This window comes from Tyto alba, unplaced genomic scaffold (genome assembly GCF_018691265.1).
Source record: "Tyto alba isolate M040663 unplaced genomic scaffold, T.alba_DEE_v4.0 Super-Scaffold_38, whole genome shotgun sequence".
Classification (NCBI taxonomy): domain Eukaryota; kingdom Metazoa; phylum Chordata; class Aves; order Strigiformes; family Tytonidae; genus Tyto; species Tyto alba.
In genome coordinates this window covers 15,384,429-15,656,706 of record NW_024881313.1, presented here as the reverse complement: position 1 = coordinate 15,656,706, position 272,278 = coordinate 15,384,429, and the positions used below count along the sequence as shown (strand labels likewise).

Below are 272,278 nucleotides of genomic sequence, written 5' to 3'. Positions count from 1 at the left end.
TTAAAAAGGTGGTTCAAAAAAGTGTAGCTCATTTTGAAAGTGTAGACTTCTGTGACAGTGTATCTGCCCTGATGTCAGATCCTGAACAAGAGCTCTTGGAAGAAATAGAAACGTGTTGGAGAAGATCAGTGTAGACTCTTTTTCAATTTTCTTCTCATGGATGAAATAAGAAATTTAAATATCTTTACCATAGCTTTGGTGAGCTGAACACAGGGTTAATTTCTCCCAAACTACTTAGGTTGCTGTAATTTGCTTATCAAAAGGTAGCTACATAAGCACTGATTGGAATGTAGGGTCAAGGAAGGAGGCTGGCAACTGTATGAATCAGTCGGGCATAATTTTTTATAGCATATCTATAGTTTGACTTGTTATTTTTAAGTAAGCCCCTAAATAAATGTGTAAAATGCAGTGTTAAACCTGTGTAACAACTGATTGATCTTCATTCATATATGCCTTGAAAATGGTATTTTCCAGAGGAACCTCCCCTTGCTGCCCAGGATTGACGCTAAGGGAGAAGCTAAATAGTTTAATGGCCTACATATGCTCTCAGATACACGATTTAACTTTCACGTTGCCCTGTGTGGAATCAGGAGTTGGACTCAATGACACTCATGGGCCCCCTCCAACTCAGGATATTCTATGTGATCTGATCCTGAGTGAGTAAAGAAGTCAAGTTTTGACAAAATGTTGAATGATTTAACTTGTTAAGGGTCTCTTAGGTAGTTTCCATCCTCGGGTATGAGAATTCTTTACAAACCAATGATTTTTTGAGCATCTCTGTACATCTTCATTCTCCTGTGGAATAAGAAGCCTCTTACACTGCTTTTTTTCTGCAATAGAGAGTATGGCTTAAATATTCTTTATATTTTAGAGGAATGTTTTGGAATACTTTAATAATAGAAGATGATTTCCTTCAGTGTCCAAGGAGAATGACCAGCACTGCAGAGGTAAGCAATGGATCTGTCAGCTCCTCTTTAGCCTAATGAAGAATTTAAATCCTGTTCCCCAGACAATCAATATTCTGATGTTTGCTAAACTCAGCTGGAGTACAGATGACCAGTTTTCAAATCTCTGGTTAGGCAAAGCCTATCCCTGCCCTGATCAGCATATAACTGGCTCTTCTACAGTCTGCTTCTCTCAGTTGCATCTAATGGTGATGCTGTTCTCCAAAGAAGCAGCTACTGGAATAAAAATAGGGGGAAGCCAACTAATTAGTTGCTGTGACCCTAGTGTAAGATTCAAGTCCCTGCTCTAGTGTAGGTTTAATTATTCAAAGTAGAATGTCATTGATGGGAAAGACCATCTTGGATCAGCAGTGCTTCGGCTGGTGGGATAGTGCACAGAGCAGCCCCTGGAGGTCCCTGATCTGGGATCAGGAGCCCCTGAATGCTCCATGATTTCAGATGAGTAGCCAGATTTCTAGGTAACTGACTGTTCTGGATTCCATTGTTCCAGCATGGGAGAGAGTCTTCCCATGTGTAGAATAGAAGCTTGGCTTGCTTGTGATCTGCAACAGGAAAAACTGGGGCCTGGCCAGATCTGCTTATCAAAGCCTGGATGTGGGGTGTAGATCATAACTTGTGAACACTGCTGAAAGAACAGCCTTCCTACTTTTGTCCCTTCCCCTTAGGGGAGAAAAAGGGATGAGTGATCAATGGCTGTCTCAAAGTTGTCTGTGAAAGGTCTGCATCATCTTTTAATTTTCACAGATACGAATGACAAAGGCATGTCCCATGATACTGAATGCAAAGCTGTGGATGGGGGTTGTGCTTTTGACTTGTCCTCGTGCCATATAACACATAAAATTATAAAGATGCCCTCCTCTTACTATTAAATTTATATATTTTGGGTCTTTCCCCTTTAAGACCTTGCTCATGGTTAGTGTTTATGAAATTTCTGTATTGCAAGATGTACTTCGATAATTCAAACTTTTTTTTTTAACATGGGCTTTGTTCAGACAAAACAAACAAACAAACAAAAAAAAAACTCAAAAACCCACGCACAAGAAAACGCTCCACTCTGATTAAATTGATAGATAGTGCTGTCTCTTACCGAAATCCTCAAAAGGCCAAATGTCAGCGGGTACCTGCTATGTTATAAATGAAGCAAACAGGGATGGACAAAAAAAATGCAGATTTACTGTGTGTGGGTGATGGTATCTATTTTATTTATAACCACTTCTTAAAACAGTGTAGCATAAAGACTAAACATCGCACCAGACACTAGGGTTATGGTGCAAGTATGGAAATAATGCAATTAGCAAACAGCAAAGTTTCCGTGCTTGCTGGCTATTTAAGGATATTTGTGAGTGTGGTGTTTTTGAAGCACCAGAGCTGGTTTTCATCACAGTGGGGACTTGGTTTTTAAGGATCTCCTGTTCTTCCGTGAGATCCTGAAGTGTGATGTGAAGCAGCATCTTTAAACTATACTAAAGACCTCACGAATCTGTGTTGTGGTGGGGTTTTATTGTTTTTGGTTTGTTGTTTTGTTTTTTTTCTAACAGGCATTAAATCAATAACATGGCATATGGTAAATTACATGCCTGAGAAACTAATGAGGAGATGAGTAACCTCTTCTTTTTTGTGGTGGATCCATTGCTTAGTTCGGTGGAGTATTCTGTCCAGTTCCAGAGAGTTTACATGTATAAGATCAACTAAAAATATTTGAATGTGAACTAAACTCAAACCTACTTGGCTGTCCTGCTAAAGGAAGTCCCCTCAGCTCTGCTAGATGGGTCTGAAACTCTTGATCTGGATACATATGTAAAAGTAAAACAACTTTCAGAGCAGAGATGTGCAGACCTATGTTTTACGTTTATAGATTATCTTGCATAGATTTCAATATTGCCAGATTTAAAACTGGTAAGCAACTGTCTAAACGTGTTGATCTTTGAAAAACAAAACACATGAGCAAGCTGAAGATCTAGGAGAAGAGATGCAGTGAAGCTCCTCTTCACAAAGCACAAAATTAATGGGTGATCAGATGTGGAAAATGACTTACAGGTATTATTGAAGATCTTTTTTACAAGTAAATCCAAGGTTCATACTTGTGTGTATTTCCTGCACTATATCTCTAGTAACTTTTATTCATCAGTACCACTACTCATAAATAAAAAGTCAACCCATTCACTGTATTTCAGCAAAAAATAAAATAGAAATGTCACCTTAAAATAAAAAGGGTCCTTAAACAGGAAAGAAATTTTCCTGTGGCTGCTGTCTGAGAGCTGCAGGGATGTCATGTAGAATATGCACCGTAAAATTGTTCCTTTTGAAATTCATCCGTATGTTACAGTGTAAATATATAAACACACAGAGAGCTTTGTGTGCAATGTAATTCAACACGGAACCGTAAAAATAATAACAAAATTCAACAACAAGCAGCACATTATTGGTGTCTCTGCCATCACTTACATCAATAGCTGACCCTGAAGCCTGGGTAGGTGGTGCAGAGGTGTTTCCTTATGTGAGTAACTGGCGTCCATTGAGGGCAAGGTCATAATCTAGGTCTGACTCCAGAGTTTTGAGTACACCTGAGTTACCATACTGCTTCCTCTGCTGCTGACTTTGTCTGCCACGGACATGTGCTGTGTCAGAAGCATCATGCGGGGAGCCTGCTGAAGAGGAGCTCCAACCCAGCCCAAAACACTGTGAGCATGAGATTGGACGCTGTTGGTGGAGCACGATGCTCTTGCCCTTCAGAAGAGATCGTGGATACCCATGCTTGCTGTCCTGCCTGCCTGGGGGGGTACCTGCTCCAAATGCACGTAACTTGTGAGTTGGTAGATGGACAGAATCGGGCTGAAAGATGGTGGTATGTCAGTGTGGTGAACACACAGCTTGCTCTGGGACAGCTCACTGTTCTCTTGAAACTGGAAACCTCAATAAATGCAGGAATTGTCATTGCCTGATGCAGTTATTAGCACAGTATTAAGCACCTGTGAGTTTTCAGGACCATTTCTTGAAGTATAGGAAAATGTCATAGATGTAAATGAGTTTGACCAGGGGCTGCTTCCTGGCCCTGAGGTGCCAGCATCTGTCTCCAGAGCAGTTAGAATATTTAAAGCAGCCAAATGCTCTAACCAGCTAAGCATTCACGGGCAGTTTATAATGTGCTACATTTCAACTAGACAGAATTGTTGCTGTGAATAGTAATGCCTCATAGCTGTAATGCCATTAGCCCTTCCTTCCCCCCTTGCACACACAGCCCAGCATTGTGCTGGTGTCTCTGCTGTTCAACAGGTCACTTCCTCCTCAGAGTTTCCTGAGCCTTTATGCTGAGGTCTGTTTACTTTTAGTGAAGTGTTTAGTGCTGCTTTCTATTGTTCAGAATCTCTGTGGTGAGATGCAGGGGTCCAGGTGATGCACATGTGTTTTTGCCTGTATGCACTAAGAGAGCTCTTGCTGTTCATGGCTACCCTGGCTGGAGGAGAAGGAGCTCCCCAGGGGTGGCGTGTTTGATAACACTTTAAAGATGCTGGATACTGCAACAGCCAGGTCATGGACCCATCCTGAGCTTTGATTTAGGTTCTGCTCTCTCTTAGTGCCTGGTGCAGGGAAGTTTATTTTATTTTCCTATACTTTACTTCCTTACCTGTAAAAGAAATTGTTATCTACCATGTTTTATAAAATGCTATCAAGCTGTGGCTCTGTAGGCATGAGCTGTAATTTTAACAGCCATCGGTGACTTAACCCCAGGGAAGCTGAAACATGAACTCTTTGTGGAGAAGGCGGCACATAAGGAATCTTTCTTTTCTGTGTCTCAGGCTTTTTAGGTGCTGTTTCCTTTGCATTAGGACAGAAGCCAGCTGTGGACAAAATTAAAGGGAGATTTATCTTTTTTTTTTAAATGAAAGTATGAAAGGATATTAAAAATACATACACACACATGCATCCTGATGGCTCTCCTTCTATACACCATCAATAAAAGCTCATGCCCTCTGTGTGAATCTTGGGAGTAGTTAGCTACTAAGGAGATAATTACCCTGGAGATACCATAAGGATGCAGCCTGAGAGAGAGGGGCTTCCAAAGAGTCACAAGCTGTAAGGAGGCAAGACACTTGCAAATAAGATCTCATCTTTATTGTGATGTTCAGTGTGATTCCTAGGTAAAGGAACATGTATTTTTGGGAGCTTATCAAGGCATACTTCATTTAGAGTTCAAGCCTTTAGCCTCCCCTTCTGCATAAGAGGCCTCCATTGCATCAGTTCCTCTCCCTTTTCATTCATGTGTACCCGGAGCCTGTATTTTCCTCCCTACACATCCAGACACCTCGACTCATGCAGAGGCCCTTTCCAGAGGAGGTTGATCTGGGGAAAGACTTCCTGGAGGCTCCCACAGCAGCGCTGCTGGCAAAGCTGTTCCTGAGAGAGGGGCCAAGGCTGCCACAGAGGCACCAGGATCCATGTGGGACATCTGAGGGCAGTCATAGTTATCTGTTGGCTTTATGAACCAAACATTTACTCTTCTGCCAGCAGAACTTCTTATCTTGTGGAAAGAAGCACGGGAAACTCAGGATCACCTTGACTTTCTCTTCCTTGAAGCACAAGTTATTTTTCTTAAGGCACTGAACTATGACATAAATGCCAGATTTAATACAGGAAGGAGCTAGACCAAGAGGGATAAGGACAGTATAGATGAGATTTAAGATCTTGTTTGCTCATAAAACCTAGAACATTTTGAGCATTTATTTTCTTTACAAATAACTTTTTTTTTTTTTTTGTAAACCCAAATCTGAGACTGTTCCAAGTAAAAAGTTCAGGTAAAGTTATCAGGGAAGATTTATTTCCAATGCCAATCCATGCTTTTTAAATTATATTCAGTAATGGGAAATGATGGGATATATATCTAGCATTTTGTTTGGTTGTTTTTTTGTTTTTTTTTTTTTTTTTTTGCATTAAGTTGTTTGATTAGCTTCAGTTGCCTGGGTAAGTGTTCAGACTCTAAGCTGGTAGGCTCTGTTTAAGATTCTGAGTGATTAGTTCCCAAAATGTTTGTGCTCTTATCTCATGTCTTTAGGTTGAGACTTATTTCTGTATTAAATTTCAGTTTTCTGCATTTGAAAGGAGTGAATGATATGAATAATTAAACCACAGTTATTAACCTCTAATGAATGGTCAATAAGGCTGGGAATTGGAATGAGTGATATCTGTGGGGAAAGTTCTGAAGCCTCATTTTTGTAGGAAAGAGAAAAAAAATCTTGAAGTAAATTAAGTAAAATTTTCTCCTGGATCACAGCCTGAAAAATACAAGTACAATCTTCTCTGGGTTTATCTGATACTTCAGGATAAATGTTTCTGCTCTCACTATTTCATGAGATCAGTGAAGGATCCTGGGCCAACCATATCCTGGGCTACATCAAGAGAAGTGTGGTCAGCAGGTCAAGGGAGGGGATTCTCCCCCTCTATTCCACTCTCATGAGCCCCCACCTGCAGTGCTGTGTCCAGCTCTGGGGCCCCCAAAATGAGAAGGACACAGACCTGCTGGAGTGGGTCCAGAGGAGGGCCATGAAGATGATCAGGGGGCTGAAGCACCTCTCGCTTATGAGGACAGGCTGAGAGAGTTGAGGTTGTTCAGCCTGGAGAAGAGAAGGCTCTGGGGAGACCTTATAGCAGCCTTCCAGTATTTAAAAGGGGCTACAGAAAAGATGAGGAGGGACTCTTTATCAGGGAGTGTAGGGATAGGATGAGGGGTAATGGCTTTAAACTGAAAGAGGGTAGATTTATATTAGATAGAAGGAAGAAATTCTTTCATGTGATGTTGGTGAGGCACTGGCACAGGTTGCTCAGAGAAGCTGTGGCTGCCCCCTCCCTGGTAGGGTTCCAGGCCAGGTTGGACGGGGCTTTGAGCAACCTGGTCTAGTGGAAAGTGTCCCTGCCCGGGGCAGGGGGGTTGGAAGTAGATGATCTTTAAGGTCCCTTCCAACCCAAACCATTCTATGATTCTGTGATTCTACACTGTACTATAACTTGCTTTCCTGAAAACGGGCTAGCATCCATAATTGTTCTGTTTACAAACAATTTTTTAGGAAAAGTAAATAAAAAAAAATGCAGAATACTTGGCTTCTTTAAATATTTTTTTTAATATATTTATCTTGCTTTACTTTTACATTATGGAGCAGTACAGAGATTAAAGCATTAGTTGCTTCTATGTAAAGTTGACAGGTTAATTTTTGGCATTTTCTTTCTTTTGTAATCTACAGAACACTGCATAAAGAAAAAGACCATGCTAATGATCAGTGACAGCTTGTGGAGGGAACCCTCTTCATTGGCATTACTTCCAGCTTACATGAGCACTGCAGCAGCACTTAGGTGCTCCAGTCATGGACCACATCCTCACAGTGCTGAATATTCAGTAAAAAATATGGAATAAATGGCTTCTGTTGCCTCGGTAGGGCTTGACTCTAAGAATAATATAGGTGGTGGGCTGAATTTGGCTAATCTCTGTTGGCTTGTAAATAATCACAACATGGAGAGAGCAAGGTCTCATTTCCACCTCCCGTCCCCCTTTTCAGGGTGACTCAGGAGCACGATGCAGGGAGCAGCATCTCTCCCCTTTACTGCATGAGTCTGAAGAGACTAAACTCTGAGCCTGCCCCGTCCTTCTGCCGAGACAGTCAGCTTTAGCACTAGTGTCAGTGAGGGTGGAAACATCAGCCTCTGGAGTGGAAAGCAGAATCCAGCTCTGTGACTGCTGAGGTGATGAGTTGTGCCTCCGTGGGATCTTTTTCAGCTTCTGCATTGTGCCACCCATTGTGGCTGTGGTGGGCTTCCAAGAAGAGGGCTTGAAGTGATGGGGGCTGCCAGCCAGGGGGGGATTGCAGGACACTGGGCAAAAGAGCAGGCTGGGTGACAAAGACCCAGGGACTGGTGACCAGAGGAGACCTGGCTGCCAAGAGAAAGGCATCTTCTGGTTTGCTTTACTGCCTTTCCCGTGCTGTCGAAGCAGGGGAGCAGCATGAGTGACCACACAGAGGGCTGCTGCTCTCTCCTAGAGTCAGAGGCTCTCTGCCACACTGCCCTGGGGGGACATCCCTGCTAATGAAATCACCAGCCAGTCTCTGCTGCCTGGATTTTGTATTAGCAGAGTTTAAATTAGGTCATCACTCTGAAGCGACAACCTCTATTTGCCAGTAACAGATGAGGAGATGCAAGTATAATCAAAGGAGCAAATTAATCCAATCTGATTCATCTAATCTTGGTTCAAATTAAATGTTCCAAGAAGGCCATGGGGACTTGCTCTTCAGCATGTGCTGAAACTTGGGCTCTGGCTGCAGAAGTGTTTCAACACCAGCCTTGGAACAAGGCTAACCAAGGGTATCAGCAGGGTCTAGGATGCCGAGTAGCTGGGCCACAGGCCAAGCAGGATCACCACCTTTGCAGGGACAGTATTTCCAATATATTCCTGGGCTGGAGAGGGGAAAAGGATTGGGGAACAAGTGGTAAAAATCCCACTACAAAATGGAAAACTTTTCATATTGACTTAACGGTTTTGTGGTGATGAGGCTCAGGTCTAGTGCAGTGAGGGACCAGAGGAGGTGAATACGATTTCTGTGTTTGACAGGACCTCACATGATCTACCCCAATATATGGAGAGGAGGAGGCCAAGTGAGCAAGTGGGTTCTCTCTCATCTGCCACAGAGAGCAAATAATAGCTCTTTTGGTTCCTCTCCTCCACTCTGTTAGATCAGCCTAATACCTAGTTTTTGGTATTCATCTTGAATCATTATTTCATATTCAAACCTATATAAATGGAAATGAAGAATACATTGAACATTTTCTTCTGGAAGGTACAGAAAACACTGTGTTTATATAAGCAGTTATTCTTCACTGTGCATTATATACCCGCCTGGCCATCAGTGAAAAATTATTTGCAGAATGGTTGTATGTCTATTGTCTGTTGTTTAGAATGCCTATTTTTGTGAAAATGATGCTAGTCCAAATAATTAAGTGTAATGGAGAGGAAGTATAGAGCTGCTACAAAGTGCTATGGAAAGGCTGAATTTTCTCTGGAAGAAGACTTAAGATTTCATTACTGCCATTGCAGTCTCTAAGAGCAAGGTAACCTGAAAAGGAAGGGGACTACTTTGACAAATCACTTTTATTTTGCTTCCTACAATAACTCATGGACAAAAGACAGATTGCTTTTCCTATGCATTGTGTCAGATAATTCTCTCTTCTGGCTCAGCCACCCTCCCCAACCTTAACTTGACTGAAATGGCAATGTGATTGTTCATGTATACATTCCGCTATCTTTATAAATGTGTGCCTCAAGGTTTACTGCAGCACTCTAGTCTGTATCTTCCCTATAAAATGTAAAGGTCCCAAACAGTTCTGTGTGTACAGGAGGAAAGGTGGGATCGGGCAGGTGCCACTGCCCTTGTGACCAGCAGCCATCAGGCCACTGCCAGTGTCCCCTGATGACTTGATCTTGTGCTTTTAACTGGAGGAGGTGAGGAAGAAACATGAGCAAGGTCTAACATGTCTGGAAATGGGACTTTTTTCTGAACATCGGGGCATTTAGTCCAATACAAAAATGCACAACGCTGGCCAGCACCTAAAACCAGTCAGCCAAGATAAGATCCCCTTTATGAGGGATAGGATGACCCACAAATGGGGAGAAGATCAGAGGAAACGGTGAGGGTCCCTCTTTCCTGAAATCTTGCAAACAGTGTCATCAATTTTTCTTAGAGTTTTCTTGTAACATTAACCATCTGTTGTGATATGATATAGCTTCAGTGTCACTGTGCTGTTTTGGGTCAGAAATTAACATGATGGAAACTTTCACAGTTTCTCAAATTTAACTGCGAAGGTATGAAGAAATAAATCCTAAAATACAGAGGAGACCATCACAACTGAGATAAGAGGACTGAAGTAGTGAAACTCCAGGACTGCTTCTCCAGAACTCCAGCGAAGTGCAGAAGGAGTGGGAAGGTGGCAGAGCCCAGCTTCAGCCAACACAAAGGCAGTGAGGAAAAAACTGAGTTTGCAGGGAAGAATTTGGAGGAAAAAGCACCGAGTAAAATATTGACTTCTCATGTTCTGTCAAAATATGCCTTGAAATAGTAAATCCAGTGACTGAATTCCCATTGCATACAAAAGACTTTGAAACAAACCTTTTGAGACAAAAACCATTGGTAAGGTAAAAAAGAAATGTTTTCCTCCACAGAAAGTCAAATGTTCTTTTTATTCCATAGAGACATGCATGTATTCAGGGCCAGTGTTATATTTGAACTCTGTCAGAAAGACATTGTTTCTCCATCCTAATCCATTTGCAAATTAAGTCAGTGAAGTACCAATTAACCTCAGGTCATTAATTTTAAATACACTATCAATTTTCTTCTTTTTTTCTTTGCTTTTTCTTTTTTTTTTTTTTTTTTTTTTTTTTTTAACTTGTGTAATGGCCTGTAGGAAGTAAAAAAAAAAAAAATATTGCTTGGGTACCTGGTCTTCAATAAATCTTTTCTTAATGCACCAATATCAGGGCTCAGAATACCATTGTCCTTGGTCTCTTGAGCTGCTGAAGACATTTTTATGCCTTTAGATAATGAGGTTGACCTAACTGTTCTACCTATTTTAAGACATACTTACCAATACTTTTAATAGTGCTATAAGAATTGCTGAGTATTATGGGAAACTACACAAGTCTTCAATTAGACAGGAGCTCAATTTATTACCTCGAGGAGACTTGCTAGCTGCTCAGTTCAGTTGCATACATGACTTATGCCTTGAGGAGCTTCACTATGTAGCTCCTGAGGACAGTCAAACATAGCCTCTTAATGACCTAAGAGCTGCCCTGGAATGGATTCTTCTACTTGTGAAAGAAGAATAATAACCTATTGCCAGCTGATTTTACTCATATTCTTATCATGTATATGAAACCCCAAGTGTTTAAATCTTAAAAATTGACCACTCCAAAAATAGGAAGAAATTTAAAAACCTAAAGCCCCTGCAAAAGAGATAAAATCCACAGTTTAATTCTGAAATTTTATTGGCATGCAATTTAGTAGAATAAATCATCAAGAAAATTGCATCTAATTTCACCAAACAATGTTATGGGAATCAAAACTTATTATATCTAGATAGGTGAAGGTTAAAGTCATTAAATGTTTGAACGTAGAGAAAAAAAATGAATCAATAGTGTTTTCTCTCAAATCAGGCAGGGTCAGTGACTTGTTGAAATATGGCAGTGAAACAGTGCAGAAGAGGTACCTGGACATAAATTGACCAGATGTATCTCATCTGCCCCTCAGGTTACATTCATCATGAACAAACACAGTATGTTCTAGTGAGAATATTGCAGCTCAGTGAATTTCAATACCTGTTTCATTTCAGTTCCTGGCTCCTAACAGTCCCATGCATTGGGATCCCAGTTTAGACCAGGAGCTGCGTGGAGGCACGGGGCTGCAGTGTGTGCACTGATGTCTCTTGTGCGGCCAGAGGACACAGGGAGGCAGGTGTTAAGCAGAAATCCGTCACCATGCCAGCAATCCAGCAAGTCGCCAGTCTCGTTTCTACTTATAAAGTGACTACACCAAGTCCCGAGCTCCTTGTAGGTGCTGGACTTAGCATGCACAAGATTTCTAGCACATAGGTGTCTGCATGGGATCACTGTCAACCCTATGTAAATCAAAATGACTCCCTGTGAGTTTAAACTACGTGTAAACCTTCAGTGACCCTTCCATGGCTGTGAAAGAGGACTGGCTCAGACCTGCCATCCTTGCACACACATTTTCTGAAAGCATCAGGGAAAATTCTGGATGACCAAGAACGTGGAGTTGCTCCTAAATTGGTTTATATCAGTTCAAAGAACATATGGAATGGATCTGCCATTTGATTTAGGAGCTTGCAATGTTGTTCATCAGAAACTTATCTTTCTTATAACCTGTAATGTCTTTCTACCTGGCATAGGAAGGACTTCTGCTTGTAATATTTCATGGAATTACAGCTTGTATAATTCCAAATTTATATTAGGAAATTAAGAGTTTTGTCTCTGTCAAAAAGTGTTAAAACAGTTCTGAATAAAATCAGTCTGTCAATACTTTGCAATAAACTGTATTAAAAAAAAAAAAAAAGCATATTTCTGTACTTCCTGCTTATAATTCAAACCCAAACTTCTATGGTAGAGTTTTTGCATTTTTATTAATATTAATTCATACTGTTTAGTTTCCAGTTACCTGATAACTGTTGACAGGCTTATGCTTGTCATATCCATAAAGAATGTAGGAGAATATATAACGTAAGAATGAGTCAGTTGTACTGCTGTCTACTCAAAACATGCTATTCAGAAAAATTCTTCAAGCTGCTCTAGAGTTTATTTTGCTTTATCCTATGCCTTTTCTGGAGTCCACTTGCATGGTCCTGCTCGTCTCCTCTTTCTCCCTCGCTCTCTGCTGCTTTCTTCACCAGAAAAAAACTTCCTGAAATTGCCTATTGCAGTCAGGTCCTATGTGCATAATGACTAATTCTTAGCTCTAACTTTTATTCCAGTGTGTCAAAAGCTCCACTTGCCCTGTGACTGCCAACAAGCACCTTTGGCTTTTCCCGAGACATTTGCTATGCCATGCAATGAATCATTCTCTGCAATACAGTGTCATTTTAGAGCCTGAGATGACACAAAATTGATCTGATCTAATAACAGAGTAATTATTCATAAGAGATACCATATAACTGATCTGGATGGGACATCATCTGGGTAAGTAACTAGGTGGCTAGGAGGGACGTGTTTAGGAGGATTTTAATCTTACACTCAAATTCTTTTTGTGGGCAAAAGGGAGTACACAACTTTTAATTTGAAAACAAGGATTTGTTGTTGGTTTAATGAAAAGTTTTTAGAGTATAGTAAGACAGATTATTAGTCTAGTTACAGTCCTATATATTCATATTCCATGTATTTAATTCAAATTAATACTGGAAATCCTTTATAATAGAGTTTAAAATGTTACAAAAGAAAATCTCCTTCCTAGTATATTTTTATGCTCACACTTGCAATGCTCCTCTAGGTACCAGGCCAATAGTTTCAGTGTATGTGCCTGTGGAGGGGTTATCAGGAGCCGCCAGTGCCCTGCGGTGTTCACAGGGGAAGAGAAGGTTGTTCGGTCTCCCTCCTCTTTGCCAGGAGAAATGTAGTGGTAAGTTTTCTTACTCCACTGTCTTGGAATACATCTGGGTTTATTTTGTTTGTTCTTTTGTAGCCCAATTTGTTTCTGTGCTCTGTTCACTGGTTCCCATTTATTCAGTTTATCTGTCGTCTTTGTTACCACTAGAACTGGTTTTACCGGAGCAATGGAAGTTTGTACTCCTGTAGGGACTTCTGACTTGATCAGCACAATTTGTTTTAAAATCTGTGACCTTCAGTATCACCCTGCATCTGTCCTCTTCTATACTAATTTAATTCCAGGTAGTTCATAGACGCTTCTATCCACACAGCATAGCTTCTTGTTAAACTATAAACTAGAACTCAACCAAAACAAGCTTAGGCAGCAGGTACCAGGTGTTAGACAGTTGCTGCCACATTTAAACAACTGAAATCAGCTCTGCCCAAGGCAGCACCTCAAGTTATGCAATTTCAGGCAAATATAAAACCTGTAAGTACTAATGGCAAAAATCACATTTACTGGCCTATATTATCTGGACTCTATTGTTCAGTCTTAGTGTAGTACTTTGCCTTTGTTGGAAGCTATGTTGAAAGGCCAACTATGACCTTCAGGCAGAACACAATAAATAGGCTGACTACTTTTACAGATGTCAAGGTTTTTTTAATTGTGCATGATATGTTGAAGGATAATTAGTTGTCCAATGGATAAGAATAGCATGCTCTGGAGTCTCTGTGCAAACACCTCCATACTCACATATCAGACATGGCAAACAGTCCCTTTTAGCAGAGAAAATGAGTCAGTTCCAGGCATATGACTTCCATATGCTTGTGATTTTGCCTTTTACCTTCAAAATCTACCATAAAAATGGTGTTATTTGCTAGGTTTTACCAACATTTAGATGAATGACATGCTCCATACATGTTCACTACCCCCAATGCTTTTGTGTGCAGGCCATTCTTCTCACAGCAACATCAAATTTTAATAAAGAATGAGTTCTGAATGTTCAAGTGACTAGAGCTGGGTGAAGAAAGAGATCTCAGAATATCCCAGTTTTCACATCTTGGTTGATTCCTCGGCATTGTCGGGAATAGACAAGGAGAAAATCTGTTGATACAATAACTTGTTGCCAGTGCCACTGGAAATTGGGACATTGCCATATCAAGTTCATTAGGTTTCCATTTCATTCCTAGCAGCAGGGGACGTTCAGGTTTGGAGTAGATTGGTATGGAGTGATCTTCAGTATAGTGTGACCTCTGCCCCTAGGTGATATTTGCCTATTTCACTTACAGATTTTTTTTCCTCTTTCAGGCACAGGTTGACCGTATCCATCCTCTTGTAATTTAATTCCAAGGCAATCTGAAATTTGAGGGTAAATTTGTATGTGTATAGTAGACTGCATAAGTCTATGGGCTACTGTTACATTTATTTCAGAGATGATTATTTATGTGTCTAAGCTGAATGCTAGCTACCTAAATAGGTCCAATCCATTGAGTACATTATATGATTAATTCGTGGTGTCTGTTGTATTTTAGATAATCACTGATGAGTGGTTGATCCAAAATACATTGAGTCAATGGAGAGATCCACAACAATTCTTAAATCCTTAAATCCTCAGAGTCTTTGTCTTTGACTGTAGGATCCAGGTTCTGCTCGATGTTTCACCAGGAGGAGTAACATGGAGAGTTCATACAACATAGGAGCAATAGGCACAGATCAAGCACTTGTGAACACCACTATCCTACAAATGATTCCCATTTCCCATTCTGTCATCCCGTTGCTGCTATGAAGCAGATTCATTGATTCATTTTCTGTGTGTAAAGGGATGCTTACCCTTTCAGTTCCATTTACCTGATAAGCTGTTCAGGTGCTTGTGTATGTTCACCAAGAACAAACAAATTGGGAGCAGACAGACCATAGGATGTTTTATGTTTCTGCTAGCAATGTGACTTCTGTTGGGTTTTAGGCTAGAACCTCCCAGGAGGCTTCTGAAAGAGAAGCCATTTCTGGGAGCTCAGGTGTGAAAATGGCATCAAACAAAAAGTCCCAAAAGCAGGAGATTTGTGAGAATATAAAGCCCTCACAAACTTGCTTTATATTAAAGTCAACACAGCTTCACACTGCTTATTTCTCAAATAAAAATATGGTTCCTTGTAAGAAAAAAATTCAGAATTATAAAGTAGTTCTAAACTGTTTTTTTGATGCTTTGTGCAAAAGTATTCTAATTACATACATTTGTATAAAATCTGAATGTTTCATATTATACTGTTTCCCTCATTATATTATTATAGGTGTATATTTTCCCTCTGTTTCCTTTTTATGGAAAAAAAATATTCAGTGTAAAAAGGAGTAGCTCTGATGTCCATGAGCAGAGAAGCATCACTTGTGAAATTAATTTGCACTTAACCACGAAGCACTGAAGTGTATGCTTCAAATCTTTTGACTTTGTGTTGAAAGAAATGGGACCGTTCAAGCAATTAACTTCAGTGGTTTTTTAGGCACTTTGATGAATCAGGGTATACTTTAAGTGAGAAAATGTTATCTAGCAATTGATCTTCAGAACCCTTCATGGCAAAGTATGTTGGCAATATAAAGCACTACTGCATTAAACACAGGTAAACCAGTGAACTAGGGTGAGTCAGGAGGCAAAACTGAGTGAGGGCAGAAGCAGTGGCCAAGATCTTAGGGACTGCTGGACAGATCGGCTTCCCTACTCCTGTATTGTCCATTTTATCTGTCTAATGCCATGTAGTGCATACAGGACGCCTCAGAGACCCACAGGGCTAGGCCAGGCAGGAGTGTAATGTCCTGGAAAAGGTCTGGACTCAGCTGGTAAGCCCTGGGATCAGCCTGTGCTGTCCCCTGCTTCTTATTGCTGTGGACCTTTCCTGGTGTTATGCACCTAATCCCAGTTTTCCCATTCATGAAGGACAGGTCCAAGAGTCCATTGCATGTATTAAAGGACTCAAATATAAAGATACATTGCATACACAAGCAGTCATTTATCAGAGACCATCCCTGCAGGACAGTTAGCAGCTCCCAAGTCAGGAGAAAGAAAGTCCCCATTCAACCTGCTTCAAACCAAGGACTCAGATGTGCACATGCTGCTGCTGGCACCTGGCTGTCAGGCAGGGTTCCTAAGGCAGTAGTAGGCGGTAATACACAAGGAAAGACCTGACTGAAGTCATTGTGGGTAAAAATTGGGTGTAGATATATCCTATGAATCCACAGTGAGAGCAGGTAGCATCAGAGTCCTCTAACAGTATCTTCCATTAAAGTGCTTACCAGGGGGAATGGACTCACATGCTGCATTTTGATAACAATTTTCTAAGGTAATTTCCTAGATATAGAAATGTAACCTTTTTCAATTTAGCTAGGAGTCAGAGAGATAATTTCTGGAAAACATGGCCATTTTTCATCTCATCCTGCATATCCAGTGTGTCCTTCCCCTTATGTTGCTTGTTGTCATTCATAGTCTCCCATTTATGGACACTGATAAAAGCTTTTCATTTCACATCTAGAAGTTGAAGCTATCTTAAAGCTTTCCTCATCTGTTTTATCAGTCAACAAGAAGAATGAGGCCCTGTGGCCTTGGGGTATAATTATGGGTGAGATCAGCCCAGCAAATGAAACACCTGCATGTTCTCTCTGTAAACATGGACTGCTTTTCTGTGTCAACTTGGATCATAATTTCAATAATGAACCTCCTGTTGTCTAACTGGAGTTTGGTTTTGCTGTATAGTGCATTGCATCTCTTTATTTTCAAGGAGATTTTAGAGTGTTGATTTGTAGGTGTCTCTAATACCAGGTTGAACATTTTTCACATATTGCTCAAAAAACGTCTGTCAAATTACAGACTCAACAAAGATACTTTAGCTGCATTTCTAAAACTGAAAGTAAATTGCATCACTCTGAACAATCTAAATAATAGTAAAAAACATCTAGTTCTGAAGTACTAACTATAGACTCAGGACAAAAGTGAACTTGTCCAAAACAGTCAGACACAGTTACCCCATAACCCGTGTTCAGGAATTAGTGATGGTGAATAAATATGGACCAGGTCCAAAGCTTGAATAAGTCAACAGGCATTTCTCCTTTGGTTTTGATGAACTTCAAGTCCAGGGTTCCTGATTTGCTTCTGTCCCTGCTAAAATTAGCGTCAGAATCCCTACTGATGTCAGTGACACAGAAATTGGTGGCAGAGGTCCTATTTCAAAATTAAATACAAAAATATTGTCATTTCAATTGGAATAAAATATTTAGAGTTAGACGGACAATGAAGATGTAAGATCACAATCACAGCCTCTAACTTTTAGGAGTCCTTCTGCCCAGTGTAATTCACAGCCCTGAAGTGTGGGGAAAGTTTGCTGTTCTAGCTACCGGGTTACTGTGCACATAACTACTTGAAGAAATTTAAGCACTTACAGTTATTTACTGCCAAAAATGTAGCACATAGTCATGACATATCTTCAGGACCAGATGGGTTTTCAGGTTCTGCACTTTGATTATTATAATTGATGATTTATTTTCTTACTCATAGCAGTAATATTAATATATTTCATACTTATTTCATATTTTATTATGCTTGAAGAAATGTTGTTATACTCTCATTTAAGAATTAAAAAGATCTGTTTACTTAGAACACTATATTGCTCACAATTTTATACATACTGAGATTCTTATTGTAAATAAAAATGCTTCTGTCATTGCATCAAAACTATTAAATTTTAAATTTACTGCAATAAAAATAGTTGTCAATTTTTATGAGTCATAACATTCATAGTTGCTATAAATTTTAATGAAAAATTGGAATGAAGAAACTCATAACTTATACCAGACTTAATTTGTGTATCCACCATAAACTCAGTCTTTTATGTATCTACAGGCTTTGACTGCTCTGTTCTGGCATGCTTTTTGAAGCGTTAGCAGTATTGCAGCACTGCTGTTCCAAACACTGTCCTGGGTTTGAGTGAGTGATGGGGTCTTTTTGGTGGCAGGGGAGGGGGATATAGGTGCAGCCCCCTGTGAGAAGCTTCTCGAAGCTCCCCCAGCTCCAAGTCAGCTCCACCTCTGCACCAAAACTGAGCCAATCAGCTGCGCCTCTGTGATAACAATGTATTTAAGAAGGGACGTGATGACGAGCAGTGGGACTTGTGAGGAGGAGTTGCTGCAGCTGCATGAAGACCAAGGTCAGTGGAGGAATGGAGGAAGAAAGGAGGGGGGAGGTGTGCTGGAGCAGAGACCTCCCTGTATCCTGTGGTGAGATGACAGGGCAGCCCCCCCTGCCACCCATGGAGATCTACGGTGGAGCAGACGTTGATTTGTGGCCTGTGGTTTCTGCTGAGTGATCAAGGTGCTGTGCCCGAAGAAGGCCGGAGTCTTGTGGGAAAGGGTAGACTCACTGCTGTAATTCAGCCCTGGGAGGATTGCAGCATGCGGGGGTGTCCCACGCCGGAGAAGCTCGGGAAGGGCTGCAGCCGTGGGAGGGACTCCAGCTGGAGAAAGTGACCCATGGCGGAGCAGTGTGAGGAATGCTGCAGCCCGTGGGAGGAACTCACATCGGAGAAAGTTTGTGGAGGACTGTCTCCTGTGAGAGGGGGACCACGATGGAGCAGGGGGAACAAGTTCCAGAAGCTCCCCCCACTGAAGGTGGAAGAAGCAGCATCACTGACTGCACCCCCCCATTCCCTGCCCCTGCGCTGCTGGGGGGAGCAGGTGGAGATATCGGGAGCAGAGCTGAGCCCGGGAAGAAGGGAGGGGTGGGGGGAAGGTGTTCTCAGGATGTGGCAATGCTTCTCACTGTCCTACTCTGTTAAGTGTTGTTAGTGTCTGTGATAAATGTATGCTATTTTTTTCTTCCTCTAACGAGTCTGCCTTTTGCTCATGACCATAAAGGGTGATTTTCCCCCATCCCAGTCTTATCTCGAACCCCAAGCCTGGCTCTCTGTCCCTTCTTATTGTCGGAGGAGAAGGGAGAGAGAGTGGCTGCGTGGTGGTTGTCTGCTAACCAGGCCCAAACCATGACACACTACTGCTGTCATTGTGGGGCCATTCTCTGTGGACATAAATTATTTTGGCTCAGATTTGAAGCTGTTAGAAACCGCTTAACAAAATTAGAAATCAAAGGGCTCATGCCAATGGAGCTGGAGTTTTCCTTGAGATGGTAACTGCAAGGAGATTTGGTTTGTGTCTGCAGATTTATGTGTCTTTGAAGACTGTCTTGTGCTACAATTATGAAAAAAGAACCAGTGAGGGCTGAAAGAAACATGTTGATAATGCAGCCAAATTTTGAATGAAATGACTGTCAAAATCTCCTTGAGAGTGCTGGCAGACTTGGATATTTCTTGCCATAGAGCTGAGAAAGACAGATAAAATGAATGAGGCTTCTGGGTGAACTAACCAAAGACATGTCTGCTGTTTTCTGGGACACTTCCAGAGAAACTTTGCAGTTGCTTTCCATGACCAGGAGCTGTTAAAAGGAAAAATATCCCCAGATCAAGAAAAAATGTCACAGTGCCTAGAGGGAAATGAAAACATAGGCATTGTTTTCTTGATGTGGAATGAAGAGTATTCATACAGACTCATACAGTACAATTCACACCCTATCTCTGAGAGGAGCGAGTGCTACATCCTCACGTGGAGGAATAGAACTTTCCCTATGTGAATGTGAAGTAACAGCAACAGATCCATTTTTTCTCTGAAAATTACTTAACATTTACCAATGACATTTGTATTATCTCTGTAAATGCACAATTATTTTTTTCTTTTATGATAGTTTTTGTCCTCAGTATGACAAAGAGTCTCAAAGTTTTGGTTAAATAAATGTGAAAAAGTATCCTTTAAATGGGTTTGAATATGCTGCCTTTCAATGCTCTTGCATATTCAGACAAGAATGAAAGTCCTTATTAAGTTTTTCTGTTGCTCAACCTCTTAAATATTTTAATCAGACATCTTTTTAGTGATACCCTTTCCAACATAAGCATTTCTAGACTATCTGTCTTTCTCAGAAGGGGGGATTAATTATTGTTCTCTCAATTTCAGTGAGAAAGTTCAGGTCTTTAGGGTATTTCTTACAGAAGACAAAGAAAGGTTCACCTTCAGATCATCGAACCTGCTCAGGTCAGGTTTACCTTCAGAAAAGATCTCAAATGGGCAGTACCATATGGTGAAAGGGTTGAAGCGCCCACAAAGGGTGGTCACTCAGATGGGACCATGCCAATTACTGTCTAGTACCCAACGTTACTTTCCTGTACAGCCTTTTAGAGGCTTCTCTTTCTCTGCTGGTGTTATTCATGCTTTAAATCACTTCAGAAGCACGATGTGCCTTCTTTTAAGACCGATGATACCTATATTTAGTGGCTAATGTGGGAATTTTAAGTCTCTTTTGAATACTTTGGCTCTTTCAGAGTTCTTGGCAATGTACTAATCCCTCTGAGGAATATACAGAAGAGGAAGAGTAGACCCATAGGGAATATGTTTCTGATAGAAAATCATCTATCCTCTCAAAAGTATTCCCTGAACCGCCCTCATTACACCACAGACCAACAAATTCTTCCATCATTCTGCACCCAGAAGATTTGCGTAATTTCTTTGATGTTCATATTTATTGTTTTCTCTGCAAAATCTATTTTAGCTCTTCCAATTTCATTTTAAAATATTGATTGTTAAAATTTATGTCTCTTTTTAGTTGAATTTGTATGTCTACTTGTTGACAGAGAAGTACAAGACCCCTGAGCGTATGAGCTGTCAGAACATTGACAGATGTGCCACATTGTCCCACTGGAAGGCTCTGCAGCAAGATTGGTTGCCTTTCCCAAAACATGTCTACAGCTTTGTCTCAGAGTGTTGTTGTCCTGATGCAGCAAAAAATAAATGTAATTCTATGGTCTTAAGAAATAAGAAAATAAGAAAGTCTTATTTAAAAAAATCATAGTTATGCCCTTTACTCTAAAATTAAATTTCTGGTTGTATTAGGTTGTATTTTGTTGTATTTTGGGAACATGCTTCAAACACTCACATTCAGTTCACAAACCTTATCTCATATTCCTGAAAAGCAGCTACTAGCTTTTTCTATAATGGTACTTTGGGATATTTGCCTAACTGGTTTCAGTGTGGTTTACGTCTGCTCACAGACTGTATTATCTACCTAATGACTCTTCCAAGAAAAGCCCAACATCTTCTGCTTCTTTCTCTCTCTCCAACCAATACCAAAGCCATTTTACAAGGGAAATCTATTTTGGCATGCACCAAGGAGTCCCACCAGTGGATTAGAAGCAACAGCTCAAGGAAAGTGTGGAGCAGATTTTATTTGGTACCTTACTAGTAAAATGAAAATCTCATTCCAAACTTGTAACGTCAGAGGAAGGTCTAATATTTGCAATTTTTGGTATTTTAAGCTGCTGTTCTCTCAATTTACAAGACTGTGTGCTGAAAAGGAAAGCTGGTGAGGAGCAGTCTGTGTTGACAGTGAATCGCTCCTAGCTCAGAAATGGAATAATTTGTACTTCAAATCTATTTGTATGTTTTATTGGTATAAACTGATGAGGGCAGAAGTGATTAGATGTTATAGTTGACCATTAAGTCATACCATGAGCTAAGGAATATACAGGGTGTTACACGTTAAAGTAAGCTTATTAGTAGCATTAAGAACTACCAATTATACATGACTCTCACAAAACTGCCCTTGAGGCATTATATCAAAGAGCCTGTTAAGTAAGTATTTAGGTACTTTAAGGAAAAATATCCAAAGAGGGGAAGTCCCTTTTCCAAGAGTTTTGAATGCTTTTGAAACCTCGGGGCTACCTTATGAATAAATATAGGGGAAAAATATTTTTAGAAAACATTTATGTAAATGACTGTGGTATGAAAGCTGGCAAGGTTTGCTGGCTTTCAGGTGCTGCATTAGCTTGTGGCTCCCCATCTTACCCACCGCAGCACTGGATTCACTCCAGTTTCATAGTGTTTCTGTGAGTTACTGCTATGTTTCGCTGAGAGTAAAACATCCCAGCAGTGAGCACCAACCTTGTGTGAAAACTAGTGCCTGTAGATATGTCCAAGAGAATACTTCTCACAACATGCAGACTACAACTGGGTTGCTAATGCAGTTTGTAACCATGCTAACCTGTATCAAAACAGTGGTTTCTATTTCATGAAATCTGTTTTTCCTTTCAACAGAGTTCTCCAGGAAACTGTCTGTTGTGTCTGTTCTGCAAGCTGTGTCCTTGCTGCAGACTTCAGCCAGTGTAGCTACGTGACAGTATATGTGCAGAATGAGACCCACATAGCTCTCCTGGACAATACCTCTGGTACCAACAGTTATATATGCCATGGGCTGCATGGAGGGTCTGCAGTGAGTGGGCAACTTCTCTCTCTCCATCCTTTACTGCTCCCCAGTCCTCTGTAACATCAAATATGAATTTCCTGTCTTCACTTTGAACCCAAGAATTTCACCACGGTCTAATACCCTTCCCACAATGCCAGCTGTCCTCCCCATATTGACAGTTTACAAATGACCATCTTTGTGCTTTCTCCTATTCTGTGCCTCATGTCTGGATAAAAACGACTTACCAATAACACCCTTCTACTGACCTTGTTGCTCTTCTGCAAATCACTCCTTAGAATTCTTTCCTTTGTTTTGACATTTTTAAAACATGAGGAACTATGAAGTTCCTTATGAGCCAAGACTTGTTTCTGTCATGGTGACCAGCACTATCTCCCTGGTTTCCCAAACTCCCTGGCTGTCTGTACTTGTCTTTCTACAGTGCTGAGAACAATGGCTTTTTGTGACACTTACAGAGCAGCATAACACAGAAAAAATAACAACCCCTCTTATAAAATAATGTACCAGCAGTTAAAATAAAAGCATCTATTACAGAAGCTGAGGGGAAAAATGAAAAAGATTAGCTTGATTCAGTAACAACTGGACAGACAACACAGCACATAGGACAAACATAACTTGGGAATATTTATGGGAAGAAAGACGTATGATGCACGGATTAGAGGTATGTGCTTTGATGAGAGAACTGGCATCCCCCAGATTTTTCTGGGGGAAGGCAGGTTCCTAGGAAAATTGGGAGCCTTGTTGACTATGTTTACACTTTGTATACAGTCCTCTTGCTACTTTCTAGTCACCGTTTCTGACTATAGTTCTCACACTCGAGCACCTTGTGCAAACATTTTTGTAAGTAGACACTCCTACAAGGCCACCTCCTCACCATGAGCAGAATTATGCCCTGTGATCCCTTCACCATAGGTGTAAAGTACAGGGACAAAATGTTGGTGCTTCGTGTCAAGCAGTGCAGTAGAAGGCCAAGGACAATCTAATTCGTAAAATGGAAATTGTGCATAGAAAAGAAAAAAATGTTGTATGACTGAAAAGGCATGAGTCAGATGTCTCATCAGAGGAATTTGTGTTACCCCAGAGGCCCAATGTGTCTGAGATATTTGGCTGGGACTGGTAGAGGGCACATGGAAGCCACAGAAAATCCATAGCTTTCTGGAGGGGCAGCAGCTAGCCAGGGTATACCAGGGCACCTAACAGTGCTAGATATGACTAGTGCAATGAACAGTAGACTTGTTTTCATTTCCTAGACTGCAGTTTTGGGCGTTAAGCGAACAGGAGGTTTTACACAAAACACAGATCTTTCTGTGAAATTGCCTTAGCAATGAGGTTTTTAATCCACCAGTATCTGTAAATTATTGTCATCTTTGATGACTGCTGTTTTCATGTGCCAATCATTAAAATGCAATTTCAGGATGCTGTGATTTTTAACTGAACAAAATGTGTATGACACCAAACATAGCATCCTATGTTTGTATGTCTTGTTAAAAAGTAACATATGCTCACTATCACTTGTTGAATCCATCTGTATCTTTTAATTTGTTCAGAAACATTTTTTAAAAAATAAAATTTTGCTGTAAGTTAATCATTTAAACCACCTCACTGAAGCTGCTGGATGTGACAAATGACTTCCAGGACAAATGATGGGACCATTAAATGCCTCGTTGTTTAACAATAGATGTAAAACTGGAAAGCTTAGCTTCATGCAGGTTTAAGCAGGGGCTCAGACAGCTGATTGAACAGATTCCCCTAGGGACCTGACATTGAATATGTAGGTATATATATATATATAAAGGTAATTTGTATTTTGATTTATTTTATTCTGTGTAGATCAGTGTGGGTACAGAAGTGGCAGAAGAAGCAGAGAAAGGGTAATAAACTCAAGAAGACATCCAGAGCAGATGCAATGATGGCAACCTGGAAGCAGATGAAAGACTGAGAGAGGGTAGTGTGGTTGTAACTTTTTGTGTCCATGGAGAGAGGAGTAGATGCATAGTCAGTAATCTTGTTTTATTAATGTCCTGGGTTGAGTGAGTCATGGGGTCTTTTTGGTGGCAAGGGAGGGGGCAATAGGGGTGGCCCCCTGTGAGAAGCTTCTCGAAGCTCCCCCAGCTCCAAGTCAGCTCCACCTCTGCACCAAAACTGAGCCAATCAGCTGCGCCTCTGTGATAACAATGTATTTAAGAAGGGATGTGGTGACGAGCAGTCAGACTTGTGGAGGAATTGAAGCAGCTGTGTGAACACCAAGGTCAGTGGAGGAATGGAGGAAGAAAGGAGGGGGGAGGTGTGCTGGAGCAGAGACCCCCTTGTATCCTGTGGTGAGATGACAGGGTAGCCCCCCCTGCCACCCATGGAGATCTACGGTGGAGCAGACGTTGATTTGTGGCCTGTGGTTTCCGCTGGGTGATCAAGGTGCTGAGCCTGAAGAAGGCCGGAGTCTTGTGGGAAAGGGTAGACTCACTGCTGTAATTCAGCCCTGGGAGGATTGCAGCATGCGGGGGATGTCCCACGCCGGAGCAGCTCGGGAAGGGCTGCAGCCGTGGGAGGGACTCCAGCTGGAGAAAGTGACCCATGGCGGAGCAGTGTGAGGAATGCTGCAGCCCGTGGGAGGAACTCACATCAGGAGAAAGTTTGTGGAGGACTGTCTCCTGTGAGAGGGGGACCACGATGGAGCAGGGGGAACAAGTTCCAGAAGCTCCCCCCACTGAAGGTGGAAGAAGCAGCATCACTGACTGCACCCCCCCATTCCCTGCCCCTGCGCTGCTGGGGGGAGCAGGTGGAGATATCGGGAGCAGAGCTGAGCCCGGGAAGAAGGGAGGGGTGGGGGGAAGGTGTTCTCAGGATGTGGCAATGCTTCTCACTGTCCTACTCTGTTAAGTGTTGTTAGTGTCTGTGATAAATGTATGCTATTTTTTTCTTCCTCTAATGAGTCTGCCTTTTGCTCATGACCATAAAGGGTGATTTTTCCCCATCCCAGTCTTATCTCGAACCCCAAGCCTGGCTCTCTGTCCCTTCTTATTGCCAGAGGAGAAGGGAGAGAGAGTGGCTGTGTGGTGGTTGTCTGCTAACCAGGCCCAAACCACGACAATTAAAGTTTGAAAAACTAAAGATCTGTGGACTATAATAAGATTGAATATAAATTCTTCTTAAACCAGAGGACATAAACTGAGGCTGGTGCTTTCTAAAGTGAGTGAGGGAATGAATGCTGATCTCTCCATAATTTTAGGAAAAAAATAATAAATATAAGAGCAAAATTAATGTCCTCTAGCTTTAGCCATGTGAAGTCAGGGACCACAAGTAACCTCCAGAAATATCTCTTCCCTCTCTCTCTTCATTTACTGTGAATGAAATTTAGGTGGTTACCTTAGATTAGGTACAAGATAAAGTGAACAGGGAGCTAAAATGAGGTGAAGATAAATTTTGCGTATGCGTCTTGTATGTCTACAATGATGATATAAATCGGTAAGATCCTCTGAGTGGAGGAGTTTTATCCACTTCAGCAAGGACTGATGGTTTATCATTCTGTGTAAAGGACCATCACTTCAAGTTTGTTTTTTTTTTTTTCAAGTTTCACTGTTGTGTTTGAGATGTAAATGTATATAAAGAAATCTATCAGACTAGACACTGCCTGCTCTGTGCTTCTGTGTTGCCACGCTTCATTTGATTTCTGAGGGGCAAGCATTAGGAAAAAATGAGTAATGATGGTAAATCGGCAGGCTCTCTTCAACATTTTTGAAAACACGCTTAGGAAAATGAATTTTAAAGAGGTTGTGGCCATCAGACTATATATACCACAAAGTGACAAGGACAAAATTAGGCAATGACTTGCTGCTGTCTATATGCTGTCAGTGATGCTCTCAGATCTGTGATAAATTCAGCTACAGAAAGGTGAGTGTTTTGTTTGCCTGGGAGCTGTGGGGTACTGACCAAGTGGGATGAGTGATAAGCCCTGACTGTCCCTTTTTCTGCCACAAAAGGCTTTCCTGGATCACATATTGGTGAAAGCAGGGACTGGCTTTGGGGAATTTTCAAGCCAACATTTTTATTTGAATTTGAATTAAAATACTGATAAAATGCCCAGTCACATGACTGCACACAAGGCTATAATCACTGTGAGACAATAACAGCCACTTTTGCACACAGAGGAGTGACCCAAGACTGGTACAATTTATTTCTGACAAGACAGTACATTGAATTTCCCAGGTCCTACAGTTACATGCTCAGCAACCTGTTGACCTGTGCTCTGGGATGTGTTGCTTAATGCACATGGGTAGGTGGCCAAATAAATGTCAGAGCAGGGTGAACTGCTGTCAAGGAGGACGCAGCACCTGAGTGACCAGGTTGAGTCATTGTCGTGGTTTAGGCCTGATTGACAGCCAACCACAATGCAGCAGCTCTCTCTCCCTTCCCCTCCGGCAATGAGAAGGGACAGAGAGCCAGGCTTGGGGTTCAAGATAGGACTGGGATGGGGGAAAATCCCCCTTTTATGATCATGAGCAAAAGGCAGACTCGTTAGGGGAAGAAAAAAAGAACATACATTTATTACAGACACTAACAACACATAACAGAGTAGGACAGTGAGAAGCATTGCCACATCTTGAGAACACCTTCCCCCCACCCCTCCCTTCTTCCCGGGCTCAGTTCTGCTCCCGATATCTCTACCTCCTCCCCCAGTGGCGCAGGGGCAGGGAATGGGGGGTTCAGTCAGTGCTGCCACTTCCTTCATCTTCGGTGAGGGGAGTGTCCAAAACTTGTTACCCCCTGCTCCATCGTGGTCCCCCTCTCACAGGAGACAGTCCTCCACAAACTTTCTCTGACTTGAATTCCTCCCATGGGCCGCAGCGTTCCCCACACTGCTCCGTCATGGGTCACTAACTTCCTCCGACTGGATTCCCTCCCACGGCTGCAGCCCTTCCCGAAGCTGCTCCGGCGTGGGACTCCCCCGCATGCTGCAATCCTCCCAGTGCCTGAATTACAGCAGCGGGACTACCTTTTTTCCATGAGACCCCGGCCTTCTTAGGGCACAGAACCTTGATCAGCCGAGCAGGAACAACAGGCTGTAAATCAATGTCTGCTCCACCGTAGATCTTCATGGGTGGCAGGGGGGGGCCGCCCTGCCGTCTCACCACAGGATACAGGAGGGTCTCTGCTCCTGGCACACCTCCCCCCTCCTTTCTTCCTCCGTTCCTCCACTGACCTTGGTGTTCACGCAGCTGCAGCAACTCCTCCTCACAAGTCCCCCTGCCCGTCACCACTGTCCCTTCTTAAATACGTTATCGCAGAGGCGCAGCTGATTGGCTCAACTTCCCAAACAGAAGTGGAGCTGACTTGGAGCTGGGGGAGCTTCGAGAAGCTTCTCACAGGGGGCCGCCCCGATAGCCCCCTCCCCTGCCACCAAAAAACTCCACCACTCACTCAACCCAGGACAGTCATGTCTCGGTCCCAAACTCTTGATGCCTTTACAAACAGGACTGCTGATGAGTCAGCAGTGAATAAAGGCACAATATTTAATTTCATGGCTGAGGTAGGCATGTGGCAGGGGTGTCCTCTATCAGCCCTGATAGGTAGGGAACAACATAGACAGCTTCTTACTTTCCTCTGTCCATGGGCATGCACAGGAATGAGCTCACTGCATTAGAGAATTCCAACCGTAGAATGTGTCTCCTGTCAAATGTCAGCCTTCAGGAGGAAAGAGTTATAAGCAAGTAGTTATCTTTTGGATGTTCCCAATTTAAGTGATGGAACCAATTAGAGGAAGGCAAATCTAATGGAAAATAAGAAAATGCATTAGTTGGCCCTGAGATAGAGGGAACAGTGAAAAATTTCTTATAAAAAATTAGAAGCACCTGAGATTTCTTTCCCCTTACATTTTAAAATCAATTATTCCTTCCAGGCCCTTTAAAATGTGATGAGAAAATGAAATTAGTAGATATTGCTTTTTACATCAAGTTTCAACCTTTCAACCTGTTTTTATAAGAATATTTGCTAGACAAAGGAGTTCTGGAAGATAGTTGCAAGATTTATTTTTCATTATTTTTATGTAGTGTTTCTGCTCTCCAGATATCATGTACATAAAGTAAAATTGTCTCTCATTTCACCAAATAGCTTGTGACAATAGGATGATGGAAAAAATTATGTCACGGAATTAAGATCACTATAGATGTCTATGTCAGTGAGCAGCTGAAGTGCATGGAGCTCTGCCTGGAGCTGGATGAGGAGCTGACTGAGAGCTTGTGGGTCAGGATTAAAGGGAGGGGAGGGACAGGTGACATTATAGTGTGGGTCTGGTACAGGCCACCGGATTGGGAAGACCAGGTGGATGAGACCATCTATAGACAGATAGGAGCAGCCTTATGTTCACAAGCCCTGGTCCTCATGGGGGAATTCAACAACCCAGATACCTGTTGGAGGGACAACACAGCAGGGCATAAGCAATCCAGGAGGTTCCTGGAATGCTTTGGTGAGAACTTCCTTCTCCAAGTGATAAAGGAGCCAACGAGGAGATGTGCTATGCTGGACCTTGTTCTCACTCATAAGAAGGGGCTGGTGGAAGTGTGAAGCTCAAGGTCAGACTTAACTTCAATGACCATGAAATGGTGGAGTTAAGATCCTTAGGGCAGTGAGGACGGAGCAGAGCGAGCTCATGACCCTGGTCCTCAGGGGAGGAGACTTTAGCTTCTTCAGGGATCTGCTTGACAGTATACAATGGGATAAATCCCTGGAGGTAAGAGGGGCCCAGGAAAGTTGGTTAATATTCAAGGATCACCTCCAAGCTCAGGAGCGATGCATTCCAACAAAGAGGAAGTCAGGGAAAAACACCAGAAGGTCTGCATGGATGAACAAGGAGCTCCTGGACAAACTCAGACACGAAAAAGAAGATTACAGAGGGTGGAAGAAAGGACAGAGAGCCTGGGAGGAGTACAGAGAGCAGTCAGGGATCAGGTTAGGAAAGCCAAAGCCCTGATAGAATTAAATCTGGCTAGGGATGTCAAAGGCAACAAGAAAAGCTTCCAAAAGTATGTCAGTGATAAAAGGAAGACTAGGGAAAATGTGGGCCCTCTCCAGCAGGAAACAGGAAACTTGGTCACCTGGGATATGGAGAAGAATGAGGTACTCAGTGACTTTTTTGCCTCAGTCTTCACCAACAACGGCTCCAGGCACATCGTTCAAGATGCAGAAGGCAAAGACAGTGACTAGGAGAATGAAGAACCACCCACTCTAGGAGAGGATCAGGTTTGACACCATCTAAGGAACCTGAAGATGCACAAGTCCATGAGGTCTGATGAGATTCATCCAGCAGGTCCTGAGGGAACTGGCGGATGAAGTGGCTAAGCCACTATCCATCATATTTGAGAAGTTGTGGCAGTCTGGTGAAGTTCCCACTGACCAGAAAAGGGGAAAAAAAACCCCTATATTTACAAAGGGAATAAAGGAATACCTGAGGAACTACAGGCCAGTCAGTTTCACCTCTGTGACCAGCAAGGTCATGGAGCTGATCCTCCCAGGAAACTATGCTAAGGCACATGGAAAATAAGAAGTTGATTGGTGACAGCCAACATGGCTTCACTAAGGGCAAATCATGTCTGACAAATTTGGTGGCCTTCTACAATGGGGTTGCAGAGTTGGTGGATAAGACAAGAGCAACTGATATCATCTACGTGGACTAGTGCAAAAGCATTTGACACTGTCCCACATGACATCCTTGTCTCTAAATTGGAGAGACATGGATTTGACAGTTGGACCACTCCATGGGTAAGGAATTGGCTGGATGGTCTCACTCAAAGTGTTGTGGTCAATGGCTCAATGTCCAAGTGGAGAGCTATGACGAGTGCCATTCCTCAAGGGTTGGTGTTGGGACCAGCATTGTTTAACATCTCTGTTGGTGACAGGGACAGTGTGACTGAGTGCACCCTCAGCATGTTTGCTGATGACACCAAGCTGTGTGGTGTAGTCAACACGCTGGAGGGAAGGGATGGCATCCAGAGGGACCTTGACAGGCTTGGGAGGTCGGCTGGTGAAAACCTCATGAAGTTCAACAAGGCCAAGTGCAAGGTCCTGCACATGGGTCAGGGCAATCCCAAGCACAAATACTGGCTGGGTGATGAGTGGACTGAGAGCAGCCCTGAGAAGGACTTGGGGGTATTAGTGGATGGAAAACTGACTATGTGCCATCAATGTGTGCTTGCAGCCCAGAAAGCCAACCACATCCTGGGCTGCATCAAAAGGATTGTGGCCATCAGGTTGAGGGAGGTGATTCTACCCTTCCACTTCGCTCTCATGAGACCCTACCTGGGCTACTGTGTTCAGCAATAAGGCACCCAACATAAGAAGGACAGGGACCTTCTTGAGTGGGTCCAAAGGAGGACACAAAGATGATCAAAGGGATGGAGCACCTCCCTTATGAAGACAGGCTGAGAGAGTTGGGATTGTTCAGCCTGGAGAAGAGAAGGCTCTGGAGAGACCTTATAGCAGTCTTCCAGTACTTAAAGGGGCCCTAGAGGAAAGATGGGGAGGGACTCTTTATCAGGGACTGTAGTGATAGGATGAGGGGTAAGGGTTTTAAGTTAAAAGAGGGTAAATTTAGAATAGATATTAGGAAGAAATACATTCCTGTGAGGGTGGTGAGACACAGGAACATGTTGCCCAGAGAAGCTGTGGCTTCCCCCCTCCCTGGAAGTGTTCAAGTCCAGGTTGGATGGGGCTTCTAGTGGAAGGTGTCCCTGCCCATGGCAGGGGGCGGTTGGAACTAGATGGTCTTTAGGGTCCCTTCTGACTAAAACCATTCTATGATTCTATGATAAAAAAGCTCCGTATTTTTAGCAAAGCTTCTCAATTTTTCTCAGGGAGGTCTTTGGGCAATTCCATTGGTCTTTCATCTGCCTGCTTATTAATTCTTTTTTCTGTTAACTTTAGGGAACATTTTGTGTGAACCATAGGGACTGCAGCCCATGCCCAAAGGCCATACAAACCTGCAACAGGTCAAATCCTAAAAGTCCTGCTACATGTGTCCTCAATTTAATGTCAGTGCTGAAGTCAGGGAGAACTTAGTCCCTCCTTGGACTAAGTAAAGACTTCAGAACACAAAGAACACCAGTTTCTTTCATTTGCCCCTAGGCAGAGAAAATCAGTACATTTTACAGTACCACCACTGGATTTTGAAAAATAATAATTAGTGCTTCACTTAATTGAAACACTTGGGAAAGTGCTTAGCTAAATTTTTAAACAGGAAAATATTTTGATCATTTAATGGCCAATACATTGTTTATCCGAACAAAACTGTTTTGTCTTAATTCCTTTTAAATGAGCACCTTCTTTCAATGGCCAGATCAGTTTTCAAACCTGTGACTTCAGGTGTATTGAATGAAGAACTGAATGGGGTGAGTGGGGTGATCGAATGAGGAATTCAGGTTATTAGAGTCATTTTCATCATCTACCTTTTCTTTAGATAAAGAAAATAAGTGTTATTTAGCTTAAAGATTGTAGCTCTATCAGTTTTCCTTTCAGTCTTGCTGCACCAAGGGAATGGCCTTCACAGGGTTTAACAGCTTGGGAAGCTGGAAGGTGTCCCCTTGTGCTGTTTGTTGCTAGAGCCATCAGTCTTGATCAGAGCTGGCAAAAATACTAGGCCTTTGTACAACTGTCTGAAATAATATTCTTCATCATTGAGTAACAACAGAGACATTTGGGAAAATTTCTGGGAGACAAAATCAACAGCTTTTTCTCCTCACCCCGTTAATTAAAATTGTCACATTCTGCCTGTCAATATGTTCTTTGAAGATAGTGGAAAAATGAAGAGCGATTTTTGCCTAAAGATGTTTTAGATCCAAAAGCAATGCAGTTTTGCATTTGCAGAGTGTTTCAGTCCTAAGGGTCTGTCCACTTGGCTGTCTGTGGAGTCAGAAAACCAAAACATTTTTCCTACACCTTGTCATCAAGTTTATAAATGATTCAAAGACAGTAAACTTTCCTTATTCTTGGTAACTTTTGTGAAGCATATCAAATTTGCAAAGCTTCAGGGAAAACCATAACTTGTCCTTGAAATGCCCTTCAGTTTTCGTTTATCTTGTTGGTTACAGAATAGTTATTAAGGCTGTTTGTCCCAGTGTGGTGTGCTTCTCACATAGCTGTAAAATAAAAGGAGTGAAATGAGCAATTGAGTATGAAACTGAAGTGAAAAGGAATTTCATCCCCTTTCACCAGGGTCCTCTCCATTTGGTCCCTTTGTACCCACCCCACTCCGGTGTCTGTGTTCCTTCATCCCTTTGCTTATAGGGAAATCTGTGGTTCTGATGACAAATGAGGGTGAAAATGACCTTATTATCTGCAAGCAGATCACAGGTCAGAAGGAAACAGCAGGAGATGCTGCTGCAGAAGCAGCTGGACTAGGGACCACACTGCTTGTGTGAGCCTTGTGGTGTCTGGTGTTTCAGTTACAGTCACCACTCTGGGAATGAAATGGCAAAGCAAGAGCTTCAACAAACTGATTAGAAAACTCTCATTATAATTATTTTTTCCAACCCTAACTGACATTAATTTTTGGTGCTGATCCTAGTGGATTTTTGAAGCTAAGGGTGTGCAAGGAGAGGGGGTAATTCTACTTCATAAACCACCTACATTTACATCACTCTTAAGCCCCCTCAGTGTCTGGCCAAATTAAACCTCCAAAAGTGTGTGTTTCTCTTTGTCTAGCTATCTGCTTTTATTCTGTCATTCTCAGATGATTACTTGTTCATCTGCCTTAAAGGCAAGGGAAGGGAAAAATTGTCAAAATTTTCTTAAGAATAACTGAGCTCTTGAAGTAATGTTAAATACCCTCAGAAGACCTTCCACTGGTGCAGAGATGTTACTTCTCTTTGATAAAAAGAAAATCGCTGATTTAAACCCGTTCTTCTGAAGACAGGGTAGTGTATGCTCCGTGTCAGCATCCACACATGGGTGTTCCTTGCCATATCTGCAACAGAAACTATGCTGACGATTTGATCATCTCATCCATCTGGTTTTCTATTTGCACTGCTGCATCAAAAGCCTTCTGTATCGCTGGCTCCATAAATCCTGTCAGCTTTATGAGGAGATATTTGTCTAAGGTGTATCCAAGAGATCTCTGGAGAATTCAAGAAAAAACACTGGGAACCTGTGGTGATGTTGCACCTCACAGATGTCTCTTATCTGCTGTCAGATGACAGATGGTATGTATTTCTCGTCTTAAATAAAGCTGCAAAGAGCTGCAACAAGCAGGACAAGATTTGATGTATTAAGTATTGTTTAATGAATCGAGAGAGCATGTTACTTTTATTGCTTACTCCTTGAAATCTTTGATTTAAACACCTTTGCTGTGGTGGCAAAATGGGCTTCTAGAACTCACTAACTCCCTGGCAGGGACCTCCTTGATCTGGACAATTTGACAGCCCAGAGGGTAAAAGATTGAATGGTTTGCTCCTCTTCTGTCAGCCCCAACTCTGAAGCAGGAGATACCAGAGCCAAGGGGTAGAGTGCCAGGCTCTGCCTCCCTGCTCGTCCCAGCAGCAGCCACCGATCTCCCTGTGGATTGCAGGGGAGCTGGAGCCAAGGGCTGGAGGTTACCACTTTTGTGTGCCTGTGTGGCACAGTGCAGCCCCACCACAGCAGTCAGGGCTCTGAGTATGAGCAAAGATATCTTTATTTTCCTGCCCCTTCCTATCTGTCCCACCAAATTTTAGAGGACCCCACTTTTATCACAGGGACTAACTGGCACTACACACCCACGTATGGGTCAGCAGGAATGTGAACTACCACTGTCATTCCAAGATGAACTGTCTTGTTTGTAAATCACGAGCCAATCTGAGTTACTTTTGTGACCAGAAGGCAGTTTTGATGGGGTGTGCAGCACTACACAAACTGCTTTGCATGTCCCCTGATGGGACGTGTTTCCAGCTCTGCACCCGGCTCTGAACCAGCTCCCGCCAGTTGTCTGTGCTGCGCTATGTTAAGTGGTGTACATCAGCCCAGCCATCCTCTAGCTAATGGTGCTTCCTGCTCCAACATATGTTTGAATGAGTTGGAGTTAGGAATCTGCTCGCTCTGATTCATTCTAACAAAGCTTCGAATTCCTGTGAGATGTGACTTCCACCTCAGGTGCAGTGTTGCAAGCCAAGCCTCTTCCCACCCCCTCCGCAACTGTACTCAAACATGTTGCAGTAGAGCTGTAGAGCTTGGATCCTAGTTTAACCATCTCCAACATGTAGAATATGTACTTATCACGTCCTTGATCAGCTCGTTGGGAACAGTAGTCCAGGCAAGGAAATTCATCTCCAAAGGTCCATGTGGGTATGGGCAAAGGGAAGGCAGCTTGGATGCAATGCTCCATTTCATTAGTTCGAAGTTGATTTCTTTTCTGTGAGCCATTTATCCCAGATTGTTTTACATCACATCTTCCTGTTCTGCAGACTCACCACTTTGACCCTGTGCCCATGAAATAAAATACTTTAATTTTTACGTGTGCTTTTATTTCCTCACAAAAACTGTAATACAGGTTTCTTTCTCCACTGATGTCATTTGTATCACTGGTGCTTTTCCCTGATGACAACCAGAAGCCTTGCATAAGGTGGCAAAACCCTCCAGGGTTCAGCAACCAAGCAGAAGTGTGGCTGTTTATTCCCACCTGCTCAGGAACAGCACAGAAATTGCTCACGGATACATTTTCCCCACATGCAGCAAAGTAAGGATTCAAGCAGATTGTTGCTGCAAATGTTTCCAGCTTGCTGAGTGGGCTGCTTGGGCAGCGGGGCTTAAGGGACCATGGCTCTGCCCCATTTTGCCCAGTTTAAGAGCTCATGGGCTTCTGGTGGAAATCTTGATTCTCATTCTAATTGCATCCTAGTTCCTATCCCTCGGTAGCATGGCTGGTGAATTACTCTGCAGTCCTTTTTCTCCCCTTACCCTAGCTCTCTCTTTGGGCATCCTTCTCCAAAGTGACATTGTTGCTGGAATTTGATGGACCTTGTTTCCACTCCACTTGCAAAATATTTGTCCAAAATGACATATATTATGCAATTAAAATATATACTGAGATTATATTAATATATAGTATGTTGACAAAATATATTATTTACATTGTAATGTATTGTATTGTATTGTATTGTATTGTATTATACTATATTATAGCTTCCTTGAGGCACCCTTCAGAGCAGATGTACCAAACCCAGACTCTGTTGAGGATTTGACCTATGAAAGCTGTAACTCCTTTAAGGTAAATCCAAGTCTGGGAATACAAACTGCAGCAATCCAAAGTCACTAATAACATCTGGAAAAAAACTGTTCCTTTTTAAGACTTATACAAATATTTTTTCTTTACTTACAGAAGGCAATCATACCAGAATTTTCTTTTGTCATTTTTTATTTTCATGGTAAGCACATATTTGTGGTGGAAATTGTGTGTTTTGTAATAAGAGATAAAATACTGTTTATTGGCTTCCTTTACAAGATTTCTGGATAAAAGTAGTTGCTACTGTTTATTTCTGTGAAATTATGAGAATATTTTTCCCCATTGCAATAGTAGAGGTTTGGAGCATATAACCAAAATAATTATTGTATTACCCTTCTGGCATTGGATTATGAGTTTTCCAGTTTGGTAAACCGATTGATAGAATACGATTTTCTCTTACCATATACAGAGCAAATTTTTCTTCTAAAATGACTTATTCTGTTCTATGTTACTGGTACAACTGGAAAAATAACTCAAGGAAAAGCACAGTTACATATAGCTTCCATTTCCTTGAACCTCATTTGACAGAAAATGCACAGAATACTCTCTTATCCTCAGTACCATTTAAAACATTGACAATCACTTTCAGGCCTGAAGGGTACTGTCCCTAAGTCAGAGACAGTAAAAGTGCCCGCAACTTAACCTGAGACCTGAAATTGATAGTGGTTTAATTTAATGCTGACTAGAAAAAGGATATATTGTTTTATCAGCTGTGGGGACAGCAACATCTGGTGGAAGGAGGGGTAGGCAACTTGGGAACAATAATAATTGTTAGAGCCCTTAGGGCAATCTCCTTGGTTTTCAGCGCTTGGATGATGAAATAATTTTGGTTGTATCAGTCTGTTCTGAATCTTCAGTGAATTTATAGTATAGCTGTTATAGGTAGACATGTTTCAGTTAACATCAGAGTGGGTTTCATATCTGCCTAGATTTTAATATTGAAACTCCTGATAATAGAGACAGTAGCAAACTGCAGACTGCGAACTAAGAAAGTGGATAATTAAGAGGGTCAGTCTATCAGACCGAGTCTCAGCCTTCCAGTCCTGATAGATCCTGACTTTTTCAATTATCAGCTGAAGTGATATAAAATTCCTGCGAATCAGTGTTATATAAAAACCAATAATTTATCATTTTAGAGTCCTATTTTGCAGAGATCGGCAGCCATGATTGTTTGGAACCATAGATCTGAAGACATAACCAAAAGATTTGTAATTAGAACAATTGATGAAGTTTACATGTCATCATGAAATTCTAGAGACTGAGCCTTTTGCAACAAACTGTAGAACTATGTTAGAAATCAACCTAGACAGTGTCCAGACTTCATGTTAGTGGAAAATGGATAACAAGTGGTTTGCTGGGGCCTTCAAGTGGATGAAAAAATTAAAAGGGGCTTTGAGGAATGGCAGGAAGCATACATTTCATTTCCAGGGAGAAAAGGGTGTTTCCAAGTCCTCACTGCTGTATTTCTAACCATAGCTTCCAGATGAACATATAACAGGTGTTCCCTACCTCTTTTGCTAGAAGGCTTTTTCCAGTGCTGAGAGCCTGTGAAACCCCCCTTCTCTATGCAACTCATATGACTATGCTCTAGAAGATCTTCAAAAGATGAACTTGAGGATTAGGGTATTAAACACCAAACAAAACACCTCAACAGAAATAGAGGTTTCAATTTACCCTGTTTTTTTCTCCATGCTCATCCTCTGCCAGCTCATCCTCTTCTTCACAGGTGGTATCAGCCCTTCTCTTGCTGCCAGTCCCTTTGGCTCTACTGGTGTGAAGTGTGTTTTTCTCTTCCCAACCATACCTTGAAGGGGAATGTTTACCATTTCCTCCTTCAGGAGGAAGGAAGTTAAATACAAGAAGTGGATCCATGCTGCATTTTCTCTGGAAACAAAGCCAATGCCAGGGTCTTCCTTTTCCCCCTCCTTTCCCACATTGCAGTTTACCATGTCCTCACTGCACTGTTCTCAACCAATTCTATTGAATGGCTAAGATAGACGAAGGGAAAAAATTGAATGTTTTTGTAGTATGCAATTTATTTATCTATTTATTGATTGATTTTTAGAGGCAAAAATCAAAATGCTACAATTCAGCCTGGGTACTTACAAATGGCTATTGAGCAGGTAGAGGGAAGAGAGGAAACACTTAAGGTACTTTCAAAAATTACCACTAGTTTGGTTAGTAACGAATGCTGTTCTTCCTAGATAAGAAGTCTGGCCCAAAAAGAGGGTGGAATACATTAACACACATCAGAATAAAATAGCCAATAAGCCTGAAGCCCTAAGACAAAAAATATGATGCTGTTTGATTCATTAAAGACTACGCTCTGCTGGCTCTAGTACTGTGAAAAAAAAAAAAAAAAAAAAAAAGACAGAGGAATTAATTAGGAAGTGAGAGATTTTAGAAATCCTCATGTTTAGGAAGAGTACAGCAAATTTCTTAATTTTCTGTTCTTAATGGTCATCAGTAGAAAGGCCAGAAATCAAGCAGTTAAATCAAGAGGAAACGTGAATAATGCTGCTAAAAAAGTGTGGATGCATAGAAGTGTTTTCTGGATTCTTTAGAGAGCTTTCCAACACAAACAAAATAAAAACAGATCAACACAAGCTTTGTCAACATCATTTTCATGCAGAAAAATTGTCTCTGGAGAGCAGTGATGCTAATGGCATTTGAAAGCTCTCAAACCTGGCTCCATTTGGAGCCCACACATTTTTAAATATAAATAAATTCAAACATGTTAACTCCTATATGTTCAGTTACAGTCAGATTGTCAGAAAAATTATGACCTTCTAAATCCCTCTATATCTGACTAGCCCAGTGAGATTTTCTCAGTTTTAGGCAGATTGCCTATGACTTCTGCATAGGCCGTGCATCATATAGCAAGATGATGGTGTTCCTTTTATGAGTCCCTGACAAGTCTAAGAAAGAAAGTAACCTCATAACATACAGTATGCTGCCCCACGGCACACATTTTAGAGCTAGAAAAGCTAGAAAAGTTGCTTGCAATATAGTTTCTTTCTTGTTTCGTGGTGCTGTAGCTAAAGGAGTAAACACCTGCTCCAGAGAGAGGGTGTGCTCATGGAGCTCTCAGATTTGCAGTGCTAACCAGTGTCAGAGAAAAATCCTCTTAGCTCACATGCTTTTATCATACATCCCCAGCTTTTTTTTTTTTTTTTTTTTTTTAGTCATTAATCTGTGTTGTTCATGCTCTGAGGGAACTGTTTTGCCTTTCTTATTTTACCCCATGGCTGTAGAATACCAGAACCATCACCAGGGAAGAAATAACCATCTCCCCCGCCCCATCCTCTCAGCATCCTCTGAGATCTGTGAGAACCTGAAATCAGAACCAAGTGAACAGAAAGATACAGTTTCTCCACTATCAATGCTTTCTTTCAATGTCAGAAAAAAAAAAAAAAAAAAAAAAAAAAAAAAAAAAGGAAGATAAAAAAAACACGCTCTTGGCAAGGAGCCCAAGAAGTGAGGTGACCCTATTCACGTCCATGGTCTTGGGAAATCCTGATGCTTTCAAACCACATTTTGAAGGAATCAGTTGTATCAGAGAATTAGGAAGACAATGACAGTTTTCTGAAAGAGAGATGAAGAAAGGAAAAATGATGCTGTAAGAAAAGATGAGAAAGGAAAAATGATGCTGTAAGAAAAGAAGTCCAAAGTGTGATTCTGGTATGAATTTTGCATTTTGAGTTCTGTGCAAAAATTTAACTAGAACACTTATACTCTACCACCATAGTCCACCATGACTCCTCTTTAATCCACTTTCTTCTTAGTACCAATTGTAACACTGTATTTTGCTTATTGTAGTTTCCATCTTGGAAAATAAGATTTAATATTTCAGCTGCTTCTAATTTGACCACACTGAAACTTGGCTTTACTATTTACTCAGATACGTTTCCCAAGGAAACCAATGAGCTGTGTTTTTTGAAGTGCAATAAAAATAACAAACCTCTGTTGATTTCAGATATATTTTCCAAGGTACTACATCGAGCACAGCCTGATTTTGAGAAAACAGAAGTGTGCAGGAAAATTGCTGTTGGTCCTTGTCTGTTCTGGATCACTCACAGCTAACACACCAATGGTAGAGACAGATTCCAAACCCAAAGAAAGCTGATGGAGCTTAACCAGGACTTTTACTGCTGTAGCTCTTGCCAGAAAAGAACAAAACAACACTTTTAATCAGAAGTAGAATGTCGCCAGTTAAATCAGCCTGAGAAAGGCAAAAGTAACAGAGGCTTTGCTGCATGAAGCAGTGGGAATTTTTCAAGGCCTTCATGACAGGGAGGAGTTTTGGCTTTGAGGAGAAATAAAGTGGCAATTTGGGGGCAGAAGACAAGGGCTGTAGTCACAACAGAGGTATGGATATAGAGGATCTGCTATGGCAGATTAGTTGGGGTGTTATTTTAAACCTGGACTTGCAGAGGTATTCACTGCCTTGGTCCTATACCGCTCAGGATCAGAGTCTTGCTTTGAAGATTATTACTCTGACATAATGTTGATAACATCTTTCATGCTGTGCCACATGGCATTGTGAAAATATGAGATATTTTTCAGGATGAATAAGAATACAAGTATTTGATCCACTTGATCCAGTGGGACAATTTTCTAAGCTTGATACCATCCTCAAATGAATTTGGGAAATTCATGGTACCAAAATACCTTTGAAGAGCTAAGCTTTCTCTGTTGCTGTAGCATGTAAAAGACTTCATACACATTCTACATGTCTCTGCTACACAGTCTGAACACAAATCACTCCTTACTTATGAACTTGAATTCCATATGAGCAAAAATGTTTGGTGTTTTTTTTTTTGTTTTGTCATTACAAAATTCATTCATGCTCAAGAGTAATTTCTGAAAGTCATGAATGTCTCACAGTAGAGAAGAACCTCAGAGCAACATCTGAAAACAGTAGAGAAACAGTAGGAGAAATTCTGCATGAATCAGAGTGGTTCTCAATTTGGAAATGAAGCAGTAATCTTTGGCTGTTGCTTTTAAGCTGCATCCACACATGCAATTATTCTGCATTTCAAATCAGAACTACTAGCAACATTATGGAAAAATATTGTTAGGGAATAAGTTTATTTTGATTGACAATGTTATGAATGGTTTTCTACCAGGAGTAACAAAAAGTAACCCTCCTAAAGTCAGTGTCTGAGGCTTGGAGGGGAGTTCCCTCATTGAAAATAGGATATTATTAACAAGCGGTTATTTGTTATCATGATATTATCAAAGACAACATTTAGGTTCATATCTATCAATTCTGAGTTTTTCTAACATCCTTAAAATACCTCCCAAGACAGACAGTCAGCATCTTCTGGGGCCATCTGTCCCCCAGATGAGGAAATATTTTTTAATTCTAAAACAGATAATGTGTAACTGCCAAATGAAGCCCATTAGTCTTGTCATTTGTCCAAAGTGTAAGAAAAAAAGGTTTTTTCCCTTTTTCTTTGAAGATATTATTTAGGTGCAGAAGGCTTCATTAAATGAGAGCAAGACACACTTGATCCGAAAAAAAAGCATTTATATGTGAGGTGCATTTGCCAAACCAAAGAATCTGATGGGTAGCAATCATCCAGCCTCTCCTGAGCAGCTTTATAATTCACTGAGCAGAATAACAAATGGAATTGGGTTCCAGAAGTGCTATTAAAAGGTTTTGTCCCTTGATTGAAGGAAAGTATTCTTAGGATACATTTGATCACCACTGTGTCCCATACATGTCTAATTGCCTAATGTTATTTGTGTATATTACTCACTGATGATGATCCATTTTATGTGAAGCATTTCTTAATAATATGAACTGTTCTGGGCCAGGACGTATTTTTCTCTTCCAATGTCTTCCTATGCTAGCTGACTTCTGCAGCTCAGCTTCATTGCTTCAGAAGAAGCTCTCTCTTGGCAGATTGACAAACATCTCTGCCAAACTGAATTCTGCTGAAGAGCTGGTATTTTTGAACATTAGAGAACAAATCTGGGAAAGGGCTTTTGGGCTTTGCCTTTCTGAGGACTGATGACATTCACACACAGTGTAGGGATGCCTTGCCTGTGTCTATTTTATCCTTGTGCCAACAGAGGTGTGTTCATCAGGTCACTGTGACATGAAGGAGATTTTAACTTTCTTGTTGACTGGGTTTTTGGTAGTACCCCCAGTGATTTTTAGTGTTGTCTTGTTGCCCAGAAAGAGGCAGTTTTATAGTAGAAGCTGAGAACATCAAAACACTGCTAGCAAAGCATGCAGCTAATGCTATACTGTATTGCATGCATGTGATATGCTTATTGGTGGCTTTCTTTAATCTATATATAGATGGGTCTAATTGATGGAGAAGGGTTCATCTCTCCCAACTACATGAAGCATTTAAAAAATATGTGCAATTTAACCAGGCCTCTCTGCACACCAGCCTCGCCTCAGTCTAGTATCTGCCTTTCAGCGAACTAGTTGTTGGAACACTAAATAAAGTGCAAGAACTGAATCCTCTCCCTGTCCAGCACTACCTGAAATTTCATTACTAGAACACTAGTCAGAGAATTAGGACTACTGGTGTACAGTCTATGTAGGTATTTTGTAGAATATGTATATGTTTAAATATATGCCTGTTTGTAGTTTTTACATCACAGCACACTAGACGGTTCCCTAAGACAGGGCTCTCAGAAACAACTGTTGAACATTTTTCCTTCTAGCACTTCAAAATGTTTTAAATATTTTTAAAAAATCACTAACCAGAGGGAAGAAATTAATTAGCTCTTGGCTGAGCACTATTGCAAAGAAGGAGATTTTGGTACAAAATTCCTGTCAGAGAGCAGAAATCCAGGTCAGCCACTCAGGAATACATGGTTTGGGAGGAGGAAGGGACAGTTTTTCCTCACTGGCTTTTGTAGGAAATTTGGTCAGGATTTAGAGACAGTTTAGATGTATCTACAATAAAATAATCTGAAAGGTTGGGAGTTTTTACCAATGAAAACATGCTTGGGGAAAAGATCTAAATTTTGAATGTAGGAGCCTAAATCTGTCAGTGGTAGGTTTAATGGATTCAGTGAAGCTAGCACTTCGTTTGCAACCATTTTGTCAGGACCTCACAGTAAGTCTGTGGCAGGGATATGAACCAAAAGTAGATCTGCTGAGCCCATGCAGTCCAGTGTCTTAACCACAGGTTTTTGCTTGATTTTAATAGATATTTCTGTGATCTTTAATGCTATTGTGCTACTACCTCATAGCTAGGCTTTTCAGAGACTTTAAGAAAGTTCTTGATGGGGTGACTGTTATTCAACTGTTTAAGAAGCAGTAGTTTGGTATTCACTTATATCTGATTATCTTAAGAGAAGAAGACATTCCAACAGTTTTAAAATGAGTCTGACTTTTCTTTAATTGAAAAAATAAAAGTCTCGCCCAAAGCCAAAATTTCCTGAATGCTTGGTTCTACACCAAAGAAACAGGCATGTAAAACACTCCTGTGCAACAAGTAAAATTAACTAAGAAACAGCAATTGACTAGCATCTAGCTCAGCATGGACTCCTCCAGGGTCCGTGATCCAAGGGCTAGAGCAGACCAAGCTCTCCAGGGAATCTGAAATCCCTCTCCGGGGCTCTGTCTTCCTGTATCTGCTGCAATAAAAACCATCAGAGCAAGGCTTAACTTCTGTGTTGTTTCCTCCAACATTGTTCTCTGAGCAATCTCCCTGATTCTCTGAGGGAATGATCTCAAAGGACAACAGCAGCCCTTACATGTTTGCAGCCCCTGAAAGGGACATGGTGTTGCAGGGGCAGTACCAAGCATCCCAACTGATCCATCCATAGCCACTAACACTGGTAAAACAGCAGCTCTAAAGGACAAAATCCTGGTTCCCACAGAACTCAGGCAGCTGATGCTTTTGATTTAAGTCAGGTTGAGATTTCACTCGCTTCTTCAGTCAGTATTTCTTTGTAATAAGGTTTTCTACATGTGCTGAATTATTTACATCAAGGTCCAGATTATGTATAGCAAACAATGCAACATAACAATTAATTTACAATCAGAAATATACATCTCCTGGTGTAACAATCATCAGGGTATTTTTATGGCATAAAAATGCATTATGCAGTAAAAGTTAAAGTAAACTGCATTTCCTGGTTTATATAAAAACAAAGGGATTTCATTCATATCAGTCATAAACAATCAATTTTTGGCTTTTGACTGTCCCTCAGATTTGCTAACATGGGAAGTCTTCCTACATTTTCAAGCCTTTTCAATTTTGTGAACTATGCATTTCAAGCATAATCCAATGAAACTTGATTGCATAAAATATTCCTGTCACAAACATAGAGTAATATGCAATGCCTTGCACTCCATCCTTTTGAAAATGAAGGCTGCAGTATGGGTTATATCTACTTTGTGTTGGATATACTTGCTCTATAATTCTTGTGAAGGCTCTGAATCTCTGCCAGTTCAAAGCTACAGGCTTTCCCAGAAGGGCACCTCCCTTCTGCTGCTGGACAGCCAATTCTGAGCACTTGGGGCTAAGCCCTTGGGAGTTAAATATTTGCTATATATCCAAAGTCAATAAAAGATCTTGTAAAATAAAAAATCCTCTAGTATAGTATAATATAATTCAATAAGAAAAACTTTTTTTTCAGCTGTTTCCTGTTCATTTGTTGTGAGCCTGAACTTGATAAACCTGCCCCCACACACTGCAATGAGCAGAATATGGGCTCTGACCATTTATAGACCAATATTCATTAGGGGTAGCTATTCTATATAACTTTCTTCCCCTTGGAAGCTTATGCTGGTGATGCTGTCTCTGAACCAGAGATGTGCATCTTTCTTCATGGATCTTATTTCACAGACTGTTTAAATTGCACAGAACTCTCTCCCAGATCCTTCCTAGAAGGGATGATTGTGGTGGTATTTATCCATAAGGGGTTTATTCATTAAAAGTGAGGCTTACATGCATACGCGCACACTGGGAGAAGTTTAGCCCCTTGCAGCGGTTACTGGGAAGAGCTGTACCTCTCCTTGTGTACCAGTCACCTCGCAGAAGCACCTAGCCATGCAGCATACTGGTGATCAGCCTTGTGCTGCTATCTGCATCGAGACATGTTGACCTTGTTTGTACAAAACTAAAGAAATATCTAAGAGATAAGGGAAGATAGTAGGCTACAAGGGGTCTTCTGTCTCTCAGGTTTTTCTATGTGGTCAGCATGGACTGGGAGGACCTTTTTAATTTTAAAAATGTTGATCTTCTGGAAGCTGTTATATGCTAAACATTTAAAGTAAAGCAACTTACCTATAAATATAACAATGAAAAATCTGTATTTATTCTCAAATAATTTGTGGTCTGTCAAATACATGTAATGTATAAACATGGTGCTAATAGAGATCAAATATTTCACTACAAAACCCAGGGAAATATAAAAATAGTATCTTGTTACCTCATTATGCTATATGTAGCATAATCCTGATGAATTGACATCTGTCATGTTAAATACGAAGGTGAGACTGTATTTCACCAAGTGTTTTCGATACTTGCTAGATATTTAGATAACCTCCAAACTCAGAGAGGGAGAACTCTTGCCCTTAGCCACACTGCTGAAGTCAGTGAGAATTACTGCTGAGTTATACAGGATACAGTGAAATAAAGTTTTCCATACCAAGGAGCTGTCTGGTCTCAGGTCAGTCTTCTCCACAACAGTGGGTCTTACGTTGGTGATATAAATGAGGTTACCTGTTGGAGAGCAGACACGCAGCTGGGAAAGAGATTATTTCTGCTCACCTCCTGATCAGCCTCTTTCATCAGCTCAGTGTTGTTTTAGCAAGCTGAGAAACTGTCCTGGTTGGGGCTGGACTAGAGTTCCCCAGGTCCCAGTGCCCTCACCTGTGTGCGGGGGCGGGGGGAGCACAGCTGGAGGGCTGGGCCCCGATTGGCCGATAGTCCATGTCATGTGACATTGTGCTCACTATATAAAGGCAGGAGAGGGGCTCTCACTTTTGGGGAGTGTGGTGGGGCCTTTGTGTTTGGGATTGCCAGCTGGGAGCAGGTGGGTGTTCGGTCAGGCAGGAGGTGAGCAGCTGTATGGTATGTTACCCATTGGTACTGCTGCCAGTGTATTATTCTGTCATTGTAATTAAACTTTTTATCTCAACCCATGAGTGTCTCTTTGCCCCTCCGATTCCCTCCCCATTCCCAAGTGGGGGGAGGGTGGGTGAGCGGCTGTGGGGCGTTTAGCTGCAGACCAGGCTCAAACCACAACAGAAATGCAGTGTAGCCAATGTCTCTTGGCCCAGTCATTTTCATCATGATTCCAGTCCGGTGCAGGAGCAGGCAGATGGGTGACCCTGGTTGCCTGGGCTCCAGAAAGTGTTAAGGTAGTTAAGGGAGGCAACATACCTTCTCTGCCCCACATTCTCTCCCACTCATGCTTTGTGCATTTTGGGAGACTATGGACCACTCTTTACTTGAACACAGTTCTTACAATAATTCATTTATATTCATGTATATATATATATGCTACCTAAAATTTCCAGATATTTGATCTTTTTGTGCCATTTATCTAACATTCATCTTCTCAAGAGTTTTTTAGGTGGTGTTTGTCTTAGATGACAGGGTTACATTCTCTTTTTGACAGAAAAGTGATGTTATTCTGCTTCTAAAGATACTTAATCTATGTGCTCAGACTTTTATGCTTAATTTAATTTTAAATCTCTATGTACCATTTCCATAATTTCAGTGTTCTCTTTTTTAAAAAAAAGAAAATGTGGGCCAAGCACCTGAATTCTATGAACTGGTTTGGATTAAAATGCTCACTTTCTAGCCCAATTTGTGGTGAGTACATCCTGGATCAAAAGCAAGTCAACATAAGGTCCAAACTGTAAAGGAGAAACGTTCCTCCTGAAAATATGTAGGATGCACATATTGGAGAGTAAACACTTCTTGTGTTGGCAATACTGAAGTGCAGAGAATTGCAGGGCAGATGAGTGAAGGAACTGTATCCCCTTGACCTACATTTATGCAAACTAACATTACCAGCACTTGGGAGTGAAGGAATTGCATCTAGTCACATGTCTGCACATTAAATATTACATGAAGTAACTCCCTGTGGTCACTTCTAAAAGCTGCATTTGCTTGCAGTGAGAGAAAAAGAACCAGATTCTTAAAATCAGTGTAGACTTCTGAGGTCCTTTTTAAATGAAGGTAGTTGCTTGTTTGTTTTTCTCTTAAATATAGGCTTGTGAGATCCTGAAATCTGATTATGAAGAAAATTTCAAGTGGCATATAATGAGAGTTGAGTACCTTCCTGCTCCAGCAGAGCACACTGCACATCTCTGCTGCTATAAAATAATAAAAAATAAGACTTGACAGGAGTTTGACAGGTCATCTAAATGGTCTCTCTGCCAAGGCAGATGAGCAAGGCCTAAATCATCCCTAACACTGTCTGTGCTGATTTGTGTTTCATGGGACATATAACATTCTGGTTAGGTATCTTACTGCGGTGCTTTCTTTTTTCTGCAGCAGTATGACATGCTCAGTAATGATAACCTTCTCATCACTTAATTTTACTGGTTAAAACAGCTGTCTTTTCTTATGATAAGCATACTGATCTATACTTCAGACACTGAGAAATACTTTATTTTCTCTATGATGCTCTGAGTACTCAGTAAAGGGGTGCTTAAATATAGATTTGTGATTCCTCTGGAAGTGCTGCACAGGAACACCTGCAGGTCATGAAGAATTAAACCTTACAGGTACCTTGATTACTACAGCTGCCACAGAACTACAGGTATCACAGCAGCATAACTCTGGCACCATCTTAAATCTCAGGGCTGCCAGGGACTTAAATTTCACTGGATAGTTGACTGAGGAGCTGCTCAAGTTCTTCCTCCTGAGGTGGTATTTCAAGATGGAAGTCTGACCTTCCCTGACCGCTGGCTGATGACATTTTCTGTGTAGGGCCCATGCTTTCATTTTGCAAAGTCCCTCTGAAGCAGTGTTTTCCTGGAGCAAGTACAATGCTACACTACAATGACCTAGCTGCCCCAGGAACTCAAATTTCCCAGTTTGGCACTACCATTAGTTACAAAGTCTCCATCTTTTTTTTTTTTTTTTTTTTTTCCCCCACCTGTGGTTAGCACTGGGTCCAAATTGCATGTAGTTGGGCTCAGGTCTTCTATACTGCCAGAGGGCAGAGAGGGCATGCTCACACACTTCAGAGTCTCACTGTCTTGGGATCAACTACTGTTTCAATGCAAATTACTTTTAGATTACAAATGCTCTTATTTTTGAGCAGTAATCAAACAACTGTGCATATCTAGCTTTATGAAAACATATCTGACTTAAAATTCCAAGCACTGGAAATGCAGATACCTTCACATTGTCAGTGTTTAGGATTTGCATCTTTGAAAAAAAGCTCAGATTTTGTTTATTAAGGTTGGCAAAGGATGGAGGAGGATTTGGGAAAAGAGGACAGAAACTCACCACATTTGTGTGGTTGGTTTTATCCCAAAACAGTTATGTTGCTACATTATAAACACATGAGCACTTTGTAATAGCAATACTGGCAGACTTTTAATTAAGGTAGTGTTATTGCTAAGAATTTTAATACAGATAAAATTTTCTGTTCTACCTTTGTTGCTGTTTAATTTCAGCTAAAACATATTTATTAAGTAAATAAAATAAAAACCAAGTCTTACTTTCATTATCCCATGCCACAACAAGTCTTTTAATTTGTGCTGTGGTTCTGTATCTAGCAAAGAATAGCAGCCAGTATATTCCTGATAGGTTTAGTTGTTCAAACAAAGCAAGCACACAAACCCTTCTGCCAGAGCAAATGTTCACTAAACAGGGTTTTCATGTGTTAGGTGTAGTGTATGAGAGGAAACAGATACTGCAGAGGTGATTAATGTAAGGTTAGTTTCCTCTTAAAATACACCTTGAATCCACAGATTCAAGTGTCAGCTCCTTTCCTACCTTTTGATACATCAATTCGTTATGCATTTCTTCCATTCCTGTGAAATGTATTAGACACACCTTACTGGCAAGACATCATAATTATTGAGTTTGTATCAGCATTCCCAATATTACTGTCACTAGTGTATGGTTGTATACATAAAACAGAGAAGTGAAATTTACCTTATGTGTGCAATGACAACATTTCAAACCATCACGAGATGAAGAAAAATAGCATTTTTCATTGGAAAATATTTTGACTAGAAATTACTAAGCAAGCACCTCTAAAACACAGCCTTTCCTGCAAAGCCCAAGGGTGATGCCAACCATGAACTTCGTTTGTATGTTAGACTAAATTTTTAGTGGCTGCAAATCATCATCCCTCCACTGAAACCAAAGCTGCCAATAAAGAAAGACTCAACCACACAGTGGTTCCACCACCCGAAGCTCAAACTGAGATCCTAAACCCCAGATTTCAAATTTGGCTTTTCAGAGCATTCTGCTGAACAGAGCAAGAAAATTTCATTAGTGAAGAAAGAAAACAACTGCTATAATGGCAAAGCATTTCCATTTTGAACATTCACATGAACATAATAGACTGTAAAACAACTTGTACTTACATGTAAACATATACATTATTAAAACAAACATGTCCATTATTAAATTGTCTGTATTACACACACTTCTTTTACAATCAGCTCATTTGTGTCTTTAGAAACTAGGAATGCCTTCTGGAGCTCTCTGGGGAAGTGTGGTGTGCCTCAAAGCTATTCAGAAATACAGCATTCATAGCAGAGATACTTTATCGTCTTTAATAACTAATTCCTCCACTTTCCATTGTTCGCTGGTAAAAGTAGAAATAGCAATACATGAAATAGTGTTGCCTGAAAAAATAACTGCCTTCATATTCCTTGAATTCTGGAAAATAGGTCTGTGGCTTGCATGAATACATGGGATTGTATTTTCCTGTGAATGTTCCACTAGCCATGCGATGAACTGCACCATCAGCAGACAGTTAGTTCTTGCTCCCTGGCTCCTCTCTCTTGCTCTGCGGTGGCAGCGCCAGCAGCTCACTCCTCCCAACAGGGTGCAGAGTGGGTACGTGTGTGTGCTGGTGGCACAAACAGGGCAAGCCTCTTCCCTGCAAGGTAATGCCTCACATACGGATAGAGGGAATTTGGTCCCCTCTTGTAGTGCTAGGTTTACACCTATCCCTCACGAGCTCATTCCTGGAAGGAATCCAGTGAGATGGTGACTCATTTAAGTAGACATGTACAGTGAGCCTCCATTTAAAATTTACAAATGGAAGGTAAAGCCTAGGGTTTAGTTGTGTCAGTGAAGGAAAAACTGAGCCTGACTGAGTTAAAAATGGTTTAAAATTGCCAAAGACGAAATTGCCTCCTGTTTTCAAGGTCTATGCTGAAATGTATTGCGTAAATTGTACCTGAACACTGAATAGAATTGCTCACTGCTCATCTAAGTCAACAGGGATGTGCCTGATTATTTCAACAGAATCTGAAATAGATTATCAAGGTTTATGACAAGACTCATTTATGATCTCTTCCTATGGGACTCTGGGACAAGAATAATTACCTTGTGGCATACAGACTGTCCTGCAGCCTTTTCTCAACACATGTGCCAGATTAGGGCCCCTTGTCTGTAGCCCCCAAAGTTACCTCAAAAGAATTGATGTTTAGCTCAAGTGCCTTATTTCATTTTTTCTCTTCTCCTTTAACATCTGACAAGATCTGGATTTAAGACTGTTATAACCCTATGATATTTTAAGTACCTTATACAGTGCTAAGGAGAAAAATCACTACGGATGGAATTGCAACAAGCAAATGAAGGAAAGGCGGAAGATTTACGGCAGCAGCAGAAGTCCCACATGAATGCAACATGCAGCATAAAGGATTCCATTCTATCTCTCTCCACTCATCTGTCACATAGGGCAGTATTTTTACAACTCCCGGGCCACAGCTGGTAATTAGATATTTGAGATGAGCAAGTATCACCACTGGCACTTGTAGCTGCCCCTTCCTCTGACCGTGTCTTCCTGCTTGGGCTGTGGTGGAAGCATCAGATGCAAGTGTATTAGCAGGGAAAACAAATAGGGATTGATAACTTTTCAGCTTCTTTCGAAGTTAAAGACTGTGATGAGTATTGTGAAGTTGCTAGCATTTGATACATCTCATGCACATCTCAGCCAAAGGCAAAGGAGTGGGAAATCTGTAGGACAGTTCTTCAGAGATGCAAGAAGGAATAACGTTATATTAATTACACATTTTATGCATAAAACTCCATAGGAGTCACAGCTCTATAAAACTTCATTGGCACTGGCCTTGCTGCTTGCAGATTCTTTAGAATTAGCTTCATGTAGGCAATTAATATATTTTATTTCTTTTGTGATATCCCAAACTTTTGCTGTGACAGTACTGTAACTTTTAACTGCAAATCAGCTTCTCCCTGACCTGATTTCTGCCTCAGTAATCACATAGAGACTCTAATGATGCTTTGAATGTGTGATAAAAGGTGCTTATTACTCACAAAACTGTACATTCATCATGTCTTCCTGATGACAGGCTCACACATGAAATCATCACCTTCAAGAATTAGAGACTCGGAGCAGCAAGCAGATTCTAAAAATAGATGCTTCCTGTGCTAAGACATTAGTTTCTTATTTCTTACCTGGAGTCCTTTACTACAGTGATCATAATTCTATTATAGAGGCAAGCATTCATCTAGCGTTCATCTCAAAATGGCTATTAAAGAAAATCATAATTTCCAAACAAATTTCACAGTTATTTCAGGGTGAAAGAATTGTGTAGTAATGATAAGTTTCTGGGCAACAGTAGGGTGACATTTTTTCCTATAAATAAATATTCTAGAACTAGCAGTATTGTTAAACAAAAGCTATTTTGAGATGCCTTCAAGACTTGTGTGATGCAGCCTAAAGAAACAGTCTGTTTCTCAGCGAGTGTTGTGATCCTGGTATGCAATGACTACTTTACCTTCATTTGTTTTATGCACATGCTAATGGGTTGATAATATTTTGGGCTATCCTTTGGGGATCATCAAGATTTGAATAGTTTGGAGTGATTCTTTTTCTGTTTGTCTGTTTGATTTGTCTTGCAATGTGCAAAATCTTTTAAGAAGTCATCAGGCTCATTAAAAGGGCATAAGTAAAGGACTCCAAGCCAGTTATATCTTGTGAAAGCTGATAGTTCAAAATCTAGTGTTAAAGTACTGAAAGCAAAAAGTGCTGAAAGTTTCCAGTTGCAATGTACTGGTTCTTTCTTTCCTATTTGCTATGGGCTACCTGGCACTATTACTACTGTTGGATGGTCACTTCATACAGCTGGTGGCAGAAGATGTGGAGATGACATAGCCTGGTGGGCAGGTCCACATTTGCTCCCTGATGCAGCACACAGGAGGAAATTTCCTATTTCAAGGTCTGCATCAGACTCCCTCTATGCCATCACTTTCAGACACTGATGTGGTTTGAATATGACGTATCCTTTCACCTGGTCTTGCCCTCTTCTACAGTGGCTTGGATATCCGTGCTCCCACCCTTCTCCCTACTTTGTTCACAAGCAGAATGTGAAATTATGTATTTGCAATGGCTGGTGCTGAGCTAGGCAGATGTCTCTCCAGATTTTAATGCAACAAGTTCAGAGTCCTCTAGGTATCTCCCATTTAACTGTTCATTGTTGGAATCATGATGGTACAGGTAAACAGGGACCTCTGTGATTGACGTTGCAGTGTAGGAGGTAGATCGCGTGGAACAGTGCTCTCTGCGCCTTTGGCCCCACTGGGTTTTGTACTGTGTCCATTGCCTCTTCAAAGCTCCTTGTACCTATTAAAGAAACACATAGTTATGGTGAGGCTTAAGGTAAACCCCTATAATTGTAGACATTTTAATATGATGCAGGAAATAGGGGAAGAGAAGGGAAAAGCTCCAGGTCTAATTCCATCAGGTTCAGTCTACCTCTCTCCTCCCCTCTGGTCCCAGCTCCAGAAGCAGAAGAAGTTTCTTAGCTCTCAGCCTTAACTCCTTCCCTGCCTATCCTATCAGAGCAACTTGAGTTTATGCAGTTGTTACTGCTTGTGGAGAGAGGGTATAGGTTAGCTCTTCCCCTAAGAGGTAAATGTTGAACAGATTGCTGCGCAGAAACACAGTAGCATGCTACGATAGAAGAGGGAAGGAGGGATGGGGATTAAAACCCATCTGATGCTGCCGCTGGATCCTTGCCCCTGACATGACTAATGCATTGTGATCCCTGAAGAAACTTAACCTTGAGTAAAACTGGCCACGAAAGGCAAAGTGTAAGTACACTTTAAGAGCTTGCCAGAGCTAATTTTGTAGAGAGAAAGAGTTGGAGGATAAGTACAGCTAAACAGAGATTTTGTTATTTTAATTTAAGAACAGGCTCTGTGCTGACAAAAAAATAACATTGGTCATAGCCCTCTGTGTAGCAGAGAATTTCAACATTTGGACATTCATCTTCTAGGAATAAGATATTTTGTTCAACATTTACATTAAGAGTGATATTATATATGGTGCTAGGATATGACTTAAGCTATTGAGTCCTGCCAGGGAATAAGAAGCCCTTCTCCACCTGCATGTTCAGGCATGCTGGCACTCGCTACATCCTTCCCAAAGGACTAAGACATGAGCAGGGAGTGGGTAAAACCTGGCTCTGTTCATTTAGATCAGTGATTCCAGCCAGAAAAATGTGAGAATAGGAGCAATTTGCCATAATAATCTGTTGTAAATGACCACTTCTCCAGAGTAAGGCAGGTGCAGGTGAGGGTCTGAGATGACAGTGGTGTCCCTGAGTTTCTGTGCTCCTGCTGAGGTGGATGTTGTGTGTCATTTTTGCTCAGGGAGTAGTTTGAAATCACTGTCTAGGCTCTGTGCAGAACATTATCTTTGATTCATGTAGATTAATCTGAATGACTTCAATATTTCCCAAGTTTCCACAATTCTAATCACTCTACTAATATGTATATAGTAAAATTTTTTTACTCACCACCCACAGCTGCCTGCAAGAAAGCTGTTTCATGTCATATAAGGACAAGGCTTCATAAGGAATTGCTATGAATCTGAGATACTTACTGAGTGTACAGTGGGACTATGCAGCATGCCAAGAATGGATATTTCAATTGCTTTGGCTTTTTATTTTTAATCCGAGATGCAAGCCAAGGTATGAGGATTGATGCTATAAATCCTTACTCATGCAAGTAGTTACACTGACTTTGGTATGAGTACTTTCTTGAATAAACAACCTTTTGCCGGACTAGTCCTTTAAAAGTAACTGAAAATGTTACCCATGCCCAATTTCCAATACTAGGTCTTTTTGATATTATTTATCTCAAGACAAAGTAGTTAAGAGTTCTTTTCATTTGAAGAAATATATTACTATTCACCTCCTAACACATAAAGACAAGAAAACAAACAGCTAAGTGTAGGTTAATTGAATATCAAACATGGAAAAAGCATATGGTTACAATGGAACTTTAATTACTGGGGCTGTGAGCAAAGCTTACTATGCCAATACCGAGATTTAAAGTGAAATGGCTGCATGTGGGGATGTTTCATATTACACCATAGCCAAAGTTTATTAGTGAGAAAGAATTACTGCATGAAAGAGTAATGTATTTGTAGCACATGATATATAAATATTATGTATGAGGTAAACCCTGTAAAGATTTTAGTCACTTTAAAATTGCCTTTTGATGTTACAGTATAAATATTGTATCTTAGTCACCCTAGAAACTATGGGGAGGGATGGGAAGAAGAAATCTTCAGGACTAGATCAGTGACTTTCCCCAGTATCACACTAGGGCAGTGGCTCTTGTAAACTAAGGCTGGACACAAGGAGGATAACGGAGAAATCTGTGGTGACCACAGCAGCTCTGCCCACCCACAGCCTCCTCTCCAACATCACCACCACTTTTACCCATTGCACACCTCTGGCCTTCACCTCTGCCCCTAAGTACTGTGTTTGTACTTCAGAGCAGTTCATCCGATCAGATTAATTGTAGCATCTTCAGTGAAAGTGGCAAGAACATGCTCTTACAGCCCTCCCGTTCCTCTCCTATCCCCCTCCCCTGCCCCCTGCAGAGATCCCACAGGTTCGATCACTCTTGCATGGAGGGAAGAGCTGCTGTGAAGATGATGAGCTCCTGCTGAGCTCCCAAACTACTCTCAGTTGAACTGGAGTCTGACAGGCCACCAGGGCAACTGTAGATCTGGAGGTTATCATCTGGAGATGGTAACACAGTTAACCAAAGAGGGAAGAACAGTGTCACTGAGTCTTATAAATCCTACTTTGGGGAGCTTATAGTTTTCTTCTCAGAAGGGAGTGACACCTGTATGCATGGTTGGGGAGAGAACAGGCACATCCCTGCCAGTTCAGTCCATGATTAGAAGTGCCATCAGTCAGGTTTGAAAGGCTCCACAGAGCAGTGGGAGCACGAGGTCAAAGCACCTCTGGTTTTATTCTCTGCTGAACTGCTGGCCTGTACAAGAATTCAGCCACAAATGGATAATGGATCATACAAGCTGCTGCACTTGAGTAAATCAATGTGTTAATCTAGATTTCTGCCATGATTCCAAGGATCTCAGATGATCATGATTCAGTGCCAAATAAAACTGTTCATGCATGGATTTTAAAAGTTTAAGCAACATTACTGAAAATCACATGCACAGTCATAAAGTATTAACAACCAAGAAGGCTCCTGTGGACTGGGAGGTGCAGGGCAATGCCTGCCATGCATTCTGCTGTGAGAACAGATGGAAGAAAGTAAAGCCTAATGAATTAAGAGCCTGAGTTTATTTATTTGGCTCTTCAGGTCTGTAAAGATTTTTCTGTTCTCTATTAGCCATTCATGCCTCTGGCACACAAGATGTATGGATGTTTTTTTTCCAAACAGACTTTCCATTTTGTTGGCCAGCCTTGCAGTCTAGAAGCAACCTCAGGCCTGGAAATATGGTCTGGTGAGCAGACTATTGCAGAGACCTTGTATCATCTGAACAGCACTGTTGTTGTTGGACAAACTACAGCGCTGCTAGACACTGAGATTTTATATGAAAACGCACAAGATCTGTCAGTTTAAAAGTCCAAAACAAATCCACTGTTTATATGTTCCTCCACATGAGTGCAGGCATTGGTACAGCTTCTTATTACTATTTTTACAGTTCTTTCTACAGATGGGCTCACAGTGAGGTTGGTGAGGTAGTAGGCGATGAATGCAATATAAAACAGTCAGGTGGTACTGAGTTTAGCATTGTTTGTCCTGGCTAAACTTCATGTCTTTCAGACTTGACGTTAAATATTCTAGTAGGAAAAAGTAAATCCAAGAGTATCCAGGTTCCTGTGGTACTAAAATTAATCTACTTGCCCCACGCTGAATTTTCTCATGAGAAATAATTTTGAGGTCTATGGCATCAGATGTATACAGCAGCTTGGAAAGAATCTCCTACCATGACTGAAGACCTGACTGTGGCTTTGGTCTAAGTCCTACTGCACACAGCAAGACTGGGGGAAGTTATCAGCTTAGTTCTCTTGGGCAGTCAAACTCAGACCAGTGCTCCCTTTGTTGCAGTTACCTTAATGAAACAGTTGGAATCCTAGAATATTATTTTGATTTTAGTTTAAAAGTATGATTTTGATTTAACATGAAGCTACAGTAGCTCTGAAAATATAAAGTACACTAAGGCCCTTAGGATTAAGCAACTAGTAAGCTGTGTGCTTTGAACATTATAAGAATCGTCATGGGCTCTGAATTAACGTAATGGGTACTGGTTATGGATCTTGACTTGAAACAATAGGTACCTGAGGAAAACTGGTTTGGTTGGAAAGACTGGGCAAGGGAGAGGTGAACATTAACCAAAGGTGGAATGAGCATGCGCAAGGATGGAGTTCAATCAAGCGGACACAGTGATGAAGACTATCAACGACCACCAGAGACCCCCATCCAGTATAACCACGCATGCGTCGGAGACATTTGCATATGATAATAATTTCCAAGAAACAACATGAATATGCTAATCATTGCCCTCCCCCCATTCTATTTAAATCAATTAGTGAGGATGAGCCAATGATTTCTGTAGAATAGGAATATAGGTAGGGAGAAGTAACTAAAAGCCAATCATTATAAAGGTCAGCTTAAACGTTATGGAATTATTGATCTTATGTAACTATGACTCTGCTGAAAAAGTGTATAAATATGTTGTGCTTTGTACCTATCGACGAACACGTCTTTGGCGGAGTTATCCCCCGTGTTCCCCAGCGCTGGAATAAAGAAGTGCCTGCTTATCTGCTGTGTGTAGATAAGTTCTATTCGCGATTGCGACCGCTAACACCTTTGCAAGGACCTAATACCATCTTGGCATTAGTCTGTTGCTGCCTCTTTATAGGTTTTGTGCTGTGTGTATTTACACCTTGTGTAACTGCAGGAATAAATGGGACTTGGAGGAAAAGGGTCATAATCCTTTCATCCTCTTTTCTGGCACAGCCCAGCCCAGCTTCTCTAGTACATAAACTTGCTTGATGTCTCTTGGTAATGTGCTGATGCAAACAGCACCAAACTGTCTTGAGTCTGTATTAGAGAAGTGTCATCTTCAACTTTCTGCTTACATTAATGGTAAATGCTAAAAAAAAAGCTTCCCTTATAGTCTAGTAAATAAAATTTCCCATAAGAAAACAACAAGAGGGTTTCTCAACATCCCTGCCATTGACCATGCTAGACAGTCTGCAAGTCTGAAGCAGATGATACAATTTTGAAAATGGGTGTGATGGTGAAAAGTACTCAAGCACCAACAGAAGTCACTTTCAACATGTCTGGGAAACCTGAACCCCCGTGGCTGTTTGTTCTTACTGTCTGACACTGATCAACATTTCTGATCAGCCACTTCACCAAGCAGTCATTCATCCTACATGCAGTCTGGAGCTACCCAGAGGTACTTAATCCATCCACATGATTATTTATGGGAGCAATAGAGTACAATCCTGGAAGCCACATTTCAATATCAGAATCATTTTTATCTCATCTTGGGCATCATCCTTTCCAGAATTGTCCCCTCAGTGATCAGTCGCTGACAACTCAGGTATCAAAAGTGAATATCCATGTAAGAGCCTTTCACAGGAAGAGGTCTTGTTACTGTCCGCTGCCAGATTTGCCAAAAAAGCTTTCAGAGGTGACTAGGGATTTGGTGATTACTGGTGTTATTCAGGATTTGGATCTACACTGTGCATCTTCAGTCCATGTAAGGGACGACTGGCTGCTACTGTTGCTTCCTAACAGCAGCCCAGCCAGCACAGAAGTCCACGAAACAGTATGTCTTTGACGTTGGATGTCTGAATATGATGGATGAATATGGTGCATTTTCTTGATTCAAATAGATTTAGTCTGAATTATAACTTAAATGTAATACAGTACTTAATGAACAAAAAAAGGATCCATATTTATTTTAGACTCATTTTCATTCCTGGAATGTGGTTTTTAGTTTTCTGCCTTGCACACTATAGGTTAATTATGACAGGTAAACTCACTCATATACTGCAATCTAATTTTTAATTAAATGTTATATATGGTCTGCTATGATATTGGCAAGCAGATGCCCCAGATACATTAATTATTGCCTAACTTTAGAATTGTATTCCTGGAGTTGTAAGGGTGGATATGCTTTTCTGACACTGCCATTGCTACAAGTACCTTGGAATTAGAGCTTTAGGATGAAACATATCTAAGAAACAAACAACCTTTAAGATACTTTATGTTTTCAGTGTATTTTCTTGCTGCCTTTCATAATTTTTAGCATTGCTAAAGCCTTTAATCTTGACACAATTCTGTATGTTCTCATTAGAGTTGGAGAATTGCAAAGTACTTGACCTTTTATGCTAAAGCTATAAAACGTTAAGCAAATTTGTTTTGCAAAATCTAATATAAAAAAAAAAAAAGGAAGGTGATGCTGAAGAGAATGAAGACGGAAGATGGCAATGTTCAAGACCAGAATATTGGGGTAACACATTGTTTGGAGGCAAGCGAGGACTCACTGGAGCACTGCCTGTACATAGCTATGCAGTCATTCGTATGGGGAGAGGACAATTCAAAATTGCCTGGCTAGTCTCTTCTTTCTCCACACCAGGTCCTCCCTACAAGGGAGGGAGAATCAGAAGTCTTTCTGTGTTTCCAGGGCATGAAGATTAGACTGTGCCAGGCAGTGATGACAATAAGGGAGAAGGAAAAAGGTGGTAGTACCCTGCAGATCCCTGGAGACAGAAATGTGGAAAGAAAAGAGACTTGTACATCTCTCCAACTTTGCTTAACTGGACTCATGAAACCATGAATTTCTGTAGTGTGATCTTTACAGTTACAATTTCATGTTAGTTCTGGTGACATTAGCTGCTCACATTTTGTTATTCTCCTTTATGTGTCCTGAGAAGCCATGCTACAGAATTACAGCAGGAGGCCTCTAATCTTTCCTACTGTTGCATTTGTCTGTACATTTATGCAAGGAGCCAGCCAGAAACAAATATATAGTGATGTCGACAGGTGGTGGCAGAATTTAATACTCTCTGATATCCTGAAAGTTAGCCAAGCATCCTGTAGCACCTTATCAATAACATAACTTGCTTCAAGTCACTATCAAAGCATCACTGTGGTCACATCATTACTTGAAATTTGCTACTTTCTAATAATATAGAGGGGTAAGCAGGAGGACAAATATCTCTTTAGGTTGACGTACTGAGTGTTAGCATCACTAAATTTACTCTGTATCTAATCTGCTCTGGATTAAAAACTGACTTTTAAAAGGACTTCCTAGCTTTGCTAAAATACACAGTGTTTTATTTCGCTACAGTTGAATGCTCCTGATGTATTAAAAAAGCATTTTTCTGCTAACCATCTTTGGAAAATGGCTTACTGTAGGAATTTATATGGTTCTTGACATACTCTAACCTGCTATTTTTTTGTAAAAAATAAAATAAATAATTAGTGGAGTGGGCCTAAAACCAGATGTAGGTATATAAAATATTGATCCAGCTGTAAGAGAATGAGAGACATCTTTGCCTCAGGGGCTTTTATTTCTCAGTTACTATGCGAGGAACACTGACCTTAAAAGGGCCAGTGCTAATCCTTAAAGGATTGAAAGTAATCTCACTCCTTCAGGCTCCTCTGCTCCGACAGTGCTACTGGGGATGGCATCTGCCACGGCTCTGGGGCTGAATGCAGCACATGGCTCTCCAGGATAGACCCCAAACATCCTCACTGCTTCCTATGGGACATTGTGGTCCTTCCCTGCTATTCTGGGGCAGGAGGGAAAGTAGAACATTTTTCTCCTTTACTTAGACCTCTGTCTCAAAATTGCAAATGGTAGGGGGAGAGTCTCATGTCTGTACCTCCTTTGGTGACATCTGCTTTGCAATGGTAACGCTCCTGATTTGTCTGCTCAGAGATAATCAAGTAACGCTCTGCACAGACCTTATAAAAATGCATGCTGATGCTTGTGTATAGAGACTAAAAAGCAACTTTGTGTAGTTTCAGTTTACAGCATGGCATGCTTAATTTCTGCATTAATGAACAACACAGTGACTATTTTTCAAGTTCTGCTCATTTGCTGTATTTCACATGCTTACCTCACCGTTGAAGAAGCAGAATATAGTTGCCACAAGTAAACCCTAAGAGAAAGGAAAAGAGTTTAGTGATTAGAATACATAATTTTTTTTTGGCATTGTTTGGAAATTTGGACTTGATGGATACAAGATAAAGAGATTAGTCCACTTCTTCTACATCACAGACAGTTCACCTAACCTACCCCTCTCTCACAGCTATGTTATTACATTGATTTTTGTCTTTTCAACATTTTTTACCATTTTCTCCTATACTACAACCATTTATAGATTATCTGTTTTGGCTATGAAATTTTTTTTTTTTTTTGTACAAGAGGCCTAGAAAAGGAAAATTAAATTATATGTAAGGTAGATAGATACTTTGCTTACACTGGAGTACCACACTGCCACTGATTTTGCTGAAGAGATGACAGAGGAATTGTGTCCTACATGCTGCCACTTATTTGTCAGAGTGCAGTTACCCAGTTAAAAGTGTTGGCCAAGGAGAATCCAGCTGCCCCAGGATGGCTTTAAATTGAACTGTATATCAGGATAAGAGAACTTGTATGTTGGGCATCATGATGGATGGAGAGGATGTGAAAAGGGGTATCAGTGATCAGAAAAAGGAAAAAAATCCCCAAAGAAGTTAGAATTTTGGGGGGAGAAAAAAAAAAAAAGAGAGAGAGCACAGATCATAGCTTGGTCCTAAATGACTTAATTTAATTATTGCCACATTTGTTCAGATAATATTTCACTAGTGCTACAAAATTAAATAGGGCCAAGGCAGAAACATGAGGTGAGAAAGTGTGAAATTATTAAGAGAGAAAATTCTCACACACGGAGGCTGCCATTCAGAATCATATAGTTACACTGGTCCATGTCCTAACCACACTCACTCATATTAAAATACCATTACATAGCATCACTGGGAACAAAATGCCTTTATTTTAAATTATTTAAACTAATTATTATAAACTAAATGTATGACAGTTTGTGAAATTGAGGGGAAAACTGCAATAAAATAGCTTGTGTTCCCAAGGGCTGCTTTGGAGAGCTTTGCAGCTGTGTGTTTCTAATAAACTCTTATTTAACTGATTATCAGTTAAATTGTAGATAATGCTTTGTAAAATGTCTTGGACTCTTACATGTATATTTTGGACCACAAATGTAGGGTAAGTAATAACTATTTTAACAAAATGTTTATATATTAGAGATACACAGGCTGGTTTGAAGAGGTGCTGACCACCTGAATTTTGGCAATTATTTGGCAAACTTATTGGCAATAAGTTTTCTCTAATGTGGAATGTGTAATTTGACGACTTCAAATATGAACACAGAAAAACATGTGCAAGGAGGAGGAAGGGTAGACATAATGAGAAAAAAAATATTTCTTTGAATGTTTTGGAAAAGCAGTATTCTGAAAAAACTCAAATCCCAGTATACAATATACAATGCACAACAGTTTGTCCATAAGCCCCAGGTTGAGAAGCACCACAAAGCCAAGCAAAACCTTACACCACTAAAGCAGGACTTTGGCAGACCACAGATTCCTAAATCAAAAACTTATGCAAGGGGAGAAAATGTGTGACTTCCCCATGGCCTATATTGATTTTCTCCTGCACTGTGTGCACATTAGTTTGCCCCATCTTGCAAAACATCTGCATTGAACTACATGGTACATGGTTGCAGCAGGGGTCTCACTATTTTGCTAAAGTGTGTTTTTATTAACAGCAGTCAGCCATGATGGCAAATGAGATGACTCTTGACCTCCTCTGGCAGTAGGGACGCTTGATGAACAGCCCATATGAGGCACGGCAGATACAAAAGAAAGCAAGAGGAGAGAAATAAGCAGATAAATTTTTCTAAGTCTGTTCTCCAGCGAGAGTGTTTACGGGGAATTTGAAAACTGCAGTTCACCTGAAGGCAGAATTTGAACCTGAACTGTTGAAGTGAAGTCATTTTCCATTTCAGTTCCTGTATGGTATTTGAATTCCTCTGTTACATCCTGCAATTGCTCTATTTTACTTCTCTTGGAGAGTGTAGTTCCCTTAACTAGTGTTTTCTCCAGACAACTTCTGACAGAAAAGTTAGAGGAAGCTGTGGTGATGCCTCATATCCATTTCAGTTCCTCTTCTGGAGTAAGCTGAGAGCAGATATGGCTCCTTGATATTTTGAGACCATGCATTTTGTACATCTCTGGCTGAAGACATTGTTTCCTCTAGTTTGTCCCATATATGTCTCCTTGCTCTTCATCCACCAGCAACAGCCATCTGGGCTCTGCCATTTCTATTTCTTTCTATTTCTATTTCTATTTCTATTTCTATTTCTATTTCTATTTCTATTTCTATTTCTATTTCTATTTCTATTTCTATTTCTATTTCTATTTCTATTTCTATTTCTAATTTCTATTTCTATTTCTATTATTTCTATTTCTATTTCTATTTCTATTTCTATTTCTATTTCTATTTCTATTTCTATTTCTATTTCTATTTCTATTTCTATTTATTTCTATTTCTATTTCTATTTCTATTTCTATTTCTATTATTTCTATTTCTATTTCTATTTACGTTCTATTTCTATTTCTATTATTTCTATTTCTTTTATTTCCATTTCTATTTCTTTAATTTTATACATAAAGTTTTGCCCATAGTTTAGAGTACTATTGTTACCTTCAGCTGTAATGCTACAGAGATATCAGTAGCAGACACCAGCTTTGTCTCTTCAGAGACAGGGGGGGCTTGGGATGATGATAATTCTATAGTGGATCTATTAAAACATGTGACAGACTGAATGTAGGTTAATTACTTCATGTAGGGCCCACAGGTTATTTCTCATATCTCTTTGACATACATCTTCCATATGCTCTCTAATGACTGCTGGTTTTTGCTCAGGGTGTAATTCTTGTTGAGGATCACATCTCTAGGTCAATTATCTCTCTCTGCCACTGTGTTAAACTGACCTGTGATACGTTGCCTGCAGCCAGCAGGGTAACATTGGCTGTGATATTGAAGGCTGAGATGAAGAACACATTTATTTTGAGATTAAGGCCTTTCATGACTTCTGTAATTTTTTATTTCTGGAACTGTATGAAGACCAGATGAATGTGGCTTTTGGCTGAATCATGCCTTAGGGATTGTCCACAGTCAGCAGCTCTCAGGCCTTCATGTACTTTATTGATGCCGTAGTGACTTTTCCCCTGTGTTTAAGTGCCTATACCGATCCAAGGAAATTCTTTGTTAGACAGGTATTTAATTTGTGTCTCACTCTCCTAGAAGACTTATGTGTTCCTGTAATTTGCTCAGGCTAAAAGGAAACAAACAAAAAGTACCTATTGTGATACTGCAAATTTACATGGGTTTCTGATACCTCAGTTGGTTTTCTTCCAGCTTATGTCTCCATAAAACCAAGAAAGCATATATAGACATGCTTATTCCTGCTATTCCTAAGTGCATCCATGGCCTTAGTTTCTGCCCTAATTACATACTGTGTTGCTGTTTAGGCTTTAATGGGATGGTATAGTAAGATGATGGCACATGTAATTGTACAAATGGCCATAATATAAAAAATCAGCCTGTGATTCTCTGTGCGGGCTTTGGTCCATATTCATTCACTTCTTGATTCTGGGTCTGAATGGACAGCAAAAAAAAAAAAAAAAGCATGGCCAAGGTTCTTCATAGAAGTACTTCCCATTCCCATCTCTCTCATTTCAGCAAAGATAAAAAGCTTTGAGAAAAACAATACTGTGTTCCTCTTCATCTTTATTCACAGCACATTCATACAGCATCTCTGAGGTAAATGTGTTATAAAGTGTTCATTTATGTTAGGTTAAAAAAAATAGGCAAAGCAAAGAATGTGTCTGTGCAGTTTCTCATGCTGCTAAGGTGGGGAGATTGACATGAGAAGGCTGAAGACGGAAGCCCACCTGCTGCAAAATGATGCAGACATCCCATCAGCCAAAGCTCACACTTTGCTGCTTCTCCTGCTTGCTGCTGGAGATTTCATTACTGTCATTTTGTACATGAATCTTTCATACAAAAATGGTACTTTGTAATATCCAGGTTTCAAAATAATATTTTCCATAACTTTTATTGTCTAAAAATATTAGAAAATTTAAAAATTAATAATAATGCAAAGAAAAAAAAAGAACAGGAAATAAAACCCGTCCTTATGTTGTCAAAAACAGTCCTATGACCTTAACTTTGCACAGAAGGGGAAAGTGTTTCTGTCTGGTTTGGCATCACATAGGATATTATTTCTCTTTAAACAGAGAAACAGATGGAATTAATACCTTCTAAAATGCACTAAAATATCTCACTATTTTTAAAAGGCTACTTTTAAATGGGTTAATTTTGTTCTGTATAAATCTGCATAAAGAGTTAAATTTAAAACTTGGAATCAGGGTGGATATATATGTGGCCCCAAACACATGTCTAAAAGATACAAATACCCTTTACACAAACAAGGCCCTCTATAAACTGGATCCTCCTGCCTGGCAGGGCGGGTGCTGAAGTCCCGAGGGTGCTGCTTGGAAGCCGCTGTGTGACACAGAAATAATCTTACTTGAGAAAGAAAACTTTGATTATTCTCCATTTAATAGGAAAAACCTTTTTATTTGCCAATAAAAACTGAGGCCCTTATGCTGAATAGCATTTCTTAGTTGGAGGCAGATTTGTACATTTAGGGCCACAGTCAGCAAGGTATTGAGAAGAGTAGCTTTAAGTGCTCACATATTGCTGTTGATTCAGGAGCTATTTCTCCACTGCACCAAGCAGACCTCCATGGCCAATTCTTCCCGGCATAGTGACAGTGCCACGTTAGTTAACGTGACAGACTCTGAATATCCAGCTACAAGATGGTGGAGAGAGAATTTGGTGAGAGGGTACAGTTGGTGGAAGGAACTTGCAAGCAGGAGTGTGCTAATCTCCAGGATTGTTTGAGAGCATCTGGTGGGGAGGTCTGTATGTGAGACTAACCGATGTATGATGGGGTTATTGAAGTTTTCTACTCTTCCTTTTTTCTTGTGAGGCCTCTGCTATGGACCAACATCAGAGATCAGAAGCTAGGATAATGGTCACCGGTAGCATACCTTCTGACAGGAGCTCAGCACCCCAGTCTCTTTGCAGCCTGGGATCCCTCAAAAGATGCTTAGTGGTTCCTTGGGTGGGTGAAGTGGCAGCAGCATCTCCAGGGCCAGTAGAGGTGCAGATGGCCCTGCCAGGGTGAGAGACACAAGCCACATCTCTCCTGCCCTATCTCGGCATGGAGACCTGAGTGCAGTTACATGCAGGACACAGGGCTGTTGCCACTCCACTCCTTTGCAGGAAGCACCCTCTTTGTCCTGGCATACCATTTCATCTTTGCTGGGCAGCATGATGGGACTTCTCAGGCTTTTAAGTGACAGACACAGAGGTGTGTAAGGAGCCAGCACATCCTGTACCGTAATGTTTTACACCTGGAGGAAGTCTGCATCTAACTGGTGTTTCTAAGTCAGATCCTTTAGGGAAAATCTGCAACTCAGTGGCTCTTCTGGAGTGCAAATGTTTGCTTTGTGGTGCCTACTTCAGGAGCTCTGTTTAATAAACTGAGTGTTCAGCAATGCACCTATAGCATCCCACTCTGTGGATAAGTTATTCTACTTAAGGGTTGAAATATCTTTCTGGTGGAATCTTCATTTAAGCACAGTCTGGAGACTGAAGAGCTGATACTGTTGATGGTGAGGGGAGATACTTATCTCTACTTTTACAGGATCCAGTGGAGGCTGGCTGGCTGGGCTGGAAAAGTACATGCATTCATATTTGCAGCAAAAAAGCCAGGCGTCAATTTTTTCATCATTTGCATAGTTACTCTGCATATCTGTTAAGAAGTATCTGGTCTATGTGGTGAAACAGACACAAGCTGATACAGGGGAGGTAGACTTACAGTGTTTATGAATTGCTCATATAGTGATATTTGGAAAATCACCCTCCCTGCTCAAAATGGTGAGCATTAATGACAGTATTGCAAAAAGAGCAGGACAATCCAAAACCAGACTGGCTTCTGTTATTCAGAAGTGACCTCAGCAGAGCAAACCTAGAATGTAACATCTCAATGTGTTGTTTTTCAACTGGGAAAACCATTCTCTGAAAGAAATACCATTACACAGTTTCTTGTGGGAAAAAGTTCTTTCTCATTCATCATCAAGCCTCTGATTTTTACAATAGACTGAAGTGCTTGTTTGTACCATTTCTATGTACATGGATGACGTAACTAATATATCAAACCATTGTGCTCACTTAAAGCAATGATGTGCTGTTGAAAATCCATTTCTCTTTCTGTTCTAGAAAAGGCATTAAAAAATTAATCATTTAACCGGTGCAGAAATGGAGAATGTATTATATTTTCTACCCCAAAAAATTATAATTGCACCCACGATGCCTGCTTGTATGATTGACGTGCCATGGGATGCAAAAACTAATAGACTGCTGATAGTTTATGGAGAGGCAGGCTGCACTGCATTTTATGAGAGCACAACAGTTAGTGGGGAAATATAGCTCTTACACAAGCTAGTATCTGCTAATTACATAATCAGTCTTAGAAGAAAATGAGGACCAGAGGAGTGATTATATAGCTGGTCATCTTAAATATGCATACAAGAAATGTTTGGGAAAGGATTAAGAAAGTTTATCTTAGAATACAATTAAAAATCTGCTCTATGTAGAAAAGGGAGCATCACTGTTGGCTGCAGTAAGCAGGACAACTACATAGTCCTCCCAAAAGCCAGATTTTACATTCTGGCAGGAAACACACTGAGATTGTATTGCAGAGGTGTCAAGAGTTCTTCTATGAGGTCTGCATTGCTGCCCTGGCTCAGGGACAGCCCTGGGTGGGCTGCCACCCCTCGGCACGGCCCGTGGCCTCTCTGGGCAGAGCAGCAGTGGGGCACGGGCAGCCCCCACCATGTGCCCACGCCAGTGTCCCCAGCACCGTCCCTGCTGCTGAAATGGAATACAATGTATTGGCAGGGGGCAACTGGGGGCAACAAGCCATGGAGAGACACCAATTTCTGACGATGGGGACAAGGGCAGAAGGAACCCATCAGAGATAAAACTTTGCCTCTTTGGATCCCTCCCTCACCTAATCCCATCCAACCATTCATCCAACAGTTTCACAATACTTTGGTTTTGTTCCTGGTTCCATTTTAACCTTGATTTGGCGACTTTCTATTGCATAATGATCATCATTAGAATTGTTAAATAAGATAATCAATATTCATTTTGTAATTCTTCAACAACCTTACAGGATTTGAGAGATGATTTAAGAGTAAAATGATTATTGTAGCACTCTATCTTATCCTAACCTGCTAAAACTGTAAGCAACTTGTCACCAGAGAACTTATTTGGAGATACTCATTTATAACCCTTGAAACCAAAGTGACAATACAGGTAACAACACACAACAGTAAGCAAACTTTCATTTCTTTTAAGCAGAACTGTAATATAACGTGGCATACACTACAAAAACAGACCTAAAACTTCAGTTTTTCTATGAATGCAGTAGCACGCACACCCACAGTTTTGAAGGGATAAGGATGATAAGCAGAAAATATAGTCTGAGATGACAGGAAGCATAGATTTTGGTAGCTTTAATTATCAGTTCATTTAAGGGAAAAACACCACTGACTTTTTTTTTTTTTTTTAAGATGCTTTCTTACTACAACATTTAAATAATTTCTGCATTTAGCTTCTGTATGAAAGGAAACAAGAAGTGGATCACTGTACTCACCCATGCTGACCACTATTCATGAATTCATCAGAAATCTGCCTTTCCTAGTCAATATAGGACTGGATATATTACAGTCAGTAAACCAGAGAGGTAATCAAGCATTTAAAGTCATTTAGGTTTGATTTGCTTTGTTTTTTAAAGAAAACAAACCAGACTTACTGAATGATGCTGTATTTTCAGAGCATTTATGAAATCAAAATGTCAGTCTTATATTTTAATTTAAACTGCCTAATAATGCAATTTTAACTCCTAAATGAAGCTTCATTGTCTCAGTCTTTTATTCTGTGCTAGCATTCCCTTTGTACAACAGTTTGCATACACAGCTAATTTTAATACTAAACTTACAGCAGCAGTTTCAGTCAATTTGAGCACTTCAACAGAAATCACATTGGAACATAAAAGCCCTCTGTGATCTCAGTTTTTTCTCTTTAGTTTAGAAATAGTGCCATCTGATCATTTGTGCTACATTTTTCACTGTTTCCCTATCTTGTGATTGGTTTTTTTTTGCAGCGGTGCTACTTGAGCAAAGGCAGATAATCCACTAATGTGAAAATGGTTGGAAAAGAACTTCAAAACTGCAATCACAGCTTGGTTTTGGGGCCAGACAACTGGCAAGAGCATCTTTGGCTAAATTCACTTAACAGCAAACACATCACTTAAGCTGAAGTTGCTACTATATAACATACCTGGTAATGCATTAATATATGCATGATGTAATCATATATTTCTCCAGCAAGTCGGTTTTCTGGTCTCCAGGGAATAATAACAAACTGAATTCCTAGTAAGGGCACCAGGATTAAAGTGGCTCTGACAGCTTTCATATACATGTTGGACTCAGCACGGTGGGTATCTCTTAGCTTTGTCACCAAAACTCGGACAATGTTAAGCAAAAAGAAAAAATTGACCTGCAAAAGAAAAGATGTTATCAGTGAAAGTGTTAAAATTAAACAGGCATTCAAAATAAAAATACAGAGCACATAAATTGCAGTAAAATGTAACTTTCTAGATTTATCTTAGCTCATAATGGGCAGCTTCTTGGGTGTCAGGCCTTGGAAAGTACCTTGAATGTCTTCAGAAAAGAGATGTTAAGCTGCTCTACACACTCCCCTTAGGAAGCCTGCATGGATGTTTCAGGCAGGCAGGGATCAGTTCCAGGAAGCACTGTCTATTTTGACACCGATGTGGGCAAATTTAGGATTTCCAGGGAACAATTAATCTCGTTTCTATATCTAAAGTTTAAATGGGATGGGTGAATTGTCCCTAGGACTCTCCTCTGAATCTGAAGGTCACCTAGGTATCTTGCTCCAGTCCACACTGAAGATGTCTGCAGCCAGGTGAGACAAACCCCAGCATATCCCTGGGCATATGGGATCTATGGGGGCACACAGTTTCTGTGAGGAATGTGCTCCAGCTTACATGGGCCGATACTTCAGGCTTCTGTACAAGCAGGGAGGCAAGACTGCTCTTGAGAAAAACCTAGGCTACCCCTTGTCTCTACCAGACTGCATGGACCCGGTGGTACACTACCCACAGCTAAAAGTTAACACTTGCTGGATCAGGACAGAAATGTCAGACAGTTCAGAAAGTTTTGCTCCTGACCCTTATTGTCAGTGATGCCAAGGAGCTCAGCACCTCATCTCAGCCATTTCTGGAAATTTTATTCCAGCTGTGGGTGCTCAACATATGGAAACCTGCTCTGCACAGTGAGCTCCTTGAAGGATGTGCTGAGAGCCTGTGGAGGAACAGGGAGGGCAGACCAGGCTGATAGTGAGCCAGGCTGATAGTGGGAGGGCCACAGAGATGATCAAAGGACTGGGAAACCTGACATAGGAGGAAAGGCTGAGAGAACTGGGTTTGTTCAGCCTTGAGAAGAGAAGGCTTAGTGGAGACCTTATCACCATGTTCCAGAATTTAAAGGGATACAAAGAAGTTGGACACCCTTTTCACAAGGAGTCGCATGGAAAAGATGAGGGGTAATGGGTACAACTTAGTCCTAGGGAGATTCTGATTGGACACTGGACAAAAATTGTTGACAATCAGAACAATCAGCCACTGGAGCAATCTTCCCAGGGAAGTGGTGGTTTCCCCAACATTGGACACAAAAAAGATTCAGCTGGACAGGGTGCTGGGCCATCTTGTCTAGACCTTGCTTTTTCCAAGAAAGGTTGGACCAGATGATCCTTGAGGTCCCTTCCAACCTCGTATCCTATGATTCTATGATTTTAAGACTTCTTGACTACTGGGAGACGTTTCAACTGTTTTATATTTGTGCTCTACTGGAAGAAAAAAAGGGATAATAAATGACTTCTGAGGTCACATTCAGCATTAAATATAAACCTTATTCTTCATCCTACTCTGATTTCACTCAGTCTGCTTAACCTTCACCTTTAGAATTTCTGGAAGTAACTGAAAATTGGAAAAAAGTCTTTACAGAGGTAAAAATCCTGAACTCTTCTGAGTCAGTCTTGTCACTATGGGATTTTTGTAGCAAATCATGCAGGACATTCTGTAGACATTGACAAGAAAAATAAGACTGGAAATGCCATAAACACAAGCTACAAATTATAATGCCTTATTTTGAAAACAGAGATAGTTCTTTTTCCATAAAAAAAAAATCCCTCCTTCTTTCTTTGTGTCTGAGATGTACAGACTTGGAGCGTGGTGATAAAAATAAAGGTTGAATGGCCTCTCCTTGAACTTAGTTGCCACTACAACAGCAGAAGCAATCAAGATTGAACCAGTAAACCCATAATAGATGTGATTCTATGGGAACAGCAGGAAGGAATGGGCTTCTTCACATTGTTGATGTGCAAGACTGCTTCTCAAGAAAGGGTAGAAAGATTTTCAGTTTTTTCAGCTATTAGATGAAAAATTATTTATTCAAAGGTGTTCCCAGTATTTACCACCCTGCTGTTTGATCTCCAAGGTAATTACTGAAGGTACATCCATGCAGATGTTTGCAAGCAAAAGGCAGTTCAAAAGGTGAAAGTGCATCTTGGGATATACACCAAGGTGAATTTGGAGCTTGGGTTGAATAAAACCCTTTCTGCACCTTTCAGGAAGGTCAGGATTACCAGTGCCAAACAGCACCACTGGCATACAAGATGCTATATGTACACATGTGGCTGAGCTGCACTTTGAATCTTGTCCTCCTACTCAGACAGCCCAGTCTAGTCCCTTCCATGGACTAGTTTAGCTCCCTACCTTTGGACCATACCACTTCAGTGACCAGTAAAACTCGTGTTGAGTGACCAGCCTGCACTCAGCTCACCTCAGCTAAGGCATAGCTATACCTCTCATTGATGTCACATAAATGCAGTACATTTTTCACAAATAAGTTACGCTGGAAGGGAGTGACCACCCTCATTTTCACAAGCAGTTAGTTATTCTGTTTGCCTTAAAAACTGATTCTTTACTGGGAGGTCCGTTAACAGGACTTGATTTTGAAAAGTATTGAGAACCTGTCCTTGTAACACTGAGTAGAGAAAACCTCTAGCTACTTCTGAGTTTTGATAAAAATATTTAAAGTATAGAAACTTCAACTCTGTATAGGTTAGCAGCATTTCTAAAATAATTATTGAATTGTTGACAGCAAATACTATTCTTACCAATAAAGCTGCCATTACAGGTCCATGAACAATATAGAGCAAATGCGTGTCAACACTCATCCAGCAACTGGAAGAGAAATACAACAATAAAATTTATTATTAACTCAAATAAAATGCGTTACACAGTTAAATAATGCTAAGTTCCTTCAAAACCAGATATGCTACTCACTTGTCATTGAAGTATCTGGCTCTTGCAACAGCGTGAATAGATGCTGGCACTAAAGGGAAACCTGAAATGATTAAAGTTATAGATCAGTCTTGGTATTCTTTTAGCTTGAATTTCAGGTGTCACACACTAATAAGTCTCTTGTCCACAAAACACATGTATGTGAAATCACAGCTTTCTGGGAAGAACTGCAATCCTATCGCACTCAGGGCCCTGCATTACCTTAATGGTAAAATGCAAAAGGGAATAATGTTCAAAGCAGGCCAAAAGGAGAAGCAAAGCCCACAGACCATGCTCTGCTGGGGTGCCACAAATCAGCTGCCAGGCTCTCCCTGAGTTGCCGTGGCTTGTGCAGGGAAGGGTGTAAGCAGGCAGTGTGGGAAGGATGCAGGGATCGTTTGGTTTTCAGCAGAGTATTCCCTCGGGAAACCAGAAACACTTGTTAAAACCATGTCAATCACTGTTGAGCAAGAGAGAGGCACGTTAATTCTCATGACAGGTTATGGAGCAATAAATGACAGAGTGCCGAGATGCTCTTTTGGAGCCTATGGCAAGAGAAAATGTTGGGACCCAAGAGGTTTTTGAGGGTATGGGGATTTGTGATATTGTGTTCCCAGGGTCTATGCAGCCAAGCTCATCCCATGCAGCTTTATCTCAGCAGGGAGTGGAGCTGTGGATATCATAAATCCACTTCTCCTAACTTACCCGTGAAGCCTCAGGGGAGGCCACTGCTCTGCCAGGTAGATGGTGGCAGTAAATTTGCACTGGTCCAAAGGGTTAGGAACATGCCATGCTTAACAAACTGGAAGCCTCAAATTCTTATTTCCAGCCTGACATTAAGAGTGACAATCTGGTCTGCTCCTGTCCATCTTCCTTCAGCTAGCTTGTATGTTGTGTCCCTCTCCAACAGACTAGAAACCTGAAACTGGGGAGTCTGCACTATAATACTGACCCCAGTTTCTGTACAACCTTGCACATGCATCTGGCCACTGAGGAGATGACTTACTGCCTTGTCTGTACAGTGCAGAGAACTTTGTGGACACCTTTGGTGTTACTGTTGCCTGTTCCCTATAAACCATGGATGTTTCTTCTAAGCTTTGCATATTCTATAATTATAAATAAGAGTGTGTGAAAATGTCCTGCTGATACCATGATTAGTCACAGAGGGAAGAACGTGGCTACTTGTTTCTTCAGGTATTAGTGATTTCATAAACACTTTTAGAAGAGACAGAGAATCATTAGCCAAATTCTGGGGAAGTCTTACCTCAGAGAGAAGGCCAGCCAATGCTGGAGTGAGAATAAGGTCAAAAAAGTATGTAAATAGGACACTTTGATGTCTCCAGATATCTTTAAGCAACAGTTACTCTACTGCCAAAAAAAGTTCTTACTGCAGTTTACCTCGGGAGGACGTTGCAGATGTGAGAGAACAAAGTCTATTGCCTTCTCCTTTATATATTGTTAGAAAATGATTATTTGGCTTCTGGCTGCAGAATGCCTGGTTTTGGGTGATGGTACACAGTAGAACAACAAAAAGTTCTGAATGGAAATAAAGGAGCTTCCAACCTCAGGGTAAATTTATGGGATTGACAGCTTGAGAAAATCCTTTTGATTTGGAAATGGAGCAAGTCTGGTCCAGTTTTGTTGACAGACATCTTGAAGTGACATTTTTAAGGGGTCTTCCTGTAATAGCAAAAATTCTTCATCTGAAAGCTCTGGCCTGGAGTATTACGAGTAGAGCACTCCACATGATGCCAAGGGACCTTTTTTCTTCTGCTAAATGCATTAGCCTAGAATATTTGGCTCAACAAACTCACAAGCAAATCTTAAGAATGCGACGGAAAGTTTTCATTAGTCAGTTACAGGGTAAGAAGCTCATGACTGTCTACGACTCAAATTTCCAGCTGCAGGCTGGATAGGCTCTTCTAGATGTTACTCTTTTGTAAAGGGCCAAAGGGCAGTGAGTTAATAAGAAGTGGAGCACCAAGGTCTGTTGGGTCTTGGTGGTGCAACATGTATCATTCCAAGGGTCCTACCAACACGTGGTGAGCAGTGAATAATGTAGAAGAGGTCTTACCCCAGCCATCCCAGGAAAAAGTATGACATATCCTTTTAGGTTATGCCAGGTCCTTTATGGCACACACTGGCGATTACGCTTAATTGTATTTCCAGCTGAATTTGGAAGGCACTCTGTTTCAGTACTGTTCAAATAAATTATTCCCTTTTCACTTTTATGTGGATGAAGCTACCTGAGGCAGCCAGAGAGGACTGTAGCTGGATGCATACATTTGGTAGTGTTTTCTTGCCCTGCATAAAGGTGATTTCCTGACCCAGTGAAACAATAACAAATGAGAAATGACATCCCCAGCAGCAGTTCCCAGAGAAAGGGTCACCTGAAGGCATCAGCCTTGAAATACAACTGTCCATGTCAGATTCCATTCAGTCATCTCAAACCTTTTGTAGAAGTGTTTTATATTTGTCAAGACTTTAATTTTTTCCTATAAAGCTATTTTACAAATAAAATAATCTAGATATTTTTACATAGGGATTAGTTATAACAGTCTAGATATTTTTACATAGGGATTAGTTATAACAGTCAGTAATGAGCAACTTCATCTTGTGTTGTACATTTACTTTGATCTTTTGAATTGTAATTCAGAGCACAACCTGCTCTGGTTGCTCTGCATTGCCCTTTGGAGAAATATATCTCTCTTCCTTGATTAACATAGCTGGATGTTTAGACTGTGAGACTACTGCTTCTGGAATCAGTAGAATTACACTGATTTATGCAAACTTAAGGGGTGGCCAGATAGTCCTAATTAGTTCATTTTGCTATTAATGATTTCTGCCTTAGGAGGTGCTAATGATTACTTTTTTTTTTTTTTTTGTGGAAGTATTCATCTAGTTTCATTAAAAGGGCTGCAAACTTTATAGTCAAGAGTTGTGTCCATTTTTATTAACCTTTTCCTTCTCAATATATCATCATGCTATTACTACAACCAACACCCAATTTATTTTTTGGGCAATGCTGCAAATACTGATGACTATCTTATGAGATAACTTCACTGAATTACCCACCATGATGCCGGTGCCATTCTCAGCAATATTACAGCTAGCTCATAAACTTTCACTGCAGGCTAGCTGTCCCAGTTGCATTAAATTGCAGTCATGAAATTGAATGTCACCTGAAAAAAATATGTTTATGACTGTTTTCCTCTTGCATAATTGGATATGGAATGACACTATTTTGGGAAGGCTTATGCTGCAAGACATGCAAATGGAAAAAAGTTTATCTGGAAGGAAACATTTAAAATGACTCTTCACATAGGGATGCTATTTCAAAAGCAGAGCCCTATCAGACTATTGTACATTCAGATATTCTGAACTATGGAAACTTTGTGATAGCACAGTTGCTTCCTCCAAGTGGGCTCAGCTATTTGGATTGACAAAGTCCAGAAATCTTGACTCAATTTAGGGTTATTCAGGAAGGTTGTCTTCATTTAGGAGCTGATGATGTTCCACATACTTTTAATTCCAAGAGCATGACAGGTCCCTCTCTTCTCAGTAAAGATGTCATTCTCATAAGAAAAAAGAGTGCATGATGGCATTCTCATTAAAAAAAAAAAAAAAAAAAAAAAAAAAGTTCTTACCTGCTGCCTGGAAACTGGTATGCTGGTATCTGGCACTACAATCCATACAAACTAGAAAACCATAATTTTCTAGTGATGGTTCCTTGGGCAATATGCATGTAACTACACACAGTCTGCATCCATAGTGTACAAGTCTGTAACCTCTCTCAGAATATTATTGAGATTTGCTTATTGACACCTGCATGTTTCTCTGAAAAGCTTTAGAGATCACTGTTGTTGGACAAAATCAGCCCTGACAGCAGATCCTCTGTCTAGGTAAAATTGAATCTTCTCCTTTAAAACATCTGCCAAAATATGTCTGATACTGGATTCACTTCCAGAGAAATTCTGGATCCTTTTTCTGCATGCTGTGTTTTTTTATTTTGGGAAACATATATACTGATTTTTCCTCTTCTTCATTCCAGAAAAAAACATACTTTTATGGGTACTGTCACAGATTAATATTTTTGCATATAAAGTGACAGGAGTAGACAACTTTTGTTCAGAAAATAGATGTGTTTGGATAGAAATCTATTTCTCTCTCAAAGCCTTGCTTAACAAAACTTAAGCATTTCTTTCAGCAAATCCCCAGATGCTGCAAACAATCAATACTGACTCCTGCTGATTTTTGCAAGTCTCAAGGCCCATCCAAATAAATGCACTTAAATTTAGGACCCAAGAACTCAACCTTAAGCTTTGATCTAGTGGTATAATAATTCATGTGTCTAAGTGCAGAAGAATTCAAACACCTGAAAGAATTGACCATCTTGCTACAAATTATAACATACATACCCCAGCCCAAGAGGTAATACCAGTGCAAACGCTGCTCTTCAGCAAACACTGCCACCACAATCAATGTGTGAAGATAAATGCCTTCGCAGAGCATCCAGAAGTAGTTGCAACCCAACATGTACTGATGAAAGAATTGCAGCACTTTGCAGCTTACCTGTTAGACAAATGAGTTAATGTCACACACTTGACTAGCATTTTGCATTTAAGCAGGCAAAGACAAATGTCACTGTTAGGCTATAAGAAAGCAAAGTGGAACAAGAATTCCCAGCTCTTGTTGGGTTTGTTCAGCATCTATCAGTGGACAAGGATTTTGAACCTTTATAGATGAGATTAATGGAAAAAACAGCCCTCACAAAACAGAAAAAAATGTGTGATAACAGCACTCCAAAAGTACCACATAACAAAAAATCCCCTTCGAGAGTTGGTAATCTAGATTTTTTTTTAGAACTGAAACAAAAAACTTGTTCTACAAGAAATGCTGTGAAGAAGACAGTAATTTACAACTCCAATTTGGATGATTTCTTTTACTTTTTATTAAACTTTTCTAAGGCTTGTTCAGCTCTCCCATCCAAGCCAGAGTCACTCTTTAAACTGCACCCTGCTTCGGGAAGGGCAAGTGCTGTTGTCAGTGAGATTTTTTTGGTGTGGTACTAGGGATACCGGCTTCGACTCTTTTCATGAAGACAGCTTTCCTTTATTTTGTCCAAATAACAAAGCAGCATACAGAGCTAAAACAGATGTAACCAATGTAACCAACATCTCAGTGTACATTAGTCTTAGCTGGAAAACTTGCAAGTGTTTGTTCTTACAGAAACAAGTAAAATAAAACTGCAAGATGATACAGAAGCAAATCTTCCACCACTTCCATGCTTGATAACTGACTGTTAACTTTGAGATAAAAAACTTGTTTAGGTGTTTTGTCTTTTGCTGAAGTCAAATATGTTTTGCTTGCAAGTTCTTTGAGGCAGAGGCTCTGTCCTTATTGTGTCTTGTAAAATATGCAGCACAGTCAAATCCAGGACTCAAAGGATTATCACAGCACCTTCACACTATGAAGCAGAGTAAAATGCCATGAGCTCTCAGTCTCTGGGTGTGCAGGTGACTGCAGATAGTGGGTTTTAATTCATGAGCAGGGCAGGCTGAGAGGAAATAGCTCGTCCTTTCTAGTACAGCCCAGTACCCCTTGCTCAGGCTGGTGTGACTGTCTCCTAAACAAAGGAATAAACAAATGATCCTCTTTTTGAGAGCCTGGAGAAAGCACTGCACTGCACAATTTGGTGGCTCTGTAGCAGGGGATAGTGATACAATTACCAGGGAAGTCCCCAAAGCCAGGTAATCACTTAAGAATGCAGCTCCTTTGTGGCTGTGAGAGGATGGCCAAGAATTAACCCTTTTTTGGCAGAATGCAGCCTGGCAAGAAACTTGGTCTGCGAGCAAGGAGGGTGCCTCCTGCTACTTGTTCTTACTGCACTGATGAACAAAAAAGCTGTGGAAAGTTCTTTACAGATCTGCAGGAGAGCACCTGAGAAAAAGTCGCCTTTATTGTTAATTTTCCCTCTTCATGAAAGCAACCTGCAATGGCCTTAAATTCTGGCTCACTGCTTCAGGGGCAAGAAGAGTCAATAGGAATACAGTCAGTCATATTCTCCTCTCTCACAAATCTTGCTAGGATTCATGTAACTCTTGTGAATACCTCAGCTGTGATATGTAATGAAAGCACTTCAAAAGGATGCTGAAACCATTTCACAAAGAAGAAATAAAATAATTTATTGTCCTTTTACAAGAAGGAGCTAGCACTGGTGTCTATGATGTTTTGCAGGATATACTGGCATATTATAAATACTGTTAATGTTCCAGTCTTGTCAAAGGAGCCCCAAAGGTCCATCTGCCTGTGTAGGACCCTACAGTTGCACAGTAATACAGTTGGCATGTCACTCTCCTCAGCTAATCCAGCAGCCCCTCATTACATGTACTTGTCATTTCTCTGTTAAGGCTCTCCTTGGTTAACGGTTAATAACTCACAACAGAAAGCTGCAGTATTAATTACCATCACCACCCATTAGGGCCAATCAAACCAAAACACTCAGCCTGCAAAAAACCCAGAATACTATCTTCAACAAGAATAACAAAATGCAATGAGAAATAAACTGGACAATTGTTTGAATTATCAATTCAGTGTAAAAGGACCGACTCAGTTTTGGCATAGAAAAGTTATACAGATTCCTGTGTGTCCTTGTTCCCGCGATGCTTTTCTGGGTGAAGGGACTCAGGTTGGCAAGTTAGGAGGTCTGTGTTTTACACTAGTCCTTGCCAACTCCGGAGAGCCTGCCCTATGGAAAGCGAGGGTGGGATAGCAAGGGTGGGGTAGCCCCTTGGTGAGCATAATGAAACCTCTCTCTTCAGATGCTCACTATCCATTGAAATGCCCCCAACTGACATTTCAAATAAACTGTTAATAGGCAAACCAAGGTTATTGATTTTATACCAAGCCAGTTATATGGGCCATCACTAAAGCTGTGCACTTCTTTGTTTAAAAACAAATAAACACATTTGGCCTTATTAGTCTGATTCCTCTTCACCTCTGTGAACCTCCCCCGTGCATGGCAGCTAAGGACTCTTCTTGGGAAGAGTATGTACTCCTTGCCACGGAGGCCAGAAATTATTTATTCAAATTCAAGTTTGAAGGCGATACAATATATTGTCAGACATTCTTAGCATTTTAAAGGAGCTTGAAGTTTGATTACTGATCTGCCTTACATGTTTGTTTGCTTGTTTTTTGCTGGCTATTATAACACTATTCTGTGAAAATATTCTTAAATTCCAAGTATCCATATGTTACACAAATAAGCAATAAAAGGACTTTGCAAAGCAAGACAGTGCTAAGTATTTTAGCTCTAAATCACTGGCTATCAGAACGTCATACCATTGTACAATATATCTACTCTGAGTCATCCATTAAGCTGTGTTCCAGTCGGAAACCTGGCACACAAGCGCTTGGGCTAAGATTAATGTTTTAATATACTTTTAAACCATTTACAGAACAAAATGTACACAGTTGCTCAGAGGGATTCTAAGTTTTGTGTTAAAAGAAAGCAAAATACGTAATTGAACAATGGGATATTTTTAACAGCATCTGTGTCCATGTCTATGCTATAGTGAAGCAGCCAGCCCAGAATTAGGCATCCTGGACAGTAATTAATATGGCTACATCCACACATCCTTGAGCCCCAGCTGCTTTAGTGATGGTTCTCCCAGGGCTGCAGCTCTGAACTCTGCAGGGTGCCGTGCCAGGCTGAGCTCCCATGGGTTCCTGTGGCACGTCCAGCACTGCTGGCACGCAGCGGCCACCGGCTCCTCGCCCACAGGCTGCACCGTGGTAAGCCCCACGCAGGGTGTGAGGTGGAGAGCAACGCAGCCTCGTTGCCCCCAGCAAGCTTGGTTTCTGAGCTGGGGTTGCTGGAAGGAGGCAGCTTTTCAGGAAGGCTCTGTAAGTATGAGTCTGACCTATGGAGGAGGGCAGAGAGGCTGTCAGAGAGGAGGAGAAAATGGGTAGTCAGGGTAGTCTAAAGTGCTAGTCCAGGAACTACTTGACCTGATGTTCATTTGGACTGGAAACCGAGTCGGAGCACTCAGAAGGTCTTCTGCCATCTTCTCCCAGCTGCAGGAAGTAATCTCCAATGAAATGGGGTAAGAGCTACTTCTGTTTGGTCTTAAATAACTTCAAGAGAAGCAGGGTGGCTGGGTCATGACTGAAAATGGGCAATAATACAGGTCTGCACAGCAGTCACTGAAGGGCAATGAAGTAGCACAGATGGCATTCATCTCACCTAACCTGGATGTCTGACTTCACGGCATATTTGTGTAGACTGAAGCAGACCCTGGAGAGGAATGAGCACTCTCCATTTAATTCACCTGACCTGTTTTAGCCAGGTATGAGTGAGGAGAATGGTCTCCTGGCCTTAGACACAGATGCCTGCACTGGTAGAACTGCCATTTCATCAGACAAATACCAGTGAGGAAAATAGTTGTGGCAGCATGATATCAGGGAGAATATTTTTTTTTGGTATTATGGTACTGTCCTTCTGAGTGTAATTCCATTTGAAAATGTCCATCTTTTGAGGGATTTTGAAAAATCTACTTTCTGACCTATTCACTCTCAATTTTCTCACATTTTAGGTAGATACCTCGAAAGGTACTTGATAAGAAAAACTTTGAGAGAAACCGTGAGCTTAATTTAAATTATTTTGGATTAGTAGTTGCTTCTACAAAAGCAAAGCTTCTAAACAAAATTGCTTTATATTCCCAGATAAAAATCTAAACCTAAACTGCTTAGATGTACTGCTCATGTGGGAGGCCTGTTGTGGAAAGTGCAGGAATGGTTCATTAGGGGATGCCATGTCCGTACAGCATAGCACAGAATCCATCAAAAAGACAACTGTTAGCATTTGCATTTGTTGATCTGACATTTAAGAAGAAGTCGCTACTTGACATTTTTCCATGCCTGCGTTCTTAGGCGCTAATGACATATCATCTATTCACCTTTCAGTCTTTCAGATGCATAGCAGACAGTGCAATTGATAGAAATTTATGGTCAGCCAGGTCTCACCCTACATTTTTAGGACATATTCAGTTTCTAGTTACAAACCTCTCTCATGTCTTGAGGAAAATCAAAAGGAAAAATAATAAAAAGCCTCAGTAAAGCATGGAGAATTGAATTAGTGTCAGAACTCAGTCAAGCACAACTCCACACCAGGAAAGACTAACAGCCTTTCAGGGACTGATACAGCTCAGTTCTGAGAGTAAAATAACTACACCTTTCTTGAGCAGCAGTTCTGAAGGTATATCATGAATTTTAGCAAATCTGGAGTGGATTCACTCATTTTGCACTTACAGGGAGCATGTGTGTCTCTATGACAAGCTCATACAAAAACCCCAGTGGCTGCAAACTGCCACGGTGGCCAGACGGGAGAATTGCAGTTGATGACAGCAACACCAGGGATGCTGAGGTTTTGCTGATTTTGAAAACAGCTGTCCTGGGAGTGCTCATTTCTCACTGCCACAATGGCAGAGCTTCAGGGTTCAGAGATAGTGCAGGTGCACAATGGTTTGTCAGAATGACAGGTTAAATCAGACCTCACAAGGATGTTCAGATCTGCAGTTTGGCCTGTGTGCTGGGTAATTGGCTTTCATACTTGCTGTGGCTGAGAGTGAAGATCTTCCACACCTGAGCAGAAAAGATGCAGCCTGAAAACCTGGGAACAAGCCTCAGGACCAGATGCCTTCAGCTTCAGGTGGGACAACAGTTCATTTTGCAGTACAAAGGCCCTTCTGGAATCACATTTCTAGAGGAAACAGCATTCTGCCTCCTAACTAAGAGCCTGCATGTAGGGATCACACTGCCAAAATAGCATCCACAGAATATGATAGAGTCTGGGTTATTTTGACATGAAATACCTTGGGTGTGGGTACATGAAAGCTATTATCCCTCCATTTGTGATGCTGCAACAGTTTTGAGAAACCTGAGCTTACTAATAGATGCTGCTTTTAAAGAAAAGCAAGCAACCGAAATGTAGATAGAATAATTCCTGAGGAAAGTAAGATGAGGAAATCTTTCCTGAAATACTTATTCTTAGACTCTTAAACCTCTTTTTTTTTTTTTTTTTTTTTTTTTTTTTTTCCTGATGGCAGCTGTTAATTTGATGGTGCCTTCCCATTGAGAAAACAACCATAATAACATTGTTGAGAAAGCTCCGATCTTTCTCAGAGATGGTGGCTGACTGTCTTTGCAGCCTAGATTCAGTTGTTCCACATAAACCACAAATACTCTTCACAGAATTGTAATTTATGAATGCTGTGAATGTCCTTTAATTATCCATACTTCATCTTCTGGGCATGGCATGCCACATCAGATCAGTGAATCTGACACCACCAGGATTACACGGTGCTTTGTTTCCTTCATTGCTCTGAGAGTTTTGAGACTATAAACAAGAATATAAAGACCTTGGGAAAAATGATGGGAATTACTGCTCTGTTTCATGCCATTTAGACCCTGACAGATCTGTCTTAAAATGAATGTAGATATTATTCCAGACTGAAAGTTTGTGAGAATTATTTGAATACGGCTAGTTCTGAATTTACAACATCCCTTAGTCTGCATTAAGCTTACTGAACCTCATGGGAAGGGGAAGACTTGATTTTTCCTAGGATGGAAGGAGAGATTATAATTTACATCTGAATTACTGCAGTGTTATGCCAGTGCAACCCAGTGATTTCAATGAAGGTAAAACTGGTGCAGCACAGCCCTGGCACTGCCCATGAGCTTACTGCTGGCAGAAACTTCATTTGCAAATGATTCACCAGTGTAAAACAAATATCCTCTTGAAGGCAAACATATGTTCCTAAACCAAAGTCACAGTCATTCCCTGCCTCCAAGGAAGGTCACACTGCCTTTTGCTCACAGGCACAGGACACTGTCAGCGCTCCTGTGCCAGCTGTGCCTGGGTACCAGAGCTGGAGAGCAGGAGATCCTGTCCCTGCGTGTCTTGCACAGTACCGCTCCATTTTCCTTCCCCCTGTGACTTAGCAGGGCTGGACAGGACTGGTGAAGGGGAGTCTAGACAGCAAATGTTGTTAGGAAGCAAAAAATTATACCCTGAGAAGTGCAATTCTGCTGATACTACAGAAACGCAATGGCAGCAGGAGCAACTGTCCTCTCCGTGTGTCAGTTCTGTTTCATGGATAAGGGCATAGGCAGATGGAACAGCAATTTCCTTTCCCTGTCACCTCCCGAGGTGACCCCCTGCAGACACATGCACATCAGCGACTGGGCTTGCTTGCACCTCTCAGGCTCAGTCATCGCAGCTATGGACCTCAGAAGTGTGATATGGTGTTTTGTAATCCAATTCAGAAATGCCTGTTAGCCAGAACAGCTTCTCTCTAAACCAGAGCATTAGAGCTAAGCCTTCCTGTTCTCCCTCTCTTTCCATCGATTTCCCAATTACTAGTGGCATTCTTTTTGTGTTTCAAAAAATAAAAATTTAAATGAATCTTAGAAGGATGCTAGTGACTACACCGGTTCCTGTTTCAAAAGAGTTTGTGACTCCTGTCCTGGTATAGGATTTGCTATGTCAGGAAAGGACTTGTGCCACACAAACACCCGCCCTTCTCTGCTTTACTGGTGAAAGCTAATGAGAAGGCAGGTAGCTGTTACAGGGCAAGTGGGAGGGATGGGAGATGCGAGCTTGTCTTTGTGTACCTCCTCAGGCAAAGGAAAACTAATGGGATTTGTGGATTTATTTCTAATGTCAAAAATTATTCGGGGAGACCTGCAAAGTCTAAAGCATGGCCTCAGTCCTTTGATGTAAATAATGAATTAAAGCGTTTGGTTCACCTGTTCACCACAGGCACTTTTGCTCCCTGTTTTAATCTGGAGCTGAACAAAATGTAATAATTTAATTACTGTACATGGTTGGCAAGACACAAAACTGGCAGAAAACTTTTGACTTCAACAGAGTTTGGCATGGGTATAACTGGAGACTGACTTTGGCCCACTTTGACTTACACAAAAGCAAGTAATACATTTGATTCCCTCCAGGCTAACCTTGCTGAGGCAGTTTGTCCTGGTGAAGTCAGTGCACAAATATAATCTGCAAATGCACAGAATTTGCACAATTTGTAAATTCACAGTTAAACACTGAGCCCGGTCTCACCAAATTGCATTCTTACACCTGAGGCAGCAGAACAGCAATGTTTTAAATGGCCAGTTGGACCGTTCATTACAGAAAGGGCTCCTAGACAAGATAGTGACAGCTTTCACAAAAACACTGACCTAGCATAGAAGATACACTAGAAGTCTCAGGAGACATGACTGCTAGGCATTGACCAGTAATTCTCTGTTAGAAGTTTGGTCTTTGAGTAATTCTGCATCTAGATGATGCTCTAGAATAGTTTTGAGTCAACTCTTTGGGGCTAAACTGGCTGCAGAGGCTGCTGTAAGTGATCTAGTGGAAGCAGGATGGAGGAACAGATGTACCAAGATGAAGGACTTAGTTACATTAATGCAAATAGTTACATTAATAAAGAACCAAATTAATTTAACAAGAATGGAGCCTCCTGAAGCTCTACCACAAGTATAATACATGAAATAACTCAGAGGATCAAAGTGCCCTTCTCCTTTGTGGAGCTCCACCTTTGCTGCTTCCAGGGGTGGCTGCACCATGCTGGGACTACTGAGGCAAATACAAATCACATGGGTCAGCAGTTTTGCCATTTATCTTCACTGGTATCATCTATGAGCCTCTCATCTGAGAAAAAATATGTTTTAAAACCCCCAGGCTCTGCCAGCCTCTATCAGAAGGAACCGAAAGCAACAAGAGATAAGAAGGTAATTTTTAAATGGTAAAAAGACCTAAAATTAACACTGTTCCTGAAATGTGAATTTCCTTTGTTTTCTTGGCTCTCATTCCCTCTTTATTACTTTGAGAATACGGGAAGTCACAAATATTGTAACCCCATAAAAGACAGTAACTACCCTTTATACACTCCTCATCTGTCCACACAGCTCAACGTTTCATTTCTACTGTTTTACTGTGAGAGGGAGGAAAATCTAATACACTTGGGCAGTCGTGGTTTTCACTTTAACTTGTCAATGGTGAGATTATTTATAGTGCTCTGGTGTCCATGAGCATACTAGATTTTTTAATATTACTACTACTACCATGGCCTTGCTTTAAAGATTGCAGTGCTAGTGGTCACCGACTTTTTTAGCTCTCCTTACTTTTTCTTCATCTCACTAATAATGCTGAGTGGGAAGCAACTTTGTTTCTCCTGAAGGTTTGTTTCCTTCCAGGAGATGGGTTTTGGGCAGTGCAGATAAACGAAGTCCTCTTTGTCATCCCACTTCATGCCCACAGAAATAACAACTTTGGCCTAAATTCTTGGGGAGGGGAAGGGACTAGGTGCTCCCGTCAGAGGCAGAGTGCATGCTGCACCATCAGCTAGGGTGGTAAACTAGTGCAGGATCTTTAAAATGTATCTACATCTACACAAGGAGCAAAGAACAGGCTCTAGCCTATCACACCCCATGTCCAAGAGCTAAGTTACAGATACTGCCCATGGAAAGGACTGTACCAGGCTCAGCTCAGCCCTGCCCATGCCCAACCTGTCCTTGCTGAGAAAATGAAATCATGGTGCTTGTAATAAAATGTGGATTGCTTTGGGTTCTCCCTTACTAGCTCTGCTGCTGCACCCATGTAAGAGGGAGTGCAAATTATTTATACATTAAGGCATAAATAAGCTGTGTGGCAGAGAGCCGGGACTTGACAGCAAGACTGGAGCATGTCTGAATGGGTACTGGGTCCTTACTTTCTGATATACTGTGGTGATTTCCATGACTCCATTCAGCACTAAAGGTCCTCTTCGTATTCCAGCCAGACACCTGCAAGCTGACTGCATACATGAACCTGTGCACTGCTCTGGGGCCCCACGGCCTCCAAAGGTAACCACTTATGTAATTTCTATACTGTCTGTTGCCATAGTAACGGAGGTTGGGGTTTTGATTGGGTGATGCTCAGCATGCAGGTACCTGTCCTGTGGCTACATGGTTCTACCAAAATCTCTGAGAGCTTTGTCATTGACTTCACTGGGGTCATTGCAAATAAAGATCCAGCCCAAAGGCACTAGATACAGTTTTTAAATGAAATCTTGGAGCATAAGAGTCCGCGCTGCAGACTCAGCTTTTAAAGCACTTCAGATAATTTACTTCTGCTGTCAGGAAGTATCATTCTTAACCCTGAGGTAATGATCTTACTTCAGTATAGGTGCCTGATATCATTTGGCAGCTTTTTATCTTCAAATATCGAGTGTATTTTCATTGCATCTCTTGTGCAGGCTACATACATATGATGCTATGCAGTAAGGAAAGATGTGTGATTTTTTAAAAATTATTCTTCTTCTATTTTTTAATCTCCAGATGGTCCCTGGGACTGGTGATGTTTTCTTTAGTCTATATATTTCCTGCTTTAATTAGCTTACTAAGTAAGCTTTAATCAGCTTACTTAACCAGCACACATTTGAGACACACATGTGGCCAGATAATATCAGGTGCTAATGTTTAATTGCTTTCACAAAATTAGAAGCGGATAAATGCTCGAACCATAATTTAATGATCTTATTAGAAGACAAGTTGATCAGTGTTGTGACATAACTTGAGAGATTCCCAGGCTTGCATTAATTTCACATCAGCCAGGGCACAATGTGATTGCTCTGGTAGAGAGCAAGATCAGAGCTGGGTGACTGAAATCTGTCATACATATTTATCAGCTGAGGGGCTGGCACAATTTGTATCATTGTCTAAGAGCAGTGAAGCAAGCTGTTGCTTTGATTTACCACTTCCCAATAAAAAACAAAAAAAACAACAAAAAAACTAAACAAACAAAAAACCAAAACCAAACCAAAACAAAACAAACACAACAACAGCAATAACAAAAAAACAAACAAAAAATGTAGCAAACAGATCTTTTGGGGTGTTATTTTGAAAAAAAGTTGCATTTCTCTCCATCCTTGCTCCTTCTCAGCTTGTGCACTTATGAGAAAGGTCAGGCAGCCACCAAGGGCATCTGTCCCTTCATGGGCTTTGTTGGGATTTGTCAGGTAGTTAGTGTTGAGAGTGGTGGGGATCTGATGTGTCTGTATGGATGAGCTGGCTGGAGCAAATCCAAGGCTTCTCTTTCTTGTACCAGATTCAAAGATTTTTATTGCGCAGTGAAAGATCTGAGCAAGGTTGAGTGAAATTCTCAGAATCCATGCATGTTTGACCAGATGGCTAACATTAACTGGTGAACAGGAATGTCTGGTTTTGGCATGGCCATAGTAATTTTACTTGGGTGTTAAGATGGAGAGGAGTCATGCAGTACTTACAGGATCCCTTTTTACAAGGCCCGGGTTAGGCACAACAGCAATGAGGTGGGCAATTGTAAACATGGAGTTCAGCACGTAAGAAAAAAACAAATTCTTATGAAGTGTTATCCTTTGACAGCTGAGGCTCCTGAAAAATACGTAGCACATGTCGTAAATTAGTATTTTTCTTCTGATGTCACTTTAACAAGCTCTTTCTGGCAACAGTCTCTCAAGAATGCCTTTTGGCAAGGCGTGATTGGAAAATTCATGCCTTGCATCACAGCCATAACCTTGGACAAATTTTTGGTTTTGTTTTTACACCTGTTTAGAGCCACATGTTTTTTAGACCATGTTGTAAATAGCCATCCAGCTATATTCTCAACCCTTGATGCCTTCCTTTATTTCATGGTAATTGAGATATTAAGTGGTGAAGCAGAACCCTGAGAATTATTAGATGTGCATGATACAAGTAATGAAAATCAGGAATACTGCTTTATAAGCAACTGCTCCCTGGAGACCCACTTTCTCAAATATTCAGATGAAAATTATTTGCTACTTTAGGAAGTAGTGGTGAGACAGGATGGGAACTTTGGGCAGGAATGTCCTTAAATTACAGGGGGATTTGGGTTAGTATCCTGCATGTTTCTAAGTCCAGAGGAGATCCCAAACCAGAAGAGGTTGTCTTCCTGCTCAGAAGGAGCACCAATCTTTTCTGAATGACTGATTTTGGGGAGGGTAGAATTTCTGCTATTGTGGGTAGCAGAATTTCACAAGAGAAGTTCACAGAACTCTTGTGAAACCAAATCATGACTGTGGTTTCAGAGATGAGCCATCTCCCCTTTCTAATTAATTCCCAAATCTTCATGCCACCTCCTTGGCTACCCCTGGCAGAGGGAACAACACCCCTGCAGTGCTCCATGCACCAGAGCACAGCAGCCGGCTGGAAGGAGGTGATTGCAGAAAGGCAATCATGGAGTTGTTAGATAATGCTGTGATGTCTGTATTCAGTGATCACTGAGAGCAAGCAGGCAGGTAAAAAACATCTAAGAAGAGCAAGTATCACTGTCTTGCTGAGGTAAGCTTCCCCCTTGACACTAGGAGTCTTTTGCAGTATGGAAGGGAGCACAGGCTGTGACTGATACTCTGATACTCTGCGTGTGGAGGTCAACACAGAATGCACCCTCTTTAAAAACAGAGAGCTAATCTAACAAACTCAACTCTTTTCTGCTTATTTTGCTTGTTTGTTTATTTATTTATTTTCATTTTTTATCTCGGTCACCTGCTACTTATTCTCACTTCCCCTTACATCTATTTTCTGTGTCATTGGATGGAATTCTTCCTTCAGCTTGAGGTCATCTTTCTGGTTATGGTCATCATCATCCTGCAATTCTCATTACTTTTGTTGACCTCCTTATTTACCAAGACACCTTCTTTGGTTCAGGATGTCCATGAGATGCAAGTCTTGGGGGCTAGGAATGAGAGTATCTCTTTACAGTTGCCTTGATTTTATATTCTTCCTTTAGCATCAGCTATCGGCATCTGTTGAGCACCAGATATGGGGCTAGATGCACTTTCAGTGTGATCCACTGTAGGACAGGATATTGGGCAAACCTGAACATTTTCTGGAGCTATTTTTGCTATATTGTGTTCTTGTGCTTGTGTATTCCACCTGTATTTGCACCCATCAAAAATCTAGTCTAATGTCCCTGTCCCTTTTCTGCTCCTGAGCTCTGGTGGTATTTATCTACTCCTGTGTCCTTTCTCCCCTTGCTCCATCACTATACTTCACCTATGCTACTGACCCCACTTTTCTCGGGACACTATCGTGTGTCCACCACACTCTGCTTTCTCTTGCAGTCCTCGGAACAGGATCGGTGTGATGCCAATCCTGTTCCCAAGAAATAAGAATTTCCCTATTACTTAGAGCAGTCTCTTCAGCTCCTGGCCACACAAATGAAGACCATTTTCTCTCCAGCTGCCTCTCTACATGGCTACTGGTACAGAGAGACAGTCTTTTGTGATAATCTCTGCCAGGTACATGTGCTTCCACTCCCATTCCTGTTCTTCCTCACTGCTTCTCTTGACTTTTGCCAGTCTTACTCCTCTATTAAATTAAGGAGTGTCCTTCACTGCATGTTGCCTTTGTCTGCTGCCCAAGCTCCTTTCCCTGCCTGCCTTCCTTTCTTAGTTTTACTCTTGCATTGCTCTCCTCCTTTCCTCTCAGTATTGTCCACCTTTCTGCCTTGACTCCAGATTTCATTTAAAGACCATCTGGATCATTAAGTGTATATTTCCATACCCTCACTTTTTAATTTGACCTTCAGTGTTTGCCATAAAAATGGCATCAGTACCTGCCTGACTTAGTCCACATTGAGAGGAGAACATTTTAGCAAAACAAAAGCCCTTACTTGATTAATCCTCTCTTCTAGTTTTCACAATCATCTGTAATCTTTTCCTTTTCTGACCTCTCTTAGTTCTTTATCTGGCCCTCTTCCTGATTTCCTAATCATTCCTTCATGGTGTTTTTGAAGGCTTCTTGTAGCCTCCACCAATCTTTTTGTACACTCCCTACTTTGCTTCATTAATCAGTATGCAAGAAGGCATCACTAAGCCAGTTATCCGTGTCTAAAACTTGTGATTTTTTTTTGTGTCGCTATGCTTCTATCAATTGTGTCTCAGAGTTTCAGAGTCTTCTATGTTTCTTGTGGTTCCCCTGTGTTTCGCATTTATTCTGTCTGCTACATTTCCTTTGACAGAGGTAGGTTCTCCTACCTACTTACAAAGACACCATACTTTTGAGTTCCTATCTCTACTTCTCTACTGCATCTAGGGTATTTTGACTTCCAAGGACATTTTAGTATTATTTTCTTCATAGATCTGTGCTGTGAATCTGTCATTTCTTCTCATTCATGAATACTGAGAATACTGATTTTCACCCCCAGCCAGTTATTTTTCCATCTCCTACCCACTTGTTTAGTTTTCAAATTATTTTCAGGCTTTCTACCATGCTACTCCTTACCCCTGGGGAAAACTCTCAACAAATTTCCACAAATTATTCTTCCACCCATTATTCTTCTTCAAATCCCTTTAAAAGCCTTGGCAATAATGAGACTGCAGGTGCATTCACAAAACACCATCTATTGCTCTGGCAAATACAGACTTATTGTACTCCCCATCTGTTTTTATACAAATGTCTTTGTTTTAATAATTCAGTTGGAAGTGATTTGGAGCTAGGAGTCCCTTTTTTCATTTGTGTTCTATCATTTAAGATAATGTTGTCTCAGTTTACAATTATAAAAATATTGCAATAATGTGATGATGCATGTAACTGTTAGATACGCTACTTTATGAATAATCTGTCTCCTGTTATGAGCTGGTATTGCTTAGTGATGCTCGTCACTACTGATGCAGTATTCCCTTCCGAAAGAACTGCAACATCTGTGATGCCAGATCGTTATGAATCTTGATACCCAAAACTGAAAGGAAAATAAATATCTGCCAGAAAAGACTTATATGGGGGAAGCAGCAACCTCTGTAAGCTGTTTGCTGTTGCCTCTACAGTCAAAGGCTGCTATACAGTCCCCAAACCATCTCTTGCTATTTGATTGACTATCTGATTGACAGCTTGCCTTCTACTGAAGGTCAAATAATCTACTGCTGTCATAACCAGATAATAGAAAACAACTGAAGGTAACATGAACCCTGCTCTCATACAGCTTTATTCGCACTTTCTTATGATTGTAGTTTGATTTCCTCTTTGTCCTCCCATTTTTCAGCACTTTGGTTTAATTCCTTTCTCTGCTACTTCCTGTAACCTTTATGTCATGGATTAGTCATGGAAGGGGAAGGAGAGGTGGAGGAGGGAAGACAGGAGGAGGTGTGTTACTGTCTGGAAGGCTGCTGCAAAGATGAATCTTTCAGCACGGCCTGGGACCGGTCAGGATCGTGTGTTGTCTGTGACTCAGAGCTAGGAGTGACTCAGACAGGCTGACCCTGCCTCTCTTGCTGCAAGGCATTGCCTTCCTGCTCCATTTTGGGTAGCAAATTTAACCATATCCTGTCTTTACTGTCCCAAAGAATTCTGAAGCCAGAGTATAGGATTCCAGATCAGATTAAATTGACCTCTTTGTAGTTCTCTCAAAGCATTATTGTGGCCATGGTTTTGTGCTCTTTATCTCTACTTAGATGGGAATGGAATTCACCAGTTCATTGGGCAGAGTTTCTAGCTATCTCTGTATGTGATCACTGCACATTATCACAGTCACTCATCAAACTGCCTCTCTGGAAATTAGCAGAATTCACAACCTGTATTTTGGATCCACATGTTTTGAGCTTGTAATCTCACAGATTCTTACAGTCTATACAAAGTCCAACCATTTAATTTTCCTATATTTTCTAGACTCTTGGTGGTGCTAATATTGGGGGCTTGTTCTTTGACCACCCTTCCTGTCTGACAGTTGAGGCACAGATAACTAATTGTATAGCCCTAAGACTTATGCCAGCTTCTTCTGGCCTCTCAATTTACTAACCATATCCTCTTCCAGTCTATATGGACACCCTCATCAGTGGTGTACCTCTCCGGGGACCAGCAGCAGATAAAGTAACCAGGAAGAAGCTTTGCATAATGTTACTAAGAAAATTACTATTAGGAGACATACTACCTGAACATATCCATAGATACTAGTACATATAGATCAAGATTGGGACCAGAAATAGGCTAAGGTGCCTAATATAAGATAAATAATACAGGGACTCTGAGGCTAGAACTGATTTAAGCATTGGCACGAGGTACCTGGGGTTTTGTGGAGCACCTTTCACTGCAGGTTTTTAAAACAAGGCAACCATCCCTTGTGCACTAGAGGTGGGGCTTCATCAAGGGGTTCTTTTTATCCCCAGATTTATGCAATCACTATGCGTGTGTAAACTGGAATTTTGTGTTTGCTATGTGCTGATGGATTCTGCAAATATTCATGTGTATTTGCGGCAAAAAAAACACATCTCAGAAACTCAGATAATTAAGTTGATGGTATCTCACAATCTTGCATGTAAAGTTTGTTACATTGAAGTTTTTCACCTATGCTGCAAAACATTAAATCTACCAATTCCAAGACACTTAACAAATGCCAGTTAGTTTACACACAAATACTCTGCATTAAAAGAGTCATACTAAATGTTTAAAACTAAATGGTCAAGACAGAAAATGCACTGGGTGTACTTCAATACAATTCCTTGGCCTCACAGGTGACAAAAAGGAATAGTTGAATGTTTACAGAAATACCCTTTAAGTTAAGGCTGCGCGATAAAGGAATAGAAAAAATGACCAATTTTTCCCTTTTCAGACTTGGAAATCTCAGTGTGAAAACATTCTTTGGAAAATAAAAGTTCTACGGAGAATGAATCCTGGTCTTTTTGAAAAAAGACACATATACATACATGATTTGGCATGAGTGAGAAGGTATTAATTTAGAACCTGCTCATAATTCACATTTACTATTTTAGTCACTAAGATTTGAAAAAAATGCATTTGCTGTATTTGTTAAATTTGCATTGAGAGATCTGAGGTCTTATTTTTGGCTTTAATTTTCCTATGGGGAATATTCCTTTGTATCCTTGGAAACCTTCATCTGGGTAAAGTTGGAAAACTTTACCTGGCCCTTTAGATTACCTTGCAGTTATCTCCAGATATACCTTATTGATGGTGAGCATTTCCCTGCCTCTGGCCATGAACTGATGATCTGGCTATCGGAGGCACCTTTGCTGCAATCAGTAAGACACCATCCCATTTGGGTCATTATGCTGAATGTATCATTCTTTTTCATCAAATTATCTGTGAATGATCATTACAACCTTGATTTCTGAGTGTGCTATCAATCTGGGAAGTCTGGAGCTTATAGTAATGTTACAAAAGTGAAATACCTTAAAAAGATTGCTTAAGAGCTAGAATAATATAGCTTATGCAAGTCATCATAGCTCTGGATGTACAATAGCTCAGGATCTTGTCCACTGCTTATTCTTTAATATTTTCCCCAGTGTCTTTGATGTCTTCTAGTGCTTACCATTTTCCTGAGCTGAAAAATGAAGGCTGTTCCCAGACAGCCCTTCACTACTGATTGTGACTGAAACTGTGACTACATGACTGACGGCAAATTTGAGCTCCCCCTGCTCCTTCACTGCAGACACATTATAATAAATAGTGTGCAGACAGGTTCGGTAAAGGACAAGATTTAAATTCTCTAGTTAAGTTGTCGTACAGTAGCTGCAGTGCTTTCAGTGAATATCAATTTAGTCTCCCTTAAAGTTTTGATACTGCACATCACTGTTTTTCCTTGTAATGATGATGACAGGCTACACACTAGTGTCAGACTCGCTCTTAGTGCTGAGTCCTATAAGCACTTATTCAAGTCAATAGCTCAGTCCTTCAGCATCGGATGAAGGTATTCCTGTTCTTCAGGAACTGGGGGCTCCAAGCCACCGCCCTGTGCAGTCACTGCACCGGCCCAGGGGCTGGACATGCCCTTCAAGGAACAATAGGCAAGTGGAAAATGAAGGGCCTTACTGCATCCCCAGTTACACCATTTCCCTATGGGCTGCACTTTTATACCAGTCTTGATAAATCTAACAGCATGATCTTGGCTATACACCACTGGGAGATGTCCCATTGGTGAGAGGGCCCTGCGCAGAGACTTTTTTTACCAGGATTATACAAAAAAGCACTCAGAAGATCTGTTTCTCACTGCCATGTCCCCTTCCAAGCTTTTCTTTGGTTACCACTTGGGATCCCTCAGGGAAAGAAGCGAGTGTCTGTAAGAAACACTTACTTGAAATAGAAGAAAATTGCCAAGGAAATCAACAGGGATGTTATAGACAAAGCATGGCCAACGATCGCCATATAATAAAGTATGAACGCCATCTGCAATTTAACAAAAAGAAAAGGCAAGTGTGAATAATTTTCAGGCACAGAGGTTTTTTCCTCACTGAGGAAGAATCTACAAAATCAACCTCCCATTTTGTATTTATTTTCTTTCAAAGTTTCTTTTTCAATATACTTTTAATATCATCAATGCATTAAATAGCATGACTCATGGTCTAGAGATGAGATAAGTGTTTCTTACATGAGTTGATCTGTTTCTGCTGCACTGAAGTAACTGGTGAGATCCCTGCTCACACTCTGCACCACTAACTTTTCCAAGCTCTAGGAGAGCACAGCAGACAACACATTTGGATTTTCAAAAAGTCCATGACAATTTTCCACTCAAAAAAAAAAAATATTAAAGAAAATAGGTTGCCGCAAGATTGCTAGAAAACTTTTGTGGTTTGAAAACAGCTTAAATATCAGGGAGCAAAAGCTTAATGGTCACTTTTGGAGATGAGTCAGTGGTTAGGTGCCCTTGGGACTGGTATCAGGGCTGGCTTTTTGTTCAACATATTAATAAGTAACCTGATGCAAAGGAAACTCTAAGTTTCCTCTGGCCTTATTGTGCAATGACAGTCAAAAAGGCAACAAAATGTTGGATATCATCAGGAAAGGCACCGAGGATAGAACATGTTTGTGCCTCTGTTTAAAATTTACACCGCATGTCTTAAATGAATGTATGTTTCTTGTCTCTACAACGTATGGACATGGCAGAGCTAGGAAAGGTGCAGAGAGGGCAACTAAAATAACTGAGGTAAAGTATCTGTGTTATGACAAGTGGGTACAAATGCTGGGATTCTCCCCTTTGGAGAGAAGAAGTCAGAGGGTTCTTATCATTAAGGCCTACAGAGTCATGAAAGCAGTAGATGAGCTGAAAATTATCAACTGCTACCATACTAGAACTGCACACCCCGAGACAAATTCTGGTTCACACTGGTGTGAACCTTGCTAATGGGCAACTACATGGTCTTACAGTGCTGTGAAGCCAGTATGCACGAACAGATAATCGGGCTTTCACTTTAACTACTATCAGTGAAATCTAAGATAGGCCTACCCATATTTTGTATGCCAACAGTGAAACAAAATTGCAGGACAGCATCTGGGCTGCAGACTGCTGTGATATTTAAATGCCATACTTTGGCCTCGGCCAAGCTCTTAAGCATCACCCAGCTGTCAGAAGACTGCAGGAGGCTAAATGGCATGCTAGGCTTCACCATTATCTTATTTTTGGAAAGCACTAATATAGTATCAGCCTGTCCTGAAAAAAAGACTAGATAGTAGGCCTTAGATTCTCTGCTGGGTTTATTTTCTTTTCAGCTCCATTTAATTAATTTTTCTTTTGTTATGCATGAGCAATTTTCCTTTTTTTCAACAATTAGATGAATTGCTTTCTGTAGCCCTAAGTTTTGCCACTCATATTTTTTTGTTTTTTTCCAAGTAATTTTAAATTTTCATTTGAAATCCAGTATGAATAAAATTCAGAAAACAGCCATTCCTCTTAGCACAGGTGCACATCTTACGTAGTGTGCTCTGCGGACATTTCACAACTTTGGACTCAGCTCCTGCTTTCATTAACCTAAATGGTAGTGGCCTGATTCAGATTTAAACCAAAGTCACATTTACACCATCTTGACCACGTAGAATAGACATGATTTGAGGGCAAGTATTATTCACCAAGTTATGGAAATATATGCATATTAACTGCAAGTACCCTAGGTCTCCTAGTTTTCCTTCACAAAGTCTAACCACAACACTTCTAGTGAGCGTAAATGCTTGACAGCTTGTTCTGAAAGCACCAGCAACCCCAGAGAGGGAAGAACAGAGTACAGAGAAGATGAGACAAGTTTCTGAACACAGTGCAGTGGAGAGGCTTTTATGTGTGTGCATGTGTAATTTCTTCCAACCCATACTAAGAGGTTGCCGTTTTTTCATGGCATTAGACTGATAAAATTTTTAAGCCTGAATTTAATTTAGAGATGAATTTTTCAAAAGCATGTTGTTTTTTTTGCCTATCATGTACACAACCCTTACCCTGAAGCAGGTAGAAATAGGAAAGGCTTCCAGATAGCTACATGCAAGTCTATGTGCACCTCAAAGGACTCCTGGTTATTAAAACTATCTACTTTTCAGCATACAACTGCTACATCAGTTTAACTGCATATTTAGGATTCGGCAATAGCATTTTTGATTATTCCATGTAAACTTACTACAGTAACTGCTTAAAAAAGCTTTCCAAATATAACAACAAAGATCAAAAAGGACCGAACTGTTAGCTAACAAGGCATATGGTCTATTCTTACATTTTTAAGAATTGGATGCAATATTTTTTTTAAGAGATCTGTCTCAAAAGTATAGCATATTGGTATTTCCAGTTAATGTCAAAGAAATTATGAACAATTTTATTAATTTCTGCACTCCTTGAAATGGCAATCTCTCATGTCCCTTCTGACATACAAGATTTGTAACACCTGACTCACCAGTTTTTTAGCCTATGCAGATCCTGGGCTTAGAAAACTTCTAAAAGAAACACTTAAATGTTCATTTTTTGTCCCCCTAGAATTTTTGACTTGAGGAAAGAGAATTCTCTAATAGGAATACCTCCTACTCAGCTAATTATATTATCCATAGGTACATGGAAACAGTCTACAAATGAAGCACACTCCTGTTTTTGAAAACTTGGATTAAAGGTCATAATCTAACTTGGCATTTCTGTAAAGATAGATTCTTTCTGTATTTTCCATTACTTTTTGTTTCAGAAGAATCTTGATGCACATATAATTTTCCTTTGTGTTCTTTGTGTGCACTTTGCTTGAATGATGTTCAAAATTGTTCTTCTGGAAGGCATGGATAATAGGTAACAGAACTACATTTTTTGCTTCCCTACATGGGCCAACATCTGGAAAAATTGTATTTTTACAGTGCTTCCATTTAATGCCTCTGTGAGCTCAGATTGTTACTATTATTCTTTTTTTGTGACATAGGTGAGCACTATTTTACCATGATGGTTCCTTATACTGCGAAAACTTTTAAAATTCACATCTTGCCTAGTCCAATGGACTTTTGCAAGGCCCTTTGGGCTAGATCATTACTAAACATAACCACATACTGCTTTTTGTCTGCATAAAAGAAGATCCTCCAACACAAATCCCAAATCAAATCACTTTCTGACTCTTTTCCTTCCACAATTCCAAGCAGTCACAAATTATTCTGTCTCAAATCTGTAATCAGATTTTCCTGGAGCTCCACTCACATTTGAGAAATATGTTTATTTTCATGAGTTTACCTAAAAAAATTTTTTTAAGTTTCTCTCAGATTTCTCTCTCCTTGTTTCATTTGGTGCTTTTATATTTAGTTCTCCTCTTTCAGTTTAGCAACCTGATTTTAGAAATATTGATGCAAATGCTTAATTTATTATTGTAAATAGTCCTAATGACTTCAGTCAAACTGTTAAAGTTAAATGTGTTCAGGCTTGTAGGATTTTCTGGATTAATGGTACCTTCATAAATATTTATTTTCAAAGGGAGTGATATTCACAGGGTGATATTCTTTGCTTAAGAAAAATAATTTTAACTTACGCTAATGGTTCTAGCCCTGCAGAGGACATCAACAGCTTGGAAGATGCTTGTTACAGAAAGCAAAATAGAAATTCTAAAGGATCATTTTGTAACTGCTGGGCAATCAGGGAAAATCACAGGAATTAAAAAATGCATTTGAAAAATAGTGCAAAGCTTGTTGCACAAACTGCTGATAAACTATCCATCTCACAGCAAACCTATATTTAGGTTTAAACACTCATCAAATAATTGTAGTAAGCTAAAATCACAAGGACAATGCTATTAAATTCCTCTGCAACAAATAAAGCTAAAAGATGAGGACTATTCTAACTTCTGTCATATGTGTTACTTTTAGCTCAGCTCCAAACCATTCCCAATCAAGCACTGCCTATTTAACTGTAGCATACCTTCAGTTTTTCAGAGGTGAAAGAGTTGCACAGGGTATAGTTGGACCAAGTTCGGTTACTCTCAGGGTGGCGGAACCAGTTTCCAGTTTCATCACAGTATTTTGAAGCCCTCTCTGATGATAAATTGCAATAATAGTTATTATAATAATAGCATATGCATATTACACATTTATAAATTCATAAAAAAGAATTTCTCTGTTTGGAAATAAAATGCCTGTGTAACAAAACCAAAAGGATTTTCAACCTGTGCAATTAATATACATTTATCGGTTTTGTTTTCTTTATCTCAGAGATTTATCTGATGGTATACTTGTCATTTATCTGTCTCCTTTTGTCTTGAATGAATGCAATCAAGTATATATACCCAGCCCTCATTCAGATGCCATTATTTATGTGATAATAATTCACTTAAAGAGGCCGTTGAAAGCTGTTTATGGAAGAGAAAGTAATGTTAGGCCATGATGATGAACCTGATGGAAATGTGCACAGGCAGGAAAACACAGTGGTGTCTGAATATCATTAGTTCTCGTCCCAACCTGCAATATTATTGTTGGAAAATGGATATGCCCACTGGCTTGCATGCAAATCTAACTTTTTATTTTCAAATCTGACACTCGCTAGGACGTGCTGGTATCCATACACAGACGCTAGCGGGCTGAATCTCGCAGCAGGGTTTCAGGTATCAAGGGAAATAATTAGTTAAAATTACTGTGTAGAGAAAAGGCAGAAAGCAGTGTATAAAGCAGAGACTGGGTGCTGAAGATGGTGACAGCCCCAACACCAGCCCCATGATTATGCAGAGGGGTGGAAGAGTCCTGCCCAGCCTCTGTGGCAGCTAAATCCTGCTAAGGGTGAGCAGGCACACTGCTCATTTTCCTCTGAGGCCAGAAAGCATGCAGGCACTGGGAGAAGCAGTCTCGCAAACATTTTGGCGCAGCTCCCAAGTGTCCAATTTAATTTAAAATGGCTGCAGAGCTCTCTGTTTAAATAATCTGATGTGTGTCTGGCCTCTCCACGCGTGTCTCTGGCGCTGGTTCCTGTGCCGCAGGTGGCTCTGGCATCCTTCCCCAAAGCCCTGCCATACACATTGCTCTCCAGGCTTGTGCTGCTTCGCACACATCCTTTCACTGCGGCAGGGGGACAGTCGGGGCTTCAGCACCACACAGCTCTGAGGGGTGCCCAGGGCCGCAGAGGTGGGCCGTGCCACGCTCACATTTCTGCCTGGGAAACCCTGGATGCTGTGGCACAGTCACTCCTAATCACCTGTCAAGTTTTGGACTAGTTCCTTTGGCCTTCTCTCAAGCATTAGACACAAGGGAGTCACTGGAAAGTTTGCCCGAGTAAGAAAGGCAGGATAAGATCAGAAACTTAAACTATTTGATGTTTCCTTATGTAGTTTATTTATGAAAAACACAGTGTTTCAAGTCTGACTTTTTAGATAGTCTAAAAAGTCTAGCTTGACTTCCCTTTACCTATCCTAGATTTTTAATTTTATTTGCTTTATACATAGATTAACAGCATTTCCAGTCAATACACTTTTACAGAGCAAATTACCATTTGAACATGCACATCTTCATTTTTTGTGTTCCACATATGCATTTATTTTTCTTAATCAGCTCTGATGATTAATGATTCTATTAATTTGGAAGATTCATATTTCCTCCATGTACTCTAAGGAAAACAATAGATCATACTGGCAAGGTAAGTATTGTATAGACTGAGCTATCTTCCCCTGACTAAAAAATACACTTTATATAGTACCACTGTGAAACAAAACAACAACAAAAAAGACAATCCTCCAGAACATGGCATACTTCTGAAATTACTGAGTTTCATATAATTGTTTTGGGGGACTTGTTGAAAATCAATACGTGCATCAACAATACCAAGAGGAACAGTACATGTTATCTCAGCCTTCCATCGCTGAAGCTTGGAGATAATCTCAGACTGCCTGTGTAGCAATGTTCCTGTTGTACTTGTTGCCAGATATTATCTAAAGCTGGAAAAAGTTTTCAGTCATAGATAAAAGATTAATGGTTATGCTACCACAGAACACAGTGTACAAACATTGTACCTACTATCCCATGCACTCTGCAAAGGCTTTTGTTAATATGCTATAGAGAATAAGGGTAATATCATCTATCATCTCTGTACTTTAGTGCCTAGGTAGGCACTCTGCCGAAGTTTAATGTGGCCCCTGTAAGTCAGAGACAAACCTGTTGCCTCATATTTTTCCTTGAAGCCAGACAAACACAACTGATCCCAGTTTGGAAGCTGCCATAACCCACAGAGTTCTTGCTGTGACGTTGTCAGAATATGGCACTGGTGGATATGCCCCCCTACTGTCCATCCCAGTGACTCAAATAGGTCAAACATCTCTTCTAAATCTATGATTTCATACAGAAATAAAGCTGTGATTCTGTAACCCAACCATGGTTCTACTTCAAGTTATTCTACAGTGACTCAGTAGCAGGTGTGGGATTAAGAACCTGGCCACGTGTTGGTTTTTATGCTAACCAGAAGAATCTACTAAACTCTGAAGAAACACACAAATATGTAAGGATGGGTAAGACAGTATTAGCAAGGCAAAATGGAAGTGTGTGCTTTAAGTTTATTGAAATACTGTGTAAACACTGATTTTTTTAGGTTCTGTCTATACCCTATCAGCTTGGATAGGGCACCAGGTGGGCACCACATTATTCAAACTGAAGGAACAGTGACATTGCATGGGATTTGTCTCACCTGACTTTAGCAACCTTAAAGTGATGCAATTCACAGGCAGCTGTAGGCAGCTTAGAAAGACAGACACTTCAAGAGCTGTCTGGGAAAAATGGATGAGAGAAATCTCATCCACAAGGGCAGTTTCACAGGAGAAGTGAAGTGTATGGAAAGATTAACCAGCAGCAATAGATTTGCATGTGATATTGTTTATGCTACCAATAGTGCTCTTACCATATTTTCATAAAAACAACTCAGTCATTTATGTGTAACAAGTATTTTAACCCAATAACACTAGAACAAACATGATAGCTCTATCAACCAGTTTTTTTACAATTAGACCAACTCTATAGCTAGCACATGCTAAAAGAGACAACACCATTTTTTTTATTTGCTGTTGAGTTATAAGCTGGAAGTAGAAAGAAGTTTTCCTCTATTGCAGTGCATGCTCAGAACATACCAGACATTGGATTCTTTGCCATCTGGACAGACCTGTGTAGTGCTTAGTTTTGCAGATGAGGGAATACCTGATGTAGGACATGTGATTTACTTATATTCTCAGTAAAATATTCTTGAAGAAAATTTTCAAAGTTGAAAAAATCATTTGATATAATGCAATGGAGCCTCTAGAAAAATTCTATTTCAGTGTCCTAATAAGTGAAGTATTCTCACTATCACAAGAATGCCTTGGTCAGCAGAACTGGAATCTGTATCTGTGAGGATAAGAATTGATTTTTAAAATACAGATGTCAAGCTTTCTAAGAAACAGGACAGAAATACACAGAAGGGTAGGGGAAAAAGAAGCAGTTGGAGAGAGTTCATATCTGTTTTATTTATCACTGTTGACATGATATCACTTCAAGACAGGAAACTAGGACCAAGAGAAATCTAGAGCTGTTTTTTTTTTTAGCCAGAGTCAGGAAATTTTCAAAAGAAGGGATCTCCCAGGCCCAGCCCTCCCTGCGCTGCTCCAGCAGGTCCCTGAGCTCACCAAAGATACTACTCCTTGCCTGCAGCCCACAGAGAGTGCAGGTAAGTCACACATCCAATGCACAGTGCTGGGTTGGAAAGAGCACATGAAGGACTCAGGAGGGGAGACCATGGTTGGGAAGGTGCTTGAGTTAGGAGATGTCTGAGGAAATGGCCTCCCTGCCTGCCAGGAGCCAGGGAAGGGGTGGAAGGAGCTGGAGCTACTGCTGTGACCCAAAAGATCTCTCTCGCTCTGGTTTGTGGAAGACCACGATTCTTATCTACAAAGACTGCTCTTGTCAGCTTGGCAACTCACCCAGCTTTCTGCATTTTTCCAGCTGTGAGAAGGGTAAGCCTGTATTCTTCAAATCCAGACCCTGGTGATGAAAGGCATCAAAGCTGGTAAATCCAAAACGGTCTGCAAGAGCTACTCAATCTGTTCCCCCTTCTACATGGTGCTTTTATCGTTATTTCTCTAAAGATATTTTGTAAGAAAGACAAAGCAATTCAGAAACAGCAGTATGGCACAAGAAGAGAGCTGCAGAGGACACAAATACTGCAGTGCCTCTTCCACCTCAGCTGCTGTGACCCACACTCCAGAGCAAGTGGACTTCAATTCCTCTAGTCACTGTCAGAGCAGGAAGGCAAGACTATACTTCCATGTTTCTCAGTTGTGAGAGGTAACAACACATTAATAATCATCTGAGATAATTTCTTATGGATACATATGGATCTGTTTCCAAATCGCACTTCTAGAAACTTTGCACATAAAGAATTATGAGTAACTGGCTTACAAAATGGAACAAATGACAGAAGCCCAACAAAGTGGAGAACTGAGTAGAGTTTTGCTAAATACAGCCTTGGGTCACAAAGTTGTCAGAGCTTGCTCCCTGGTGGGGTGGCTACTGCTCTTAACCATTGCTCTTTGCCACAGAGGAAAGGGAGAGAAGGTGAAATGAAAAGGTAGGGCTGCCACCATGCAACTTGCATATTCAGCTCCATTGCTCTATGTGACAGCACGAAATTAATCCTGATCAAACACACTGTGCAAGGAGAGTGAGGTGGGTAGTATAACATTCTCCTGTCACAAACCCAATAGCCTGTTTACGGCACAGGTCAATGCTCTGCTCCTCCTGCTGCCCCAGTAAACCTGCCTTCCTAGAAGGCCATTACCTCCACAATATATATATTTTTTTTTTTATTAGCAAGAATATTACCAACATGAATTGCATACTACATTCCTAACAAATCCAATTCCTAGCAATTTCAGTGCGACCTGGAATAATTTCAAAGGGATTACACCAAAGATTAACATGGATAAAATATGAATATAAGATACAAATCAAGAGAAACTGTGCATGTTGCCTCAATAGGGGCATAACTCAATAGGGGTATAAAACTCAGCCCTGCTCAAGCTTCACAGTCAGGAGTGGATAAGACAATGAATCTCCTGCTGTCACTGGAGTTAAAGCAGTAGGTCTCGGCATGTTTTCCAGACAAACTGTTTTGGTTTTATGCATTATCACATTGTGTGTGATGGTCATTGTGAGAAAGAGGCAACAGTTGTTTATTGAAAAGGACAAAATTGTCACAGCACATAAAGAGTGGTTTCTGTTTGTCTATTAGCTTTAAGATACTAATTTACTTTCACAGGATAGAGCTTCCTCAGGTGGGGAAAGAAGTGTGGCAAGCCCTAGCTAACTGAACAGACCAGATTATCACAGTGGTCCTTCCTTCCTTTAGATCAGATTCCTATCTAGTAAAAACTGATGTACATTCAGTGAAATAAGTGGGACTACATCTTATAGTTGTGAAGATGTCAGACACAAAATGAACTGAGCACTAAGCAACATTTTGCTTCTGGGTCCTTTTCTCCAGAATATGATTTCACCTTATTTACTTTTTAACATACTTTAGCAATCTCTTCTTGGCATCGATGCTGGATGTTGTTGCGGGGTTCAGATATAGAGAGCTGGTATACAGCACCCATAGGTGAAGATGGGAGGAGGATCTGACCTTATGCTGTCCAATTATGTTTCACTTTTCCAGTTACAAATGACCTAAGTATCAAATCACAAAAAGAAAGCTGAATGACATCATTTTATTCCAGGACTCAAAGCTACACATGGCCTCAAACAAAAGTAACTTAATCATCAGTGAGCTGACACATGGTGGTTCTGCAGATCTCAGTGCAGCCTAAAGCAGCACAGCATGAAATCCTTGCTTCAGATGTCCATGGAGTTACTTGTCTGTCTAAAATGCATGCTGAGGTTGTTTGATGTCACGGAGACTTAATGGGAAGGAAATCTGACAGGCACTGCAGTTTTCATCCTGTAAAATCACTGTTCTTTAGGATGAATTTTCTGTTTCTCAGCAGAAAATATAGCTTTATTTTGTTTAACAGGCATAAGTTACCAAAGGAAATAATGACTTGTGACACAAAACCTGACAGACTTCTCAGGACAGCTGAACCTGTACTTTTGGTGACCTGTAATTGACAGCCACTTCCATTAGCAGTTTCAAGACTTCTAGTCACTCCCACGATTTCTTGTCTCCCTCCTACTTTATTAAGTCCCTGTGTGACAATCAGCCACCTGTAAAGCAATGGCTGGCTATCCACTGGTTTCATGCTGCAGCAGTAATATGTGCTGAGTTACTCAACAGCTACTCTAGGAAAGCGGCTCTGGCTCAACCAGGAGATGCTGAGCTGCTGCCGAGCCAGGGAAACAGTGCTGACTGACCAGAATGCAGGCAAAGAGGCTGACAGAGGTGCTGACAAGGAGAAAAGAGATGTGCTAGGGGAAAATACTGAGTCCAGAAGACCACAGGTATTGTTGCTAAACAGGACAGCAGAGAGAACAATAGGAAATTAATTACTGAATGAGGCTTTTCCTCCTACGGTTGTGTTCAGATGATTAATCAACAAATCAATCAATCTGACTGCTATTGCAAATGGGATTCAGAAAAATGCATACTGGGTCTGTTCCAACATGGAAACTCCTCTATTTCTAAATAGGCAATAAGTTCAACAAAATCAACAGTTTTAGCTAACGTTACTAGGTAATTAATTCACAGCTATGTGAATGGTACTGGTTAATTAATTCACAGCTATGCAATAGTCTGCTTCCTTACTATCCAGTTGAGCACATACATTTTGGTTTAACCTCATTGAAAATTTTTAGATTTATATACTCTTCACCCCCCTGATGTTTAGTTTCATGGTTTTTAACTGCAACTGATACATTGTGCCTATGCCAGATTGAGCACACTGTGGTATCAGGCAGTGCCTACAAGCAACATGTCCCGAGTGTGGCACACACAAATCTGTCTTTATTCAAAGAATACTCTGTGTGGAGCTATACTCGTGTCTAACACTTCCTCTTATCTATTTAGCAATATTTCTGTCCTCGATTTTTTTTTTTTCATTTGTCCTTTTAAACACTCTTGAATTACTTCTCTTAGTCTGCATGGCTGCTGGTATTTGCATGAAGAATTCAACGAACAACTGAAACCTGGAGACTCAAAGAACATTATTTCTGCTCATGTTCTTCCATAAAATATTTTCCAATAAAGACTGAACAAGGAACATGCTGATACATATCTCGTGCACATAAGTATTTTTTCTTCATTATAAAAACTTAGGATGAGGTGCTAAAAATGTTTTGATATTAAAACTAAGTAGTTAGCATTTTCATAAACTAGGTTCCATAAATCCGTAGGTAATATTTACATAAATATAAATCCATATAAAATATTTTGTAAATTAAAATATATAAATTAGGCAACCCAAAAGCTTGATCTATTTTAATTTCAGCCAAACTCTCTCAGATTTCACAATGCTGCAAAAATGCCACTGGAAAAATGTTTCCACTCAGTGGCATGTATGTTCTGAAGACTTCCTTAGAGTAAGATGCTAAAAAGAAATACCGTACCAGTTGGATCAAAGTCTGGAAAATAATCGGGACAATTCTGAGCAGTGATTCTTCCAGCAGGTGTGTCGTCCCAGCACAACCAGCCGTCCCACGTTCGGTTGCAGAACAGACCTGGACATTTAAGAGGAGTGCAGTAGTTAATTCAACACACACTCACTCCTGAACCTGCTCTGTTCTAGCCTCTCAAGGAATATGGCTGTCTGCAGATAATGATGGGGTTTTTTTGCAATAAAAGCCCTTGTTATTCTTACATTTTGAGTGGCATTCATGTACTCCAAGGTACTTGTTTTTGCTGACCTGATGTTAGTGTTGTTCATTTTACTGGGAAGTAGTGTTTTAAATCTTGTTGAACTTTGAATGTAGTGTCTGATTATACAAATTCCTCTTTATGATCCTCCTTCCGTCCTTAGCCGTAAGCTTCTACACTCACTAGCGGTACCCAAATACCTTATAGACATGCACTTTTAATTTCACCTTCTGCTGTTCAGCAGGCCTGAAAATCAAGTCTTTGAAATGTAAAGGTCAGAAGGGCTTGTAGAGATGTTCCAGTGAAAAGCAACATTTGCATTGACAGCTCCCTGTAAGGTTGTTGCATTGCTGCACGCCAGAGATGGGTGACATAACTCCAGAGCCAGTGAAGCGGGTGCAAGACTGATCTGTAACAGGCAGACTCTGCCTGCCGATGATTGTCTGTGTAGGCATGCTGTGGTCCTGTCCTCACCATGCCCCTTCTGGGAAGGCAGCACTGTGGAGGCTGTGTCCCCTACGAGGGCTGTTCACAGCCCCAGAAACCACAGCCGTGCTAGGGAGGCAGAACACAGCTCATTCCTGAATCACGTTACAGAGACGTTACATACCATGGCCCACAGAAACTGCACTACAAGACTGCTTGCTGTAACACGATTTCCTGGCTCATTCTGGATTCATTCAAGTAACACATTAAAAAAACCCCTGTATTTCTTAGTTATATTCCATTTAAAATCAGTTTGTGTTGGGGAAAAGGTATATTATAATGACCATCAGTTTAAAGGGAAATACAGTGAGAAGATACATCTTGCCTTTTTTTGCTCTTGTCCAAAGGGAGTTTCAGAATTGACACTATGACCATGTAGGGTTTTTTTAAAAGAATCATGTGGAAGGCACCTAATAACTATTGAAAATTAATAAAATATGGGTAGCTAATTACTTCTAGTGCTTTTGAAATTACCCACAGATAAGCTTTCTTATTGAAGCAATAAATCTGTAAAAAGACGTCTGAATCGTTCAAATTTGCATCAATAACTGGTTTTAAGTCAAAATAATTGTGGATTAGAAACTGAAAGCATAAAACCTTCCAAATTAATTTTTTCCATATTAGATATCTAGCAAAAAAGATATTTTTATGAACAATTTTTCTACATTAGCTAAGATTTTATGCACAACTATTTTTCCATTTTCAAGTTAAATGTGCTAATGCTACTTGTTCACTTAAATAACCAACCATCATATCAGCAGTTTGTTATCTTTAGGCATTCCCATGTTCTTCTCTAGTTTTGAGATGTATCTGAAAGAATTTTAGGAATCTTTTCATAATATAAAAGAAAAAGAAGAGTAGAAAGTGTTTGCAACTTGAGCTTGTATCTGAAAGACATTGCAGAATGGGGTTGGTACAAATTTATAACTTTAAGTCCTTTGCCTTGCCTGATAAGAAAAAATTACTGAACCTGATTTATACAATGTGGAATGTGTCTTTCAGGGTAAGTAACAGGATATATATGCACACATCCATCCATAAATATATATATACACACACATATACAGATATACACACGTATACGTATATATGATGGGGTTTTAAGTGCTGCAGGAAACAAAACAATGTAAGTAATAAAACAGAAAAGGAAGAGTTGAATAACATATTACTGTATCACTGGCTAAAAATATCACATTTTTGGATAGACAGGGAGTGTAAGAGTGCTGTGCTCTCCCAGAGGCATGCTCAGGTGTTCCCATGTGCCGGGGCTCCTCCTTTTGTTATTTCTTTGAGATTTAAGGTAATCAATTCTATTTTGAAATGGGCAAGATAAGTGTGTGTACACAGCCTGTTACTTTGGCTCTGCTGACACATGGCTACATGTAATGCTGCCACAGCTCACATGTATTATACCATCTCTCTGCCTCCTGAGTGTGAGATACTGTGCATTTCTCTGTAATTCATTGTCATCAGCTTTGAGCCCCAGGATTATGAAGGATTTAAAGTACCTTTGCATCAGTCTACAAATAGGCTACATGAGGGACTGCAGAGAAACCAGGGAAAAAATAGAGACATCTTGTCTGGCTCTGTAAAGTTGTACCAGACACTGGGCTTTCCTGGGAATTTCAGTGTTAGACTCCACTGTTGTTTATGCTGAAAATGCATACCCAGTATACTCCTTCATCTCGTATGTTGGGCTTTTCCTCTCAGGAGTCACTCCTACGGTTGTCCTTTGCACTAAGGGCATTTCCCATCTCATCCCATTCTCTCTTTTGAATTTGCATCCAAGAGACATAGACCCTTGCTCCCTTCCAACTCTCTATGCAGTGTAAATGTTGGAGGGCTGGTGAAGATCCTGTAATTCAGCTTAAAACACAACTTCAGTAGTGTTGGCATCATTCCTTAGTCACCCATTATCTTCACTCTGGGTTATAAATGAATTAAGTGTGTGTTGCTATGAACATAACAGTCTCCGGTGGCATCACTTAAATCTAGCTGCCAGCTGAAGGAACACAGAAACTGCTGTGCTGTGTCCGATGGCTGCAGGTCTGCCACTGCTGTCCCCCTTAGACAACACTGCCTTTAAGAACGCTACAAGGAATTCCTGTGTTATGAGACACACAAACTCCCTGCTCATGCTGGGAAAACACTTCAGCCCTTTGCAACTAATGCATGAAAGGTGCAAAAGAAAGGTGAGTCCAGAGGAACCATCAATGGATATTGTATTTATCAATGGATATTATGTATTTATAGTGCTGGAGACTAAAAGAGTAATCTGAGCAAACAGTAAGTTATTTCCCCCTCAAGCCCAGCAACTAAAGGCTTGTTTATGTCTGAAACATAATGCTTTCTATCCCATAAGCCTATTTAAATACTTGTGAGTTTTCCCCATTATTGGCCTGAATGAAAATCTATTTGAAGCAATGGGAATATCTATATTCATTCCAAAACATTTCTGCATCAAGACCTGAGTATCTTAACATCTAATTATTCCGAGTCTTAAAGAGCTCAGTAAAACCTTTGTCGTAAAGAGCTGTAGAAATGTCTTTATTCTTGTATTACAAAAATTCCCACATTATCTCCACTCTATCTATTAGGTTGGGGTTTTTTTAATTACTATTTTCTAATACATTTTCTCTTTAAACTGTGTCATCAGTATCTCTGCTCTTTACTTGCATAAATCTCCATGTCTCCAACATTTTTTCTCCAGACTCCTCATAACTTCTTCCGTATTTTCTGAGGGAAAAAGTGACAAGAATGCTCAGTCCCAACCAGAAATGCTGCTTCATTTATACTGTGCCATTGTAGCACCACTCTTATTTCTCATTTCCCTTTTTATTAATCATAGTATGCGCCTTGTATTCAATCAAGATATGTCTTCAGTGCTTTATAAACATCGTTTTGTGAGTGTTACCGCTGAATATGGAATATCTGGCATATCTGTGTTGGTACAGAACATGGCAGCTATCAGTCAATAGAAGAATGACAGAAAAATGCAACCATGAGCAAAGCAAACAGAATCACATTTATATTCAAGAGGTCACTGTTCAGCATCAGGTCCTTGTATGAGCTTGCTGAAAGGTTCTTGACAATGCAATTACCTAAGCAAGAATGAGAGATATTCAAGCAGCAAAGCACTGAACCAGAAATGTAGATGACAGGGGTACTGTCTGTGTGGAGAAGAAGAGGTGTTCATTCCCTGGGCTTGTTCCAGGCTTTTTTTCTACCTTAGCACTTATGAGGATGCTAAGTTAGTGGGAATTTGACTACTGCTTACAGGAAGGAAATGGAACCCTGAGAAAGACTATGCAGAAGAAAATTTTTATAGCAATATAAGCAAGCATGGCAATACACAAACGGATTTTTGAAAAAACTTTTTTACCTTTTTTCTTATACGGAGGAGCTCTGTTCATCCTCTCATAACATTTGAACTGTGAATCTATTATCTTCTGTCGTATGACTGAATTTTCAGTTACTACAGGCTCTAATGTGGGATCAGTATAATTTACAGTAGAAGAATGACTTGGAACCAATCTCTGTACAGAAAGGAAAAATTGTTAGTACAAGTGAATAAACCAGGAGGATAAAATAAAAAAGTAAGGATCAGAAATATCTATTATGCATGCTTCAAAGTCCTTTTATTTGCACATGTGTTTAGCATTATGATAGGCATTACACTGCTTGCAAAGTAAATGTATTTTTACTAGTTTACCTCACTATAAACTCGGGATTTTAACAAAGTCCTTTCTTGACAAAACAGAGGACCACTGAATACTTGATAAAGTCTTCAAAATCTTTCTATTTAGCTTAGCTATCTGCAAAAAAATTTGTATCTGCCCAAAGTGAAATCCATTTATTTCTGCTCACTTGTGCTAGTTTCTCTCCAGACGGCCCAGACAAAATACCTCAGTGCCACAGCTTCAAAACTGATTATTTCATGTTTTATGTCACCTGATTTGAGCTCCTTCAACTGTCAAGGTTATAGAAACACAGGGCAGACAGTTTAAATCTCATTACCTGGCCTTAGATCCTAGTTAAGTACCTAAGCAAAATATTCCTAAACTTGACAGTCTGAATAGCAAGGTCCTCTTTGATCAAGTGGCATTTTCTGATTTCTCCCACTCTGAGCTGACTGTGGGGCAAAGGGAAGGATCATTGCCTCTGGAAGGCAAAAATCACAGGTAGAGAGGTCAGCTATCTTTTTTTCCATCCATCCATCCATCCATCCATCCATCCATCCATCCATCCATCCATCCATCCATCCATCCATCCATCCATCCATCCATCCATCCATCCATCCATCCCTTTGTTGAACAGGCCAGGCCTGTGAGGCAGGGTGGAAATGAGAGTGTGGAGCTTTAGTTAATTCTGTTCTTTCTTAATCCTGTATCATTAGGACACTTCTCTGCATGAAGGTGATAGGAAAGGATTAGCTCCTCTGCTTCCCCAAGCAAAAGCAATGCTGCTGTGGCATTTTGCTTGATGACTCTCTATTTTTCCCCATATTAAACCCTACTAAAGCCATCACAAACACATACAGAGTAATTTACAGGCTGCTTCAAAACTTAGTACTCATAAACACACAGACTTGATGTTTTTAGCAGCAAATACTGGTACACAGATCTTTAAGCAAGCATTTGCAGTTGTTCGAACTGAAAACATCACAGGTTTGAAAGTTCAAGTATTAGCTTAATTCTTACATTTTTTGCTTCTTTTTTTTTTTTTTTTTTTTTCTATTGCACATCACAAGCAAATGTATCTCATTAATACATTACTTTTTTCCCATTTGCACAACTAAAACACATTGGTAAAACAGACAGCAAAACCACAGTATGTTTTATTTAGTTAAAAAAAACCAAACCAAACCAAACCAAAACACCATTACTTTATCTTGATACTTCTGTTCCAAACTGTCTCAGTTGAATCTTTTTATACTCTTACACCCAGTCAATTATTTTTTCTTAATTTAATCTAATCTCTTGATACAAATATCTTAATTTTCAACTGTACACAGATACTGTCTGAAGACTGGAGGACAGTGAAGGCAGTTGAAATAGACCAGGAATAATAACAAGGAAGGTGTTTTCTGACAGAAACAATTTAATATAAATCTTATGTGTATGTAGAAACATACATGCACAAGTATATATTTAGACAGTGAATCCATTTGAAACATTTCCTCTGGACATTCAAGTGAAAAATTAAGCATCTAGAAAGCTGGAACAAGAAATACATAAGGAAAGCCAAACATCACAGATCCCTCATTTATGAAAGGATTAAAGGGAGTAGCTGGAGTCCATGATGATCATTTAAAAACCAAGCAAGTAGCCTAAATCCAGTATGTAATGTAGAAAAGTGCAGATGAGGTTCTTCAGACACCCTCAGGTCTGTCTTAGGCCTTCATGTCCATGTATCACCACAGGTTTTGGTACTTCTCTGAAGTGATTCATACTCCATGCTTATTTTTTCCATTCTTGTTTCAAATAATACCTCAGTTCCAAGCTGTTTGAATTCAAAAGAGGAATATCGGTATCATCAAGGAAAGCCAGGGTGACTTCTGTGGCATCACCTCTGTTCTCAACAATTCCTCTGTTATTCTGGGCCAGTTTGGGAACACATCCACATTTTGAAAGCATAACCATCTGATTATGCTTGGAAAAGCTCACCAATTTTCCCTGCCCTGAAAGAATGCTTTTATTTTATTTTTGTTTTCTTCTAGAAAGGACATGATCTGTTCTTCACGTCTGTTTGACCAAACAAGATCAAAATCATTTCACACTGGCAGAGACCAGAAAGATTGGTGTTGCTGGCCATAAATACTGTTGAAGTTTTATTTGCTTTATGTGTACAGAATAAAGCACAGCACAGATATGAAACAATTGGCAAGTGCCAGCTACACAGATAGAAACTATAGAAGTTGTTCAGTGCTTCAGAACATCTTTCCCTTATTCTAAGGTTTTTTGGAGCCTCTTTTACAGACCATTTTTAAAAGAACAGACCAGTTCCAGAAGATTGCATAGTATGGAAACATATAAACTGCAATCTAAAGTAAGTTATGCCCTCAGAAAAGGAATGCTTTATTTACATCTTTTAAGTGGTGAAGATGTAACAGTTTGTAACTAGGGATAATGATTTTGGGAGGTAAGATACAATTCAGAGACCAAAGACACCTTACTCTTAAAGATCAGTTTCATAACATGCTGTGCACAAGGGACACAGCTGTGTGTAATCCAATTCTTGTTTGGTATGGGTTAATAAGAATAATTTAATACTTGGAGACAGAGAGTACCTGTCGTGGTGGATAGGATAAAAGTCTTGGACTGTGCACAAAATTACTTAACGTGGTCAAGGATGTAAGCAGGAGGACTGACCATTCTACTGTCTCTGTGCAAGGCAATCATGGCCCAACTGAAATTGCCAGCAAAAAGTCTATTGCCCACATTTGGGCCAGGAATTCACTCAGAGAGATTCAAAATATGGATGAGACCACGTCACTAAAGCTCAGTGGAAATTATTTCATCAGTAGGAATCACTTAATGGCCTACAATAAATCTAAAGCAAATTTGGATAAAAACTGGAATAATAATATCAGATTACAGGTATCTCTTAATTTACTGATTGTTTTTTCTTTTTTATCAAACTCAAAGACTCAGATTTTCAAAGTTATCTGCACAAAAATCTTTCCAGGAACTTTTGAAGTAAACTAATAGCTTGTGTGTGAAATCAAATTAAGGGGTTATATGTAGGTGTGTATGTGTAGGTATTGTTCATATGTGATAAGCCCATTAAATGTACATGGCTACACAGCGGGGAAAGCTCACTCTGTATCATGCTAATGGGAGAGGCTGGGAATGTCCCACAAGTGTGTGTGTGTTCTCATGGAATTAACAATTAGGAATCACCTCTGCTACTATGTTTTAATCATTGTATCTAGGTATTTTAGGAATTAAGTTTTAAAACACATTTTCGCCATAAAAAAAAGCCAAGATTAAATAATTTTCACCTGGTTATTACTTACGGAATTGAACAAAATTTGAATGTTCAGAGTCCATTACTGCACATTAAAATCCCTTCCCATCCATCTATCAGTTACTTCAGATGGAAATACAAATGATGTTGATGCAATAAAGGAATGCCTTATTCATTTGTAAATATTTTTTATTAAAGAGAAATAAATATTTCACAACTTAATCATCAGGTTGTGTTCATAGCCTGAAAATAATTGGTATGATTTCTTCAGAAGAAAACTGTTTAAGTGATGTCCCATGCAGCAGTTTAGCAGCCGTACATATGATGTCACTCCTAAAAGTCCAAGTAAATGACGTCATACATACGACCACCAAGCCACCACGTGACAAATTACTGTTATAAGAAAATGAATTATCATTACAAAGAGAAAAAACAGGCTGCTGGGAATGGTGAAGTTCACTTTATACCTGGAATTAATAAAGGAATCTAGAGAAAGCAATTTGGCTTCATTATTAAACTGTATCAAAATGAAAAAATAGTGCCCCAGTTTCTGCAAGAAAGACAGCTGCCATTAACTTGTGCAAGACTGTGCCCATTTCTGCAAGACAGAATCCACATAAAGCGAGCATAAAATTCCTTTTTCATTTTCCCACAAAACATTGGACATGATGAACATGTATCCCCAAATATTTTCCTTGCACCATCAAGGAGCTTGAAGTTCTGTCAACAAACTGTTGACTATACATGACATTAAGGAAAATAAGGTATTTGCAGCTTTCTTTGCTTTTTTTTTTTCCCTTCTTCCACTAAATACAGTAATTTTGCAACATTTATTGTGGAGCTCAGTCAAAATATATTTAAAATTCTTGATCCACTGTTTGTTACTGATTTTGATAGCTCAAATATTGATTTGGTACAAATTTTTTAAAAATACTATGTGTAGTGACCACTCTGTGGGTCACTAAACTCCTGTCCTTCAATGTATCACATCTTTGAGCGAGATAACAGCATGGTTGCAGAGCCCCTCTCATACTTCGATTATGTTTGAACTACTTTTCACAGCTGCTAATGTTAGGACAGAGAAGAAAATGACTGATGCCTTAGGAAGGACATTAGTGCATGGTACTCAGTAAACATAACAATGATTTCTTATCCTTCAGAAATGTGCTAGGAAATATCAGACAATTTATTTGGGGAAATACCTTAACATGACACGTTTTACTTAACTACTGAATGTTAAATTTTTCTCATACTCAATTGCTGTTGTAGCAGGATGGAAATTTTCTCACAGTAAGATCCCATATGACTTACATTGCAGATTTTGGCAGCTGTCTAAACAAGCACGAGATTATCAGCCGCTGCAGATGAAGACAAGGCACTTGTAATGAGAAGCAACTCATTAATCTAACAGTTCTTTTCCACTGCTGCAGGATTTACTCATACAAGGAAGCTTTACTCCCAGAGCAGCCTGATGCAAACTGTAGGCTTAAAGGAAGGCTGCAGAATACTTCATGGATTTTTGCTTGCAGCTCTGATTATCATCTTGTGAGAGGCCTCTTTAGGTCAATCAGCTCCACAGCAACATTCTTATTTTTTTAAAAAGCAAAGATGGAGACAAAAAGTCCTGATCACCCCTGAGACTGGGTGAATAGAACAGAATACGGCATTCCTCTCCCTCTCAGGAAACTGTGAACAGCCTGAGTCTCAAATTCTAACAATATTTCTCACCATCCACTTGCTTTCCTGAGTTTTCCTTTTGTGAGAAGAGCTGCAGAACTTACAAGTCCACTTCCTTACCCCTTGCAGCAACCTATAGTTACAAAGGAAATGCGCACTACAGACCAACAGCTTTCAAAGCCATTGTCTCAGGTGATGAGACCCAGGGGAATCTCATCATCCAAGGCTGGGGAACCCCTGGGTTCCAGCTGTATCAGACAGCAAGCAAGGGTTTGATGGAGCATGCCAAAGGAGGATGTGACAGATCTTCAGCAGCTCTTCTGGCCCACCAAAGGGTAGGGCCTGCTCTGGACCAGATGCTGGAAGAGTCGATGCCTAAGCAGGAAAAGGCTTGTGCTTAGGGTACGCACACAGACACAGGTTTTAGAGACTTGTGGTGAGAGACACTGATCTGGGCAGGAGCCCAGGAGGCACATGGCCGCACCACCCCACCGGTGCCTACTGCACTCCCAGCTGTGAGGGTCGGATGGGTACACCATGAGGGGTGCCCTCATCACAGAGGAAAATGGTTTACTAATTGGCTTCTGGACACTTACACCTAGCACAACTGTGCTCCAAAACACACCAGTTTGTGCAGTTACTGAAAATTACATTTAGGCTTTCATATAGTTAATTTTCCGTGATTTGTGAATGGGGATTATTCCCAGGCCTTTGGGGAGCTGACACAATGTACCAAACTGTGTATAGCTTAGTGACTGAGGCTTTGACAGATTTGGACTTAATGAACTTGTAAAATTTGTTTTTTACTCAAAATTAATTTATTTTTAAATACAATCTTGGTATAATGGACCTAATTGAATAATAGTGTGGCCTTCATCTGCAGCATCCATTTTGTCCTTGCTGTGCACTTTGTGGTTGGCTCAGGACAACAAAACCGGAATGTGTGACAACTACTCCATCAATCTTCATTTACAGAATAACACCAAACTATCATTTATAAGCACTAGATGACAATTCTTACTTGACAAAATCATGCATAGAATAGAACTCTCTTTTCTCAATGTCCTGCAAAATTGATCGGTCACACAGGAAAGAGACCCAGGCTTGTTTCATCCTCATTCTCTGGAGTTTGATGCCCCTAGACACATGGTGCTGATGCTCCATTTTTCTTGTGGAGAGAAATGAGCTCTGAGGAGATGAACAAATTGCTCCAGTGCACAGGGGCTCACATACTTGAGGAAACAGAACTCAGTCACACACTGTGGCTCTCAGTAATTACCAAAAACTAAAGAGCACTGGGAATAAACTGAACTAAGAAATAACAAACAGTTAAATTCATTGAAATTCACTTTGAATTATAGAGGACTATCTGGTGATGCATTATTATGCATCATATATGACAGGGAAGCTGTCAAAGAGGAAGACAATAAGGAGTTAGTTTTATTTCTGAATTAGGTTTTGGAGCAACTGGTGCTTTATTTTTTGTTTGGCAAAGGCAAATTATTATGGCCCTGTACACAGAAGAATAAAGTGCTATTTATGCTATGCAAAAAATGACATACGTAAGAGAGATGGTTTCTATCAGAAGGTACCAAAACCCCTTGGTGACAAGTCTAAAGGAGGCTGTGGGGAGGGCGTGTCTATGGACATCATGTAACTACAGTCTATGACTAAACATTCAAGGAGAGATATGGGATGAATCTGAGGAAGTCTTCCGCACGGCACTGACACTGTATACAGAACAGAGAGTGCTCCAACACTGAGAGTGTGTTAGAGAATCACAGTTACCCAAAGAAAAGAGATTTCAGGTAAAAAGCATGCCCTTCTCAACAATGGTGCTCACTGCAGGGGGACTGACACCTACAGTGGGACAATGGCATAATCAGAGAGCCTGGGGCCCAGAGGAGAAAGCAAGGACCTCAAAAGGTTATGTTGCTTTGCAACAGCTTGCAGACACCAGCTGGGAATGCAGGACACAGATGAGAGGATGACAGTAAATCATCAAACACATCAAAGAAGAAAGATCTGTAGAATGGCTTGTGGGGTGGGAAGAGAACAGGAATGGGAGATCACCTCTGTGTCACAAATCACTTTAATTACTATACCTCAACCTCAGACAGTGACAGACATGTAAGTCCCAAGGGCTCACGGCTCTAGGAACCAAGAGGTGATTAAAACTGACAGAGTGGGAACAGTCTTTTTGGAAGAGAAAGAAAGACACCCTTTTCTTGCTACAGACCACAAACAAAATGTAAAAAAACATGTTTTTTACCAGCTACAGGTGGGGAAATTTTTGGAAAAATGACTGACACCAAATATTTTTCATATTTGATTTAACAACAGTGTTCTGTTAAATGTTATCAAGGAAACAAACCTTGTTCACGGTCTACTTCTATGACTGTATGACTGTATCTTCTCCCTTACCAGAAGATAAATTAATCTAGGAGGTGTCTAAGTAGATCACAGTAAGGCCACTGCTGTGGGGAAGGAAGGAATATAGAGACTGGAACAGTGAAAATGTAAGGAAACTTGTGCTTAAGTGATCCAGAGGTTGGAGAGCCCTCTGGTGCAAAGATATCTGTTAGGAAAGGGATGCAGGTCTAACTCTGCAGTTTCTTAAAGAAATCCTAGTCCCAGTCCCAGAGTACTGCAGGAATGAATGCAGAACTAACGTTGCACACATGATACCATGGGTGAGAGATTTAAAAGATTTGTGGACAATAGGGCAAGGGCTGGCCCAGTCCTTCAGGGTTGACCTACAAATCCATGCAATAGGTCAGAGCACCTCAGATGCTCAGAAATGCTTTTGACAGTTTTAGTTATCAGAATATTTTCAGTCCTGTCACTTGACTGAGGAAGAAATATAATCTGGAACTGTTCCTTCAGTCAGCATTGGCTTGTTATAGGAAGAATCCTTGGTTTTTTGCCAAGGCTTCTGTCAGGTTATGCAGACCGGCTGGGATTCAAACCCAGAAAAAAGCTGGTCTCTGTCAGACTGTTTTGTTAGAGAGATCACTGACCATGGGTGATTTCCCAGACAGTGCATTGCTATGTGCATCCCTTGCACGTACACAAACTTGCTCACAAACACCAGAATACTCCAGTACACCTCAAGGCAGAAAAATTCTGCCAAGTGCAGGGATGATTCCTCAAATCATTAACTAATTCTGGACAAATTATTTTGAGACCAAGTTAGCAGAAATGTATTAACTGTCTTTCATGCTTTCTCCAGCTCTCCAGTTCTTTGTTTGAGGGTCTTAATCCCAAACTATGAATTCAGTATTTTACCAAAGTACGTGTTTCTTGTTGTTCTCATGGGTCCTCCATGATCTCATTTAATTATTCTACTTCTTCTATCCATAAATCTCTTACTGTTCTCTACTTTCCTTCCCTCCTTTTTATCCATATACATTTAAGCGGCAAACAGCACTACAGGCAAGTTATGTGAGGCTGAGAGAAGAGGAGGGACAAAACCCAACAAACAAACCAGGGAGACCAGTCTCTACTGTTCACCGGCATGTCTTCTATCTTTCTACAATTTATAGCCAGAAAGGATGGGAGTTGATGGGGAGACATGCACAAATGTTCCACATTCAGGTGTTGGAAGAGAAGATGAGAAACAGAGGGGCATGAGGAGCTAACCAACAAAACACAAGAAGAATAAGTATCAAAGCTTTCTTCAAGAACACAAATGCAAACAGTTGGATGGGGAATAAGGTGGCATCCAACACACAAGTTATTCATATCACACCAAGGTAAAGAGGTGCTTGTTCCCAGTAACATCCTTCAGACATTTTCTGACCGTTCTGTAACTGAGGCTCTGGGTAGTAGTCTCATTTCTGACTCCTGTAATGTCTACGATTTTATGATAATTGCTAATAATTTGAGGTTTCACAAGTAGAAATAAGAGAAAGCATTCAACTTTAATGAGAGGTATTTAGTCAGGTAGAAATTAATTTACTACATATTTAGGAAAACAGTTACTCAGCCATGTTGCCTGCATTGGAATAACTATAATATTGATATGAAACATTGAAAATAACATTTTAACTGAATAACTAAACTTTATACTGCTATCTTCCATTTCAGTTGCTTTCCTAATAGGAGAGTAACCGTAAACAGTGCAAATCCACAATTACTGAAGTCAGTCTAAGTATCACACAAAAACATTAAGGAGGTTTTCAAACACATAACTTTCCATGTCACTGATATGTTGTAGCCTGTAAAACACAGAAATGAAAAATCACATGCATTACCTTCTTCAGACTTGTAGTTCTGTCTCACCAAGAAACAATGGTTTCAAGTTTAGACTTTTATGAGATATCTTATTTAGAAACTTTATTAACCTTATTTTGAAATTTATCAGTAAGGGAACTCATTCCTTCACTTGTGCAGTATAACAAATATAACAGTATTCATTTTTCTGAATATCACTACAAGTTTAAATTTGGCAGGTGTCATGAGCAGTTCAGTTTCCTTGTACTTACAGTTAGAAGGATGATCAATAAGAAGCAACTGGGGGTTGTTGTTTTCATTGTGGAGTCTTCCTGGAGAGACACGTTGTAGCTGACCCTTCTGGGAATTAAACAACAAAAACAAAAGCAGTATTAGACTTTACTTGTCAAGATAATTTCCTTGTTTTTTTAGGACATGTGGCACTGCAACCCTTAGGCCATTGAGAATGACTGCTTCAGCTGCACAAAGTACTGGAGAGGCAGAGCATGAACAGGACTGCACAGGCTTGGAGGGAACTGGATTGGCAGCTTTTTGGTTTTCTTTTTTTTTCCTAAATCAACACCCATCTGGCCTTTCCCGGAAAACTATCCAGGGGCCACCATGTATCATCATACTGCTTCACAGTTGTAGGAGTTCAAGAAAGCAAAGCTCTTTGCATTAACACACTGTTTTTAGTTTTATAAAAATGAAACTTGAGCATTAGAGAGGAACGTGGCTTTTGTCAAGACATAATGTCTTCTGATATCTCATGGACTGTTAGTGGTATATGGGCTGAACAACATGCCTATATATCACCTTCAGCCACAGTAAGACAGTGAGCACCCACATCCCTTTATTTTTCAGACAGCTTGAAAATGAAGAGTGATATGTTTCCTACCTGGGCAAACAATCCTGTGAGCACCCTACGTATCTGAAAACCAGAAATTTAATAGAAAAAAGGCATATGGATTTAGATTCTCAGTCTACTTGACATGTAGTGAGCAACACAATCATTTGTGTAACATTTATCTCTGCAATAGCACTGTCACAGCTTTTCTCATTGAAATGGTGTGGAAGATCACCCATTTTCAGAAGGGAAGGAAAATATGAGATCAGTTGTAACTGTTCTCATCTAAAGCAGAAATATGTAATGTCAGAATATAATAAAGGTGTGGGACTTCCACTTCAACATAGCATATGTGGATGTAATCTCCTACTAGATCCAAATGGGAGCGTTGCAGTCATGTGTCACTGAGATTACCTAAAATACAAAGTGATGGAAAAGATAGTTGAGAGGATTTGCCTCTAATAAGAAGTAGACTTATTACTGTCTGAGCCTTGCCAGAATCATTCTGATGTGACAGAAGTATTGGGACAGGCAAATGACACAGAAATAATATGTAATTATGTTGTTGGCCACATATTTGCATTTGATTGGCAACTGTAGACAACTCAGTTGAAGCAGGAATTGGACAGATAGATCAGGGGAAAATGCCTGGAATTGTCTGCATCTTCTCCAGACTATTCACTCCAGTGTGTATTGGTTCAAAACTGCCAAAAAGATTCGTGAAGATATAAAGAATAGGTCTTGGTCAGCTGTGCAATGAGCAAACATGAATACGCACAAATATGGTGTTCATACAGTTACACACTGTACTGGGAAGTGTTCTGTAGTGTGGTATAAAGCCAGCTTGATAGGTGCCTCTAATTCTTCTTGCTAGCCTCATTAATTCTGCTGCATCTGTAAGGATTTGGTAAAAAGCAGGTGAAGGAAGGACTTAGTCTTATAAACTGTTGACAGTTTTAAAATACACATCACTTTCCACAAATGGCACAGAGATCAACACATTATCGTGATCCAGAAAGCATAAGCAAAATCAATAGCAATTGAAGTTATCTGCGATATGTCTACTTGTACTTTGTGCTGGGACTGCTTGCAGCACTATGCTGTGTTATAGCTGTAGCTGCAGGTAAAACTTATCCTCATGAGATTTAGTGAACATTTGTTATTATGTACTGAAAGATCTATTTAAAACGTATCTTGCTCCCATCTCTCCTAATTAAAATAAAGCCATCTGTAAAATCTTTAACACATTATTTTCCCCCCTGTTAACTGTGATGACAGTGCCATATGATACTACATATGAGTAAATGAGTAAGAATTATTTCCCACAGTAAATCTTACATAGTCTTGATATTTCTAGTCTTCTTCTAGCCAGTTCTAACCACAGGAATGGCTGACATGCTACATAAAGTCCAGCACCTCTTTCTTCTTCCTCTTTCATAGAAGTCTTTTCCAGTGACAACAATTTCAACAACTGTTGAACAACAATATTTTAACAATCCAAGTATAAAGCATCTGACTAAGTGGCTTTTCTCTACTTTAACCATAAGAATAGTCCATAACAGCACACTTGAGTTAGCATCAGTGTTGGATAAAGGAGGGTGATCGCATTGAAATAAAAAGGTACATGCAGGTAAAAAGTGCTGGTCAATGGGCAGGGAAGAAACAATGTGGAGGCAGAAAGACTCACATAAAGGGGAGCCCCAAGAGATGGACCCTGTCAACCTCTGGATGGAGGAACAGACCAGAATCTCCATGGCTTTGCCCCCTTCTCCAATGATCCAGATTCAGGTGTGACATGACAGACAAGCTGGGATGTGCAAAGCAGTACACTCAAGTGCCCTAGTTTTTGGGTCTTTTGTGCTAGAACTTTTTTACACATCAGACACTACTGCCCACGGACAGCCTGCTTGCAGCTGAAGGGAGGCTGGACAGTCCAGAGCAGCCTCATGGAGAGCACAGTTGCACTGGAGCTGTGCTACCAGAAACACGGGGAGAAATCAGAAATGAGACTGGTCCCCAGCACATACTCATGCCATTACTCAGCCACACATTGGCTTTCATGACAGGATCCATGAAATGCATTTCTTCTTGCCGCCTTCTGGCTGCTTATTAACACCTGACTTGTATACTATACTATACACATATATACACACTATATATATATACTAATATACATATATACACTATATATATATATATATATATATATATATAGCTACACTATAGGGCCACACTATGAAGCAGGTCAGGAAATTAGTATCACACTTTTAGCCACACACTTTTAAAATGGAATACATGTTTTTTACCATTATGGATGGAGGAACAATAAATTCTGATCTTTCAAGCTGTTTTATGCATAGGTATTTTAGATGGCTCTTCACTGCAGATGTTTCAAGGTATGAATGAGGTTTTCCTGAGATTATGCTTATTATGATAAAAAACAGGAATTATAGATAATGTACTGATAGTTCTTGGGATCATTGGAGCTAATAGAAGAATGATTATTACAGGGATTTAATACAGTTTACAATGACTCCAAAATTTGTTTCATTTGCTGAAGCTCTCAAGCAGGTTTTAGGTGATGTCCTGATTACTGTTTCTATACTATTTACCCTTTTTCCCTAAGTCCAGCAATGTCTTTGCCCGATGTAAAGATAATACAATGTGCTTCGTGCATTTCAATTTTAGAACATCCATATTTAGTGACTAATAATAAGCACATTGCTAAAGGCCAGTACATTTCCATGATTGTATTAATTCTTAGTTCTTCATATGCTGTTGCTTATAATAGTTATGTATAACACCCCTGTCTGTTTTTTAAACTACAATATTGTTCTTTCTTTCTTCGTAAATGTAGCATAGCTCATTATGTGCTAAGATATTGTTCCTGCTTCAGCTATTATAGTAATACCATTGACACCTTGGGATCAGCCCTGAAGCTCATTTGAGGATGAGCACAGCAGCCTACTTAGTAATGACATCTCTTTCGGCTGTAGTACTAAGCTGTACAGGGCTTCAATTACAATTACCATTGGGTCCCAAACGTGGGACAACCCCCGCTGCGTAGTCATTTGCACAAGGCCAACAAGGGGTGTCAAATTTAGTCAGAAAGGAGAGTATGAGGAGGAAGATTCAAAAGTGGGGAGTAGAGCAACATTTTTTTGCCGAAACCTGAAGAAACAAAAATGAAGAAAGGCCTTTTTGGAGGAAGAACTGGAAAAAACTTCTCATTTAATTATTCTGCTCTGATAATTCTGCAGTGTTATCTTTCACAATAGTGCTGAAATGCCTTTAGAGGGAGAATTTGTTTTAACGGCACAAAACAGGACTTGTGGGGGATGTGACTAAGTACAGAAGTGTGATGCAAAAATACCTTTTTCTCAGTTGGAAACCCCCAGAAACTTGGAAAATCCAGACCTTGCAGCTGAGCATTTAGGGAATTTGGACCCAAGGAGGAGGTTGCAGGTCTGTTTGCATTGCCAAACGTGCAGATAGTATGGGGGCAAGTATTAAAATTGTGCCCTCACTCCCAGCTGGACACTCTACCCCTGGGTTCCTAATTTAGGCTGCTGCTTTGGGCCAGGAGTGAGCTGTACACCACACTTCTATAATCCCAGGTCCTGCACAGATCATCACTGTAGCTATAGCCCCTTCAGGCAGAGGAAATGCCATGGGTGTGATCCCCACGCGTGAGAAGGGAATAGAGCCAGCCTCTCCTATTTCCCAAGCACGCGTTCTAGCCATTAGCCTACAATGGTCTGCAAATAGTTTAACCCGCACCAGGATCTTTTGGCAACCACATTTCCAAGGGAAGTGATGATCTCTGCTCACTTCTTCCTAATGTGCCAGAAAGTTGGTGACACTCTCAGGTGAAGAGATATACCTCCCTACAGCATCTAGTCAAGTGTCCAGAAAGATGAGGCAAGGCAGAAGACCTATCTAGTGTCTTGCACTATTGTATTCCCTGTTGGTTACCTTTATACAGTTCCTTGATCTTTTGTTTAACCCTCCTGAAGTTTTCATATGAACATCTCCTGAGCAATACAGGTTCCAGATTCTCAATTTCAGGTGTCAGGCACCTAAAAGCATTGCTACATGAAAATTGCACGTATCTAGGTCACTTACTGGATCATATTTCCTTCCTTTTTCTACTCTTGGAGATAATTTCACTATCAGGGAGCCAAGTGCTCAGTTGTGTGATGACTACTCAGTTGTTACTCAAGCAGATCACCATTAATTTCCATTAGCTTGCCTGGTGGAGATGGTAAACTGTGTCTGGCAGAGCGGAGTGTGCGCTGTTAACAAACTGAAACTATTAGTCATGGCAAATAGGCAGTTTCAGAGCTACACAGACCAAGTGACCAAATAAATTTACTTTATCAGTTCATCTGGATTACACGGGAGCTGCAATGTTTGATGTTTCATTTTCCCACTGAAAACCAGCAAACAAGAAGGGGATATTTTACCCCAGGCTTCTCTTTAACCAAATCCTTTCCACTAAGATGGACAGAAATAGAAAGAAGCAGAAAGTAGCTACAAATGTGACTGTGTTTACTTTTAAGGTAATCACAAAGTTTTGAAAAGCCCCCACACTACGTATACATGTGATCATACACACTATAGAGAAAACTGAAGATGGTTGTTGTTAGACTGGGTAATACAACAGAGATAGGTATACTTTGAAAGAACAAAAATTACAAGAAATGTGCTTTGAATTATAATCATTTACCTGTGACTTTAATAATATATAAGCCAAATTATTCACAAGGTGTTCAGGAAAGACTGAATCTTTTTATGACATAGAAGACAGTAAAGCATTAAAGGAGTTAGAAGAGCTGACTCCTTCCACCAACCAGGGGCACCTGGGGTGAAGGGCCCTTGGGATGTTTCCATCACCTAGGAGGAGAGCTGAGGTAGCTAGATGAGCACTGGCACCTCATTTCTAGGTCCCTGAAGTTAAATGAATCAATTTGTATTATACGTAGATCTGGGTATGGTATTTCTGCATCCTCTAACGGCTGTTATTGGGAGGTGATGCCTAGCACATGGTAGTAACCAAGAAAATTGCTACTTTTTCACTATTTACGAAGCCATCCCTCATCCCCCTCTTGACTGTTGGCCAAGGGTTTCATGATGTTTAAAAGCAAGGAAAATTTCAGGAAGGCACGAGCAAAATATTTCAGAGGATTTGTTGGTAGCCAAAGTTTGAAATATTTACAAAAACTGTACTGTGGGATTTCTTCCAAAAGCTTTAGTTTTTACCTTTTTCAAATGTACTCTAGGGAAGTGTAAAAGACGAAGTATTTTAGCCAAAGTGTTAACAGGAATATTTCAAGAAAGGCATTCCAAGCAATTCTGGAGTTTAGCCTCTACAGGACTCCCTGTACCTGTGCAATATGCATTTCTCTGAAATTGGTAAAATCATTCTGTTTTACCCAGGAATAGTTGTCTGAACAATGTGTATGTGACCCTATTTTGTAATCTTATATGAATGTGTGTCTTGTTTAAGCTGGATGTGAAGTTATTCCAGGAAAAAACATTTTGTTTTAAAAAAAAAAATGTATAATTCATTTTTAAATACCAATAATAAGAATTTACTGATGCAATAAATAACATGCCTATTGCTTTTTGGTGTACTGTGGCATCAGACACATATTTCCAGCCCTCCTTCATGTTCGTGTTGTGAAGACATGGCCTAGACAGCTACCTCAGTAGGAATTGAGCCCTGGAGTGCATGAGTGACAAGGTTTTCTGCCTCTGCAACTCTCTGAACTTACCACAGACTCTGGTGATACAAGCAGTGGTAAAAGGAACCAGGGTAGAAATACTTAGTTCGGAGGAGATGGCAAGTAACAACAGCACATCTGCCCTGATATAGATGAGTCTAAGCTGTTGTGGAATTGAAATTAAAAGAGAATCTATTTTGCTGCTTTCGCAGTGAGAGAAGCAACAACACATGCAATTACATTTGTACTTGAGCCATAGTTCAGTACAGAGAGCAGATCACACTGTGTTTCTGGAAAATGAGTTCATCCTCTTCAATCACTATTCAAAGGATAAGCTCTTAAAATAATCTCACTGTAACAAAACAATAATGGTTCACATAAGAATTAAGTCAGGCTCTCAGCACCCTTCAAGTATCACATAATGGTTTGGGTTGGTCTTTAAAGACCATCTAGTCTAAACCCCCTTCCACAGGCAGGGACATCTTCCGTTAGACTAGGTTGCTCAAAACCCTGTCCAACCTGGTCTTGACCACTTCCAGTGATGGGGCATCCACAGCTTCTGGGCAGCCTGTTCCAGTGTTTCAACTCTCTCATGGTTAAAAATGTCTTTCTTATGTTCTATCTAAATCCAACCCCTTTCAGTTTAAAACTGTTGCTCCTTGTCCTGTCACTACAGGCCCCAGTAAAAAAGTCTTTCTCCATCTTTCTTACAAGCCCTCTTTAAGTACTGAAAGGCCACAGTAAGGTCTCCCTGGAGCCTTCTGTTCTCTAGGGTGAACAATCTCAACTCTCCCAGCCTTTCTTCGTAGAAGAGGTGTTCCAGTCCTTTGATCATCTTTGTGGCCCTCCTTTGGACACGACGTAACAGGTCCATGTCTTTCTTGTACTGTGGATCCCAGAGCTGGACACAACACTCCAGGTAGGGTCTCACAAAAACAGAGTAAAGGGAGAGAATCACCTCCCTCAGCCTGCTGGCCACACTTCTCTTGATGCAGCCCAGGATATAACTGGAATATCATATTGTTCATATCTGATGCTGAAGGCTTTATTTTTGTTTGGTTTTACAATCAGATTTGTAATGCTAATGTTAAATACAAACCTTACATTTCTGAAGTATCGTTCAAGATTTTACTAGCTCTGCTTTCAGTGATGGATAACAAGATAAAACCGGCAATATTTTAAAAAAATGTACAAATGCCAGTAAAAGTTATGCTGAAACCAAATATTTTCAAGCTATAGAACAAAGAAGTAGAAGGCTTTGTAACAAAGCAGAGAAGAAAAATCTATAGCAAAGCACTCCTTCTATTCTAAGAGTGCTTGAATAATGAGATTAAATGAAGCAGCTTTGGCTAGTGGTCTACCATGCGATTGATGAAAGCAATCACACTGCAGGAATGCCAAGTTCATCACTGAACATTCCTCAAAGTAGAACACTTCCTTGCCATTTCACTACACTGTGAAGCTGTGGCTTAGCATCTCATATAATAGCACAGTATAATTTTAGCCTTTTAGGCACAGCTGTGAAAGGTCTTTTTGAAAATGCTTGAGATTTTTGGAGGGCTTTGCAGCAGTGCTTGCAAAATTAGCAAGTATGCAATTATCTAATCTTGGTGACACTGCAGCTTGAACACATCCAGAAGCTTGGGATGAATACCACCGTGCTGTAGACTACAAAGGAGTTGCATATATTTATGTCAGATTATAATCTTTTGCAAAACCTGAAAAATTAAAGCAGATGTTGGAATGAAACTGTATCTATAATTCTTTTTTTTTCAGAGAAAAAAGTTTTCACAGTCCACATCACCTGCAAAATAATATTTGTGCCTAACATTAGTATCATTTACAATGAGAATTGTGAGGGGTAGAACTACATAAACACTGATAAATAAACTGAAATGCATTACAAAGCTTCAGTCAAAATTCTGTGAGTTAAGGAAAAAGCCTCCTCCATGGTTGCCTTATGACTTTCACTGGACTGGTATTCTGACTGTACTGTACGTATAGCCTCAGTCTTATGTACAGTTACATGCCTGTCAATGCATTTAAAAATATTCTAACAAGTATTTGAGTTCAGTGGAACAAGAATATAATGACAAGGCAGATCTGGATGGACTTTGGAAACCTACATGAAGAGTTACAGAGAAGCAAGAAAAACTGCAGGATACAGGTTGAATGTAAGGGTGTTCCTTTCTCCAATATCCAAATTCTTTCTGTATCACATTGGAAGAGTCTTCATCTAATTGAATGAATGCAACCTCATACGTGAGATTCTTCCCTCTTGGATCAATAGTTTTTTGATTCCATATATTGAGATTTTTGTTAAAATTTTTGGTTTGGCTGCAGCTTATACTGGAAAGAAAAATAGTTATTTAATATTTATTTGTGGCCAATTTCCTCTCAGTTTTCCATTTGATCCTTTCCCAGGCAAACTCCCACAGGTCCTTTTTTTGTAACCATACATTCCTATAGATTATTTGAAGCAAGTGAATATTTTATGGGGTGGGCAAGAAACCAATAAAAATATTATACTTTCTTATTATGTCACTGTTTTTATATAAATCATATAAAGTGTGAAAAATCATGTGAGTGGATTGTTATAAATCAAATGCATATGACACACATTTAAAGCATTTTGTTCCCATTTGGCAGTAGAATAGCCCATGCTACAGCTGGATGTATGTTTCATTTCTGCCCTGACAAAAATGATCCTGTGTTGAAAAGCTCCTACTTTTTTTCTTGAGTCTTGTTCTAATTTTATAGCAGCTTTGATAATAATTAATAGAAATCTTGATTATGATTTGAAGTCAGAATATGTCACCACTGATCTGGAAGGGTTGTATCTAACAGGGCATTTAAATGACCTAAAAGAGACAAGCTCTGGGGCATGCATGATGGTCTCTGAAGAAGGCTTTGTGTGTCTGAGGTCTTGGCTAAAATTTACAGATACATCAGTTGGTCTGCTTAGAGAGTTATTAGCTCTGCTGGTATATCTTGCATTGCCTATGCTCTTAAACTGTTATATCTACTTCAATACTGCATTTTAGACTATTTTTACTACTCATGTAATGATAAATGAAAACATAACAATGTAATGAATGACACAAATATAAGGAAACACAGATAAATCAGTAAAAACAAGATTATATCCATCAGTTATTACAGATTAATTAAATATTGCAGCTGTAGCACTTGGACATTGTGTTGTCTCTGTCAGGAATTAGGGCACCATTACTATGAGGGGTTAGATTGAATATGAAAGTCTAAATTTTCTGTTTCAGTTAGGGCAAAATCCACACATTGCTCACTATGGCATTACACATGCATTACAGAAGTTCAACAGGGCAGTTTACATTTGGTAAATTACTATGAACTGACATTTTACCAAGAGGTAGCTATTAGCCACTTAAACTACAATTCTATGGAAGACTTCCAGACAAGCGTACATGAAGAGATTTACTTTGAATGGTAACTAGGCAGATGAGGTTTGTAGTGGACACACATGTGCTTCAGTTAGAATAAAGGAGGGAATAAGTCTTTGCAGACACCTGAAGAGAGAAGGTTAGATTTTTCTTCACGGTTCCTCTTTTGTTCTGTAAATTAGAGTGGATTAGCAAGGAACACCAATGAGGGAATGGGAATCACCTGAACAGTGAGACACACCATTACTAGTGTAACTCACTCACATATTCCTAGAAAATTTTATAAAAAGCCTTGTTTCTTTATCCCAAACATCCTTTCAGGATTGCAGTCTGGAGGACAGGGCTTATATAGATGTCCCAGAGGGATAGCAGGGTCCAGGTGAGACTCAAGGTATTTGCAAGATAACAAGGCCAGTAGATAGCTAAATTAGATGGTGGCTGAAACATGTGCACATCCCTTGTGAATTTAAAGGTCTATCATTAATTGCTGCCAACATTAGCTTTGACCATTCATAGATATCAGCTGCCAGCCCCCATGCCATGCAAACAGCAGCTCCAGTGACCTCCTTCTCTGCTCATAGATGTTAATAAGCAGAAGAATTATCATAACTCCTTGTGGGGTTCAGTCTCATCAAACACCTCACACAGATCCTAAATACACATGATTATCAGTGGCCAACCACCTATCAGAAATTTTATTGGCACCCAAGTATTCAGGTCCATGGAAAAAAGCTTGATTTTCTGGCAGATCAAAGGTGGATGTAATGTTCCCCCAAAAAAGGAAAATTGTGAAGCAGGAGGAACCTAGTGCAACAGAGAAACAAACCCTTTCACTACAACCTTGTCAGTCAGGAGCACAGGCTTGGGTTATACAGGCGTTTGACTGAATCTTTCTGCTAAGATGAGCTACTATTAATCAGTTCCTGTGGAGACAGTGAAGGTCTGCTTGCAGTAAGCTGCATTTATTGAAGATCTCTTCCGATCCTGCAATCTGAGGACAGCAATAAGAATTTGGGTTGTCTCTCACAGATTACAGACACACACTTTGTTCTTGCTGCCCACTATGCTAGGGGTAATCTCTGTGCCAGATCCTCAAAAATGCCAAGGTTCTCACTGTCGTCAGCAGAAGCTGCAACATAGACACAAAGCAGCAGAACTGCCCTTCTGTGAGCCCTGGGTTTTCCTTTGTCCATTACACATGTTAAGTGAAGCTCTGAGAAGCTAACTGTATGCCTTGAAAAGGAAAATGGTATAGCTTAGGAATGATTTGTTGTAACCAATGTAGGCTCCTCAGAACCTATTAAATGCAATACAGATCTTTTTATTGGCCTCTTGGCATTGTTCCATTTGCTATTACTGAGATTATTTCAAATTTATCCGATTTTGCTTTCTTTTCATGCATTATTTTGTACATGAGGTTCTAGTCAGACAGATAATGCATAGCCTAATTTCGTTCTGGACAGGGCACTGGTGGGGAGCTGGGCCTGCTTTGAAGCACCTGGTTAGCCAGGGACAGTGAGACATGCTGTGGTTAAAGCATCAATTAGCCTGGCTCCCACCTGCCCCACTGTTAGGACTGAAAGCCTCTGGGGCCATTGCAATTCTCAAGTAAGTCAGTAAAAGCCCATTTATGACCACTTATAACATAATGTATTTCTTAAGGCTGCCAAAACTAATTCTGAATGGTTCCTTATGCCAAGGTTTGCTTTTGGTAAAATCTTGATTTACACTGGCTAAAGCCTGTCTTTAAAAGGGTTTTATTTTGCTGGAACTGCTGAACTGAATTTCTGGCTCCATTACCCAAGGAATTCAGAACCAACCCCAAAATGACAGCTGAAGTCACTAATGAGGACAAACTTCCAAGTTTTGAGCCAGCTGAAACTACAGAGTCAGTTTTGCTTTTCTGAGCACAGCCCAGACCCATGCAGGTGCCACAGGGTGTTCTTCAGTTTAGCTTACAGAACTAAAACCTGGACACTTACGTAGCAGTGAGGATTAGGGTTGCCCCAGATCTTCCTACCAATTCCAGCTGCAGAGGCAAAGGATAATATGGACCACAAATGATAAAGTTAAACAGAAAAATAAATGTCTCCAATATCGCAGTCTACTTGTAAGGTTTTTCAAAATAAAAACCTGGAAGTAGTCTGTAATTCTCAGCAAGATTTTTCCTGTTACAGAATAGGTTGCCAACTTTAGTATTTATTTCACTGGCAATGAGTAAAAAGACCTGAAACTTTAGCCTCTCTGTGCTGTTAATAACTTCAAATATCCACCCATGATCAAAAGCTTAATGTGGAAAAATAATAGATGGTCTCCTCCATAAATTACATTGCCAGACAATGTGCCTTCATACGGAAAGTACTTTGTGTAGCAGATAGAGGACAAAAGGGAAGCCTATTTGGATGAGCACTGAGATTCAGAAAAGATTTCCAATAGCTTTGGAAAGAAGTCAGCATAGTCTATTCAACAGCAGCTAGGGCTGACCTTACTTGACGTCCTCACTTGTCTCACTGAATCCAAGCGTGTGTGCATGCATGTGTGTGTGTGTAAGCTTCTGCAGAGTGTATAAAATCTCAGGATTTATGGAATTTAACACAGCCTAGATCTCTGTATAGGTTGTGTCTTGAGGCTTTCTGCCCTTCTGGTATTGATTTGGCCTTCTGGTGATGCAGAGTTCAGGCTTTTATTTGCTTATAAGCAACTTTTAGCTTTTGCTTAAAGCTTGCCAAGTATTCATCCTGATGAAGCACCTGACCTTTCTATGAAGTATGCTTGTCAGACACCACCAAATTCAAAAACACCTAAGAATATTTTTCTCAAGCGATCTAAATCTTATTGTATATCTAAATCTAATTTCTAATTATGGCTGCACTTTGAATCTTTTGCACTGTTCCTTTGCTTGGGATTTTTTTTTTTTGTTACTGTTGTTTTTGCTGTTTCTTTTTCACTGTTTTCAAAAGAATTGTGGGATTCCTCACTGATTGTAACTGAACCTGGATTACTGACTTCATTCATTAAGAGGAGAAGTAAAGCTGAATGATTTAGGCATGTGATCCCTGGAGTAGAAATGTATAACCAGAGCTCAATAAGTCTAGACTAATTCTATAGCAAAGAGTTGGGGATTTTACAGACATAATACAGCCAGCTAGGTATGCTGTAAACTTTTGAGATAAATTCCACATGGATGTTTTCCCTAATCAATATGGAAAGCAATTGGCACAATAATCACTGACAGCAAACTAAATTAAACTAACTATAAGAAGGCTTAAATGCATTCACATTGTACAGTTCTAACAGCTGATATGCAAGGAATGACTAAGTCCATGCATCCTTCTTGGGCAATCTAGTTTATGTACAACTCCTTCAGAAATGCACCTCTCAGCAGGCTGCATTCAGACACCCACTGTATATCATCAACAACATGCAATTACACATTGCAATATAGACAGAACAGCCACTAGACATGGGAATGGTACATGTTGCCGAATACCGTTATGTATTTTTCAATTTACCACAACTGGTAAATTCACTTTTGGTGCTTCCTGGCCAGTCCTGAATACCTGAAACTCCACTTTCATTCCAATGTCATCATACTATGGGCAGTGCTCAAAGACAGTTGAGCAAATCTATGGATTTTGCTGTTTTGTTGTGTTTTAACTATGACAATCATAACTTCATCAATCTGCTGTTACCATGCTGATATTAATGGGGGAGTATCCAAAAAATCATGCTGCTACTATGATGTAACTACAGTAACTCCTTGAATTTTTAAGTAGAATTCTTGCCTAGCCATTCATCTCTAATGAGTAATTCTACTATATTAGCTTGCCTATTTGACATTTCAATTAAAATAATGGTTCAAAATCAAATAATTAACTAATTTTCTGACTAGCATAATGTGGTTTCATACTATTTCGTTCTTGTGTGAGCTGATCTATGTCCAGTAAAACCACCTTTTGGTACACAATTGCCAATGCCACTCTAGCTAATGGGTGGATCTCAAATCCTGCTCTTTTCTTGGTGTTATTTTGCCCAACAGAAACCAGATGTTGGCTAAAAAGTTTTGACACCTATGGCTGAATCATTAACTTGGTCTTTGATCATTAGCAGCACAAACATGAATTTATTTTCATTAATTCTGCCAGGAAAAGTAAAAGATACATGAGAAAAAAAATCTGTACATGAAATGAATTGCAAACATTAATTTGACATTAAAGGCAGCACAAAACACCTTAAGACAATACATTTCTTCCATTAATATAGTTTTATTGTAATAGTACAGATTTTAGGGAGTTGACATTTGGTAAAAACTACAAGGAAAAGGACAAATTGTCCCCTGTGACACTTGTCCATTGTGACTTACTTCAAACCCAGCTAATGACAACTATAAAAATCAAGTGCCTAAGACATATTTAGGTTAGGTCATTAGATTCCATTCAGGGCAACGAGCATAATATCATTGTGTAAGAGAAGGCCATCACAGTGAAAAGATTCGACAGATACCTTGTATTTATTTCACACCACAGCAAAAAAAAAATTCTCCGAGTACTAGAAAATCTCTGCTGGAGGTATTTGAGGTTGTTTTCCACCAATATAGCTTTCAGGTAGTGAGAACACACATTGCTCTCCCTTGTGCTGTACTCAGGCCTTGTTTGCAGGAAACACTCACCCTCTGTCTCATTGGATTCTACCTGAGAAAAGTTACTTTCTCTTCAAGCTACATTCCCTCTTGAACCTCAAAACAGAGCAGAAATACTACTGAAAATGTCTGCAGGACACTTTTTCAATACCACAAGGGAGACTCTATACTCATACTTTGTGCTTTGAACATAATTCAGCAGAGGTCTGAAATAGTCTTTGCCATGCACTACACTCAATCCTTGTTTAACAGAGCATCTAAGTGCAAGCCTAGATTTCAATACAATTTTAAAATGCTATTTAACTGAAGTCATTCAGATGATGCAGTGAGTTTATTCATTGGAGCTTGTGCTGTTGACCATGGAAGCAGCAGTATGGGTGTGTTTGATGGACTCTGTGTTTAACAGGATGCAGAATGAGATCCCTTCAGGCTGGGAACTTTGGTGATCTCACCAGGCAAATGGCAAGACTTCAGGCAGATAGCAGTGCTTCTAGTCCTACATTTGATTAGCAATCGTGTAACTTTTTGCAGAAGAAGAGATGACAGTCCAGTTTTTTTCAATTTTATCAAGTCCCAGCAAAACTGCCCAGTCAACTTCTGCCTTGGGGTGGTATGGTGAAATTTGTATGTCATGAAACCTTATGCACAATTTTTTAATAACTATCTTAGGTGAATGAACAAATAAATAGAATAAAAATATATAAATATATTGTTTAAAAAATAGCTCAAAAAGTTCACTTATGATCTGGTGGGGCCTAGTGCATGGTCTGCAGATCAGAATTACTGTGTACTAGAGCTATTGGTTATATACCAAAATAGGTCTGTGTGGAAGATGAAAAAAATGTCACATTTCTGTCATATACCTAAGAAGCCCTTCAGTCGGCTCCTCATCCAGACTGAGGTTCTGTCCTGCCAGGTACTGAGGAACCAAACAAGGTGCCCAAGAGACAGGCAGTCTTGCACAATCAAGATTTTATGATGTATTTTTCCTCCCAGCTGAAGCAGCTGCTAGCTGTCAGTCAGTTGCTGGAGAAGGAGAGAAGGAATGACAAGATTAATTTTTTGTAGGAACCAAATATTCTTTACTAGTAACTACACAACAACTTAACTATCAGGTTTTACTGGGTCTTCAAGTCAACGAGCATGTATAAAACATGCAAATATCAAAGAATAAAATTATCAGTGAAATATATAACTGCACAAATAAATATGACACAAATAGCTACTACAGTGGCTTAAACTTGCAATCTGTCTTCAGGCGATATTTCTTCAGAGACCAGTGAACGACGTCTGCTCCCTTTTCCAATATTAATCAGGATTAGCTCTCTTAAATGCAATGAAGCTTTTCCATAATTCCTTTGGTAGAAATGAGGGGTGAAATTTGAGTAGTCTGGAAAACTGCAGGCTATGTCCCAATTGGGCTTTTCTGTGAGTCAGATAAAAAGCATGTGTCACTTCATCTAGAACAAGCTCTGTAAGTTTCACAACAAATCAAAATAACCCCAAGTTGAGGTAAAAGACAACCTCCTGTGTTTCATTTTATGCTCTTTGTCTTACTGGGCACCGCTAAGAAGAGCCTGGCTCCATCTTCTTTATTCTGTCCATCAGGTATTTATACACACTGAAAAATCTCCCCTCAGGCCTTCTCCAGGCTGAACAGTGCCAGCTTTCTCACCCTTTTCTCATATGGGAGATGTTCCAGTCTTTTAATTATCTTCATGGCCCTCTTCTGGACTTGCTCCAGTACATTCATGTCAATGGAGTTGTAGGGTGGTACAAATCTATGAAGACACTTCTATCACCTTTGTACTCTACACTGATTGGCAGTGCACTCTGGCTGACAAACTGTAAGAGTCAGGGGAGGATTTTCACACATAAATGAGAATCATTGGCAAGAGCTGCTTTTGCTTAATCGGAAAGATTGGGTTAAAGACAAATAACAACAGACCGGACTTCCACAGGGAAATTCAGGTGCATGAGCCATGGAAGATTATGTTAGGAAGACAGATGCTTGGAGCTCTTGACAGTAGGTCCCAGCCACCACCAGGGTTTCTGCTAACTGAACCAACTCTGTAAGCTGATGACTCAGACAAAAAGATTCAATGCAGATTGGCATCCTGATATTGTCAATGTTCCTGTCTTCAGGAGGAATATACAGAATTGACCTGGTTTACAATGGTCATATTTCAGGAGATGTAGGCATAGTACACAGGGCTGATGTATTCTATGTTAGCTTACTGAAGGGACTGACCTCTAGTCCACCAGAGCCCACGTTTTAAGTGTTACCCCGACTATCTATGCAGACATAGACCTTCTGGGGCAGCAGCAGAAGACCAGCAGGTGAAGGCCACCCACACCTTGAACAGTTAGGCAGGCTGCATCACATGAAGGTGCTGTGGCATCTGATGATATCTGATATCTCTTACCCAAGGTCAATGGATGTGTACATTGCATGCTATTCACTGCTATTACTGGATAGGACACTTCCCTGCTTAAATTCGTTGCCCACTGAGGGATCAGAGGTGAGTTGGCAGTGGTCACTTGTCTGTGTCCCAGAGTGGTAGAGATTCAGTACTATTCTGAAGGGCATTTAATTAAAGGTGCTGTGTTGCACACAGAAAAAATCCTCTGTGTTTTGTCTTGGTATAGAAAGCAAGGTGGTGAGATCAGTGGTCCTGCCTTTTCAAAAGAGCCCCTAGTAAAAGCCCCAAGTATATTAGAATGGTGCCAAAGCTCTGAATGTTAACCCTATGCAATTATATTTCAGCCCTTGAGTTGTGAGGAAAGTATTAGTCTTTAACCAGGTATCATAACAAAATTAACTGTTTGATTTCATTAAAAATTTAACTGGTTTTACATTTCCTTTTTAATTTTGTATAATTGATTCTATCATTTAAGCTAGAAATACCATATGTACTACGTAAATCTTGACTAATACTTCCCAGCTGAAGGACTGAAAATGTTTGTTTCTATGCAATGAAATGCTGTTGATTAAAACAAAAGACTAAGCAAAGCTTAGATGGAAATAAAGATTCAGCTTGAAAGATTAGGACTTTTTAAAATCTCTTTTGAAACAGAGCAATGATACTATTTTTTATTTTTCTTGTCTGTGAAGTACAGAGGAAGACAAACACTTAGCTTAGTTCAGCTGAGATTATTACATATGAACTTCTAGGCATCACAGTACAATTTGACCGTAGGAGTTGATGAAAATGACTCTGTGAAATCTTTTAGATATATGTCTATCATGAAAATATCCAATTCTTACAGATTTAAATAAATGCTAAACACAATTATGTGAAACAAGATTTGGAGACAGTTAAAGACTTCCATTAAAGACTAGCTTTTAAATTTTTATCTTGTACCTGGACTGTACTTGTGCAATGTTCAATAATTTTTAAGCAATACATGAATGAATCTATTTATTTTTTCAGATAAAAATAGCTGAATTTGATCCTTTTGAAATCAGAGGAATACATTTCCCTTCGATTTCAGTAAGTACAGGTCTTACATCTTATAGCATAGTATTCCTGCATCACTAAGGCTTATTTTTTTCAGTCAGGTAATTATGATTACATATAATATTAGTCTAGATGTGATCAAGTACCCTTGAGTAGAGACAATGTGAGCAAGATATCTCATGAATAGACTCATTTAAATGTTTGTGTTGATCCAACCAAACACTTACTGAATGCTTTAGTTAAATGTTACTAGTTTTATTTGGACTCTACATATATCCTTCTCCATTTAGGGTAATTCCTCTGAAATTAATGACATTAAAGGTCTGGTGCTCAGATTGCACATGAACTGGTGTTACCTTGTGGCACGTTTGCCACGTTTGCACACTTCTGTACTGGTCAGCTGAGAGCTCTAGGTCCTGTAGTCCTGCAGCGCCTACGGTTACAAGACCGGACTTTTGTAGTATTTCCAGATAAATAATTCACTCTAAAGTTGTTATTTTCCTATCAAAAATGTCATTGTATTTTGATATTTTAGTAACCTAATAGACTATTAAACACAGTAAGTTAGAAATAGGTTAGTAGCAGATATTAATCTCTGCTAACCTTACCTATTTTAAGACATTTATTTGATCAGTCTTTTCTGTTGTGAATATAGTTACTTAAGAGGTCTGATTACTGTATCTTTCTACAAGGTGCATGTTATTTTAATTTCTTTCTATAGCAATTGATCAGAAAGCCATCAAATTTCTCTACTCTGATGAGATATTAAGGAGTTACCAGAAGACACACAAAAGTGACTAAAACCCCATTTGCCTATTAAAAAACCCTGAAATTTTTCTAGGAAACTTCTGTTTGGATGTGTTGAAGAACTATCACGTATATTTAGTTCTGTAATTTTAACTCTCATTACCCTGCATTTGCATTTCAGCTTTTATCTTCAAAGGAAAGACAACGAAGTGATGATATTATTTTTGAACTGCACTGGATCCTGGATACTCAGCCATGCAAAGATCCTTCTTAGCAGAACTCCCCAGTGTTATACCTTTATTAAACACTGAGTCCCTTTTTAAATAGCTGCAGTGACACCTCTTTGGTAAAATATGCTTATTTGGTAGGACTCATTTTTTGGAAGAGCAGCTGTGACCTTTCAGGCAGCAAGTCCATATCTTTCTGTTTGAACAGGAGTTACCAACTATTGCAAGATAAGTGATGCTGTCAGTACTGCACAAAATAGGGTCTCAATGGGAGTTCTTGTGCCAGGATAGAGGTTCAAGCAGACATTTATAGATAAATAATATCTCATATGACATTGTAATTATAGAAGTAACAGTTTTGGGGAAGATTATTTGGCAACTTAATTTTTAATGTCAGCTTCTTCAAGCTGATCTCAGTTTGAGATTTTGAATATCGTATGGCAGCACTCCTAAAAGATGTACAATACCGCTGGCTGATGAACTTCTGACTCTAGATTTGTGAAGGTGAATAAAGACTGCGAGACATATAAAATATCTGAGATATGGAAAATTTTCTGGGAGAAATTATTGTTTTATTTATTTCCATATGAATCAACGTATGCACTTAAGTAAACTGATTTTTAACTTGATGTCCTGGGTTTGAGTGAGTGGTAGGTTTTTTTGGTAGCAGGGGAGGGGGATATAGGGGCAGCCCCCTGTGAGAAGCTTCTCAAAGCTCCCCCAGCTCCAAGTCAGCTCCACCTCTGCACCAAAACTGAGACAATCAGCTGCGCCTCTGTGATAACGTGTTTAAGAAGGGACGTGGTGAGGAGGAGTGGGACTTGTGAGGAGGAGTTGCAGCAGCTGCATGAACACCAAGGTCAGTGGAGGAACGGAGGAAGAAAGGAGGGGGGAGGTGTGCTGGAGCAGAGACCCCCCTGTATCCTGTGGTGAGATGGCAGGGCGGCCCCCCCCGCCCCCCGCCACCCATGAAGATAAACAGTGGAGCAGACATTGATTTATGGCCTGTGTTTCACATGGATGATCATGGTGTCTGTGCCTGAAGAAGGTCGGGGTATTGTGGGAAAAGGTAACCCCCCCTGTTGTAGTTCAGCACTGCAGCATGCGGGGGGGGTCGCATGCTGGAGCAACTCAGGAAGGGCTGCAGCCTGTGGGAGGGACTAGAGTCAGAGAAAATTAGTGTCTCACACTGGAGCAATGTAAGGAAACATTGTAGCCAGTGGGAGGGATTCACGTTGGAGAAAGTTTGTGGAGGACTGTCTCCTGTGAGAGGGGGACCACGATGGAGAATGGAGAGGAGTTACAGAAGCTCCCTCCACCAAAGATGGAGCACTGACTGCATCCCCCATTCCCTGCCCCCTGTGCTGCTGTGGGGAGGAGGTAGAGATATCGGGAGCAGAGCTGAGCCCAGGAAAAAGGGAGGGGTGGGGTGAAGGTGTTCTCAAGATGTGGCAATGCTTCTCACTGTCCTACTCTGTTAACTGTTGTTGTTAGTGTCTGTAATAAATGTATGTTCTTTTTTTCTTCCCCTAATGAGTCTGCCTTTTGCCCGTGACCATAGTGAGTGATTTGCCCCTCCCGGTCCTATCTCTAATCCTAAACCTGGCTTATTTATCCCTTCTCATCACTGGAAGAGAAGTGAGGTGTGAGCAGCTGTGTGGCACTCAGCTGCCCTCTGAGCTCAAACCATGACACTTAAAAATATTTTGAGGTAGATTAATTACTGAGGCTGTTTCAGGACTCAATTCCAGGTCTCAGTCATTAATAATATTACATATTGCTGATTAAATGGGAATAAACATCTGGCCCATAAATTTTAAATTAAATATAATGACTATCTAATTGCTATCAATTTTGAAGTTCCAAGTAATATTTTTTCTGATTTAACTTTGGCCTTACTTAGGGCCAATGGTGCCATTCAAACAAAGTCAACACTTGGTATTGATTTTGATGAAAAGGTTTGGAGCAGAGAGACAAAAAGAATGCTGCTCCAAAGACAAGGGCAGTCTCCTGAGGGGAGCTAAAAGACAAACACTTTTAGTCAGCATGGATTTCTTACTAAAACATCCTCCCTAACAATTGCACTTCCAAGCTGTGGCACACAACACCGACCACACAACCAACCATGCCTTGCTTAAATTAAATTTAATAATGAGTGCTTGGGAGAAAGCTAACTACCCTGTTTAATTAAAAGTCTTACAGACTTTAAAAAAATCTCCATGCAGGCTTGTCACCATCACACTAAATTTGTTTTCCACCTCTGAACCCCTTCCACAGGTTGCACAAGCTGAAGTTCCAACAAAGGCTCCAAAGTCAAAACAGAGTTTCATTCCCTCAGTTTGCTAAAATCACAGGATATAGCTGTCTCTAAGGATGAAAGTTTCTCAAACATTCAGCTGAGTCTATGTGAATCCTTGTATTGGGCTGTTTCTTGATATTTTGTTTCAGAAGCCAAACTCGTGTATTGGCAGCTCACCAAAGTTTGACGTCAGTCATGGAAACAACCTTTTTTATTCTGAAAAGACAGGCTGAAACCCCCTGTGGATTGCGATAGTGTAATAACAAAAATAACAGTTATGATTTCTAATGCCAGCACAGAAGATAAGATGTTTCTTTTTGCTTTCCTGGACAGAAATTAAGGACTTTTTTTCACATTACTATCTATGACTGCAACAGGACGTTGCACCTTACTCCAAGATAAGTTAGCAAAAAATAACAGAAAAACTTCCTAACCAGATTTGAGATTGGAAAAAAATCCTTAAATGGGAATGAGGTAGTACTGTGAAAATTAATGCAATTCTCTACTTATACAATTCCATCAGATAATAACATTAAACATGCTCTATCAATACTGGTAGTTAACATAAATTCATCTGAGCTTATATAACTGCTTTCTAAACTTGTGTGTACAGTCATTTCTGCCTTCAGGCTTGTTTTTAAATGCAAAATTCTTAGTTTTCCTTGAAAACAAAAGGATTATTTTCAAATTTGAAGTAATCCTAACAACAATTGCACTTTTAAAAAACAGCCTGACAAAGATGTCCAGAAAGAGAGATATCTTGTTGATGTACAGCAGTCTGCCTGGAGATCCTGGTCACTAAAATCATTTGAAGAATTAGATCATTGGAATTAGCATTATTATAACACTATTTATGGACTTACAGAGAAAAACAAGTGCTTTCGGATGCATGAAAATACATCAGGCAGCTTGTGTAATTATTATCAAAAATGCATTCTTGCAGAAAATACATGGGACTCAAGTACACGATACGTTCTTTGAAGTCACAAATGCTAACAGGAACATTCTTTCTCCTCCTAAAGTGACAGCTATTTCACAATAAAGAATATACTATTCTCTCTTTCCCCACATATCAAGCCATAAATATAATTTTTTTTAACAAGTTTTTAAAATAGGCTGCTCCAGTCATATGCCATACTGGTATCACAAGCAGGTACACCCAAGGAGGGTAAACAGTAAGAACAGAAGTCATAATGGGATTGACAAACTCTCTTTTCAATTTCATGTTATTATATACTGTTTTTTCACCTTTCTTGTTGTCTGTAAATGTTATATAAAATCTTTATATCCTACCACCCTTCATGCAGTTAGAGACACAAAAGGTATGAAAAGGGGACCAGAATCTAGCTGGGTATACTGTGTTCTATACTCAGGACAGAGCTTTTGGGGGTAACTTTATGCCTCTTCAAGCACAGCAAATGTCCTCGACTAGCACTGCTGTACAGTTACCAGTCAAACATTTAATTTCCATTTGTTTTATGTCAGAATGAGGGGAAATGGTTCATGTCTACAGTGCCTCTGATGTCTACAGATGTAAAAATTAATGTCAAGACATTAGTGTAATTCCTTTTTTAAGTGTAGGGAACTGAAGCAGGGTAAAACTTTGAAAGCTGAAGACCTGACCTGCAGCTTTCTGTACTCTATATCTGTAGGGAGGTGTTAATACATTTTTCATATGAAAGCAAGAACAGTATCTCCTTCGTTACTCAGACCCACAAGGAAAGAAGAGAGGAATTTGCAGTGTTGGCACTCAGAACACAAATAATGTGTTATCTTCATATTCCAACAGCCTTAAAGTTTTCGCAATTCTCTCTACACAAGGAAAGCAATAGGCTACTTCCAGATAGGAGTGATATTGAGGCACAGTGCTGGCAAGAAGTTTTGATTGAGTAATGAATAATGATAGGGGGTGTTATTTTTCTGATCCATTTTTTGTACATTTAAAAAGACACCTGATCAGACTGGGAAAAATAGAAGGCAGGATACAAAGGGTTGTGAATTTTAACAACAAACTTAAAACTAAGACCAAAGTATGTTGAAATTATCATCAAATAATCAGCTTTTACTTAACTAAATATCTGTTACAAATAGCATTGCTATGGTTTATGCAACATAAGTAATTATTGTAAAATCTGGTTTCTATCCAACCTTGGAAAAATACGCCATCATACTCTTTAGAAGTCATTTATTTTGCTAACAAATATACTAGGAAGACAGCTGAGAGAAAACAGTCAAATAAGTATAAATCAAGCGAGACACCAAAGGCTCACTTTGTTTTCTCCAAGTGGAACAAAACTGAATTTTTTAACAGTCAAATGTAGTGATTTTTTGTAGTGCAGCTGACATGCAAATTTTTATTTAGCTAATTTATCCAAGTTAACTAAAGTAATTTAAATTTCATATAAAAACAATCCTTATTCTACCCCTTGAAAGTATATGCAGAAGGAGAAAACTGCAAACATGTTATTGAAGAGCCAGAACTAATAAAGTTTTCTTTCTTAAAGACTTCATGTCCTAAGAATGATCTCAAACTGTGAACACAGGTATTCTGGGTGTGGAGACATTTACTATGCCCTGTGCGGGTAATCTGGCATCTAACAAAGAACTCACACTGACAGTTTTCTTCTCAGTCAAGAGATTCACAGAACTCCCATACTGGGTTTCCATCTAAATGTCCACCTATTTGTAAGGTAATATATTGACCCTTGAGACATGTCCAGTTTGGGAAAAATGGACAAACAGATTCAAAAGCTATCAACAGAAGACAGGGAGGTCTGTACATGTACACCCAGACAGTACCATCGGAGAAGCCTTAGTTACTAAGGCTTAAAATATTGTTTTCTCTATTAATTACTCTCATTTTGATTACATATTCCTTTTCACTTTTTAGATAATTTTTTCAACTGACTTATTGTTGTGGTTTCGGCCTGATTGACAGCCAACCACAATGCAGCACCTCTCTCTCCCTTCCCCTCCGGCAATGAGAAGGGACAGAGAGCCAGGCTTGGGGTTCAAGATAGGACTGGGATGGGGAAAAATCCCCCTTTTATGATCACGAGCAAAAGGCAGACTCATTAGGGGAAGAAAAAAACCCCATACATTTATTACAGACACTAACAACACATAACAGAGTAGGACAGTGAGAAGCATTGCCACATCTTGAGAACACCTTCCCCCCACCCCTCCCTTCTTCCCAGGCTCAGTTCTGCTCCTGATATCTCTACCTCCTCCCCCAGTGGCGCAGGGGCAGGGAATGGGGGGTGCAGTCAGTGCTGCCACTTCCTTCATCTTCGGTGAGGGGAGTGTCCAAAACTTGTTACCCCCTGCTCCATCGTGGTCCCCCTCTCACAGGAGACAGTCCTCCACAAACTTTCTCTGACTTGAATTCCTCCCATGGGCTGCAGCGTTCCCCACACTGCTCCGTCATGGGTCACTAACTTCCTCCGACTGGATTCTCTCCCACGGCTGCAGCCCTTCCCGAGCTGCTCCAGCGTGGGACTCCCCCGCATGCTGCAATCCTCCCAGCACTGAATTACAGCAGCGGGGCTACCTTTTCCCATGAGACCCCGGCCTTCTTCGGGCACAGAACCTTGATCAGCCGAGCAGGAACAACAGGCTGTAAATCAATGTCTGCTCCACCGTAGATCTTCATGGGTGGCAGGGGGAGGGCCGCCCTGCCGTCTCACCACAGGATACAGGGGGGTCTCTGCTCCGGCACACCTCCCCCCTCCTTTCTTCCTCCGTTCCTCCACTGACCTTGGTGTTCATGCAGCTGCAGCGACTCCTCCTCACCAGTCCAACTGCCCGTCACCACGTCCCTTCTTAAATACGTTATCGCAGAGGCGCAGCTGATTGGCTCAATTTCCCAAACAGAAGTGGAGCTGACGTGGAGCTGGGGGAGCTTCGAGAAGCTTCTCACAGGGGGCTGCCCCGATAGCCCCCTCCCCTGCCACCAAAAAACTCCACCACTCACTCAACCCAGGACACTTATAAAAATACCAGTAGAAGTGGTTATACTTCCATCTGTAAACTGTTCACAATGGTACACATACAGTTATCCATGCTTTTAGATAGCACGTTGTATGTAATGTAGAACCAACAAGTGTATTGAGGTACATTCACAAATGTGCTTGCAAGTAACAGGGACACTATTAGGAGGCTAATTAAGACTTCTTGTTGTGCTACCCAGTTGATGCAGATGGATTTTAGTTAAGTGACTGGTGAATCTCCTGGTCTCATTTGATTTAATCTTCTCACACTATGCAAAACTGTATTTTTGTTTGGTGAGGCTGCAAAAGGCACAGGGAAAGGCTGTGAAAAGATACTGGTTTGGGGCTAAATGAGAGGAAAGGACTCAGTTTACAGTCTGCATACAGAAGTTGTGGTACAAGTTGCAGGGCAAGGCATGGACGTTAGCAAATCTCCTGCCCTTCTAGACACAATATGAACAAAAGCAGCACAAGTTTTTCTATATGTGTCTGGTCCACATTTAACTGTTTTCCTGGAGGACATCAACCATTTCTTCCTCTGAAACATCTACTGCTGGTAAAAGCTGCAGACAAGCCACCAGACTACTGGAAACATGGATCTGAGCTAGTGCAGCAAATTCTGAATTACTAATCTTGACTACAGGTTTTTTTGCCTATATGAGAATGATTCAATTTCCAATGTGCAGTCATTCTTACTGCTGGCATGAGAAATAACAGTCCAGATCATCTACTTCGATTTATACATAGAGGAGAACGGGATGCACATCATGAGGAGTCTCAAGGACGAGATGATAATCCAGTTCTTTTGGGGACCAACTAACTACTTGTTTTCCTCATCTAGAAGATTTGCCTCCTGATCTGGTTTCTTCCTGCATCATGAGATGGAGAAGACTAGGGCCAGCACCTCAGGACTGTGTGGCTGTGTATGTATAAGTTCATGTCTATATGGAAGCAGCTGATCAGTGCTTCTTCCCATACCAAATAGTCTCAGAAAATAGCTGTGTAAGGAGAGGGAAGGTGCACTGCCCCTGTCATGGAAGTGAATGCAAACAGTGAGGTCCCCCTGGGCTGCCCACCACGTGGAGTGGTACCACTGCAGCTGCAGTGGGATGAAGAGCCTCTCAAACACAGGGGACCCAGAGCAAGAAAGACAGGGTCTCCTTCTGGCAGCAGATATGAGAGCCGAAGAGAGCTCCTCAAAGCACTAATTTCTTACTAAGTTGTTAAATAAATTTATGCTCCTTCTTGCTAACATTTATTTCTAATTCATCTGTCAGAGCCCTAAAGATCAGTTTGTTCATAAATGTAGTTATACAGTTATAAGTTGGCTAACTATGTTTTCTGTACATCCAGGCTAAAGTGAATCACCGGCCCAGAAATCTTACTTTGGAGTGTTTATGAAACACACTCAATGTGCTTTATTCAATTTCTTGCCAGTATATCTGTCCAACTAAACTGCACTGTTCAGAAGCTATCACAGTTCAATGCCAAAGTCTTTTTAAATAATTTAATGCTACAGCCTTTACTAAAGTACCAGTCCTGCAATCACACAGAATATTTGCCTAGGAGACACAGGATATGAACAGTTTGAAATATGATGGGAGAGATTCTCATCCTTTATCATAGGTAAATGGGAGTTAATGCCATACATGGCAGTACTACCACTGCATGTAGAGATCCACTTTTTAATCTCAAGAGAAGAACTGCTAGGTTAACACACACAATCTATAGAGTGCTTGGTCCCTTGACTAAACCCTAACTATATTTAAGAATATGCATGTCCAGATTGATGGAAGTATGATGAACAGTCATAAAAAAATCTTCCTTGGGGTTTAGTTACAAACTCTGAAACTAATTTCTACATGGAGACTTATCTTTCACTGCCTAACTTCTGCATTCCCCCTGAAATGTTAAGCATGTTGTAATCCATTCATTACACATTGGAGGATTTTCCTGGCCAAGAAAAGGAAAAAGTTTAAATAAGTTTGTTTGTTTGTTGTTTGTTTGTTTGTTTCTGGAATAAAAACATAAGCTGTGCTAGTTCATAATCTTGGTTACTGTATCATACCTACGATATGTATTTTATCCTAAATCCTTTTCATACCAAATGCCTGGGAATTCACCTACTCATAAAATAACGGTAACTTTACATTATCCATCTGTGAGAGATAACTTGCAGCTCCCCAAAACAGGGACTGAGAAAAACAGCCTGAGAAAGAGATAAGGAATGGGGAGAGGCCCTCCAAGATGAAGAACATCTTAAACACTTGCAAGTAATGAAACTGTCGTCATGGGGTAAATAATGTGGAGTCTGGAGCTGATAAGCGGCCCGACTAGCACAAGATGCAGCTGAGGGAAGAAGCCCTGTGGAGACAGGATGGTTCTCTTCTGGTGCATCCTGTAAAGTTTCAAGGGCCATCTGTACAGTGAATGACCTCTGCTTCATTATCCACAAAATGCATACTGAAGTTGACACCCCTGCATATGTTAATGAAGATTAACAAGATCGTGATAATTACGTCATCTCATGAAGTACCTTACTCCTCCTCATCCATGTGATACCTAGGTATGTGGGTCAGCCTAGGGGAGGGATCCAAGGAAAGTGTGTATAAATTGAGGAGGGTGTGAGGAATGAAAAAAACCAAGCAAGAGATAGAAAGAAAAAAGAAGACATGAAGAGGTGAAGAAGACGGATGCATCCCTGGCAAACTTGGATGGGACCAATGCAGGACCTCACACTGGTGATCTCTATTTCTCTACTCTCTCCCTCTATTCTTCTCTTTTTTCCCCTTTTCCCTTATTACCTTTAAGTAACACAAGTCATACTATATCACTTGCTATAATTTGTCATATACTCAGTCAATTATCATGTATCTAATTAGTACACTGTGGGAAATTAATAAATGTCTGTGCATGGACTTTGAGACTTGTCTCACCACTGTCCACTCCATTGGAGATTTATGAATCTGTCACTTGTGGCCCTCATCTGAGAGGGATGTGACACCATCCCTTATTTCTATGTTGCATAGGAGACAGAGATATAATTGGGACAGGAAGTCAGCGCATTTGTTTCATATCAAGCAAAATCTTGGCAAATAAAATAGCCTAGCAATGTATAACAGCAATGAAATGCAAATTAGTGTCAAAAGTTGGATATCACAGCAGGTTTCATTATCTCAGCAGTAGGCAAACTTCTGTGGCAGCAGTTGATTTTGTCAGAAATACAAGGGTTTAATGCTACTAAGATTTTATATCCCTTGCTCTTCTAAATGTATTTTCATTTGCTTTAATTTTTAATGTTACCTCTGAAATCCTACACCTCTACCTTTTGTAATGCTGATAGTGCTGGTACATTGTTGCTCAGACACAAGCAGAAAAGATACATCCAAAACATTTCCTTCTTAAAGGAGCTGAACATGGAACTTAAAGACTGAGCTTCAGCATTTCAGTGGACCAGCAGCAGTGTCCTGACCAAGATGGGGGGGAAAAAAAAGTATTTGCATGCAGGGCTGCAACAAATTCCTTCTTGAGAGCAAACAAAAGAGGCTGGCAGGTATGGTTGTTCTGAATTATTGTCGCACCCCAAAAGTTCTCCTATTGTGAGACAACTGTGACAGTGGGCGTCGTTATCCAGAGATAAGTGTGCAGGTTTAATCTAATGTTTAATGAAGATAATTAATCAACACAATAAACCCGATCCTCAGTCAGAATTATGACAGTGACTCATGCTAAAGAGCCTTTTACTTCCCAAGCAGACACATTGATTTCAATGTTACCATTCAATGGATAAAGATCAGTTCAGCATGAGCAGCAGTAGTGGGATCTAGCCAGCATTTCTTTTATTATGGTACTTCAGATGCACCCAGAGTAATCAGATATTAGAAGGAGCACAATTACCGTCAACAAAACCCCTTCCCACCACTGGCCTGACATCACTAGTGATACAAATTACAGTAGTACGTAAATAAAGGAAGCTGCTGCTTTATACTTTACCAAAAGTGAAGGTGGGAAAATGTCCATTTCTCTCTGAGGAAGAATATCATACGAAAGAGAAATGGTGCTTCTCTTTTTGTAGCTGTTATTTTCTAGTAAGTAACACTTCTGAGCAATTTAACATTTAGAGCACAAAGTAAGTGTGCTCAAATGGTAAGTTAGTTCCTGATCTTTTATGAATGTTATATTTATATGAGCATGTTCTGTCTCCCTTGGCATCTTCCCTTCCCTTCTCTTAAAGGACCCAGGAATATTAAATGCCCCTCTCTGAATGACATTTGCAAAATCTGGTCCTTTCATGTTCTTTTAAAAAGGAGAATGTTAGAAACACTATCATTTCTAGGTAAGAGTAAACTCCCACGGAGATGGCTGTATCTGAGCTATACATCTGTCTTTCCTTTCAGATTCAGTCAAGCCAAAGAGGCACCTGTAGGACAAGATTCATTCACCATCTGTTTTAAATGTTTATTTTAGGGTGATATAACTTAGTACTTTTAAATGTCTGTTTCAACATAATATGTTTATCTATGTGTTTATCAGGTGCTTATCTATGAATTTCCCCATTGGTCACATGAACACCATCTCATGGTTTTGATGAAATTGCAAAAGAGCATCTGGTGTGAACAACAGGAACAAGCACTGCAAGCATTGCTCTTGCTTGATAATCCAGCATGCTTTCTTTAGTACATTCCAGACCAATATTTGCAGTCAAATAATCCTGATGACATCAAACTAGAGTTTGTCCAAGTCAAAGACACAGTCCAAGAGAATAGCCAAAAAACCTGTGTCAGCTGTATGGTTGGAGATACAGTCATGTGAGGTTGTATACAATTTCCCTATGAGGGCAACAAAGACCAGTTTAGCACATCAGTGGTATTTAACTCCTACTACCCGCTATCCAAAATTGCTAACTCCCTGGACTGTGATACCATTAGTTGAACCAGAAAGAGGAAATCCTTAAGATAGGCAACTGGGGAAGGCAAGGCATCTGACTACTGAATTTTTCTTTCTCTTATTCTGAATCACTTATTGTTCTTGTAAACTTGAATGCTGCAGCTGATAGATATGTTGAGTTTTAGCTCCAGAGCAAGCACTGTTCTCCACTGCACAGCCCACTGTTCTCCACTGCACAGCAGTCTAGCCCAAGCACTTTTCATGCTGAACAGAAGGATCACGTGTCATAGAAATGTTAAAATCACTTGAATGGAGAATGATTTGGAATATCTAGGTTTGGAAGCACTGGATGGAACAACTCCCAGGAGAAGTGTTATGGGAATGACATACGCTGATAGCACGTATATTAGCAGGTCACCAAGATGCCAGCTCATTTATGTACATCTTCTCAGGGCACACAGTATGAAGGCAACAAAGGACAAACTGAAAGAAGGGACATCATAAAACAAAGGCAACCTACAGGCAGATTAAGCAAAGACTCAATGCATTTAGAGATGATGGTGGGAAGACAGTGAACAGAGGAGGAGCTATAAGAGACCCATATAAGCAGTCAAAAAGCAGTGTATAAATCCTGATGATTCACAGAGGTAGGACAGGATAGAGTTGAAAAATCACAATCACTGTCCACTTCTAAAAGGTACAAACAGGCCAACCCAATACTGGTGACAACTTCCAAGCTAGGAAGCACCCAGGGGAAGGGACGGTGATTCAACAGCTTCTATCCCTTGTCCTCCAAGCAACTGCAAGAAAGCCTGGACAGACCACCTGGGTACAATGTGGTGTCTGCGTACTGAACAGATGACTTGGGCATATACATCTTGCGGCTTGCGAATATGTGGTACAGAGTGTGACTCAGTAAAACTGATTTTGTTTGAAAATAAAACCACTTTTCCCTCGAGGTCTCACACCGGGCTTTGCTATGCTCCAGTGCTGCATCATTACTTCCTACAATCATGAGAATCAATCTCTCTCAATTGATTCAATTAATATTTCATAACGCATACAGTGAGAGCTTCAGCAATGAGGACAAGCTATGACTGGCTAAGACCTATGTGCTTAGCACATGATCAATAAAGTGTAGGTTACTTATTCCCATTCTGCTCTGACTCAGATTAGCCCTTTACAGTCTTCTGCATCCCAATTTTACCAAAGACATGCAGTCTTTCTACCCTTTTCTGTTTGTTTGCAAATGGTCCACCCTGAACCTGATAAAATTTTCCATATAGGAAAATTGAAATGTGTACGTTCCTGCAGGATTTTTATTTAAACAAATTGGCATTGTTCACCAAAATAATGAGGCAGAAAAAACATTTTGATACAAGCAACACAAGAAACATTAGAAATAATAGAATTGCTCATTATCAGTTATATCTGATTCAGACTAGTAATACATTTACATTCTCATGTTATACACAGTTATTTAGGATACACCAAATAAATTATAGCAATTTACTATAATGCAGTCTTATGAGATTAAATCCTTCAAATGAGCTACCTGTAGATCACACATGAAAGAAATTATTGCATTGTGTTACCAGACTCTATTGCTAAAGGGTCCAGCAATCCAGCAACAATTTGTTTTTTGGTTACAGTAAAAATGCCCATTTCATTAAAAAAAAAAAAAAAAAAAAAAAAAAAAAAAAAAAAAGACTCTACACCACAGAATTTCTATCAAAGATTTCCAATACCCTTTTGTGCTATTTTGAACTGAGCTTTCATTTATTCCTTTCACCTGGCCTACTATGTTCCTAGTGGAAATAATTTCCATTACAATTACATTTTTAGGAGTGTTGCAGAAAGGAAGCTCTATTAAACAAATAGCAGTCCAAATTTCTCAGAATTAATTCACAAGGTCTATTACTTCAATATTTTAGAGTTAATTCAAATAAATGCAAAGAAATTAATGACTTGGCAGTGTTCTTATTTATTCTTTGCCATTTAATGGTGATAAAGTGATTGCATTGCAATTATATATTGTATGCTTTGTGACAGAGTTTACTCTTCTGTTTCACTGATATGTCTATTTTTAGCTACAATGTGTTAGTGGACACAATGGGATATGCAACACTGAAAACTAGGACATAATGGTAATGATGGCATTAAGCTTCTCAGGAAGGCCAAAATGTGCAAAGGGGTGAAAATGACAGGTTCAAAGACAAGTTCACAGGCTTCTGCATTCCTCTGGGATAAATACAGTTAGATATTACATTGGTACAGGGAACAATTTGCAAATCTCCATTTATGAGGAAATTCTGGGGCCATTTGGCTGGATTTGGGGTCTCTCCAGTCATTCCTAGGGTGAATTGGTGGCTGAAGGAGTTCCAGCAGGGGCTCCATGGCAGTAGATTTCCCACAACATGCAGAAGCTGCTATGCTGACATGAGGCCAAGGTGTGTACCCTAACTCCAGCAAGAAAGTTTAGTCCCACCTGTCTAGATATGTGTCCTCATTTACTGATTTCATTACACACTATGGAAAATACAGCAAAATTTACTACATTAATTTTTCAGGTGTGGAAGGTGAGGTCCCAACAAAAGAGCAACATTATGTCCTGGACTGGCATTGAGTCCAACACAGAACTGCTGGCAAGATTCCAGGACTGGTGTTTGGTTCTCATACACTTATGTCCTTCTCATGACACTCTTTATTGGGGGAACTATACCTTGGAAAGGTTTTCTAGCAATTTTTGAGGGAACAGTTTATTACGGAGAGCTCCACTTCTGGAAATATGGGCTTTGGATGTGATTCTGTTTCTGGAATGTGGTGCTTGAATACTAGAAACATGCTGGTGTCTGGATTTTCAAGGACTGAAAAGCAAATCTTGACAGACAGCATACTCTTTAAAAAAAAAAAAATTAAAATCATCCTTTCTTATGAAACTTTCTTGCTGTTGTTCCTTTCTTTAACAAGTGGTGCCTTGTCAGAATGGATCATTTGAAAAGCGTAACAATAATGTTGAACTTAAACAGACCAGCTGAAAACACTTGAACAAATAAATTGACATTGCCTCCTCTTGGTTTCCAACTTTACCTCAGTCAGTCAACTGAGATCTCACTTGATGAAACATTAAAAAAAATAAACAAGCTATTTCTGTTTTTATTTTATGAAATGTGGAAATCAAAACAACAAAGAAAAAAATTCTAAAATATAAATCACCTTTTAATACTGCTATTTTTACTTGAGATTCAAGTGGTCCCTCTCTGTGTCCACAATAAACTGTGACCAAAAAACTCATGCTTCAGTCAGCCTGCATATGTAGGCAACCTTTTCTGGATGCTCTGTTTTTATGAAAATAGTGGTTTCAAGCTCTATTTGCTACAGATGAAGAAGATATAAGACAGCAGAACACGTCATAGTGGCTGGGCAAATAGTTGTACATAAAGAAATTGGCAGCCTTCAAGTTTCCTTTCATCTCATGGTTGACAGGTACAAGTGCATGGCATTGAGTATAGCACATTCTTTCAAGTACACTTGTGAGACATATCTGTGAACATCTGAATGGTTTGTGAGCAGCTCTTTTCACTCTGTCAGATCAGATCAAGAGCACAGGTGAAGACTGTGCTGCTAACTAGTGGTAAAATAACACTGTAACAAAACTGTAGTCTCTGTATTGTTTCCCATGTATATGTATTGTTTTGTGGCACACTGCTTATCCCTACACTTACATACTTATGAAATTCAAGTCACAGATAGGACTCTATAAATACATAAATATTCTGATAAGCAGTGTGCCACAAGCTACCACAAATGCATGGCAAACCTCATATTCTGGATTTATGTATTTATAACTGATGCTTGTCCTCACTGCCAAACATGGATGATCAGAGGTTTGGGTTGCTCTAACTTCAGTATAATTGCACGGATGCCATATTTACCCAGATATTACTCACAATCCCAGTGGGAGAGTTGCCTGTTATCCGAAGACATCTGTGGATGAATATGCTGCAGTCAGTGCAAGGCTTGAAAGAGCAGAATTTTGCAAGACAGTTGGTGTGAGCCCCAGCTGGCAAGGAAGCATTCAAGATCATGACTCTGGAGCCATCAACAGCGTTAGTTCCTCTTTTACCAAAGAGGTAGGCTCCAAAACCTGGCATTTCTCTCCAAGATGCATAACTCATCTCAGTATTCTTCAGTGAAATCTGGTTCTGCATTCCGTTTTCCTCACAGATGCATGGCACAGGACAACACAAAGTCCTTTAGGGGATCAACAGTAAATCTCTCAAGACATGTCTCAAGAAGACTACACAAAACCTCGCTTACAATTAATACCTTTCTTGAACATTTCAGCTTGTGTCCTCTGGAGAATATTTGTGGGACTTTTGCTCTACATAGGTTATTGACTTAATTTCAAAGAATCATCTAATTCCTTCAATCAGTCTTTCTTCTTCACTGAGATTGGGATGGTGAAGGTTATGACAAGAGAGGTGAAACATAGAGATAGGTTATAGAGATAGGAAAGCCTTCTTGAATACCAGAGAGAAGACAGCTTTATCAGAACTTCTACCAGCTATTTCAAGCCTTGTCTTAGAGTCAATGGTGCACAGTGTACATAGGTATTACAAATACGCACCCACCCTGATCTCTAGGGAGCAGTGTTTTCCTTTTATCCTGCTAGAATTTAATTAGGTGAAACACTAGATTAGAATCCTCCAGCATATAAACTCAGCAATACAGTTTCACCTGTAACTGACTCCATCTCAGGAGAATTACAAGAGCCCAGTAAGATAAAGCTATTCTTTTCTTGCTTGCTAATAAGCATGCATAAAGTTGAACTACCATACCAAGAAGTAGTTAGCCACTTCTAACATTCCTTCAACTTCCTTAGTCTTTATTTTTCTCTTCAAGTCCAACCTCTGCCTTTCAGAAATTCATTTTATGTCAAGAAGTTGTGAAGAGTGAAAGGCAAACACAGCTAAATGACAGCTGTACTCCAGAGAACAGCAACATCCGTTCTGGGGTCAGCTGCTGCATTTCATGAATCAGTCAAGTGTTCTCCTAGGAGCCACTGGTTCAGTCTAGCTTTGTGTATATTTATTTTGAAGTAAACAAGAGAACATATGTTGTGATACTAAACAGCAGCACTTCCTGGTTGAACAGACTGTAGTAGAAAACTCTTGTACTTTACGTGCACTTGCCCCTGGGACTGAGCTGTGGTATGAAGCCTGCAGTCTCTGCTCAGGATGCTGCAAGACCAGGCTGCCTTGAATTTACATCAGCAGAGTGCTTGGCTTAGACCAAGAACACCTGACATCAGGTCTTTGTCCTGCTACCAGGAAAAATGAGAAATCAGAAACAAAAGTCAATTCATTTTAATTATGGTTTGACTGAACCGTAAGTCCCAAGAAATATAAAAATACTGCATAATGAATTTCTTGTTGATAATGCCATTATGAGTTTCATTCATTAACACTATTCTGAATCCTTGAAATCACAGACTAACCTGTGCCTGAACTGAGAGCCTGGAAGGTAAAACCTCCAGTCATATCAGTTCTGTAGGAATATGCTCAGCTTCACCTTTTAAGAGAACAAATGCTATAATGAAGTCCTATTCTAGCTTTCGCATTCTGATTATTTGCAAGTAGTTATTCGTAATGCCACTTTGTATTCTGACAAAAAAGATTGTGTGACAAGGGTCAAATCCTAATGTCTTTACTCAGTACTGAAGCAAATCACAGCAGGAGTTCAGTGAAATCTGTAAAGGCTGAATAGAATTTAGCCAAGAACATTTTTAGGCTTCAAATCTGCAAGCACTTTCCTATCTATTTAATATTATGAACATGAATAGTCGTGGAGATTGCAAAGCTTAGTTGGAGTGGTTTTTGGTTGTGCTTTTTTTTTATTTTTTTCCTTGCTTATAAATTTAACCTGCCTATTTTAACTGAAAAAGTCTTGAGCTGCTAAGAGGAGAGAAAAATAGAATGCTGCAGAGTATGATTATGAGAATTCAGAACAGGCCAGAAGCAGCACATAGGCTTTCTTTGATGATTTTTCTAGCACAATATGTGCACCATGTTCCCTTTTTACAGTAAATATTCAGAAAGGTGACTTTTTCTTGGTTACAGAATAACTGAAATACTTTCAAAACTCTAATGTTCTGCACCGTAGAAAAATATATTCTGCATGTTATTCCTAAAGCACAGCTCAGATCCTACACATACTTTTAAAAGTTTATGTGAATGGTTAAACATGGCCTATATTCAGAAATTAATTTTATTATTACTAAAGTTATAGTATTTGAACTATATTTTCTGATTTATTTCAATGATTCCTTATGTAGTTCCCAGACAAAAACCGATTTAGCAGAACTGATTTTACATTTGACACTATCTTGTATTTGTATTTGTATTGATACAAATCTCTGAAAGAGACATATACTAGTGATTGCAGGGATAATGTAGTAGAATTGTTCTGTAGCAGGTGTTTATCGCAACTTGGACTTCCTTTTTTTTTTTCTTTGTGAAAAAACTGGTTGGCTTTAATTTGACCAAAAGACATGGCAAGTGGTCTTTGTTTTTGCTTTACTACATTTAATTATTTCCTACTACAAGTATCAACCAATGCTGAACTATAGCTAATAACCCTGTGTAGTTAAAATCTTTGTCACTATCATATGGTCATTTTTAATCACTATTGGTGAACTTAATTTAGAAGCAGCATGTTTTCATTTCTCTTTTTGTAATATTTCCAATACAGAATTATTTTCATCCTCGACATATCATCAGCAAATTTTTCTGTTGGTATGCACTCCTGCAGTTTCTCACTAATCTATGCCATCTGAGAACTTAAAATCATAAATTAATTCAAATTATCATTTAATCAAATTACATTTTTTATAAGAACAGATACACAATGCAGACTACTGCACCACTGTACTGATTACTGATATCCTAGTTTTTTTATAAGTATATGTAGATTTATAACTAAAATGAAATACTATAACAGTTTACCTGATAGAAATAGTAATACTACTTTGCTAATTAAATATGGCATTTGTATTATAGTACTCTGATTAAATCATTAGTGATAAGGGACCCTCTCCAATTGGTTGGAAGCACTAAAGAAAGTTGATTTTAAAAATTGTAAATTAATCTTCACTGAACAAAGCCATTCAAATATGCAGCTAATCATATACTAGCTTTTTGGAGCCAATTTCACAAATCAAATCCATAAGCAAAATCTTCAAATGGAAAACATGAGAAATAAGGGGTCCCACAGAAGTACAAGCTTTCACACATTGATGTCCAGAATACCCCTAAAAATACCAATGTAGTATTCCTGTGTTGTTTTGGCAGGGAATAATGTCGCTGGACTAACCATATTTGCAATTCCACAAAATGTGAAAGAGAAAGAAAAGGCCTAAGCATTTCCAGTAAAACTGATGCTATATTTTAATGCATAAACCACATGATCACACACACATCAACCACATGTTGCATGCACCCTTGGCCACTAATCACCTAACTAGGAAAATTCTGGACTTGTGCATTACCCATCTTTGAAAAATGGAGGAGTTGTTTAATTCCTAGAGGTACAGCCCAGAGGGATAAAAACAGCTAGTGAAGTATTTGTATCCCATTATGTGGGAAGGTCATTTCGTTTGAACTCTTCTTTAGTCAAACAGCTATTTGCCTCACTCTTTGCCTACTAGCCTATGACCAGCAGAATTGTCTGCATCCCTCATCTTTGCCCCGGGGCCTTCCCAGGGGCTGTGGTGTGGTTCTTCCCTGGGGAAGAGCTGGGTAGCGGGACTTGCCCATCGGGATGAGGTAGATCAGTGAAGGAGGCATTCAAATATTTAGCTGCCTCTAAGGCTCACTTTGCTTTCCCAATGCTCTTGTCGTACACTCAGAGGGTTGCACAATACGAATATGAACTAGTAATCCCTAGAGAGCCTCTGAATATTTGAAAACAAAGCAAAATTAAACAGTCTGACTTAACCCCAAAGACAGACTCCACACTCTAGCATCACTTTCTGATATCACCAGCCCAACGTACTCATAGACCTGGAAAATAATCAAAGACCATAAATTAACTTAATTGCTTTATTTATGGAAGTAACTTATCATTCTATTAAATTGCCAATTTGTTGTCTGTCCAAATGATAAAGACATTTAGCTCATGACTGCTTCTGCTTCAGGAAAGAAATCAATTGAGGCAGGATACAAGTGCTACTAGGCTATTAATTTTCACTATTGTAATGACATGAAGTCTCAAACTCAGGGGCACAGCCTCACCATGATAAGGTACAGCACTTTGTTCAAGAGTGCCAAATCACACACACGATTTGTGTTATACAGTAAGACAAGTAGAAATAATGAATGAAGAAGAAGATTGTGATAAAACAACCACATCTCACAGCCCACAAGATTCTTGCAACTACACAACCAATTTAACAGTAATATCGAGTTCTGGTTGTTTGCATTATTTAGTATTATATACAGTGGACTCATTTCACAGCTGCTTGAAAAAAACAGTGTAATCCACAGTGCCTTTGTATTTGCCATGCTGCCTCAGAAGGCTTGAGAGATGGAGAGGCTATATGGAATTCAATTATATGTTTAGTTAAAACTTTTATCTGTCTGGATGTGTATAGAGTTCCTTCAAGCTACAAAAACTGCCAAAGTTGCTTAGAGTATTTTCCTGAATTTCCCTTAATTTGTAATCGAAGGGTACACAGAAAAGGGGTTTGGCCTATCTCACTTTGAAATGGACATCACAGCCTTCGCAGAGGATTTCATACCAGGACACAGTCTCGGGTAAGTTTAGTTAGCTGATATGCATTCACTGCATCCAACACAGAAAGAGTACATCTCTCCAAAATCTCAAAGAAAGGCAGAATGGTTTGCAGAGAGAGGAAGCCCTCACTGACGGGCTTCGTGGGACACAAAGCCTGTGTGAAGACAGTTAAAGGGACATGATGATCTCTGGAAGACCAACACTTGAGTGTGCGTGTGTGTGTGTATTGCCATGCAAGGCAGTCTTCTCACATTCATGAATTCGTGCTACCTCGTAAGAAATTAGAAAACTACAGCCAACGCAAGGTCTCAGTCACCTGTTCCAGGGAACAATCTCATAAGAAGTAATTACTAATAACATTACAAACATTGCCTTGTGACAGACCTGCAATCCCTTCCTTTGAGGTTGATTTCCAAAAAAGTCCAGGATAATATCACTTAACCTATTCCATAGAAGAGCATTGGAGCAGATAGAGGAATGAGGTAAAAGAACTAAAATAAGATTTGCTTACTACATTAGTTTTCTTTTGACACTTTTGGGAACTTTGTGAGAACCTGTAGAGAGGGATAATATTAGCAAAATACATCAGTAAGCTGAGTTCTCAACAGCTATTGATCTGTGCGTTGGAGTTCAGCACTAAGGTTTCTATTCTGTAAACATCCTGTTTCTTAAGGCCTTCTTCCCAGCACCTAAACACCTCTGAAAAAAGGAAGAGAAGGTGTCTCCGCAGCAGGTTAAGATGAGGTTTCAAGGGAAAAAGGATGAATGACAGCCCTCAGAATAGGTACAAATAGGTGAAACAGGAACAATGTATCTGACTGCTTACTTTTAAAATGCTTAAATCCTTTTTCCAGAGCTAGCCCTTCTAATTTAGCCCACTGAAGTCAATAGCATTTTATATTGCTTTGCCTCAGTTTGCACTTGTAATCTCTAGCACAGCAGGGAAATATATCTTCATCTTCACAGGTCAAAGCAATCCCTCAGCTACAAGACTGTCCTTCACCATACACTGACATAACCTCTATCCTTTCCCTAAACCCACCACAGCCTGAATTCAGTCCTATTTCCATAGGTACATTTAAAGAACTTGAATTACTGGAATATATTTCAGCTCAGTATATTTAGATCGGTATCTTTTAAATCTGGTACCCTGTTATTTTTGAATGTTGTAAAATACATTTTAGTACTAAATATGACAGTAATAATTCTTGGAATGAGAAAGGTATTTACTATAAATAAATCCAAAGGATAATAAGACATAGCACCCTCTGGAATCCCTTTTTCCATCAGTTATGCACATATTACTGACATAGTATAATCAGAAGCTGTGAAGTGTGTACCATTTGAAGAGCTGGAAGCAGCACAATTGACACCTCTGGCAAATAAGAGTCCTAGAGCAGGATTCAGTTACTCAAAGCAGATGCACCCATCCACATCTCCAGCTACAGGAATAGCCCAGGGTCTCCCTGGGCCTGGGGTTGGAGGAATGGTGGCCTCAGCAGGAGGAGGTTCCTTGAGCTGCTGAGCTGCCAGAGAAAGGAGCTGAGGCAGCTGACCAGACTGAGTGGCACCAGCAAGTTTGCACCAGAGACTGAGAGGTTCTGCAGGGACCAGAGTCCCAGCCCCACATTGCACAGGAGGAGGGATGGACAGAGCCTGAGAACAGAGACTTCTAGCACTATTGGAGATGAAAGTCTGTCTTCTGGAAGCAAGGATGCTCCCTCTCCAACTGCAGATGTTTACTGCAAAACTGTTGAAGCCAGAGGAAAACTTTATTAAAGGGGAGAAGTTGGATGGAAGGGGAAGGGAACATGCCCATAACTTATGAACTAGAAGAGGCAAATGTTCGACATATTAAAATCATAAGGGGAAGAGAACTAGGGAAGAAGTCCAGGGGAAAGGGTTGTGGGAAGTAACGTAGCCAAACAGACCAAACAGGACATACTGGAGACTAGCATCAAAACAGTCTGACCACTGTGGCCTAACTAAAGGAGCAGCCACGACACCTGAAGGTCTGCAGAAAGTAACAGAGGCCTCAAAGCTACTGTCTGTCCTCTTCTGTCCTCCCACTCTGACCTGTGAGTTTGCCTTCCTCCCCCTGCTCTGCTGCAGGAAGATGAGAATTGCCCTTCCATGAAACCCCAGCACCACTGCCATGACTATTCAGTGCCAGGCAAGATCCCTGGAGGAATGGGAATGGGTGAGGAAGCCTCAGGAGCAGGACTGCACCATTTCTGCCCACACACAGTCACAGACTAAAGGCAAGTGACCCTGGTACTTTCCAATGCTATGTGCCTGCGGAAAAAGGAAAGGACAGTACCAAAACAGAGTGCTGTTTGTGCCCCTCCACCTGCTTATCACTCTGAAACAGGAGAAACCCTCCAAAAGTGCTTGTTTCTCTTGGTGTTTGTGGGTCAGGATGAAGTCTGCAGTTTTCCAGCATGTGGTGCCACGTCACCAGTCCTTAACCTGCTCTGCTAGGAGAGGGAAGGAGACACAAGGCACGATCTTTATCTGGAAAGGTGGGGGTTATGTTCTCACAAGATACTGCAGGTGCCAGGGCTGAGATGGTCAGCCATTGAGAGCAGGCAGTTTCTAATATAGTTACATTAGGATTTCTCTTACAGCTCACAGCCCTAGGGGAATTTTATGGTTCTAAATGCATACTGTCATGCTGTAAAAAAGCACAGCAGCCCTGTTAAGCAGACAAATTACAAACAGCTTTTTCACCACAGATCAGAGCTCAAAGTCCAGACTCCACTAGAAGCCTTGTACACTGCCTGTCCTTCAAACCCAAAGATGTGCATGAAACAGGAATTCACTTACCTGGTTCGGACTCCGGTTCATGGGATTGTTCAAGGTGGCTGTGGTGGGAGCAGGCCAAAGAGGTATCCCTAGATGTACCCCGTAGCAGTACTGAGACAGAGTCAGGAAAAGAAGGCACACTGGTGTGTTACTGGAGATCATGCTCTCCTTCAGACTTGCCCTACATGGTGGTCTTGGCAACCAGGCATACAGATGAGTGGGAGGCTTTGTGCTATGTTCCCACCCAAAGGTATCTTCACTCTCTCCACAACAGGCATGTCTGCTGTTTCAGCCCAAAAGCATGGTGCAAAGTTGCATCCTCAAGAATGCAGTCTTCATTTTCTTGACTGCAGCAGTTCTGCAGTTATACTCTTTCTGGAGACACTCCTGGCTCTCTCACTCAACAAATTTATGAGATGTACCATTTCCCTGAGGACCCAGGTAACACTGTATTAGTTTTCTGAGACACTGGAGGGGCCATAGATATCACCAGTGCAAGAAAAAATAAGGAAATAAGGATAATTTTAAAAGATGGTAAAAGAAATAAGGGGTTCAGCATGTGGTTCAGCATAGAAGGTAAAGGGTGAGGTTTCAAACCAGAAGAATGGATGGAGGAGGCTAGAGCAACAGAGTCTCAAAGGATGAAGCGCTAACCAGAAGGAATACATGCTCTTTATCCTGTTATAGAGGACAAGAAGTATGTCAGGATGTCTTGGGACCTGCTGATGGTTAAGAAATATTTGTGAACACACGCAAATTAGGTATGCCCTTGGGGACCTTGTGGGTGTATGGGCTTGTGAGCTCAGGCCCTAATGTTCCCTCAGGCACTGGAGCACCGCTCCAATGTGTAAGATGTGTTATTCATGCACATCAGAACTACATCTCAGAACCAAACCAAAGAGGACAACAGGGCACAAGCAGTGCAGGGGAAGGAGTTGCTTAAACTGCCTGACTGTTCAAATGAAATCACCAGTGTAGGTAGAGCCCCACCGTTCTTCCTTCTGAGTGAAGCAGAAGAAGTCACACGTCATCAATCCCCCTACCTTTATTTATCAGAACAAGAAACTGTGAAGGCTGCAAAAAGACAGACTGTCCTAAAGTCCTAGAGTTTAGCCTTTTTGCATGTATGGTAGCTTTCCAATATCTAGTGAAGTCAATTAAAACCTGCAATTAGTGGCAGCAGGCCCCAGGTTTCATGCTCAGTAACACTCTTTTTGCGGCTAACATCTGCCCATGCGTAACTGATTCAAAGCAGCTGTGCCATAGATGGAATACTAGTTTGGGGAAGTAGATGTGTCTTCACATTATGACAACAGCCATGAGTAGAGATATAGCCCCTTGTTGACTAAACACTGATTAATCTAAAAGCAGACCTATAAAGTCATATGCATACCCCAGCAGCCAAACTATACTCACAGATAAAAGAGGAGCTCAAGTCTTCTTCTTAATCCTGCTAATTCACAGTTCACTGGCTACAAAGAACCCCACATGCAGACATTCCTCGCTCAAGGATTAAGTCTTTCATAAATCAGCATAATTTATAGGAAAGGATGGATCAGGATTACAGATTCTGGTATCACAAAGCTCATTTCTGCACACTCTGACTAATAGTCCCTTTCAGGAAAACCTTATTCAGAAGAAGATACAAATGCATATTTAAATCTAAGCAAGCATTGAAGTCTCATTGCAAACAGCAAAGACAGGAATAATTTAAGGGAGACTGATTTAGGCCTGGATTTTCATGCTTTCCTAAATTGAAACCAAAAGGAGACAAATTTAATAGGACCACTGACCATGAATTGGGCCATTACTCTGTATTTCTGAACTCAGCATTGTCTGCTGTGTACTTCAGGTTCTTACCACATTTACTCTGGAGATCTTTCCTTGAACATGCAGCATGAGGGTTTATAAGCACTAATTAATAGATAAGTAGAGAAAATGACAGATGGATAAATTTAGAAATAGGAAATACTTAACATCCACATACAGCAGCACTCAGGTTCTGTTCAGCTGTTACTCTTCATCACTGCTTTCTGTATGCATGCTAAGTCTCATAGTTACGTATACCTGCTTGTCTTAACTAGGAGACATGCATATTGTTCATATTTGTTTAACCTAAGTCAACTTTTAAACTAGTGGTGATTTAGGATGCTAATCATGGATCAGATGTCTGCACTGTCTCTCACAGAGTCCTGAATCCCTGCCAGAGCTTTGCAATTCAAGGCAGGATTTCTCCATGTTAGGTAGTAACTCAAGATGAACTAGTACTAAGAAGTGGCAGCAAGCACAGCTTCAAGACAGTCCTTTCATATTGATCCTTCATTACTTCCTCAGAAGAATATTGGCAACCATTTTGTTTCCACAGTTTCATGTCACCACAAACTCTTATTTGCTAGATAGAAGTACTTTATGCACAGAGCAATGGCTAGCCTGTGAAGATGCTAACTGAAGCCATGGAAATGCAGGCATGCTTTGCAGAGAATAGTTCTCAGAATGACTCTCTCCAGTCCTTATAAACAGTTTATAACATGACATTTGTGGAAAACAGCTAAATGACCCAGATAAAAATAATTATTTTCAACAACTAACACATAAGCATTAATAAAAGGTTAGAATTTGATGTGCAAAATGTAGCTGGTTTCTGCTGAATTAAACCCAAGTCACTTAAGCTCTAATTTGCTTTCAAATATGAATCATGGTATTGGATGGACATTTCACCTTTCTCTTCCATATGTTAATTCTCAAAATAAATATTTGCATTTTGAAATTGTGATAGAATGAAAAAAAAGCTGTAGGCTCAGGATTCAAGTATAGATCTTGAACCAGATTTTTCATATGCCCATATTATGGAGAGGTAAATTCTGGGTTTCAGTTTGTAGAGCAGTTCACTTATACAGTAGTATCTAGTCCTCCTCCTTCCAAGGAAATAACCTGCCCATTTTCAAATCTATTCCTTTTATCAGCCCTCTGAAGGTAATATTTTTGTCTTCTATACACTATTTTGCCTTAAATGTTTCCTCAAGATTTGATGGAGAGTTGGTTACTGAGATAAACAGTGAACTAGGAACTGTGTTGAGTGAATGCTACATGCTATAGGATATTTTTTTTATTTCTGTTTACATATTGATTTCTTTTTATTTCTATTACCAAATGGTAAAGTTGTGCACAGAAACTGACTGAGGGACTTGTGTTTGCAAATACATATTTATATGCAAAGGAATATATATTAGAAAGGCAATAGACTTCAAGTCATTTTAGCTTGGATATGCCTAGAAACAAGTATTTCCTTTTGTTAGTGCTAAAGCTAACTGATGAAGAAAACTCTTTTAACTAGATTCCTGATATCAGTTTTCTTAAAAATTTGATATATTCAGTGTCCATAACACTGTAATAAATGATAAATTTAGAAATGGCTAAAATATGGCTGAATTAATTATTATTGACAAAGCACTTGCACAGATTTGCATGATTCTGTCATAGCTGAGAGCACTTGAACCACAAGGAGAGATATGAAGTCCATTAAAAACTACAAACTGACTTAATCTGAAGCAAATATTGGTACTAAATGACATTAGTGAGAGTTCACATAGAAGAAGGGGTGAAGGAAATGGGTTTAGCATTTTCTTCTTGTTGTCGTCTTGTGAATCAGAAGGGTGACTAAATTCTTAAGGAAAAAGCTGTAATTTTCATCAAGTGGAGAACTAGGAGGAGCACAGATGATTACCTCACTGCCTGCTCCTAGCTCTTTAGCCAAATGACCTCCTCAGCCTGGTTCATTGACATGCTATGCTTGCAAGACTTGCACCTTCATGGACACCAGTTCACCCACCAGTCCTGGTGTGGGAAGGGAGGAAAGTCCATGTGGGATAGGGTCAGCTGTGGCACACATGGCTGAATGATAGCTCCAGCAATGGACACTCTGTCATTGCTCATACAGTCTAAGAGAACAACAAGCTTGCCCCACACACTTGTTTTTAATGTGTTCAGTGATACCTTCCAATTAAAATGATATAATTCTTGTAAATTTTCCTGCCTCTTATGAAGAAGATGACCACGTTGGAATTGTTATGATAGATTACTGGAGATACTAAGACCTCTTCATTGTTTTCCAAGAAATCCAAAGGACTTCCAAAACATGTTTCCTGTTTTCAATAGAAGAGCATGGAAGAAATTAAAGAGAATTTTAAACTTTTCATTTTAGCCTGGTAAGCTGAGACCAGAATGGTATTCAACAGTGTGACATTTGGAAAAACAGAGGAAAGATGCTGAGTAGACTGGTCAAAGACACTGCTAAAACAACACACAATGAATCTTTTACCTTTCTGAAATGGAGCACTGATTTGGAATTTATTCTTTAATTATGAGCAGAAAGCACTGTGACTGACTTTTCTTGTGATGAGTATCAAGCTTTGTTGACTAAAGAACATATCTGGAGGAAAGAAAGTCGATTTTATCTGAAAATAAATTTACTAAATTTGTGTAAAATTCAATAGAAATCACAAATTCACACAAAATATGGGGTTTGGTTCACTGAAACTACATGTAAAACTGAGTTAATGATGTTTAGTTTGGGCTGAAAAAAATGAGTAAATGCAATATTTTTATCTTTTCTTTTAAAATGGTATTTTTTTTTTTTTCACAATTTGCTTAAAGATAATAAGCCACGCCTGTCCTCTCCCTGTCCCCCCAAAAAAGACAGAAAAAAAACCCTTTCATCCTTTCATCATTCTGTGACAATTGGTTACTGCTGTTGTGATGATTTCTTCTTTATTCTCAGGTCAGCATCAAACATTTTTTAAACCTTATTTTCTAAGGAGTGTGAATTACATAATATCATTTTTTGTGTGCCAACATTTAGGATAAAGGCACATAACACAGGTTTTAATACACTGAGAAAAGAAAATGATTTGAAAATGACCGGCCTGTATTTCAGGGGATGGGGGAAGGATTCTAGGTAACACTGTCTAACTGAAATATTCTGCAAACTGAATCCCAGATCTCATACCTCTATAACAGGGAATATAAAGAGCCTAGATGAAGATTTGCCTTTGAATCCTGTGTCTGGTGCCCTTTTCAGCTGGCCTGGCTCAGTTTTTCAGCTGGCTCATTTCCTAACAGTTTCATCACTGCTGATAGTCTGTCTCAGAAAAAAGACTGAAAAGAATGGTTCACTAATGGAGACACAGGTACAACTCAGTTTCCATTATCTCTGTTGGCCTGTTACAGCAGAAGCTCTTCTCACATTTTCAGCCTTTACTTTTACCAGAAGCCCCATCCTTCAGAAACATGGCTTGCACTTCAGCACATACCATGGGAATTTTCTGAAATCCCCTATTTCAACACCTCTGCTGGAAAGGCAACATAAATGAAGGATCAGACTAGACTAGCATTTCACAAGGAAACCTGCAGTTAGGCAGAGGAGCTAACAGACTAGGTACGGCAAAACAGAGATGCAAGCATATCCAGGAGCTGTTAATTTTCACTGCTGTTTCTGGTAGTAACTCTGGTGAATGACTCATTTTAGCCATTCTTGATGCCTTCCATGGAGAACTAACCAGGAATAAGAAGTTCTGCTGTCTGGCAGGCACCCCTGGGGAAGCAGAAGTGAAAATCCTAGAGTCTCTCCATGCAAATAATTAAAATTTAGATCAGGGTTTTTAAAAACTTAATTCTGACTTGGAGTGACTCAGTCTTTGGACAAAAAATGTAGGCAGCTGACTAGTATCAGTCATGTATGTAGAACTCAGAAACACATATTTGATTCAAAATGGAAGTCCTGACTAAAGCACTGTCCTAAAACCAGCAATGAACTGCCTTAAGTAATTCTGAAAAATTCCCCCCACTACTGAGTCACAAGCACTCTATTTTTTTCCTCTAATTTGTTGTGGAGATTGAAAGAAGCCTGCTTAGTACTGCCATGACAGTGCATTCAAATCAGTTGTCAACAATGCCACTTTCATTCTGAAGCAAATTTGCATGCTATTTGTAGTTGCTTTACACATAGCAATTTTAAAACTAATCCGTGCTCCTCTATTCCCAGGGAAAAAAAGAACGTATTTCTCAGATGAAAACAAAACAAGCAAAGCAAAAACTTCTGGAATATATTTGCTTTTGAAATGTAAATCTCAGAGATAGGTAGTAAACTCAAGTGTTCAAGGATATTTCCAGCTGAGTATTTTTTAATTACAAAAATAACATTTTTCACAATTTCCATAAAGATAGAGGTCATATTTCAACAAAGGATAATCAAGAAATTCATTGCGGATTGGTCAATACAAATTAGCCATTGTCCACACACACAAACTCATAGAATGAGAGTGATTGAAACCTTGGGCATGTTTGGCAATTCCCAATTAGGTTTCTCAAGAGAATATATTTCCATGAATGTTTTGATCCCAGTTAGGTAAAATTTTCTTAACACAGAAGTGTTTCACCAAAAATGTTTAAGACAGTCCTACAAAGACATTTAATCAAGCTGTTTCATAGGATCACATGAATAATAATATTTTTTAAACAAAAGCAGAACAGTTTTATTACAGGTTTTTAAATCTTCAAAATAACTTATTAGGGAATAAAAAAATCTTTGAGGATTAAATAAGCAGCTTTACTTTTTAACAGAAGATTAGCTTTGAAAAGCAGCAGAAGGGACACTGGAGAAAGAGAAAACACTGTTCCACAGCAGAATAGAAATTGTTCAAGCTACCATCACAGTTTCAGTCGCTTGCTGTGCTTTTAACTCTAAATTAATTTGGAGTAACCTGCAATAGTAAATAATTGAAACTTCATTCTTTAGCTGACTGACTACTAGAGGAGACACAGCTGTGTTGGAAACATGTCTTATTAATATGGTAGTCTGATATTTGTAACACTTTAAAAAATAGAGAACTATCATTTATTTTCCCTTTTCTGGGAAATAGATTTGTGTTTTTTTAAAAAAGTGAGAAAAACTATTTTACTTAGAATGGTGGAGCAGAGTATTTTTATGCCACCTGTACCATTTAGCAAAGGATGGAAAGGTTTGTGTTTCTAGCAGTGAGAACTTCCACAAAAACATAGAAAAAAAAGTCTACAATGATTGATAGATTTTAGGAGTGTTTACTTTAATGGCTGTCACAATATTTCTTGAAAGCAGAAGTACAGATAGGGAATGAGATTACACAGAAATACCACAGCGGGAACAAATTGTAAGAAAATATTTTTTTTCCCAGGAATATTGCTAAATTTGTGTGTTTTAGTGAGGTATTTTAATATTGCCAGGAGCCAATTTTTTAAAAATTATATAGAAGCTTTGAGATGTCATGTCATGACTGACTTAACTGATTTACGAATCTAAAGTCTTGTGCTAGGAGAGCAGTGTGATTTATCCAGATCAGCTAGGCATTATTAGAATCTAGAAGAATTGTGAAAGAACTCAAACTATATTTTTTCAAGAAAGAGAGGTGTATCATGGTTAGCAGTGTACTTTCAGCACACACTGAAGTAATTAAACAACATCTTCTGTTTTGAATTCACATTTAATTTGTTTTGTTCTTTCTTTTACTACGAAGCTATGAGACAATATACTAAGGAAGTTACCACAGTCATATTTTGTTTTACCTTCTAGACTGATTCCTCAACTCCTACTCTGCTAAGCATTATTTGTGCTATTACAATATCCAGGAGACCTTGTCACAGGTCAGTAACCCCTTGTGTTTAGCGAAGTCAAACATGCAAAGGAAAATATGTCCATGCAACTAAACCTAAGGACATGGTAAGAGAAACAGTTCAATACAGAAGGACTATGGAGTAAAAAGAATATCTCCAGTGTAATAGCCAGTGGTCTGAACAGCCTGACCACTGCTGAGATGAATAAAAAATCACAGAAAAAGTGGATTTGTAGGAGAACAGCAAAGTGGTTATTCACCAAAGGCTATTGAAAGCAAGGCTAAGAAAGAGAGGCTGACTAACTGATAATGCCTGAGAGATGAGACTGTTGTGAGACTGTTAGCACAGTGCAGGCTAGAAAATCCCTAAAGATGAAGGAAAAGAAACTGTAAGCCTGAGGATGCTGAACTCCCAGATGGATACAAGGGCAGGGCTGATGCCTTTCAAGATCACGGAAGACCCATTCATAAAAAAAAAGGAAATTAAATGACATTGGAGAAATTTTAAAACTTAGGCTAGCTTCAATATACAAAATGATATTGGAGTGTGATAGTGGGCAATTTATAGCTACCTAGCAAATAATACACTGACAAAAAACAATCCGTGTGAGTATGTCAAGAAGAAATCATATCAAGGCAGTCTAATTTCATGTCAGGTTATCTGGTAGTTGAGATTGATGATGATGTGACATAGGTTGACTTCAACGTGACTTTTGTAATACAGTCCACTTCAACATTCTCCCAGACAAAGATGGGAAGCGTGGTCTAGATGACAGCACTGTAAGATGTATGCAGAGCTAGTTGAAAAATAAGATTCAAGGATTTGGTACAAACTGTCTCCTGTCAATAAAGCAAGATATTAACATTGTGGGGCCCTCTCCAGAGCCTAGTATTATCTCACTTTTTTCATTACAAACTCTCTCCTCAACAGTGTGTAAGGTTATGCATGAAGTATGATGTCCCCCTTTGAGCACAGGTTTTTAATAAAGATGGGGACAAATTTATGTTCAGAGGAGAGCAACATAAAACCTTAGTTTTAGAAAGCTGTCTCATGAGACATGGTGACAGAATCAGATGTCTAGATCTAGGAAAGGAAAGATTCAGAAGCATTTTGAAATACACAAAAGAGGTTAGTTTTCTGTTGTCCACCAGTGATAGGATGAGAGGCAATCTGCTTAGTGTTCCACAGGGAAGATATGGTTGCACATCAGAAAAAGTACTCCAGCTGTACATTCAGAAAGCACTCAAATAGGTACCCTGGTGCCTTTATGGAAAATCTTTTACTATTCTGCAGCAATATGAAGAGGGGTGTATTTGTGCATGACCCAAGAGTCAATGACTTAGTAACTGAGAAGTAAATTGGTGACAGACAACATAAGAGGTATTGTTTTGTGGCTGGATAGAAAAGTTCATCACTCACAGATGTCATGAAGGAAGAATCTTCATGACCTAGGCAAAAACCTGAAAGTGAGGTCACACTGGAAGTAGACATTAGACCACAAGAGATGGCCTGTGGAGTCACAATGATGGTCCATGTAGCTCAGCTCTGCTGTCTATTCCTCATTTCTTTCTCCCTTCCATCCAGTGTCCACAGTTGTTGGAGTAAGAAAGTTTAGAGCAAATCTCCTCATCCCTGTCTATTCTCTCCAGTGTCTATCAACCTGCTGTCCATTAATTTGTCCAATCCCTTTTTGAAAACCTGCCAATGCTTCTCATGGGCTCCCGTGGTAACAGTGAACTTCCACTAGTTCATTACTTGCTTTGATTTGTTTTAACTACTGCTCCCTATTTCCAGTCTTGTGGGACTTGGTGAATAAAAGTTTGGCATGATTCATCTTTGTCAACCACCTTCATGATTTTGTAAGCTGTGAGCATATCCCCACAGCTTTCTCATCTGCAAACTGAAGACTTCCAACCACTTATGCTTCTCTACAAAAGGTAGCTACTTCAGCCATTTAGGTCTTACACTACCTTCTGCTGGGTGATGGATTTGAATGACAGGCAGAATGGCAACACAGCCTTGCATTTCAGGTTTCACATTTACAATGTACTTCTGTACTTCAGGTAAAAGGTAATAAGCAAAAATGTTGCCAAAGCCACACCCATAATGCCAGTGAATGCAAACTTGTCTGCTGGCTCTGTTTAACCATGCTATTGACTTGTAACTGCATGTCAGAGGAACACTTCATATAATCCACTTCAACACTGCCACCATGGTGGCTGAGCACTGAAATTCATTTGCTTTTGGCCTTTTGTTTACAATACCAGTTGAGCCATTGTCCTAAAGAACACATTGTCACTCGTGTCCCTTCACTAAGACATGACAGGAGAGGTCATTGCAGTATTATAACCAGATGCAGAATTATACCTGGACAACAGGAGTGAAGCTAAAAGGGCAACACAACAGCCCTCCCTCATCAGCATTTTCAATTTAGACAGGGAAAGGAGCCAAGCGAAATGGCTGAGTAATTTTTCTCCTGCATTTCCCGAACATTTAATGTGGTTCTGTTTGCAAATGTTTTCATTGTAGTTTTCCATTCAGCTTCATACACTACATATATTCAGTTATTTCATAAGCAGTTCTGGTATTACATGAAAAGTGCCTTTATGTGGTATGTGACTGACTCAAAAGACAAGGGGATGAGACACCAGCATTCACTTATCTTAAAACCTGGGAGACTTATTGCTTAATGAAAAGCAGATCCCAAAACCTGATATGAGACAAAAGCACTAGCAGAAGAATAAGCAACTCCATTAGAAAACATCTCACAGAATTACTGAAATATTCACTCAGCTATACAAAGGGTCTGACAGTGAAAAAAGATCTCCTTACAATAATATATCAGAATAATATTGACCATGCCTATGAAGAAATGAATTTAGAAGTTTAAAGCATCGCTTTAAAAGTTTACTAAGAAAAAGGTAAATATTAAGAGGATGTGTATGTACCACTATAGTTATGCAGCATCCCATAAAAGCATGGACCTTTAGGGACAGGCAGCTCAGAAGACTGACAGGGCTCTGGTTTTCCTGATTAACATCATGGTCAGCTCCATCTCACATGATGGGGGAGGAGACTGCATTGATATTCAAGCCCCTGTCAGGGGCAAGTGTGTGGATTTACAAGTGGTTGTGTAGATTTTCTTTCTATCCCATATTGTGATCACAACTGTAGCGGAGCAGCTCTGTGATGGCTATATGCACAGGCATGACATCATCTTTTGTTTATCTTTATTGTCCTTTGATGAATGACAGGTGAATACAACAGACTGTGAGATTGCCCCTTAGCAGAAGTAGCACCTTATAAATTACATTAAAAGTCTACCAGAATATCAATTTTCCACCTCTCAGAATCACTAAGCTGAATATAATTAACTAACTCCTTTGTACATAGGATCATCTAGTACATACACATGGCAGGTTTACTCTTAATTTACAGAACTGCCTCTATAAAGTGTCTGAAATATTTTTTTTTAATTTTCAATGACACAAATGTGTCACGATATTGAGTGTTTTTTTGCTAGTTCCTAAGGGTTGAAAGCATTTGAATCCCATCCTTATAGTGAAACACCTACAACCATGAAGATGAATGAGCAAGCAAAAGACTCAAGTGGGCTGACAAGGATTAAACCATTTAGGCTTACACAGTTCTAAAATAAATGGCAAATATTTTTCTGTCTTCAGAGGTGGCAAGCGGTTATTAAATTCTTCAGTTATGTAGATGCTTTAGAAGCCCAGAGGTTATGCACAATATCTAGGCTAAAATCAGGTGAACAATGCAATGTTTGTAACTAGCTAGCATATACAGGCAGATTTTATTTAATGTTAAAGAATTCTCAGTGATCAAGCATTAAGGAATACCTAACACCACAAGAATATAGAGACAACCAATTAAATGCTTGTCATTCTGCTGTTAATTTAAAGAAATAAAAATATTGTTCTTCTTAGCATAAGGTATTTAACAGTGACTTTTTTAGTAGGTGAGGGACAGGCAGGTGGGAGGAAGCCCAATTATGATGCTGCACAGCAGCTGCAATTTTAAACAGTATCACAGTTCTAAGCTCAAAAATCATTAATTGCAGCAACATTAAATTGCCAGTTGTGTCCACAAAAACAGAAGCTGTAATAATTATTAACAATTATTTAATCCAATAACATTTAGGAAGAATGAAATATGGAAAGACAGTCTGCTGTCCTGCTGTCCTAATGTTCTGTGTGCACTACTTTTACTGACAATGTTTTATGGAACTTTGTAATGATAAAATGTTTGGCTTTGCAAGCACACAAAACTATTACAAAACAATTTGTGTTTTAGCTTAAGACTTAGCACTTCACATATTTCATCAGTCTTCACATAATTGTATTTTAGCTACTATGCATATCCTTTGAGTTATGTGCATCTATAACCTGTAACACTGATGGAAAGACATATAGTTGTAAAACCAAATACCAAATAATAAACAAATATGACACATGTACAAAGATAGGTGAACATTTGTCAGATTTCATGGTTTCCAATGTCCTGTCTGGCAGAGGCTTTTATTCTGTGTGAGCTGGTCTAAAAGCTCTCCTTATCTAATCATCTCTTACCCACTAAGTGTTGTCATATACAAAGAGTCTTGTCATCTTCTGTTTCATCAATGAAAACTGGCAATTTAGAAATATGTCATTTGCTAAGACCTGTAAATGCATTTTCATGCTGAAGTTCATAAAGATGCACTACCAGGAAAAAAACACTGAAGCAGGAGGAAAAGAAAACCACGGGCAGGGCCCTCAACCAAAGTTCATCTAGCTGATCTGGACAACTTCCTCTGATTTTGACTCTGGAGCTGTTTACAAGCACACACTCTCCATGTCCACTGCTACTTACACTGGGGGAAAAGAATTCAACAATAAGGGAAGTGTCAGAAAAGGCTTTAGATACCCAAATCAGGATCCAATTGGAATTTAGGTACTTATTTTTCTTGGCACAACTACAGACCTAAAAAAATGCATTTCGTAGAAGTACCTAAACTTCACATTCTTATGTGCTTTACAATTGCATACTCTTTGTATGTTTACTGGCATACTCTGTATTCTTCCTACGGGAATATGCTTCTGTATGCAAAAGTTAGTAGTGAGGTCACCTACTTAGCTATTCCAGAATCATAGGTCATTCCTACAATTTGTATGGACTGCTCAAAAGGGTAAAACAGAAAAGGTGCAGAAACTAAAATCCAGGATTCTTTCATTGCCCCCCAAGCTGGATGCATGAAAGCTTACCTTTGATTCTCATGTTCTTCTCTGCACAGAATTCCAGCCTCAACATCAGACCAGGAGTGCACCTTTATCACTATCACCACGCCCCAAACGAGTGATATGACACTGTATAGCAATACTGCAGCTACAGATCTTTACAAGAACAGGCCAGTAAAAAGTCTGGATCCTTTACAATGTGGTAACGATACATAAATAGAGGAATTCTCAACATTTTAAAGGGTATTAGCCCTGATCTTTCTTGGATGGGGAACGGAAAAAAAAGTGAACTGGTGTCTACACTTAAAGAAAGCATCCCAACTGCAGATCTCCACAGGGAAGCAGTGCCTGTCTGCACATTCCCACATTCAATACACTGACTTAACCTAGTCCTAATGTAGATCAACAAGAAAGCTGGCTATTCATCCGACGATGTTATTTTAAGCATAACTTTTCATTATCAAGGTTTTCCACACTGCCTCTGGTAACCAAGTTAGAACTTTATAGCCTGCATGAGAGGGCAGTTAGATGGGCAAAAACTGCTTGGATGGTCAGGATTAAGGTTAGCAGTTAATGGGTCATATGCGGTGTGAATGCTGGTAACAAGTACACTGGTGCATGGCTCTGTACGAGGACCTGTCCTGTTCAACATCTCTACCAATGACCTGGACGAAGTGATGGAGTGCACTCCCATCAAAATTGCAGATGTTACCAAATGGGGAGGAACGGACTCAAGGGCACGTCTGTCATTCAAAGGGATCTAGACAGGCTGGAGGAACAGGATGACACGACCATTATGAAATTTGACAACAATCTATGCGAAGTTCTGTACCTGAGAGGTCTTGACAGACAGCAAGTTGAACATGAGCTAGCAGCATGCTCTGGCAGCCAAGGCGGCCAACAGTATACTGGGATGTACTAAGCACAGACAGAAGATCCAGAGAAGTGATTATCACTCTCTACTTGGCACTTGTTAGATCACATCTGGAATACTGCATACAGTTTCACATTCCCACCCCTCCCCTCACTTCCCCGCCCCCTCTCCCTCCCCCCAAAAAAAAAGTGTTAATGAACTGAAGAGAATTCAGCAGAGAGCCACCAAGATGGTACAGGACAAGAGACAAGAGGCAATGAACATAAATTGAAACAAAGGCGTTTCTGACAGGCTATAAGAAAAACTTTTCACTATGAGGACAGTCAAACATCGGAGCAGGTTACACAGAGAGGATGTACAGTGTCCATCCTTGCAGATTTTCAAGACTCAGCTGAAGAAATCCCCAGGCAACCTGGTTTGATCTCCTAGCTGACACTACTTTAAGGAAGATGTTGGACTGGAGACCTCCTGATGTCTCCAACCTTAACTAAGCTGTGATTCTATGACTCCTGATTGCTTTAAAGCTAAAGTTTTATAATGTAATTTTGCAAGCTTTATTGAAATAATTCAGCATTCTTCTGGTTTCTTTTGGGTCATGCAGGTTGAATTAGAATCACCTTATTGTTCTAAGACTCAGCTGAATTCTTCATTTTCACAAAGAGGATTGGAAGCGCTAATTAAGTCGATGAATTGTCAGTTTGGATATCCCAGGCATCACAGTCACATTGAAATAAATTATATGCATTATTAAAGGGTGAATATCATCACACCAATGCTATAACTAAGGAAGTCTCCAAAGAAAAGACTTAATTTTATCATTTTCCTGAAGAAAATAAGCTGTATTCCCATATCACAAAACATGAATTTTAAACCACTAACCCAATTTATCAAACTTAAATACTTAAAGGGTGGCTTGAAAGAATTGAAGAAAGCATTCTTAGGAATTTTGGCATATTTTTAAGGTAGTAAAACCTGATAATACTAGCAGATGCATTTATGTAGACAATTTATGTCACTTAAAAATCATCATCTGGGGAGTAAAAAAACAAGTCTTTTCCCAATGCAAATCTGTCAGACATCATGATATCTAGGCAATACAAATATTTTTTGAAGTTTTTTGTTACTGAATTAAATGTGAAAACATCCATTGTTGGTCACATTAACAGAATTCTTTCCAAAGTTATAACTTTCCTAACTGTGATGTTATTTATGTTATCCACCTATTACTAAAGAAGCAGGCCCAGCAACACAAAATAGCTTCTCCACAGCTTTGCAGTGAGGCAGCTCATTCAACAAGGAATACAACTACACAGGTGTCCAATAAAGATCTCCAATGCAAAAGTCTGAACAGGAGAGCCTGCATTGGACTTGTCTGTGGTGAAAAAAGAATTGTCCTCATGGATTGTCCAGCTGCAGATTACAGGGTACATGCTGTGGATTTAGTCTGCAGAGCACTTTGAGAGTTGTGTGTTGCAAGCGGAAGCAAGACCTTATAGGAAAAAGATTAAAAAAAAAAAAAAATCACACTGTTTGAGTACAGCAAGCGAGCAGTTAACTGACGGGTCTCAATGAGGGAGCCAGGCTGTCCTACACAAATGTTTAAAACGGCAAGCAGACATTGAACACTGGAAGCCCTTAAACAGAGGGCAGTAATGTGTTTGACATTCGTTCTTTTCTTTAAAAGCTAGAGACAGAGAAGAAAAGATAATGTCAGCTAAGGTAGCAGCAGATGAGACCAAATAATTGCAGATGGTTGAATGCAGAGGCTGCAGGATGTACTTTACCATCAAGTGGGTACTTGATAGGAGCTATTTATGTATGAAGCGTTGCATGAGAGAACCCACAGGAAAAAAAGTGCCCAAGCGCTAGAGATGCAGCTGGAAATCATGATGGAATTCAGGCAAGATCTGAGGACAGCATGAAGGGAGGAAGATGGTCCAGCAAAAAAGAGTACCTGATGAGCATGGCTGAACAACATCATGAGAAAGAAGAGACAGGCATTGAGGAAGGAATAAAAAACAATAAAAACTTCCAGAATGGGTTTGTTGCTCAAGAAGACAAATATAAGAAAAAGGAAGAAACAGAAGATGGATGACAAGGGAGAGAAAGAGCTGGTGTGCCAAGAAGAGCAGACAGGGACACTGGAATACTAAAAAATTAGTTGGGAAAAGGATAATACATTGAAGACAGAGCAGGAGAATTGGAAAAGGAAAAAAAAAAAAAAAAAAACAAACGGGAAAGAGGATCAGAGATCCATACCAACAGCACGAAAAGGCAGTTTAGGGACTCACTGGCCAAATCTGCATTAGCGTTCCAGTTTAGAACAGTATAACAGTTTTGAAACAAATCCACTGAATATTTCCACTTTGTGTATGTCAGTTTTGGAGCTGCTTGCTTACCAGAAGTCGTGATCTAAGTATAAATGAAAGGCATGCCTGCCCCCGAAGAGGATCTAAAGGTCAAATCTAAATAGTGGGCTCCACCGTCACAAAATTCTACCCCACATGCATGAACATCAAAAAGTTCTTAAGCTGTCAGGTGTTTCTGCCACAACCTGAAGTCTTCCTGGTGCTATAAAATGAACCAAATGATGTATATCTGCTGCTATATTTATCACCAACTGTCAGTCCCTGATTCCTTGAATCTCTAGCACTTCTTTCACCTCCATCTTCTCTAGTCCTAGTTTGGAATCCTTATTTAACTTCCCTGCATCAGTTGCTGCCCATCCACCCTTTCTGATCCCCTAATGGATGACCTTGATTTTTTTTTCCATTGTTTTCTATTGGTATTTATCTCTTTTGCAATGGTGAGGTGCACAATTCCACAAGATCCAGCCAGGTGCAAATTATCCTGTGCTATGAAAGGACTGAAATTTTCTCCTGTAGCAGGCTAAGCACTGTCAGTCTCAGAAGGTTGTATCATGATTGATGCATGAAGAGGACTGACGAGCTGAACAACCTTAAATTTGAAAGGATAAAAATCATTCTTAAAGAGCAAGGGCAACAACAACTCTTTGGGGGTAGCATGGCAGGAGTGCCCCTGTTCTGGAGAGCTTGAATAGGTCTCCTGGTGAGAATTATCAATTATGTTGCCCAATTGGACTTCTGTGCTCTGGGATAGAGGACAACATAGCTGTAAGCACGCTCCCCAGTGCCACTCTGAGACCCTGTCCATGGATCCCAGAGAAGATCACTACAAAAGCACAAACAAGAGTACCTCTCTGGCTTGCTTCTAGTGCTTTTGCCTCAGCAAATCTATGTGTCAGTGTTCCAGAGTCCAATCTGGGTCAGTATACTGATTTGCTGTGCTGGCCATTATAGCGTAATGGGAATCACATGAGGTTTCTGGCACTTGGGTCAAGATAGAGAAGAGGTGATATATGTTACAAAGGCTGTTTTGCCTTATAAAAATTGTGGTTATGAGCTGTGGGTGAGCTCCTCTATGGGACAGCTAGCTACATCAGAAGCTCCCCTCCTAGTCGCAGCCTGTACAAGTGCCTAGCTGTGTGCCAGTGACTGTTCAACTGTGCAGGCAGTGTGTCGTAATACAACCCTGCTAGAGTTCCATACAGAGGCTTGTGCTTCATGGCATCTTCCTTTCCTTCAACACGGTGCTTTATATCCTGATGGTATGGGGAGGGTGCCAACACACACAGTGACCATGTGGATCCCATCCCCTGCCTGATCAATGAGATGAACAGAGAAGTTTTTCTTTTACATGGTATACAAGTTATGTAGGAGCTATGGTAAAGTGACAAATTTCCCCTGCACCTCTCCCTACCCTTCTACATCTCGTGCAATGAAAACTACTGTGACCAGCGCGGAGGGGGAGCAGTGCTTCTGCAGTTCTGTTTCTGTAGGAGTTCTCCTACCCTGCTATATATGCTCTGTAGCCACTATAACATGGGGGGCCAGGAGTCTGTGGGAAGGGTGTCAAGTACAGAACTACTTGCATTCCTGACTTTGGTGGGTAGTCTGCAGATAAGGAATCAGGAATGGGTAGTGGATCCTGCAGGAAGGAGGGGAAGCCATTCTCTGTCACTTTTGCTGACATGCCATATAGTCTGATGGGGCCCTAATCCAGAGAATGACATACCATTCAGCACCCAGGGGCATGGGGATGGAGGAAACTTGTGCAAAGGCAGGAATACCAGACGGTTGCATGGTGGACATGGAGAGCCAGCTCAGTGTTTTGCACCGAGTCCTTATAGCACGTGATCTCAGTCGTTCCTCAGTTTGGACAGGAAGTCAGGGGTAGGAGCAGAGACACAGCAAACACCTGCAGGGATATCTCTGCTATGCTCAGGCCTCATCTGTAACCCCAGGGGCTCCTGGAGCAGCAGCTGGCTCTTGGCCCAGTCTCCATTCAGTGAACGCTAAAAATCAACATGAGGTAGTAATATCCCTCTAGGAGCCTCCGTCCTCTCTCACTGCTCACTACCAGCTCTCCACTCTGCTCTTCCCAACTTGCTGCCAGTCTTGATGAGCAAGTGTAGGAGCAGATGGGTCAGTTTTGGTCAAGGGACCAGAATAACCGTAGGCTGAAGTAAAATCCCAAAATGTGCATAATGAAGATGTGGCAAATGTAAGCAACAACTGCTTTGATCTACTGATTTACTCCTGTTGTACCGAATTACTTCCTAAGATAAACACAGATAGCAGCATGAGAACTGACAGGTCTCTTGCTGAAGCAGATGCAGGAAATGGATAAGTTTGCTGTGTGTCAGAAGCAAAGATAAAAGAATGGGGGCTTTTCAGATAAATTAATAATTCCTATAGCTGCAAAACATAGCTGGTAAGAAAAACAGTTGTAACTGCTGTTCTTCATAACACATTAAAAAGAGACTATCTTTATCTGTTTGTTTAGACAGAAATAAAACACAGATCTACACCTGTATCCTCTGCAAACATAAACCAGAATGAAAGTCAATGCAGTTATATGGATATACATCAGTCTTCTAGTTTCAGCAACCCTGTGAGGACCAGCTATAAATTATGGAAGTTCTCTTCTACAAATGTCTTGGGAAGTGATCAAATGAATTTTCGTGCCAATATCAGGAAGAAATAAAGTTTGTGTGGATGAAGGAAAGTGAGGTCTGGCAGAAAGCACTGAAATTCCAGCTGTAATTATAAAAAGAACAAACAATTTTCACATGCATTTCAGGGTTTAGTCACAGAGCTAAGTGCATCTTTATTTTCTGAGCTTCCTTATTATCAGGCTGTGCAAAAGTGCCATAAAATTAACAGTCAAATATGGGCCTTAATCCTGACATAAATAACATTCCCACTGGGAGATTTGTCAGAAAAGTGTGTTCAGAACTTGACCTCTAAAAATGAATACACTGTTGATGGGTCTCTAATTATAATACGTCATTTAGCTACAACAGTAAGGCAACTGAAGCAGTAAGAAGCAAAAAGAAGTCAGTTGCTTCCAGATGGATCAGTCTTTGCAGCCATTACTCACAGGAATAGTATTTGCTCACACAAGAAGGCCTACGACATTCACTAGTGTGTAACATAAGTATTACAGGAATTCGTGTTTCATAATAAATCTTTCTAAAAAGAAGTTGTGATAGAGAAACAGTCTATTTTTCCAAGCACACAGTTTTTGGGGGTAAATTCACTACTTTTCACTAAAGTAATCATGGACAAATTTCTTGTTTCAGTGACTTTAAGACTGTATGATTAATTTATGATTCAGGAAAACTTTAAGTGTCCTTTTAAACTAAATGGCTAGCTTGCAGTTTGGTTTTGATGTAGTATTATAATATGTCCTTCCAAGTCATTGACAACAAAAGTTCACTAAAACATGGGTCAAATACTATTTTAGTCAAATACTATTATAACTGTTGTCAAATGAGTTTTTATACTCTATAAGCAGTTTCCTGACATAGGTGAAAGTTGCTATTTGGCCTTATGCTGCAAGTGCTCAAACCTGATTTGAAGCCCACTGATATCAGCAGGAATCTTTTCTCTGACTTCATTAGCTTTCAGATTATTCCTAGAAGGGGTGTGGACCAGCCAGTAGTTCTGTGGCAATAATGGCACCAATCAACCCCTGAAAGCAATGGGAAAACAATTGTTGACTCTACCAGTTGTGGGATGAAGCCCATAGCTCTGGACAGGAATCAAATTCTGCTTACAAAAGCCACTGCAGCTGTCAGAAAGAGACTTTAGCTGACTGTCATTTCCCAGGTATGGCGAGAAGTTGGATTGCTGATTCCTTGGTTATTGGATCAAGTCTTCAATTAAACCTATATGTCCCATTCAGTCAGTTATATCCTTAAAATTTGTAGAGTTTTAGTATTTCAGAACCATTTTTTCTTAAAGTACCACTAAAATGAATGAAAGAAAGGTACAATGAAAAGTGCAATCTCAGAACCATACATTCAGAAAATTAAAAGGGGAGCACAAAGGAATTCATGTTCCTGTTCTCAGCAGTGGGAGAAGGCAGGTCATGCTCCATTTTCTTCCACAGAAACTGGCAAAATAACACCTTTTCAGAAATAGAATTATACCTATTTGGCTTCTCAGTTGCCAAGTAAGGCATAATAGGAGAAGGAATGTATCCTGTCCCCCTGTGGTATGACCCCGCCTTTCTCTAATGCAGTTTATTTTCCAAGTGAGAAGAAGACTTTCCAAAAGAAGACTAGGAGAGTCTGTTCTTCCCAAGTTCTGCTTCTCTTTCCAATTTGTTCTTATCTATGCCAAGTAGCTCTGGCAGTTTTTGCAGGACAAGGCTCTGGAATGTAACTAATACTGTCCAGGAGTAGGATAAAGGTCCACTGATCTACAGGTCCACTCTCACCCCAGGAGAAAGATCTGATCCTAGGTAGAGTATCTCCTGCATTTGATACATATGAGAATTTCTGAGTTGAAAAAGGTTCTGTAAACAGCCTGAGATTCCTGCAAAGATTATCTCTGAATATAACAATACTGACAATATATGACCTGTTTTCCAGGAACAGAATTTTGGGATGAAAAGCTCTACTGAATGTTTGTCTTGTGTCCCTGCCATTTGCATGTACAGATAGCAGCTGTTGATGTGTCCTCTCAGCAGGGTGGCTTCAGATTCAGAGTTACGCTGCTTCTGATGGCAAAGCAAGCAATTCATTACTATGAAGATGTGTATTGAGACCTCCTTAGTAAAATATATGGCACAACTAGTAATTCAAATACTGTGCAGAGTGTGTATTGAACATATTTACAAAGCATCTTTGTGAGGGGCTCAGACAAAGCAGACAGAAATACTGAAGAATGGGATTCTTATTGGCACATTGTTCGTTACTCTTTTCTATATCCTACACTTTATTTTTAGAAGAAAAATAATAGAGGCTTCTGATATTACCCATGAAACCACACTAATAATGGACATGCAGAAATCCATGGCAAATCTATTGTGTGGACACTTTCTGAGGTTCTGTTGTTACTGATACCAAAGAAACTAAAGCCAACTGTTCAAAGCAACTCTTATTAATTAAGAAAGCATACATTCATAGGAAGGCTTTATTATCTTATTTATTCTAGAAAATTAATTATGAGTATTCAGTGGAACTGTAGCCACAGTGCTGTCATTCCATGAGCAGTAAAAGAAAAGAGAGCAACTCATGTATGCAGCAGTTTTAGTAATTACAAATTCGAGACACATTTCTTTCTCACTATGTTTGAATACACAAACTACTGCACAGTAAAGTTGGGGTTTAGGCATGATGTCACATTCTTGTTTCCCTTTTACAGAAAACTATCCAATTCAGCATCAGTATGAAAGGACAGAACAATACTATTCTCTTCAGTGAGATGTGAATATCAAAGTGTAATTGAAGTATTACTTTCTGAATTCATTCAAAAGCAGTGCAATTCATTAGACACAAGAATCTCTCCCAGTGCAGTAGAATGGCTGCATACTTGAAACAGGAATAGACAAAAAAATGTAAAAATTACCATTCCAAAGCTTGTTCAGTCCCATTGCTCATCAGGTATTTTATTTTCTTGTTTATAGTTGAACTTAGACCATAACATTACAGTTAGGCTGCAAACAGACTCTGCAGTAGTACAACTAGAATTCATCAGCACTGCATTTTGTCCTGATGACTATACAATTGCTACAGGAAGGTATTTTATTTACACAGCTGTGATATGTTTTATAAACAGGTTGATTCTGACTTTCTGAAAGTTCATGGAGAATTACTGTAAGGGAAAAGAATGAAAAGCAGGTACAAGTTCCCATGTGTTTGACTTCTTGCCATGTTTACAGATAGGACCACAAACTACTGCTTTTATCTAGTTTCTCTGGAAAGGGGACAAGGCTTTTTAAGGACAAGCAACCCAACAGGTTCCTTTCTGAGCATGGCTGCACCAACCACTGTTTTATAGTCCTGAAATGACCAGTCCCAAAGCAGTATGATGGGTTCCCACTATCAGATTAATATAGTACTTTTTTTTTTTTTTTTTTTTTTTAAATAAGCAAAGTTCATTTGTAAAAGCAGAGGCAGCTTCTCCATCACTTTTACAATGGCATTGGTATGACAGATACTGCTGTCATTGCTTCTGTTGTCAACACAGCTCCCAAGTGGAAAAGCAGGATTTTAATCTCAAGGAGCATTTGTTTCCCTCAGATAAACACATTCTTTATCAGAAATGTTTTCTGTTCATCATGCCTTATCAATAATGTTACATTAGACTTATCTCACAACAGCTTATGCACAAATGATGATCTGATCTAACAAAATCCCCAGTCATATTTGTTTAGCATATTGTATCAGTGGAAAGTTTTAACTTGATCTGTTAGCTGAAGGTCTTTTGGACTGCTGAGTCACACATGATTAATTCTAACAGTATTTTAATTTCCTTCATGATTAGGTAACTAATGATTTGAAATGAGATCGGGTGTTCTAAACTGAATCAGAATTAGTATTCTTTTTCTTTGATGAATTAATTATAATTGATTTATGAAGTGGCACTCTCTAGGGGCCTGACTTTGTAGTGCTTACTGATGAGGCTAAATTCCCATTGAAACCAATGAGCAATTTTCCTCAATAAGCACTGAAGCATCTGCCCTTAAGACTTAGAAGGTATAACTAGTGCTAGCTTTTGAGCCACTCTTAGGACTACAATTACAAACACTCCAGAGCTATAATCCTAAAAATACATTTTGCTAAGAACTACAGCAGAATTTCTGAATAATGTGTACATGGAGACATCCCAAGAGTTTTATGTCTTTCCATGAATACAGTATTTTACTAGCAAAATAAAGAAGGAAAACTTGAGTTGGAAGTGTGTAGGCAATATACTCCTAAAGTCTTTTCCACCAAAACAACTGTGGATACCATATGCAAATGCAATTCAGTCATCTCCATAATACCCATTCCTCTTAATCTTTTTCTTGTGATTTCCTGATGAGCTCTCACAATCATGATGAAGAAGCTGACTGCCTTTGGTGGTCTAGGAAGGGATTCAAAGTCACACCAGTGCAGTGTTTTGGTGTTTTCTTAATTGATTGCTTCCCATTATTAAAGCAAGATACTTGTTTTTTCTAGAGCAAATGCATAAATGCTATTTTTCCAATAATGTCATTAAAAAAACTTCAGTTTTGTGCTTGCAATGAAATATTTGGTGTATTTTTCTTTTTTCTGTTTGTGTTTTTGTTTTGTTTTGTTTTTTAACCAAGGTGGTGGCCTTTCAAGATCCTCTTATTTATAGACTTATTTATCAAAAAGCCCATCTCTCAAAAATGAACATGTTTTAGAACCATTTTGCTGAGATAATTCCATATTGCTTTTTAAAACAATTTGGCAAGTATTTTTGACAAAAAAGCTCCTAAAGTAGCTGCACTTTTAATACGCCAATTTAAGAGCAACTTTAAAAGGCAGTTGATCAGATATTCGTACATCTTCATTTCTGAACCAGCTGTTGTATTAAATCTGCACATGAGTTATAGCACCTGTCATCTTCTGATGTCATTAGGTTGCTATGTACGGATTTGAATGGACTTTTCTCTATTGCCATCAGTGGGTGTTGAATCAGCCATGCACCCTCAGTCCTGTGAGAGCTGAGTTTCAGTAGACTAAGAATGACCTCTGATGACTGAACACAACTTTGGTTTGCGTTTCAAAGCTTTAAGAGGTTTCAGTTTTTAACAGGATTTTTCAGGGAGAGAAACAGGGTTTGCACTGACTTTTCATAAAGGTATCTCAAAGGGTTTTAGGAAAAGATGGAATATCAGCTAATTCTCTGAAAAAAGCAATCACTTCAATAGAGATCTTAAAAACAAAAATAGGAAACAGAGGTATCTCCCGATTGAGCTGAAATGGGAAAGCACCTGAAACTGGAAAAGACTAGTATACTGAACTGTCAATATTTTGTGTAAGATTAAGCATCTTCTAGAAGCTTCTATGAAGAATGAATGTTATTTCTGGTGTTCATTATGTAGCCAAGTATTTCTCAATTGTTTTCAGAAAAATATAGTTATTACTGTTCATTTCTACAGAAACATTCATATTTTGCATAGTAGTACATGGCTGTGTAACCATTGCTAAAGTAATCATTTTATGATGTTGCAGTCTTAAACTCAGTAGCATATTTAAAAAATATGTTGTTATATTCTGTGATAAAAATAATCTGATATAACAACAAAAATATAAACTAGAAAACCCTCTGGAATATATCAGAAAACTGCAAAGATGAGTCCACAAAGGACTCAGTTTTGTCATGTTACTGTCCTCCTTTCTGGAGCAGCATAACTTCAGTCCACTCTCTGTAGATATGTAAGAATCCTTTATTGTATCCCTCTGAATGGCATTGATTGATTGCCACCTTGCAGCAAGTGATGCAAACACAGAAAAATCTTTTGTCTCTTTACTTGTGGAAGAAAATGATTTATTTTTATGCTCTTTTCCCTAACAGATCAGAGACTATCCCCAAATGGAAGAGATTATCAAGGAGCAAAGGCTGGCTGAAATAACCACTTAAAGCCATATTTTACTAGCTTTCCATGTTCAATTAGTAGCATCACCTTCTGTCTGAAGCCAGTGGCACTTGCACAAAGGGGCACTACTCAGTAAGTACTCGGGGGTCTAGGAAAACCGCAAGTACATTCTGTAAGCTCGACCTGGAGTACTTACATTAAGCATAGCTCCCCAGCCTCCAACCATTTCACCAAAGAGTACGGGTAGATTGAACCACAGCCCTGAGGACACCAGTGTTCACCTTTCCTACCTATGTTGAGATCTCCCAACACTTATTTGGAATAGATTATGAAATCCAGTGGTGAGCTTACTATCTCACTGCAGCTGAAGATTCACTCAGCTGAACTTTATTTACCATCCAGTTCCTGACAGCAACAGAATTTTGCTGGTTGGTTTCTCCATGCTAACATAAAGTCATACAGTCCAACTCGTAAATGCTACTTGCCCAGAGCTGCTTGTCTTGCAAGTGTGACAGTACTGCCCTGGCTGTGACACAGGAGTGAGCTGAGACCTCAGGAACCAGATGCAAAATCTACTGTGGGGGACTGTAACGAGTCACACTCTCTGTAAACTAGACTACACATTCAACAGATAGTGATACATCCTCCCATAAAAAAAACCAAACTTGTCCTAAGTATCTATGGCACACTGATGAATCCCAGACAAGCCCCTGCTGATGGGAATGGCTGTTTCTTTGGCCAACACATCAGGCATTGAACCAGGGATGCTCAAGGCCAATAATATAAACACAAATTTTAAAATGAACCCTGAGTAGTAAGTGGTGTAAAAATTACTACCTGGCACATGGTGAGCTCTGCAAACACCCTTGCCAGACAGGTATTTAAGAAACTCTGAAGATGGTCCTACTTAGATGCCATATAGATTGAGGAAGCTTCTTCCACACCTACAGTTTCTCCCTAAAACACATTATTGTGCTTTCTGTCACAAGATAAAAGCAGGCTTCCATTATCTGGATGTCTGCTTTGCTTGGGTTTCATGTCATTTAGACATTATACTGGGTACTGACATTTTACATCTACAGTGTGAGTTGTGCTTTAATACTCCAAACATTCGGGGAATACATACCAGGTTCTCTAATCCAAATGTTAATTTGATTTTCTGAAGAGCATCGGCATGAATTCTGAGCAGCACTTCTGTGTTAGCTTCTAAGCTGAGTTTTAATACCATATGTGAAGATGAAAGAGCTGATCAAATGTAGAAACTTATCAGCTGATTTAGAAGGTCAGTAATACAATGAGTAATTTGTCTAAGATCAGATTTCCATTTTCAACCTTGGGTTGGCCTGCAAAATCAGATCTCAGTCCAAGCACAAATAAAGCATATTCTCCCAGAAGACTCTGGTCTGTTTGTTGACTGAAGCTGGCTGAACAATAGGATTTCTGATTTATGAAAAAGTTTTTGAGGGAAGCCAGGAGAGTTATTTAGTTTTACTCTGAATCAGACCAAAACTTTTTTTTTTTTTTTTTCAATTTCCCACGAATTGGGAACTGAGAGAATATTTCATTCTGACAATCCCAGCACGTGAAACTTCCTCCAGGAAATAACCTCACTGCACCCAGCAGCTGCTTGGTGAAATCAACATTCCTGGTACTTTCACGCTTGCTAATCGCCCACCTCGGTTCTCCCAGCAGCTGCAGGGGCTCCCCAGCCCCGTGCCCCGCGCAGCCAGCCTGGCTCGCCAGCCCACAGCCCTGCCTCCCCACTCCTGCCCCTGCAGCTACACCCCAGCTCCCCACTGCACAGCAGCTGACCCCAAATCCCCGGTTCCCACAGGTGTGCCCAGAGCTTTCAGGCTCCAGACTATGGAGACTGGGCCTCTAGACCTTTCAGCTCTTGGCTCTAGAGGAGAAAGATGGGGAGCCCTGGGGCATGGGACTTTCTTAGGGCCTCAGCTCTTGGGAGTCCTGGTCCATCACTGCCAGGTAAGGTGATCCAGTGCATCCAACTAAAAGTTTATTTAACATAAATATTTGCAGAGAAAGCTTTTTGATTCAGAGAAGAAGCTTTAGTTCCCAGGTCTCTGGCATGCACATGTCATTTCTAACAAGAATATAAAATAAGAGAAACCACAGTGGCAGGCAGACCTCTTGCACAATTTCTCTTCTATCCTCTTTGTCTCATCATGGTCTCATTTTCCCTGAAGGCAGGTACCTATATGGACATGGAGAAGAGAAACAGATTCTCCTCATTACTGTTGCCTTAGCAGTGAAATAGAATTCCACTAAAAGCAATGGATTTTCTGTGCAGGATTCCAGGGTACAATTTATTCCAGCATGAAAAAACCTGCCTTTCCTAAATCAGTGACAAAAATCCTATCAGTGCAGTCCTTGATTTAGAATCATAGACTGCTGTATTTCACAGGGTGCTTAAGACTGAGTTCAGATTAATATTAGCAAGATGTACTTAAAAAGATGGATTTACATATACACATTGTAAAACAATACTACAATTGTTCCTTCCTAAAGTACAGCCTATAGAAATAGAAAATTATTAATGAAACTTCTGAGTGAGCACAATGCAAAATGTAGCACATTCAAAACACCGAGACTACATTTATACTACTAATCTGAACATGTCCAAAACATTTCCCTGGAACTAAGGCATCCAATAACCAGCAAACATACTATTAAACTGTATTCTCTTTGAAAACAGGGTATCCACATCCCAGCTGCCTATCGTGCACATCCCTGTCCCATGCTAGTTCCCAAGCTGCACGCAGAAATCCTTGGGAGAGCTCTATATTGGCTGAAGACACAAGCATGTCAGAGGCTATTCCAACAGTCTTGAACTATGACATCACTGAAAAATTTTATTTGGGAATGTCAAAATGCTTTGTATTTGCCTATTGTTGACACTAATTATTCAAGATCCTTTTGAACTTTTTGCTCCCTTTAAACTTCTGGTTATATTCTAAATTAACAAAATTTTCCATTATAGAAACTCATTGTTGAACAACTTTCTGACCCCGTTACCTTCATCCTATCCCTACACTCCCTGATAAAGAGTCCCTCCCCATTTTTCCTGTAGCCCCCTTTAAGTACTGGCAGGCTGCTGTAAGGTCTCCCTGGAGCCTTCTCTTCTCCAGGCTGAACAACCCCAACTCTCTCAGCCTGTCCTCATAGGGGAGGTGCTCCAGGCCCCTGATCATCTTTGTGGCCCTCCTCTTGACCCACTCCAATAGGTCTATGTCCTTCTTATGTTAGGGGCCTCAGAGCTGAACATGATTAATTAAGAAGCTTTGTAATAACATTTCCAGAAAAGAGTTCACTCAAAATCCAGATGTGACAACAGTCATCACAACAACATTATTCTCTAAGATCTTTTGTTTTTATGGTAAGAATTATCATCAAAGTTATGTTCTCACAAGTGTGAGGGCACAGGTTACAAGATTAAAACTGATTCTAAGAGATCAACATGAATTTACTCCGTAATCAGATTGCAGTAACCAACAAATATTGTGGGCTTGTTATAATTTATACCAGAATAGTATAATGCAGTACAGATGAAATACAATGCTTCACAGTGAAGTTAATAGATAAAAGAATAAAGGGAAAAGAGACTAGGAGAGTGAGACTGGAGTCAAGAAAATATAAGCTACACAGTATGATTATGATTCCATTGAAATGAAGAGAAACTGTTAGTATAGGCATATACATGAATATTACATATAGGCAGGTGTGACAGACTAGAAAGAGGTACCGTGTTACAAAGACACTCAAATTAAGGACCATTTGGTCATAAGAAAGGCAACCTGTTCACATACATCCCTTCATTTCTGAGTAATAAAGTATTTTCTAAATCAAAAGAGAGCCAGCTGTGTTAGAGTTGCATGAGTCCCTAGTCAAGACGATTTGGTTCAAGACTTGAACTGGTTTGCTCTCTTGGCCAGCAAAAGATCACTAAGGTTCAAGACTTTACAGACACACCAATTTGAGAACACCTTTATAACAAGAGACAGAACAGTCTCCTCTGGCACATAAGAAAATTTAGCCCCTTGTACGTAAGCAAGGAGCTCCAAACTTACACTGACAGTTTTCAGAAAGACTGACTTCAAGAGGTTAATTATCATTTCTACAAGTTTTACTAACATGAAACTCAAGAAGTAGTTTTTGTACAGCTGTGTGTCATTTGAACACAACTGCCAAATGATCTAGTAATGCCCATGTTGTTTTGAATTGAAGTTTTGATGTGAACAGCTTGTTATTAATTCAGACTTAATTACAACCCAACACACAAAACAGATGCCAGAAATACACTAGAACTTCCCTTCTGATCAGGAACCAGACTGGCTCTTGTTGCAGTGATGGAATGATCAAAAACTACATACAGTAATATAGTGGTAAAGGAGTAGAAGTCTTGACGTAACTGAAGAAGAGCAGGGGAACCACTTCCCTTTCCCCAGTGTAGCCACAACAGCAACTGCCTGGAGGCATTTCTTTCAACACACAAATTAAACAGGCATTTTGATTTCAGGTTAGTAAGGCCCAATAATTGTTATATTTTTCCCTGAACAAATTTTAACAAGAATTTGCACAGATCTTCCCTTTCCATATGTAATCTGAAAAATGAACTTCTTCCCCCTTCAGGACTTTATAGACCTAATTTTCCTTCATTTCTGAAATCTGAGATCTACATTCCTACCCTGGCTGCAATCTCAAAAAACAGTTCTGTTCCTCCTCAGATTTTTGTTTTACCCCACATCAGTAAGTCACATGGAAAGAACTAATACCAGGAAACTAATGTATTTCTAGCTGACTTTAATGTGACTTAGCAGCTGGAAACAAGGACAGCTTGTTCCATGAGAACACCACCTGGTACTCCATCATGGACATTTAGAAAAGTATTGGTACAACTTTAAATAGCTTTTTCCAGCCAGACATGCTTCCGAGGAACTTTTGCTATCTCCAGAGCTCCGGTCAGGCTCCACATGCCATGCAATTACAGTTGCAACAACTCCTTTGCACTCAGCTGTCGGCAAGAAGGAGTCCCCGCATCAGAGGGATGTGGGGTGCCAGTGGAAGCAGTGGGAAGTGCTGCAGGCCATGCACCAGTGGTGGTACAAGAAACAAGCAAATGTAACAGGAGTCATGCACTTAATTATTTTCTAAAGAGAATAAAAAAAATCTGTTCACAATTGTTTGCCATAAAAAGCACATCTAATATTTTCAGTGTGCAGCTGTCTTAATGATAACTTTTAAAGTCTTCAAACTCTAAGCTCCTTTCTGATTAGCCTGAGAAACAATGAAATTGTTGTTTTGTTCTTTTGGTTGTTTTTTTTTTTGCTTGTGTTGTGGGGTTTTATAGCAGCATTTCTCAAGCTATGTTAAACAAAGCACCAACTTCCTCTTTTGAAAAAATACCTGTAGGTCATCTTGAAAAAAATACTTTTCACTTCTCCTGTGAAAAATAACTGAAATTTTGCATGTTTGTGAATTTTCCACAGTCAGTTTCCTTTACACTGCGTTGGGTTTTTTGAAAAACCACCACTGTTTCACACATCACCTCTATAGTCTCACAAACAAGTGGCTTGAGTTTGAGAAACAGTGAGCTATAGGCCTCAATTAATTTAGCAAACACAAAACCAGTTATAAGCCCACATAACGACTTTTGCTATGTCCCACAGCAATACACAAGATGTAAACTACTCCTAACCAGTCAAGCTAGCTACATCATTCAAGAGATGTCTTTGTAGATAACTCCCAATGCCAAGCTGAAAAGTACAAAAAGCCAAAGCATCATAAAATAACTGGGTAGGAAGGATCATTTCTGTTTCTTTGTATTTCTAATCTTTTATTTATTTCAAACATTTAGAAAACTTCTCACATGAGCCATAGTTTGAAACTGGCAAATTCTTCCATTCCAAGTCCTAAAAATGTCGATATTTACTATCTATGTTTTTTTGCCATTCAGTAAACTTCCCAATGTAAATTTAAAACTATATGCTGACTGCTACAAATAAGCACAACAGAAAAGTCATTCTGGTTGATTACTATTCTGAATTATTAAATTTCCTTCTAGTACAGGTCAATGACAGCCTCCCTTTCCATACCCTGGAAAAAAGTCCACATCAAGCCCAGCACTAACTTCAGTGAGATTTGTCTTTCCATCATATATGCAGACTCAGTTCCCCATCTGGCTGGGGTGCCTTCAACATCATGAGAGTGCAAAGCACTCTGTACAGCTGAGCTGCAGTCATTCACTTGTATGGGCAGAGTGTTGTGTTTTGCTGACCTCTGAGCAGTATATCAGATTAAAATAAAATGTGCTGTCTCCTTATACTTGTTTATTTTTGCACTAGTGATATAGTAAAGTCCATTGGTGAACTCCATGATTTAGCTCCCATGCAACTAAACTAAAACCAGACATTAGGGAAAGATTGGCATTATGAACTGTTTCTGCCCTCTGGCAGACATGCATGGGCTAATTCTGGTGACAAGAAAAGCCAAAGAAGTTTCAGGAAACAACCTAAAGACTATGTAAAGCCAAGTACACAAAGCTAACTGTATAACCCAATTTTAGGATAATATGCAGTCATATTTCAAGCTTGTATTATTGCACAATAAAGATAAAGAGTATATTAACTTCTCTCTAGTGATCCTAATTTTATTTTCAACTGGTTTTCCCAATTTGAAATTTGCAATTCAATGCAATCAATTTCACTTTGGTTAAACACTTTAATGTGCTCTAATAAAAACAGGCAATTGATATTCTAATTCTGTTGTATTGAAACTAGCACTATATTATGAACACATATGACAAAATAGAGCAAGCACTATGGTAGTTATATAAAGGACGTTTCTTTCTCAGTTGTTTGTATGAGTTATAATACCAGCCTGTATAGCACTTTTAATTTCAAAGGGTTATAAGGTACTTTAAGAATTACACCTTCAAATACCAAATCATCTTAATTTTTATCTACTGTTTCTGGGATGCACCAGGGTAGTCTTGCAACTTTTCACAGCAGTACCACATCATAATTTAAGGATCTGTCTTGCAAATATTTTTTGTGCATGATTCAACTGAGAGCACTCAAATACGTGAAATATTCCACATGGGCCAGGATCTAGGACAGCAGAGAAAGACTGCAATTCACATTTTATTGACACTGCATGGAGAAAGAATATATGATGTAACTACAAGATGTATGATGTAACTACAAGAGATGGATTCTATAATTTTTCATGAAATCTTTTCTAAGGAAGTCTCAAAAACTTCCTGCCTTCTATTGGCTGGATCAGAGGATGCCAGGGGAGGAGTGAAACATTTTGCAAGTTTTTGTTGTGTGTTCTCATGCTGGGAATTATTTTTAGACAGCATAGTTACCACCAAAAATCTCATAAAGAAATAAACAAACAGTAAAACTAAGTAGTGTCCTTAATTACCACTGACTAATGCTCATAAACTCATTTTTGACTGCTCTCTGTGTTCAGTCATCAAATATGCCTGCAGTACTGTTTCAGTATTGATTATGGATAAAGACTACTGTTGCAGTTACCTTAACAAAATAGCTTGAATCCTAGAATATTATTTTGATTTTAATTTAAAATATGGCTTTATAAAGCACACTAAGGTTCTTAGGAATAGGTCGCTAGTATGGTGTGTGCCTTGAACACTGTACGAATCGTTATGGACTCTGAATTAAAACAATGGGTACTGGTTATGGATCTTGAGTCAAAACAATAGGTACCAGAAGATACTGGGTTTTGTTTGGAAGATCAGCCAAAGAAGAAATGAGCATCGGCCAAAGATGAATTGAGCGTGTGCAACGATGGAGTTCAATCAGCGGACACAGTGAGGAAGACTATTAACGACCACCAGAGGACCCCTGTCCAACATAACCACTCATGCGTTAAGAGACATTTGCATATGATAATGATTTCCAGGAATCATTACCCTCCCCTCATTCTATTCAAATCAAAGACGACCAATGATTTCTGTAGAATAGGAATATAGGTAAGCTGAGGTAACTGAAAGCCAATCATTATTAAGGTCAAACTAAACTTTATGAATTTTGTTGATCTTATGTAGCCATGACTCTTCTGAAAAAGTGTATAAATATGTTGTGCTTTGTATCTGTCGGAGAACATGTCTTTGGCGGAGTTATCCGCCGTGTTCCCCAGAGCTGGAATAAAGAAGTGCCTGCTTATCTGCTTTGTGTAGATAAATTCTATTCGCGATTGCGACCACTAACACTACCAGCACCCATTACACTCATATTCTTTGTTGCCTTTCCAGAATTTCAAGAATCCTGAAGCCAATAAACCCTTGAAATCTGACAAAGTTACCATCTGATACATCAGGTGTCAAATCAACTCAGCACTTTACCTTCTCAGTCTTGACATGAGACATAACTTTCATCAATGGCAGAGGAACTTGTAAAAAGGTGAAAGGCTGAAGAAACATGGATCACTACAGTGCCCAAAGGAAAATTGGAAGACTGTATAGATATCACTTAATGAATTTGAATGAGTCCATTCATCTGTGTGTTTCAAGCCTTCTCTTCTGAGCATCTAGAGCTTGGCTCCCACTCTAATTCTCCAAACAAATTTTCTGATGCATATATTTACCCTCAGAAACAATGAAAGGTAATACAAACTTCAAACAGGAATAGATTTAAAGCTGCTTTTCTTGGTTTTTTTTTGTTTGTTTGGTTTTTTTTCAGGCAAATCATCATATTCAAGGCAAAGTTATTTTGCATTACTTTATCAAATGTAAGTGAGATCACCTTCAGAAGGATTAACAGATTTGCATTGATGAAATATTGCAACACGCAAGACATAATTATTGGTCTTACAGTTGATACTTCTCTCCCTTATTTGTGCTTCCTACTAGCACTGATTTAATCAATTTTTCTTCTGAATTAAGGTCAGATCAATTATATCACAGAAAGCCAAGCTTATTTGTGAATCAATTACCTCTTATGTGCTTTTTATGCAATTATTTTTTCAATCTTTCTTGATAAATGAGAAGCTATTAAATTTGGACAAATATTTTTACAAATCAGCTGGTAGGCAACAATAACGATATTGAAGTATTTCCACATAAATGAGCTCATTACCTCTGTCTATGGTGAAATTGTTTTAGGTGGATTTTGCATATGTGTTTCCAAGCTGGTAGGCAGAGATAGTTGCAGAAAATGTAATTAAATAGATAAACATGGCACAAGGTATGTGAGGTTGCATTCTGAACTGCTCAATTCTTTTGTTAAATTAGACCTTGTGTAATTCCTGATCAATAACTCAATAGTGAAATCTATAATTTCTTCTCAGAATTATCCACTCTGGGTATGGTAGGGAGTTATTAAGGACTTGCCTGACCTGCTGTAACTATGTTGGTCTGTCCTGGTTTGGGCTGAAATAGAGTTAATATTCCTTTTCGGGGACTAGATGAGTGCTGTGTTTTGGATTTAGCTTTGGGTTTGGTATGAGAAGAATGCTGATAGCACACTGATGTTTTCAGCTGCTACCGAGACTTCAAGGACTCTCCGACTCCCCATGTCCTGCCCGTGCGCAAGGGCACAGGGAGCAGGGAGGGAGCATGGCCACAGCACCTGACCCTAACTGGCCAGTGAAATATTCCATACCATGGAACGTCATGCTCACTATATAGAGGAGGGGTGGTTGGGAAGGAGCTCTCTCGCTTCCGGGATTGTGATTGCGGGATCTTGGTATCTCGGGGTCGCTGGCCGGGAACGGGCTGGGTATTAGTCAGCAGGTAGTGAGCAATTACATTGTGCATTATCTATTTATATTTTTTTTCCTATTATTGTCATTTTCTCGTTTTATTATCATTATTAAACTGTTCCTATCTCAGCTTGTGAGTCTCCCTTCACCCCTCTAATTCCCTCCCCAATTCCCAGGTGGGGAGGGAGAAGGGAGGGTGACCAGCTGCGGGGGTTGGTTGCCGACCAGGCTCAAACCACAACATGGTTTCAGTGGTGATTTCACCTGAAGGATAATTAGATCCTGAGGGCATGCCCAAATATCAAGTCAGGTATGTACGCAGGAACCACATAAAGCATGCCTAAACCAAAGATCATGACCTACTTAATTTGGTCTAGCTAGTAGTAATTATTAAATACTCAGACTGCTTCACATTAAGAAGACAAACATGCACTAGCTCAAATAAATATTTGCCTCTTCAAAGCATGCATTGCTTTGCAACTGCACCATCAATAGCTCTCCTTTGTGAGTCAAGACCACACCATTTTCTGTAAGAAGACAAAGCAGGTGAAAGGTGCTTCAAGTTACTAGGTTCAAAAGCAAAATATAGGATCAAATATTGATTATAAAGCAGACACTACTACACTCATGAAGTTTAAACTCTTTTACAAGGTTTATATTTTAAGGTATATAAAGCAGAAGACAAATCTGGGGGACATTTACAAACAAGCAAAATAGAAACAAAACCAGTATGCTACTGTGTAACAAGCACCAGTTCAACAATCCAACCACAAACCTATCTAGGAATCAACAAATACAAATGTGTTTCTAAAGAAATACTACCATCAAGCAGAAAGGATAAAAGGAATAAATGTTAAGTGTGAAAAAAATACTGGATTGCAGCTGTAAAAGTCACTACTGCCTACACAGTTCTCTTTTTCTATAAGTTTATCCAGTGCAACTATTTACTATAAACCTTTTCGAGATTCACCCTCCAGAATTTTGCTGTCTAAAGAGACTTTTTGCCCTGACATGTCTTAAAGACCCATGCCTGTTCACCTCCTCCTCCCTTAACTTCATTGACTTACAATTCTTTTCTGGATCCTTGTAAAAATTATTTTTGCTTCAAACTTTCTATGTAATTGCTCCAGTCTATCTTCTGGACCTCTTCTGTATTTTCTCTTTCAGTATTAGGATTTCTTCTGAACTCATGTTTGCTAGTATCTAGTAACTAGATCTTTGGCATGTCTTCTTTATTCATACTGGCCAATGCTGTATCAAAAGCGTACTTAGTTCATCCTATTTTCTCTTTTCCTCTTCTCTTGTCTCTCGGCTTTACTTACACTTCTGCATTCAAAGTTGATCTCTAAAAACCTTTTCCTTCCTGATTACAGTTCCTAATTTCACACAGTGCCTGCTATAATTTCTTAATTAACTCCATAACTATATAATTAAACTCTGTTGCATTTTCTGAAACATCTGGCAGGAAAGAAGCATTCCACATGAACTTGTAGTATTACTGAATAGATCGCTATTAAGTAGAGCCTATCATCCTGACTAGCTCCATTTCTATCAACACTGACATCATCTTTCTCTTGGCTTAGCTGGTAAATCTTCTGGGACAGGAACAGTGTTTTAGTCTAGTGTTCAAAGAGTCCTGAAGAGTAGTCTCCAACTACTCTGAGACTGACAACAGTATAATTTAAAGAGACTGTAATAATACATAGGGACAAAGGTTTTCTATAGAATGTGACATAATTAATAATGCCCTGAAGTGCTTCAAAAGCTGTTCCTTTCTTCAAACTGGATCTCAGTTTGCCTAAATATGTGGGCTGTCAGTCCTACAGATCACTTATTAGCACAGTAGTAAAGGGTACCTTTGATTGGAAAGAAATCAAACCTCCCTACATGGCCCTCTTCAGGTACCTGCTTGGCAGTGTTTGGTTCTGCACACCTCAGCTAAATCGAAGAGCACACTCCAACACACAAAGACTTGAAACGTCCCGGGGGATTCCTGTGTCAGTACAGCTCTCCGTGCTTGCACATTAAGCTGTGACAGATGCACTGACTAGGCTGCTGATTTGTTAAGCAATTGCCATAGAGCTTGAGTTATGATTACAGGCAGTCCTTGTTACCAGACACCTACTGCTTTAACATCAACAATGAAGATGAGTCATTAAAGTAACTTTGGAGCATCAGTGAGCAAGTGCTGAGACAAATATGTCTGTCTGCTGTGACAGTGTACGCTGTGACATCTAAGACAGCACTGCCCCAGGGTGTTCTTTGCATTATTCTCTCTCTCTCCCCAATGCCTATCTCAAATATTGAAACTCCACCCCTGCTGTAAGCTTGAAGGGAGAAGGAATTTTATCCTTTCACTTTCCTCCAACATCCTGCTTATTTTAGAAGACTTTATCAGTCTATCAAAGTCTGAAACTTTATTTATTGGGGTCTTTCCTCTGGCCTTAGTAATACAGCTCCTCTGAGCTTTTTCCAAACAACAGCAGCAGTTTTATAAATTGCCATGATTCATACACTGCCACTCACACCATATAAAGGGTGGGTATGAAGTTATCATATGAATTTCAGTCTGGTACAACCTGCGAAAGTTATGGTTGGCAAAAAATAAACTGAGATCGTTTGTCTGCAGACTCAAAGGAAGATGACTTTGAAGTTCATACTTGGTTAGAAGATATACATTCATTTAATGTGGTATTGATTTTTGACACTTCTACCAGGAAATGTTTCCCCATAATCTTGCTGTAAAAGGGATTTTCCTAGCTGTGGAAATATTCTTCCACTTTAAATATTTACCAGCAATAATCCACTATCTTTTTTTTTACTTTTGTCTTTTGGAGAGTTCTGTTTCTGTAAAGACAGATTGTCTCAGGCAGAGTAGATAAAGATGGAAGAAGTTACAGAGACGGACTCTTTGATCAGTCTGTATGTGAGAAGCACAACACTGAGCAAGCATGTATAGAGAATATTAACAGAGCTGTATGCCCCTTGCCGCAACATCCTCGACACAATTTGGGATGAAATATATATTCAGAATAAATTTTCACTTAAATAACAGAAGGAATGAAAATAAGTCAGTATCTCAACCTCACTTTTTTAAACTTTATTTCTCAGAGTGACCTGACAATATGATGCAAATAAACTAGACAATTGTTGCAGTACTAGGACTTGGAGATACAATTTGATCCACTGCAGATAAGCAAAGAACAGTATCACGTCTTTATCCCCATAGTAATTCACAAACTTCAGAGCAGTCAATTTCAGAAAGGTGCTTCAAAAAATCATAGTCTATATTCCATTTGATGCAGATCTGTTAATCCTATTCTGTGCAAAGAGTGCTTTACAACTAGTGAGACTTGTTCAGCTACCAAGTATGTTTCTTTCAGATTGTGCTCTATTAGACAGTGGCTGTCAATTTTTTGGGTTGTTTCTAGACAAGATGAACTGGAGCAAACTTCTGCCACTTTTCTCCTCCAAGGAAGGTGAATCTGCAGGCAGACCAGGAGGTGGCTGTTCAATTTGAAGAACAGATGTCTGGAAACGCTTTCTCAAGACATCCTTGGCCGCTCAGTATCCTGATCCACTACACATTCCCAAACACTTTAAGGATATTTGTTTTCTACCTGCAGTCAGTCTGTGAATTATCTATGTGCTTTTAGACAGGGCACTGGTTTAACTGAATGGACAGCTGGTACCTGATACTGATGTCCTGTGACAAACACTAACAGCTTGAAGCACATGCTTATTCAAACTACATCAAATTACATCGTTCAGATTTAGAATTACATGCAAACACATAGGCAGAGATGAGTTTGTAATAACACCCACTTTCCTAGCTATCAGCAGGATCATTTCTTAAGAAGAAAAAAATGAACACATTTCAAAAATGAACAAGATGTAACAGAGGTAAATTAAATGCAGACAGTAAGATGTCACAGTATCTATCGTCAATTGCTCAAATGTAAACACGATGTCCTAATCATTGTGTTCCAAAAATAAGTCCTTAATTTAGACCAGAGTCCTTAAGTTAAAAGCCGCAGAAGTGGTTTCAGTAGGTGCTGTGAAGCTGTAGCTTTTTGTAAACTCCCTCAGAAACTTGCTCTGAACCAATGAGGGAAAATGCATTCTCCCTCTCTCTCTTCCATTTAGATTCCCAAATACAGATTTTTTTTGAAGCTTGCGGATTCCAAATTTGAGAGCTCTGACAAAAATTCCTTGTAGCAATATAGCTTCTGCATGTGCCGATTCTGTGATAATCAATTTAAATTCTGCAGAAAAATGCTTTTAAGGGAAAAAAAAAAAAAAAAAATCTATTAGCACTGCGTTAAAAGGATGCCACCTACTGGGCATCTCATCAGCCTCCAGTAAAGGACCTAGAGGGAATAAGTAGATCTGAGAAAACCGAAAACGTCTGCTTTGCAGGAAAGATCCCTCAGACTGGAAAAAATAAATAAATAAATAAAAATTAATACCTCTCGGTGCTCCTTAAGATCAGGGTTTCCCAAAAGCTCAGGGTTTTCTTTCTTTTCTGCCTGTTTTCTCATGCATCCTTTTTTCTCTCATAGTAGCAGCAGCAGCCATGTTTCATGAGCATTTATTCTTTGTACTTTCCTCTTAACTCTTCCCCTTCTGGTGCCTATAATCCTGCTGAGAAGGTTGTGACTTAACAACCTGTTCACCAATTTTTTCCATTCTCCTCTCAGGCTAACAGGCACTGTCCAGGCTTCCCACTGAAAACAATTAAAACATGCAATATATGTGCACACATGCAGAGATACACACAAATAATCATGATGGAATTCATATGATACTTTAGGGGAAAATCAGACTGTGCTTTAGGCTCTCCTTGATATATGGTCAAAAATGAGGTTTTAGCTTTGAGTTTATATTTCCTGGTTTTGTGAGATTATCTCAGCCCTGTTACTTAATTGTTCTGCCACTACATTCTGTTTCAGCTATAGGGTTTCCTTTTGATTTAAAATATTGCTTTTTAGTAGGAAACTGTCAGGCATCTAGTGAACTACTTTTGTTATATCTAACATCCCTTGCAATTGTGGAGTGCAAAATATCAGAAAAATCCTGCAGAACTGGTATGAGTTGATAGTCTCCAAGATTAAACATAAACCTTCAGAGAAGTGTGTAGTCATTGTACAGGTGGTTAGTCAGAGGACTAACAAAACAGAGGGCCATGTTCTCATTTACCATTGGGACCAATTATACTATTCCAGCAGAGTTAAAAGACATTGAAACAAAAATGGATTACATTTATACCTACCATCTCTAACAGATTAATGCAAAGGGACATTAATGATATAAGCAGACTGTAATTCTTTGCATTAGACCCTGTTCTCATTTTCACTGTGGTCACTTTGCTAAACTGACAGTACAAAGAGGACTTCATATGAATCGATTGTTTTCAACAGTCATGGCTTTAATATAGTAACAGTGTAACATCACAGGGTTGGTTTACATAGTTCTAAAACCAGATCCCTATGCCTGCTAAGGGCATCCTCCTTTTTTGTAATTGGAAGAAGTATTTGGTGCAGTAACTGATGTGGCAACAGCACAAATATGCTTTTTATCCATCAGTGTACATTCTCTTCCTCTCATCCACAGCAGGATGAGCCTACTCACATTGTTCTAACTACCCACTCCATGGGAACTCTGTTAATTATTTACCATTCCACTTCTAATACCACAGCACAATAATCTGTGCTCAACAAGCACCTGGGTGTCAGTGAGTCAATTAAACTCAGTGAGTCTTTAAACCCATGCTCACAGAGCTTCCATGCCTGTGACTCTCCAAAGGAACAATTATGTTCCAAAAATCTCAGAGCATGCCTGCACAGTGCAGGGACAAGCCATCACATTTGTGATAGGCTTCAGAGCAAGCAAATGGGCACCCTTCTGAGAGTGGCACTGTGGCAGCAAGCGGAGCGCAAGGATGCAGTCTTTTGTGTTTGGTGCTACACCAGCCTGGCAACACCGCTTCTGGCCCCTGTCAGCACCAGAGTGAGCTGGCACGGCTGGGAGTCCCATCACTGCGATGGACACATCCCTGTCCCACACGTCTGCTGGCCAGAGAAAGCTGAAAGGGTTGCTGTCATCTACCTTCCCAGGATTAGTTTATGAGGCTACCACACACAACCTCGGTGCTGAGAGCACCCGAGATAAGTTCAGTCTCCTCATTAGACACTGAGGAGATTAATTTTCTGTCATGCATTTTTATTGTATTTTACCATTCTACTTCTAGGCATAAAAGGACAGATGCTCTGATTCCAGTCTGCATTACCACTGATTTAAATGTATGAACTCAGGCTAGTGATTTAAGTTATGACTTGTTTATGGAAATGCTCATTATACTGTTTCCCAATCCCTGAAAAAGAAAGTTCTGCCCAAGGGTGGCAGAAATTATGGGAAGAAAAATGCAAAAGAGAGGGGTTTTCTTATTATTAGCCAACTGGATTGGCTCTAAGCAGAATGGCAAGATCTAGAAGCAGATGGAACAGGGACCTTGTTTCAGAGTAACAGGAATTTGCATCATGCACACAGACCATGCTTTAAGAGTTTATCTCCTAGCTACAGAAAACCCTAACTTTACCTATGAGTAACGCTACAGATGTTTTAAGTATGATAAACAAGTATCTTTGCTATTTTACAGTATCCCATGTTCTAACGGCTTTGAATAGCAGATCACATCTTGTATTAGTTCCTGCCACAGAACAACTTTCTCCTGGCACGCTTCAGTCTCACTGACAGAATGGCAGTGTTTCCAGTCATGGGAGATAATTCATGCCCTAGCGCTACTTCATTTCTCTTTCAATGTGTTCAATCTCCTCTTAAAAAAATACCTTAAAAGGAAGCAGAGGATGAAGAACAGAGGTGTACCTCTTTTATCAGGCTGATGCTAATCATTCACAGTGAAAATGAGAGTTCTTCAAGCACTAGCATTAGAAAGTTAACAGACTGGCTGTCATACTGCCACCTTCTTTAAGATTGATGAGCTTTAACTATTCAGCAGCATTAAGTTCACTTTAATATTAGCTCTCAACAGTACACTAAGTATATCAGCTTTAGTTTTCTGAAATTTTTATTTGCAGCCTAAGGCTCTTAAATTTCTGCATTGTTTTCAGTTTCCATCTTTGATTTTACTAATGGATTAAATTTTTAGCAAAAAATCTGTGTTCAAGGATGCTAAAAGATCTTTTAAACAAAAACATAAGGTACTTCCCTGTGCTTGTAAATGGCTGATGCCCTTATCTCACACAGTCTCTCAGAATTACATCAATAAAACTAAATTCATGTAATAAAGTCAGATGATTAAAGACTCTCCAGACTATAAAGGTAATTCCTAAGTTAGAAACCGCTTGGGTAACCTTTATTTAGCCTTCTTGGGGATAGGTACTGCAATTTTTAATTACTTGTCCTCACATTTATTTTTCCACTGAAATCCCTCTTCACTGGGTTTTTAAGGATGAGCAGTGCCCACTGAATGAAAAGTGATTCAATAGTCACTGGTATTTGGTGGATTTAATTTATTGTACATACATCAAAGCTTGCATGGTAGACAGATTTATTCATTTATTTATACGGCTTTTGCCTTGGTGCTCATTACTGCAGCATAAATGCTTCACTGACAACTAACCTTCAAACTACCGCTGTTTGGTGAAAGATAGTATTATCGTGATTCCTCAAATGAGGAGCCAATGCATTTCCTTTTCATGGCTTGGCATTTGTTTCCTTAAGCAAAGACAGACTTCTAAAAGTCACTACCTGCTCTCAGTAGATCAGCATATCGTACATACGAAGGATGAAGAAGCACGATCGAAGACATAGAAAGAAAAATGTTTATAAGACAGCTGTCAGTGTATTGTGTTTTCATAAATGTTGCCATGTACATCGCTAGTGCAATGTCCCCAGCTCATGCCACCATCCTGTGGAGGTATTTCCCCATGGTACACAAGTATCTTTACTATTTTACAATATCCCATATTCTAAATACTTTGAATAGCAGATCACATCTTGTATTAGTTCCTGTCACAGAAAAACTCACTCCTGAAACACTTCAGTCTCACTGACAGAATGGCAGTTCTTCCAGTTACGGAAGCTAATTCATGTGATTATGGATCATTTTATTTTATCTCAGGGTAAACTGTGTCCCTATTTTCTAAAATTCTTGGGCCATTCTTGGACCATACAAAAGAATCTCCTCCTCCTTCAAGTTCTTAGAGAGATGACACAATTTCTGCTATTTAGCAGGTAAATTGCTATCCCTACTATGAGTTTCAGTTCCTTTGGGGCAATTAGAGCTTTCAGCCCTTTTTCCTTTCTCCCATTTTTGGATATGATTGGATATCTCCTTTCTAGACCACAGTAATTCCCTGAGCCATAGAAAAAAAAAATAGGCTGGAGTGGACCTCTTGAGGTAACCTAGTAACACCCCTGCTCAAAGCAGGGCTAACTTCTAAGTTAGATTTGGTTATTCAGGGTCATATCCAGGCTAGCTTTGAGTTTCTCCAAGGATGGAAATTCCACAGCCTCTCTGGGCAATCTGTTCCAGTGCTCAACAGTTCTCGTTCCTCTGCTCGCTAATGATTTGGATCTGACTGATTTAGAAATGTCGCCAGTATCATGTGGTTAACACTATTGGGTTTTAGTGGCATTCAGTCTGGTAAAATAAATTTTCTGCTATTTCAAGACCTCTCTTCTTCGATATATCTTGCACAAACAATTTATCAGCAGGCATTTTTGAAACACTGCCTTCTGGATGAACTGTTGGAAGGCATTAATTAGCTGCCCTCCTTGTCCTATCTGACTTTTCAGTATCAAATTGTGCATCTGACATAATGAATATGCTTGTTACAGAGGGCTTGGAAGTGATGACATTTAGCACAAGTGGGTTGCTTTGTTCCTGTATCATTGCATGATTGTTCTTGTGTTGATTTGTTCCTGATTCATTGCTTTAAAGATGTTTAATATCTATGCATACATGGAATAACCTATCATTTTTCTTCTCTACCACCATCATCAAGTGCACCCTTTTCCATGGGTTCTTCACTCTTCTAATTAATGTCTTTATTGCCAAGGAGCTCAAAGTGGAAATAGTTATCACAGTGCAGTATGCACTTCTGGTACTGCTTTACAGCTAAATTTTGCAGCAAGCAGTTGACATCCTCTGTCTTCAAACACACACAGAAACTTAGTACTAGAGAGGCCTGCCAGGCTACATCCTTTTCTGGTTTTCACTGCTCTTAATGTATTTATCAAACTTAATGAATAGCTAAACTTTACATCCAAAATTAATTTTGCAGGAGTGTCTATTATAGAGTTATCTGGGTGCTTACTTGTATCCTTGGACTTATATCTACATAGAATGTTCTTGCATCCTAATAGCCTTATTTTGTGCCACAGATTCAATTTTTCCTGTAGTCAGTCCCCAAAATTGTACCCCAATACTGATGTTCATTTTTATGGCTACTTCTTCTTAATTTATTTTAAAAGTTGCATGTCTCACCACTATAAATCTCCTTTTATTAACAGCAACATTGCTGCTGACTGCTTTCCCCAGAGATATTCTTCAGCTGGACACATTGAAGGCTTTGATCTCCCGAGTTTGTTTTGCAGTATTTAACATATAACTTCTTAAACACCTGCTTTTCATTTTTCATTGCATGACACTTCCACACTCACTGGCATTTTGCCTCTGCAGTATGCTTCTCTTCTAATGTGAACTGTGGTTGATGCCTCTCTCTGGGACTTTGCATACAAGTGATTGCTGACCTCCCACGTGACATCTACATGACATCACCATTACTGAGGTGTCCTCTCATCTACTCTGTATCTCTTATGCTTTAGCCATTCTAGTGGTATTCTAGGATGTTCAAGTGTCCTCCATTAACATAAATACTTTAATTCATTTTTACCTCATCCTTTCAGAAGTTTCCAGCATCCCACTCTCTTCTGCAAAACCAGTCTTTTTACTATCAGTTACAGCTGGCTGATTCACTCACACCAAAGGACTCAGTAGGTACTCAACTTTCCTGATTTCTTCCGTGAACAGAGAACTCATCTATCTGAAACCATATACTTCAAATCACTCCAACTGTCCATCCACATTTCTTCTGTCAGCTTCAGAACTTTTACCTTATAGACATCTATAAATGTTCTCATCTGCCTGTACAAAATATGAGAAACAGAGAATCTTTCTCCTTCTTTGCCTCAGTCCCAGAAAAAAAAAAAAAAAAAAAAAAAAAAAAGATTTCACCAGCGAAACCTGTACATTAAATGAAGCCTTCTGGAAGTTCAGAAGGTGTACACTTCTTACCCTTTTTCTATAGGAGGAACATAAAATTTTCTCCAGATTATGTCTTTGAACTTGGTTTAGGTTATTACCACACAGTGGTACCTAGCTAAGTCAGCAAGTCCTGCTCACACACTGAATGCCATGAACTAAACAGAGCTGCTTAAATTAACTAGTTTTTCAGATAGATTCTGTATCCTACCCTCTGAACTTTGGCACAATAAACCCACTAAGAATAAATACCATTGTCTGAAGATCACTATACCAGTGTTTTAACTATGCATGGTGAAAATGGCTCATGAAAGAGACTAGAACCTCTAAAATCCACTGTAAAAGTCTATGTCAGCAGGGCTGAATTGTTCACAGCAGTGGCAGACTGACATCCAGTATGTTTAAGTCCTAAAGGAAAATAAAACCTGATCAGAAATCTTCACAGGTATCTGCTGATAGCAGAGTACTGGTGAGACTCTGGAAGGTCATGTATGACTGGCACAGTCAGGAATATTGCCTCTCTCACCTCGAGCTCCTCCATGATGAACTTGCTGCTGTTCCACTCCTGTCTTCTCTCAGACATTAGCTGCTTCTTCACACCTATTTCCACTCTCCATTCTTTCAGTACCACTCACCATTTCTAGTCACACCTAGCTCCTTACAAGCTTTCTGGCACTGCGGTACTGATCTCCATCCCTGGCCTTCAGCTTCTCCCTTTCATAACTATCATGCTTTCCTGGCTTCATGACTCTAGTATATTTAGTGGGGAAGGGAATCCTGTCTCCTTCAATGCATCTTCTACTGTCATGGTTTCAGTCTGGTTGGCAGCCAAACACCACACAGCCGCTCACTCCTCCCTTTTCTTCCAGCGATGAGAAGGGACAAATAAGCCAGGCTTGGGATTCGAGATAGGACTGGGAGGGGCAGATCACCCATTAGGGTCATGGGCAAAAGACAGGCTCTTCAGAGAAGAAAAAAAGAACATACAAACACTAACAACAACACTTAACAGAGTAGGACACTGAAAAGCACTGACACATCTTGAGAACACCTTCCCCCCACCCCTCCCTTTTTCCTCGGCTCAGCTCTGCTCCCAATGTCTCTACCTCTTTCCCTCAGTGGTGCAGGGGCAGGGAAGGGGGGTGCAGTCAGTGATGACGCTTCTTCCATCTTCTGTAGGGGGGAGCTTCTGGAACTTCTTCCACCTGCTCCATTGTGGTCCCCCTCTCACAGGAGACAGTCCTCCACAAACTTTCTCCAATGTGAATCCCTCCCACAGGCTGCAGCATTTCCTTACACTGCTCCGGTGTGGGACACCAACTTTCTCCAACTGGAGTCCCTCCCATGGGCTGCAGCTCTTCCCAAGCTGCTCTGGCGTGGGACACCCCCAGCGCTAAACTACAACAGCAGTGGGGGCTATCTTTTCCCACAAGACCCCGGCGTTCTTCAGGCACAGCACCTTGATCATCCATGTGAAACACAGGCCATAAATCAATGTCTGCTCCACCATAGATCTTCATGTGTGGTGGTGGGGGCCACCTTGCCGTCTCACCACAGGATACAGGGGGGTCTCTGCTCCAGCACACCTCCCCCCTCCTTTCTTCCTCCGTTCCTCCACTGACCTTGGTGTTCACGCAGCTGCTGCAACTCCTCCTCACCAGTCCCACTGCTCGTCACCACGTCCCTTCTTAAATATGTTATCGCAGAGGCACAGCTGATGGGCTCAGTTTTGGTGCAGAGATGGAGCTGACTTGGAGCTGGGGGAGCTTCAAGAAGCTTCTCACTGGGGCCGTCCCTATAGCCCCCTCCCCTGCTACCATAAAACCCCACCACTCACTCAAACCCAGGACATCCTCCTATTGTCCTGTTGACCTGCCAGCTCCCACTCCTACTAGCCCCTAAATGCCTCTTCCTGGGAATGTCAGTGGTTTTCAGATATCAGTTTCACCCTCAGCATCTACCTTATCAAACAAGTTTGTCCTTCTCAAATGCTTCCTATCCCAAACTCCACACTCCAGTGACCTTCAGTACTAACTCCTAATCCAAATTTCCATATCCCTCATCCATGTCTGAAACCATTCCCATTTTCCCACACTCCACTCTGTTTATACACCTCTTCCTGCTCCTCCTTTGTGCTTCAGTCTTGTTCTATCTGCTCTCAGTTAGGCAGCATAAACTGGCTGACACTACCTCAAAACTGTGATTGCAGACAAAAGCTCTAGGAAGATCAGGTCTGTCCATGTGTGGGAGTGTTCTTACACAAACGGTAGATGGTTCAATCCTGACTCAGAAACCATCTACTGCCAAGTCCATTTTCCACTGCATGATAGCACAAGATCTTCTCAGAGAAAAAGGGCAACCAGAACTTGCGGACATAAGCAAAACAATATATCTTGCACTAGAGGAGATTTTCAGACACCATGAAAATTATCTGGCTGAAATTTTCTCAATAAATTCAACAGATCGAAGATAGAGACAGTTAACTTTTCTTTTAAGTATGCACTGTGAATAGAGCTGTATTCTCTCCCAGTATCTCCTCCAAGTTGTTGCATCTTTGCCCATCCAAACCATGCCCATTGCAGAGTACAAGAAGCTTATTATATTATGGTGCATTTGTTTGAATTAAAATAGTATTTTACTATAAATTACTTTTATACATAATTGAAATTTTGCTCACCTGCAGAAGTATTTTATAATGATAGTAAAGATCTAAATTTCATTTTAAAATTCCTGCAATTCATTAATGTGTCCTATTTCATTGAAGAACCAGAACATTTTCAACAGTAAAATTAGCTCTGAAATATATTTTATAAAATTCTACACTGAAGTAATTGGCATAAATAACTATCTTTAAATGCTACCTCCATGTGATTTTTCCACATGGAATGAGTTGAAAACCACAATTCATCACTTCAAGAAGCCTCTTATCAAACATATTCTTTGATGTGGTATGCTACATGGCTGTAACGTATTTGATGACCCACATTATAGTAAATAATATACTGACCATATCTTGCAAGTTATTTATGTAAGCGGAGAAATTGTAGGCTTTAATAATAATAAAAGATTGTCCCAATATTTTGTGAGGGTATGAAGATACTTCCAGTTAATAGTCAAGGCTCCACAGGACCCTTATGTGTACGGTGCACACATACCTCCTCCTGGCCTAACAGTACTAATTTCTCACACTGTAGGCCATTAAGCCCCACTTCTTTTGCTCTTATTAAAGAGGAGGCTGACTAGTTTAATAACAAAGATTTGTGTCATTTCTATCACTGCACAGACAATTCAAACAGCTACAGCAATGACAAAATGCTAGAGTGGGCTTGGATTTTTAGTTTGCGTGCAGATCTCAGACATGAATTATTTTGGGTGCTATATGAAAGAGAACAGGTGATACAGTTATACAGTGACTACCTACAGGTTTTTCCAGTGATGACCTCTGTTTACATTAGGCATTTCATGGGATAAACACATTTCCTTCAAAACACTGCAGATCTGGTTGCCAATAAAGTCAGCAGGTGTTTAAACACATAAATTCAAACATACATGTTTTCTTTTCAGTGCTGAAATTACTCTAGTCTTTAGGAAGCATATACTACCAAATACCATGAGATAATAAAAACAAAATATACAATAAAAAACAGTGGAGTCGAAAATAATGTGTCTGCTTTATCTGTGAGAACATATGGTAACAATAATTATTATTTATTACTTGATCCTGCTTCAACCCAAAATGTACTTGGCAACATTTGAACATAGGAAAATATTGTAGTATAATGCAAACAGCTCAAGGGCTTAAATGAGTCAAGCCCTTGAGGAGTCTGTAGTAAGGCAAGTGGTCCTCAGAAAATTAAAGGAAGTTTCCTCACACCCAATTTGTTCCCCACCACTGAGTCTTTCTCAGGACCTGGACTTAAAGGATTTGCTAAACTCCAAGCACTATAACTCTGCAGGTTCAGGATCACATGATCAGCTGTTGATGGGTGCCTTTCAGTTTCTCAAGGGATGTTCTTCAACAGACTGAAGTAAAGCCAAAGAATTATCAGAGATGCTCTAAATTAGCAAGACTAAACTACCCTTTGAATCAGCCTCACACTAATCTTGTTTGCCATTTTCCTTTGTTAGAAATAGAGTTCCTGGAAGAGTTGCATTATAAAACATTAAGATTCAACAATCCACTCAAATACCTGTATAATCCATTATACCAGTATCAGTGATTTATCTTATCAATACACTGCATATAGAAAATCGAATATCGGAGTGTAAATGAAATTTCCCCTGCTACAATATATGTAAGTGGAAGACAGTGCTGTCTATTAGTTAATTAGGCATTTTATTATGTAACTTTCCAGATCAACTCTACTACTAAATGCTCAGGTGCCCAGATTATTCAAAGTATCTCTTTCTTCTGAGTTCTCCCTTTTCTGCAAAATACTTCTCTACATTTTTTTCTTATTTGATGTAATTTCTGCATCCCATACCCTTCAATCTTCATGGTGTTTCCACCCCAGTGGCAACAACACAGCTGAGGATAACAGCAGTAAACCTACTGTTCCCCTTCCATATTGTTTGTAGAGTAGGGATTTGTAGTCAAAAGAAAGTGAGGATCCCATTAGGAGCTGGACTGACTGGTGAGGAATTCTTATCAGAAGGGATCTAACTTTTAGTCACATGAGGAATCTCAGCAGTCAGATACCTTTCTCTACCAAAGCCAAGAAAAAATTAAGAAGTTTCTTTAAGCAATCAAAGCAGTGAAGGTGTAAGCATCCTCTCTCTCCTGCCCTTCAGTATTTAAGGCTGGAGGAGACTGCACACAGCATATTTGAGTATGAAATGCTCACACCCACAGAGTGTTTCAGGCTGCTAGTATAGCTTGGAGAGGGACTATTATGACAATCTAAAGATCATCAGGTATCTTTTGTTGTTCATTGTATTCCGATGGATGAGAGATGACAGCCCATAACATATAAAGAGCTGTAACTTTATGGAACATCATTCATTCCTCTTCTGTGAGGAATCTTACTTGTCCATGCAAAGATGCTTACCATCTGCTTGTTAGCTGACATACAGTAAATTACACCATCATGTTTCAACAATGGAAAGGGAGCACAGTGAAAGAGAAGGGCTTAGTGATGAAGCTGCTGCACAGCTAGAGGTAACTAAGACTACAGAATACAGGCTACATGCTAAAGATACGGGTAAACTAAGACTATATGAATTAAGATAAACATCAAGAAAGAAAGTTGGAGCAAATCACATGGTGATAGCTCTGCACAAAAGAATGTAGCTTCTGCAACAGAAAATGAGACACAAACAGGTCCTGTACTGAAGGCAGTGTAGAGCATCAGCAGTTTGGTACTGCATCATAACAGGGGTAAATTTAAAAGGAAAAAATCACTTGTGGGGTTCAAGTTATTTCTTCACAGATCATTTAAATCAAGACAGCTTGATTTGCTACATGTAACTGCTCTAGCACACACAGCCAGCAGGGAAGATGCAGATACAAACAATACCAATGAAATAAAACTGCAGAGCTACCTGTGATTTTTCTGAGCAGTTAACACTCATTACTGCTATCAGCTGGAGGGAAATTAAAAGAAAAAGAAATGGAGCCATCCATCTGCATACATCACAGATGAAATGCTATAGCCACATGAGCTTTCTCATGTCAGAACACGCCTCAGTGCTGCCTGAGAGAAACAGAAGTAGCTAATTCGCTCTATGAATTTATTCAGCCTTTGATTACCTTTCTTGCTCTTCCATCAAGCTCTAAACAATGCCGTGGATTACAGCAATTTCTGTTATGTGAGCACTGAAAACTAAGTAATGTGGTTTTCACCATGAAAAAAAAACACACAGAAAATTCAGTTGACCTTTGAAGGGACATTGTGCCAAATGTGGAGTCTCATTCCAGCCACTAATAAAAAAGTAAAGCAGAAGTTTAGTTTCTTTTTCTTCTACGAGTATATCTCGGCAAAATTTTAATCATGAAGCCTTGACATCATCTCTGTTTTCAGAAACATTTCACATATTTAAAAGAGATATTTTTAATTGTCAGCTCAGTTCTGAGAAGACAACTCTGAAGACAAGACACAATTCATCTTGACTCAAACAACTTCCAAATACGTGAACTCACTTGGCATTGCCTGCAGAAGTGTCAAATTTCTAGGATAAACCAACAGAATAAAAATCTGCTTTTCTAATTGTGGAGAGGCAGCTCAGCACTTTGTAGCACATACAGGAAGAGAAAGGCATTTCAAACACCTGTTTTTGAATAATAGCAATTTTCTAACCTGTACTTTTCCCCAAGCTAACAAGGACATCAGGAACTAAAGTTAACATGTAAAAGCCACCAACAAGCTTACATTGTTTCTTTCTAGTCCTTTAAAGTACATGCCGCTAGAACTACCATGAATAGAATATAGTGAAACCACAGATTCAAAAATACTGTAAAATTTGTCAAATCTATTATCCATCTAACTCTTGGTAGTAGTTAATAATATTCATCGAAACCCACAGACAAAGTGATATGGTGTATATATATATGACCAAGCAGGAAATTATTTGCTAAACAGTGTCACATGAAACTGTGACACTGAAATGTGACACATGAAACTGAAATGCAAGCTCATTTCCAAAAACACTACTAAAGGTGTGAACAGCCAACTCTGCCAAATCTGTGACAGGTCTTTTATTAAGTATAACTGAAGTAAATGATAAAAAAAGCCAAGGTCCAGAAGCTTACTTTAAAATAGATGCCATTCCATGTCACTTTTACTGAACCACACAGGGTTACTGTAAAAAAAAACAACATGAGTACTGCAACCATGTTGAGGTGCAGTAGGTAAAATGCACTTACATGAACTGAATTTTCCAGTTTGTTTTCTGTACAGTACGTACAGGTAAGAACACCAGTACTGCACCATCAGTCCACCTCCTCCTAGACCCAGGAGAGCTCCTCCCTGCAGATTCCCAGTGTTTCTGGTGCACAGGTTAAGCTGATTCTTGCAGTAACCCACCTTTCAGGACTACAGCGCTTCAGTATGCAACTTGCTAAAAGCAGTACTAGTTCACCTGTCTACTATATGATCCTAATTCAGAAAGCACTTTGGGAACCATGGAAAAATACACGGCAGCATACCTCTGATGTGCTTTAGATCTACTCTCATATCCAGTCCTATTCCCTAACAACTATGGTCAATGACTCCATTTTCTCCTTATGGCTGAATAACAAAATTTCTTGTTCTTCCTTGGTTTAATGGTAAGTCTTTGCATACGTCCACCCAAAGCAGCACAGGCAGTCAAATGGAGCTCACTAGCAAAGAGTAGCTACTACCCCCAGTTCCTTCCCACAACAGGGATCCATACTGTTAACCAAGGGTCACCTCAAAAGGGTCATGGAGCCAACTGAACAGCTCACAGGCTCACTGGTGAGGCAAAACTATGTCCTTGCTTTGTTCAGCAGATTACCTGAAGTAAGACTCCTCCAACATCTGTGGATATCATCTTGATTAAAAAGGTGTCCAGCTGAAACATGCCCAAAATACAGCCTTCAGCATGAGGCATGGTTTTTCCAGTGGTAACTTCTGGGTGAATATCAAGCCCAGAATTGTTAGCAGTGCTCCTTATTGACTGAGAAGTGGTCAGTATCTCTGCCATTGTCATCTTGGATTAGCTAGTTCTCCGTAATACAGTGTGTCTGTCCGTTTCATAGGCAAAATCAGTTCACATTTTATCCAATATGAAGGACAGTTTTAAAACCAGCCTTTCATACAGATTCTCCATTCATTCCACCTGCCAAATCCCACCATCAAAAGCTATGCATGGAAGCATAACTGTAACAAAAATAATAAAAAGTGTCAGCACAAAATATCTAGAGTATATGTGTTACTGATCTTCAAGAAAAATTGTTTTCAAAAATTAACAGTGCTATTTAGCTGTGTGATCTTTTGCAGTTACTTCTCCTGCTTCAGAAGAATGAGAATAACCTTTCAGGAAATTTACATCAAGGCTTTCTATACATCAGAACTGTTATATCATCTGTATTGTATCAAGTTTTCATCCAAAATACCACCCCTGTAACGCAGTACCATGCAGAGATGCCAGGGCTCATCCTGAAGCAGTCATTTCAGGTACTCAAAGCAGCTCTGTCACGTAGGCATGGCAGCCATCCAGAGACCGGTGGTTTGCTTCTCAGGACTGGGTCACAGGGGCATGTCCTGCCGCTGGCACTTGTGCTGCCTCATGTACCAGAGGCTTCTAGCAGCCAGACCCACTCCTTCCTAAGTAGGGAAGTGACTAAAAGCAACGTCAAATGGAAAGTGGGTGTAAGACCAAAAACCAGCACAGAACAAACAACATGTAATTATGTGCTGTTCTTTGGCAGGCAACTACTAGTAAACATAAAGGTTAATACTGAAGTAAACAAGATCGGGGGAAATAACATACAACATTAAGGCACTGGTCATTCATTGCTGGGTACCTTCATCAAAGAATCAATTAACATTTAATCCTGTTAAAAGGTGCTCCACATTCCCTTGTTAAGTAGGGACTATGCATAAAAACTCATGTTTCAGGCCTAGATCATCTGTTGCCCTACTACATGCCCTTTAGCAAGATGTCTTAGTGTCTCCTGACTGTTTACATTGCAAATTTTCCAAGAAAGTTGATTTTACTCCATGCTTCTACTTCTAGGCAGGGACCTGACTGGATGCCACTCTAACACAAACATCAATTGAAAGTGCTTAGCGCATAACAGGATCGCTCCTGAAAGGCCCAGGTAGGATCTGTGTGTCGTGGTTTAACCCCAGCCAATGACTGAGCACCACACAGCCGCTCGCTCACTCCTCCCCCCTCCCAGTGGAATGGGGAGGAGAATTGAAAAAAAGTAAAACTCACAGGTTAAGAACAGTTTAATAGCAAAAATAAAATATCATAATAACAATAATAAAATATAATAATAATTGTAATGAAAAGAACTATCACAAAAAGAGAGAAACAAAACCCTAGAGAAGCCAAGTGATGCACAGTGCAATTGCTCACCACCCGCTGACTGATGCCTGAGCAGTGATTCCCCCTTATGTCAACTCCCCCCAGTTTATATACTGGCCATGACATCCTATGGTATGAAATACCCCTTGGGCTGGTTCGGGTCAGCTGTCCTGGCCGTGCTCCCTCCCAGCTCCTTGTGCCCCTCCTTGCTGGCAAAGCACGGGAAACTGAAAAATCCTTAACTTAGGATAAGCTCTACTTAGCAACAACTAAAACATCAGTGTGTTATCAACATTATTCTCACACTAAATCCAAAACACAGCATTGTACCTATTACCAAGAAGAAAATTAACCCTATCCCAGCTGAAAACAGAACATGTGCTAGCATTAATATGAGTTTCAATACTGACTTCAGTGGCAACAGTTAGGACCCAAACATCAATTACCAGGAAAAAAAAAAAAACAAAACTGAGCTTACCAGCTTACTAATATGCAGAACCAAGGGGTATTTTCAGAACTGAATTTCATGGTACTTGCTAGCACAGCTTTCAGTCAAGTGTAGCTCAATTATTTAGTTGCTCATTTTCCCAAAAACTGTATTTGCATGCATAATTTTTTAAAAAAATATAGAAGAGTCTTTTTTTCTATCTAATGATTTTCAGGAACTCTAAGACTCTCAGTCATGATATACCCTTTCTTCTTCCATTTTTGCTTACATAAAATTAACAGAAAGTATTGGCAGCTATGTTGGTCATGCCAATATTATTATAGGAGAGAACCTACAAGTGCCTGTTTAGCTTCTTCCAGGTCCATAGATACAGGTTTAAAATTAACATATAATACTAACTGGCTAGCTTTTAAGCATCGATCCAGTATTGTTCCAGATTTAAATCTGGAAGAGACTTGGAAGAAAAACAATTTAGCAAACACTCTGTAGTACATTGTTTTAATCTTTAATGAAAATTCTCAACTTTTTCAGATGGCTTTCAAAACCATTCTGCTGTAGGCATGAAGAACAAAAAAAGTTTGTTAAACTGGATTCCGTCAGTTTAAGCTAATCCTTGTGAATGTATTATTTGGTAATATTTTAACAAAGCTTTCTAAAAAGATGTTTCTGTTCCTTTATCTCCCATTAAAGCTTATGAGCCACAGAGAACTAAACTGTAACACAGTTCCATTGTTTGCTGACTTTTTTACAGTACATCAAATATTTAGCAGTTTATTTGTGAACTTCTTTGATATATAAGTAACATAATCTGGTATTATTCCCCCGCCCCATACTGTCTGAATACCTCTGCTAAAATATGGTACATATATAAACTGCAATCCAACTTGTTTATGATCCATTCTGATGAAACTGCCCATAAAAATTGGAGTAAAAGACAAATCTGAAATGCCTAACCCTCTTGAAAGCACAATACAGTTTACTGTATATAGGTTTTTTTAAAATATTAAGACCTGTGTGGCTCTTACCCATGATACTAAAGCAGTGCTGTGGTGAGTTGTCAGAACTGCCATCACTAGTCAAATTTAAACATTGCCACTTGAATTTCTAACCAAAGTTGGTTGGCACTCAGTATAAATGATAATGAAGACCTACGGTGAACCTAATGAAGGCCCTCCTCTTTGGAGGAGTAAATTGGGATTTTGCCATTGATTTTAGCAGGGTCAACATTTACTCAAGAGTTATAAAGTTCGCATATTTTACTACATGTCCGTAGGTACTGAAACACAATGGTTTAGTTCATTCAGAATAATTTCATGTCAGCCAGCATATGACCACTATAGTAAACCCCAGGGAGGCAACTTAGCAAAGGTTACCTACGGGTAAAGGTTGGCAGATGTCTGAAGAAATTAAAAGGAATTATTAGTCCTCCTGTATTTAATTTACCTACTTGACAATTATGCTTGGGATTCTGAGTGGTGAATTAAATTCTCCCTTCAGCTAGATGCCACCTGCAGCTGTTGGCAGCAGAGAAATGTTATGCTGGTCAGCTCTGATACATCCAGCCCTAACGCAGGGTAGGGACCCTTCCACTGACCAAACACAAGGGTTCCCCGCCTGAACACCATCCTATGAACACAGGAGGGGAAAAGAAGCAGAAGCATGAGCTTTCTTTCATTCGGTGCATACAAAAATACAAAGGCATTTTAATGTGATGACTTGATGAATTAATTCTAAACTCCCTTTAGCCAGACTACTTAACTCTATTTTAACAGGGAAAGTGCACAGTCCTGGGGAGAATATCACACACTGTATTACCCTTAAGAAGTTCAAGTGGTAGCCAATGTATGTAAAAGCACGGCAGGAAGGCATCTGTTAGATGCTGACAATATTGACTCCAAGAGGTCTTGGGATACACATCTATTTACTCTTTTTATGAATGATTTTTTCGTTCATCATTTTAGTTACAACTGACACTCTGTAACTAAAATAAGTTTTTCTCTTTACTTTGCAAATTGTCAACTACATTAACCTTGTCAAAAAGCCCGCAAGAATGAAATCAATATAGCAATTTAAAGACAAAATTGGCAGGCATTTATATTGTGCTTGGACACATCCAGTAAATAGTCTCATACATTAATCTACCGCCATCAGTGGCAATATTCTGAAATCTACTAACGTTGTTTTTACATTTGCGGTGTGAAATGACTAAGTACAGATATTGGTGCAGCAGATGAAAAATAGCAGGGAAATAGTATCTGACATGAATGAGAAGCACGGACAAGTGACTCGGGTGTCATTTAAATGCCCTGTACTTCCAGGACGGCGAACGGCTACTCATCTACCACCCACACCGGCTCGCCAGCTCAAAACCCGCAGTGGGAACTCCGGGATTCACCGGTCCCCGTCCACCCGCGGCCCCCCCTCCGCCGCACGCGCCGCTGCTGCGGGTCGGAGCTCCTACAAGCCCCTTCCCCTCTTTTTCTCCCCCCTCTCTTTTTCATGCAATGCCAGCCGAGGTCTGCCCCCCGCCACCACCCCCGGTAGCCCCCTCCCCGCCGCTCGCTGGGCGCCCCGAGGCCGGTCTCCCCGGGGAAGGGCAGGCGGAGAAGTTACCGGGACTTACGGGGGCAGCGCTCCCGACGCTGGCGCGGCACCTCTCCCGGCCTCCCGTCACCTCGGGCCACCTCCGCGGCGGTTCGGCGCCCGCACTGGCGTAGCCGGGACGACCCCTTCACTCCCCGGAGGGGCGCACGGCGCCGCCGGGCTCCCTGACACCCGCCCGGTGGGTCCCTCGTCCCGGAGAGGGGCGGGCGGGCCGAGCGCTTCAGCCGTCCCAGGGGCAGGGAGCGGGCAGTGCCGAGCCCCCCCGGCGGGGCTGCGCCTCGGCAAGCATCTGCCTGCGCTCACCCGCGACGCGCCCACCCCCCGCTCCCCCGCGGGCGCCGGCGGGGGCTTCGCGCCGACGTCGGTGCGGGGCGGCCGGAGCGCGGCCGGCGGCAGCGCCTCCCCCGCGCCCGCCTCCCCGCGGCTCCCGGCGCTGCTGCTGCCGGCGGGGGGGGGGGGTGGGGGGGGGGCGGGCTGCGCGCCGCTCCCGCCGCACCGCCTGAGGGGGCTGCGGGGGGGGGGGGTGTCCCGCTGCGCAGAGGCGACGTTCGCCCCGTGGGTCAGGGCCGCGTCCCCCCCGCTCAGCTCCGCGGGGGAGGTGGGGGCGGCTGCCCGCGGCCAAGAGCCCTTTCTCCTGGCTGTCCCTCCCGTGCGATGGGGCGCCGGGGAGGGGGGGGGTGTCCCCGGGCAGCCGCCGGCCGGGCGCCCCGCTCCTCTCAGCGCCGGGTCCTCCTCGCCTGAGCGCCCGGGGGCCCGGCCCGAGACCCCACCCCCCCTCGAAGAAGTTCCTCTGAACCCGAGCCGGCGTTTCGGCCCCGTTGCGGGCACCTTTCGGAAGGCGGGAGCCGGGGGAAAGGGTGGGAACGGAGCGTGAGACTCCAGCGCTCGGGCACCCGGGCGGGAGGGGCGCTGCCCCGGCCAGGGGGCCGCAGCGGAGTCCGGGCTGCCGGGGGGGCGGCCCTGACCGCCCCGGGGATGCGGCCCCCCGTCCTCCCGCCTGCCCCGTCTCCTCCGCCGCTTTTCCAGCTTGCGGGAACCATTCACCTACCGTCCACCGAGCCGGGAGGACGAACAAGGAGTGGCCGCAGCATTCACCGGACGGCAAAGTCATCTAAATTCCCGTTTCTGCTCCAGAAGTTATGTAAGCGTTTTAAGCAAAAGCAGAGGCCGAGGAAAACCCTGTTCCGGGCGCCTCTGATCTCCCGAGAAGAGCAGCCTCCTGCTACACGAGCATCCAGAGGCAACTGAGCCAACTCCCCCCCACACGTTGCAGAAGAGCGTTCGAGTGACTGTGCATGAAGGATTGCAGGGCAGGACTTCACTGCTGTGGCTGCTTCCAAGCTGCCCGATATTTAAATATCCAGAGAGACACGGTAAAGCTGGGAGGGTGAGCGAATGCACGGTGATTCACTTCTGCACTCCTCCCAAACGTGGCAGGGCGGGCGGCAGGTAGTGGGGTGTCTTCCCAGCAGATGGAGTCAGGAGGCAAACAAACTTGCTCGAAAGGTACCACCAACCGGCTAAGAACAGCTTTCTTCTTTCTGCGCGAAGGACGGTGCTGCCGTCAAATAAAAGGAACTTTGATACTGGCTTTTAAGTCGTCTGGCTTGCTTCTGAATGGAAAGTTCGCTCCTATTGAAGTGGTTCTCAAGTGTTTTTCTTCCATCTACCGCGTTCTCTCACAGACCACAGTCGGATTTCACAGCTTGCCCTTCGCACAGGAACCTTCACGCAAACCCAGCTGACTGCCTTTCTGCCTGCTTCCACATAGCTCGGGCCGTGCTGGGGAGGGAGGAAGGGTGCTGAGAAGGAGGCGCTGGGCACACATTAATTTCCAAGAAAAAGGAACCACTTGCCACTTTTTCCAGCAGCTGTTTAAAAGGGTGTCTCTAGATAGTACCATCAAAGAAATCCATCCTCCTTAGGATATATTGGGGGGAGGAGTGCAGTGGGAAACTTATAATAAAAGAAGATACGCTCAAGGAATACTGATGTAAATCATCATCCCTTAAAGATTTAAACTTTCACTATAAGTTTCATCCTTTACTCCTGTGGGGATAGAAAGGAGAATCAGTGAGAACTGCTCTTATCAGCTCTCATAATGTCACAATTACTTCACTGTTCCCAGGTTTCTCGGGCAGGAACAGCGAAGTTAGGGGAGGTTTTCATTAGCTGCACCGGGTCTGGAGCCACGGAGCAGCACTGCTATGGACCAGCTGCAGCTGTGTCCCTCTCATACTCCACCTGCCCTTAGGTGGGCTCGGATGAGTCATGGTTCTAAGTGCTCGAGATGTTTCTGGAAGAGGAACTGCTGAGAAGCAAAACCCTCAGCTGAAGCTTAGTGAGAGTAGGAGAATCCCCCTTCCTGTCATTGCAGCAGTAAATTGAAAGAGAAAAAATAGGGTTTTTTTTCATACCTGGTAGCCCAGAATGTTTTCCAGAGTTTTTTTTTTTTTTTTTTTGGGGGGGGGGGGGAGTGAGTGAGTGGGTCACCACGTAAGTACAGATTACTTTAAAAGATACAGAAAGCAGTTGAACTACGTGAAGGCAAGTGATGGTCTGTGGTTTCTTCCATAGTCCACCCATTTATTTTTTTTTGTATGTTGTCTGGCTAACACTGTTCATTTTATGATAGGAAAGCGTCACATTCTCAATGACTGTTTTTATACTTATTTCAAAACAGATTTTGTGTTGCTCTGTTTTCTTCCTGAGTAGTGTTCATCTGCTGAAGTATAAATCTGTCATCCCATAATCTGGAAATAACTTTTCTAAGGTTTGGGTGGTTTTTTTTAAACTTCCATTTTGTTAACCATTACCTTGCACACAGAAGCAACACTTTCTGATTTGTTCTGCTGCAAGGAATTACATTGTGCCCCATGGGACTGCAAGCATGAGTAGTTACTGTTTGGCATGCATGTGAAATAGTGATCAGACCCATAAATAGACACTGGAGAATTATTATTAACCATACCTTGATGGTTTTATTTGTTTGTGCTCAGGAGTCATTACCACTGTCGTGGTTTAACCCCAGCCGGCAACTAAGCACCACACAGCCACTCGCTCACTCCCCCCACCACCGCCCCCCATGAGATGGGGGAGAGAATAAGAAGAATAAATAATAATAACAACAACCACCACCGTACATTGTAACAACAAGGAAAATAACAAAAGACAAAAGCAGAGGGAGGGGAAAAAAAAAAAAAAAAAAAGCACAAGAAAAGCGAGTGGGGCAAATGTAAAACAATTGCTCCAACAAACTGACCGATGCGCAGCCTGTTCCCAAGCAGCAGCCCCCAGCCACCTTTCCCCCTAGTTAATATGCTGAGCATGATGTCATACGGTATGGGATATCCCTTCTTCTTTTGCAGAAAAGAGGTTGCCAAGACACTGTTTTATGTTGCGAGATTATAATGTTGCTTCTTATGTGAAAAGTTAAATCAAAGCCTGGTTCCAAGATTTCACTGATTTCATTCTGTTATGAAGGAAAGCATTTTTCCATATAGTATGGAAAGTTACACATTTCTGTGGCTTATCTCATTTATGCTATCTTTTTCTTCCTAAATACATTTGTCTATATTTAATGGTACTACAAGTAAGGATGCCACTTGTGAAACAGGCACTGTCCAAATTTTGTTTGTCAGGTGCAGAATCTGAAATCAAAATCCAAGTTCCCAGGTGGACCTATAAACTTTCTATTAATTGGGCAGAGATATTTCCACAAGCTTTTGCAGATGCCTGCATTGTGAACTGTTTGGAGGTGAACTACTTTCTGTCATAGTTTGTGTATCTTTCCTACACAGAGTGGTGTACCCCACAGGGACTACCTGGAGTGCAGTATCTTCAGCTGAGGGTTTGTGCACATTTAGTTTGCATGAAGCATAGGAAGAGTGATCATTTCCCTGCCTCCAGAAGACCATGTAGGCATGATGTACCCTTTGATAAACAGATTGTAAATAGTGTATTTGAGTAAGGGCTACATTCTTAATTTGAATGACAAAATGGAAGGAGTAAAAAACAACATTTAAACAAAAATTGTAATAAATTTGCCCTAGTCTGGTTCAGGATGAAAAGAATAGGAATATGCCATTAGCTTTAACACAAGTTAGATCAGTCCCTTTAAGGCTTCCTTGGGAATATTTAATTATTTTTCATACAACTTTGTAATCATGACTTTTCACTCCTAGAAGTAACTTGATCAAAAACTCTGAGAATAGTTACAGCACTATCAGCAACAACGCAGGCTTCTGCCTGCCCATAAACATGTCAGCTCTGCAAGAAGAAAATTCATGGAGTGGGCACAGCTGCTGTTCAGGCCAAGCATCCCTAACTGGATAACTTCTTTTATTTTTCAGAAAAAGAGGTCAGTCTGGAATTAGAGATTTGAAGAATGACAAATAAACAGCTTTATGAAGCTACTGCTAGTTGAAGAAGTCTATTCCAAACAGGAAAGGCAAAATCAGGGGAAGTATAGGAATGCTGAAGTGGCTGGAAGGCACATGAACAATTTAGACTAGGATTATTAGGGGAACAGAGCAGTGCTGTACCATAAGAGACACATGTAAATTAGGAAAGTTGTTACAGGAGGGTGTGTGAATACATTTGATGAATGGAGAAGCATAACACCAGAAGAGCAGAACAGAGATATTTAAAATTAAGCAAGATGTGAGTTATTCAGGAATCTCAGCCTGTGATATGCTGCCCCACTTAGATCCTCAGTTCTAGCAGTTTAGCATGGCGTTAAAATTAGCTACTACATGACATAATACAAGATATCTTTAAAGATACGTTCCCCATATTTTCCTTCTCTTAACAAATATAGAGAAAATAACAATCATTGATCTTAACCCGTAGTTGAAATTCTGGAGTAGGTGAAGCACCTTCCCACAGGGCAACATACTGCAAATTTCTCATATGCCTTGCACTGTCGTGCTGACCCAAATGTCCTCTCTTAAAATATGAGAACCACTGTGCTTGGGTAAGGGTTAATTCTGATTATGCTACAGTGTAGATGTTATTTCTGCTGCCACTGTAGCCTCTGTGAAGCCTCCTCCAACCTGAAGCTCTAATGGTCCCAAGTAAGAAGGGTGGAGAAAGAACAGCATTTTTGAAGATGTGACAGAAATAATACTTTAGAGAGACCAAACCAGAAAGTTAGAATAAAGCGTGAGAGAAATGGAAAAAAAATGGAAGTCTGCACAATTTTTCCTCTGGACACAGAAGAACATTTACTTTTAGAAATATTCTGAGAGAAGAAATAGCATGATTGGGAAGAAATCCAGTGGAAAGTGTCAGGAGGACACCATGTCTGGATCACAAACAACTTGGTGATGGAAATTTTGTGTGGTTTTTCCTAGAAGCCATCAAGTCACCCCAAATGTAACTGCTTTTTTAATACCGCCCTTTCCAAAATTAATGGATCGTGATTAATTTTTGTTAGCTCTGTTTGTAGAAACCAGAAGACCAAGACTTATGTCTTTATCCAACATCAACCGTCTCATTAGAATCATGTATAAATGTCTTAATGTCACAATAGATTTATTTCAATTGATTGCTTAATGTACAATAATTTCAATTAGTTTCTTAATGTACAAAAAAGCATGGGTAATTACATTTGCTTCCTTGCTTAAATTTCTAGTTTTAATTTTTGCTATTTAATCAATCCAGGTATTGATTCTTCAGTTCATGTCTCAGGACATTCTTAGAGGATCTCCCAGATATCTTGGAGTGAGAGAAAAAGAGACGTATGCCTCTAAAAGAGAAAGATTTTTTTTGAAGAAAACCCACTTCAGTCAGTAATTATGAAACACAAAAGCAAAAAATATGAAATGATAAATACAGGAACAGTAGTTGTGTTCATGTTTTCAAAGAACAAGGAGAAATTAATAGATTCCCAACTATAGACATTTCAGTTATTAGTATTTATATTGTATTAAGTTTTCTACAGAAGAGACTATTTTAATTTAGGAGATAGAAATATATGCTTTCATTACTAGAGCACTCAGTAATTATACATATTGCTGGCAGAAATAGAGTGGGCTTTGCTTGCTGTGTACAGAGGAAGGAAAGGGAAAGCAAACAGGATAACGAATATCTAGGCAATGGGAACATTTCCAGAGTGAGCACTTGATTCCCTCAGATTCCACAGGTATTTTCAAGTTTCACTCTGAAGCTGATACCCTGGGCCTCAGTAAGCCAGTGTGTAGCTGTACATGATTCTAGAGACAAACTCAACCGAGCATCAAAAAGAAGAGCTTTTCAGGAGAACTAAGTGCACTGACAGCTGCTAGAAATGTCTTTTCTGGTGTATGTACAGTATATGAATCATAAGATATTGCAGAATATACATATCTTCTCTGGAAATTATTCCAAGAGCCCTATGAAATTTTTACAAACCACCAGCAGGCATATTTCATAAATCAAACATACTTGGAAGGTTCTATCAACATAACCTTTACATTAATTGATTCACTAATGCTTTGGGGTTTGTTTAATATGAGAAATTTCACGATATTTGGAGTTACAGGCAATGTAAGAATCTATCTATACTCAAGATTCATCTATGTTACTTTTATACTGATAAAATTTCATATATTTGTAGGAATGGCCCAGGGCCTGTGTATCATTCAGGCTTATACCCTCAAAATATGTTTTGAGTAAAACTAAAGCAGTGCTATAAGCTCATATTGGTTCTGTGAACAAAGATGAATTTTACCTCAAATCTTTATTCTGCTAGACAGAAATTTGTATTATGTCTGCAAGTCTGACCAACACATTATTTTAAAAAGTCACATCACCTGGAAAATGTAACTGTAATGGGCACATAGCTGACTAAACCCCAGGTCTTGACAGTAAGTGTAGTATTAATCATTATCATCATTTGTTTGTCATTCAGTTTGACATGTCTAAGATGAAGTCCTGTCCCTCCAAATAAGTGGTATATAGAAATCTCCTTCTGTTGGGTGTGAAAGTTCTCCTGCAGCAGTGGGAGGAACGACTGACATAGAGTTATTCGGGTACAGAAATATTTTCAGGATGAGAGCATTATTTGTAATCTTTAGGTGGAGACAATAACATCTCTGATCAATAAAATGCTTACTAGAGTCTTAGGACTATATATGCATGCATATACTTGAGCAATGCGAAGGGAGATGACTTATACATAGTTTGCCATAATATCATTTAGTATAGAAAAACTGGGAAATGTTTCAGCTGTCTTTATGGTTGATTATCAGTATCAGAAAGACACATTAGAGAAAAAAAATCTAATGGATTTTTCTTAGATCTTTAAGTAGAAATGAAATTGACAGAATTAATTTCAAATTGGTAACCACCTTTATTCAACATTGAGAGACAGTGCAGCTGAGTTGAAGAGTCAAAAGTTCGGGTGTTTTTGAGCAGATATGTCAGTATTCCCATGTAGTCTTTGCTTCTTGACTCTGCAGTCTGTAAGGAATCTGTGGAATAGGGACTAATTTTCAGCATTTCATCCAGCATCTTAATTATAACCCATGTTAGTCTAGAAAGTTTGATTAGCATGAGAAGATCAGCTACTACTTTTATAGCTAACCTTTCTGTAAGGAATGTGGAGCATAATTATGAGCAGATCCATAAATATAAAGCATGTATTAAAGACAGTAGGATGAGAATGTTTGCGTCCTGAAGGACTTAGATTTAGGTTTTGATGAGAGAGTAAGTAGGAGATTGCATGCATTGTGCACAAACGCTAGCCTGAAAAAGGGAACTAGCAGGAAAGCACTACAGAGACAAGATGTATGCTTATCATGTTGATTCACATAACTAACTTTCATGTTTTCATTTTCAGTGTTATTCTCCTCTCATTTCTCTTCACAAATGCACACATTTATTCCAGCAATGTTATTGATTGTCTGTCTTTGACACTGATTTTCCTGTAACAGCTGCCCAATTAAATCTCACCAGCCAAACTTTTAACAGAAACTGAAATGTAGTCACTGAGGGTCAGATGCTCAGAGTTGCAAATCACAGAACATCAGTCTTGAGGGAAACGTCTGAGCATAAAAATCTTGCTCACCATCAGCTGAACTTAATGATTCATGTCGTAGGGCAGTCCTCGCTGTGCCTCTGAGGTCTACCTTAATTACATCTCCTTTTCTCCTGATACCTGAGTGAAATCACATGCAGAGCTCCTAGATTGGTCCTGTATTTCTGAAAAAGCACTGTAAGACTGGTCCTTCTCCAGCCAATTAAAACAGATATAGAGACATGGTGCAGAGAGGTGTCTGGATCTGAGTTTCCAGACATTAAAATCTAACAAGATGTCCCAGAGGAACCTAATTTTCTCTGGCATTTTTTCTGTTCCTATTCTAGATATATTTTATGGCTTTGAAGCACAACACTCTCCTCAGTTCTTCTTATCATCATTAAGTCTCTGCAGGTAGTCATGTATAAAATACTCCTCGGTTCTTTTTTTGAACACACTTATTCCAAAGGAGAGAAAAAAAAAAAACTTGGAAAGGGAGGAGATGCAGGAGCCGTCACCTTTGTAAGTCCAAAACAGTCATTTCAGCTATTGCCATGTATTGAGAAGCAAGAGTATTAGGAGTTTTCAGTCCGAGGGCTGCCAACACATTTCAGTCTTGGCCCAGAACATTTTTTCATTTTGAGTTCTGGACCTTAGCTGTAGAAGAAATTTGGAAAAAAATTCAAGGTGTTTTTTCAGATAAGAGTAAGTGAAAAATCTGAAATTTGTACATAAATAACAAATTTATTAGCCAAAAAATTGCAATTGGAATATAAATATTTTGCCATAACTTCCCGTGTGATGTGTTTTTAATGCATTTTTAAAACCTGAAATCTCTTTTAAACAGTTACTTTTTGCTGCCATGTACTAAAAATAAAAATATGGCATGATTTTCTGTACTGTTATGTTCTGAGTTATGCTTTGCCTCATAGGGGCTTAACAAGGTTCATCTTTTCAAATCTGTCATAGCCTGATTCTTATCATTTAACTTACAGTTTTACAAAGGAGTGTGAAAATCGTTCAAATTCAGGCAGCAAGTATATCAGGGACTCTCACCTATCTCCACATCACTCAGGCATACACATGTACACCACAACGTCTTTATTCTGTCCCTGGCATTGGACACAAAAAAGATTCAGCTGGACAGCATGCTGGGCCATCTTTTCTAGACTGTCCTTTTGCCAGAAATGTTGGACCAGATGATCCTCAAGGTCCCTTCCAACCTGGTATTCTATGATCCTATGATTGACTCCTGTGTTGCCCAGTTAAATCTCACCAACAGAACTGTGAACACAAGCTAAATGTGATCAGTGATAGCCGGATACCCAAAGGAGGCTGCAAATCACAGAAGAAAATTTGAGATGTGCTTAAGATTTCTGGTCACAGTTTGAGCACATGGTATGAATTCAGTAGTTATAATTTCCCTACACTCTTTCTAAAGAGGGTGAATTCCAAGGACAACATTTGGGATGTGGTGGGACCTGTTTGAATGCATGTCAATCCAATGAATATCCTGATCCTCTGTACAGATCGACATTGTCTATCTGAATGTAACGTCACTGAACCTGCTTCGCTTGTATCCGGTTACAGGCTCAGAGTTTGTTTTTCCTAGTGATTTACTCATCCAGATTTCAGTATTGGGTGATGATTAATTAATTTTGTTGAGGCATGGAGACTGGCTGACTGCATGTCTCTACAAGATCTGATCCTTAGAGGCTGAGTTGGAAACTGATGGTCAGTAATTTTTAATACCCAAATTAAGTGTTTAACACTAATATTTCTATATTTATTAAACCATAATGAAAACTGAAGCATTCGTGATTTTAGTTATTTCTAACAGTGTTGCTATTTACAGTGACCTGCAAGAGTATCAGATGGTGTGTGCTATGAAATATGTTTCAGATAACACAATTCTTATTAAAGGTCTAGCAAATTAATTTAAAAGTGTTTCCAATCCCTTCCAAGGAAAGTCAGACAGGGTATAATTTCCTTCTTCCCAAAATAGCTTCAGTCACACATCACCACTACCAGATATGTAATTCAATAATAATATGCACATGATGTTCAGTGCCTGAACTTGTTGCTGTAAATTCATTTTACTTTCCAGTACAGACTATAAATTGTTCATGAGATATTATTTCAGATGTTCAAGATCCAAGAAAGCTTTTTCGTGTAAGATGAAGAACTCTGCTCTTTCTGACGATGTTACTTTATGTTTTGATTTTTTTGGAGACAAGGTTGAGAATGCAGAAATGTTTAGGAGAGGGAACTACAGGTTTTGTTTGATTTATCTTTTTTTTTTAATTTTTTTAAGATACTATGAAGTCCTAGAGATCTTTGTGCCTCAAGGAAGGTCATTATATCAAGATAAATTTTCTTACTGTAAGAATGTGTTTAGTTCAGACAATAAAGAAATAAAAATATTGGAGGTTTGTATAGTGGGATCATATCTATGGTCTGTTGGAAAGGATTTTTTAGTCTGAGTTCATAATATTCAGGGCATGAGGTTATCTTTTGATTCAGCAGCCATTAGAAGAAGGGTGTTCTTCAAATACAAAATGCCCTGGAAGGATACAGCCATCAGCCTAGTGGAGCAAAATGAAAACTGTCTAACTGGGATGCCTTAGTAAAAGATGATGGTGAAACTTTAATTGACATAAAGGCTAGCTAACCTCTGAAAAACAGGGCACTTACCTAGTTGCCTAAAAATAGATTTGAGTACCCTACTGAGAGTGTTTGCTCAAGAACATAACTTCTGCAGTTCCTTTACATCTGTAGAGAAGAATGAAGAGAGGAATACAGAAATGCTGAGCAGAAGTTAGCTATGCTTTTTAGTAGCGATATTGCTATTTCTAGGAAACAGATGACAAATAAAGTTGGTTGAAGTATTTTATATGAAACTGGATATATCTCACAAACTTGTTGGTGAGCATTCAGACTAACTGCATACACGCTTTACTAGCTAAGTAGTTAGATAGTTACCTATGTAATTGAAAGAAGAGTTGTACTAAACTAATATTGAAGTTGCTAATTTAGTAATTTGTGAGGAATATGAACAGCAGATGGGAAACTAGGCAGTCTCTCCAGTCCTGATTCCCTTGAAGACCATGCCCAGTCTAACACTGAGTTCACTGTGAACAGAATATATTCATCAGTCACCATTTTGTTGCTTTATAACTTTGGGATGAAATCAAAACACTTTTTTCATAATTTCTAAGAGACATGATGATGTGTGAAGCTGCCTGTAATTTGACTTTTTGGGCCCATCATGCAAGGAAGTGAATCTGAAGTAGCTATTATTTTGAACATTCACTTCTTACTTTAGACACAATGATTTCCTCCAAGATTCATTTAGACCATGCAGAAGGCAAGATAGTTCTCTCCATTTTCAAAGCACAATAATTTACCTGGCACAAAGGCATTCTCTGCACACACTGAAAGTGTCACTAAGACACTAACTTGGAGGAGTGATTACGTGGTAAATTTTGCCTTAGCTTCCTGTCTGCTGGTTTCTCTTTGTAGGCATCGTGTTAGCTTCAGTGACAGGGCACATCTTTTCTATTCTCTTGCTACCATCTATGCTTGTATAAAAGCTGTTCCAGTTAGAGCAGCTTCAGAATAAAGAATCCATATGGGTTTTTTTCCTTGCTTTTCATAGTAGGATCTCTAGCTATGGATTGTTATTCTTTGCTTATTTATATCCTTTTTCCCCTGCTATTGAGTCTTACTTTCTCTCTCCTTTTCTCTGCTTTGATGGTAGATGTTATACTTCTAAATTCCCTGAACAGCAGGGTCAAATTCTGAACAATACCACTGTCATTCTTTTAGCACATTCTTCCTGAAAGCCAATTTACCTGGTAGATTTTTTAAAAGCCAGTTATCCAATTTCATATTGTATTAGTACTCTCCAAAGTAAGAGTGCAATTTTGCTTTTCACGTTAATGGCATCTAAGAAGTTTTTGTAGTTAGAGCTAATAGATCACTCCTTATGCACACCATGTTTTTAGATCCCAGCTGCTTTGTTCTTCCTTAAACATTTGTTTTGAAACTTTCCTTGTTAGGTGAATACCTGTTTACCCGTGCCTTAGGCTGAGTTTTCCAGGGAGTTCTGAAAGAATTTTCGTTAAAATTTTGTGCCTGGGAAGAGCACATTGATTTGGTAACATTCAGCTATCATGGCTGTTTCACTGATGTGAGCTCCTGTATTTAAAATTTTGAGACAGGAGTTGAAAGTTGGTATATGTTCTACACAGATATTAGACTTATACTTGTCCTTTTGAAAGAAGAACCAAATTGGAGTAAACTGTAAACCTCCATAGAGAAATGGAAACCTCCTTATCTCATGCTACAGAGAGGATTTTGATACATTAGCAATAAATTCTTTAAAGATATCACCTGAAGCAAGTGTATTCTATCTATTCTCACTGCCTACATGCTGACCATATGTCGGGACATGTTTAAATATGTGTGCTTCATCCTGGAGGTACATAAAATTTCTCCGCTCTCCCTTTTCCGTGCTTCTTCCTCACCCTTTGTCTGTCAATGCTCATGGCCATAGTGATGTTGAAATTGAGAACAGAAAGTCTGACTCCCATGTTGTTTAGTTATTTTCATACCCAACAGTTCTGTAAAGTTCCAGATAACGTTTCTGATTTTCTGTCTTGATTTTTCAACAGTAAGAGATGACTTTCAGCCATATCTTAGCCTCACATGTTTCAGCATGCAGCAGTACATGGGATAAAATATTCCAACACCTTGGGATAAAACCATCCTTCATGCATTACAGATGCCCAAATGATCCCACAGGCTTCCAGTCCCTACACTGTGTTTTGCTGGTCACAAAAGGCTTGAGTAGAGTAAGTAGGGAAAGCTTCCTCTTCAGGTAGGGCAGATATTGATGGGCTGGGTGAGACATTAAGCAGAAAGGTTGAAAATAAATCTCACTGCCAGTTGTGTCCTCAAGGGTGAGTCCTTTCTTCCAGTCCTTCTTCATAGTTCATGGGTTCAACAAACTGCACCCAGCCTTTTCTGAGCCCAGATGAAATCTCTTTCTTTGTGTCACTTTGGCGCCCTTGTACAGACTTGCTACAGGCTTTCTGCATCCAGCCTTTCCTACTTCCTATCTGCCTCAGTCCAGAAGGTTTTTGAAAAAACTTTTTTTGAAAAAAGTTTTTTTGAAAAAAATTTCTTTGAAGTTTTTTGAAAAAGTTTTGAAGTGCCTATAGTTCTCCACACAACTTTAACTTTAGACCACTGGATGTACTTTTTACAACTAAATTGATTTCTTGCAACTATTTATCTTTTTTCTTCCCCCATTTCCCTTTACTTCATTTGTTGCCAAATTACGGAGAACATCCTTTTTCTGTTTATAAAACCAGTCTCCACGCTGCCAGATTTCTGTAGCATGTAAATTGTTATTAAAGATGTTTTCTGCTGCCTCCGAAGAATGATATTATCCTTGCTGCTCTCATGGAGTTTCTAGATAATGCTTAGCAATCTATTTAAATGGCAGTTGGTCACTAATGATCTGTTCCATGTTTTCATGAAACATCTGGGATCTGAATAGCACAAAGTCTGAGCATTAATTGCAGTGATGTCTGCAGTTATAGCAGACTGTAGCTGGATGGTGAATGCATCACGGGCTCTAAAAAGCAACTTACTTGAATAATCATGTTCTTTCTAGGTTCTGCTTCCTGTATTCATTATTGTTGGAAACTGGATAAATAACTGCTACATTTTAAAATAACATTTATTCATTAGAGCATTGACGAGAATGCATATTTTCCCATCCAGTGGCTGGTGTTCTAGGAATTTAGTTGTTCTGTGATTCAATGATTGAGCAGAGAATAAAAGTGCCAGGTATAGGTTTCAAAGTTCTCAGGAAGATGTATGAACCTAAACTAGGAATATGACATCTTGGATCTGCTCCCTCCCCCAAAAGGTTTTATGCTATTGGAAGCAAAGTCAGTACGACTCCTATGAGAAGAAGGCTCAGGTGTGGAATTGGAGTACACGGGTGCATTTTCCTGCAGCTCTTAAAAAGATTCCTGACAGGCAATGGTATAGAAATCATCCCAGTTGTCTGTATTTTCCCACTAGCCAGTCAAAGGCTGCTTCACACTGAAGAGAGTGAATGTGGTGGCTCCCTGTTTATCTTTTCATCTGCTTTGGCTCACCATTCTGAAGTTCCTAATCTTGACATGAAATAAGGGATCCTGGATTAGTCCTGCTCCAGGACCCTAAATGTCCTTTACTGATCCTATTTTCAGCATCTGTGTTATAGATGTTGGTGAGGTTTTAAAATAAAAGTTTTTTTTTTTCTCAATTTTGCAGTCATAGATTGGAAACCCATCACCTTTCATTTTTTACAAGATGCCTCTAACATCCCTTTGTCATTGTATTAGAATTTTTTTGTTCTTAATTGTCTTTATGCATTTCTCTTCCCCTCGTGTCCTTTGGAGATACCTGAGATAGACATAAGCATTTTGCTAGCAATGTAAGAGAAGTTCTTGGGAAAGTTAGAAACTAAGAGAGAGAAGCTTATTTGCTCATGGCTCAAGTCTTTTTTTCCTACAAGAAGATTATTTGTGATTCCTGACCCATAACTACTCTGTCCTGCTGCAGGCAAAGTTAATATGGAAACCTCCAGGGAGAGTACCCCTAAAAGGAGGTGAAGGCAAGGGATGCTTCAGTCAGCCTGTATTTGCCTCTAGAGGTCTCCCAACTCTTCTTACATTTGAAAACTCAAATGTACACACTTGGCACCTCTGTGAGCTTCCTTCAGCATGTGCTGTCTCCCTTCCTGGCCCTCCCCTCATGGCCTGGCCCTCAAAATTAGCTGTGTAGCTTTTGTGTTTCATGGTTCACAAATACAATTCTTTCTTGTCACTATCTAACATTATCGTAACCTGTCAGCTGACCTTAATACAGTTCGTACAGGAAGATTTGCTGTTATACTTATAGGAGCTATTAGGGGAAAAATACTGGGTAATGCAGACAGTTTGTATCATAATGGGTAAATCTGGTGACTGGAAATGAATGTTTAATTGATGTATTCCATAAGCACATTTCCAAGGAATGCATATTCAAAACTGAATGAATTTGAACTGTCTTTGCAGTACTAGTCTGCAGAAAAATGGAATCCCCAAAAGCATTTGTGTAATGGCCTTGCTCTTCTCCTTGTAGCATCTGAGAATGTGTCAGCTGGAAAACCATCTCTGCCAGGTTTCTTTCTTCCTTGGTGATGATGGGTGCCTGACTGTCCCAGCTTTCACAGATGGGATTCAGCCTGCTTCATATTGTTGTTTTATTTAGGTGTCATGACTTCAGAGAGGTTTTGTCTAAATTGCATCAGTATAGTGAGAAGATAGATTCAGTCACTGAATCAGTACAGTATAACACTCCCTTGTTAGCATGATCCACATGTAGACTGAAGCAGAATAAGGTGGCATACCATACCACCCCTTTCAATGTGAATTTAGACATAGTTTCCCACTCTGGAGGGAGGAGGAATTGGCTGCCTTCAGAATGGCAGCAGGAACTCGTCAGGAGCTGCTGCCTCTCAGGCACAAGACAGAGGCAATCGGATGCTTCCTGCAGGTGCTGTGGAGCTGCTTGGATTGGATTGCTTCCTCTTGCACTCGTGGGATGCTGTCAGTCCTGCCCTGAGGAAAGGCAGCGGGTTCTGACCTGCAGCCAGCAGCCTGGCAGCAGCTAGTATCTCTCACACACTTTGCCCCTGGGAAAGAAGGGATTGCACTCACTCTGGAATTTTAAACACCAAATATAAAAGGTTAAAATAGACAGCCTCGTTTAAACCAAGCAGACCCAGAGGCATACAGGCAATACAAAAAATTGTGGAAGAGTAAACTTGAAGGGCAGTTAGTTAACAAAGCAACCTTCACAGGAAAAACTCTTCATGAAAAATTGGAGGAAAACAGGAACATACAGTATTTAAAATATACGGTAATGCTGTTGTACCCCAGCTGATGTCTAGAGTCCAGGGCTGAAGAGTGATTTGATTAACTAATTATTATGTAGGGGAGTAAGAAAATTCTGTTTCTAGATATCTGTTCTGATTCAGTGGGAAATAATCAGAGATTTGGAGACAACAGGGTTTTTCATAGGGTGCAATGTGCTATAAAGAAAATGAATTCCCAAGTCATTAGAAAAGAGGCATAGTTCTCTGATAAGTCTTTAAATAATAGAATATGATTCTAGAAATGTATGTATTGGATGTTTTAAAGAATTAAATTTGAAATTTGTTTAAGAGCTAATTTTGTGGCTAGGAATGTCCTGGATTTTTAAAATTTTCCATTAAAATATTCAGAGGCATATGGCCATTTTTAATGAAAATAAATCAAAGCATTTTCTGGCTTACAATATCGGTTGTTAACTAGGTTTTAAAGTAGATCTGTTTCTTGGTGAATGGATTTGGGTGGGGGTATTGAACTTTTGAATGAAATCTCTAAAATCTGAAATATTTGTTTTAACATACAGCAAGTTTCATAAAGAAAAAAGATGATTCAAACCTTTCTGCAACAATCAGAAGAGACTGCTTAGTCCTTTTTAGGAAGCTAACTATAGCAAGGTATTATCTTGTTTCCATGTTCATTTAGCTTTCAAATGTCATATCCAGACAGAAGTCAGAGGACCATGGCTGTGGCTTTTAATGAGACAGCTGCTTCTGTTTGAAGAACTGTATTCAACTGTCAAACAGCCATTGGATACAAAAGACCAACAAAGAGCTGTGAGAGTGATCAGCAGTCAAACAAGCCTGGGTTAAGATTTAAAGAAATTTGTTCAGTCTAAAAGATACTGAGAGAAGACCTAAGAGATCATGAAAATGGAAAGCAGATTATGATCACTTACATGCTGCAGGTAAGAAGTAAGATGTCTTGGCCTTAGCTTCAAGTAACCAAGATTTAGGGATGGTTATCCGGAAGTATTTTTTGATGGTAAGCAGGGTGAAGCAAAGGAATAGATTACCTGTGGAGATGTCACATCTTTCTCACTGGGAGATCTGAAGAATTGGTTATACAATCCAAAATAGTTTGTGCTGTACAGAGGACACTCTGAGCTCCTAGGTTTAGGTGAGTCTTGCTGTGCCCCAACTATCTCAGAACAAAATAATCATCATCTTCCTTTTCCCTGCCCTGTTTTCTAGGCAAAGTAAAATGAAGCACGTAGGCCACAAAGGAGATAAAACTACTTCCAGCAGATCTCTGCTCTGGCTGATATTGGGGGTATAACTGTAAATTTCCATCATGAATTGAAGCTATTTGACAGCCACCATCGTGGTCTGGTCAGAGAGATGAGCTGACTGACTTCTCTCCAGATTCTTCTCAGTCTTATTTTTTGGCGATCTGCTGCAGAAAATAATCAGAGACAGGTTTGGGCTGGCAGCCAAACTGGTTGGTCTTCCAGTCACACTGTTTCATACAGACTGAGTGGAAAACCCCATGCAGTATCACAACATTTGTACCCCATAATGTAACTGTGTGGAGGTGACAACTTACTGTCAGTCGTAGGATTAGTGACCTGGTACCACAGGGACAGCACATCATTCTGACCCACCAGTCCAGAAGGCAAAATACTATGTGAGGCTGTGACAGCTCTGGGGATGCTGTGATACGAACAGGAACATTAACTCAAAACAGTAACTGAACTTTTGAAGGTGCTTGCCTGAATAAGGAGACATTCAGTAAAAACTGTTTCAGATTCTCCTGTTACAGTTATGCCCGTGGAGTGTGAAATGAATTCATTTTGACAGTTCCAGTGGAGATGGGAAGATACGCCTTGAGCTGATTAACCCTTTTCCTCTCTGCTCCTTTTCTTCCCCCTGATAGACTCATGACTGTCCACCAGCTTAGAGAGGCAAATATGTAAGTTATTCAGGTACTACAACAATGGCCTCAGTCCCCTAGGGCCCTTGGAAATATCTCCAAGGACTTTCTCCTTCATTGTCCTCCTTACTTCAAGAGTTCTCTCCAAGCCTAGCAAATTATTGGGAATCTAAATTGAAGAACCTGTGCCACAGCAGTAAAATACTGTCTTCAGAACTGGTATCAGTATCTTCTGCTGGAGACCTGTCCAAAACCACTCCGTAGGTTAAAAATGAGGCACTGAAAAAAACACTCGGAAGACTCAAAATAATTTTCTCATTCCCTAGGTATCCTTTTAAAAACAGGTCCCAGAGTATTGTGCACTGAATGATAGACAAAAGAAAAAAATAGTCTGCCAGCACAATTTAGGAAAGCTGATGACTTTAAAGACCTTCAACACATAGAGAGCTGTCACTGATAAAATCTTGCTGTGACTCAGCTATGCTTTGTGTGAGAGAAGTCATTTTGCTACTTACTGTTGATTGCTGAATTTGAAACCCTCTGAGGTCTTCCAAAGGTCTGAGAACTGTTAAGGAGTGAATGCTAAGAAGGGGATCTATTACTGGAAAAAGTGGTTTTCAAGGAACAGTTGATAAAATTTAAAATATAATTTAAAAGACTCAGGTCCATATACATAATAACTGGCCCATTATTTATCTTACTCTTCTGTAAAGCACAACAGCGCTCAAGTCAAGGGTAAAAGCAGATGAAAAGACTTTATTCACTTGAGGCTATAAAAGGTTTACCCACTTCTGTATACAAAGCAGGAGTAAGAATTTTAACTGAGCAAAACAATAAAAAAGCTCCAGAAAAAAAAAGGGGTTGGTCAAAATCAGTGTGTGTGTGTGTGTGTGTGTGTGTGTATGTACAAGTAAATTAAGAAATAAATAGAGAGAGACTATTCCAAGCTAGACAGAGTAACACAGCTGGGTGCAAACTGCACAGAAAGCATCCAGGCGTGGGTGCCTTGGTTGACAGCAAGTTTAACACCAGTCAGTAGTGTGCAAGCAGTGAAACCACCTGCTGAGCTGCATTAGCAAGAACATAACCAGCGCATCAGAGAAGGGGCTGATTGCTGGGAGGCATTTCTGAGGGCACATTCAGATCTGCTTCTTGTAAAATGGGGCTGACAAGCAGGGGAATGACAAATTGGATAGTCCAACAAAGGACCACTAAAATGGTCTGGGGGGTGGAGCACATAATTTATGAAGACAAGCTGAGGGAGCTGGTTTTACACAGCCTGGAGAAGAGAAGAATATGGAGGGACCTAATATCTGTCTTCAACTTCCTAAGGGTGAATTACAGAGAAGACAAAACTAGACTTCTCAGTTTGGAACAGCAAGAAAACATGAGGCAACAGTCACAAGCTGCAATAAGAGAAAATCTCACTGGCTATAAGGAAGAATTGTTCATGGTGGAAGCACTTAAATGCTGGAATGTGCTGCCCAAAGAGGTTGTGAAGTCTCCGACCTTGGAGATCTTCAAAACTCAACTAGTCAAGACCCCACACAATCAGGTCTAAAGTGGAAATTACATCTCTTGTGAACAGGGGCTTGACCAAATTAAATTATTCCACAATTCTATGATTCTGTGGTATTTGTCTAGTCTGTTTTCAAAGATTTCTCATGATGGATACTCCACCATCTGCCCAGACAATTTATTGTAGTGTTTCCCAAAGAGATAAAAAAAATATTCAAAGCAACTCTATGTTTTGACTGGACTAAATCAGCCTCTTGAAGTATTTGCAATCTTTACATTGCAGTGCTGTGACATTGCCTACCAGCCAGAGGGTGAGACTGAATACACTGTATTTCTTATAGCAGCGTTGAAGGAAATTGTAGTTAAGCATTTCAAATCATAGCATTGCATAATCTAAAGCAGGGGTTGGCAACCTATTCCTTACTGGAGAATGAGTATGTATTTCAAACACCTATGGCAGTTCCTGTATTAAAGTTTTCCAGTATTAATGATAAGAAAAATACATGGATGCAGAACATATGAAATTGTTTCATGGCTGTAGTTACCTATTTTTATTTTTGAAAGAGAGTGAAGAATATAGATCAAATACATTATACATAATATATTGATATTCTAGTAAGTTAATTATCACAGATTCATTGTTGTATTGTTAGGTCTGAACATTTAGGATGAACCCAAAAAGTACATGCTTCTTAAAAAAAAAAAAACATAGAATCTGAAATATTACAGTTTTGTCCTCATTTTTGTATTTGCCATTACATTAAATAGTGTATGGTATCTAATTTTATTATGTTCCCAGGAGTACTAACCAATCTTTCATAAACTCTGACTTTCAGCTAATTTTGAATCCATTGCTTACTTCATTTTCCTGTTTATTTTAAAACTAATGATGATCAACTTCTTTCTCTATAAGAATGCTTATTATTTACATAATTTTATTTGAAACATTTAATCTGTTCCTTTGCCCTCAGTAACAGACACATAACATCAGCTCAGTGGTCTCCAGAGTCTCATGCAGCATATATGTTGAAATGCCTTTTCAAACAATACAGAAAATAACAATGTACAAAAAGTAAGAGAGTATATGAAGTATGCATCTTCTTTAAAAAGCAAGATCTATATTCATAAATAGGTGTATGTCACCTCATTTCTTCCAAGTCTCATTTCTACTGTAAGCGACTGTGGCCAAAAGATTTTTGTCTGTAGTCACTGAAATGACATTGTTTTTGTAGAGGGTCTAACCTCATCTTTTCAGCACCCCCCGTTGCATGCTTAAATTCGGTGATATTGTTTTATCAAATAAAATTTGTGTATTAAGAATGGCAGAATCAGGTTGTCACTTCCCAACAGAAGTCAGAGGGTTGATTTTTTTGTTCTAACAAACATAGCTCTGACACTCCTGGCATTTTTAGTATTATCCTAGTCTATGGCTCAATTCATTGCAACATCCTGTTTGCCATGCAAGATTTTGAGGTTAAACTCACCCTTCACAGGTGAATTTTTCGCAGTTCATATGGGACAATCTGTAAATTGCTGGCACAGCACTGGTAATATGAGGAGTTGGTAAGTGTAAATCCAGATCTCTGCCTGTTCTATAAACTTTATTTTTTTCTAAGGCTGCTACATATCTAGATTTTACATTTCTTGGAATTGTTTTCATGAATACACACAGTCTGAACCTAACTTTTAAAAGTGTACCAAGACTAAATGCAAGCAAAATTTAGACTTTTTGAAGTGGCAAAAATGCGGGTGTACCCTACAAACAGTAAAAAATATCCTTTTCAGGGTGGTATTTCTGTACTTCAGAGAGAAACTAAATAAACAGCTTTTGGTTTATGGACAGAATTCTCTCCCCTCGATTTATAATCAGGACACGTAGTGACCACAAAACCGGTCTGTGTTTGCCTCAGAGACTTTCAGGCAATTTGGTTGTAACCTATTACACTCCACAAAAGGTAGATATGGTTCTTAATGAGAACATGACTGTGGTACAGATCTTCCCTCATGTCTCCTAGGCCCTGTATAGGGTATTTCTATAAGTGTGTCTCCATACGGGCTGCAGAGGCTCCTGCATGGCTTTTCAGAGGGCTGGTCACCCTTTGCAGCAGAATCGTGCTCTAGAGGTCCTCTGGGAAGTGCTTGAACTGGCATGGAGAGGCAGAGAACAGAATGCAGGGGATGTCTGGAGATAACATTTCTGCAGGTTTTATATTTCAACCCTCAATATAACCAAGCTGGGGATAAAACTGAGGATTACATTGATTATGTTGGGTATTACTCAAGTTAATTCAACATGACTGGATCTCATTTCTCATAAGAGTTGCATGAGTCAGACCTGTCAGATTGAGATATATGTTAAGTATATAAGGCATTTTTCCAAACAAATGGATTTGACAGTGATTGACCAAGTCAAAACATCATGGAGAGGACACCTCTCACCTGATTTTAAATGCTTGCTCCTGACAAGCATCCTAGAAAATCAGTATAGTTTCTCTTACAACTTATAAAGGGAAATATAGATTCTTTAAAACTATGATCTGACCCATTTTAGACCTAATTTCCAATGAAATATGTTGCTTGAAAGAGGCCCCTGACAAGCTCTTGATTAACAACAAACAGAGCCCACTCTGATTAACTGAGATGTAGGTAGTCAATGTTCTCCACAAAAAGTTTGCTGAATGCGAAGCCGCTTTGACAACAGGCTTATTTAGTTTTATGATCTTTTTTTCAGAGCCGATTTAAGACTTTGAGCTGTTGCTCATCATTCCTCTCTTTTCTGTATGTGTTTTTCTTTCTTCTCAGCTTTATGCGCTGATTCACCTCTTAGCATCCCCAGCCTCAACAGCAGACTAAAAGGCTTAACTAAAAGATTTTGAATGATTTCAGCTTCGTGCGACATCAGTAAGGAAGTAACAGTACTTGAGCTGTGGCAGGATCCTGAAGGCATCTGTAGAATTGCACAATACAGCCCAGAGTCATGCTTTTACAGACTGGCTTTTCACTGAAATGCTTAGGGATATAACCACTTTGGAAGAAAAAGTCCCCCTCTCCTAACAAAAAGAATTCTCTTTATTGCATGATAAGAATTTGTACCTTACTTTAAACAGTTAAATACCCATCTGGTGGTGATGTGCTACATAGGAATCCTATAACTCCTTATTGTCACCAGTAGCACAAGGCATGCCACCTGACCCACTGATACTTGTGAGACTTAAGGAGACATTCAGAGCACACAGCTTTGTGATCAAAGATATTTTCATGGCCCTGGATCTATGTAGGTACTTTCAGTCACCTTTTGTTTGTTCCTTATAATTTAATTTCAGACATGTCACCCTTCCTTTTCCCACAAGTACTTCTGAGCCTTTTTCCATGCTTCTGTCCTCCAATGAGCCTTCTGTCATTACATTTTTTATTCCATCCTTCAAAATATTGTCATCAAACCTTCCTTATCACTTATTTTTTATGTGCAGGACATGCTACTATTTCAGGTAAATAGAAAAATTAGCATAATCAAGAAAATATTAAGAAAAAACCCCATATATAAATCTGTAAATACCACTGTATTTTCTTTTGCTTTGGAAGTTTTACCTCCAGCTGGTGCTCTCTCTTCGTCATCTCCATTACAGAGTGCCCTCAGAGGCCAGGACCCATCTTTGCTGTGTCAGCAAATCAGTTTGTACATCTGACCCTTGATCCTAGAAAGTGTTTAAGAGTTTGGCCCTCAGTCAGCTATAGGATTTATCACATGCATTAGATACTCAGTAATGAAGTGTTTTGTAAGATCAGCAATGTATAAATAACAACTAATGCTATCCAACTCAGCCTCTGTCCTTGCCTTAGCATCCAAAAATTACTTTGAAGGTTGAGTATTGCATATGAGATAAAGATGTGGAAACTGTTGATGCATGAGCCGGTCAGGTAGACAGCAAAGGATACTTCTAGCTTGTTAGAAGTCTTTTGGGTTGATGGTGAGCTGCAGTTGCAATCAGAGGAAGTGAATCGTAAGAGGAGAGTGCAAGATGCCCTAGCCTATTTTGTATAATTTTTCTGCCTGGTTCCCTAAGAGCACAAGGCTTCAGGGATTGTACTCTCACTTTGTTATCCTGTTTATCCACCTTACATAGCATTTAAAGTAATTAGTTAATTTCAACCAAAATTGACAGTGGATAGGATATTCAAAACTGTTAAATCATAAAAACTGTGATGAAGATCAGTGGCCAAGTAGGCAGGCAAGATCCAAATTAGTCATATCACTGAAGAAAATGATATTTTAGTTCTGGAGCAGCAGACCATTTAGTAGCAGCTGTAGCTTTGAACTAGTCCTAACTATGCTGCCACTTACTCAGCTCAATAGGTGTGGAGCATGTGATGGAGCTGGAGGCACCTGGGAAACAGGACACAGAGGAGTCAGTGGTATTGTGTGTGGGTGGAGATGCACAGGAGACACAGGACGTGGAATCAGTAGGAGCTGGGATCTGTTGCTACCACTGCCGGTAGACAAGTGGTGGTGTATTTTAGACTTAATATTTAAGGAGACATTTAAAACATTTAAGGATAAATCCTTTAAAGGAGAAATACAGTAAACATAATGTTGTCTTAAATTTTATCATTTTTACTACTGTTTTTATTGTGGTAACAGCAACTTTCTCCATAATTTTTAAAATACCTTTGAAAATGATATTTGGAAGTCAATCAGCTAGTGGCACTGAATTCTGCCCAACTGGGATTTCATGTGGAATCACATCCTATTCAGCTATATGGATTAAGCAGATCTCTAAATTTTTATGGTATTAAGTATTCAAAGTCCTGTAATAAATGTGTCATGAGATGCTCTATTCTGGGCAGCTTGAAATGTGTACAGTACGATACACTTTCAAAGGACCGAAAACTCTTCCTGTCCACCCATATTTTTAAATGCATAGAGCAGATCAGAAAGGGATTTAATAATCTGCATCATAGTTTTTGCAATGTGAGTTTATCTAATCAGTCACAGGTTTATATAGCCCACAGTTTTGTGCAACAAAAATGCTACAGGCAGTAATTCTATTTTGCAATTGTTTTCAGAATCCATTAAAGGAAAAAAAAAAAAAAAAAAAAAGCAAAAACCCCACTTTTTTTCTCCCAAGCTGACTTTAGAGTTGTGATCGAAAGTTTCGCTTCCATACAACTCAGTGAAACTAGATCCTATAATTTATTTTCAACAAGTAGTTTGTGAATGTTGTCCCAAAATTAAAACATTATCTGGGAATACCACTTTGGTTTTACTGCAGGATAAAGCTGACTTCACAGACTTCAAATAAGTGATGTCATATAATCTTGCTCAATGGGTTTAATCTCCTGGGATATAATAACTACTGTTATGGAAAGTACCATAATAGAATTATGCAGACAGGGCTTCGTCTGTGAGATGTACAGTTTGGGAGTTCAGCTCTGGATAAATATTATGTATAAATTACTACATCCTATGGTCCCCCCCAGCTTACTATGTCAAAGCTACAAATTATGTCTGCCATTCTGAATTTTTTCTGTAAACCATAACTACTCCATCTCCACAAATGCTAGTTATCCTTCGCTCTCAAGCGTTTTTAATTTGATTAACATCATTCCTTCAACTCAGAACAGTTTGTGCTTTGCTCAAAATGTGTTGTTTCTGTTATAGAAGGCATGTGATTTTCTTTGAACATAGAAAAACCTTCCTCCTTTTTCTAACTGTATCATCTGGTCTACTATAAAATACAGTTTATAAAAATTGCCTTACAAGGTTTGTCTGCTTAAGCATTTTAATAACTATTATCAATTTTTTCTTCAAAATTTTATTTTCTGAAAACCATTTTCACTACATGTTTATAAAATTTAAAATGACTGGAGAATTAGTAATGTTTTATTTAGCCCTTGTCCTTGTATAAGCAGATGCATTTTGTAAAAACAATAATATGAAAAACAAACCCTTACAGACTGCTCCCCTCCCTTCCATTTGTCTAATTGTAGACAATGAGGATCTAGCTCATAATACATATTGCTGATGTGTACCTGTTGTCATATATTCAATATATTAATTCTAATCTGCTTTTCCAAGTATGCAAACTAGTCTGCAGATTCTAGTATGGATTTCCACTCTCAGGACAGGCCGGGAAGCAGCTGGCCACTTTGAGGAGGAACACCAGAGTAATGACTCCTTTTCTTTTAGAACAACTTGGTGGGGTACCTTCTTTCAATTTATTTAAACTTGATGTTTCTGACAACATTATTTTGGCAGCTGTGAAATCTCGGTTTTAAATGCTACTTGAATATTGATTTCACTCTTCAAATAAAGGCTTTCTAACTTCATTTAGAAAAATCACATAATATTTATGTTTATTTGCAATTTAGCTTCAGCACATTTCATTTTGTTGGGAAACCCAGTGCCGTGATGGCATCATACTGCTCCTGTTATTGTGTGATCAATTCGACGAAGGAGAAAAGCGGGTGAGCCAGAAAAAAAAGACATGTCTTTGAAATGCCTTATTTCTTATGTTACATTAATTTTAAATCAAACATTTTTAGCTTCCATTTGCCATATACAGTTACAGTGTGTCAATTCTCTCGTGCCTCTCTTGCGTAGGCATCCCTCTGCCAACTGACCCTATTAACTAGGTGCAGATTTGATGGCACTGACCGAAGTACCACATGCAGATTCTGTTTCTGCAGATCTTGTCACATTTTATCAAAAGGTTGGAATGGATGAAACTGTGCTGCAAGGCACCACAAAATTTACTTACATTGTGCTGCTTCAATATTCAACTATTTCCTTTTGGCTTTCAGGATCAGAACATCAAAGAGCTGTAAATCTAAACAGCCTCATCAACTGCAATGGAAAAAAGATTGATTTATCAGTCTTCTGCTTAAATCATAAAGAACAACACAACTTTTCAGGGCTACTGCCCCCTGCTTATTCCCTTGACATACTTTAATCAATGAAGAGACAAATCTTCCTCCCCAGTGCAAACAGTAACATTGATCATAAAGGAGCAAATCTCAAAAAATCTTAAAAAGAATATTAACCCTGAACAAGTGTAAACAAAGATTTGCTTCTTTTTATTTAGCAGGTTTTGTTGCTGCCATTTCTTCAAACAGCAGTTATTGTGTTGGAAAGCAATATTATCTGAAAGTAGACTGACTGGTAGTCCTCTGCTGAGGAACAGTTGTATCTAGATTATGTTTTTCTTCCTGCCTGTTCTCTTTGCGGTTTTCTGATCTACTTGTTTAATGACATGCAATTGCCTGAACATTTATTGCAGAGGAGAAAGTATTTTATTTCAGGATTCAGGGGATTTTACTGTTTTATTTTGCTGGTTCATGAGTTTATGTATGCATTAACTAAGAACAAATACTTTATTACCTGTTTGCACCTTTCATGTTGGTTTATTCATTTTTAATTGATTTTATATCCTAGAAGGATTTGTTTTGTTTTAATATAAAAGATACAGTGGAGAAATTTTCGTATTATATCAAGTTGCTCTGGTCTATCTTTGGAAAACTCAATATAACGAGGTGAAAATAAAGGCTGTGACTCACTGGCTGATATACACAGAAGAATGTCACTCTACAATGCATTATTTTTAAAACAACGACTTAAAAATTCTGTGTGGTTTGGTTCAGATTTGATCTCTCCACAGCTCTGAAATCCTGCTTGGTGACCATTGACATTGTCACAGCAAAATTCCATGCAAACCAGTGGACCACAATATTACTGGAGCAGAATGTCACAGTGTCACTTGCTCAGCTTTTGACTGCATTTCCGTTAAAGAAGCCTTCAGATGCTACAAGCTGACACTTATACCTGAGAAATGGGAGCATCTCTAAGCTCTGAAAGCTCAGAGTCTCCTCCAGCATGTTTCTGTCCTGCTGCCAAGGGGAGGTAAACTGGGCCAGGGGGGCTGCAGAGTGGATTGACGGTGTCTGCCAGCACCATCAATCCACCTACAGTGCTGCAGGAGCAATGCTCGCTCATTTTAAAAGTCCCAGACATACTTGGGGTAGCTTTAATATGGATGGATTTGCTTCTTATCTTTCCATGGGGTGATGAGTAATTTAATTTGCTTTTTCTTTTCCTCTAGTTGTTAAAATGAAGAGCATATTTTATGGTAAGGCTGTGGGATACTTTTAAAATTGGTATTTTTCATCACAGCTCATCTAGATGCACAGTGCTCCTAATAAAACATTAACATTTTACCTGCCACACTGTTTGCAGTCTTCAAAAAAGACAGACTCACTGTCACTTGGCCTCTCTTTAGCGTAGCACAACCCGCCCTTAAATTGATATAATGTATAGCATTGTTATTATTATCTAACATAATTATTGCTGCTCAGACTTGAGGCTGACCAGATTAGAGACCAGCTGTATTAAGGCCCATATATCACAGACTAATGTAAGGTTTCTGACTCCAAAGATTTTGCAGTAATTAGACATTTTAACTGAAGCTTATGTTTTACCCTTCACAGAACATTATGCTCCAAACTTATAATGAACTATGGATACTTTCGTTCCTGCTTTGATGTCTTAAAAAGTATTATTTTTTCTGGTTTCTTGATCTCATTTCTAGCCTCAACACAATTACTTTCTTCCTCATGATCTCCTGTTGAGGGTGAATAATTTCTTCATATGTCTGTCCTGTCCCACAGGCTCTTCTGTTCATCAGCTATTCACAGTGGTTTTGTATCTCTTCTCCTTGATCCAACAACTAGGCTTCCTGTAATTTCTCAAATTTTGCTTTAATGAAGTTGATTACCAATCAAGAATGCAAGGAGTATAGGCTATGATTAGGCACATGGAGATCAGACCCAGAGAAATATAAGCGTGCTTAGACTATACTTGTATAATCAAGATACTCTGTGAAACATCAAGTATATCTTAGAGCAGCAGTGGCAACTTCTGTGAGAAACATTATATGTGCTATTAAAAATGCTACAAAGAAGGGTCTGATATAACACAGTAGCTGCTCCATTCATACTACAATTTTAAAAGAGATTGTTACCTTTGAGGAAATAGATCAAGAAACAGAAATTAGTTATAGCAAGATAGCAGCTAAGTCTCTCTGTGTTGAATTAGATTCAACACCCTTGATTCTGGATGCATTTGTACCTGTTTTTAACAGGTTCCAACATAATTCTTTAGTATCTGTAAGAGAAGTTTTTTGATCAGAATCCAGCTGTGATAGATTTTGTTCACATTTTCTTCTAGAATTTCAAAAACATTCTAAATCATTGCCTGAATTCCATTGCAAAAGACAGGGTGTCCATATATTTCAGTTCTTGAGCATTTTATTCTCAACCTACAGATCATCTTTCAAAAGGGACTGGTGTGCAGTTGCACATGCACTATTATATAGATTTATTATGTGCATGTATGTCCTGTAAGTGCAGAAAAACTGGGGCATCTGGCTACATAACTGATGTTAAGATATCTCATGCTATATACAAAAATATAGTACAACTGCTATATTATTCATATATTTATTATAGTATATGTATTAGGTGGAGAAATCAAAGATAGCCTCTGAGGTTACAAATCCAACATCTTCCACAAACTATGAATTCAAAAAAATGTCAACTTAAAGAAATGCTGATGACAGGCTACCTAGTGTCAGTAGTACTATGTGTCAGTAGTACTATGTATCAGTACTGCTACTAGTGTTAGTGCTACTGTGATTTGCAAAGTTAAAAGAAATTTTAGTCAGAAGTGTCAGAAGTGCCTCCCTTGGCAACCTGACCTTGCAGACAGCTCCTGTTGGAGGAAATGGGTATTGCAGAAACTCAGCCTTTAGTTCTGACTAATGAGAGAATAAACCAATTCAAATCACCACAGCGAAAGAAGTTGTTAAAATGTGGGAAGCCTGAACTTCTTAGCTTATGTGAAAGCAAAGTAGTGGATTTTATACCCATAGCTACCTCAACAATATCACAATGGTAACTACCTAAGTGTGAAGGAAAGGCACAGAAATTAAGCAAAAAAGAGGGGAGTAGAAGGTTATGATTTCCTGTGCTGACTGAATTTGTTATGGCAGATATCAATCTGTGTTTAAAGAAATGATCTAGAGATTCATGGAGAATTGGGACAGGAAAATAATAAAAACATTAAGAAATTATGGAAATACATAGTCTTTGAACCATATATTTCTGAATGATCTCTTTATTTAATGCACATCTCAAATTTCTATTCTGCAATAATTCTGTATTCTAATTAAGAGAAAGAGGAATGGTTATGTGTCTTTGAATCAAAGAGGATGTATGTGCAATGCAGAATACGATGCTGTGATTCATATTGGTGTTCTCTGCTGTAGTTCTTATTTTAGTGCAATGCAGCCTTGGCTGTGGTTTGTGTGCTTTGTGATAGACTGAACTGGAAGGAGCTTTTTAATATCTTTACTCTTTCGTACAATGAGGGAGTATATTATGCATGAATTTTTGTTACATGTTGAGGATCTTGATATCTCAGTAGGTGTTCCAGTCTCATACTTCTACAGCAGAGGAAAAAAATGCAAGTTAACTGCAGGTTCCTGTTGTAATTGGAGTGTGTCTGGAAAAGTTAAAGTTTGTCCCTAAGGAAATCCTAAAGAATTTTTTTTGTGAGAAGTATTTGAATGCCAATTATCATTTTTTGTGTTGTAGTCTGTCATGCTCTTGTGTGCTTCTCTGTTTCACTTGCCGATTACACTGTTATTGAAGTCATGAGGTCTGAACCTTTGTTTCAGTGAATTATGGGGATGTATATATACATTACAGTCAGTATGGAAATTCAATAAAAAAGAGGTTACAGATAAGCAGGTCTGCTCACTTCTGCTAGCAAGCTGTAAATAGCTGGTCAGAGACTTATTTCTCTGGGTGAGCATCTAGATAGTCAGATGCTTTTCTTACAGTTAATGAGTTTACACAGTATTTATTGTTAGATCAACTTCACTCCCCAAAGGGAGAGAGAGAATTGTTCTATCTTGATAAGGCCTCATACCTCTGCTTATCATTTCCAGGCATACTCTAGAAAACTTCATTTTATAAGGCCTTAATTCAGCTTTAGCAGTTTAGCAGATCCCACTTTGTGCTTTGTAATTAATTTCATCTCTGAAATAAAGAAAATCATGAGCAAGACCATCATCTGTACATAAGGTTACCAACAAGGACAAACTTTTAAGACTTTTGGTACAAGATGCAGCATCTGAAAACTGTATGCCTTCCTATGAGCTGTAAGTTCTTTTACAAGTGTCACTCATATTCTTCTCACTGTAGGATCTGTTGACATGGCAGTCAGTTTGGGTTTTCCAATCCTTGTATTTTGATGCATGATATTATATAACCATATCTATGGGTTATTTTAATGTATAAAGGCATTAGTAGACATCTAGGAACTAACAAGTGTGTTTTGATTTCACATTACTTAACAACCCACTTCATATTGTTATTGGCAGAATTTACCTACTATGAGTTTTATTGTCTTTTAGAGATCCTTAACCTCTAAACACTGCATTTTTCATTGGTCATATTCTTACTGCTCATTGCTTGCTTCATTTACAGTCAGGAGCTTCATCTCCAGTGTCTACAATGTGATGCAATAGATGGAAAATAAATCTTGAAAAAAAACACCTATATGCTCTATGACTTTTGACTTCCTTTTGACTAGGAAGTGAAACCCAGTCTAGTATTAATTGGTTGACCTTTTGTTGTACCCACTTATAAGGTGAGAAGTTATATTCCTGAGTAAAGATTTGATTAGCAGTGATCAAATTGAGACCAAGCTCACTGGAAATGCATAAAATATTTTTTATCTGGACATATTTCATCTTCATCTCAGATGTTTATGACTGGTTGCCTACATCTAGAAGAATTATTTTTCCCTTTGAGCTTTTATTAGGTTTGGCAACCAGAGGCACTTTACAGATTTATCAGAAAAATTGCTCCTATTTATCAAAGAAGCCCACAATCATCTCTTATTGTTTCTGATAAGGATGGTAAGAGTCACTGACCAAGTGATAGCCAGGTTCTAGGAACGTACTGGGTAATATAAAAGCCTGACAACTTTTTTCCTCCATAAAGGACACCACAGACCAAAGCATGAAATGTTGCTGCTCCATTTAAATGTATGCAAAGAAAATAGATGGCTTTTCTTTTTTTTTTTTTTTTTTTTTTTTTTAATCAGATCATTTAATGAGTTGCTAGCTGTAAAATTGGCAGAAAATTAAACAGAATACTTTGACAACGGCTGTAGTTGAAAGACTCCAGCCAATTTCTTGTATCCTACACTGTGGGAACTAATTCAAATCACTACAAGCTTTAGATACACTTTAGGACTTAAAAAACACTGAAGCCTGCTGGCAGAAGTTTATGGTAAATGGCCCTTATATTGTTACTGACAGAAAGATTCTTTTCTTAGGTGTAACAAATAGACCCTCTTCAGCAGCATATACATAAATATACAGAATCCATTTCCTAGCGTGAACAGCATACAGGATCTGTTTTCAAATATTAACGATAAATTCTGCACAGATAAGCTGCTGTGAAAACTAGCTATGCTTTTGTGTACTTAACATAGATTATTCCAAGTGAAAAATATGTATTGCAAATACAAAGTTGCTAAGTAATTCTGCAACCCATTAACATTAGCACTGATGTATCTTGTGTCTCTCCAGTCTCTGAAGCTACAGCTGAGCTGGCCCACAACAACAATAAATGGATAGTTTCATTAACCAATATGTGAAGTTTGTTGAAATCAAGTCAATCATGTTTTCCTGATATATACTATTACCAGGCTTTCTGAGGGCTAATCTGCTTTTTTTTTTATTTGAAGTCATCCTCCTTGATCATCTCTAGCTGATAGCTTCTGTTAATGTCAGTCTCCATCATAGGCAGCTACTTGCACCTTCCTGATTTCTATTCAGGAGAGAAGCACACTGAGCATGCTCTGCAGGGTTAATGAAAGCAAAAACATATGTGAGATTTTTGACAAAAATTTACAGGACAAACAGCCCACTTTCTGACCAGCTTTAATAATAAATTTTTGAATATGTGTCAGTATTTTTAGGAATACATAAAATTGCTTGAGATGCTACCTGTACTACTTTTTATATGTTTATCTGCAATTTGGGGATGTCTTTCTACTCTATGGATAAATCTATAGCTTTCTGGGGGAAACCAAACCAAACCAAACCAAAACAAACCAAAACAAAACAAAACAAAACAAAACAAAACAAAACAAAACAAAACAAAACAAACTAAAACAAAACAAAACAAAAAACCGACAGGATAATTAATAGGTAACTGTTCTACATTACTATAAATAGCCTTTCTCTGTACACAGTTGTTATCCACCTTCAGAACTTCTCCACACCCCAGGCAAGTGTTTGACTACAAGAAATCTTCCAGAAAAAAGACTCCAAATGGCAATGAGATGTAGAGTTCAAATTTTTCATGGGAAAGAAGGACTAAGTGTTCACTTATGAGTGCCCTTCGATGCTTATTTCTTCTTGTGATACCAAGTTAGGAGCTTGTTTCATAGATCACCATGTTCAGCATTTCTTTTATCCTCATCCCCACCCATTCTTTTTGGTAAACACAAACCCATTTCTCGCTGTTTTAACCTTCGCAGCACCCTCTGTAAGGTTTTCTTTCCATGATGCCTTCTTTTGTCACAGTAAGAAAAGTGTGACTTCTGTGGCTGTGACTGTTTAGACCATGATAAAGGTGCAGCAGCATCTTTGCTAAGCTGCCCACAGTCAGTATAACCTGAAAGAGCTGATTCAAAAGCAGAATTTTCCTTTAATTACTTCAGATGCCCGGAGGCTAATGTAATATAACAGTCTAATAAAGTACAACAATACAAAATGTTTCTCTGGAGCTCTGAGTAGTAGATGTCTATAGTCATGTCAGTCAAAAATTGTGGGATGAGAATAAAGAAGAGTTCTGTGAAAATGGTCTGTTAAACAAACTGATGCACTGGCTTTCCTGGAAACAAAACCAAAATCTAAAATATGTCCTCAATAAAAGGAAAAACAAATCTGGACTTCCCAGGGAGCAGTATACAATATGTATTTCTTTTGTTACTTTCATTATGGGAACTGGGAAACAATATTGTATTTTAAAATAATAATTTCCCTAAAGTAATAGCAGAAAGAGGAAAAAAAAGATATGGATTTTCCCATAATGAAAGAAAATTGAAACCGAGATCCATACACAGTCATAAATGGGGAAAAGTTAATAATGAATGGGCATTGTTCAGAATTCTTTGCCAGATTGCATTTATTTATAAATCCAGCCTAAAATATAGTGAGGCTGAGGACCTTTGAGACCCTTCTATTGTTCCTATTTAAATTAGGAAAATACAAGAATGTATGTGTTATTTATGCATGTATAGATATTCAGATATTCAATTGTATACGATAGCTTTTTCACAGGAGCTTATTCTGCAAAGGGATTTGTGAAAACAGTCACAGTTTTGTGAGTACAGATTTGACAATTTGCTTGTAAAGGAACCAAAACAAAAGGAAGTAGCTCTTTTTAACATTAATCTTTCTAGGCATCTCTGGGCACATTTTAAAGTGGAAAAAACATCCTCATAGATTGTCTTTTTTTCCTTCTTGTTAATTAAAAAAAAAAAAAAAGTCTGAAAATTTTTTATTACCCTAGTTGAAAAAAATTCAAATAAATTAATATTTCCCTATTCATTAATATTCACTGATGGGTATTAAAAGTCATTGATATTCATCCAATAACAATTTGACAAATAAAATATTCAAATGAGGAAGTTTCAACTTCTCTTATTCTCAGCCACCATCATGATTTCAGCAAGACTCGGTAGAGATGGAGGCATTGCTTCATACAGAACATGTGGCAGGACAGGGTCCAGCGGGGAGAGAACTGTGACACAAGTGCTCGTAGTTGTGCTACTATCTTGAGGTGATAGTAGCATGATCACTGCTTCACATGCTAAAACTGGAGCTTGGAAGAAAACCATCTGATTCAAGGTCTATTTAACTGTTTGACTTCTTCCCTAAAAACAAATTTCTAGTAGTTTTAACAGTCAATTACCAGTGTTTTAAGAACATTTTATAATTACCAGGTAAACTCAAAAGTTCCAGGTGTGCTAGAAGCATTCGCTCAGACATGGAAGAGCAAGATATAAGGAAGTTTGGATTTTATTTCTTTTTAACGTCATCTCATTTCATGGAATGGGTTTTCCAAATTTAAGGGATCATGATCAATATATCTGCTGCCAGGGATTCCTGTATGAGGTAGGAATTCACTTTGCTTTCTTTCTAATGAAGTGGTTGTGAAATTAAAGCTTGAATCTTGAAAATATTTGCATATATTGACACCAGTATTGGCCCTGAGGAAAATGCCGTTCCCCAACTGTATAGGAGATCACCACACTCAGAACGGCTGTCATACAGATTTGAGAGCAAAGTTCAGCTATTGCTATCAAAAATCCCAGCCAATTTGTACTTCTCATTACTAGAAAGTGACTGAAGATCAGTTTGTCCTCAGGCATCTTTTGTTCATAGACTGCAATTTTACTAACAGGATGACCTTTTCAAATGATGATATTTATCCACTATTTCACCCGGTGTATTTCAGCACCATGGTTGTTCTTTGCACACAAACACAAACAAGTATAGGCAACATTCACTGAAGGATTTAGCTGAAATACAGTGTCCTGGAAGAAACATTGTGGTTCCCTGTAAAATACACAGGAAAGATTGATGCCTTAGGATGGGATCAGAGCATCAGTTCCCCACTGAATGAGTTGATCATAAATATTAAGGAAGAGTCTTAACACCACTGCAGCCTCGGCTGTACAATAGCCAGGCACTGTATGGTTGGTGGAGGTTCAATCATACTTCAGCCTGAGACAGTTCAGATGCAACTTTTTTACCCTGCAGGATAGTGTATGGCTCAGTAGGCTGTCCACTGTGGGGCACTCCTCCCCTTCCCATGAGATCTCACCTGCAGTGAAGAAAATGTAAGGTCCATTGGGCCAACATGAGAACATACAAGAGGGAACTTAGCACTGGAGATTAATGATTAGAGAATGAGGCAAGAGAGTTACTCAGCCACACTATCATGCAGCAGATGTGTTACTACAGGTTCAGAGGAGGAGCCTGACCTGATGGCTGTGTGCGAGGTGCAACCTGGCAATGTCTTCCAGATCTGATCCCACAGGGGACTTAGATGGTGTGACATTAGCTGTGCTTAGTCGTAGGCTGCAAGACGTTATGACTGGGGATGTTTTGGGTTCGTGGAGAGTAGATCAAGGCACCTGGAGAGCCTTAGTCAGGGAATTCTCCAGGAAGTTAATTTCTTAACTGCATGGTACCTGTTTGGGAGGACAATTTATTTTTCAGGGGCCTTAAATTCCCCTTCTACCCTGTTCCAGACACTGGTGTGGAATCTAGACTTGTGTGTCTTAAGGTTTCAGCATCACATCATGCAAGTCAAGACTGACAAGTGCCTACCACTATCATCCAGAAGCTTTTGCTTAATATTTCTGATTGCATTTCCAACTGTGCAGTCATGAGACATAGCAGGGGATTCAGATGTGCTCTCCAGCCACCAGAGACACAATTGAGTGAATTACTAATCTCCCCAGACACCTGGAATGCAGATAATGACTTTTGTATGTACAGCTTGATCATCCATCTGGGTAAATCGGATCATTCTTCACGCTGCTGCGGCAAGAGGATTTTAAAGCCAGTATTCTGAAACTCCCCTCTTGGTATTGGCATGCTTAAATCCTCCAGAGCACTCACAGCTGTGCTGCCTTTTAACAGCCATTCCTTCAAAAAGGGAGAAATGATGAATTCAGTAATGCTAGGTTAAGCTGATAAAATACACAGGCATAAATGGCAGTCAAAAATGATTCTTGAAAGCATCAGCTGCCTTCTGATTCACGATATAAAGTCTGATGGCTTGGCTGCATGAGATTTCTAATTGCTGTGGTTTTTGCCTGTTTCTCCAGCTACAGGACAGCATTACTGCTTAAACTTGGACACTCAGCTTTCAGTAAAAGGAGCACTCCAGCAATATACATATACATCTGATAAGACATATCATGTTCTAGGGCTGGCAGGATCCTGCCCTCCCTCTGTGAGTGATTGACATTGTCTTTGCCAGGAGCTCCCTCTGCTTCCAGCAGCAGCCTCATGCTTTGCTGGGATTTGTTCCCAGCTGTGCAAAAGCACACCTGCAGCACACTATGCTGTCCTCAAACAGCACTACTGAGTCCTGCAGATATTGTAATGTTGTGTTTATAGGGAAGCAAAATCCGGGTATGGCTAAAGCCTCTCCAGCAAACACAGACTATTAGAAAGGGGAGTCCTAGAAGTCCTTTTTTCTGTGCATGACTGTAAGTTCTGCACAGAAGGAAGAGACACCAGAAAACAGGCCAAATAGGGGAAAAGTGAATGCTGAGAAAGTGGTGAGTGAAAATCTCCCCAAAATGCTAAGCCTCAGAGGCTGTTGAGTCTGCAGATACTGATAATCTCACAACATCAAGAAACAGCTGAATCTGCACAAGGCCACTGGCATACATCAATGTCGACAGTGACTTTTATAACTCAGCCAACATCCATGAGGCCAGAGTCTACAGGGTGATGTACACACCTCATAGAACAAAGGACCTTCTGAGAGGCTTTCAAAAATCTGACCTTAAAGTCACTAGTATGGCAGCCCATCCCTCCACTTCTGAATATAGTTGGAGCTCGTCTCCCAGCTTTTCCTCCAACTGGGTAACAACTACAAATGTATGAGTCAACTAGATCCTCTCCAACCACTCTCAATGAAAAGGAAGTTTTCAACAGCGAGAATGAGTTATCCAAACTTCCACATTTGCTCAGAAAATACAATTATGAGGACCAGTCACAGTTCTTACAGCTCCACTTACATATGGTAAAATACCGTATTTGGTCCCAAAAATCCCTCTTTACCTTTCAAACAAATTTGGCATCCTAGAACTTTATCACTGTATCAGAAATGAAGGATCATGCAGCTGAGATTGTGGACAATGTCCTTTGCTCATCTTGTGCAAGCTTTATGCTTCCTGTTGTTCATGTTTTTTGGCAAAGTGAGAAGATTTTGTGGGTTACAAGTCATGTGTATGAGAGCAGGGAGACATGAAATCAGTAGTATTGTGCTTTCCTTATACTTCAAGGAACTTAATTTCCACTAAAGGTCAGGAAAGACCCGGGGGTGAAAAGGAATGAGACACGATTAGTAAGTGAAGTTCACCTGAAGTTCAACAAGGTCAAGTGCAAGGTCCTGCATATGGGTCAGGACAACCCCAAGCATGAATACAGGCTGGATGATGAGTGGATTGAGAGCAGCCCTGTGGAGAAGGACTTGGGAGTATTAGTGGATGGAAAACTGACCATGAGCCAGCAATGAGCACTTGCAGTCCAGAAAGCCAACTGTGTCCTGGGCTACATCAAGAGAAGTATGGCCAGCAGGTCAAGGGAGGGTTTTCTGCCCCTCTAGTCTGCTCCAGTGAGACCCCACCTGGAGTGCTGTGTCCAGTTCTGGGGCACTTAACATAGCAAGGACATGGACCTGCTCGAGTGAGTCAAGAGGGGGACACAAAGATGACCAGGGGACTGGACCACCTCCTTTATGAGGACAGGCTGAGAGAGTTAGAGTTGTTCAGCCTGGAGAACAGAAGGCTCCAGGGAGACCTTCTAGCGGCCTGCCAGTACCTAAAGGGGACTACAAGGAAGATGGGGAGGGACTCTTTATCAGGGAGTGTAGTGATAGGATGAGGTGTAAGGGTTTTAAACTGAAAGAGGATAGATTTAGATTAGATAGAAGGAAGAAATTCTTTATTGTAAGGATAAACTGGAACAGATTGCCCAGAGAAGCTGTGGCTGCCCCCTCCCTGGAAGGGTTCAAGGCCAGGTTGGACGGGGCTTTGAGCAACCTGGGCTGGTGGAAGGTGTCCCTGCCCATGGCAGGGGGGTTGGAACTGGATGATCTTTAAGATTCCTTCCAACCCAAACCATTCTATGAATATGTAACCTTAAGTTACTAAAAGTAACTTAACATTTTACATTTACATTTCAAGTAGCCATTAAAACAGTTCACACAGAAGTAAGTATCTTCTAGGCTTCCCTTAAAATAGCCAGTTTTCCCCTGCTCCACTCATAGCCCTGGTGCTGTCCCTGTTGTTTGAAAGGATTTTTGCAGACTTTGTAAGGAAGCAACATGATCCATTTTAGTGCTGCCTTTGTCTTTTTAAAGGTCTTTCTACTTGTCAAGTATAAACCAACAACTGACAAAGGTGCAAAGACCATTCATCTCCTGCTCTGAATCAATCACTTGAAACTAAAGAGTGTTTTCTTTGGTTTCCTGTTTTTAAAAGATCTTATGCTAGCTTTTCTCTTCAAGTGCATCTTGAAGAAGAGGTCATCTTCAGGGAATTTTCTATGGGTTTATTTTATGTTTGTTTATCAGATGTTTTCTGTAAGAAACTGCTAATTAATTGCTAATTGATAAAAACTAAATAGGCTGCCAAAATTCCCTAAAGCAGCAAGCAGCAGCTGAAGTCAGTGCTTTTGGAAAGAAGCGTTTCTAGGCACTGTTGGTCTAATGAAGACGTTGACACAACTGGGCAATTCCCTCTTCTCATGTGGGGTTTTGTACCTTCTCACTCTAACACAGCCTAGACTGTGTGAAGGGTACAGGAACCTCCCTACATATTTCTAACCCCTGACATTACTGTCCTAATCCACTTGAGTAGTTTTCTGTTGAGGAACTCAGAATTTTGGTGAAAAATAAGATTTTGACATGATTTCTTTTGATGGTAGCATTCTGATTATTTGGTCCCACTGACCAAAAGGGGCTGGTAGCAGCCAGTCAAATATTTAAATGGCTGATCTCTACCAAAGGCCATTCTACCAAAGACCAATGGCAAAAGACCATTCAAAGGTACAAAGTTTGCCTATGAATAAAAGTGACTTTTTATTTTATTTTTGAGACTCCTTTCCTCCCCAGTAAAATAAATTGACATGAAGTCACTCCTGTAAATCAGGCTGCAGAGGGACCGAAACCTTTCCAAGAACACTTGTTATTTCAGTGCAGAAACATGTGCCAAATAACACCAGGGGCTCAGCCTTTTTCTTTTTGACTTAACAGGAATGAAATCAGTGCCATACTAAATTGCCATAGGTTCATCAGCTGCCCTGGAAATAAATTCTGCCTCTGACTACTTGTTCATTTTCTGTCTTAGGAAGTGTTTTGATTTTTATGATGGGAGAGCACTGCTTTGAGACAGTGTTCTGGGGCACTTTAGCTGCCTCATCAGCATTCCGGTTCAAATGCCAAGAGGACCATGTGATAAAACCATGTCGGTACTTTGTGAATAAAGGTGAAATTATACATATGTTTAAGTATTCATTGGATCAGGGCCAAAGCATGTATCTGTTCACTTCCATATTTTTAAATGAAAGTGGAGAATTAAGGGAAAGATCAGGCATGACACTTATGTAGAGGTGTATAGATAATGCTTTGGTAACCAGGTAAAAGAATAATTCCTGAGGATCTGACCTGAAAATGAACATCTACATTTTCATTCCTGAAATGGAAAGGCAAACTTTATTCTATATATTTTTGCTTCTGTTTTTAACTTTCAAAGTTAGTCAATTTTTTTGTCAAAAGGTCACATCAAGAGAAAAAAAAAAACAAAACATTAAAAGTATTTAAAAATGCTCCTAAGTTTCTTCATAAAACTATCTTTCTTGTGACAAAAGATCAAAAGATAACATGACTTTACAAATCATTTTCATAAGCCTGTATCCATATTACTTTTGAAAAAACGTAGTTGAATACAATTTTTACTTACAAATCCAACTTTATTTTAAACCTAGTCAATATTTCTTACTACTAGTCCCTTTTTTTTGGTTATAGAACCTTTTAAGAATTTAAGCACTTTAACAGAAATTCCCTTTTTAAGCATCTACCAGAGACTGAATTTTTTAATTTGAATTCTAACAACATACTCTACCCATTTTTTAAGATGCAGTTTGGTGTTAAGTGAGCTATCCCAATTACCCTCAAAATGTTGGCATTGTGTTTTAGGTTTGGATTTTGTTGTCTTGGAGCAAAGGATTGAAACACGGAAAAGAAGACACTGAGGATATACCTTTTGTTATCACTGCTTATGTATTTTCTATGGACTAGGTACTTACTAAAGTTTGTCAGATGATAGATTTCCCTGAATAAAAAAAGATAAATAAGTAAATAAAGCTAAGCAAGACCTTCCCCAGGGGAGCACACTGCCAGTTGTGCTTTGTTTGGATGCAGAATTGAGGGGGATTTTTCTACCCTCATTCACCCATCAATCTCAGCATCCAAATCTCAGCTAGTGCAGCAGAACTGCCTAAGAGGGAGCAAGAGCCAGAGCTGGAAAGGGGCAGGTAGAGGGAAAAGATATGGCTCTGTAGTGCCAGTAAGTTTGCCTTTCCTTGAGAGAAAACCCGGAGTTTCACAGGCTCATAATTTCTTCCTGCTAGCAAACTTCTGTGTAACTTGTTCACAGAATATCTCTTTCCTGGTTTGGTCCTCAGGGAGGATGATAAAGCATTACTGAAGGTTCATTAGCTCAAGTAGCAGTGAATTAGGAAGTTCCTGCTGGGACCTATATTCATCAATATGATGAAATTTCAGGATTTTCTTCAGTTTATTCCAACAAAAAAAGCAAAAGATTACATACCCACATCCTGCAACTCCTTTATATTAAACATCTACTGGGGTTATTTTTTTTTTAATAGTGAGAAAACATTTGGAAAAAAAAAAAAAAAAAACAAAGAGAAATGTGGAGAAAATGACAACTTTGGAAATTGCATTGTGCATGGTCATTGTGTTTTTTAACCTCAGGACTCCTACCTCATGTGCCACCTGTCACGGAGCTGGTTTGGGAATGAATTGGGGTCTGTTTGAATGAATTCTTCTTAATTTGTTCTAGAAAATGGACAATAAGCAGAGGGTTGGGCAGAATATTAAGGGATATTAAAGAAAAGGTGTCACCATATGACAGTGAACATTGTCCCAGACAACTGGACCATATTTCTAATTTTTCCTCTGAGGTCCTGTGTGGCCCTAGACAGATCAAGTAAACCAAAGTCTTCACAGGCAGCCTCTGTGTTACCCATTTTAACAGCTGTCTGACCTGGGAGCTCTGATTTATAAAAGCACAGAGAAATCACAGCTGCAGATGAACTCTCTGCAATTTGTAATTTGAACACACATATTTCTAAATAATACAAAACTCTCTGGAGATTTAGACTCTATTGCTTCAAACAGTACATACAAATTAATAAATATTTATCTTTAATCAATCTGTGCCTAAATTCTCCTTTTTTATATTGAGAATAATAGCATCTGTTCCTATCCTCTCTGCCAACACACACACAGAAGGAAAGGAATTATCCTGTTGTGAGAACAGGGCTCAAATAACATCTGTAAAATGTAAAACACATGTTTTACATGCAAAGTTGCTCCTGGTGCTCCCTGTCTAAAAAGATAAGATTACAGTTGTTATCCAGAATAGCAATTTAGAGAAGTTGAAGAAAAGTTCCATTCTTCAGGCCAAAGGGGTGATTGTCGTGGCAGGTTCTGGATGTGACCGCCTAAATCTGTTGAAATTAGTACAATTCTACTGACTTCAGTAGACCTGGATTCAGAGAAAGGAAGTTTCTTTCTACGGCTTCTGAGTTCTTGTTTACTGACATGGGTCGATGGATTCATCTTGGATATACAGTTTTAATCAAATGTTTGTTTCTCAAAGATCTTGCTGGAGTTGGCTGCAATGGCACAAGTAGAAGGCTCTTTAAGCTGCCTCTGGAGAGCAGTTGGTGTAATGTCTTGTTTCATTACCTTCTGCTATGAACCTATATGCTGACACAATAGTCACGTAAAAAAGGAGAATAAGAGTCATTCTGCTGTCCTTACCAAAGTTGCATGGCACTACACTCTGAGGTTTTAACTATTTTCAGAATAAAAAAGGGGACTAAATACAGCTCTAGAAAAATACTCTACCTGTTTTAGAAGAGTGATTGCACGTTGATTTTGTTTAATGAGCATACTTTATAAAGATGGGTTTGAAATGCTTAATTGACTACACTGGAGGTCAAAATCACTGGTTAATCAGCAGGACAGGCATTTGAGTAACAGCCATGTGGTGAACAACATGTGTCTTCAGAAAGCTGAAGCTTGTAAAGAGGCTTAAAGTTTTACAGAAGTTGCCTGTTTCATTTCATAATGGCTCTCTGTTTTAGACTACTTGCAGGTCAGAGACTATATGATTCATCTTCATTCTTCCCATACCTCTACTTTGTAAAATAACAACTGATTCACTCTGTGAAGTTCAGTTAGTACCTAATGGCTTGTCTTACACTCTGCTAATATACAGTAGTGTTCAAGCAGTGCTGAGGGCAAGGAAGGGAGGGACCATGTCACTTCAGTCAGCATGGAGGAGGGAAAGAAATTCTTTTGTTGCCAAGCACCAAAGGAAGAGAAGAAAGAATTACAGATACAGCTGAAAGCAAAAGGGAGATAAACATGTGCTCTGTTTCATTACAGGCTCCAGTACCAGGAATATAAAAGATACATTTTCCTTCCTCTGAAGCACAATGGTTGACTCTGCTTATTAGGTTTATCTCCACAAAGACTTTGCAAAGCCTTGAAGGGCTTTTGCAAAACCCAAATAATAATGGTGTAGACCTAGGATCATTTTAATCACATTATTAAAGCCTGAATAATTTTGTCTGTTATATTTTTGCCTTAATTCTGTAATAAATGAAAGCTCATTTTTATAAGATCTAAACAAAAGATCAGTAGGGTCCTGATGCTCTGCTCCCTCTACTTCATTGTGGTCTTTCTTGCATAAAGCCCGTGTCAGCACTGGAGTGTCTTCTCAAGGGATTGCATGTGCTGTGGTGGGAGCACATGCTGGCATATCTTGCCGGTACGAATAACTGCAGACCTGCAGGACCAGGACTTCATAAGGCAGGAGAGGGTGGGTGGGCTGCTGCCTTGTGCCTTCCAGGTGGTGATTTATACCAAGTTGTTTTCTGGCATAAATAGATGCAGAGAAGTAGAAGACTTCCACTGTAATAAATTGTTCACTTATGGCATCTTGTTTTCCCAAGAAATAATTGCAGTGATGCAGGCTTAGAGCCATTCATCCTCAGGTTTGATGACTTTGATCTAGGTAATCAGATGAATGCACTTAAAAGGTCACTCAATTAAAGAATGGGCAGATTTGGAAAATCTGCAAAGGATGCAGAAATTTCAATCAGCTTTGCTCATGTTGCCCACTGTAAATAATCAGAGTTTTGATGTTAACTTTTGGACCAGATATCATGCTTGGAGCCACTGTTCTGGACTGGGACCACCTGTGATTTCAGTTAGTAAAACACCTGTTTTAAGCTGCAATTTTTTAAAAAGTATGGTTTTCATCATTGTGATGTGGGTCCTTGTTTCATACACCTGCTTGGAACAAACTGTGTTTAATAGTCTATAGATTTTATCCTGATGTTTGATGGTTTGTTTATAATCAGTTCATGACTATCTAAGCATTTAATGAAAACATATTCAAATTTTCTGCTTTTATAATTTGTGACACTGGTTTGCATATGTTCAAGATGTACTATGTCTGCTGCCTTTCCTATGTGAGTGGCAGTTTTACAGTGCACACAGAGCTGCTAATAAAAGGTTATTGTTGACAGCTCAGTCACAACATAAAGTTCTTATAGCTTTTAAACATGTAAAAATGTTTAATTTGCTTTTAATTAGCATTTTGGTGCTTAACTTGTAGTAGGATTTTAAAAAATAAAATATATTATCTTGTAAGCTGGAATAATGAGCTTTAATTGTGGATGCTTTGGATGTTAGACAATTCAACAGTACTGCTGTGCTGCTACTGGCTTATACTTTTAGGATTAATGCTAAATTAGTTGTGTAAAAAAAAAAAAAAGAAACAGCTATAATGAAATATAAAATAACCCATTAGCCATAAAATATCTGGTAGAAAAAAGTCCTGAAGCAGTACTAGGAGCAATGGACGAAGCTGAGTCTAAAACTTAGATTAGCACGACAGCGTGGGCTACATGCCCATAACTACCCTCAGCCAATCAAACCTGGCATCAGGATTTTGTCTTGCTAATATATCTAGCCATTAAAAAAAAAAAAAAAAAAAAAAGAGCAAAGATCTTGATTTGACATTTTGTAGCTCTTCACATGATGTCGGCGCTTTTAAACTGTTCAGGGCTGGCACCACGGTTCTGTCGCTGTGCTGTTCATCCATCCAGCACGCGTGGCTGCAGGAGAGCAGCCCAGAGCTGCTGCCCAGGCCCTGCACTGCCCGGGGGGGGGCATTGCTGAGGCTCCCCAACCACCACAGCCAGCTGGAGTGAGTTTCCTTCTGGATTTTGTCCTAGTCTGCTGCTTCAACATTCAGGTTGTAGTGCCACGTTTGCTGGGAATATGCGTACCTTCCTGCTTCAGCCTGCACACATATTTCATGTAAGCCATCTGAGGGGCTGTTACTGGTTATTCGCTTTCTGCCCAGATGGTTGTAAACTGAGAGACGTGGTGGAATCCTGCATCCATCATTTTTCATCCCGGTGGAATCCAGGCCCAACATTTTTTCCAGCAATAGGTTTTTCTTTGTCATAAATCAATGCACTCACATTCCCTATTTAACCTAAAGACACATAAATAGGCATCGTAAGTGACATATTAAATTAGTATATCTTTGAAAAGAGACAGATGCTCTGAGAAATAGATAAGGGACATGCTTAAAGGAGTTCAGTAACTAAAAGCAAAGACCTCAGATATCATGGTGTTAAATAAGAAAGTGGAAAGGAACAAACTAGATGTAAACCAGTCAGGGGGTGTTTCATGAGAGTGGGAGTTTTTCCACAGGTATGTTTTTATTGTTTACACCTGACAGCATGACATGTGGCAACTTCTTTGTGTAGCCTAGAGATGTGGAAAACCTCATTTAGAAATGGAAATCAGAGTCACTTTTAAAAAAGTTGTCTAAACAGAACTTTTGAAGTTCTGAAATTTGTTTGCTTTTTATCCAAAAATATTTAACTGTATTCTTCTGAGATTCCTGAATAGTTTTTGTTGAAGCTGGGACAATGTTTTTGATTTTATTATTTTTAAAATAAACACACTATCTGTAGACATATGTATGTGAAAATTCTAAAGGGATCCACATCTTAACTGTAGAATATTTTATGATGACACAGAATTAGAAAATGTTGAAAATTACTGGAAGAGGACTAATCCAGTTCACTCTTATGTCAACAGTGGGTTTGACAGTAGAAGCATCATTAACATAAGGATTGCAGAATGATTACAATAGTGAAGTGTGAGTGCAGGGCAAAAGAATTAGGTTTTAATGCCCATTTCTTCCTTTATGCAAGCCTTATAACAACATTCCCTTGCACATCTTCTGTAAGAAAGGTATGGCTTTTGGGGTCATGTCAAGATCAGGCTGTCATCGACAATTCTTTATTCCCATTTGAACTTTCAGTACACAATTAATTAAATTTCATATTAGTCCTATCAGATAAACTAAATTCTATAATCCTTTGGAAAATAAATTCTAAAATGAGTTTACTTATTTCTAAGCAATGTCCATATGGTTTATTTTAAATAGAATTTGGACCTCCTTTCATTACAGTTATTCACAGAGATATGCATTTTCTCTGTGTTACCTCATGGCTAGGAGCAGAGATGCAGGACTAAAGCATAAAAGTGAGATATATTGCTGTGGGTGGTTTTAAAAGACACTTATTTTTATTCACCATCTGTCACATTGGTTCACAGCCAACATCCAGCAGTGAGTTTTATAACAGCTTTGGGATTAATGGAGTATTGAAGAAGCAATGAACATTTTCACAGTTGTTTAACTTGTTGCTTTATTCTTCCTTTTGCATTAGTATTATCATCCTGCAGCATCCATTATTAATAACAAGCATAATAAGTGTGATGGATGCAGCACAGATTTAATAATAATAATAATAATAATAATAATAATAATAATAATAATAATAATAATAATAATGATAATAATAATGATAATAATAACAAACAACATTGTACATCACAGACTTCAGAAAAAATGAAACAAAGTTGTTCCAGCTAAAACTTCACACATTTTTTTGCTCTCTTGAGGCTCTCACAGAGCAGTATGTGGTTCCTTGAGAGCCAATGAAAGCCAGCAGCTCCTCTCATACAAATAATTGTATGAGAGCGTCAGGTCCATCCCATGCCCTCCGTCTCCAACCGCAGCCAGAAACAACCCACTTGTTTTTACCTGACAAGTTATCCAAAACCTGAGCATCTTTACCCAGTGAAGCTCTTCTAGCACTCCTCAGCATAAATTTGCTACTTATTCGTAGTATTCTAGCTTTGTTGATTAATAAAAAGGAAATGCAAAATCCTAGTAGATGATACACACAAAATTGGTACAACAACAAATAACGGTGCAATACTTATTTGAAGCCTTGTCACTAACAGAGGGTATCCCTAAGAAATATGAGAGACTGAATTTTCAGTTGTGATTCTGCACATTATAAACTACAAAATTTTCCAAAATTGTCCTGCCCTGTTTTCTTTCACAATGCCTTCATTTTCTGCATTGTATTTCTGAGTGGCAACAGTCAAATCAAACATTTCTGTCTTCAGTCACCCCACTTGCTTTGCCCAGCAGGTGAATCAGATAGACACCTCAGTATTATTCTCAGTAGCTTCAAAAATATCAGTGAGCCTTTAGAGTTGCCATTATTTTTGAGGATTTGGAGAACAACATTTTAAAATATTTTAAACTATATTCAGGCTTTGTAAAATTCATAGTAGCAAACTATCTGAGATGATAAAAAGGTATTTTGCTGAAAGATGGCCCGTGCACTATTATAACATACATCACTTTCTCCAGCTAAAAGTAGAGTTAATCAATTCAGGGTTTTTTTACACTAGAAATCCCTCATTCTATTTTTTATTACACTAAGTGTCTGGACTCCAGAATACCCTCAAAAGTTACAAATCTTCTGTCTTTCATGGTACAGTGTAGTCTTGATAAACACAAGTCAAATTAAGACTTTTTTGCCCACAGTTGGTGGGAATTTTCACAGCCCTCCATGTTTAGGAACCATGTGAACAATATGAAACTATCATTGGATTTTTTTCTCTGCTGATTTTAAAAGAGAAATCAAATAACAGTCTGTGTGTGAGTGTGAGAGTGCATGCGTGCGTGTGTGTGTGCTTTCCTGCAGTTCACTAAGCAAAAATCAATTCTAAAAAAATTATATCTAGAAAAAAAAACAAGATCTTCATATGCTACCCATATAACTGTGTCCAAAACACCACTAGAGAATGATCTGTTGAAGGGGCTGACATTATTGCTAGTTACAATCTTCTCTTTAAATGATTGAAAACTGGAAGTCTCAAGAAACTTCTGTAGCATAGAATTCCAGTGTTCCAAAAACTGCAAAATCCATAAAATCATGACTGACAGGGGGAGAAAGTGAATCAAGGACTATTCATTTTCTGTCTATCCCAGTAAAAGAACAGGGAGCATCAAAGAAAACCGAACAGAGGCCGATTCAAAACACACTTCCAAAAGCTTGGGATGTGGGTGGTATGGCTGCGGAGTGCTGTGATGCTAAAAGTTTAGATGCACTCAGGGAAGACTGGCCAAGTCTAGGGAAAAGCAACCCAGTAAGTGTTACTGAATACGTAGAAACCACACTAGGCTTGTAAGTCCTGAGACCCATGACTGTGCTCGGCATATTCAGCATAATGACATGCTTACCTGTGTCTATATTCTCCTCCAGTCACTTGCTCTGGAATACAGAGAGAGGATATTGAGCTGTACAGACCTTCAGTCTGATCTGCCATGGCCTTTCATTCTTATCTTCCATCAGTTAATTCTAAATTGTGGTGAAAAGGCTGACACTGCAAAACTTCCAATAAATTAAAGTGTGATATGGTTTCTCTCTTATATAGAGAAAACTTGTTTTTCGTATAAATGTCTCTATATACCATATATAGGTTAAGTTATCTTTCATAGGCAAACAACATCTATATAGGTGAATAATAATAATTTCTAAAAATGCTGTAGGAACACAGAAGCATTTTATTTTGTTAGTTTTAAGGAGCTTCTATTAATTTTACTTAGACTTACATTCAAATGCATTAGATTGTATGCCCATAACGTTAGGTAAAATGTTAAAATCAGTATTTAGTATAGTAACAAGGTAAAAAACAAACAAACAAACAAAAAAGGATCAAGATCACCGAGCAGAAATTAAAGCTTCCAACTGTTATTTCAGTTCCTTTCATTACAACAAGCTTACTTGCACAATACATTTAAATTCTGAGAAACTGCATATTTCATCATAATGATTTAGTGTTGATATACTTTGGATCAGACTTATTATCAAGGTTCACCTTTTGTGAAACTGTGTTTCTGGAGGTGTTAAAACTGCCTAAACTTGACACCTACCATCTGTGTCCAACTTGGAAGCCCTCTTTTTTTCTTTTTTTCAGGAGAGACAGAGCTTTTTCAGTTGTGATTCAGCACAGGAGCCTAATTTAAGTGTTCTGAATTGCTTCTTGGATCCTCTCCACCATCTGGTGGCTATAAAATGAGATTAGTCCCCTAAATCTTGGCTCATGAATTGATTCATGTGAATATCCCTGTGTGCCATTTTCTTAAGTTGCTCCACACCATGTTTTTATGTTCCACAGGCTAAATTGGCACAGGCTCTGCTTGTGTAAATCTGAAAATTATTATAATCAGGATTACTGCTACAAGGGCCCATAAATCCTCCAGAGCAGGACTTTTCAGCTGCACTAGTTCAACTCTCATTGCAATCAGGCCTGATTCTTGCCCCAGATTTTTAGTCACTGTAACAATACAGGAAATATAGTAATAGCCTTTGGCCACTGCCTGCAGGTGCTGAACCCAGGAGACAAGGCTCTGAAGGCACAAAGTACTAAAATACCCCATTTATCTAGCACAGCAGTGACAGACTGTTGAGCTCATGTGTTCCCATCCCAGAAAGGCACAGAGAAACCCTGTACAAACATGGGAACGGTAACCAGAAACCCATGTGGCTGAAAGTTTTCAGCCAGTTGTTGTTCTCCACTGTTACAAAAATTACCATGTCTGGTGGGATATGGGGAACTGTAGCAGTTTTCCAGTATGATGCTGAGTGAAAAGATATTCACTCATTTTTACTATGTTATTTGTAAAAGTCTTTAGTGCTGAGTAGCAGTGCTTTTTGTTAAGGCTGTTGCAATATCTCCTTGCAACTCTGTTCATTCAAATGTAGACCGCAGGTAAGAGAATAATCATTTATCAGCCTCTGGCTTTCCTTGCCAGCTATGAAAAAAAAAAAAAAAAACAAAAACAAACAGTTAATAATATATACAATGATGCTTCTGATAGGATTAGGCAGAACAACCTGCCTCTGTTTCAAACTGGGCAATCAGCAGCCTTCTCCTGCAGCTCTTTCTAGATCAGCAGAGGAAGCTCACCAATGAGGCTGAGACTTTCAGCTATGCAACAGAGCCAAAAAATAAAGGTCTGAAAAAGATTGCACCCCAAACATTTTTTCCTAAAAATTAGGACAGGAAAGCTCCGTTTTTCTCCAGGTACCTCTTTACTCTTGTAGGAGAGAAAGATTTCACTTACTTTTTACACTCTGAGCAGAGATCTGCTCTTTAGCAGCTGCAGGCTGAGAGTAACTTTACAAGTACCCACAGGCAGAAAATTTGCAAGATCAACCAGCTCTGGGGCACCAGGTACAGCTCTGAGAGTGACTCCAAAACTCCTCATCTGAATCATAGCCATGGCAATTACAAATGAGCTTCCAACATCCTGGATTTACTGTCACGTTTAAGAAATAAAAGCATTTGTCTCCAGCTCCTGACAGTTGTAGGAAACAATATAACTTGCATTCTAGTGGTTTAGGCAAACTTTTGTTTTCATTTGTCATATTCATTTCTATCACCCAAAATTGGCCCTACATCCCCAGCTGAAAACAAGTTAGAACTTCTCTATAAATCTCAGAAAAAATTACTGAGTTGTCTTAGCTTTAGAAGGACACTGGCAGGTCCCTCTTCACAGTGTTATTTGTTCAGTATGGAGGATGATGCCAACAGTGCTGAAACTGAAATGTGTGGATCATTTCAATTTTGAGCAAGTTCTTGCAGGATTGAGTATTACTGTATGCCTTTTAGTGGGTGTAATGGATTTGGTACACTGCTGGGCTCCAGAGGTCATCTCAATGTCTGTCGACAAGAAGGTCTGTGTTGCCTTGCTGTGAGGATATTCTTATACATTCATCTATTGACGTTTTCCACTGCCCTAATTTCCCTTTCATCTCTCAGTGTGTTACATAGTAGTTTTGCTCTGTGCCTCTAAAAATGGTAGCTACTGGCTGTGTTAGCTAAAAGGTCAAGTTCTGCATTGACTTATTTTTTCCTGAATATCATGACTTTGTAAGAACAGTTTAGATTTTCCCCTTCTTTCCTGGGCTGTGTGTTTCACATAGTAAGACAAGACAAGACCACATCTAGTGTGAGTCCTTTCTCTGGGAGCCTCCAGCCCAACATGCAGAGAGGGATAGCAGCACTGGCTACTTTGTGGAAGTGCAGAAGCACTGGCCTGGCAATATGTAGAAAATTTCTAATACCTGAGCTGGTTACAGGTCACTCAAGGATGTTATATCAATGGTCTTGATGGTATCTTAGTACTTTATCCCCCCTCAGCTCCCAGAAAAATGGAGCAACTCTGGACACCACCTTTCTAATGAAACCTCAGTGCAGCTCAATTTTTTTTCTTTCAAGGGAAACTGTTTAATTTCAACCTTTATTTCATTCCATAGAAAGAAATCTTGGAGAATAAATGAGACTTTGAATCAGTCAAGATATTTCCAAGTACTGATATACTAAACTGTGATGGGTTAGTGTAAAAGATATTCAGGATTTACCTGCATTTTCATTGAAAGAAACAATGGAAAATTAAATAATACTCCAAAGAAGAAAGACTGAAACACACCATTTCATAATATTCTATGCTCCTTCACTTTTTCTTTTTACATAAACTTCTGTTGAACACATTTTTTTTTCCAGAAAAATATTTAATTTTCACTAAATTTGTGTGAGCTGGGGGAAAAAGGTTCCACTGAAAAATTTCATCTACTTTTGGTCTTCTTCCCACTTGACAGAGACCGCCTGTAAAGAACCCACCCAGCTATTCACTCACCAACCAAAATTGTCCAGAGATAAGCCAGTTTAATGCAGGCACAATCTATGTTAAGTGTTATATTTCAGCCAGTGGGTAAAGAAAGCAAAACAATATGTTTGATTCATTACATAATCTGCTGTTGATTTCATTATAGTGAATAATGTGTGATTTCATTATAGTGAAACAATATAGTTAAGATAAGTAATGGGAGGTTGAGAGGGGTTTCTCCTTTACTGACCCCCCAGTCTCCTTCCACTGATTAGATTGTCTTAACTGAAGAATGCCCATTATTAAACATCTCATTGCATATAGCAGATCGTTTCATCTTAGCTGTTGGTTTAAAATTTGTTCTGTCTTGACACTTATCAAACAAATTTCCTTCAAATGCATTTAAGCAACTTATTAAGCAAAATGGAATCTCCTTTTTATTCTTTTCTTCCATAGAATTTATAATGCCAGAATCCTTGGTCTTTCAGGGCTTCAGAAGTTATCTGGCTGATTGGATGTAGAAACATGCTAAAAACACAACTGCTTCGTTTTGGGTGATGTGTTTTGATGACAATATGTTATCTGAGGTTGTCCACTGTCTGTAGATATCAATGGTCTTGTTGGGTTTTAATACAGATTGAAAGTCCAGCCACACATTTTCTTGATGTTTATATTTTACAGGTGTGAACTCATTTACAAAACAGGTCAAGAGTAAATCAGTATCAGATGATAGAATTTCAGATCCTGATTTGCAATTTCATGTTCAAACTACTGGATGTTTCTCTTCCTGCAAAGACAGAAACATGCTTCCCCACTGGGGACTTCCATGGAGAAGTACAAAACTGTATTTTATTTTTAAAATATACATAAGATTCATACAAAAATGCCTTCACAACCAAATAACACTGCAATAGAGCAGTTTTATTTCTTAAAAATAATCATTGTAGAACCTGATTCACACACTAGTAAACTATAATGAAATACATCTTCAAAACCAATACATTTTTTTTCATGTACAAATTCTGCTGTTTTCTTTCTTTTTAAGTGGTGCTCATCTGTTATAGACAAAAAAAGCTGGAAGAATTTCTGCTTTGAAGCTACGTCCATTTTGCTTGCATGAGTCCAAGAACATTCGGAGCTCATCAAGGCTACATCAAAGACTTTTATCATGTTCATGCATCAAAAAGGTAGTGAAAGAGCAGCACATTTGAAAGCAAAGTCTGTAGCTTCATCTTTGTCTTTATATTTGAATAAGACTTTCAAAAGGAGGAAAAAGAACAAACAAATGCATTTTTTTTCTGCGAAAGGAGGTGACTTGTCTTCAAAATAACTTTTCCATTCAAATGAAAATTAAATACATCTATTTAAAATAAAAGATTCCAATTAGGAATAGTAAAAGCCATTCAGCTTTCTAGGATTCCTTTAAACTTTGAAGAATGGTAAATAATTGGTCTTTTATTGAAACATTAATAAATATTTCATATTTTTGTTTAAAAACCCCCAAACTTTAATTGTCTTCTAATCCAATCCACAGTCTAAAGAGGTCATGTGAGTACAATCCTATGGTACCCTCCAGTATCCACCTAAGCAACATTATCCCTTGATGCAATTCACTGCCTTGTAAAGACCCTTTCTCTTGGATTCTTGTGCTTGAGAAGGTTACAACGACTAAGCTCCAAAGCCTCTTCTTCCTTTGGAGAGACATACTTGTCATAAAATTGAGATAAACATCTCAGAGTAGGGGTTTTTTTCCCTCATTTCCCTTTCTTATCCATCACTGCATTTTAAAATCATGTCAGTATTATTGACAAAGTTTAGTGATGAATTAGTTTGTTGATGCAGACAATCATTTTCTGTTTTAATATCTATTGATGTTCATAAATAAGCACTGTACAACTGATCTCAGTTGTCACATGAATGATGAGTGGGCAAGGGTCCTGTTTGTCTCTCATCCTTAGTGTCATTTGAGATCTCATGACCTTGACAGCAACATGATTCTGAATAAATGCTGACAACTTCTTCAAAGTCAGAAGGAAAAGCAGACCTGGAAAGTTTGTATATATGCTTAAAATGCTTCTCCTGTCCTGTCACTATTCAAAAGCTCTGTCTGCAATTAAAAATGAAACAATTAAAAATTTGTAATTAGTTGTTGGGTTAGGTTGTTAAGTTTCTTGATCCAGTTGACATCCTCTTCTGAAGTTTTAACCAGAGAGAAATTCAGAGACCTCCTGAAGTACTCACTTTGTCTCTTTCTTTTCCTTTTGGTTTTGCAATAAATAATTAAATAGATTACGATTCTTCAGCTTGGAAAAGGCAGTGAAGGTTCCAACACTGAGTTCTAAGACCATTAACAGTAAGATGAAAGTCACTAAGAAATGCCTATCCATTATTTCTTGCAATATGAGAAATAGTTCAGTGTTCAGGGATGTTAAGAGTAGATTTAAAACCAACAGAAGGAGTTGTTTTCCTTTAAAATGTACAATTAAATTATGGAACTTATTTTTGCAAGATATTTCAGCAGCCAAAGTTACTAATATATGGGTCTTCTGACACTAAACAACACAATAACTCACATTCTATTGCTAGCTTAGAAACTTCTAATCTACTGGCTGAACATACCTCTATACACATTGTCCATAAGCTACCACTGCTGCTCACTGGTGGAGACCTAAAAGTTGATTAAAATGACGTTTGGTGTGATGCTGGTGGGGGAAGTTTTCATATTCTTATGTTTATGGCTGTTTATGTTATGCTGTCAGTTTATATCATATTTGTCTTTTTTTTTTCTGTTTGAGGAGATGAAATAATGCTATTGTTATCCTCAGATCTACTCTGATGTCTTTTCACAAAAGGTTAATATAGATTAACGTAATAAACATTTAGCAAAAAATGTAATTGAATTACACTGTAA

The 272,278-nt window shown here is 39.7% G+C and overlaps 1 protein-coding gene across 2 annotated transcripts; it reads right to left on the bottom strand.

The window, feature by feature from the left end:
• Positions 1-48,337: 48,337 nt before the first annotated feature.
• CALCR (calcitonin receptor) lies at positions 48,338-219,289 on the bottom strand. 2 transcript variants are annotated; one of them, XM_042802259.1, is made up of 13 exons: positions 218,788-219,289; positions 119,417-119,504; positions 109,666-109,819; positions 105,551-105,661; positions 97,932-98,044; positions 93,876-93,967; positions 87,079-87,205; positions 76,162-76,315; positions 71,747-71,807; positions 71,578-71,644; positions 68,656-68,874; positions 60,236-60,277; positions 48,338-52,446 (listed from the first exon to the last, which is right to left on the bottom strand). In XM_042802259.1, the coding sequence occupies exons 2-13, from the start codon at positions 119,462-119,464 to the stop codon at positions 52,225-52,227; spliced, it is 1,410 nt and encodes a 469-aa protein (XP_042658193.1). In that variant the 5' UTR covers positions 119,465-119,504; positions 218,788-219,289; the 3' UTR covers positions 48,338-52,224. The 2 variants fall into 2 exon arrangements, with proteins under 2 accessions (XP_042658193.1, XP_042658194.1); XM_042802260.1 differs by lacking the exon at positions 218,788-219,289 and adding an exon at positions 217,759-218,004.
• Positions 219,290-272,278: the final 52,989 nt, after the last annotated feature.

Excerpts from the sequence above, each read along its gene's own strand:
- CALCR (XM_042802259.1), bottom strand. The coding sequence starts at position 119,464 with ATGAAAACAACAACCCCCAGTTGCTTCTTATTGATCATCCTTCTAACT. Across the intron at positions 87,206-93,875 it reads GCAATTTTCTTCTATTTCAA|GAGCCTCAGCTGTCAAAGGA; the intron begins GTAAGTGTTTCT and ends CGTATTTTTCAG. Across the intron at positions 71,645-71,746 it reads GCCAGATACTTCAATGACAA|TTGCTGGATGAGTGTTGACA; the intron begins GTGAGTAGCATA and ends TTTCTCTTCCAG.